At 40.2% G+C, this 220,629-nt stretch overlaps 16 protein-coding genes, 1 long non-coding RNA gene and 2 pseudogenes across 34 annotated transcripts; 4 read left to right on the top strand and 15 right to left on the bottom strand.

Moving 5' to 3' along the window:
* Nucleotides 1–1,690: 1,690 nt before the first annotated feature.
* LOC120107143 lies at nucleotides 1,691–11,863 on the bottom strand (annotated as a pseudogene).
* Nucleotides 11,864–15,691: 3,828 nt separating this feature from the next.
* On the bottom strand, nucleotides 15,692–25,261 carry LOC103712074 (succinate--CoA ligase [ADP-forming] subunit alpha, mitochondrial-like). Its single transcript, XM_008798464.4, is given in 8 exon segments — nucleotides 15,692–16,119; nucleotides 16,121–16,134; nucleotides 17,683–17,764; nucleotides 20,856–20,917; nucleotides 21,628–21,751; nucleotides 21,834–22,004; nucleotides 23,349–23,558; nucleotides 24,821–25,261. Coding segments are annotated over 8 exon segments (1,215 nt in total). The 5' UTR covers nucleotides 25,247–25,261; the 3' UTR covers nucleotides 15,692–15,993.
* Nucleotides 25,262–37,176: 11,915 nt separating this feature from the next.
* LOC103712075 (serine/threonine-protein phosphatase PP2A-2 catalytic subunit) lies at nucleotides 37,177–47,387 on the top strand. Of its 4 annotated transcripts, none has more exons than XM_008798467.4 (12): nucleotides 37,177–37,511; nucleotides 41,332–41,388; nucleotides 42,637–42,720; nucleotides 42,903–42,974; nucleotides 43,058–43,129; nucleotides 43,306–43,346; nucleotides 44,545–44,611; nucleotides 45,679–45,870; nucleotides 45,945–46,034; nucleotides 46,233–46,340; nucleotides 46,810–46,917; nucleotides 46,995–47,387. In XM_008798467.4, exons 1-11 carry the CDS (start codon nucleotides 37,419–37,421, stop codon nucleotides 46,873–46,875), a joined length of 942 nt encoding a protein of 313 aa, XP_008796689.1. In that variant the 5' UTR covers nucleotides 37,177–37,418; the 3' UTR covers nucleotides 46,876–46,917; nucleotides 46,995–47,387. The 4 variants fall into 4 exon arrangements, with proteins under 4 accessions (XP_008796689.1, XP_008796687.1, XP_008796690.1 ...); XM_008798468.4 differs by adding an exon at nucleotides 40,779–40,885 and having other exon boundaries at nucleotides 37,198–37,511; nucleotides 40,979–41,388; nucleotides 46,810–47,387; XM_008798465.4 differs by having other exon boundaries at nucleotides 46,810–47,387.
* A 1,921-nt stretch (nucleotides 47,388–49,308) lies between these two features.
* Nucleotides 49,309–55,993, bottom strand: LOC103712076 (lipid phosphate phosphatase delta-like). 3 transcript variants are annotated; one of them, XM_008798470.4, is made up of 8 exons: nucleotides 55,693–55,993; nucleotides 55,485–55,580; nucleotides 55,316–55,390; nucleotides 55,055–55,185; nucleotides 51,326–51,426; nucleotides 50,983–51,111; nucleotides 50,740–50,855; nucleotides 49,309–49,917 (listed from the first exon to the last, which is right to left on the bottom strand). In XM_008798470.4, exons 1-8 carry the CDS (start codon nucleotides 55,858–55,860, stop codon nucleotides 49,507–49,509), a joined length of 1,227 nt encoding a protein of 408 aa, XP_008796692.1. In that variant the 5' UTR covers nucleotides 55,861–55,993; the 3' UTR covers nucleotides 49,309–49,506. The 3 variants fall into 3 exon arrangements, with proteins under 3 accessions (XP_008796692.1, XP_026662380.1, XP_026662379.1); XM_026806579.2 differs by having other exon boundaries at nucleotides 55,485–55,607; nucleotides 55,693–55,797; XM_026806578.2 differs by lacking the exons at nucleotides 55,316–55,390; nucleotides 55,485–55,580.
* Nucleotides 55,994–57,101: 1,108 nt separating this feature from the next.
* On the bottom strand, nucleotides 57,102–70,472 carry LOC103712077 (phosphatidate cytidylyltransferase 1-like). Of its 3 annotated transcripts, XM_039120315.1 has the most exons (13): nucleotides 70,312–70,472; nucleotides 70,028–70,098; nucleotides 68,345–68,441; nucleotides 67,655–67,908; nucleotides 67,345–67,496; nucleotides 65,892–66,033; nucleotides 64,762–64,918; nucleotides 60,842–60,889; nucleotides 60,672–60,758; nucleotides 60,104–60,232; nucleotides 59,964–60,020; nucleotides 57,490–57,573; nucleotides 57,102–57,416 (listed from the first exon to the last, which is right to left on the bottom strand). In XM_039120315.1, the coding sequence occupies exons 3-13, from the start codon at nucleotides 68,420–68,422 to the stop codon at nucleotides 57,327–57,329; spliced, it is 1,278 nt and encodes a 425-aa protein (XP_038976243.1). In that variant the 5' UTR covers nucleotides 68,423–68,441; nucleotides 70,028–70,098; nucleotides 70,312–70,472; the 3' UTR covers nucleotides 57,102–57,326. The 3 variants fall into 3 exon arrangements, with proteins under 3 accessions (XP_038976243.1, XP_038976244.1, XP_038976245.1); XM_039120316.1 differs by lacking the exon at nucleotides 70,312–70,472 and having other exon boundaries at nucleotides 70,028–70,295; XM_039120317.1 differs by lacking the exons at nucleotides 70,028–70,098; nucleotides 70,312–70,472 and having other exon boundaries at nucleotides 67,345–67,501.
* A 4,270-nt stretch (nucleotides 70,473–74,742) lies between these two features.
* On the bottom strand, nucleotides 74,743–81,789 carry LOC120107138 (constitutive photomorphogenesis protein 10-like). Of its 2 annotated transcripts, none has more exons than XM_039120311.1 (4): nucleotides 81,502–81,789; nucleotides 79,492–79,565; nucleotides 77,891–78,038; nucleotides 74,743–75,545 (listed from the first exon to the last, which is right to left on the bottom strand). In XM_039120311.1, the coding sequence occupies exons 1-4, from the start codon at nucleotides 81,701–81,703 to the stop codon at nucleotides 74,977–74,979; spliced, it is 993 nt and encodes a 330-aa protein (XP_038976239.1). In that variant the 5' UTR covers nucleotides 81,704–81,789; the 3' UTR covers nucleotides 74,743–74,976. The 2 variants fall into 2 exon arrangements, with proteins under 2 accessions (XP_038976239.1, XP_038976240.1); XM_039120312.1 differs by lacking the exon at nucleotides 74,743–75,545 and adding an exon at nucleotides 77,277–77,772 and having other exon boundaries at nucleotides 81,502–81,787.
* A 4,604-nt stretch (nucleotides 81,790–86,393) lies between these two features.
* On the bottom strand, nucleotides 86,394–105,647 carry LOC120107137 (splicing factor 3B subunit 3-like). Of its 9 annotated transcripts, XM_039120305.1 has the most exons (15): nucleotides 105,294–105,605; nucleotides 104,065–104,199; nucleotides 103,829–103,908; nucleotides 103,596–103,679; nucleotides 102,098–102,185; nucleotides 101,801–101,964; nucleotides 99,627–101,637; nucleotides 96,077–96,387; nucleotides 95,225–95,543; nucleotides 94,842–94,997; nucleotides 94,515–94,656; nucleotides 92,380–92,456; nucleotides 88,312–88,451; nucleotides 87,248–87,356; nucleotides 86,394–87,104 (listed from the first exon to the last, which is right to left on the bottom strand). In XM_039120305.1, the coding sequence occupies exons 1-15, from the start codon at nucleotides 105,474–105,476 to the stop codon at nucleotides 86,910–86,912; spliced, it is 4,194 nt and encodes a 1,397-aa protein (XP_038976233.1). In that variant the 5' UTR covers nucleotides 105,477–105,605; the 3' UTR covers nucleotides 86,394–86,909. The 9 variants fall into 9 exon arrangements, 6 of the variants coding, with proteins under 6 accessions (XP_038976233.1, XP_038976235.1, XP_038976236.1 ...); XR_005509071.1 differs by lacking the exons at nucleotides 86,394–87,104; nucleotides 87,248–87,356; nucleotides 88,312–88,451 and adding an exon at nucleotides 92,916–93,020 and having other exon boundaries at nucleotides 92,381–92,456; XM_039120307.1 differs by lacking the exons at nucleotides 103,829–103,908; nucleotides 104,065–104,199; nucleotides 105,294–105,605 and having other exon boundaries at nucleotides 101,801–101,993.
* A 1,548-nt stretch (nucleotides 105,648–107,195) lies between these two features.
* On the bottom strand, nucleotides 107,196–114,339 carry LOC103717661 (probable homogentisate phytyltransferase 2, chloroplastic). Its single transcript, XM_039120313.1, has 11 exons — nucleotides 113,985–114,339; nucleotides 113,552–113,673; nucleotides 113,274–113,420; nucleotides 112,814–113,039; nucleotides 111,795–111,868; nucleotides 111,507–111,599; nucleotides 110,222–110,339; nucleotides 109,843–109,905; nucleotides 108,955–108,987; nucleotides 107,660–107,738; nucleotides 107,196–107,571 (listed from the first exon to the last, which is right to left on the bottom strand). The coding sequence occupies exons 1-10, from the start codon at nucleotides 114,228–114,230 to the stop codon at nucleotides 107,664–107,666; spliced, it is 1,197 nt and encodes a 398-aa protein (XP_038976241.1). The 5' UTR covers nucleotides 114,231–114,339; the 3' UTR covers nucleotides 107,196–107,571; nucleotides 107,660–107,663.
* Nucleotides 114,340–115,621: 1,282 nt separating this feature from the next.
* On the bottom strand, nucleotides 115,622–118,825 carry LOC120107139 (40S ribosomal protein S28). The gene is made up of 2 exons (XM_039120314.1): nucleotides 118,718–118,825; nucleotides 115,622–116,026 (listed from the first exon to the last, which is right to left on the bottom strand). The coding sequence occupies exon 2, from the start codon at nucleotides 116,023–116,025 to the stop codon at nucleotides 115,828–115,830; it is 198 nt and encodes a 65-aa protein (XP_038976242.1). The 5' UTR covers nucleotide 116,026; nucleotides 118,718–118,825; the 3' UTR covers nucleotides 115,622–115,827.
* A 1,838-nt stretch (nucleotides 118,826–120,663) lies between these two features.
* On the bottom strand, nucleotides 120,664–122,719 carry LOC103717662. The gene is made up of 2 exons (XM_008806138.4): nucleotides 122,497–122,719; nucleotides 120,664–122,369 (listed from the first exon to the last, which is right to left on the bottom strand). Exons 1-2 carry the CDS (start codon nucleotides 122,672–122,674, stop codon nucleotides 120,823–120,825), a joined length of 1,725 nt encoding a protein of 574 aa, XP_008804360.2. The 5' UTR covers nucleotides 122,675–122,719; the 3' UTR covers nucleotides 120,664–120,822.
* Nucleotides 122,720–127,005: 4,286 nt separating this feature from the next.
* LOC103717643 (importin-5-like) lies at nucleotides 127,006–141,695 on the top strand. Its single transcript, XM_008806104.4, has 20 exons — nucleotides 127,006–128,462; nucleotides 128,619–128,822; nucleotides 129,886–129,990; nucleotides 130,098–130,163; nucleotides 130,251–130,415; nucleotides 131,346–131,420; nucleotides 131,502–131,656; nucleotides 134,035–134,170; nucleotides 134,279–134,348; nucleotides 134,434–134,561; nucleotides 134,673–134,729; nucleotides 136,413–136,598; nucleotides 136,738–136,830; nucleotides 137,868–137,953; nucleotides 138,047–138,113; nucleotides 138,266–138,332; nucleotides 138,438–138,574; nucleotides 140,223–140,314; nucleotides 140,435–140,501; nucleotides 141,191–141,695. The coding sequence occupies exons 1-20, from the start codon at nucleotides 127,209–127,211 to the stop codon at nucleotides 141,353–141,355; spliced, it is 3,375 nt and encodes a 1,124-aa protein (XP_008804326.2). The 5' UTR covers nucleotides 127,006–127,208; the 3' UTR covers nucleotides 141,356–141,695.
* A 4,052-nt stretch (nucleotides 141,696–145,747) lies between these two features.
* Nucleotides 145,748–146,778, top strand: LOC103717663 (ethylene-responsive transcription factor ERN1-like). Its single transcript, XM_008806139.2, has one exon. It carries the CDS (start codon nucleotides 145,785–145,787, stop codon nucleotides 146,592–146,594), a length of 810 nt encoding a protein of 269 aa, XP_008804361.2. The 5' UTR covers nucleotides 145,748–145,784; the 3' UTR covers nucleotides 146,595–146,778.
* Nucleotides 146,779–149,337: 2,559 nt separating this feature from the next.
* Nucleotides 149,338–152,757, bottom strand: LOC120107145 (tubulin alpha-1 chain-like). The gene is made up of 5 exons (XM_039120321.1): nucleotides 152,491–152,757; nucleotides 151,602–151,816; nucleotides 151,303–151,502; nucleotides 149,946–150,454; nucleotides 149,338–149,844 (listed from the first exon to the last, which is right to left on the bottom strand). Exons 1-5 carry the CDS (start codon nucleotides 152,601–152,603, stop codon nucleotides 149,529–149,531), a joined length of 1,353 nt encoding a protein of 450 aa, XP_038976249.1. The 5' UTR covers nucleotides 152,604–152,757; the 3' UTR covers nucleotides 149,338–149,528.
* Nucleotides 152,758–154,255: 1,498 nt separating this feature from the next.
* LOC120107141 lies at nucleotides 154,256–159,453 on the bottom strand. Of its 2 annotated transcripts, XR_005509074.1 has the most exons (2): nucleotides 157,804–159,453; nucleotides 154,256–154,815 (listed from the first exon to the last, which is right to left on the bottom strand). XR_005509074.1 is itself a non-coding variant. In XM_039120319.1 (1 exon), exon 1 carries the CDS (start codon nucleotides 158,595–158,597, stop codon nucleotides 158,004–158,006), a length of 594 nt encoding a protein of 197 aa, XP_038976247.1. In that variant the 5' UTR covers nucleotides 158,598–159,453; the 3' UTR covers nucleotides 157,702–158,003. The 2 variants fall into 2 exon arrangements, 1 of the variants encoding a protein (XP_038976247.1); XM_039120319.1 differs by lacking the exon at nucleotides 154,256–154,815 and having other exon boundaries at nucleotides 157,702–159,453.
* Nucleotides 159,454–161,272: 1,819 nt separating this feature from the next.
* Nucleotides 161,273–169,617, top strand: LOC120107136 (5'-adenylylsulfate reductase-like 5). Its single transcript, XM_039120304.1, has 4 exons — nucleotides 161,273–161,681; nucleotides 167,927–168,108; nucleotides 168,202–168,326; nucleotides 168,957–169,617. The coding sequence occupies exons 1-4, from the start codon at nucleotides 161,502–161,504 to the stop codon at nucleotides 169,382–169,384; spliced, it is 915 nt and encodes a 304-aa protein (XP_038976232.1). The 5' UTR covers nucleotides 161,273–161,501; the 3' UTR covers nucleotides 169,385–169,617.
* A 628-nt stretch (nucleotides 169,618–170,245) lies between these two features.
* Nucleotides 170,246–173,632, bottom strand: LOC120104001. The gene is made up of 8 exons (XM_039120320.1): nucleotides 173,621–173,632; nucleotides 173,475–173,528; nucleotides 172,404–172,490; nucleotides 172,054–172,290; nucleotides 171,772–171,927; nucleotides 171,591–171,647; nucleotides 171,183–171,329; nucleotides 170,246–170,990 (listed from the first exon to the last, which is right to left on the bottom strand). Exons 1-8 carry the CDS (start codon nucleotides 173,630–173,632, stop codon nucleotides 170,613–170,615), a joined length of 1,128 nt encoding a protein of 375 aa, XP_038976248.1. The 3' UTR covers nucleotides 170,246–170,612.
* Nucleotides 173,633–210,977: 37,345 nt separating this feature from the next.
* LOC120107142 lies at nucleotides 210,978–211,663 on the bottom strand. The gene is made up of 2 exons (XR_005509075.1): nucleotides 211,600–211,663; nucleotides 210,978–211,491 (listed from the first exon to the last, which is right to left on the bottom strand). It is a non-coding gene; the product is annotated as an uncharacterized LOC120107142 (long non-coding RNA).
* Nucleotides 211,664–212,267: 604 nt separating this feature from the next.
* Nucleotides 212,268–213,817, bottom strand: LOC120107144 (annotated as a pseudogene).
* Nucleotides 213,818–214,912: 1,095 nt separating this feature from the next.
* On the bottom strand, nucleotides 214,913–216,801 carry LOC120107140 (the record flags this gene model as incomplete). Its single annotated transcript, XM_039120318.1, has 6 exons — nucleotides 214,913–215,278; nucleotides 215,430–215,573; nucleotides 215,837–215,890; nucleotides 216,015–216,176; nucleotides 216,302–216,550; nucleotides 216,664–216,801. Coding segments are annotated over 6 exons (1,113 nt in total), but the record flags the coding sequence as incomplete, so codon positions are not given.
* Between the last annotated feature and the right edge of the window lie 3,828 nt (nucleotides 216,802–220,629).

Genomic DNA, 220,629 nt, shown 5'->3' with positions numbered 1-220,629 from the left:
TGAGAAAAATAAACGAAGCAGACATTTTTTTTTTACTTCAAAACTTCCTCATAATAGATTACCAAAAAAACATGCAATTGAGACAGTATAGAGCTCATTATTTTGTAGTAGGTGCCTAAATCTGTCAATTGAAAATGGCACACCAAAAGCAACATTTTTTTAAGAACTCTTTATGAATAGGTAAGCTTCAGACTGGTAGAGGCTCGAATGAGCCTAAAGACTAGTTTAATCACAAAAGCAAACACAGAAAAACAAAGCAAACAATAAGGATTTCCTGGAGAAGAGCAAATAGCCAAAACTAAACTATAAAGAGCAAGACAAAACCCTTAATGCATTTCTTTACAAATGATAAATGATACAAGAATAAAAAAAATGGACACAACCATCATATATTAGAACAAAATGTAAAAAAAAAAGATAAAAAAAAAAAGAATGGCTGAGGCATGTATCACTTGAAAAGAAGATATTTAATCAGGCTTATGCAGAAAAGCTGTTAGCCTTAGTTCAGCCTTTAGTTTTAATCCTCCAATGAAGAGTGTCTTCCACCATCAAACCTTTAAAGTATTGGCTGATCATGAAGATTACCATAAATTCCTTGATGATTCTAACATCATCGACAACTTATATACAATTTACCAAAGCCACTTGTCCAGTTTCAACTGCTAAGCAACGGTAACACAATCAATTTTAATAATATTTGGCCAAATGACAAGAAATAAATTTAATATGCAGCTAAAACCATCCACTCTGATTTGCAATTAATCCCTTGGCATAGCAGACCAATGAACACTTGTTCCAATGACTTGAGCTACAGTCTCGCAAAGGAGCCAGGTATCCTAACAGACTTCAGTTTGAAGCTCAGTTATAGATGCAACCAGCCATACACAAGAAGCAGACTGATATATATAAAGACATTAAATCTTTCTAGTCACTTGATTCGAAGTCCTCAAATTGGCTACTTCAATATGTCAGAAACCAGAAGGCACTCACCTCTAAAAAAGAAACCTAAAGGCACAAATCCAACCTTGTGAAGCAGACTGATATATATAAAGACATTAAATCTTTCTAGTCCCTTGATTCGAAGTCCTCAAATTGGCTACTTCAATATGTCAGAAACCAGAAGGCACTCACCTCTAAAAAAGAAACCAGAAGGCACAAATCCAACCTTGTTAGCAGACAGCTTGTAATAACAATTTCTTAACCCTGTCATATTTTATTCTTACAACATCTCTCATAAATGAGAAAATTAAGTCTGCATCTCTTCAGCCTAAAATAAGTTATATCTATCTATTAATAAACAAAATGCAGATTTACGGAAACCAAGAAATCCTGCGCGTTTTGTTGCCAGCTTCATGATAAGTGAAGTCCACAACCATTTTCAATGAATAGCATTACCAAGTTACTAGAGAAAATGAATAGCAACACCTTCCTGCTTAGGAAGTTACTTCTTGCATATACAGGATCTTTAGGATAAAACATAATTGAAAATAATAACTCCTTGCAATGACAAAGAACGAGAAACTCCAATGATATTCATTAAATTATTCCATATTATTTAATCCATAAAAAAGCCATATATTTTCCTCAGAAATATGTAATAATTCCTCGATATTTTCATCTTCAATTTCAATTCCAAAGAAAATCACATCTCTTATACTGATTATTTCATAAAGACATACTGAAAAGTCTCTTCTTTCCTATTGTATATGCCAAGCCATCTCATGAGGGCATTCTAGGAAATAAAGTAAGAGCTCTGTTATTTTTTGTTTAAAGGGTTTGCTCATGCAAGGGAATTTTATTTTTTTGATAGAAAGGTAATTTGATTTTGAAAGTTGGAAACAAAAAAATAAGGGGCAATACTGCAGACTATTCCAGAGTCTTCGCAGCATTTTCCTCCTCGCTTTCTCTATAAATCTTCTTCCTCCTTTTCTTCTGTCTGAAATCACCCTGTAGTGTTACTTGCTAAGACACATTTATGTTGATTTGCTATGTTTATTTCATAATGCTCATCCATTTCAGATTTATATTATCTCGTGCTGTCCAACGTCAGTTTACACCCTTACTGACCATGGTTTATTGATTTCTGCACAAAAATAATTGCTTCTTGTGCCCAGAAATTACTTGACAGCAACCCTAGCGTTTATTTAAACCCATACGCACCACAGAAAGCACTCAGAACCCTAGAACTACAGATTTTCATACTTAAAATTCGAAATGTCACTTGCAGACATCAGAACATCACTCAGATTTAGTACAAAATTTATTTGATCCTCTTCATGGAACTCCAGAACCCTCATTGAGCAGTCCTAACTCCAAACCCTAGGGCTACATCAGATTTGCAACCTCCAGAAAACAACAGACAAATGGCTTGTATAACAACAGTCAAACCCAGCGAGTCATCTAACAAACAGTTTCGTTGTAGTGGGTTTCTCATCTATTTAACAAAGATATTCATTAATTATGAAAATAAAAAGGAGAAAAGTAATGTTCTATGCGAAGTTGAACATAACATTTTATAAACCATCCAGAGTGAAAATAGAACAGGCATCATGAGCGCCAAAGACCACTTCCATAATGACAGATGTAGAACAAATAAGTTAGGTGGAAAAAAAAAATGAAAGTTGGACAATTTTCAAATATCATCAAAGATATACGTGATAAATTGCCCATTTGCCTACCTGCTGTGTTCTATCCCCATGAATGGTGGTTGCAGGAAATCCATTCATACACAACCAGTGTTCCAGTGAATCAGCTCCCTTCTTTGTCTCTACAAAGACCAAAGTCAAAGCTTGCTGCAGGGATCAAAGTAATGGTATCAGTAACCATGGTAATTACCTGATCAAAATGATATTACCATATAATTAAGCAAGCAAGAAAATGTTACAAAAATCCAGTAACTTAAAGTAAATGGAGCCACCCCTAGGGGTGAAGAAGAAAACCACTAGAAAGATGAGTTTTTAAGCGGGTATGACCTTTCCATGAGCACCATTAGCTCTTTGGGCATGAAGAAGGTCCATAAGGTGGCTTCTTTTGTCCGATTCAAGAACATATTCAACTCTCTGAACAATCAAATCAGTACTAGAACCAACCCTTCCAACAGCAAGAAAGATGTAGGTGGAAAGGAAATCAGAAGCCAATCTCTGCATACAAAAGTTATAAATTTGTTAGTGCCCATACATGTCAGAAAATTTCCCATTAAATACTTCGAACAACATGCAAAGAAAATGAGAAGACAGATTGCCAAGACAACATACGGTAACCAGATTACAGGTAACATAGAAAACCAAACACTCTAAAACATACAACATATAAAAAGCATATCTATTTGCCTAAATTTTTTTTTTCTCCAAACTTTAGAAACTGCACAACGAGCACCACAAGCTATCAGATAATGCAAGCTTCCCTACACCTGCTCTGGATTTTATCATCGCCTCTTCATTCCACCATTCCTCGTGTTGGCACAGGTTCAAAGTACAGGTGTTGGGTCTGCATCCTTGTTATCATCAAATCTTAGAATACAAGGACCAGCTAAGGCTCCAAAAAATCAGTGTAGGTGTGAAGAAATGCCGTACATGACCTAAGTCTGTCGGCCTTGCATTATTTCATTCAACTTTTAATCATTATAGCCTATTTAATACACACTTGTGCCTTTTCTTATACACATTTATTCACACTCGCTTCTGTTTTTTGAACACACTTACGTCTTGTTTTTAACCCAAGCCATGAACCATATATTAAATGAACATCAAAACAAGCAACCTGGTTAAGTTACTTTTCTTTAAAAATAACAACCGTCCATCAAATAATTCTTGATAAAAGTACAAGTTAAGAACCAGAAGTCAGTTTGCTGATTGAAAAATCAAATAATGCTTGATGAGATCACAACCGTTCATCAATTCTCTTCCCCTGATAGACCATATGCATCGCACATGCCAACAGCCTAATCTGAACCCACCATAACCTCAATCCCATTCTCCTTATCTAATGTTGCACCTATTACGGCCTCCATCGCCTCCACCCTCCCCCAAGCATCCGTTGTCCACTCTTGGTGTCCTCCACCTGAGTCCATGAGACAGCCTCAACCCATGTAGGTGCCCCACACCCCACTTTCCTTCGGTACTCTTTATGTGACCCCCCCCCCTCTCTCAGTGGATTGCACGGCACTTTCCATGGTTGGGATTCATCAAAGCCAAGTCCAATCATAATGCTTCTGCCAGACACCAATCCCATACCCCAACCCATATCTTGTTGTGTCAACAACACAGTACATTGGGATAAGATGCACAGTTCAGGTATTTTGTCTATAGTCTATACCCTCTCATCCCTACTTTCATCAAGCATCATAATATCATAAGGTCACCCCAATCATATTATATCATAAGCAGTTTTCTCATGTTAAACCAAATCTTAAATATTTCTGATAAAATGACCATCTGAAATATTAGCTTAAATAATTGTCAGTCAATATAATATCAACACTTTCCAGTTGTCATGTTTCTTATTCACCTTTTTGACATGTCCCTCCAACTTCTTGTTTAGATTTCTAGATTAATTCTTGTCTCAAGAAGACTGAATATATTACTCTACTACATACCAGTGATCATAAGGTGTTAGCAACAAAAAAAAATAATAGAAAACCAAATAAAAAAAGAGTGCATCAATCATTAGGATTGGATGGTGGCAATTTCTAATGCCCTTTCCAGATCAAGTATCTACAGTGCCACAACCATAGAAAATTAGCAATCATGCATAAATTAACATATGTCACTTCCCATATAGTTCACAATAGGAAGCACAAGTTCATATGCACGAATAATAGATGCACAGCTCTGTTATAAAAGATTTATGATGACTCCAACAAAGATTTCTTAACCTGTCATGCTTACCATCTGAAATTAAGAAACCACAATCAAGACAAATATATACCTAAGGCAATTTATGTTAAGTTATATCCAAAATAAAAATGGACCACCCAGCATAAAAACATTAACACACAAAATAGCAGACAACTGGCAGATTCCAAAACATACATAAAAATAAGAATGTTCCATACATGATGGAACCAACCTGTATCTCTTTAGGAAATGTGGCGCTGAACAGCATCGTCTGCCTTATGCCTCGTGGGGGCATGTCCATTTGTTCAACAATTCTTCGAATCTGTGGCTCAAAACCCCATGTCAAGCATTCTATCGGCTTCATCTAAGGCCAAATATCTAATCATCTGTAATGAAACTCTAGCCCTCTCCAACAAATCTACCAAACGGCCAGGAGTTGCCACAAGAATGTCAACACCCCTCTCCAGATCCCGCAACTGCCAAGATACACGCACTGTAATCAGTAAGAAGGCATAATAGTATGCACACAAAAAACAGTACACTCACAACAATATATGAAGATTCCAAAGACCAGTTTTCTTTATCTAGTCAGGCCTAATTGAATGTATCAATAAAGAAAAACCAATAGAGGATTGGCTATGCAAATTCTCAAGCAGAAAGGTTATTCATCTAATACCATCATAAACCCTTGACCAATGTTGGAGCAGACACCAAAGATAAGAGGAGTTAACCACACTTCAAACAATAAACCAAGATTTCAACAGGCCTTTTTATCAAGCATGCTAGTTGATCAAATATATTAAAAAAAAAAAAAGGAACAAGTATTGTAGATACAGGTCTTATGAAATAAATATCATAATGCATCTAATAATATCATGAACATCATTAACCAGAACAAAAAGGGAATATAGAGATCTTTCACAAAGATTTTGTTAGCAATAAACTGCGTCAAAAGCCCAATAAGAAAAGCAAGCACAAGTGCAGAACTTGGTCTAGAAGATTAAATCAAATAAAAGTGAGAAAAAGCTTGATGGAAGCCACCACATTTTTCAAGACATGCTTTGCTTGTTCCAGTTACAAGACAAAAAGTTACTAAACGTTCAAATCCTACTTTAACTATTTTTAACAATTAACTGCTGCTTATTCACTAAAACCGTTAATTTTAGTCTGTCCTCAGTAGGCGGCGCAAATGAGCCGAGCAGCTTGCAAGCTACTTGAGCCCAACTGGGGTCCAAGCTTGACTCAACCCGACTATTACCGAGCTCGAGAAGCTCAAACAATTTTTCGAGTGGAGCTTGAATAGCAAAATACTTGACTCAAAAGCTCACAAGCCTAGTCGAGCATATATATTTTTTAATATTATTATATCTTATTTATAATATATTATTAATTTAATATTTAAAAATATAATATTTATATTCCTTTTAATCTGACCCAACTCTTGACTTTTAATTATATTTTTCATTATGAGGAAGGCTTGAACTCGAGCTCAAAAATGGCTCAATTGATTTTCGAGTCGAGTCGAGTCAACCCTCGAGTATTGCTTTGTTTTGATTGAGTCAAGTTCGAGCTTCGATATTAGGGTTGATCAATCTCGAGTCAAGTTTCAAGCCCAAATATTATAAATCGAGTCAAGCTTGTGGCTCTAGCTACTCGACTCGGCTCAGCTCGATTGCACCCCTAGTCATCAGCATGGTAAATGTATGTGAAGAAATAATAAACTATAAAAAGATAAGCAAGTTGGAACTACCTTCAGGCTTTTAGCACAAGCGACCTTAACCCATATGACATCTATACGCAATTCTACAAATCTCCCTCTGCTTATCAGCAAACCTAATAGCTTCAACAGCAGCAAGTGATTACCACAACTCATATAACCATTTGTTTTAAAAATGTTATACTCATGTATTTTCCATGTGCACCTTGCTAGGATCATAAATTTATATTTCGATAAATTTATAACCATTTATTTTCCAAGATGGGATTTGCCCCTTCTAACCAGAGTCTAGCTTTCTGGAATATCTGCACCTCTTTCAAATGGAAGTCGTGCTCTCAGTTCCAAGCCCCTACTAGTCCTCTAAAAATTCAGATTGCTGAAACTCTATAGATAATCTATCATATGTATGTTAGCCAAACAAGTTTGCAAGCCTTGGGTGGCTGTGTCTTTTTAAGGGCAAAGTTATAGGGGAAAGAAACATCCACATCTCCAAGACTCCCAACCTCCACTCAACATAGTCCAGCACAAAGACATGTCACCCACCTATTCCAACCTAAAGGTACCCCAGGCTTAGTATGGTATGATTAAAACTTAAAAATTTGCCCAAATTATATGCATCTCTTCAAAACTCACCCCATTTACCTTTAAAAAAAAAATCTTCATTCCAATGATGGGAAGGAGATAGAAAAGTAAGAGGAATAAAAGCAGAACAGGCAAACTATTGATGTTCTTTTGCCCTCCTCTTTGAAGCCTTCAAAAAACTGCTGAACTACTAGCAGTTCCCTCCAAATACCAGCTCTATCAAAGTGTAACATGCATTCACATTCTTTGCAATCTTTAAACCCATTTTACAACTAACACATATAACAAAAATAAAACATACAGCAAAAACGCTTGTTAAATGGTCATCATTTATAGAATACATGATTTGGCTCAAAATTGTCAAATTTTCATGGATCTGTTGCAACAACTAGATATGTCTCAACTGTCACTTGGAATATCATCAAAGGCAGATGTTTCATTAGTTATAATGTAATTATCTATATGCGACATCTCATGCACGTGACTAACTTCAAGAAAATAAGCATCCAATGGATGGTCGCTGATTTCATTAGTTGATGAAGTGTTTTCAAATTAGGCTTTCACCATTGAACTTATATGGTTATGTGAACTGATAAATAGATTTTCATTTTCATAGAGTTAATTATCTTGTTTTCTCGCTCTCTAACACAGATAAAGCCAAGGATAAATACGTATAATAATATGCATAAGATGGGACTATACTCATTGAAGCTGACCAGCAGCCATCTACTTTATAACATTCACATATATAATAAATATATTTGGCAAAAATCAATTTGTATTCACTCCCAAATTGCTAACATAAAACTCAAACTCAAGATATGCACATAATTACTTATACCCAAAAGCATACTGGTGTGCAACCCAATCATAACTGAGCTGGAAGAAATCAAAGCATACGAACAATACTTGAACCAACATCCAAGAGACTTAGTGTTTAAGGACCATGTAACAAAAGCATTAGCACTGAAGTCAGCCTCATAGTAATATATACAATACATCTAGTAGCGGTAAGGGGTATAAAAAATTATGACCATACTCATAAAAGTTATTTAAAAAAGAATGTGAAGCCAGCTCCACCGTGTCTTTTCAGAACTCTAGCAATAACAAGAACTGCCTACATAAAAATGCAAACCTAAGGACCATCAATCCCTCCTACTCTCCATCAAATTAATTTGTTCTCCATATGTTACTTTAAGAAATAGGAATCTCAATCTACATCTCATGTGGCTGACATCAATTGGTACTCAATACTCGCATATAGTCCATCATTTATTGCAAATGTTGAATCCAAGCATCTCTCAACTACGCTTCATAGGGATTTAAAATGATCCCACTTCGAATCATTTGGGTCATGATCCGAATATTTAAATCATCTCGATATTCAACTTTCCTTGAATCTTTCACATCTCATCATTTGTCAACATCATGTCTACTATATATCTATGTCAACTGAAAACACCTCAGACTCCAGTGCAGTTCTCACCACAAAATTCTCACATCCTACAGATTGTTTGCCTCTTCAACTCTCTTTACACATATTTCTCCTTATAAATCTCTTTTATCACTCCTCTCTCTACAAAAAGCCCTGTCATATCTACGCGTTCTACAAAAAGGCCTGACATAAGATCTAGCCCATTTTTGCCATAGTACAAGATGCTAGCTGAGTGTTAGACTATCAACCACACTATGCACAAATATTTGTAGAACTTCTCATGCATGTAAGATGAATGTAAAGGTAACTTCTACATTCATGCATGCATATTGCTGCCAAAAGTGACCATTTTGGCTATTTACTAGGGCAATTAAGCAAGGCTAACTACCTGAGTGGCGACTGCATGCATGTAAGGTGAAACATAAAAGTAACTTCTACATTCATGCATGCATGTTGTTGTCAAAAAACGACCATTTAGGCTGCTTACTAGGGCATCTAAGACAACCACCTGGGCAATGACTGATGTGCTTTATGAAAGGTGGAGCAACAACCTCAAATCTTTTAGAACCTAGCTAACACATGGTTGCATTAGTCACCAGTCTAAAGACCAGATGGCTGCTCATATCACTAAATGATATGAGCTATACAAATAACAAGCATATGTTATACTAACCTACAATTTAAGATGCTTATTAGCTATTCACATTACTTGCACTAAGTTTGTGTGTCAATATATATAAACTAATTTAACAACAAATGCCAGCTATAACTTGTATATCAACCACTTGATGCACAACAATCACATTATACAATCACATGGACATGCCCTTGCTCACTAACTTGCCTAACAGAAGAGGGTAAACTGTCCCACCTATCACAGACCCTCGGAGGTCTATATTGGCCACCTATCTACAACAGCTAACCTTCTCCTTCTTCCTCCACTTTTTTCCTCTCTTCCACTCTCTCTTCTCTTCCCCCCTGCCCATTTCCTCCTATTTGTTTCTCGTGTCTTTTCCTTTATCTTCTTCCTATTCTTCTTTCTCTTCCACTTTTTCCTTCAAATTTTACTAAGCAATTCTTTTCTTCCGCGGTTTATCATATTCTTTCTCCTCCCCTTATTTCTCTTCTTTCTGTTTTTCATAAGTAAATTCTTTATTCCAAATTTAATCAATTTCTATTTTATTCTCCCCTTCTTCGATCCCTTCAAGCATCTTTATCCTAACCAAGATATAATTATCTTTTCAAGTTTTGATGTATTAGCTTCTATCTTTCTTCCTTTTTGTTTCTCTTCACTTTGCATTTTCAATTTTTCATCGTCTCCTTTTCTTCGATCCTTTCTTCTCCTTCATCTTTTCTTCTCATTTTCTTGCCCGCTTTGCTCAAAAAGGAAAGCAAAGACCACCTAGGTTGCTGCGCAGTCCATTGTAGAAGCCTAGGAACCCACACTGGGTTCCATGGCCCTATTGACAATCTTCTGCATAGATTGAAGTATGCATGTTTATATATGATAAGAAAATTCCATAAAGATGAGGGGCAAAAAGTAAAATCCACTTTCTCAGATTGACAATGTTTTATTGATTCTTAACTACTAATAACTATGACATAGGAATGCAAGTGGTTCATATCAAAGTATGGAACTTTGCAATTTTAAGCCAAATACGGAAGCCTGCCCCCTAAGACAGCATAAATGAGACACCAATAATCATGATCCAGGTCATAATAACACAACTTCATAATATGTAGCAATTACATATTTCAATATCGTGGATAATCACGACATTAAGTGTCTAAGCAACCTAGGGAGTAATATCCCTCCAAAGCAAAAGATAATAGTAAGTAGAAGTTTAGTAGATCAGGAAGCCTTTTTGTTCCCATAACAGTTCAAGTTGAAACCAAACCACCCATTCATGAAGAGGAAAGAAAATCTTCAGTGCAACCGTGCAGGACACGGACGATACTTTGAAGCTAAACAAAAATCAAACTATGTCTATCACCATATATGCATATGCTGGTGTATGCATATATGCATGCATCCATTGACCACAGCCTGCTCAATGGTTACCCCATGGAGATGGATTTATTACAGTGCCAATAGGCAAGAAGCAGAAACTCCTACTACCAACCATCTGACATCAGTCAAACTCCATATAGAACCAGCCACAATGTCCCGGACAATAAGCTGGTAAATGGAAATGTACTTACAGGTTCACAACAAACAACAAAGTAAAAAAACTAAAAATCAAAACCCAAATGTGAAAATAATAACCTGCTGATTGATTGGCGCTCCTCCATAAGCAACAACAACCCTAACTCCAGTCTGGTAGGCAAACTTTCTAGCCTCCTCATGTATCTAGAACACAAAGCACAAAATATAAACACCAAAACAAATGGAAAAAGGAAAAATGAAATCATCAAGACCAGCAAATAGAAACGGGTATTCCCACGTTGGAACACTAAAATACAAAAACATACTTGGACTGAAAGCTCCCTGGTGGGGTGATAAAATCAGTGGCGAGTGGGTAAACCGTCCTCATACCACGTGGCCTCTGAGCAGGTTGCCCCTCATGATCCACTATTATGGGGAACAGAAAGCTGCGGTCTTTCCTGAGCCCTGTCTGGGCACAGGCCATCAGGTCCCGGCCTGCAAGGGAGATCGGGATGCATGGCGCTGGACTGGTGTCGGCTTCACTACTTGCACCTCCTTATGTTCTCATTCAGCTCTTGCCCTAAATCAATCCTCAGCAAATGTGCCCACAGGTGGTGGTACATTGTCACCACTCGTTTCAACAGGGATGTCCTCGTATGCATCAAAATTGATGCCCCGTATTCTCCGGGCCATCAAATGCCATCCTCAGTTGTTTCCTCATCATTTGCAAAAGGATTCACCTCACCGACTCCCTTCGATCCCATCCGCCAACTCTGGAGTTCCAACCACCCCCTCCACGGCCTCCACCAATCCAGGGCGCGGCCCGCGTCACGGACAGGACTTCCACCCAGCGGCTCCCGCCAGAAGGACCACCATACCCGGACGGGCCGCACGGCAGCCGCGGGGGCCTCGGCGGGAGCGGGGGCCGGGGGCTCAGAAGACGACGGGCGGTTGCGGAGATGAGGAGGGACGTAGGTACTGCGAGTGGAACGAGGAGCAGCAGCGGTGGCGTTGACAGCAGAAGAAGCACCAGTGGCGGCCGCCGAGCTCTCGGCTTCCGCGACCGAATCAGCCCATGAGGTTCGCATAATTCAGAAAATCAATCTAAACCCTAACGACAGCCTCAATCCAGCAGAATTACAGCAGATCTAGAGAAATCCGAGCAACGGGATCATCCACCCTAGACCAAACACAAAATAAAAAATAAACAATTTTCCCTCCGATGAGGGTTTCAAAATCCCCAGAAAACACAAAAAAAACGCAACAAATCCACAAAAGCCAAAGACGAAAAGCCTTGATCTAAACCAAAGCACGGTTTTAGAAAGAGAAAGAGACGAAAAAATAAAAAAGAAAACCAAGATTAGAGAAAGACCTGGAGAGGGGCAGGAGAAACCCTAGGATCGATTCCTTGGAAGGGAAGCGAGAGATTGGGAGCCACGGAAAGAAACCCCAGAAGCTTTTCAAAGAGAGAGGAGAAGACCGAATCCGGCGAGGACAAGACTAGGGGAAAAATATCTCGTGCTGGACGTCGCCTTTTTCTACTCCAACGCTAATTCCTCTTTTGTTTTCCGCCTTTATTATTATCGGAACCCTAATTATTGTAGAATAAGAGAGAGAGAGAGGGAGAGATGCGGGGAGAAAAAGAGAAGGAAAGAGGGGAAATCGGAAGACCTGAGGCTGACGTCATCGACCAAACGAGCGGTCGGCCTGGACAGCGATCTGGCTACTACAGCCGTTGGATCTGGCCAGGTACATCTCGGCTGTCCGATCGGTGTTCCTTCAATTAAGCCGAGAAGAGCACGTGACACTATGAAACATCACGTGCTCCGCAATGAATTGTGCTTTTTGCGTACAGCTCCCTAGCAAAATTAGATATCCTGGTAAGGGCCTGCCTTTGCATGATTTAAATTAAAGGCCGTTAAGATAAAATCGGAATACGCGACGCTCGTCAAAAGAAGCAGCAGAATGGAAGGCTGCAATCATCCTATTTGAATACTTTTATTATACAACCATTTGAGGAAGGAAGGTCTAAGGTGATAATATCCCATAATATTTCTCTTAAAATTTTTGTTGTTTAAATGCACTCTGATCTTGAGAACAATACTTTTTATTAAAAAAATTGACTAAAACTACTATTCTCATCAGACCACTCTTATATCTGCAAAAGTAATCCTTATAGAAGTGGGATACTTGAGCATGGAGCTCTGCTTTGTAATGCAGCTAGCCATCATTCCATTGTAACGGCAATATAAATGAAAATCATTTTTTTGCCATACATGTTTCAGGTTATTGGATGCAAAAAAAATCTTCATGCAGATCCAAACCATATTTTTCTCATTAAAAATACAAGAGATATTCAAATTACCAGACTGCTTATTATTTTCCATCGTGATATTACAATAATGAAAGATGTAGCAATTATTTTTTAAAAGTTTCCAGAAAAAATCAATTGGAGGATTGATTAGAAAATAATAGATGCCTTTGAGATAATTAGCAGAGACGGGCATAATTAAAGCCATGGAACCAAACTTCTGGCTCCGAGCTTCTGATAATGGGGATATTCGAATTTTGAAAGGTGGGAGCCGTTGGAGAAGCAAAGTCAGAGACGCCTTAGAAATTTGGATGAGGCCTTCCAGGCGTGGGAGAAAAGTTCGGAATCAAGTACATGCGGACGCACTCTAGTTGGCCTTTGGGATTGCCGGGTTACCAAGTTATTCTTTATGGTTAAATAAACAATTGTTGGTAGGAAAAAAAAGACTCGTTTGGTTGGCTTTGGTTATGGACAGGAGCGAACAGCTCGAGGGGCATACAACTACTAAAAAGATGACAGCTTACAAGACTTTGCAAGTCAGTTTAAATGACTAAATCCGTATCTTATTGGTAAAATACAAAGGGGCAAGCCTCAGTAGTCGAACGTAGTAGTCCACATGGTACATTGGAACAGTGATATTATCTGCTTAGCAACCAAAAATTTTAGATTCGAATCTTGGTCATGAACTTTATCGACTTGCCATTGGATAGATGATGATCATGCAAACCACCATACCATCCTGTAACATGAAATATGTTGCAATTTAGGCGCTAAAACACATGGTTTTAGCTATAGATACAAGTTGGACAGAAGCTTAACTCAATGAGAATGAGTTTTAGCTATGTAGGTGCCCGTTATAAACCTAGATTTTAAGTCATGCCTAAAAACCGAGATAAGAGGTCGGGCCGAAATCATAATTTAGTAGTTTTAAGAATTGGGATCATTTATCGAAGTAGAAAAAGAGACTAGGTCACATGTCGCCGGTTCAATCATCGAGTCAATCCGAGTTGAACCATAATATCATGATGATATAATAAAATATTAATTATTAATATTTATATAAAAATAGTTAATAATATATAGATAGAAACTATAATTATTAATTATTAAGTAAAGTAATTTTTGTACGAAACTAGGACAATTCAGTTGCTAGCGTGCTACTACTGTCTACCACCAATCTTTGGTCAGCTCATTAGAAAGGCAGAGAGAGAAATGGAGAAGGGAAGAGAGGCCAAGAGCTTTTGCACCTTTAATTTTACTACCTCTCTATTAGGATTCACTTACTACCAAGTTCTAATCTTCTACAAAAGGAGGGAAGGGGATGGGTTCTTATCGCCTCCCCCCGTTGGTCATTCACTAAGTTTTGGGGACAAAGGGGACAATGAGAGAGAAAGAGAGAGAGAGAGAGAGGGGGAGAAGAAATGCTAAAAGAGATGATAAGAACAAAGAAAAGTCTTCAACATGGTGAGATCTATAATCATGTTGGTGCTGGAGATGCAAGAAAGAAGGTCAAGGATGAGAGAGAAGCAAGAGTGAAAAGGATGATCAAGTTGAAACAATCAAATCCCTAATAGGTTAATTCAATTATTTTTTTTATTCCTCAAGAACTCTCAAATCTAGCTATAGCATATGGATTAGTTGCTGGACCAGTTGATGGTCTAATTGATTCAACGGACCGGTTCAGTTTGGTTTTAAAAGTATGGTAATTTACAATCGTAATAGCGCTTGATGATGTTTTTTTTAGAAATAAAATAGTTGTAATATCGATCACTAGAACTATTATGGTAAGAAATTAAGATTAAAAATTATTAAATAGGCTGTGCTTGACATTGTTAAACAGAAATTCTATTTTTATATTTTTTTTCAGATTTCTAAAAGTAGAAAATATGGTTGATTCTTTTTCCTTTTCCTTTTTTTTTACAACAAGGGACGAGCCAAAAAATATGTTGTTGTCAAAAAGTATGATTTTTTTTTTCTTTCACGTTCACGCTGAATGAGATGTAAACCTTTGAATTGACATGCAATCCAATAGACGTTATTTTATTCGGATGGATGACAAAAATGTCAAATATTCGTCATGATACCTGCTGCATGACGGTGGTGATGACCATCATCTAAGTTTTCATTATGTCAGGATTGAAAGATAAACGGTTGCACAAAAATGCAGTGTCGTGCACTACGCAACACCTTGATGCCGGCAAAAGTGATGCTCTTTCGGCAAGATCGGTGACGGAGCAACCCTATGAGCACGCGATTTATTTATTTATTTATTTATTGCGGGAATAAGCACACAATTATAATCGTATTTTGTTAGAAAAGAAACTCGCACAAATTCGCGATGTTAAGGGTCATTCACAACGGCACCTACCTAACGTAGTTGACTCAGCATCAAAGTGGCTTCGGCCTTCAGGACTAAACAAATTGTGTACAGCGTTACAACTATTCTTCGATAAGAGCCTTTATTCTCTGGCGAACAGGACGATCAATATGTGCTTTTCAGCTTCTTCTGCAACTCCAATGCAGGGAATCTCTCCAGGAAGGCAAACTCTTGTACCTTTTCTTGTTGGATCGCGGAGAAACAATTTGATCTTATCCTAGAAATATGTATAAGCTGTGGATGGTAGATAGCATAGTTTATATAAATTGGAAGATCCTTAAGCGAATGGAGGTCCAATAGAACATTAGCTGATTGGATTGCAAATCAATAAGCATGTAAAGTATACACTGAAGAGGTTTCTGTTCAATTATTGGGAACTTGTCAAAAAAAGACTCTGCTTGGATGGAAAAGAGAACTAATTCCCGCAAACACAGGAAAATAAATCGAGAAGATGTAAATATGAGCTGCTAATGCGCACTCAAAGCAGTAGTAGTAAATTGAAGAGATCACTTCCTGACATTTCCAGGAGTACAATAATGGGAAAAAATCACTTCATGGCGTTTCCAGGAGAATTATAATGGTAGTGCCTCCTATTCTACAAGTCCACGTTGTTTGAAAACATCAAGCATGGCAGCACCAATCTTGGCCGGGGATTCGACCACTGTTACGTCTGCTTCTCTGAGGGTCTTGATTTTGTCCTGTGCAGTACCCTTTCCCGCCTGACACAATTGCTGCAAGAAACCAAAATTACACATTCAGCTTATAAAGCCGATCAAAGCTACCATGAGTTGAGTATCCATTAGCGATCAAAACCATACGATCCATGATCCAGATAGGACAATCCTTCTGGAGTAGAAATAGTAATGAGATTTTGGTCCAATTATATCAAGCTTCAAGAGAGTTAAATTCAGGGATTCAAAACAAGTAATGTTGCAAAACAGAATTATGCAGTAGATAGCTTGGATTAGAGCAGATAATAATGACATGAATGTCTTAGGTCACTGTGCCAAATTTTGTCGTTAATCATCTGAAAAGAGCAACAACGTCATCTGCCTGACGATAGATTATAATAACGAAGATCAATGATTGTTTCTCAGCTAAAGGGAGGTGTATAATAAGAAAAGAGTCCATGACCGGAGCCTGACTACAGAAAAGCAATTTCTGCTGAGCACTCAACCAGCTAAGGCATCCATTGGCACGGTGTTGCTGGATGATAAAAAAAAAAAAAGAGCATCTGCCTTCCCACCTGCCTACGGGGACACTTAAACCAACATGACTTACAATGCTTGAGCCATTCCTACAATCTATTAGCACCTCCAAGGGCAATTTTTTCATCTTTAAAGTGTAGTTTACAAAGAATTGTTTTTAAAGACTACATCCGACAACTCTAAAATTTCAACAGGCTAACCATACATCCACATATGCCTTCAGAAAATGTAATATCATATTCATCTAGGCGGTTGGCATGAAAATGTAAGAAGAGCAGGCTCTTCGCATGCTTAAGAGTTGCTCCTATCAGATGCATCTTTTACGTACAGAGGGCTCATATAAAAGTTTGTAGTAGATGGAACGAAAACTAGTTATATGGCAGAGTTAATAGCATTAATATATTTGAACTGCTTTTTTCCCTGACCAATGCTTTCCAATGGTAGCTTTTGCCCTTTGCTACCTTAAATCCTCAGCTTTGATGATGCTAAAACACAACCTTCAAAACCCAAGAAATCTTAAAAACTAGTGACATCGCTCTGAAAACCTTCCTGTTCAACCCCTCTAATCCATGTTTCCTATAAGTTCTTCATTTTTATTTTTCAGTATCTTTATAATTTCTAAAACTTAGCTGAACAAATTGCAGTTACACTAACAAAATTATTCCAAACCCGATCCCTCCTCTGCTCTGTATCCATGATTTGAGGACTCTGAACCTATAAGTTCTTCATTTTTATTTTTCAGTATCTTTATAAGTTCTAAAATTTAGCTGAACAAATTGCAGTTACACTAACAAAATTATTCCAAACCCGATCCCCTCCTCTGCCCTGTATCCATGATTTGAGGACTCTGAACATATGTATCCCAACCAAGTTTTACTAGTGCCCCCCAACCCAGATAAAAAAAAGGGAGCTCCTCAAAAGGAAAAAAAATAATCTTTGCAGCCTGTTCAAAATGCACATGATAGTTTTTTGGGTTTTCCTTTTTTTTTTGCAAGATAAGGCCCTCTCTATAACTTCAAATACGTACTGCAAAGGGGAGATGTGAAAAACTTTAGATGATATGGTACAGACCTCCAGCATGACCCATGCGACGACCTGGTGGTGCTGTAAGTCCAGCAATAAATGCAACAATAGGCTTCTCAGTTCCACTTTCCTGTTCAATTTAGAAAGAAATGAATGTGAAGCATGGAACATTCTGAAGCAGAGAAAATATGAAGCATTAGCAAAATAAACAAAGAAATAAGTTGAAATACGATAAACTTACTAATAATTTCTGGTGCAATTGTTACGTTCAGTTAAGTTAAACTATAGTAACAGCAAACCATAAATTCCATCTCCATAAAGAAAATAACCTATTGGCTAACACAGTTTGCCGATGTAATCTGCCCAATTTCTCAAATTTAAATCATTTATAAGCATTTTAAACAAGAATTCAGAGTCTCCATGGTTCAGAATGCTTAACAATCAGTAGATCACCTGTTGCTCTGATTCTTTTAATCTGGCGCATCCTGAATCTACTAATTTTTAAGAATATGGTGCTTGGTTTTATCAACATTTATCTATGACCAAATATCTAAAACTTTATAACCATATATGTTTAGATCACCTCATTTAACATATGAATCCCTGCAACATTAATGTAATTTTATGAATATAAAGCACTAAAAGCTGAAAGGACATCTTTCCTTCTACAACAATCTGATAGCTTTTCTCCCCTGATTCCCAAAATGTCAGTATGTGACCCCCAAGCCCACCCCACCCCTCCCCTGGCCTAACAAAAAAAAAAAGGAAAACAGATCCAGCTGTTCTTTCCATCTGTTTGTACAACAGATCCGAAATAAAACCTTAGGGCATCTTGGGTCATAGATACAGCAAGGATGTAGTTTGTTTGTCCTCCAATTATAACTGCATTTCAAATTCTCCAATCCAGCTCAAGTTGATTTTTATGCAATTGTGCAAAGCTTTTTCAGCAATTCCAATTATGCATTCACCTTATTCTCGTATCATCAAGTCCTCAACTAATGTACTATCATTAGCTTTCTGAATACAGTTAGTTAGACAAGCAGTTATAATTTCTAAAGAATAAAGGCTTAAGATGGTCGATCTTCATAGAGGCTTACTACAATTACAAAGAAATTCAATAGTAGTAGCCTCACAAATCTCCATTGATATGAGCATCCCCATTTTGTGCGGCTCTTCCTCCACATTATCCACAAAATTGCCCACATATTATAAGATGATATCTCCAGGTTGAGAAGACATAAAGGACAATCAGTTCTACACGCTTGTTCGCACTTTCTCTTAATAATACTTACCACCTTCTACCTGACTTCTGGAATAATTTATTAGCTCTAACATTGCTTTTTCACGCAATCTGTTATAATACTTTTATTCTTATGATCAAAACCAAATAAGTATTCAACATATTCGACAAAATCCAATTTGATACTCTACCGCCATAATTTTCAACAATGGCATGTGAATAAGTAATGCCTATCCAACTAGTCATTTCAAACCTTTCATTTCGTGACCAAAGAGAACTTTAGTCCCAAAACATTAAATGAGTAGGGATAATGTGCTGAAGATGGGGGATAAATAAATCTATGCAATATAGATATACTTGCAATCATAAGGTCTGGTTTAAGACTTGATTTCTACAAGAAAGAATTACAACAGAAAATGACAGCAAACAGAGTAATGTTTGTAGACATTTAATTCACTTCTAGAACTCCTGAGATCGATGAAAATACTTTTTATATTAAGCTGCTTGCAAAGCTTGATATTATGGTTATGGTTACAGTTACATGAAAAAGCACAAAAAATGTTCTCTTCCAAGGTATGCCAATTAGTAAAGAATAAAATCCGTTTATATCAAAGAAAAAACCATTTACATACCACCCATATAAGGCATCAAACTAGAGACCTCTCATGTGATTAACAGACACTTAACCGGCTAATAGCCACTTAGCCAACATGACAACATTTAATTTTGTTATATTATCATGGTTTATTATACTTATTTAAAACTTGTTCATGTTACAAAATATAGTCATTTGAAATTTGTTGTTATATTTCATAGTTGAATAATTAACTCTTTTCATAAAAAAAATGATCCTTTTTTTCACTTGATATAAAATGAAAAATGAATAACTTCATTTTATTTCTTATGACATTTTCAAAACCTTTTATTTAAAATATTTAAAAGCAATAATAACTTCAACATATTCCTATTTTTGAATATATTTTTTCTTATGAGTTCTTTAAAATAGATAATTCATAATTCTTTTTAATTATGTTGCAATTAAACAGTAATGGTGGTATTTAATATATAAAATTTTCAATACTTTTTATATTACATATTTTATTTAAATAGTTTGTAATTTTTAGTATATTTTTAATATAAATCTGGTTAGATCAGTGTCCAAATCATAGGCCGAATCAATCTCTGTGTAGGTTCAATAACTAAGCCTTAAACCATTAACCGGTTATTGTGTATTGCAGCAATTTTAATCATGGATTTTGTTCCCATCCTTTATGATCATGTCATTTATGTTAGTTTTCATTATTGAATTCCACTCAAAGTCCAATTTATATTTGATCAGTATCTAACTCACATCTGTATTCAGATAAAAAAAATATGGATATAACTAATACTTGACTTGAATCCATATCATCTTCAAAAATATATGGATATGCTTGTCATCCAATTCGTATCAGTATTTATTTAGAACAAATATGGATACTAACTTTGGTATCTATTTAATATTTGTATCCGTATTGATATTCACTGAAAAAATATGGATATACCTATATCCGATGCATTTTCAGCCCTATATCCTTATACTTTAAATATGCTGCAAACAAACTAATTCTCAATGCTTATGAGACTGGACTAAGTAATAAAAAAAAAATCAATGTTAACCAAAAGGCAAATTTCCAACAATTAGTCATAACAAAAGAACGCAAATGCGAACACAAATGTGCAAAGTTGCAAATAAAGCAGCAACATAATTATCTTCTATCCCATGTTTTTAAACAAGGGAGAAAAATTTTCCAATGGCTGATAACTTCATCTACCTCTCTTTATTGATGACCTCTGGATATAATATAGTTGTGCAACATGAAATACTAAAAGATAACATAATATTGTTCAGGAACATAATGAACCGAAAAAACAATATGAATATCTCCATTCTACATTGTTCTTATAAAGTTTAATCTACAGCATTTCCAGCATTATATACCTGTATTAAAACTGCAGCATCCTCTTCTGCAGTTCCTCCAATCTCCCCTATAAGAACGATACCTGAAATACAAATGATGCAAGCAGCATCATAAAGCGGGATAAGCAGTCATATGTTAACATGGCAATTATTCAAATTTCATCCAGATGTTGGAAATACATAGTCAAAAACACGTTGTAAAAAAGGCTTAGCAAATACAGGAGAAAATTCATTGAGAATATAATGATATAACAATCTTTTAGAAAATAATGGCAGCACAACCATCAAGCAACGTTAAACCCACTAGAACACAAAGAAATGAAAATGAACATTTTCTTCTTTGTGTACATGTCCATAGTTAAGAACAAGGTCATTACAGGTGCAAGAACAAAGAAATCCATAGCATTAAATATCAATTATAGGTGGGCATTAAACATGTATGAAGAGAAGACAGTAACAATCATCCATTATCATTCTTTATGAGTTAGTATGTTCTCGTGGTTACAGCTTAATCAATCAAAGTAGCAGCAGCCTATGGTCACATTCGGGCTTCAAAACATCATGAAGTGAGAGGACCATAAAACTTTCATATCCACCTTCATATCACAAAAAGGGCGGCCCAGTGTGCAAGGTTCCCACTGGTGCAGGGTAAATATGATGGAATAGAATAGGAAGAAGTGTGAATATGATGGATATTGGATAGCATACTGAACAACAATCTGGTGCTCAGATGGTTTCAATAAAACTAGATAAATATATATGGGACATGACTTCAGACTTGTTAATAGCTTACCTTCAGTTTGAGGATCTTCAAGGAACCTGGTTACACAATCAACAAAATTTGTCCCATTGAACGGGTCACCCCCAATACCTACACAAGTTGACTGTCCTAGACCGACAGCAGTTGTCTGAAAAACCTGCCATTAAAACACAAAGAGTAATTCGCTCTTATATTTCTTTCCTAGATCTTTAACTTAATGAGATAAGTTAAGTTCATACTGCTTCATAGGTTAGGGTACCGGATCGAGATACAATCCCTATACGCCCTGGCTTGTGAATATATCCAGGCATTATTCCAATTTTACATTCTCCAGGCTTGATAATGCCAGGACAGTTTGGTCCAATAAGTCGAGTTTTTGATTGCTGGTTAAGAGCAGCCTTCACCCGAACCTGATATCCAAAAAAGTCAGTACAGAGGCTATTTATGAGAAACAGAAACTAACCATATAAAAGTTTCCCCCATCTTAAAGTGCAGAGACTGCCATGCTCACAATATTGAGTTTTGCATCCTGCTGCGATTATAATTGGATTCATTTAAGCAACTATTAAATGATTACGAGATCTGAATTGTCATCCATACCTTAAATCAGCTACAGATATAATATCGGAGATTGTAACTAAAAGAAAAGAAAAAATAGCAAAAGTTTTATAATTTTAATGATATCTATAAAATTCATGTGCAGAAGTGCACTAATAAAAAATATGTGCATATACTAATGAAGTAAAACTAAATCATCTGTAACATATGGTATATATTTTCATGCATTTGTATTAGACTAACACAATGAAGTGTTTATTTGTCAATAATATATTTCTGGACTGCATGGCTCAAGAAAAAATCAAAATAACTGTACACAAGACAATAATTGTTTCCACTCAAACTACAGCCATAGTTTGACAATATTGTCATCCAATCCCAATTATGGAGAGAAGTCAAAATGCTAAAACCATAACTGTTGGAGAAGACCATAAATAATTAGCAGAGGCATTATGAATTTTAAGTTCCAAAAAGAAGGCAACTAAAATATTTTAACACTGTTAATGATACTCATGAACTAAAGAATTGAATCAAAATCACAGAAGAAAAAGTGGCAAGCAGACAGTATAAAAAATCTAACAAACAATCAGAAAGATAAAATCTTCATCCAGAACATTCATACAGAATATTATGAGTTTATGACACAGATGATTTATGAAAATGCAATAGGAAATTATGCACTATGCCATTGAATGAGGATAAGATCTAGCTCAAAGCACCAAAGAACCACAAAATAAAGAACATGTTGTAATCAGCGCTGATTTTGGGGTGACGAATGAAGGGAAGAAAGAAAACAGAATTATTTATTCCGCATGAACCATTTCCAGTCCACTTAAAGGGATGCCATCAGGTGCTCATTTTATAACTCAAATGGGTTGCATCAAACAAATTTCATGATATTGCAAATTAATATCCCCATGTATACTCCACGTATATGCAGACCTCTTGTTAATTTATATACTTGATGCACCATGCCTGTTTTCACTTCTTCTCCCTTAAAGAAATATTTCTCATTGTCCTCTTTGGAGGAAACAAAAAGAGAAGAGGATGAACTATAGTAAATTACAAAAAGGAGCAAGACATTTCTTCTAATTCTTTTAGCAGAAAAAAAATCTAACAATAGAATCCATATAAATATAAAAATAATAAAAAATACAGCACATAGAATAAAAAAAGTGAGAAGAATGCTTCATTACCATGTCATGTTGTGGAATTCCTTCGGTAATGCACACAACAAGATCTAATTCAGCTTCAAGTGCCTCCAGTATTGCAGCAGCAGCAAAAGCAGGAGGAACATATATAACTGATGCATTAGCTTTTGTCTCGGCCTTTGCTTCTGCTACTGTGTTAAACACTGGAAGACCCAAGTGTTCAGTTCCACCTTTCTTAGGTGTCACTCCACCAACCTGTCATAAGAAGACAGAAAGATATCTTGAACTGAACTACACCACCATATCAAAAATCAAACAACAACTTGATAAACTATTTTCTAAAATGCAAATGTTTTGGAATTTCACAATAAATATGTGGAGCAAATCATTATCGGTATTTAGCTACTAGATCAGTGGTAAAAACGAAGAGCAAGGATATTAGGACGGAGTACACATAGATCAGATTCTGCAATCATCTTCAACTTCACCTCTTTTCAGCCATCAGTATCCTTTGGTAAGTGCGCACAGACTTAGCAATCATTGATAAGACGACTTGAAAATTTGTGCTACAGGTGCGAACTGGTAAAAGAAGTGGTGCAGTGACTGGATTTTTACTGAGGAATTCTTAAAGGAGGACTCCTTATCTCATGAGATTATAAGACAGGATCTTGGAATGGAAGACCTCAACCTCCAGCGAAATGTAAACATTTAAAGAGAATTCAATTCCCTGAGGGCAAATATGGCCAAGGATGGAGACTAGGACAATAGTAATAGACCTATCTCCTAATTCATATCACCTTTCTCCCTATAATTATCAATTTTTCTTTTCTTGATTATGATGTCTAAAGATAAACCATGAACAAGAACAGTTTGATTGAATTGGGAACTTCATCGCATGAAGAAAGAGGAACTGAAAAATATGATTGTGGGGAGGAAGATTGATGCTAAGCTGACTTATTTTATTGCAGCATGAAACCAGATCCAGTTGAATAGGACGGTGAAGGATTCATGGAGCCAACTCCGAACCATTGGGAGAGGGCTTGAGCGCTATGATAATGGTAACAATTCATTCCATCGGTGGCCAGCTCAAAAGATAAACTAGGCAATGAATTGCATAACAGTATATCCTTGCTTTCGCTGACAGCCTAAATTCCTATAAAGAAAACAGTAAAGGACTCTGCAGAACACATTTTATCCAACGCAAAATAAATCAATGAAAAGATTCAACCGCGAGCAGCTGCAGTGTTGGAACGATCCCTGCATTTATCTATAGCGAAGATTACCAAAATAATATGACATGCCACCTCCATGAATAAATCAAAACCAACCCATCTTGGAGATAAAATTGGATAATAAATCATAAGAAGCAAATCACTGGAAATTAGAAAATAACCCACGATCAGATCCATGAAAAGGCAAAACCCATACGAGAAAGCAGACTCGTAGACACAAATCGCCAGAACATATCAACGATCCACGAAATCGTCGAGGAAATAGAGGGAGGGGAAGGAACGAACCATCTTGGTGCCATACTCGATGGCTTGCTCGGTGTGGAAGGTGCCGTTCTTGCCTGTGATCCCCTGGCATATGACGCGGGTGTTCTTGTCCACGAAGACGGCGGGCGGCGGGGACGGCGCCGCCGCGAAGTGGCGGCGTAATTGGGAGGAGAGAGGAGAGGAGGCGGAAAACCTGGGCTGGGAAACGAGCTTGGAGGCGAGGGATCCGACCAGCTTCGAGGCCTGGCGAGACATGGCTGGGTTCTGTTTTGGCCCAAAAACGCCGCAAGCCGCCTCCTCCGGGGATTCTTTCCTCTCTTTCCTCTCTTCCCGAGTATTTATAGCACGAAGACTAGTCGCCAGGAACGAACGAACACAGCTGCCGACGTGTATACCAATATCAATATTGGATAGGGGGTTTATGTAAACTTGTAAGGTTCCATGCATGCTTTAAGAGTTTTATAAAAATACCCATCTGCAATTTTCATATTACAAAGAGACCGACACCGACGGCATGGGACGCTTGAATTGAGTTTTGGCCGGTGTCCGAAACGATTGCATGTTTATTTAACCAAAAGCCCCTGTAGTAATAAATATTAAATAAAAGGACAGCGAGTTGCAGCTCGCGCATGCAAACTTGAGAGTGCGACCAAAATAGTTAGCCTGCCAGTGCATATAAACATAACCATTTATTATGAATATTGTTAAAAATATTTTTTCTATTTTTCTGATAATTGATTCTGGTCAAACTGGCCATTTTGTAGAGCAAGGGATCTTTCTCGTGGTCGCAACTTATTGAATCAAAAATTGAGAAGAATCATAGAGATTTGCAATTTGGATCTTAAAAAACTCACATTACCAAGCGCCTACTTGATCATCACCAAAAAATATAAACAATAAAAAAATAAGTAAAATATATGTGAGCATGAGATATTGATTTATTGCACCTCAAAATACTTCCATCTCCTCCCCTTTCTAGGCCTTCCTCACCCTCTTCTCCAAACGATATTAGAGAAAGAGCGACAAAGTTCCAAATTCTTTATTATTGATCTTGATATTGGACTTTCTTATCCAAAATTCATCATATCTTACAAAAAGATTGATCGAAGCATACACTTGTACCTCGAGTATCAAGGAGTAGTCATTCTGGGGCTACAAGGGCATAATCCATGGTACTGCAGGATGAGGGAGATCGTGGTTATATCACTTCATGTAGGACCAATGTATATTGGAGTGTTGGAGGTCGAAAAGGCATAATTTGCAACCCTACCTTGTAGTGGTCATGCATTGTCCAAAAAATTTTATAGCTCCCGGAATTATGAACACCACATAAGAAAAGCAACATGAGAGGGACGGTTCCCATCTTGGTCTAAAACAACGTAAATGTTGGATATTTTTTAACCTTCTTTCTATATACTATAGTAGATAGAGAAAATCTAGTCTTATTTCATATTTCCATTGTTATTCTCTTTTAAAGAAATGTACCACGTGACATAAGAATGGTAGACAAATCAAAAGATTTATTAAACCATTCCTATCATATTGATGAAGGTGAAAGTTGGAGGGATGATTAAAATAGTGGCCACACTTATGCTTGTATGTACAAATTTTGTCTTTATAGCTAAGCATGAATTTATCGGAGAAAGTAGGTTGGGTTTTCTCCCAGAAAAGGGTCATAAAAGTTGTTCTTTCAAAATTTTTAAAAAATATACAGACTTTCCATGGAGGAAAATCTTGTTTGCAGAGAATCTATCAATTTGCATGCATTATTTTAATTAATCCAAATGATCATATCAGTGATTGGGTATTTCACAGCATTGGAAAAGGTCCATGTCCCTTGTGACAAATCCAATATATGATAATAAGAAGCTATAGGAATGGAGATTTATGAGAAAACAAAAGTGTCATGACTAGTATAATAACAATCAAATAAGAAACAAATTTGTTACTTGAAATTTACTTTAACTCAAATATTGTTCTTTTTTTTTTGCCCTATGTTTGTTGTATTTTATAAATAAAAAATTATCTTTGTTCCTAATATGGTGATTTTAAAATTAACTATTTTATTTTTTTGAATGAACACATTTTTTGGATTTTCTTTAAAGATCTTTGAGAAACACATTTCTTGATTTAGACTCAAAAGGCACATATTTTGAATTGGAAATTAAGTTCATTAGAGACAAAATTTTATTAAACATATACAATAAGTTAAAAGGATGCATCCATCGAGCGAAGGGCCAAATCCTAAAGTGAGAAAATAAAAATGGATTACCATATTTGCGAGATTTGAGAAGTGCGAGCGAATTAAGATTATATAGATTTTAGGCTTATCTTCCAATTTAACGTGCAAAGAGCGGCCTCACGCATTATTTTTCCTAAATTTATTTTGAAGTCTTTCGGCATTTTATTTTTAATCTGGGCTAGTGGTGCACAAATTGTGCTCTAATATGGGCTATAAACGTTCGATGCTAACGTATGTTTCCATACGCTTCGTGATTATAGGTCATAATCTTTAAAATCTTCCATAAATTTTATCGAAGATGCTCCCGAGAGCAAATAGGCATCAACACATGCCTAGTTCCAGCAGCTGCGCACAAAAATAACATTGTAATTGTTGGGAAAAAAAACCCCAAGTCATACCGCCACGGAGGCGCTCGGCCAAAGAGCGCTGACCGGAAAGGCGCTCGGCCAAAGAGCGTCGACCAGAAAGATGTTCGGCCAAAGAGTGCCGACCGGAAAGGCGCTCGGCCAAAGGGTGCCGACCAGAGAGCACCAACCAGAGCGGTGCTCGGCTAAAAAGAGCCGACCAGAGGACGCCGACCAGAAAAGCGCTCGATTAGAGGGCGCTGACCAGAGAGGAAAGAGCGCGAAATAAAGGCGCTCGGCTAGAAGGCGCTCGACCAAAGGGCGCCGACCAGAAGCATTAGAAGCGACCCCGCCACAGGGCGCCCCATTGGGCGACCAGCTCGGCTCGGCACCCCTGCCGAGCCGATTGCCTTGACCAGATGTTCAACCCCTGCCTAACCCCCTGAGGGACTTGACAACTCCACTACAACCTGCCGCTATCTCCAAGACGTCAAGGCATAAGATCTCCGCAGGTATTTGGCACGACCTGCCATTAATGCATGAGACCCCCTCAAGTCTCCGATGCAGAGAGTCATTTAATGAACACGGCTCAAGACGATCTCCGGATCACTGAACCATCAAAGCGTATGGCTCTCCCTGACCGCCGGTTCACTCGGTAATAAATGCACTTACCATCCATGGACCCCGGGCCTACCACGGCCGGCGGTTCAACCACTCCAACAGGTCCGATCGACCGTGACAACTCCCTGGTTCCGATCTGATTCGGCCTCATATTCCACTACGCCATTAATGGGCCAAATCGTGCCCAATTATTACAAAAGAGGACAAACTCCCTGTCACCTCCCGGGCAACATAAAATCCCCCTATAAAAGGGAGCCTAGGAGGAAAAAAGGGGAGGACCGGAACACAAGAAAACAGCACAGACACAATTGAGCACAATATCCTCTTCATCTTCTTCACTCTCTGGCTTGCTCTCTCCACATATTTGCCCTCTCTGACTTAAGCATCGGAGGGCCGGCGCCGGGGAGCCCGGCCACCGGCTTTTTTGCAGGACGGGACAGGACAGGACGCACTCTCCTCTCCGCTCTCTCACACCCCTCAGGAGGGCACAGGAGGACACAGTCGGCTGGCGCACCGCCGTCCGCCCTCCCTGCGGCGGAGCTCCTCCTTCCCTGGCTTCGCGGCGGCCCCCGAGTCCAATTTCCAGCAACAGTTGGCGCTAGAGGAAGGGCCCGAGTTCGCTGCCATGAAGCTAAGAAGCAAAGGGGCTTCCAACGCCTCTCGACGTCCTCCACCCAACCCTGAGCATTCCGTCCGAAACTCACCACCTCCGGCTGAGTCAGTTCATCAAGTTCGGCCGGAGCAGTTTGATGCCCTGGTGCAACAGGTGCAGGCCCTGGCTACCGCTGTCCAAAGCCTGCAGCCCAGGGGCATCCCAACGGCACCGCCTCCCCCGGCTCCAGTTCAACCGGAGCCCCCTACAAGCGGATTTCCCCTTCGAGGTCAGGACTCCCAAGTCCGGGCCTCCCTCTGGAGAGAGCACCCAGCCAGGGGCCACGGAGGCTGGCCACAGCCTTCAGAAGCTGAGCCCCTCGCCCGGATCACCGAGCAGAAGATGCGGGATTTCGTCTGGAAGTCCATAATCTGCAGATTCGGGCTTCCCCGCATCCTCATTTCTAACAACGGTCGCCAGTTTGACAACATTCAGAGAATTCTGCTCCGAGCTTGGCATTGACCACCGCTTCACCTCGGTCGCGCACCCTCAGACGAACGGAGAAACCGAGGTAACAAACCGTACTATTTTGCAGGGTCTCAAAGCCAGGCTCGACAAATCCAAAGGACAATGGGTCGAAGACCTATACAATATCCTGTGGGCTTACCGGACCACGTTCCGCATCCCCACCGGCGAGACTCCCTTCAACCTGACATACGGGACGGAGGCTGTCATCCCACTGGAGATTGGGATTCCTTCTCCAAGAGTCGAGCATCACGACGCCAGCTCCAACTCTTTGCAGCTCAGAAGTAACCTTGACTTAGTCGAGGAAACAAGGGAGGCCGCCCGAGTTCGTATGGCGAGGTATCAGCAAAGGACAGCTCAGTACTACAACGCCAGGGTCAAAGTCAAATCTTTCAGACCAGGGGACCTTGTCCTCAGAAAAGCTGAAGCCTCCCGACCAACTGAGCAAGGGAAGCTGGCCCCGAACTGGGAAGGACCATACCGAGTCACGCGCATCCGCCGACCCGGAACTTATAAATGGGAGTCTCTAGATGGGACTCCCATTCCGCGGAGCTGGAGTTCTGAAAATCTCCGCGTGTACCATCAATAAAACCCCAAGGGGTCCCCCATTGTTCAACTATGAATTTCATTCTGTGAATTTTATTTTATGATGGTCTGCGTACTTATTTTGAGCTCACCAACACTCCTGATTATCTTATGGTGTCAGGTTTATTTCTCCTCCCCTGACCACGGTTGGGATGCCCCGATGCCTCGGGATGATGGAGTACCTGCGTGGGCTCCCTGAAGATGTTCGTGAGTTCGTGGTGCGTTCTCCATCGACCAACGAGCTCGGCTCGTTCTCCTACCCTGACCACGGTCAGGATGCCCTGCCACAATGGGATGCCCCGATCCGTCGGGATGGCCCGAGACGTCGGGGTGCGGTCTTAAGTGACCAGACGAGCTCGGCTCGTTCTCCATCGACTTCCACCGACGAGCTCGGCTCGTGCTCCATTGACTATGAGTTGCGGTCCTCTCTGACCAGACGAGCTCGGCTCGTTCTCCTACCCTGACCACGGTCAGGATGCCCCGAGACGTCGGGATGCCCCGAACTTCGGGATGCCCTGAGACGTCAGGATGCCCCAATATATTGGGATGCCCTGCCACAACGGGATGCCCCGATCCGTCGGGATGGCCCGAGACGTCGGGGTGCGGTCTTAAGTGACCAGACGAGCTCGGCTCGTTCTCCATCGACTTCCACCGACGAGCTCGGCTCGTTCTCCATCGACTTCCACCGACGAGCTCGGCTCGTTCTCCATCGACTTCCACCGACGAGCTCGGCTCGTGCTCCATCAGCCAACGAGCTCGGCTCGTTCTCCTACCCTGGCCACGGTCAGGATGCCCCGAGACGTCGGGATGCCCCGGCTATAGGGAAGCTCGAGACGTCGAGATATGAGTTGCGGTCCTCTCTGACCAGACGAGCTCGGCTCGTTCTCCATCAACTTCCACCGACGAGCTCGGCTCGTGCTCCATCAGCCAACGAGCTCGGCTCATTCTCCTACCCTGGCCACGGTCAGGATGCCCCGAGACGTCGGGATGCCCCGGCTATAGGGAAGCTCGAGACGTCGAGATATGAGTTGCGGTCCTCTCTGACCAGACGAGCTCGGCTCGTTCTCCATCGACTTCCACCGACGAGCTCGGCTCGTGCTCCATCAGCCAACGAGCTCGGCTCGTTTTCCTACCCTGGCCACGGTCAGGATGCCCCGAGACGTCGGGATGCCCCGGCTATAGGGAAGCTCGAGACGTCGAGATATGAGTTGCGGTCCTCTCTGACCAGACGAGCTCGGCTCGTTCTCCATCGACTTCCACCGACGAGCTCGGCTCGTGCTCCATCAGCCAACGAGCTCGGCTCGTTCTCCTACCCTGGCCACGGTCAGGATGCCCCGAGACGTCGGGATGCCCCGGCTATAGGGAAGCTCGAGACGTCGAGATATGAGTTGCGGTCCTCTCTGACCAGACGAGCTCGGCTCGTTCTCCATCGACTTCCACCGACGAGCTCGGCTCGTGCTCCATCGGCCAACGAGCTCGGCTCGTTCTCCTATCCCGACCTCGGCCGGGATGCCTCGAGACGTCGAGATGCCCCGATGCGTTGGGATGCGGTCTTCACTGACCAAGACGAGCTCGGCTCGTTCTCCACCGGCTTCAACCAACGAGCTCAGCTCGTTCTCCATCACCGGATTTCTCTGCCGACGTCCTTAAAGAGCGGACCCCGAGCAGAGGAAGCGTCTTCAGTTGCCTCGACGCAAGGACGCACACGGTACAAGGTACCCATTTACTTAATGTTTCTACATTAATGTCTCTATATTGTCTATTCTATTCTTGGATTTCTCTGCCGACGTCTCCAAAAAACGGAGTCCGAGGAGAGAAGCGTCTTCAGTCGCCTCGGCGCCAGGACGCACACGGTACAAGGTACCCATTTACTTAATGTTTCTACATTAATGTCTCTATATTGTCTATTCTATTCTTGGATTTCTCTGCCGACGTCCCCAAAAAACGGAGTCCGAGCAGAGAAGCGTCTTCAGTCGCCTCGGCGCCAGGACGCACACGGTACAAGGTACTCATTTACTTAATGTTTCTACATTAATGTCTCTATATTGTCTATTCTATTCTTGGATTTCTCCGCCGACGTCCCCAAAGAACGGAGTCCGAGCGGAGAAGCGTCTTCAGTCGCCTCGGCGCAAGGACGCACACGGTACAAGGTACCCATTTATTTAATGTTTTTACATTATCTATCCCGCTTTTGGATTTCTCTCTGCCGACGTCCTCAAAGAACAGACACCGAGCAGAGGAGCATTTTCAATCGCCTCGGTGAAGGGATGCTCACGACACCAGCACAATCATACTAAGCCCGGTGAATCCCCGTCACGAGCTGACGAGTATTCAACCCATTCATTGGAAAAGAATCCGACCCGCCCCGGCAATGTGGGGCTCGGACCCAAAGTTTACTAACTTTGCTAAAAAGTTAAGTCCCAGTGACCGCTTTAGGGCTTGGTCGAAATCTGGGCTAGGCTCGGAAAGACTCTCCGAGCCCAAATCCCTTGAGCACAAGTGTCGCTATACCACTGGTCGAAGGACCGAGCAATGGAGCTCGGCTAACCAAACCTAAAACCAAACCCTGTGGCGGGTAAAGCTGAGGCCCTAGAGCCCATGTCCTCGGAACCTAAAATGGATCCGAGCAGAGAAACTTGGACTACAACAGACGAGTTTCCAAAAAAGTATATTCATTTCAAAAAGCCCATAGGCTGAGTACAAAAATTCGGGTTCGGCCCTTACAAGTATGGGGGGCCATCCCGACTTTACAAAATAACAAAAATTACATCAAGGCTCGAGTTCGACCACTTCGGCTTCGGCAGTATCGGGAGCGGTAGGCTCAGCAGTCGGGGCCTCAGTAGCCTCGGCAGCAATGGGAGTAGCCTCAGGGGCGGCTTCGGGGGCGGCTTCGGTCGCCTCGGCCGGGCCTCCCTGGTCGGCCCCCGGAGTTTCTGCCTCCGCCTCCGGCCTCTCGACCCCTGCTCCCGGTTGGAGCAGGTTTACATCGAAATCCGGGAGAAGCCGCCGCAGTTGGTTGCGGAAGTCCCGGAAGCCCTGAATTAGCCCGTTCACGCCCTCCTCTGCTAGGAGGTCGTGAAACTCCTCCGACTCGCGGAAGAGCCTCACCGCGTTCTGGGCTTGCTCCCGAGTCTCGAGCTCCCGAGCCTCGTGGTATGCGGGCTTCCGCTCGAGGGTTTTTATTTTCCGCTCGAGCTCTAAGTGTCGGAGGCGGGCGTTCCCCACCTCCTGCTCGCGGGAGGCCACCAGCTCGGCTGCAGCCAAACGAGCCTCGACGGCGCGCACTTCGGACCTTGTTAGTGTGTGTGCGCCCTTCTCTTCATCGAGCTCGGCGGTCAGAGCTCGAATTCCTTCCTCGGATGCTCTAATTCTCTCTTGGAGCACCTGACGTTCGGCCTCGGAGGCCTGGTACCTCGCCTCGGCGGCCAGGTACCTCGACTGGGCCTCCTCGTAACCGCGCTGGCACCTCCGGGCCCGCTCCCGGTAGTCTTGGACTATGTGCATCAGCATTTCCGTCTCGTGCAAGTGCTGTAAAAGAGACGAAAAGAAAAACATAAGGCGCTGCGAGTAAAAATTTTTTACAAATTACACAGATGAAAAATTCTACTTACCCGGACGGCGTTGCAGGGTGGCGTCCATGAAGGCATTGTAGCTCATGGACTGTATCGTGGCCCGGTCGGCCGGGAGCAGCGCGACCTGAAATACTTCGCGCGCCACTCGAGGGTTTTCGAGGGCTGAATCGCCCTCGAATACCGACCAGGTGAGCGCAAGAGGCACTCGCTCCCCCGAGCCTGATGGGCCCGGAAGGCCAGCATCGGCTGGCCTCGACGGAGCCGACCCCGAGGCTCCCTGACTGCTCCCCGGCTCGGAGCTAGGGGGCTGGGGTCGGACAAGCGGCCGATCTGACTGCCGCACGACTAAGGCGGGGCGCGCAAGCGCGGGACCCGCAGGACTCCTTCCCTGGTCGGCAACTGGAGCGTCCTGCCGACCAGGAACTTGTGCCAGGGGCACCGGGCATGGGAGCACTGCTGAAGCTCCCCGGGAGCCCGAGCCCCTGGAATCCGTGCCCTCCCTCTGACCAGCACCGGGGTGCGCGGGGCGAGAAGGCCCCGCCTCGGAGTGCGCGGGGCGAGAAGGACCCGCCTCGGCCACTGCTGATGCCGGGGTCGCTAAGGTCGCCGAGACCTTCTGCTTCTTCCTCGGCTCGGTGGGCTCGCCCGAGAGCTCGGCTGCCCTCTTCTGGAAACGGGCGTAGAGGACTTCGCTTTTAGTCACCATCTTTGCGATATCTGCAAAGGCGAACAGGATTAGAACATTAGAACAGTAAGAAAATAAATACACCTTGTAATTACTCTTACCGTGGGGACGCGCCAAGCTCAAGCCCACGTTCACCAAAGCGTCCTCACATATGAGGCCGTTCAGTAAGATGCCGTCCCCGAGGCTGCGGATGGCGTCGAGGATCCCCTGCTCACGTGGAGAAAGTCTGGGGGGTTTGTTGATGGACTTGAGCTGAGCCGGTCCCCACCTGGGGTCAAACCCCCAGGACTGTGCAGAACCAAGGAAGAATTTCTCCTTCCAGCCATGAATGGATGAGGGGGCACCATGAAAAAGTGGCCGACCCGTCCGAAGGGCGATATACAGCCACTCACCGTCTCCCGGATTCGACTTAAAAATAAAAAGCCGCCGGAAAACGTTGACAGAGGTCGGAATCCCGTGCAGTAAGCATAGTGACAGGAAACCGATCACTGTCCTCCAGGCATTCGGAGCGAGTTGCGCCGGGACCAGCCGGCATACCATCAGCAACTCATTCACGAAGCCGTGAAGAGAAAATCGGAGATCGGCCCAGAGTGACTCTAGGTACACTCCAATCCGGCCTACCGGAGGATCGGTTACCCGATCCCCACGCCTGGCGGGTTCCAAGCGGAACCCGTGAAGAGGGAAAAACCACTCTTCGGTCATTTCGACCTCCAGGACGCTCATGGTAGACTCGACCTCACTGGGGAGAGAACCCATTCTAAGGGAAGAAAGGGATTAAGAAAGAAAAAAGAACGACCTGGGGAAGACGCCGGAGAATAGAACTTCGGACCGTGAAAGGCTGAAGGAAGAAAAGCTGGAAGAAGGCGATAAGAATGGGACAGAAGGTCAGGGGAGAGTTTATATAAACCTCCCAACGGCCCTGATCGGCGAAAAGAAAAGCCGCATCCCGTTGAGATGACCACACGTGTCGGTCCAAAAGACAGAACGACGCATTTAATTAGGGCTAGCGCTTCGGACGCCGAAGCGCCCCATCGGATCGTGTGGCCCCATCATGAGCCCACGACGCGAGGACGCTTCGCAAAAAGTGTCCCAATAATGAGACTTTTCGGGAAGGGAGAGACGCCGCCTATTAAAGGCACCTCGAAGCGCTCGATAATTCAAAATACGCAATAAATTAGGATTTTTGGAATCCGTAATGACCCAACTAAAGCTACTTCCCGCGCTCCAGCTGGTAGCCAACTGGAACTCGGAAGTCGGGGGGTAGTGTTGGGGGAAAAAACCCCAAGTCATACCGCCACAGAGGCGCTCGGCCAAAGAGCGCCGACCGGAAAGGCGCTCGGCCAAAGAGCGCCGACCAGGAAGATGCTCGGCCAAAGAGCGCCGACCAGGAAGATGCTCGGCCAAAGAGTGCCGACCGGAAAGGCGCTCGGCCAAAGGGTGCCGACCAGAGAGCACCAACCAGAGCGGTGCTCGGCTAGAAAGAGCCGACCAGAGGACGCCGACCAGAAAAGCGCTCGATTAGAGGGCGCTGACCAGAGAGGAAAGAGCGCGAAATAAAGGCGTTCGGCTAGAAGGCGCTCGACCAAAGGGCGCCGACCAGAAGCATTAGAAGCGACCCCGCCACAGGGCGCCCCATTGGGCGACCAGCTCGGCTCGGCACCCCTGCCGAGCCGATTGCCTTGACCAGATGTTCAACCCCTGCCTAACCCCCTGAGGGACTTGACAACTCCACTACAACCTGCCGCTATCTCCAAGACGTCAAGGCATAAGATCTCCGCAGGTATTTGGCACGACCTGCCATTAATGCATGAGACCCCCTCAAGTCTCCGATGCAGAGAGTCATTTAATGAACACGGCTCAAGACGATCTCCGGATCACTGAACCATCAAAGCGTATGGCTCTCCCTGACCGCCGGTTCACTCGGTAATAAATGCACTTACCATCCATGGACCCCGGGCCTACCACGGCCGGCGGTTCAACCACTCCAACAGGTCCGATCGACCGTGACAACTCCCTGGTTCCGGTCTGATTCGGCCTCATATTCCACCACGTCATTAATGGGCCAAATCGTGCCCAATTATTACAAAAGAGGACAAACTCCCTGTCACCTCCCGGGCAACATAAAATCCCCCTATAAAAGGGAGCCTGGGAGGAAAGAAGGGGAGGACCGGAACACAAGAAAACAGCACAGACACAATTGAGCACAATATCCTCTTCATCTTCTTCACTCTCTGGCTTGCTTTCTCCACATATTTGCCCCCTCTGACTTAAGCATCGGAGGGCCGGCGCCGGGGAGCCCGGCCACTGGCTTTTTTGCAGGACGGGACAGGACAGGACGCACTCTCCTCTCCGCTCTCTCACACCCCTCAGGAGGGCACAGGAGGACACAGCCGGCCGGCGCACCGCCGTCCGCCCTCCCTGCGGCGGAGCTCCTCCTTCCCTGGCTTCGCGGCGGCCCCCGAGTCCAATTTCCGGCAACAGTAATATATTTACTCAAGGTGCATGTGATATGTTCTTTAAAAAGATGCTCCTTGTTGTATAGCCCCAAATCTCCTAAAAATCAAACTTAAAAAGGAGGTTAACACGACCCCCGTCAGAAAATTATGAGCAATGGTGGTAATCCAAGCAAACCAAAGCTCTTCATTTGCCATGGAAAAGATTCACACTCGAGACCATGTTATCGCCGAGCTTATACATTCAACGAATGAACTGAAAAATAAAACAGAGTTCAACAGCAGTATTTGTAAAGATCAGAGGCTTTTGGTAATGCGGCCGACCAAAATGTGATGCTGCACATGCGTTTGTTGGTTGATACTTCACTGATCCGATCTAGCTTCATTCGACGTCCACTCCTTCCCCATGCCACATCCGCCCACTTTGTACCGGAAGCAACCCAAATGTCTAGAATCCAAGGGAATCCATACGCACTTTCCAACTTCCAAAAATCAACGTAGATATAAAAAAACACCGATGTACCAAATACGGACGTGTGTCGTTCCCTCTCAAACGGCTTTTTGCTAATGAGCGAGGCGGGTCCCAGTGTCCCCCAGAAATTTACCAGAGTCCTCCCAACTGACCAGTTGACACGTCATCTGGTACATGGTATATGCTGTTCGACAAGAGAGCCGATCCCGGGTCCGGCTTTCTAATTTTCTTTTTGATTAATATTTTCTGTTCTCGCGCACGAGTGACACAAATATAGTGGCCACGTTAAGGGGAGGTCGGGGGTTTCTTTTTTTTTTTTTTTTTTTAGTTCCTCTGTGGCTCCAGAACTGAGCGATCCTCTCCTCTTCTCTGCCTCGCTCCCCCCTTCGCCATTTCTCGCCTTCGAAGCCCACAGAGAGAGAGAGAGAGAGAGAGAGAAGGTGGGGGGGATTGAGATCTGGAGGCGGCGGAATCTAGGGTTAGGGTTTCGTTCTGGCGGCGTCGGCGTCGCGCGAGCTGGAGGCGAAGATGAGCGCGAATCCGGCAACGGCGAGCTCGCATGGCAACCTCGACGAGCAGATTGCGCAGCTCATGCAGTGCAAGCCCCTATCAGAACAAGAGGTTCTCCCTTTGTCCGTTTCTCCATTCCTAATCTCGAAAGGATTTCACTGAGGTGCTTGCTTTCCTTTTTGTCTCATTGATTCTTTTCGTTGGTGCTCGAATCGGGGCGGGGTTTCGACGGATCTGGGCTGGTGCGAGTGTTTTCCGGCTGAAAACGAGGTTTGTTTTGAGCGATCTGGGAACAGATCACGTTTCGAGTTTTTTTTTTTTTAATTTTTTTTAAAGGGAGACTGGACCTTCAGAGGAGATTGGGGCCTTTTTTGCTTGGAATTTATGGGTGGATGTGCTGGATCTGTTAAACCATTTTGCCTTTTATTGCAAGAGTTGGATGGTAGAGTGAGATTGGATCTGACGTGGAGGAAAAAAGTGTTTTCCACTCAGCGGGATCTTCTTTAGTCGGAGGATTTAAGATAAATCCGAGATTTTCTTGCCGTGAGGTGTTATCGTTTTTTGTTAGCATAAATGTTTCCCATCCTTTTGCATACTTTATGTTTGTATTAACATAAATGGCTCGCATCCTTTTTGATAGTTTATGAGGTTCTTGCGGCACATCTGGAGTTAAATCAGTGATCCTCAAAACGAAGGAGGATTCTTATGTTTTTAACCACTTACAGTAGTTCTTTGTTTGAAACTAATTATTGCTTAAAAAGTACATCGAGAGATGACAAACAGGCTCTTCTCTTGGTGAAGATAGAGTTTCTGCTCTATTTTGTTTAGTTTTATTTTTTTTTATTTTCTTGTTTTAATGCTCCTGGAAACAACATAAAGTTGAATATATATGTATGCATGAATGCATGTGGGCATGCTTGTACACGTGTGCTCATGCATATGTGTACAATTGCGACATGAGTCCGTTAGATTAACCTGGTTTTACAATTAGGTAGTGCACTAGCTTGAAAGATGCTTGGTGCAGTAGGATGAACCATATGCTATTTTTATGCTAAATTAGCACATAAGCATCATATGAATTTATATTTATTTGAAGCACATACTTGCTCCATTTTCTGTTTCATTATATTGATTGATGCCATTATCCATGTCTAGTCCAATGGTGTTTGTTGATAGTTTATCATAATAAACGCATTCTATTGTGCTCTAATGCATTAATTATAACTGCTTGGTGGTGAACTAAGTAATTTTGTTGAATACGTATAGGTGCTTTGTACTACCTACTTATCTGCATAAATAGAAGGTCGCTTCAATTATTTAAGTATTGCCTCTATAAGTAATACATATATTTGTTTTCCACAATTTACTGCCTGTTGCATAAAATATTAAAGAATATGGATTTATTTTAAAAAGATAGAACTGAAGATAATATGTGCCGTATTAGTGACAATGTGGTACATTGGTATTTCCATATTTAAAGAGTTGGCATATGTAGACTACACGTTTATAGTGGAAAACATGATTACCTACTAAGTAATTTTGTTGAATACGTATTGGTGCTTTGTACTACCTACTTATATGCATAAATAGAAGGTCGCTTCAAATATTTAATTTTTGCCTGTATAAGTAATACATATATTTGTTTTCCACAATTTACTGCCTGTTGCATAAAATATTAAAGAATATGGATTTATTTTAAAAAGATAGAACTGAAGATAATATGTGCCGTATTAGTGACAATGTGGTACATTGGTATTTCCATATTTAAAGAGTTGACATATGTGGACTATACATTTATAGTGGAAAACATGATTAGCTCACCGCATTCTTTCCATCCCTTGATTCCATTTTAATTAAGTTGCAGATACAACAAAATAGCGCATTGTCCCATCTAAGGGGGCCTTATGTGGGCACTAAGTAGGCTGTGAAAATTAATATGAATACCTGATCTATTGCTTTTACCTTGTATAATCTTAACTCTCAAGCATCATGGTCCGAGAGGGTAAATGTAACGAGAAGTGGGGGAGTTTGTAAATGGCTGATGTTAAATTTCAATCAGCATTTTTTTTAGTACATTAAGTAATTTAGTTATGGACAATTTTAGGAGCTCTAGACCTCCCTCCAAATGCCAACAAGACCTTATGTTCAGCATTCATATGTTATATCTATCTGAAAGGGTCCCTGAATATATCAGATTACCTTAGATAGCTCCCATAGCCATTTTTTTTCACCTACATGATGGTCCTTCCTTACTTGGACTTGAGGATTTTGAGCTCCATAATCATATTTTGGTGAGTCTTAATGTTCAGGATGCTTAAAACTTACACCCATACAGGATCCCAGCCCTTAGTCAACTGACTTTATGCCACTTAATCAATAACCCCTCAACCTTCTCCATCCTCTTAAGGTCTCCATTGTTATTACCATGGTTATTAACATCTGTAGGGCTTTAGAAACTTAGAAACCCTTTGAAACATGAAACCGGAGTCCAACTTTTTGAGTACCTTTAATTAAGATCTTGACCAACACCCATTCACTCAAAAAATTTAAGCTCTAAAATTTGTCCTTCACACCAACACGCATTATACCACAAAAAGGTGGTCTCCATCTGGCTTTTTTAGTGGCCTAAATAACTACCTGAAGCAGAGACTGATTAGACTACCAACACCATTAAAACCCTCCCTGTATGACTTACCCATTCAAATCTTTTCTATGCAAGGGGCCACACTTTTCATGCAAGTCCACCATACCTTGTCAAATTTCAACACAAGCAAACCAGTTATTAGTTGGATAATTTTTCCTCCACTATAGCACAATTCTTAACAATCTATAACGAGCCATACGTGGGGGAATCCTTCTTGTTATTCTTTTCCTGTACATCCTTGTTCCTAAGCCCACTTGATTACCCTTTTGCCTTAAGCTCTGGGATGCATGTCCTGGTAGCCTTTGTTTCCACTCATTTACCAGTTATATGACATCTCACCACTGTGAACACAAAAGACCAAACCCTCTCCAAAATATATCTTATGTCGACAAATTTCACTTGTTATTATTCCTTGTGCCATTTTTTTTCATTCTATGGGTAACAAGTGCATAGTTATTTGCACTATGCAATCTATCCCAAGCCCCAAAACATGCTTTTTGGTGTATGATATTACTCTTACAACCCTCATAGCTGCACTTGTTGTTGTTACCTCATCATGAAATGATCTCTTGCTTTTTCATCACCACTCTTCATCACAATGACTCTAGAATCCTAATTTCATCTGTACACCTGTCCCAATGTATGACTATATCCTCCCTATCATTTTGTGTTTATTGACACCAACACTTGTTTGGATGCTTGACCATTGCGCTCATGTGATATCTGTGATACAGGTGGAATTGGCTTGGTGAAGATGGCAGAGGAAGAGAACCTAATTCCATCAATTCAGCAATCTTGTGATTTGTTGACATCTTATCACCTATCAAATAATGGTGATCTTGTAAGAAATAATGGGAGTTTAGAATCAATTAACTGCCTCCCTAAACTCTCTCTGATCAACTGCCTATTAATGCCTCCCTTTTCTTCCACTCAGGCCTTCTCACTTGTGTGGGAGATAGCCTCCAAAATAATGGGGGTGGGCAACTAAACGGAACCTGAAAGAATATGAAATACACCCTTTGGTTCTTCTATGTAGTAAGAAAGTCTGTTGTTTCTACTACATCTCTCTTTTTCAGATTCCCTCCCAAAATTTTAAGTATATGTGAATTAGTGAAAAAAATATCAGGTGACTTTTCATCATTGCTTTTTACTTAATTATGCATTATATATCTGCTATATACCCAATTCGTTAACAGCAGTTGCTATTTTTAAATCAGAAGTCAACTTTGTCACTTAAAATGTAGGCTTAGCTTAGCTTTCAAATTTTCTAAAATCTCTATCATGCAGGTTAGGGTGTTATGTGAGAAGGCAAAAGAAATTTTGATGGAAGAGAGCAATGTTCAGGTAAGGCCTACTTATTTTTTATTATTGTTTGATCAGTATCTTCTTTTGAGGCTTTCTTATTTGTTCATGTCTCAAAGCAAGGATCGAGGCCAGATGCACTTTTGTGTAGATCATGTTTACTGTCAATACTCTTCACCTTTTTAATTATTTTTTGCTTTTAATATAGGGTATATAAACTAGGTGAGACAGTATGGAAGAGAATCATATTGTTGGATTTGAAGAGGAAGTTTGGATAAGGTTGAAAATACAAAATTTCCCTTTCTATCCACTTGTTGCACTTTCATGATGGGGGCAAATGTTTTGTCAGCTTATACACTTAATTTGTGATGTAATATCTGATGAAAGTGATGGTTCAGAAAATTTCTGTTAAAAAGTTTATGTTGATCGACTAACTCTTAAATTTGTTTCGATTGATATGGCAACTTTGACTTTCTTGATCAATCTTCTTTAGATTAAGCTGTATTTTTGGCTACAACATGGTTTTTATGCAGATGTACCTTAGATTTTACACCATAATGTTGAGGCTTTTCTTGCCCATTCTGTTGTGAGCCCACTCTGTAAGTCATGTATGTCTGTTTTAATATTGAAACAGAGGAATAACATTACTCGCCTCTGTTTGTTGGGATGGAGTATGCTTCCATTGTTATGCAATCTCTTTGTTTTGTTTTTTTGCAATCTTTTGATTCAATCGCTTACCTCGAGTGCTATAAGCAAAAGCATCTGATTTGGTGTCAATGCATCCATGACGAGGCATTGCCATTGGAAGTTCTGGAAATGGCTGTTATATCTGCAATTATTGTGTATTTTTAAATGACGTTGAGACCTTGAATTGTACTAGACCTGTATTTCTTAAAGTCAATGAAATTAGAGGCTCATATTTGATGATTATGAGTTGATTATGATTGGGATGAGCTTTTGTGGAATGTTACTAGTCAAATAATAACCTTTTGAAAATATTTTGATCTTGTGTACCAAAAAAAAATATTTTGATCTTAATTATGATTCAATCTTCTGATTATATGCTGGAAGTGCCGTTTTTGTCTTTTCTTAATGTTTGTTGAATTTTTAAGGTAAACAGTGTTGTACGCATAGATTCTTGGACTTCGAATTCATATGATCAGTTTTTCTTCTTAAGTCGTGCAGTTGTTGATTCACACTTAATTGTTGGAATTTCCAATCTCACTGCAAACGTAAAGAAAATTATTTCTGTTTTTTTGGAACTAAACTATCATACTTTGGGTATTGCAGCCTGTGAAAAGCCCTGTTACAATATGTGGTGACATTCATGGGCAATTTCATGATCTTGCAGAACTATTTCGAATTGGAGGGAAGGTAATCTCTCTCTCTCTCTCTCTCTCTACCATGTTTCAACTGCATTAACTTTAACCATTTTTTTTCTTCTAAATTAAGCACTCTTTGACATGTTATAATTGCTTGAAAATCCAGAAGTCGAAATTCTCCTTATATTATCAATGTTGCTGACGATACCCCTTTTTTTTTCCAATTACTTATAGTGTCCAGATACAAATTACTTATTTATGGGAGATTATGTAGACCGTGGGTACTATTCTGTTGAAACTGTTACGGTAAATTGCATGCCATTTTAGATTGTTATTTTGTTTTTTCACTTCATAGAATTTGGTAGACCACTGATTGTTTTGATTGACAGCTATTGGTGGCCCTGAAGGTGCGCTATCCGCAACGAATTACCATCCTTAGAGGAAACCATGAGAGTCGTCAGGTATGTAGTTTGAGTTTTTTTATTGATGTCACTTTAACCAAAACTGAATTAATGAGCTAAAATTTAAATGTAATTCATAGCTCTTCATTTAGGTGTTAAGTAATCTATAATGAATATTGCCTTTTGATTTTTAAATTTTGCAGAGTTTTGAACTGAAATAATTTTTTGAATTGCAGATTACTCAAGTTTATGGATTTTATGATGAATGCTTACGAAAGTGAGTTCCTTCTTTGCATTTTGTTTAATTTATTTTTCAGCTATCTGTCTAATACATCATCCATTGCTTGCTGGTCTTGAGATTGATAAAGAATATGTTCTTTAGCCATTTGCATTAACTCTTCCTTTTCTGATCCACTGCTTAAAGTATGTGCGTAAGAAAGGTGAACATGATATTGTTAAGATTCAGTGTGACACAAAACTGCAGCTTGCTTTCTATCGCAAGTATACCTATCTCAGACTTAAGGCTAAATTACATCAACTTGAAAAGTGATGTGTACCCAATCTAGATTTTTTTTAAAAAAATTAATTTTAGAATTTATTTTGCAATATGCATGTATAGCGTGTGCACTTCTACTGTTTCTGTAGGTTGTTTATTTAAATATTTCTTACCTGTTAATGCCTGCTGCTTGAATGCAATTCTAGAGCACTCCTTATTTGACTGCATAGCCTATGCATAAAGGGTGCTCTATTTTATTTGTACACGATCACTTTTCCAGGCCCTATTCCAGATAATGCGCCTGCCCATAAAGTTTGACTTGAGTGGTTTTCTGTGGAATTGATTTGTATAAGTTGGTGTGAGTACCTCGTGACTCGTGTATGCAAATATGCACATATATTCTTCCCTATGATTTAAGTATCCTTTTCTATTAACCTTTTTTAAACCTTGACCAACTTTAATTGCTGTATGCTAGGACATTATTTAAACAAATAAGCATAGCTTGTAACAAATCTACATTATTCAGCAGGATGGCATGGTCTGTTTTTTTTTAACACAATAACAGCACATTTTAAGTGTTCTACATATATTGCCGGTATTACATGAAGATCATATGCTGGTAGCACTGCTTTAAGTTTACATAGATACCTCATTGTGTACCACAGGCAATATAACTGTTATATGCAATTAGTGTTCTAGAACACAATCGGTTGCCTGCATTTGGTATATAGATGGGCTTTGGGCTTAAATCCTACCTATATTCTCTCTCTCTTTCTCTCTCTCTTTCGCATGCACGTGGGTGAGTACATGTGCTCTTTAAAGCTTCTAAAGAGCATGCTTTGCATTTTTGCACTTTCTTTCAAAAATCTAAATTAAGCTTATATAAATTTTTTCTAATGAGAACATTCTTTGCAATCTAAACTTGCATTTCAGTAGTTCCAAGTCAAGTTTACTGATTTTTGTTTTCATTAACTGGCAGATATGGTAATGCAAATGTATGGAAGATCTTCACAGACCTTTTCGATTATTTCCCACTGACAGCATTGGTCCGTACTCAGCACTTCCTGAAATTTCTTTTGCATTATATGTATTTTTTCTTCCCTTTTCACTTTCTATTTCTTTCAGTTAGGCCCACTAATAGTTTTTTAATGCTGTTCTGGTATGGTTTGGACGATCCAATTTGCTTGTAGAATATGTAATTTTACCCCTACCATTTGTATGGAATTTTATCAGCTGTTCTACATCAGTTGGGCCTAATGCTAATAGCAGGATATGCCCAAATTACATCTCATCTGCAATTTTAATAGGTGATTGGAACATTTTTCTCTTGCCATAAGTCCACTTATGAGTTTTCTGATTGTATTGGGCTGTCCTAAGGAGATTCTGTCTACATTAATGGACAGCAACTCTTTTTATATCATATTTAATGTATTTCATATCAGTGATGCCTAAATGTTATAATGGAAGACTTATTTCTAAAAGCTTTCCCGTTACTTCACTAAACTAAGATTATTATTATTTGCTTTTAGAAATGTTTTCAGAAAGTTGTCTTTTCTTGAAATTAGATCATCTCAACATATTGAACTATTCCAGAAAATTATATGAAGATGGTATTTGACTGTGCAAAATATGTCTGCTTGTTGAAATTAAACCAGATTTGGTGTAGTTGAAGGATGGTTGTATTGAAAGACCACGACGAGTTTTTTTTTAGAACATTCAAAGTTCTTTTTTTTTTTTTTGTAAAAACTTCGGTAACATGCTGGTAGAAGATTCATTTATGCTTCATCTTTTATAGTTTCTAAAATATCCAATTATTGACAGATGGAGTTGTTTTCTATGATATTATACTAATCTCAAGCTGTCGCATAGTTCTGTTTTCCTGATGTAATGACTACTCTATGGGAGGTTCTATGCCCTTTGCACTATAGATAATTAGTTTATGTGCAATTTGATGTTATTCTATGAGTACTATGATATTTGACTTTTTTCAACTTGACTGGTGAGTGTTTGGTCCTTGTCATGCTTGTGATTTGGTTCCTTCTTGCTTCCAATGCATTAATAGTATATATAATTTGCACTATTCCAAACTTTTTGGCTGCTGTGCATTCTGCAGGTTGAATCAGAAATATTTTGCCTTCATGGTGGGTTATCTCCATCTATTGAGACCCTTGATAACATACGCAACTTCGACCGTGTTCAAGAAGTTCCTCATGAGGGAGCTATGTGTGATCTTCTATGGTCTGACCCGGACGATAGATGTGGGTGGGGTATTTCTCCCCGTGGTGCTGGATACACCTTTGGCCAAGTATGGTAACTGCTTCTTTTTTCTGTGTTCTTATTGTGGTCATTTTCTTTACCATGCCAATTTGGTAATTTCAGGATATATCTGAACAATTTAACCATACCAACAACCTCAAGCTGATAGCTAGAGCTCATCAATTGGTCATGGAGGGATATAACTGGGGACATGTAATTATCCACTCCTCATTATTTATATTTTTCTGCCTTCTGCATTTATCATTATTTATATTTTTTTTCTTCTGCGCTAGTGATTTAGAAGTTCATATTTTTCTATCTTCTGCACTAATCATTGTTCTTATTTTTGTTTCTTCTACACTAATGTTTTAGAAGTTCATCTTGTTTTGATTATTTTGGTTTAAAAAACAGGAACAAAAAGTGGTAACCATATTCAGTGCCCCTAATTATTGCTACCGCTGTGGGAATATGGCTTCCATCTTGGAAGTTGATGACTGCAAGGGGCATACATTTATCCAGGTAGATCTCTCTCCCTCTCTCTGTCTCGTGCGCACATGCACCCTCTATCCATTCAGACTAATGGGTCTATGCTTAGCTTTCTGTGTCTCGTCTGCTCAGTCATATGCATCTAAATTCTGCCATCCTGAATTCTTCAATGATCTTGATATCTCGTTCTTGTTTTGCTTTCTGGTAACGAGCAAAACTCATTGGATTTTCAGACATTTTCTGTTGTAGATGGTGAAAATGTTGATGAGAGTTCTTTGCTAAACATAATGAATTAAGTCTATGGATTGCCATTGTTTCTTATAAGAACTAGAAATATTATTGCTGTTTGTAGCCCAAGGCCAATGCTTTTTTTCAAGTTCCTGTTTGTGTTAGGGCTTGCACCAGGTGCCCTGTGGACTGGACTTGTGTTATGGGTCTATAGCTATTGCCTGCATTATTTGTGATGGAATTCTTGTTAATTTGGCTCGTCTCATGCTTGCAGTTTGAGCCAGCCCCCAGAAGAGGAGAACCCGATGTAACTCGTAGAACACCTGATTACTTCCTATGAAGCAATTATTGAAGGAGGCGATTTTCAGATTTCTGGAAACAGGTCTATGCTTGCTAAATGAGGTTGTGAAGCAGATATTTCCTTGAGATTCTATGATCAGATTGACATTTTTATTTCAGGCTGCTGTGCTTGGTGGTTTGTGGGGAAAAGGAATGCATAATTGGTGGGAGGGTTCTATTTGTTTCTTTAGTTACAGACCAGTAATTGGTTTCCATTGTGGTCAGAGGCAGCAGGGCTCATATTGCAGAGTCTGCAGCAGCATGTATCATTTTTAAGAGAACTACGCCCCCTTTTGTTGTGTGTGTTTTCTTTTTCTTTTTTCTTCTTTCATGTCCTTTTTTTGATCTTGTAGAGGGGAAGAATTTTGAATTTAGGGGGTGCCTTGCTCAAGTATTAGATTTAACTGCTTTATCTGCAATGATTCTCTTTTTCTGCTTGCATCCGGTCAGAGGCGAACATTCTACTTTCAAAAGGTATAAGAAATTTCTGTGAGCATGCCTTCCATGGTTTAATTCATATGGTTTGAGGGTTCATGTTGAGTATTGAATTGTCTTGCGCTTGGAATGTAGATGGTTGCATAGCCAGTGAGTTCTATTTAAAAATACTGCATCTGCATGGTTGAAAAGAACCGCCAGTCTCCAAGGTGTGGTTGGCATGTTTGGTTCTGAAAATTTGCCTTATTTTTTGTAGTGGCATTACTGTCAATATGATGATTAAAAAAAAATCAGATGTAATTTATAGGTCTTGCATTTCCCTCAAAAGTTGCACGTCTTGCATGATACATCGTAATATTGCTCAAGATATGATGAAGCTATAAACTTCAAAACTACTTGAGGCTTTTGGTATGCTTGTAGAAATTTTGAGTCTCTAAATTTTCCGTTGTCGTCTTTCTGCGTGATATTTTTTTCAATTAATTTTGTCGCGAGGGGATGGGGTTTGTATTTTCCGGTCTCCATTCAATTGAGTTTGGTGAAAAATTTAAAGCAGTTCAGAGTTTGTATTTCCTTTTTTGTTTTTTAAACTCTACCAGTTGATCCAATTGTCGCCCAGGGCACAGACCAAGCTGTGTCATTACTTGTTTGTAGGCAAGAAAGTGAAGAGATTGCAATGAGACTTGAGGGATAGCGTGATTTTTTTTTGTTGCGACTTATTTGCGTATGGCATATCACTGAAAGAGGAAAGTTTAGAATTACGGTCGAAGATCAGGCTCATCATTTTCGGGTATTATATTATCATTTTATTTTTTAAACACTGCACATTAGTTTTCTTTTCTTTTTTCTTTTTTTTGGAGTTTGGAGGACAGATTCTTCTGGTGCTAACAGCCCTTCTGTGTTGAGGAACACTATTGCAATAGGAACCGCCCATTCTGGATGCAGGAAATATTTAGGATGGCATGTACCGAGGATGGTACAATGGAGTTTAAATGATATGTTGTCACGTCATCAATGATAAAAAATACGTGCGTTCAACGACGACTACTTCATGCGACAACCGGTAAGTTTGAGTTTTCAGTAATTGAAATCTGGCAAAGTAGACCTTTGAGCCCTTTGCTCGCTCTGTTCAACTTTGTCGACCTGAACTTGCTCTTTATGACCTTATTAACAAGGTAATTTATGTGCCCGTTGTTCTCTTTCGTTTCTTTAAACATGCCGTTGTACTAAAGTGATGAAGCTAGCCAAGCTACGGGCTGGTTGCTAAGGAACATGATCAGCCCTCGGTTGCACTAAAGCAATAATAACCGGTTTGCATGGTCTTCCACTGGATGTTGCAGTTATCCAGCTATTCCCATAGAATTGTGGTGGTCCGTGAACGCCTCGTCGGGGTCTCCATGGCTTTGATGCATGAGATATCACCCGGGAAGGTAGAAATCGAGCAGCGACAGGTAAGATAATTAGGAAAAAGAATCTCCAGTAGGAACGAGGTTATACACTTCTATTTGGATGCTCTGAAGCAGTAGTTATCTTGGTGCAACGTCCAAATTACCATTCTAATTCCTATGCGCAACTCTTGTCTATATGCATGATATTCCATAGACAGCATACTTTTGGCATCTAAACACCCTGCTAAAGTATTAAACTATCCTGTATCTCAGTTAAATTTAGATATATTCTTTACATACCATACAGAAAATACAGAACTGATGAGTACCTTCTTCCCCTCCCTTCCCATTTTGGCTTATTATATAGTAATCACACCAGAGTCCTGCGAAAAATCATACTAATATCCCACTTACAGGCTGTATAAGGTGCACTGAAAAGGTACCCTCCCACCTACAATGGAACTCTCCTTGTTGCAGCAGGTTTGCCAGCCAGCCCATGGGACCTTTGTTTCTTTCAGAGATTATTTTTTCTACATTTCAGGAAAGCCTACGTGGCAGCTCGTTTCATTTCAGTAAAATGGTCACAAGAAAGAATGACAGTAAGGCTCGGCTGGTTGAAGCTAAAACCATTTTCCCATACAGGACATCAGAATGCATCTACAATTTTAAGGCATAGATAACTTGTATTTGAAAGACAATATTTTACAAAATCGATATCAACAAATGATTTTATCTCCAACCTCATAAGAGCGATGGGAGAAACTGTGAAACAAAACAGGCTACAACTCTCATTTGTAGAGTACGCATACCTGCTACAAATTTAGATGAGAGAAGAGTGATGGAGCCAAGTCAGTCACCGACCATCCAAGGCCAGCATACTGGAGAAACCTTATTCCAGTGTCGACATCATATGCCTTCCGAGGGAAGAAAGCAATAACTTTCTGAAGATAACCCAATTGCTTACCATCAGACTTGCTCTTACTGCTATCAGATCCCCTCAATGCTGGGACATAGCATGAGGACACTATCGGGATGCCCAAGGTGTTGCACATCACAGGGAGCAACCACTTGGCTATGGCCTTGCTGCAGAACTTCACCATGAGTATCGTAGATATGCCAACCAACATCCTTCCCAAGAAGACAAGAAGGGGTATCTGTGGGCTAAATATGCGTGGAACACCCTCATGGTGAAAATGAAAGTAAGTTTGCCGGATTCCACTGACCTAAATGACAAAGGGGAAAAAATTTAAAAAAAAATAAGATCAAGTGTTCTCAATTTGATTAGTCAGCAAATAGCAGATAACGTCCCTGCTGCTAGAAGAGATAATGAAATTGTCACCTCTAGAATTAAAAATACAATAGAGAAAATTAGTGCCAGAGCAAATAGAGGTGCTTTCAATCTTTTGTCTACATTTACTACCATTGTTTATGTCAGTCTGGGGTGATGCATATAAAATGGGACAAGTGCTGGCAGACTGGATGCCTGAAAGGATGTTGGCAGTCTACATATCATTGTTTATGTCAGTCTGGGTGACATGTATAAAATATGATAATTCTTGGCGGGCTGGAGGCTTGAAAGGGGATAGGCTTGAGTTAACATTTGCCCCAAGTATTTTGGTGGTTTCATATATAATATCATCTGCTTCCCAATATTTGTTTCAAACCCTGAAAAAAAGAACTAAGCAGAGGTTTCGTTATTATCAACTAATCTAGCTATACCCTAATATAATTGTGGAGAGTTCAAAACTGCAAAAAGCTGCACTCAAGGAAATGTGAGGAGTAGATAGTGGTACCCATACTTTCATCAAACAGTAGTTGCTTCTTTTTCGCCAAAATAAGTGGTTCGCTAAAATGCTCAGCACAAGTAGCAGGGATCTGATGGTCCCAAATGGTTCACTTTGATTAATGAAAGCATAGTTCCCTCACATGAACTGGTTTGTACTTATTTTTACAGCTACTCGACATATGATGAAAAACATCCTACCATAGAAACCTAAGGGTTTACATAAAAAATAGATTTAAATGTAATCAAAATTGATGCTTACTATTCCGAAGGCAGCACCAACAAATGCTGTGTGGTATTCGAAGCTTGGAGTTGGGAATTCTGGAGTAGGATATGCAAAACACAGCAGTAAAGAAAGGCTAGCCAAGAAGGATGTAACTGCAAAATAAATCAGATTAAAAAGAAAAAAAAATCATCAACTGTGCACAGAACTGAAAGAAGATGTTCTTCTAATAACAAAAAAGGCATTTGATGACAAACAATACAAAACTTTTAGTTTGCATACCATTCTGCCCAGATATAATAAAATCATCAACATATCCATGGATTGTCAACCAAAAGGCAAGGATAACAAGCCCAAAGCTGATCCCAGAAACAACATCAATCAAGCTATGCATACCCAAATATATCCTCCCTACAAAAGAAGTGAAACCAAGTTTATACATCCAGAAGTAAAACCTAGAGAATGGAAACCACAAACATTAAAAGTATTTCCTCCTCCCTCCCCTTTATAAAAAAGAATTCTTTCTACATTTAAACCTGTCTCCTTAAATGTATCCTGTCATCAACATAAATATCAAACACTGAAAAGCATCTGCTAACAGATCTAAAAAGAGGTGGAAACTCACCTATGCCAATTATCATGACGAGTGTGAAAACTAGAGCAAACCCAACAGCAACTGTGACACCATTTTGAACACCATGGGTAAGAGCATAGTGCAGCAAATATCTGCTAGAACCATAAAACCAGGATAACAAATGTTAGACAAGTTGCTTTCCACCCTCAACTTATCCACCAGTGCATATATGTATATTATACTATTGCTTTAAAAGGCAAATGGTTAAACAAATCAGTAAGTAAAAGAAGAGAGAACTAACACGAGGGTATTAAAAATTGAATTACTAGCTCTTCATCAATTTATATTTTTTGTCAAGTGGTAATTGCATATTTTTTTTTTTTGGGGGTGGGGGGGGTGGGTTGGGGGACGGTCACTTTCAATTATTTTTGATCAAGGTTTTAAATCCCATGGGATAGGGTTGTCCCGGTCTATCCACGGAATAGGATGCCCTGTTGTTCTGCCCCATCTTGGTCGAGCAACTTGGTAGGTACCCTCTGTCTCTTTGCCTTACTTCTTTCATTTCTTTCTTTCTTTCCCCTTTTTTTTCCTTCTTTCCCTTCTTCCTTCTTTCCTTCCTTTCTTTTTTTTTCCTCCTTCCTTGCTTCCTGTCTTTCCTTTTTTCTTTTTCTTTCTTTCCTTCCTTTCTTTCTTTCCCTTTTCTTTTTCTTACTTTCCTTTCTTCCTCCTTTCCTTCCTTTCCTTTTCTACTTCTTTCTGTCCCTTCTCCCTTCTTTTCTTCCTTTCTTTTTCTTGTCCTCTCCTTCCTTTCTTTCTTTCCTTTTCCTTCTTCTTTCTTTCCTTTCTTCCTTAGTTCCTTTATTTTCATTCTCCATTCTTTCCTTCCTTTCTTTTTTTCTCTTCTTTCCCTCTTTTCTTTTTTTCTTTTTCTTCTTTTTTCCTTCCTTTTCCTTAGGTGGATGGGTTTCAGAGTCTCACCCCTTCCCATTCCCATTTTCTCATAGGAATGGGACGGGATGGCTGGGACACTCCCTTGTCCCGTCGGAACTTAAAACCATGCTCTTGATTGCAAGAGCTATCATTATTTGGAAGGAAGCATTATGAATTTTGACTGTTTTGAGAAAGCATAAACAATTGTCAATGGTAACATCCAGGAGGTGGTTGCCATCAATTTGATAAAGAATGTTGGAGGGAGGATAGACAAGTAGCATTAGGCCAATGAAATGAGGGGGCACTCCACTTAGGCACCCCAGTCTACAGTCCCCTGAGAGTTACCCTTCTCTAAACTCTTCCATGGGGTCAAAGACAATGGGAGCATTTTCATTTTCGTCTGCATCCATTCAAGTTTTCATATGGTTTCTTTTATTTACGTAGTGCCATTGTCCTAGTTTTTCTATAGATCCTTTCATACCCTATAACCTTGTTGGAATGGCTTAACATGGCCTGTTTCGCTTGGCTAGCAGCCAAGCTAAGCTTGAGTCCAGATCTTGAGCTTGAAATCCAACTTGCTCATGTTCATCTCGATTAAGCTTAATATAAATGTATAAATATAAATAAAATATAAATTTAAATAAATATAAATTATATCTATATATTAATCTATCATTAACTTATTTAGTATATATTTAATATATCTTTAGTTGTATTGCATGACAAGAAAATCTATGTATAATATTGTATATTCAAGTATAAGTGGTAAGTTAAATCTCAACTATCAAATAGAATCCAGTGGTTGAGTCATTATTTGGCCATCAGGAGAAAGATATGCATGTCATTGATCCTAAGCCCCTCTCACCACACTAGCCCTAACCCCTCTTCAACCCAATACTAAGAGTCCTCCTCAACAAGCGGGGAGCTACGTTGAAGGCAAGGGGCATAGCCCTGCTTGAGTCTAGAAATTTCCCAGTATGCTGTTCTTTTCCTATTGCATAGACATCTCCATCCACTTGGCCTTGTCCCCACCATTTACCATTGACTTTAATTGCCCCTCCGTCCTCTCCATAACCTGATTTCCTTCCATCACCACCTACTCAAAACGTATCTATATCATCTATAAGACTTTTCTAAAACTTTTTCCTTTTTTAAATTTTTTCCTAATCTAATTCCCATAATTTAGAAGATAAAAACCACAGGATTGTTAATACTTGTCACGAACCAAGAGTAAATAATGATTATCTTTTATCAACAAAATACCAAAAATTTCTCCTATTCTCATGGACCCATACCCCCACTAACTCTCTTGGACCTAAAAGATGATCTCCTAATTATCATAAATATAAAATTTTCTCCTTGGTGGATGAATTGATGCATTACTTCCCCACTCTCTGTCTCTTACATTTTTACCCCATTACTCTCTTTTAAATTTCACAATTCATTGATAGCCTTTTCTTTTTTTGATATATCTATAGCCATTTTGCCTATTTAATATAAAGGATGAACAATGGGGTTTTTTTTTGCATCATTTTATCAATTTAACTAATTACCATTAACAATTAAAAAAATCATATACTTAATATATATTGATATGTTTTATTCGTTGAACTCTTAATACCTTTTCCCTGAAAAATAGTAATTTATTGGAACATGTAAGCAATTAATGTTAAGTTTTCTCCGGGTGAAAAAAACTGCATACTAAGGAAAAAAATAATTTGTTGATTTTCATGATTAACCTCATATATCAAATATGTTTAACATTGTATCGTTTGCTAAGTTTGTACCAAGAAATAAAATAAAATTTATTATATATTATTTAAAAATGAAATAACAATTAATATATTTATTCACCATTTTATACTTATTAAACATTTCTTGCTAATGTTTCCCCCATATAAAATCCTACCTCTCCCACTGCTCCTCAACATTCCTCCCCCTTCCCCACCTTCCAGTGGCCAATCTCAAATGTCTAAAAGGTTTGGCTTGCTCCAGCTCTTCCATCTTCTGCCTCTGACTTGATCTAACTCATTCCTTTGCTGCCTCTGCCAACTCAACCCTGAGTTATGTTTAGCAAAAAGGGAAACCTCAAGCCTAAATGATTTGAGCCTAGTGTAGCCAGCTAGTGATGAGACCGAGCTCTTAGACAAGGCACAATAATTGCAGACTGCATTAAAATGGCTCTTCACTTATAATACATTATAATGATGCCGATTAGGCATCTAGAAAAGGTCATTCTAAGTTGCACCGCTAGAAGGTAACTTAGTCATGTAAGTAAAAAAAAATTGCATTGCATTGTCATCAGTGGAATTGGTATATACTTCCATATTTTTAGCTGGCAAAGAAATTTCATTTAAGGAGATATTTTGGCTGAGTTTCTTGCTGATCATTCTTGTTGTATCCCATAGACCCCAAACAAAATTAATTGTTGATTCCAAATGATGCCTCTTGCTTCTAATTTCCGAGATTTTATATTTTGCGTTGGCTAAGGCCAAAGCTTAAATGGTTCAATCTGCTCTAAGAGTGCAGAACTGGAGAGGATAGAAGAAGAGTTAGACATCATTCTCTGGGAACTGGACTTCTAGGTAGTCAATTGCACTTGGCCAAGGCCCACTTAGGGAGATCGATCTCTTGAAGGTAGCATCCTTGTGATGCACTATATTAGTTCGGTCCATCGATCAAAGTCTACAGCGTCCCAAAAATAACATCTTTCAGCCTTGATGGAAAATATTTCAACGGCCTTAGGTCTTTGTCTTTATTTATCAGATAAAAATCTCTGCATCATAAGATGCAAAAGAAGGGAACAGCAAGCACCGACAGGTAAGATCACTAACAGAAGCAAAACGATACCCGGAGAGGCAAACAGTGTTGAGAGCATGCGAAGAAGGTAACCCATATTCCATGGCATTCTCCTTCTCATCCTTAGTAGCAGTCACTCTTCTCACAGGAGGACTGCTAGGTCTTGGAGCCGATACCACATCCTACATTCCGACAATCAAAAGATCAATAAGTCAACAAAAAGAAGACAGTAGAGGCAAAAACACATACATTAAATTACTTTCCTTAGGATAGCAGATCGAGACCGATCTCAGATAGGCATCTCTAACCTACCTTTATAGAATTCCCAATGAAATCGCAGAAAGCCAACAACAGGATCATCTGCCTGGCCAATTTGCTATGCCCACTCTACAAAATTGTCGAAAGCAAAGAAACCAATGAATCGTTTTTACCTAAAACAACCCAAACTAATGGAGAGAAAAACAGAGAATCCAGGACATACCCAAAAGAGAAGAGGAATAAATCCGGTGTAAAAGGGCACCGACACGACGCAGGACATCACCGAGAACATATTATCCAAGAAGCGATGCTGAATCCTCTGTTCCAGAATTCAACAAAAGAACCCCTAAAACACAATAAAAACCCCAACTCTCGCACGGAGACACGATCAAAATCGGCGAAAAAGGGGTCGATTGATTGCTGGAGCTCACCTGCAGCCGAAGGATCCAAGGGGTATCGACGATGACGCGGCGGGTGACCCAGGGCTGCATGAGGGCTCTCACCCTCCGCGTCAGATCGAACGCCGACGACGCCAGCACCCATCCCACGATCGAGGAGAGGGTAAGGGCTTGCCAGAACGGCATGCCCGCCGCTTCCATCTCTCTCTCTCTCTCTCTCTCTCTCTCTCTCTGTGTGTGTGTGTGTGTGTGTCTGTGCGTCTGAAAATGTAAGCTGTATCCCAATTTTTGGGGCTCCCCCGGGGCTTGGATGCCGCCCCCGCCTTGACTCTTCTCTAACAAGCTTTCCTGGAGCTGGTGGGATATAAGTGGCCGAGTTTACGCGTAGCTTCTACTTGAATTCGTATCTACTAGTCTACCACCGGACAAAAAGATCGAATAATAATACTCTAAGAATTTCTGGAAATCCGGAACCCAAAGACCAGTTCTTTTTCCTTGTTCTTCTCTGCATTTTTTCACCCCCATGTTTCTAGTTTTTATTGCGTGATCGATGGGGACGTTATTGTTGGTCTCCTTCATGGCTCGGAATCCAACGGGAGCCCAACGTTTTCGAACGGCCGTGTGGAGTGGGGTGGTGGAAGGAGTCGCCGGGTCGAATGGGGAGTTTCGTCTCTTTGGCGTCCGCGGGCCTCCTTTTGGGACCGGGCACGAGACTGGAGCCATTAAAGTTGCTTTCAATCGTTTTCATGATTCATATTTTTTGGCTGGATATTTGTCAATGGACACAAAAAAATATATGTATCGTAAGTCTTGCATCTGGAACCAGGGAATTTCTTGGTTAGTTTCTTTCCCATAATGGCCGGCTGAATCTTGTGGATGGTGGTCTGACTTGGCACCTAGTTTGAACGGACTCTGTCTCTGTTGTTTCAAAGTTTAAATCATTAGCACCTAACTTAGCTCACGGCTTAGCTCACACATTTACATGCCGATTTAGTTACTTGTCGTCCAATGTGCCTCTAGGTGCAAATTTTAATCTCAAATTTTGCAAGCGTGTAAACTTAGGGTGCACACTAGATACAAAAAGGACAGGACAGGCAGCGTGTGTGCCCGCTGAGGTGGCGGATGGGCAGGCCCACACCTTGTCCTGCCTGTGGATCTTCCAGTCGCCTACTTTTTTTTTTCTTTTTTTTTATAGGTACGGTCGAAGGAACATAACGGACCTCGGCCACTCCGGCCGCCATCTATATGCGCCATTTGACAGCACTCCCAGGATCGAGTTTTCCCAGCCCAAGAGAAATTATAGCAGATGCAATCCGCCCGTTAAAAAAAGATACCAATTTGTCTGACCTCATGCTCTTTAATTACCTTTCCTCGTGAAGATGCAAGTTTGAACAGCCATCTATGATCTTGTCCTGATCATTCTCCACAGCACTAATATCTCATGCATGTTTCAAATGGAATGTTCGTTTTCTCTTGATAAGTAGCCACTGGATGTCTTACCAAATATAAGTCTCCAAAAGACTATACAAGGCTTCTACTAAAACTAGAGATTCATGTCGACATGATTTGAAGGGCTATACAAAGCATTTAAAACTATGTGATGGATAGAAAATTTGGAGCGCACAGTTTTGCAAGCACTGCAGCTAATGGAAGTGCATCAGATGGTTTTAGGCTAGCATCGCCTGCCTGTCTTGAAAGATCTTCCCAAGTTGCTCGTACAGAATTTGCTGCTCCTCAAAGGAAAGGTTCCTTAGTATCTGCATCACATCCCCAGTCAGTCTCTGATTAACAGGAGCATAATATGAAAGACAATATTAGATGAAGATGTACCTGGTCCAGAATCATTTCAATAGAAAAGCTCTGAGGCATGACAAAAGATTGATGGTATATGTACGCAAAAACTGCCATAACCATCTACAACAAAATGCAAAAGCAGAAAATTGTTTACAAATAGGTATACATGGCATGCATGCATGCGTGCATTGAGGTTGTGTTTTGAGGCATAAATAATGGATGAAAGATAGACAAAAACACCATGCTATTCTTTCATTTCTTGGGAAGGAAACACACAACCAGAGAATTATCTGACAAAAAAGTATAAAAATTAATTAATTTCTTAGAATATATTTTTAATATACCATTTAACTATGTCCAAGATCAACAATAGTGGCCTTGTAAAAATACCTGTTTTCCAAAATATTTTGGAAATGTAAGTATTATGTAATCAATAAGGGGCATTGCTTGGTGCAATAATAAAAGGATTGGGGTGACAAGTGTAATGGCATGGGTTCAGATTTTGGAGCAGCCTCTTGGTGCAAAAAAATTATCAAAGGTTATGTCAATCCCCAGTCTGCCCACCAAGAAGCCTGAATTGCTGGGACGGTAACTAGGTAATGGCAAAAATCATAATGCTATTAGTGCATTTCTTTTTAAGTTTCTGGTGTGCAACCATCTAGATCAAAAGTAATAGGATGAATTAAAGCAAGAATATTGAGTATTGTTTTTCTATATTTCTATTACTTCGTTAATAATAGATTCATTTTGATCAAACTTGGTTCTTCGTGTACAATCTATTGTAGCAACCATCTAAACTTGACTCTAAGATTGCCGTATGATCTTAACGAGATCAAACATTTGCTAATATAATTTTGTAAAACACCATATTCTTTGCAAGATTGAAAAAAGGTAGATAGAGAAAGAGTCTTTACATGGCGACTCTTTTCCTTTCCAATTCCACATTTGTCATATGGCTCAAAGATTCGTCAACTCCCATGATTGGCAGCAAATGTTCATGGGTCAGAGTATAAAAGCTTTGTGGTGACTACTTGTATTGGCGGACAAGTATAATCAAATTTGTATACAAGGTGACATAAACTCCACTAGAGAACTAAGGAAAAGAAATAGCGTGTGTGCTACAATATGAAAACAGCTATTTTAAACATCAAATAGATGATGTAGGACAGTCTCTGAACGGGACCTATATTAGGGTTTAAGAAAAAAATTAACTAACAAATTTCTGAAAAATTAATTATGATCTAAATGTTAGTTAAAATTAAAGTATGAGGGTCGAAATTTCAATTCAAAATTGATAGTAGATGACAATGATGAATCTAAAAATATATGAATCTGATGATCAATTAGGAAATGGGAGGGTTTCAGAGTGCTTAGAAATACATTAAGTGCCTTATTGTCCATTCAGGTCCAGGTCTGGATTTTTTTGGTTACAGGTCCAAGTCTGGGTTTTATGTGGTGTGCGACTGCATAAGATTATACTCACAGGATATGAGCTGTAAGATTAAATCTTGCAGGAAAGCTGACTGCAAATAAATAGAACTAAGTTCAAGAATTGATGCGATGATGCTTGGAAGGAAAACAAGGGAAGAAGAACCAGATGTAGAGGAAAAAAAGGGAAATGGAAAGTTAACACAAGAATAAACGAAAGAGGAAAGATGCCACTGGACTCCTGAGATCTAGAATCACACCTAGGATTTGAAGGTCTCACATCTCCAATACACAGAATCCAAAAGCCCTATTTCTTACAAAAAGAAGCCCTTACAGTTTACTTAATTCCAAAATTAACCCTATGTGTGGTGCATGGTTACTGTAGAATGAATAGTACCATGACAAAAATTATGCCCATCAAGCTGTTAAATAAGGTCTGGGATTTTTGTTGATCTCCACCCTCAATTCAAATAACCGACTAGAAACTAAAAATAACTAGTTATGAAAGAACAAAATTACAGCAAGTGAACTAAGATTACATCTAAGAGAAATCCCTGCAGCCATTTGGTGCATCATGACAATGAACTCGCATGTCCATCGATGGACTTGCTGAATTTGGAAACATATATATGTAATTAGCAAAATGCAATGGAAGATTCACCCCGACCACACACATTGTACAGAAAGCATAAATAAAGATCATCACTGGATACCAAGGAAGAGTTGGATGAAGGTAAGAGGAATGATTTAAAGGGATTTACTTCTAAACACTTCAATAGCTATCAATCAAAAGGTAGAATCCCATTAGCTGACCAAAAAGAAGGGAATAGTGTTTGAATGAAATTGTTGGCGTACTTAGTCGCAAACTCGTGATACAGTTATAACGATAATACAAGAATCCAGTTCTTTGCTTTATCCAAAAGCTGTGAATAAGCTATACCACAACTGCCAAAATGGTTGATTAGAAGCAAGCATTAATATCAGATACTAAATATTTTTTCATTGTTATTCATACTTTCATGATCTAGAATATACTAGAACATTTAATACTTGAGTAATATCTCAAATTCCCATTAACTTACTTGGCAATCCATTCTATCAGTAATTCCACCATGTCCAGGGATGCTATCACCGAAATCCTAAAATTATTGAAAAGAAAAAAAGATGTCATCATTTTTCCAATTCTCTAAAATATTCAGTCCTACAGTTAAAAAATGAGCACCTTAAATTTAAATGCCCTTTTGAAACCACTTGCAAAAAAACCTCCAAATGGTGCTATTATTGATGCAAATAGACCAAGAGCGAGAGCATGCCACTGCACAGGCAGAATTGGTACTTCTTTCCAGGGAAACTGCACGAAGAACAGGGGCATATTAGATATAAATTGAAAAGGAGAATCAAATTAACTAATACTATAAGAAAAAGAATCATCTATAAACTAAAGAGAGCAGATCAAATAGGTTTAAAGCATAAAAAACCGCTTACAAATATCATAATGACATGTCAACCAATGACATGGGACTTTTCTAGAATTTCTGAAATACACTCCATATTTAAGACCAAGAGGAGAAAAAGAACCATCCATTTAGCAAGAACAGAATGGACGCAGCACTAAAAATTAGTTCCATCATGACTTTCTTTTGCATTTAAAAAAAAGGTTAAGAATATTCATGACAAAAAAAGATGAGAAAATTGCCCTTTCATCAAACAAAAAAAAATCTATTTTAAGCAAATTTGAAATGAAGATAAATTTATACAATGAAATCAATTTTAAGTTTTAGAGTTCTCACCCATTCAGGCACCCATACCCGCAAAGGATAATATTCTGGTTTAAACATTGGCCCAGGATCACAGTGAAGCCATACCGTAGACAAGTCCTATAAGCATTCCAACTCTGAGATTCAGATAACCAACAACATCGGATACTGAAATCATTAATGATTACATAGGAAAAGGTTACCTTTCTTGGGCATGTTAGCCACCGGAAGCGACCCATTAGATTTGCTAGCTGCACAAAGCATATAGAACAGATTTGTGATTTAGAATATATCAGAGTACATAAAAATGGGGTGGTTTAGTATGGATGTATCTATATAAAGCTGATCTGTTCAAAAACATATCATAATAAGCGGAAAACACACACATAATAAGAAGAAAAACACACATAAGCTTAGAAAGGCATCATAAACTATTAACGTGCACCTACATGTTTACACATTTGCACCATTATTCAAGGAAAAAAAAAGCTAAACAAATGGCAAGAACTGCCCAAGTGCAGGACCCAGAAAAAAGGGAGAGGCTAAAATACCAATCAATGCGAAAACATATGCTACTGAAGGGCTGATACAAATTTATGCACCTTAATGTGGAGTTGTTGTTTATTGAGTTTCCTGGATTCACATTATACGGGGTTTATATTGAAATGCTGTAAAAGTTTTTTAAGCATTTTCTTAAGTTTTAGATTTTCTTTATTGAAAAAATTATTTTCCTTGCAGATTACCTTCAACTATTTATGACCATAATGACTGATTCCAGGTGCTAATTTGCTAAAATAATTTGTTTTTTTTCCTCAAAGAGGATGGTTTTGAATTTCAGCATTTGTCTATAATGTGTTATGAACAGACAAGGATATTTCATTCAGTTTGTATTTAGTTTTAGCAATATTTGAATGGTTATGGATAAATGATAAAAGAAGTTTGAACAGTTCAGGGTAGCATATTTTGAAGTTTGTATGATCATCATTAGGTCTAATGATAAAAGTATATAAGATGTCCAAGATATGCTGTATAGTGAACCAAGCTGCAGCGAGAGAATAGGGAAAGGAAATGTCCACTCTATTTGACAGATTAAATGCAAATCAAACCTAAGTTCAAGTACCAACTTGCAACTGCCGAAATTCTTTGTTTCTGCAACTGTTAATAAAACTGTCCAAGCATTTGCTCCAATAATAGGAAAAAGGAAAATGTACAGAAAATAAACAGTATAACAGAGGTTTGTACGTCAAGCACAAACATAAACATTAATGAATGAATTTTAGATAGTGATATTCATCAGCGCTAGTACCAGAACAGCCTGTCCGCACATAGCAAAGAGGCAATTGGACTTCTCACTTGGAGTGGAAGAACCAAATGACTAACGACATAATTAACAGACAAAGTTACAAACCTTTCTGCTGAGACGTATATCATAGAGCTCATACAGGTTTACTTTTTTCTCTTCATGCTTGTTTTTTATGTCAATCTTTATCACTTCCCCTTTATTTTTATTGATTAGAATGTTTCAGTAAGGCCATAACAAGCCAGCTCTATCTTCATATATAGTAATGGTTTCAACGAAAGGGCACAAGCCATACAATCATTGGGGACCTTACAATCCAGGGGGAGTAAGAGAGCCTCATGAAAAAAATGATCTGATCTTCCAATTTAGAGAAAGCTCCAGTGACACTTGTAAGAACCATTACCCTTTACTCAATCAGACACATCACATGGTTATCAGTTTTCTTTGTTTTTTTCCGTTTTTGGATTTAATCATGGACCAGGAAAGTTTGTAGAGCATGCAACAACCAGCATTAGATTATCAATGATGCATGCTATACCATGAAAGTAATAAAAGGATTGATTCATACTTCATGACTTTTCCCTGGGAGATGTTCTCTACAAGAGACAGTGCTCAGTAACACTTTGGACTTGTGTAAGAATGATAACATAGATGCATTGCTTAACTGGATAAATAGCTCCAGTGGATTCTGGACTTTGTCAAAATTGAAAGCACTCTTTCAAGCTTAATATAAATTAACGACTAAAATTACCAAAGAACTCTGTACGAATGACAATACAACCTTCATCAAATTCGGATACTTCTGGTCATTACTATAAGAATAGAAAAAAAGGAGTTTGACAAATTTGAAGGCGACTTCTTTCAAAATCAACATAAATTAATCAACAAAATTGCCAACTTCTCTATATGGATTGCAAGATATAACCTTTATTACATTGGGATGTTGCAGGACATTAGAATAAGAATACAGGGGGGGAAAAATCATACATTAGAGTGCAGGTTATTTACATAAAATAAAATCACAGGTCACAATTATCAATGAAAATCAAGTAAAGCATGCTTAAAGATCAAACATAAGGTCACACGTCTGCCTGGTGAAACTGTCTTTGCCGCAACATAAATGTACAGAAAAGAAGTCTGATAACTAAAAACATTCTAAAGACAATTACCATTTTGCTTCACAAGACAACAAAATCTTCTACAACATTCATGATCAGTAATTCGAAAGAGTTGTCGGCCGAAAAAAACAACAGTATCTATTTCCAAGAAAATCACAAGAAGCAATAATAGAACAGGAATAGAATCTGCTGACTTCATGTGTGCCTTGCACGTGCACATGTGTGTGTGCATGAGAGAGAGAGAGAGAGAGAGAGAGAGAGAGATTCGATGTGCTTGGCTAGCTAATAAAATGTAAGCACAAACTTTTACTTTAACACGAAACAGTCCTTGGGCAAGAAAATACTGGCCTCTTCTACAGATGCAGGCACACATCACCAACTTGTGCAACAGAAATAACTTTCCATAACTTGTGGACAGCAGTAAGGCAAAGAGCAATTTTCTTGGGTCAAAAAATTCATAAAATGGAAACAAGAAAAGAAAGCCAAGAAGAGAGGGTGAGTAGTATGTCAGTCGTCTTCATCTTGCAAAGTTTCAAATGACAGATTCTATGGATATTTCAGTTTTAAATAAAATTATATCCATTATGCTTCACATGATTCTTGCAGAACAATGTTGATCATATAATTTTTATTGCAGGAAATCACATGCACCCAAACCACAGATGCATGTCTCTCAAAATCCTCTGCCCTTCCTGGTTCTTTTGACCATAGTTGAACCCAGAAAATGTGTCTACAAATCATACTTTATGTGCAATTAATGGGGATCACTCTCATCGATTCAAAACCCAAAGAATTAGAAGAAAAGGTGTACAGGAACAGTGCAGTATGTCAGCACAAGCGCACATTTGGAGTGGAGACGTGCATCATTATTGACTATTGAGTGGGCTGAAATTTAAAGAAAAAACAACATTAAAATTCATGTGGATATCTTTTAAGTAGTACCCAGCTCCCCACCCCAACCCCCCCAAAAAAGCATGCAGTTTTAACAAGGAGAAGAAAATGAAGGAGCAGCTCCCTTGAAACAGCAAGACATGAGAAATTCAAATTCAGTAGCAACAGCGCAAGTGTTCATACTTGAATGAAGAGAGTAGAGATAGGAAAAAATATTCTGGCATATATATCAAATGGAGGCAAAAATTCAAACCACCAATCTTGTAAAATTGATTAACATATATATAAGGGCATGCTGATGGTTATTCAGCTAATTCCAGCTTTTGCAAACAAGAGAACAATTAGATGACTATATGAACTTAGCTTACTGTACATCCAGCTCTCCTGTTTGCAGCACAGCTCAATAGCAGGCTGGTTTGGACTTTCAAATTTCAAGTAATTTCCAAGCCAAGGATCGCATGTGGTAGTAGTTGTGTCTTGGCATAATATTTTTTTATAAATTTTACAACAAATATTGAATAAGTTTATGGTCAGGTTTCGGAGGACTAGTGCTTGCTTTCTGATAGTTGGAGAGCTCTCCTTGTAACAACAATGAAAAGAAAGGAAAAAGGTACACACTATCGGGAAATGCTTAGTTGACACAAAAGGTAGAGAGTTATAATTCTCAACAACAGTGTACTAGCCAAAGCTGGCGTAGATGTACAAATAAAGAGATCATACCAGTGTGTGTGTGTGTGTCTATATATGAGTATAGATATACTATTTAGGAGAACAGACATGATTTATAATTTAGGAAAAAGTTCAGGATGCTCACCACAAAAGCAGAGAACATAGTTGTGACTAATGCACCGATGAAACCCTCCCAAGTTTTCTTTGGAGAGAGTTTGATCAAAGGTGTTCTCCCAAAAAAGAATCCAAAGAAATATGCAGCAATATCATTGATAACGATAAGTGAAGCTGGTAAAAGAAACCTGCATATAAATCCATCCTTAATACAAGGTAGTTTAATTTAACTGGATTAATATCAGAAAAATCAAAATAATAAAAAGCCTGCCATAGGACATAGCGTCTAAAAGGAAAATAAAAAGTAAACCATCCTCAAACAGACAAAATTTCACCTCGTGGTCTTTTTTCAGAGTAGCAACAAAAAAAAATATTATTCCAAATAAAAAGGAGAAAGCATTGCAAATATTTCTTCACAACCTTCTTTCAAAGCGGTATTGAGAATAAGGTCTGCAAAACTGGTACTGGGAACCGTACTAATATATTAACAGCCATATGATAAAATCGGCATGGTATGGTACGCATCCTATACCGAGACAGACTCTCAACACTTTTTTCGCTCCCAGCCATGGTATCACTCAAAACCGAGTGGTATGGGTCGGTATTGGGCGGTTCGGCCAAAATGAATCTTAGTAACTTACTGGTATCTTATTGGTTGTATGTTACGGTAGATATGACAGATGTTGATTAAGATGAAGAGTCAAAGGAGTTACCCAAAAGAAAAGAAAGAAAAAAGAGAAAAAAAACAACCAACGCTGGTGACATGCCTCCGGAGTCTCAAATTATTAAACGCCTTAACCTCAACATAATCTACCATGAGGACCCTTCAATAGAATATAATACTTTTCAAATATATACATATGCAAGTACATCAAATACCTTCTTGTTGGAAAACCTGTTATCATAGCACATAACATGAGGAGAAGAAAAAGTTATACACTTCATTGATGATCAAAAATATAAATATCTGGCATAATTAGGCTTGCTTTTGAACAATCAAATAATTCATAAAATTAGCACACTATTGTAGAAAGAAAAGAGTCAGGTCTTTCAAAAATAATTTGCACATTGACGAAGTACTACATATCTGAAACAAATGATGTTGACAATAATAAACTTCTAGCTCATTGACATCATAATAAGGGATAAATAACTATTTACCAGAATATTCCTTCAAAAATATTTGCGACAGTGAAGGAGGACTGTACAAAGACTATTAGAAGGATCATGTGAGTCCACGCATACTGGCTAAACTGATACTTGTACATCTTCTTCTTTAGTGTAAGAATAAACCAGACAAAACCTAAGCCACCAACAGACAAAGATTAATAACTACAGGAATGCATTAAAGTATGAATGTACATATAGGAAAATAAAATACAAAGAGGTATTAATCTTAGGGCAACATTTTGAATTCAGATAGGCCCTTCTAAATTTCGTTCAACAAGGTCTGGACACCAATAAGATATGGAATCAGTTTAAACAAACAAAAAAAAAAAGATGAACGAACCACGCTATTCTGTGCATAGTCTGAAACATCCACAATTACAATAGGAAGCTCTTCGAGAATGCTTGGTCCAAGAATACATGAAAACTATAATTACCACTTTGTACCATTAAAACTTAGGCAGGCTATTTGACCCCTCAACCCTTACTAGCAAGAATATTCTGTTTAGGGTGGTGCAACTGCTTTTGAATCTCCTCGGAAACCCACACATGCCACATAAGTGTTCTCTCATTAATTTTTTTTTCAGGAGACCTGCTTTCCCATACCGACACAGACCTGCTTCCAGTAACTAAGCCTCAACCACCCCGCTCCCCCCCCCCCCCCCCCAACACACACACAAAAGAAAAGAAAAGAAAACCCAATCGCCAAGAAAAAAGGGGAAAAACAGAAAAAAGAATCTAAGTTAGTCCATTCCCTTTGTACATCACAAAAATGGATGAACTTTGCAACATTTGTCAACTATATCTTCATTATTTACACTTTTCAATAAAAATAAAAGATCTTTAGTGCTAGTGATTGATGCAATCAGAAAAGCAGGTGAGTAACTTTATCTTCTTTGTAACTTTGCATTTTATTTAAATCATAAAGAGTGGATTATTTTCACCAGATTGTTTTTATATAGCATTGACACTCTTAATTATTATGGCATTATGTCATGATATTTGCATGTTGACTTTGTCGTTGAAGTTTGCCTCTACAATCAGAAGTTGCTCTAGTTTGTAACTTCATTAGAATAAAGAATTTTTGTCACTTTCCAGAACTTGTTTTCCTTGTAAAGTTATTCTGTTATGATGTTAAATCATTTATATTTTATCACATATTGATCAGTTACATCATTTTGCAATATGTTCATTCATTCCCTTCCACATTGTTAATTAAAATGTGACATCATAACAGCATAATATTCTAAAGCAATTGAACTAGCCATGAGACAAGAAAAGGCTGAACCAGCAATGTTCTGGTATCATACAAAATGATGGGAGGGAAGAACAGAGAAATCTTTCAATATTACAAGGGGGCACAAACAAAGATCATGGTTACTAAATTTTTGAATGTGATCACAATATATGCTCATATATGATAAAAGAACATAACAAAAATGATAACCTGCAATATACAGGAAATAGCAGATAACCATCTGGTATTTGATAAGCCCGCTCACAAGCTGATATAGCAATTTATCTGAAGTTACAGTGTTGACAAGCTGTCTGCTGAGAAAGCGTCCATAAGTAAACAACATTGCGGTGAAGAAAAAATGCCTGCACTGTGGAGAATGGATAAATTAAATGAGACTTGATTCAAACCGTAAGCACTCATTCAATATTTTTCTTTTTTCTTTTTTTTTGGGGGGTGGGGGGGGGGTGGGGGGGGGCTACTGAACATGCTGGAAATGTTATCAAATAGAACAAAAATATACCAATTTAAAAGCCTGAATCCTGGAAGCTGTCTGTCTTCATTAGCTTTCCTAAGTAGATTAAACAGCTCCCTTGCCATAAAGATTTGGATGACAACAATCATGGCCCAAATATATAGATGACCCATGTAGATTATAAATGCAAAACCCCCTATCATCCACAATGCTGAATGTGTACGAATAAGCATTGATTTGTATTTGTTGCGGTCATTGACAAGCAAATTTGCCCCATTTGCTTTATTTGCATCTTGAGAAACCTGGAACAACAGAACAATTTATTTTTATATATTCCATCAGGAACTGCAGCAGTCCAACAATCCACCTAGTTAACATAATCAATTTTACTACATTTGCCAATATAAATCATCAACCAATGCACCTAACAGCATATGAAGCTAAACTTATCATTCTAACAATGATTGACAACACAGATACCCGAAGTCTATATAGCAAGTAAATGGTAAAAAGACAATGGCCAATCATTCTAGGAAAGAGAAAATGATTTTTAATCTGTCAACAAGCTATTCGATGGTGTAAATAAACACACAGTTTTATAAATGAATCCTAAGCTGTAGCTGTTTTACTTCTGTCGAATCCTCAAAATACTCATTTATCAGAATCAAAAGAAAATCCAGGTTTCTAAACAAATGACGACAGAATAAGAAAAATAACCAAGAAAAGCCAGTAACTAACCTCAGCTGAGCGTTTCCGATGCCGAACCCGCCCCAGATGATTTGATGGAGTGTCACTGGAGAAGCTATCCTTTTGCATAGTTGTTTTATTTTGTTATCTAGCAAAATGACCAAGATTGACAGAACATTGTTCTTAATTAAACAAGTTAAAAACCATATCATCCACCTACAAAAGACTTTGAATAAATATACCTCTGATAGTCTGTCAAACATTAAAGTTCGCAATTTTTTAATTCAAAAGACCTAACAGCAACACAGCTAAAGAAACCAAGATTTATGAGCATCTACTAAATGCAATTTTTTCAATTTCCGTGATATATTTTGTTTAAAGCAGGAAGCATAGTTTGCCAGCAACTTTAATTAGTTAAAATTTAAATCAAATTTACATGCACATTTGTTCAATGAATTGTATGTCATGAAGTACGAATCCCTCACCATCTTAAAAAAAATAATTCTCGTCAATGCACATGATTTAAATGATACTCAGAACAACTGTACAGATATCCTAATTCCTTCTTTCTTTACCCTATTTTCATTAGCAGCTGCATTTATTAAGCATTTTCACAGGTTAAGCACGACATGAGTCAAGACAACGACATAGAAGGTCTGTTATCTCCAATCAAGGCAATCTCAACCCCTTCTACTTGCATGCTTCTAGCGCGTCACTGTTGACCTCAGAAAAACTACTGATAGCAATATCTTCAAAACCATTATAACATTTTAAAAACCAATCATAATTTTAAGCAAGCACCCAATGCATGGTGGACCAATACTAATTTTTGCCAATATTTGCACTTTCTCATGTTTTATCTTTCCTTTCCTTTTTCTTTGAGTCGAGTTTAGATACCTGTCATTGGTTTACAACCAAATTCCACGCTCTTGTGCAACAGACGGTTGAGTGTGCCTTTGTCCAGCACCTATCGGTATACAATCGACTCAGGATCGATTATAGAGACTATTCCATCCATGCTCGAAGTTCGCTCTCCATTTTACCACACATACACATATGCAACTATTCTAATAAACAACCCCATCCACCCAACAAATGCTGCCATTTTTTCAGGCGAAAAACCCATGCACAAAATATAGCAGTGTCTTAATGACTTTTGGGACATCGTTAAATTACCACAGTGCTTAACAGTACCCCAAATCAACTGCTACCCTTTTCAAGTTTTCACTTTCCAAGCTTTACTCCACACTAGGTCCACAATCTACACATCCACTTTGAACCCTTGATAGCTTCAATTTTTTACATTCTTTCATTGCATGAGCAATCCTTGGCTAGGTAAACTTTACAGCACTTTGCCCCCCCTCAAGCAGAATAGAAAAACTCGCTTACTGTAACACTTGCTGCTTTCAGACTTCAATTCCTCTGAAATTTATGGTTGCCCCTTTCATTTCAATTGTTCATCTACCACTCTCATTTACTATAACCTGACAGCATTTTTTTCTCAAAAAGATTTAAGCAATATAATTACAAATTAATCTAGCATTCTTTCCAGCCTCAAAACTTTGCATCTACCCGACCCGACCGTGTGCCGTTCCTCAAGAACGCACTACGGGCGTACATTAGAAATCAAGAATCTTGTCAAAAGACAGTCTTTCCAAACCCAACAAACATTCTAGGTTTCTTCCAATTAGATGCAACAATCGCAAGAAAAAGAGAAAAGAGCTCAAATTGTACCTCTTTTCCAACGGCTCACCGGATCAGAGAGATCTCTCTCGTTCCCCTCTCCTGGATCAACAAGAAGAACCCTACACAGATAACAAAGAGATTTCGTTACCATTCGAAGGAGGCGATCCCTTTCATTACATTTCGGAAGTCCAAGAAAAGCGAACGACAGTTCCGAAGTCCAAGAATTCTCTACGATCCCCAGGAAAAAAAGGATTCGCAAATAGGAAGATTCTCTATGATCGCCAAGAAAAAAGGATTCACAAACAGTAGATAGTGGCAATAATTCTTGCTACCTTTCGGCTTAGAAAGCTGGGAGAGAGGAGGGAGGAAAGCGCACGGCAAAGCTTAAGAGTCTCCGGTCCGAAGGTACGTCAAAGAAACGGCTTCCGAGGGAGGGGATTTTGGGTGGGGATTGGGAGTAGACATAAAGATGGGGAAGGGAGAACCGGACAAGCCCTTTCCTGGCGCTGCGAGAATAAGTACTTATTCCTCCTGGGTCCGGGTAGAGAGATCTTTCATCCATCTGCACCGATCTTAAAGCTACCATTGAGCAGTTCAACGGTGGACCCGCGAGAAAGATAGAATCCTTGTACTTTATTCTTTTCTTTTAGGAGTAATCTATTTACCCAATTAGTACCAATTTTATGCAGCTAGATTTGACTATAAGTAAATCTTCACTCCTATTTAGTAGATTTGGATGGGTGATGAAATTTCCTATCGGTAATTAGAGTGATTGGATATGATTTACTATCTCTAAATTATTTAAATATTAAAAATTATAAAATTTAAAGCCTCCTTACTTTTGCATCAAATAGTTGAAAACCTCTATCATAAAAATAATATATATTTTTTTGATCACTTGATGTATAAAATAAAAATTTTCAATTCTTATATTTTTTTAATGTGTAAGTAGTTTAGAGATAGTAGATCACATCCAACAGCTCAGTTCATATAAGATCTCTATCATTCTATTTAAACTTGGCTAGATCTAAGTGGAGGTCCACCTCAAATATATCCCTAGCCTGCTCATACACACACACACACACACATTTTTTTTTTTTAAAAAAAAATATGCTCATTTCCCCCCTATGTCATAGATTAATACAGATTTGGCAGAAGTAAAACTTTGGATTCTCAAAATGCTTCTTTTTCTTATTTTTTTTTATGGGGACAAAGTTGAAGATATTTGCCTTAGTAAATATTCCTCCTGCTTCAGATATCTTCATCCCCAGTGGCAATTTCATCAGCTGCAAAGCTATCAATATTGATAGGACAACATATCCAGCAAGGATGGTTGCCAAATATATGATGACAGCAGTGCATGTCATTGGCATGCCTACAGCAATTGCATCTCCCTCTGTAAGCATTGCAAAAGTGCATAAGCAAATATCCTGTGAAGCATGATCAAAGCTATCATTGTCATAGAAGGAAGATATCTATGATTAAGACAATAATTTTCACCATTTTTTAACAACTTAATATGACCAATCACCAATGTTGTTGTTTCTAGTAGCTAGGATTAGATCTTACGAAGAAAAGGAAATCAATGATGACAATATACAAACATAATTTGATTGTGGAGCTCCTTCAGTTCTCCTGCACACAATAGCCATACTGTCATCTGTTTCCCTTGGAAAATGCATTGGTAACAGACAACATTCACCTAGATTTATGAAGGGAGACAACAGATATCATGTCTGACCATTGGTAACTGGTTGTAATTTGACAATGAGAACTACAATGAAGAGTAATGGCAAGTCACCTTTCCATGGCGAGCCGAGGTCTTCTGAAAGAGGCTAGAGCTTGAAATGGGATCACAATATGATGATCCTAAAAGCTTACAGCCATGCATTATTTTCCATCTTTATACACTAACAATGTATACAGGCGACTGCAAAAAAATATTTGCTTTAATGGTCTAGAAAAAGATTTATATGTGCATGTTCATATTCGAATCTAACACTTGCATGCCAAATCTGGGAATTGTCTAATTTGAAGCCTCACCAATTTGTGAAAAGAAGGAAGTGAGATCAGTATTTAAAGGCATGATAGAAAAATCTAAGAGCTCTTTTCCCATAACTAGTCAGAGGATCCACTTTTAGTTTGAGTTGAGAGCTAGCTATCTACCTTCAATTTCTTGTCGCTTCGAAGTTCATATCCCTCTTTAACTCCATAGCTGCTAATCTTGGGTTATTAGTTCAAATGTTGCATCCTTTGATCAATTTTTATGGTACTTTTGTGCTATTATTTATTAAATCTCTCTTGGATGGTTGTTCTACCTTACTAGTTGTTGAGGGGCCTCTTGCTCTAATTAGCTCTCTTGTTCCTTTAAAAGCTTCACAAAAGTGTTGGTCCCCTGGGGTTGTTGCCCATATTGTATTCGAACATAATGATATGTTTTGTAATTAGGCACCTTGCACGCTCATTGCAATACAATCTCTGAGGTAATGATATTTTTTGTAATTAGGCACCTTGCACGCTCATTGCAATACAATCTCTGGGGTAATCTAGACACTTGCATTCTTTGGAAGCAATTCTTCTGACTGCATCCTGATGCCACTTCAATGGCCTTGGCTCAGTCTAAATTAAGGTACGATGTATCGAAACAGGTAGATGTACCGGTCGCTTATCGGACCAGGATGGTACTGTTTTGGACCGGTATCGAACTGACGAATAGAGAAGCGCTGCGGAAGGGGGTAAAAAAAAGAGTCCGTGAGCATGCGCGCCCGCGTTAGATGCCACTGAGTGGTTTAAATGCCACTTTGTGGCATTAAAGGCCCTGCGGGAACCCCCCGTGTTGCCCCGTGCGGAGAATCGCGCGCGAGCGGAATCATGCGCGGAAACCGCGCGCCCTTGTAGGCATGCTGCTCAGCGCGGAGAACCACGCACAGGCGCGCTGTCCTGGTGCGAACCGGGCGATTTGATTCAGTTCTCCGGTATTGGGCTTGTACCGGTGCCAACCGGTCTGGTTTGCACGGGTACAGTGGATTTATCGCTCAGTTCCAGCCTCTTCGGGGTCGAAACCGTTTTTCACAGTCAAACCAGACGAGTCAGAGATCAGACCGATCCGGTACGGGCTGAACGAGCCGGTATAGGCCGGTTCAGCATATCATGGTCTAAACAAATAAATTTGGCTTAGGATTGGAATTGGCTTTGGCTTATGACGGAAATTAGCATTGATTCACTTGGAGTTCAAACCAATCAAACATCCAAAATGACAAGTATTCTAGTAAAAGCCAATTCTCGCTGCCCACTTCCAGGTAACCAAACAGGACAACTAATAATATAACTCAAGTGGGTTGAGTCAGATCAAGAGAATGAAACCTCCACCAAATTTGTTTAATAAACTACCTACTTTGATGCAACCCAATCCAAGATAAACCTTAACGAACCTAACCTAAACTTTCCTCAAGTATATAATCTCCATATTTCCAATCCAAATGAAGTTTGGATCAAGTTAGGTTAAGCCGAGCTCAGTTTGGTCGACATCTTGCGAGCTTAGGGTACAGGATGGGTGAGCTGGAAGATGTATGGATCAAATTTGGTTTAGTTTTAGGTGGGGTCGGATTGAAGGAACTTTTAACCAAACCCAATTTGACTTTTGATCAGATTGATGGGTAACAATCGGACCCAGTCTGAACCCATAGTACAGATCTGTGAGGTTGGTTTGGATTAACTTGGCCCTGGTTGCACCCACAAGAATCAAACAGCCCTAGACTGAACCACAAATCCATAGATAAGGGAGAGCATTTGTGACCTAGGTGGCTAGGTTGGTGTTCTTAGGGGAGTTGGGTAGGCCCTTGGTGGCGGCATCCTACTGGGAGAGAGTGAGGATATAAGAGAGGTTTATACATATCTCTAATCTTCGTATTCCACTATATTTTCGCTGCGCAACTTTGATTTAAACTCACCAAAATTCTCTAGGTTCACTAAGTGATTTCCGACCAAGTTGAAATTGAGAAGATCCAAAAGTTCAAATTTTTTAGGTAGAACTAGAGCAAAATTTTCTCTATCCTTTCTTTGCCTCGAGCACATCCAATCAAAATTAACCCTCGAGCCAATTTTCATATTTGAAGCCATTGCATTTATAGAACCCTAGCCAATTGTCACAATTCTTAGTGATTTTAAACCTAAATTTTGATACTGATCATAAACGTAAGCTCTAATACCATTTCTATCATACCTCAGCATATGGTTGGTCAGCCGATCAATTGGATCAAGCCAGTGTAGATGGACTAGATCTCACAATATACATACATACATACATACATACATACATGTGTGTATATGTATGCGTGTATATAAACCCTTCATACTTGTTGAAGAAATTTGGAGTGATCATGGACAATGATAAGAAGATACACGCTGCTATTTGCATATCAAGTGAGCATAAGAGCACATAAATGTCATCTTGCTTGAAATGATGCACAATTTGCCGCTAATGTTGCATTGGATTTGGAATATCAAATGTTATATTCTCTCTCTCAAAAAACTTGTAAGAAGTATCTAAAAACCCTAGATTAAAGAAACCAAAAGCAATTGTATGGTAACTCATAATCTCTATCCCAAAAGTCACTCAAGTGGTGACACACTTCTTGGTACCATTTCAAAATGAACAATGAAATAACAACACACCAGCTGAGCGATATTTCTTACTTATCAAAGCAATTTCACAGATTTGTAATTTACTACTGTGTAAAAATGCAATACCAATTTTCCTCAAGAATCACAGAAGACATGGTACCAATCTTTCCTTTTCCATGAGATCTGTACCACTTGATCAGGAGCCTGACTTGAAGCCTAAATACATGGCAAGAGTGAAATGAAAGCAATAGGAATAGTTCTTAAAAGAGCTGCCCTCAACTCTTTTGTGATATCGTGCATTCATCATCCATACAAACGTGATTCATGGCTATAGCCAGCAATAAACTGCAAAAAAAGACACCATCTGAGATCCACTACATCAATAGCTGAACCACATTTTTCTTCTTGGAGCTGCGCTTCACCTTGATCAAATGGTTCAACACCTTCGCATACCGGGTCACCAATCCAGCCATTTTGGCTCCTTCCATGCCCTCGCCTTGCTTTCTTACTATGGGGAGGCTCTTCTCTCCTCCTCCTCCTGCTGCCGCTGCCATGAGCTTCATACCATCCACATTATCTCGAACGGTTCCACTCTCAGCCTCAGTTCCATTCTCAGCCTTCTCTGCATTGCTTTCTTTCATCAGCTCCTTCAACGAAACACGATGGAAGCCATCGTTGTTCTTCTTCTGCAGCTCCTTGTCTTCATCCTGAGAGCTCTTGGTGGTGGTTGTGGAAGTGGGCTTCCTAGTTCTTCTGGACATGCTTGGGTCGTATCGGCGTTGCTTGATTGGTTCGCATTGGCTCGCCATTGTCCTCGATGCAAGAAGACCACCTGAGCATCTGCTTGTGTGCTCTTTCAGGAGGGCAGGAGCTATAGAATGCTTTATGTGTAACTTAAAGCTTAGGTGAGGTGGGGCAAGTTGCTTCACAAAAGGTCGGGTGTCTGTTTCAAATGGTCAAGTTAAATGAAAGATCAACATCTCTTTAGAGCTGTTGGCTGAATTAAGAGTGAGACTGAAGTATCCTAGATACAGATGGGACATACTTTGGTGCATGAGAAATATTATAAACTTAACCATTTCATCCACTTAAAGAGTATTATCAAGTCATTTATTCTATTCACCTACAGCTTTATATAGTCATTCGTCACAAGATTGGAATTTCTGAATAATTTGGCAAGAAGGAATTTGAAATTTGGGTACATGCAGAAAGTAGTCAAAGTTGGGGGACACCCCCCCCCCCCCCCCCCCCCCTCCACAAAAAAAAAAAAAGAAAGAACAGAAGATTAGGTGGGGGAATAGAAAATGGATCCATAAAGCATGTAAGACATTAATGACAACAATTAAAAAATCATCGACCAATAATCTTATCAGTCTACTATACTTCAAAAAAAAAAAAAAAGCCACGACATATGTAAATTTTTGAACAATCTGTGAATAATTTGTTTGCAGAAATAGTTACAGCAATCGTTAAGCTATGAAACATTCAATCACCTGAAGAAATATAGTGACCGTTGTTGTGTGCAATTTTTCCTCAAAAGAATCTAACAACCCAATCCTTCTATATATGTAGATCAACTTTAAAAGGTTTCTTTTCATCTGATGGCAGTTACAGTACTCAATTTTCGACAAACTTTATTTCAGAAATTCTTGATTCTAATGTGTTGTGATGCTAATAATGGTACTAAGGATATAGGATCCACCCTCTCTGTTTCTTATTTAGAGGCACAGAAGATTATATACTGACCGATATGACCATATTTGAACTATGGCCCCCAAAGAGGGTGAACCAAGGGCTAGAAACATGAACATTAGAATCAAATTAAAGGCCAAAAACTGAAAAACAATCCTTGTCACTCTCCCAAATTTGATGTTCACCTGTCCATTCTTTTTCACAAAAACTAAGATCTACTCGACTCCTCCCCCACCTTCCAGATTGTTGCATCTGATTTAACAATGACTTTGGAGTTCTTTTCTTGCTTTTCCACTCAAATAGAAATGGAGACTTAAAATGCAATCTTGAATCTGATAGTTTATTCCTGATGTTTCAAGAAACATCATATATTTGAGGGTCTAAGATCCAATGCAACACCACCAGCCAATGTCCATCTTGTACGAATAGGAATATGACCTTCAATTGATCGTAAAGGTAATGTGAAAATACAAAAACTCTTCATTGTCTATAAATGAAACCATTATCAATTCCAAGAACAAGAGAACTAAGCACAATTGTTTAATTGCTGCAGTTTGAAAAGAAATTTAAATGCTTTAGGATGCTAGCTGATTTATTATGCATCTGGTCTATCATCTTTTTTTCCTTGTGGAAAAGATTATCTTCAAATAACGAAGTTTAGAAACTGTTTCAATTTGTAGACAATCAACACTCAAGACATCAAAAATTTAACATCATGACAGTCATAGTTCTCAGAGACGAGTAATGGAGGAAAATTTAAGGAAATTGGCTAGTCCAAATAGCTGAAGTACCTTGGTGCCTTTGAACCAATCATATGCTTGAATTCATTCTTGACCATGGTGTGTCCAGTTACTAATATCATAATCAATAAATTTTTCGATTTCTGACACTGGTCCTAGGTTCCTGATGAGGGTCTTCTATCATCCTCTACTCAAACAATATATTTCACAAAGAATATAGAAACCAATCTTAAGCACAACTGTAAAAGTTTAAAGTCCTCAAACATGATGTTGAGCTCAAATAATGCAAGCACACATTCGGAAGTTTGTGTGCCACTTATAGAATGTTTAGCTCATCAAGAAAACAAGTTCACAACAAAAGCAAGGCCATTCTGATACATTTTAATAGCACATAGTGTTTTCTGATTCTCTCTTGCAATAGTCATGCTACAAGTCAGAGTCCTTACCTGGAAAAACATAAAGGAACAAACTATTTACAGCTAAAAACAAATTCGGTTGCTTATCAAAGATGTATGATGTAATGATCATCAGAAGGGCTGTATCCAGCTTCTCAAACTATTGCAGGAAATTTTCTTTCTATGATCATAAATTTCGCCAAATTCTCTGCATTAGCTTTCTGGTTATCAGGAAGCTGATAACTTTATCTGGCAAAACGCATAGTCCACTCAGCAGCTATTTCATCATGTTTAGCTCTATCTGACAAATACAAACAAGCAATGCTTGATACTAACGGGTTATCTGCAAAGATGGAACACAATGTTTTAAAAGAGAATATCCAAATCCAAGATTCTTCATATGACTAAAGGATACACTCAAAATCAAAGATCAGAGACTAAAAGAAAACAATAGCACATACATGGATCAGGATTGGTGATGATTGATTTAATGGCCAGCAGCACCTTTGAAATTGTCAGAGCAGGACTCCAACCATCTTTCAAGATGTCCAGATTTAGATTTCCAGCAGAGTTGACATTACAGTGGTATATCCGAGTTTTAAATGTAACCTGAAAAAGCAAAATGATCAAATTGGGATCACAATCAAAAGATGAAAGAAAGTTAATGAATGGCATGTAGAATGTGATAGTAAGTCTCCAATGCAATTACAGATAAAATGAAAACTATTAGAAATAGCCCACTATTAGAAATGACAGGTTTCACTCTATTTACTCCCTTGAGTAACATGGCACTAAAGCAGAAGATCTTTATTCTATCCTTTGCCACTAAATCAAGATGCTAACAACATGCAATCTATATACTGCTCCGGCATTCAATCTCTCACTTTCTTATTTCTCTGCACAGGGAGAAGATTCCTACCAGCTCGGGTCTATTCAATTTTATCTTATTCCTGCTAGCCAAGGATAAGCAAGAAAAGTAAACACCAATCTCTAAATGGCAAAGTCATGAGTAAAAAATGCAGCCAAGAATAAGCTATACCCTGAATTATGGTAGATCTTTGTTTCTAGTGAAATATCAACCTTGTTGAACTTCTTTCTCGGAGAAAGAAACGTGAAGATAAAGAGAGCTGAAGAAAACTTTGATCCTCTGACACCTGGCCAACTCCTCTGACTGAATAATTCACCAGAATGATCATGCATTTAAAATCATGGAACCAACCACTAATAACGGTGAACTGATTAGAATTTTTGACTCCAAAGTAAAAGCTAAAATCTATTTCATCTTGCTGACAGGCATTTCAACTGAGAGGTCCATCCTACTGCTTTTTCAACCTATTACTTCTCCTAGGCTTTGATAGAATGAGGTGGAGAAGTCAACAGCCAGAAACTTCTCAGATTTTACTGCTGCAAATCATTGCAGAAGCACCGAAACATTTCCATTTCATCTTCTTTTAATCGACGATATCTGAAGGACTTTTCTATGTGCTTTAAGAACTTCCAATATTAGAAAAAGATTTGGAGCAGAAACTGCAGTACAGAGTTTTCTTAAATATGGTAAAGGATATCAACCAAACTAAGAATAAAATAAGGCTGCACTCAACCTGAAGGTTGAAAAACTCAATATTGGGATTCAAGAAGCACTTTCTAAAACTAATATGACTTTCTTTGACTGAGAAACCTAACAAAACTTCATCAGACATCCTTTAAAGTGGTAGATTAACCCAACAAACACCCAAAAATTTGAAACAACTATACACCTATAAAACTTTCAATCCTAAAAATTGCTGATCTACAAGAATTCATTAATATTATGTTGATGCATCATATACGATCAGCAAATCACTAGGTAGGGGAAACAAAAGAGAGATAAATGCTATGTTGTTAAATCCAAGTAGATCTATGTTTTGAAATGAGAATTGAAGAAATTCAGATGATACAATATGACAACATCATATTAAAGTACTGTTATATAACCAAAAAATTTTAAGATATCATTATATGACATATGACTTTCATGGAAGTGAAAACACGTTGTTTAGTTTCCAGTTCAATTTTCTCATACCTTGGGGGGATTGAATGGATAATCAGGTGGAAACATGATGTCAAGAAAAAATATTCCACCTTCATATGGAGAACCTACATACAAGAACAATACCAGCTAAATAACCCATAGTTGAATCCTTCTAATATTTCATTTTCTTATATAATATTTTTATATAAATCACAAGCGAAAGCAAACATAGAGTAGAGATTAGATGATATTAATGCATTTCATGGTATACATAAAAAAAAAAAAAGTTAAAAAAACCAAACTATGTAAAACTGACAACAACTCATCCATTGTGCAAAGCTTAGGAATACCATATTAACTGATTTTGTTGCCAAGGTTAATGAAGCAGTCAGCAGGGCGGGTCGACATCGAGCATCCTCGAATCAACATCAACATCACTGGTGGCCATAAGTGCATTCCTCTACTTGCTCCCCACTTCCCAATGTCATCCTCTTGCTCGGTATTGTCAACAGCTATGGTGCTTAGGAAGCCGGTGGAAGAAGACATCCCCTCACTTATGGCTCACCATTGCCCTCTTTCTCATCTTGATCATTCTTTGTAATGGAAGAATTTGTCCAAAAAGCTGGCATTTTTAGGTGTTCTAAACCCACTCTCTAATATCATAACATCCATATCTTTGCAAACAAATAGATCCCTTGTAGCATTCTTCAGCCTTTATCTTCTTCTTCCATTCCCCTTTTCTTCCTCCTTTTCTTCCCCTTTTCCTTTCCTCTTTTGCTTTTCCTTTCTTTCCACTGCTTCTGCCGTCATCATGTTTGGGTCTTCATACTCTTACTTTGTCTTTTCCGTTATATTTAGTCCAGTGCTGATCATGGGCCGGGCTTGGGCACAAAGAAGATCAAATTTTAAATAGGCCCGGCCAGAAGCCCGACTAAAAATAAATAGAACTTAGGCCTGAGGTCTGGCCGGTGATCAGCTATAATTTAGTCTTTATTTTCCTTCTTTTATTTGATTCTACACTCCTTTTCTTACTTTATATGTTTCCTCCTTTACCCAACCTTCCCTTCCTGCACAGGAACACATATTTCACAGTTTGCATACTCCTTTTTGTTTTAATTGCCCTGATTTGTGTTTTCCTCAATTCTCTATTTATAAATTAATGTCACGAAATCATAAGTTCATATTGATTCATCTCAGCTTCTATCATGTTAGAATGGTTTATTTAGTTATTTATATATTCCCCACCCCACTACCTTTTTTGGTGAAGTTAGATGGCATATGTCACCGACCAGGAAAGCGTCCCCACCAACTAGAGAACATCTAGACGCCTCGACGATCTTGCAAGCTAGAAACTGTAAAGTTTAGTTTCCTGGTAGAAATACATCCGTGAATAGACATGAAGCAAGCAAAACATTAATTGAATTGTGATGCAGGAAACATTTTAGGTAGAATGAATCACCTTGTTCTTCACGTTTTCAACTATCCTTGCCAAAAGGTGAAAGTGTGAAGTAAAATGTGGTAAATTCCTGGTAATAAAAAAAAATCAAGAAAACCTTATTTCCTTAAATAGAGTCAGCTATAGGGGTTCTGCTTCAGCATTTTTTTTCATATCGAAACCCACGTATAGATAAAAGAAGTATAGGGCATTTTAAGGCATCATTTACTGCAAATGGCAACACCCATCTTAGGTTTTATAGCCAATAAATCATGCTTTAACTAGTACACGAATAATTCCCCAGATCAAAACAGATAAATAGTCTGAAGTAATACCCATAACCCATTAATTAAGCAAAAAACTAAGGAATAAAAATATTTTCCTATGGAAATGAACATACTAAGTGAAAATACATTCAAGCCATAACTAATATAAGCCATCAAAAACCCTAGTCCCATGCTTCTATGGGGAGGGGAGTTAGCTTAAAAGACTGTATTTTGTGACTAAAATTGCAGCTTTAACTTCAAAATTCGTGTGCACTAATTCATCGAAATATTCGAGGGTGCGGGGGTCCTCAATTGAAGAAGAGGCGGAGGTGAGAAAGGGGTTAGAGTACAATAGAATACCTTGAGGTCCGATCATGGTGGAGACCCAGTGGTAGAGATTGTCGCCCTTGGGCCCGGCGGAGCAATCGGCGGGGGGATCGGCGTTGAGCTCCAGCATCTCCTTCTGGATCCTCTTCCCCGACGATGTCACCGACGTCATCGACGGCCACGGCCCGCCGCCTCCTCCGACGCCGGAGCTCGGGAGGCTAGTGGAAGAAGACATCCGTCGCTCCCCACTGCCCCACCGGAACCACCTCCCTGATACCTTCGCAGATAAAAAAAGATGGAGCGAGTCATAACGGTGGAGGAAAAATGGTTTATAATTCTAAAGATTAGGGGTTTACGTGTAATAATGTAGCTATTAAGTTTTAACTAGTGCCGGCAAGTCACCTGCCGAGACTAGTACAAATTTGGACAGCAGCCTGGGACTTATCTGTAATTATAGTAATGTTTTGAAGTGAAGTGTAAGAAATGCAAGAGTGAGTTTGAACTGGCTCAGGCTGTGGCAGGAGGAGACGAGCAAAAGACATTTCTAATTATGATACATTATAGATGAATAAACAAGGATACAAACTTTGAGTTTAAGGTAGTCCTTGGCACGCGGCTTAAGGAATCCAATTCAATTATTGAGTTCGAATTGGATTTGGCATGTTGCTCGAGGGGATTAGTTAAATTTTTGACAGAAGTGATTTCACAAATGATCACTTGTTTTGGCGACATCGAATAATACCTCAAATCAACATAGTATTAGGAATGAGTTCCTGTATTGTATGCGCCCTGCTTTCTTGCAGATGACCTCCTCCCATCTGCTTTCCCGATATTAGGAGCAAACAATGGAAATGAAGATTTTATAAATAAAAATGAAAGTTTGTTTATCAGGTTTCACAAATAATGGGAGCAAATCCTTCACCAAATAGAGAATATGACCATTTAAATTCTTCTCTTATTGCACTGCGAGAGAGCACATTTATCAGCTATATGCACTTGGACTTTCTCTATTGCATTCTTCATATTTCTTTCAACTTTGAAGCTATAGAGTGCAACTACAAGAAAAAGAGGGTCAAGCTGTCTTTCTTTTAAAGAATGATTGAACTTGGTATAGTGTACTTTGGCAGCAGTTGAAAAAAGGTGGAATTGCACCTGGAACTGTAGGTCCATAGCTCTCTGATTTGTTGGTTCACTTGGTTTGTGCTTGTTATTCATAGTTCGTTCTTTCTAAATGATCTGGTTTCTCTTGCAGTAGGATGAACACCTCCGGATTTTACTTATAGAACTTAAGATGAAAAATTATATATATTTATCGAAAGTTCTATCAAAGTATTCAAGCTAAATAATACACAAACATCTGAGCGTAGAGTTAGGGCACATAAATTAAGTGAACAAATCTTCATGCAGAAATCTAATCCTCATCCTTTCATGTTCGACCTAACCCCATTGTGAAGCGTGTCTCGATCGTCCCAATTTGCAAGTCAATTGTGATTAGAGAATCAATTTGCAAGTCTCTTATTGCACTGCGAGAGAGCACATTTATCATGTTTTTATGTTATTGGCACTAATGCATGTGAGGTCTCAAATCTTGCTTATAAAAGTGAAATATAATTATATTCATGTTAGCTGGAAAACTACATATACTTTAATGAAACTATTTTGAGTTCTGAAAATGCATGAAATTGCTCTCCAGCTTCTTTTTTAGGATCAGACTAAATGATACATTCATCTCAGTGAATCTGTTCTTAGTTACCTTCCCTGATACATTTCTCTCCAGTAGGAGATTTGTCTAGGTGATGCAGAATTGATACAAGCATTATTTGAGCAAGCAACATATGTCTAGGTCTTTCATCAAAAAATTGAATGTATGGTGTCCCTTAGCACATCTCTCGCTGATATATTTTGTCATTCTTTGTAACGTAACTCATTTCAGAAGATCTCAAACTGTTCAAGCACCCTTTTTTTCAAAAATAATATTGCATGTGTCTTAGAAGTTTTTTACAAAATCATACGAATAACTGAATCCTTAAACTGTATTCGGCATACGCACTGCACTAGATTGTCATCGAATCGACTAGTGAAATGCTTTTTATTGAATTTTTTGTTTGTGATATTTTTTTCTTAATTCAGATTGATGAATATGCTAGCATTTTTTAATGCATGTGCCTCTTGTTTCTCTCCCTCTCTACTAAAATCATTAATGGAGAGTCAATTGGGTGAGCCATGCAGCTATATGCACTTGGACTTTCTCTATTGCATTCTTCAGATTTCTGTCAACTTTGAAACTATGGAGTGCAACTACAAGAAAAAGAGGGTCAAGCTATCTTTCTTTTAAAGAATGATTGAACTTGGTATAGTGTACTTTGGCAGCAGTTGAAAAAACGGTGGAATTGCACCTGGAACTGTAGGTCCATAGCACTCTGATTTATTGGTTCACTTGGTTTGTGCTTGTTATTTATAGTTCGTTCTTTCTAAATGATCTGTTTTCTCTTGCAGTAAGATGAATACCTCCGGATATTACTTATAGAACTTAAGATGAAAAATTATATATATTTATCGAAAGTTCTATCAAAGTATTCAAGCTAAATAATACATAAACATCTGAGCATAGAGTTAGGGCACATAAATTAAGTGAACAAATCTTCATGCAGAAATCTAATCCTCGTCCTTTCATGTTCGACCAAACCCCATTGGGAAGCGTGTCTCGATCATCCCAATTTGCAAGTCACTTGTGATTAGAGAATCAATTTGCAAGTCTCTTATTGCACTGCGAGAGAGCACATTTATCATGTTTTTATGTTATTGGCACTAATGCATGTGAGATCGCAAATCTTGCTTATAAAAGTGGAATATAATTATATTCATGTTAGCTGAAAAACTACATGTACTTTAATGAAACTATTCTGAGTTCTGAAAATGCATGAAATTGCTCTCCAGCTTCTTTTTCAGGATCAGACTAAATGATACATTCATCTCAATGAATCTGTTTTTAGTTACCTTCCCTGATACATTTCTCTCTAGTAGGAGATTTGTCTAGGTGATGCAGAATTGATACAAGCATTATTTGAGCAAGCAACATATGTCTAGGTCTTCCATCAAAAAATTGAATGTATGGTGCCCCTTAGCACATCTCTTGCTGATATATTTTGTCATTCTTTGTAACGTAACTCATTTCAGAAGATCTCAAACTGTTCAAACACCTTTTTTTCCAAAAATAATATTGCATGTGTCTTAGAAGCTTTTTACAAGATCATACAAATAACTGAATCCTTAAACAGTATTCAGCATACGCACTGCACTAGATTGTCATCGAATCAACCAGTGAAATGCTTTTTATTGAATTTTTTGTTTGTGATATTTTTCCCTTAATTCAGATTGATGAATATGCTAGCATTTTTTAATGCATGTGCCTCTTGTTTCTCTCCCTCTCTACTAAAAGCATTAATGGAGAGTCAATTGGGTGAGCCATGCAGCTCTATGCACTTGGACTTTCTCTATTGCATTCTTCATATTTCTGTCAACTTTGAAGCTATGGAGTGCAACTATAAGAAAAAGAGGGTCAAGCTGTCTTTCTTTTAAAGAATAATTGAACTTAGTATAGTGTACTTCGGCAGCAGTTGAGAAAAAGGTGGAATTGCACCTTGAACTGTAAGTCTATAGCTCTCTGATTTGTTGGTTCACTTGGTTTGTGCTTGTTATTCATAGTTCGTTCTTTCTAAATGATCTGGTTTCTCTTGCAGTAGGATGAACACCTCCGGATTTTACTTATAGAACTTAAAATGAAAAATTATATATATTTATCGAAAGTTCTATCAAAGTATTCAAGCTAAATAATACACAAACATCTGAGCATAAAGTTAGGACACATAAATTAAATGAACAAATCTTCATGCAGAAATCTAATCCTCGTCCTTTCATGTTCGACCAAACTCCATTGTGAAGCGTGTCTCGGTCGTCCCAATTTGCAAGTTACTTGTAATTAGAGAATCATGTAAACTATATTCTTGAATTTGTTTTATAGTTGACAGTTGATGCCTTTTCCTATTTTATTTAATTTCTCCCAGTAAACTTTAAACTACAAAAATTTACTGCTGTCTCATAATTTTCTTGAGAATGCACCACCATGGTTTTTTTTTCTGGAGACCACAATGACTTTTTTGCATTGCCTTATATATTCTTGCTAAATAGTTAACAATATTTACACTGTCGTCTTCTTCTATATTTGCAGTTCATGTTTAAGTGGTATCTAGAGTATGAGAAGACTCATGTTTAAGGAAAGCTTTGGAGTATAGAGAATAGTGGTGATGGAAAATACTTGTTTCTCGAGCTGAAATAACAGTTGCTACTTCATGAATCAAAAAATGAGTTTGCAGCTAATCATCATTTTGTGAAGCCCATCCCATGAGCTTAAACTGGAATTTCTCATAAGATTCTGTAGGACCGTCCTCCCATACTTGGCCATGTCTAACAAATAGCAGTTTTTCTTGTTGTATATGGCCAATATAACCAATCATCCGAGACACGAATTTGAAGTGGAAATTTTATAATCCAGTGCTGTCTTCAGGTATAATTTCCACACAAACTTGTACCTCCTACAGCACCTAAAGCAAATAGCAACAAGGAGTCAACATCTTGAGTCTTCTCCGTGTATTTTTTTAATGCTTATGGCACTCATCTTTTCGTCAGTGGGGTTACTGCTTGATCTTGTTTACAGTCTAACACCAGCATCAATCCTGCGTACTCATTAGATTAAGAATTAGAGTCAGACTTTCTCTTGCTTATATGACCAAATGATATTGATAGGCTTCACCTAGCCATTAAAATGACCCCTCTTATTTCATATGGTAAAATATGATATTTCAACCTGGATTTATCTTGATGCAACTGTTGCCGAAGACAGCTTCCAAAATGCTTTAAGAGCAATGTCAGGAGGATCAGAGTCCAAACCGATCCCAGGAACAGTTCAAACTCTAAATGACAATTTGAGTGACAGAAAGTAGAAAGAAAGTTTAAGTGCTTGGACAGTGAATACAGGTGCAAATGCTTGGAGAGTTGGATATAACAACAGCATTTAATGTATACATAGAGATAAAAGGATAACAAATCATACGTAGTGATGCAGGTCCTCTGCAATGCCCTAGCTTCTAAAAGGTCCCCCAACAGTAGAGGCACCTGCCCAAGGATGCTCTACTGCCCTTCTAGTTTTGCAAGGCTTCCTCCTGGATCCAAGGCTTCTAGAAATAATCTGGCTCACTTTTGTATACGAATGTCGCATGAAAGTCCACTGCAGATGAAGATACTTCCATGCGCCAGCTGCACTGGAGGCCCTTATTTCTAGGATACGCAGTTGAGCTGCATGAGCCCATTTTAAGTGGGACTCTGATGTGTGCTCATATAGTCGTCCAGTCCAATGCAGGGGAAAGGACTCAAAACGGGACAGCTTAGTTAAGGGCACAATGAACTCGCTCCAGCAGCCGAACAACCCGATTGACAGAGATAAACAAATGCTGCGTCTCTGAAGTTGAAGCTCTCGTACTCTGCAAGCCAGATGATGCAAGCACAGCTTCTTGCTGCATGCTAGTTAGCTCCAAGAACTGGGCAAGCATGTCTCCATCAAGCATGGTTGGCACTCCCACCTGCATTGCAGCATTAAATATTGATGAAATATAAATCAAATACATGATGGGATTGTAGATGCTAAGCCACAGGAAATAATAAAGCAACCATATCAGAAAGAAACAGGAAGCATTCGGAGTCTAGTACAGTCTTGTAATCATACCGGTAACCCACGCCCACGGAATTCCTTGTGGTCATTTCCTAGGATTGGAGCAGTCAATGGATGAACTGCAAGTCTAGCTTGAACAGCTTCTAACAATTCGTGCTCCTCACTGCATGATCACATCATACTATCAGGGATTGACATAAGCAGATCAGAAACGAAAACCCAAGTCCTCAATGAGGAATTGTCTTTTATGTAAGTTATCATCAAAAAGCTATCTAGGATAAGAAAACAGAAAATAGCAGCCACTTCCAACAAAACTACAGCACAATGACAACCCCCTAAAACAAGGAGATTTTTTGATGAACTTAAAAGCAACAAGATGTGCAATACTTATTTCATACGGTTATCATGCCTTATTATACCTCATTCTCCAACCGTTCTATTATGCTATGATGGTGGACATGCATACTTTTTACAGGCATAAATGCCCTTCATTATGTGGATCGAGTCCCTATTGAACTCAAATAGACAAGAGTCCTTTACCTTCTTTAACATGATCACATCCCCCTCATCTTTGCTACGGCTGACAACCTTCTTCCTTCCTTCTGGCCAACTAACAAGACCTAGCTTTTCTCGAGCTTCTCAATAGCACTAACAATCTCTTAGGCTTATAAGCAACCCTTTCCCACTATGCTATAACATTAAATAAATGCATGATTTTTTCCAATATATTTCCCACTCTAAACATGTCAAGGAAATGAAAACTAATGTCTAATTCTATGGCAAATGTGCATCAAATTTTAAACAGTCTGTCATTTATTTGAGAACGTGGTGTACACATTGAAGGAAACCCTTTGCTCTTGCCATGCTATATACAAAATAACAAAAGTAAAACCAACTGAGCAACTAATGAGGGTACAAGGAACAAATGCCCATATTATCCATCATGTTTAACACTTAAATAAACTCTGATGCCTATGACAAAACTAAGATCTTAACTGAAATAGTGCAAAGCATATACTGGTTGGACACGTTATGTTATTTTCAAAGCATGCATTTAAAAATATTTTTTCCTGGTATGATAATGGAGATACACGAAAACTAGGAATAATTAATTTTACCTCGTAATAGGAATGAGGATCCATACACTTCCAAGCAATGAACTTGCCACAACACTGTTGTAGGCTGATTCTAAGACTACCTCCGCACCGTCACAACCATTCAATACATCATCCACTGGAAGTTTGTACGAAAATGAAGCCTATAACCAATTAAGAAATTAAGTATTAAGAACATAATTTTGAAAATAAAGAGGATAAAGATACAAACACCCAACTCCTCACCAAAGTACAAATGAAATTATGCCTATTCCCCCTTTCAGCATTTCTTTATTGCAAATCACTGACAGTTAATACACAAGCTATTACAAAGACCCCACAGAGCTACAAGGACAATAAATGAAGCCTTGCAGAAACATGCCAGCTTTGTTTCATACAAATGCCAAACGAGTTGGGGGGGATAATTTTTTTAATTTCACATCGATTTTGTTTCATTTTCAAGTGTGGCCAGGTATATCACTGGAGAAAGCTATCACCATCCAAGAACATCAAGTAGAAAGATAAGCAAGTGCAGACCAGGTAGCTTCTGCTATTTCTCACAGTACCGAGGTTAGATATGTATCAAATTGAATTCATATTTCTACTCAGGCATATCCATTAACACAAAATTATATCCTCTCTTATTGCCAGTGATGGTTAATCATGCTCAGAACCATGTAGCTGTTTTTTCCCATTTCCTTGTCACCCAGCAATAGTTATCTCACTTTGTTTTTGCTTGGTGGAAAGATAGAGCAATTGTTCTGCAGAAACGTTAACAATTCAGAGAAGAACTTCATATAACATTTTATTCGGGAACTTCGGTCCAGTTTTAGGTAATATGCCACATTTAGAAACCAAGAGAACTTGCAAAAGTCAGTGAAAGAAATATTTCTGTACACGAAAACCATAATGATCAACTCAAATATTAATTCTTAAGACCAAACTGAGAAATTTTTATATAACAAATTATGAAGAAGGTTAGCAATTGACTTAAGCCACTTCTAATGGCTCAATTATAGGCTAAATCAAGCTTAAATCAAATGAAAAACAAATTCCCGTTGATCCCTGTTATTGCAAAAAACTTACGAAGAAGATTGGCCATTGACGTAGCCACTCCCAACAGCTCAATTATGGCTCAAACAAGCTTAAAACAAATAAACAACAAACTGTGGTTGATCCTTGTTATTGGGTCAAAATTAATTTTACCGAGTCTAAGCAAGCCCTAGCTCAATCAGGTTCATCTCTCGGAGTGTGCGTGCATGCGGCACACCTACACACACATAGTCAGCCATTGAAACCAATTATTAGGCCCTGATTTGAATCTAGCACAATTTAAGGGTATCAAGCTGTTTGAGATAGGCCTGTGCTCAGCTCAGCTCGCAATTAGATGATTAAGATCAATCAAATAGGAAGCAGCCCAAGCTTGTCCGGCACATTTCAACCAGCTAAACTATAAGCCCCTGTGGATCTCTAAATGCAATTTCTTTTGGAAGAGTGGATAGAAAGAGGAGATGTTTGCTCTATCTCCCCTGGGGTCCCTTGTTAGGGGTGGGGGGTGGTATTCTTTATAAGCAAAGCTTGATCAAGCACAGCTTGATACATCCCTAATTATGAACCTCAGTTAATTACATCCCTAACAATGGCCGAATATTCCACTTCTACGGGTCCCCAAGTAGAAGACATTGAACCTCAACTATTCTTATTTGGATTCTGTTGTCATTTTATGAATGCCACATCATGCTATATCAGATGGATGAAGCTAGTAAGGTCTCCTAGAAGAAACAGGTTGAAATGAATGCGACTCAGCCAACCACTTCAAACACTCAATATGAACGTAATTGAGATGGTTCAGAGACACTGCAATATCTGTTCTAAACAAAATAGTTTGGTCTTGACCAAACCTACAAAACTCACATGAATTCAGCACACACAGACAAGTATGTGTATACACATACACATTTATATAAACAATATACACACACACACACATATATATACACAGAAAGGCATATATACACATATATACAGATACACACAAACAGATGGATGGACAGACTCATGGCTGCGATATTATTAATACCTGGATTTCTCCAAAAAAGATAGTATATAATTACTAATTTCTTGTGATTTGTGAAATAGTGAATCTGGTCTTAGATGGAAAAATTGATTTTAGTTCTTATTTCTGATAAGAGCATGGGCAGTTCTTATATTGTTTAAAAGTTATTCTGAGATATGGTAAGTTAAAAAAATCTTTTAATAAGTTTGGTTCATTTTTCCTTATTTATCTTTTGGACTCCTTGGAATCCCCTCTCTCATGACTCTTCCTTGGAAAAGGCAACATCATAGGGAGAAAAAAATGATACAGGAATTAAATGAAAAAAATGAATGAGAAAAACAGCATCTCGATTCCCTAACTCAATAAAAACTCGCATTCTCGACTATGTTGGGTTCACAGTCACTTATTTTTATTTTATTTATTTTTTGATATTTTCTGAAACTCCAATTCCAAAGTCTCAATCAATCAATTAAAAAACTCTGGGTGGAGTTAAAAATAGAAATATATCATGAATCCAAAAAAAGAGAGAAAAATATATCTTACACAAACCATTCAAGTTAAAACCAGAACTTAAAAAATAAACCAGATCCCAAAAAAATGGAATTACGTTCATTTTATAGTGTTTCCCCTTTTCGTTCTTCTATTTTCCAATCAGAGTGAATTATTAGTTGTCTGCGTTTTTCTTTTTTCTTTTTTAACTTTCCTCTTGCAATACTGGCCGGTATTTTGGTTGTTTATGCCTTGTATATATCTTGGTCCTTTCCTTCTATATCCATCATTATTGGAGTCTGAATTCTTTTTATTTTGTTGTTTATGATATTTATTTTCCTTTCCCATTCATCTGATTAGGAGTTTTTTTTTATTTTCTTTTTATTTCCACTCATGCCACTTAGGAGCCTGATGTGTTTTTTGCCCTGTGAACCCAGAAGCTTTCCGTTTTCCATCTCATGTGATAACATGTAACAGAAAAATTGCAATGGACGGTCACAGCTATTGGGGGAGAGTTTCCATTATATATGTATCTACATATACACATACATATGTGCATATATATGTGTATACATGGACACACACACACATGATCTTTTTAATTATACACCTAACAGGCAAATCATTTCTTCTAAACGGAAATATAGCTTAAAAATCTATAAAAATCACGAAAGAAGTTACTTGCCCAACCTGTATGAATTTTCAAACCGACACAATTAGTAGTAAAAATCCCCAGACTAAAATTATCAGAAAATGTGCAGATTCTACTAGGCTACTGTTACTTCCAACTTATGCAAGACTTCAAAAAAATCCAGGCTATTCCATTCCAGTCAAAATGAGAAAAATTCTACTGAAACTCAACCACGCCTGAAGATATCTAAGATATTTCCATCAATTCCAGATAATATATGGAACTAATAGTTACTAGTCAAAATTATACTAAATTTTTCTTCATGGCAAAAAAGGATAATGCTCAATATAATAATGTATCACTAATCCATATGCTGTAAGCTGTGAAGAAACATAGGAGATGCATGTCATCTAACAACATAAAAGTAACATACTAGAGTGGGCAAGATTTTTTTAATGAAACAAAATGGTCATCAAATATACCATTCAAGGTGGATTTCCATCTAGTTTGCATTATATGTACCACAGCAGCTCAAGCATGGCTTCCAAACAGCACGACCATTGTATATGCAAACAGCACAAAATCTCTAAAAATGTTTCCTAAATCTTTGACAATATAAATGTAACTATATAACTTTCCTGGCCTTCTGATCTCTGATATTTCTCGAAAACAAAAGTAGCATTAAATCCAAGCTCTAAATCAATTCATCAAAATCACCCTGAATTCTAGCTCTTTTTAATTCTACTTGGTCGAAGATTTAAGTTGATTGAAAAAACTAAGAGATATACATACATAAATACATACATATATATGTGTGTGTGCTTGTTTATATATCCATCATTTTCATTTTATACACAGCCAATTCATTTATCAAAATTCAAGAGAACCAATAATAAGATGCAAGGGATTGGATTACCTTCTGGATGCTCATAACAGTCTCTCCCATGTAAAATGAACAATTTAGCGCTAGGTTTTTTTCTGGGCTTCCATTCACTGCAATATAAAACCAAAATAAGCATCAGCATGACGTTGTCCCCAAGTATGATATGCCCAACATGTAAACAATAAACTTCGCGAGTAGCTGAGGATTAACAAAACCAGAATGGAAAGTTACACTTACGCATTATTATGCAAAAAGGGCATTACAAAGTAATTAGATGGCAATGGAATGCAAAGGAACAAAAAAAACAATTGTAGCTTCTATCAATATTTTACAGACTCATCCTTACTCGCATAATTCAGCATTTGGCTTAGATTGCTTAGAACACCTTTAATTATAATATGCTACACTGCAAACTCTTGAATTCGGGCCATGAGAGGCCCACTCCAAATAGTCTCAGAGAATTTCCCATAGAAACAAGAAAATCAAAGCAGCAGTCTGCAAAAGCAATTTTTCCATAAGGATAATTAAGGTGAAGTAAAAGTTTTGGTGACTCATGCAAAGATAGTTACCTGGGAGGGTCAGATGTACGCAGCCCCACCAAAGATCCAAGCATTGCATGAGTCACCTGGGAGAATTTTTACATTTATCTCTTGCTTGGTATCATAAGGATTCACCTGAGATCAAGTTATCTTCTAAGGTTGAGAAAGCAGTTCTGGTTTATTGATTGTACTGATATATGCTCATATATATAACTTGCAAACACATAATGTTCATTTAATGCTGCTTACAGAATCAGAGGATACAGTGGTTTGTGTGTTAGAAGAGTGGACTCTGGCATGTGTTATGCGCATGATAGAGAGGATGTTTTGATGGAAGGAGAGGATGCGTACATCTGACCCTCCCTAGACCCCATATGTAGTGGGAGCCTCGTGCACTAGGATGCCCATTTTTCAGAGACTTTCTGCTTGTGAGAACTTTACAAAGCGAAAGGTCATGTTTAATTGTGGATTATATTTAGCCCTGGATACAGGTAAAGTAAGGGACAAAAAGGGGGTCAAATGGAGGAATAATGAGGAATAAGTCTATTTTACAATTTTCACAGAATAAACCTATTCTATTTCAAGGGATAAACGAGTAACAACACGAAAAGTTACCCTGCACCAACTTTTCTTATTCCAGCACCAAGTAATGGTGTTTAGCAGGACAGGACCTAATAAAATGGAAGAAGAAGTCACGCTCACGCCCAACCATTCCAGTTTATTTTGCAACCAAATGTTGCCAAAGAGAATGCTGGTCCTGGGTTACGTTAGGCCTCCTGAATTCAGAGATCCATGAGATCTGACTTTAATTTTCCCCTATTTTCCAAAACCAAAATATATTTCTCAAACCACTTTCTAATTGGTTTTATAAATTAATCATCTTCGTCTGCAAATCTAATTGATCTAGTACAAGGAATTTGAACTTCAGGTGAAAATTCTAGCAATTTTTCATAAAGTTGTGGAGTTATATTTTGTCTTGGTTCTTTAGAAACATGCTTTGCAGTTTTCGCACACCCCTGCATTTGTCAACTTTTAGAATTCAGATTGTCATGTGTTAGATTGCTTTTCACATTGAAAATGATGAAGCACACATTACAACATTTTTACATTTCCATGTTTCTTTTAGAATTTTTAAATAGTCTTAACAAAAACAACAAACTTTATATAACTCCGATCTCAAGCAATATAAAATGCTTTAACATGTTTTTATTTTCTTTACTTTTGTTTATCTTTATATCCAATAATCAACTAATATTATCTTTTAGATTTTTTTATTTATTTTTCAGCATCGCACAGAGAGAAGAGAGAGAAAATACCATTTATATGCATCCGAAGGAAACAATAACACCAATGCAGAGAATGAAAAGAACAAGAGAATATATGACATCATTATGAGTAGTTTTCAACAGAAGCATTTTTATCTGCTCGAGTCAACAAGTAGAAGCATTTTGGGGAGGAAAAAAAAAGCAAGCAAACTTTTCATTTTATTGCACATGTATTTTCAAGGATAACAAAGACAATTTTATTGCACATGTATTTTCAAGGATAACAAAGACAATTTTATAGCACAAACTGACAAGACCAGTTTAAAAAATTGCATGAGACACAAAGATGTAAAGCATCATATACCTTCTAAGTTATTTGTGCATGACAGAACAGATATATTCCCTCTACGATCTGATACTACAGCAGTGTCACAATCCATAAGAGCACAATCAGCAACCAACCTCTGAACAGGATCAGAATATAATAGCTCCAGTTTCTTAAGATCCTAAAAAAAAGAACCGACATGGCAAAGCTTGTTTAACCCAAGGAGCCAGAACCTAGACTAAAAATGGACCCAAAAAAAAAAAATCCAAACCTTGAAAACATTTTAATTATGAAAGGGAAAAGTAAATTATGTTGTAGGACACAAAAAAACATGTCTTAATGAAGATTTCAGAAGATACAGCATACCTCATGATAAGAATAGAAAAGGATACCATCACGACAGTCACCAACTGCTATTCTAGTAAAATGAGTCTTCAAACAAGTTATAGTAAAGCGTGTCCTTGCCAAAGAAAACCTTCTCAACCGCTGAGGATTGTCATTCACAAAACCATAAACAAAGAGCTGTTGAAGGAAAGGTTATCCATTAGCTAAACTCATATAAGTTGAGAGAGAGTGTGTGCGTTTGTCATATTCACTGCCCTTAACAACAAAACTACATGGTTCCTCACATGAGCTGCAAAATTAATATCAGTCCAGTTACAGGTGAGAACTTATCCCGACAGCTATTACCTTAGTATTCAAATTAAAACTTTCTCTAATCATCTATCATCTTGAAAATGATATCTTACAATATTACCCGCAGATGCCACGACATATCGGTCAAGATATGGACAAACAGAGAGTACAGCACCAGATAATGTATTTTGAAAAATTAACCGCAACTGCACTGCTCCCATTTCTTCAAGTTGAATTCCTTCACAGCAAGTATCATTCGGACTGCTGCAAAGACTGCTGCTTGATAACTGTTCAGTTGCATAACCAACAATCTCATGGAATGGTGAACCAACTCGGGATGAAGAATTCAAAGTTGAACAGTAGATCAACGAGCTGCCTTCTGAAGAACTTTGTGCACTATCCAAGCTCAGCACAATCAAGCGTCCCTTGGCACTGTTGCAATCACAGTAAGGTTAATCAACTGATTAAATGTTATAAAACTGCATTCGCTCGATAATAATATTTCATGAAGGTAAAAAAGTCTTAATGGTAACGGAGGAGGATTAGCACTAGCAACAAATATTACCAAATATATCATACAAATTATGAACTCTTCTGATGAAACTTATAACACAGCTGTGCAAATGATCTAAATTTACATAAAAAGGTGTCAAAAAAAATGCTGGGAAAGAAATAAGAAATGATGACAGGTGAACAGCAGATGCCGTCTAATATTTTCTCATGTCAACTACAGTTGCCTGTGCAATACACTCCCAAGCAAGCAGCAGCAGCAGTTGGCATGAGAAAAAAAGCATAAACTGGACCTTGCACACCAGCATACAACCTGTCGAGATGACCACATTGCCCCTGTTTTTAAAGGGTACCAAGTGCATAAGTGTATAGTGGCTCTACATGCTGATGAACATGCATTTTTTGCAGCTGGAAGAGGAAAGGACAAATGAGAAGAAACAGTCCTGGAAACCAACCTTTCAGCTTCACCACTAGGCATAATAGTCCTGCCAGCAGACTGACTGGTCCCAACAACCAACACTTGCTCATTTCCTACCCTCACTATTTGCATGCATTTTGCTGTTTCCCCAGGTTCACACTTAAATTTTGAAAGCAGTGTCCCACTGAGAGGATCTACACGGCATATGTCTGACGAGCATGTAGCATCAGTTAGTCCAGTCCTCATCACCAACAATGTTTTACTTTCACTATGATATAAAACTTTCCGTGGTGTGCCTCCAATGGGGAACTTCTGCACATTTAGTCTCTTGCTATGAACCATTTCAACCTGCAAAACAAAGAAATCAACAATAGAAACATAATATTGCTTCTATGAGAATATAGGTCGAAAACACAAAGGTACAGTAATAACTAAGAAGTGATCGGCAATAAGACCAGTCTGTGTCTTCAATAATGAATGACAAGCAGCTTGTGCTTTAATACTAGAATAGTTACTTCAGAAGATGATATTATTCTTCTGCCACAGATCTGGTTAATATATATACATAATATCTGACAACACAATGATATGTCTGCAACTTTCATTTGGAAAAGTTCTATTTATTGTATGGATTTATTTTAGGATCTGTGATTAAATTTCCTTTTGGGGATTTTTTCAAGATTTAGTAATAATATTTTTCATGATATGTGTGTCTTGCTTGAGTAGTACACAGTTGTGCGTAATTTCCTAAACTTGAGCAATACATTTATATAAGACTAGGACTTCACACAAAAGCACAAGTCCAACACTACCCTATAATCCCCCCTATCATCTCTAGCCACTATTCACTATACCCAGCCCCTGAGGGGAAACCTTTTTCAAAACATGGGATGAAAGGAGGTGCATCCTAATGAGGTTTGGAGGATAAGAGCTCACTTTTCCACATTTGTGATCTTGCAAAGCCTCTATTAAATGCTCTACTACCCTGAAATTGTCAGAGAAAACATGTATTTTTCTATCTCATGAATTAACATTAATTGCATTCTTGTGTTTACATTGATCCATTGCACATGCATGTTCACCGCAGGCAAGCCATGCCAGATATGCAGGGGGGGGAAACCTACTTTTGTTTCTTTGCTCACAAGGAAACAAACCCTTGATTTTCAGCACAGTCTACACTTGATTCCTGACACTTCTAACTATTCTTATTTTAAGCATGATTAACGACAAAAAAAAAAAAGTTATTCTAAAATCAACCTTGATGCAGTGACAGAACATTTGTGAATTGCTCACTTGGAGGACCATGTCAGAGATGCCAGGAGGAAATCCAAATTCTTTTCTTCCAAGCATAAGGAGCCAAGTTCTCAATCCCATACCTACACCTGCTTCTAATGCTTCTTACTGCTGAAATATTCTTCTAAAACCAAACTTAGCGCAATAAAGACTATGGTACATAACCCACCTGTGGGACACCACGTACTATTGGTAGTAAAAACAAAATCACCTAAATTGCAAAAAAAGGCAATTGTTACAAATTTGGCATGTATTTTTTAAGTTACTTCCAGTAAATATACTTACAAGAAGCTCCTCCTTCAATGCACTTTTTAAAAAAAAAAAAAATACAATTGATTCCCTATTCTTGCAGAAACTGCTCCAATGTATGGTTGGGTTCAGGCTACCAGATGTTACTAAAATCTTAGATTTTCACATAGAATTAAGCCAACATAACAAGGACATACAAAAGGACTAGAAGAGAAATGAAAAATGGAAGTCTCACAATCACAACGTAAATTGGTAACCATTTGTATTTAAGTAACTTAAAGGATGTTTAATGAATTAAAGATAATTTCCAGTTATTTGGTCAAGACATATTTGGTTTTCAACCCATGCTAGGTGAGAATGTACCATTTCCTGTGGTTAGCTATTCCATACACTTCCATATTTATCTAACGATATCTAAGATAGCATTTTCCCATAATAAAGTTGCTCAAATACAATACAAAAAATCCCAAGAGGCTATGGAGATGCATTTGGATGAATACATGGTTATTATATGAATCATTCAACAAAAACATGACAGCGTATGAATAGGTTCTAAACTAGTTGCATTACAAAGCATTCAACAAAAACAGCGTGCTGAGGAATGTGGGTTGTACCATGTACTGTGTTCCCATGATATGAATGCTCTTATATACTCAAAACCTTGATCAAAAATATGTTACCTACATCCTCATAGATTCTTTAAAATGGTGAAACCAGATTGCTCCAAAATCCAACATATTAAACAGGGGGGAAAAATAAGGAAACAAAGGAAATGAAATCTAGTTATACCTATTAGCTAACTACAAACTGTCTAAGAAGCATCACATGTACTTGGAAAAACCTTTGCATTGTTACCAAACTTAGATGAGCTTGATTTTCTAAGTTAGAGGCCTAAAGGCAGTTCACTTGTCTACTCTATTACAATTGAAATTCTTGTGGTTGGACACATCCTCGGCTCAGCTCCACTTTCTTTTATTGTTACTGTGTTTGTCTTTCGAATAGTGTCTTTGCTCCCTGTCTCCCACTTCACTAGTTCCTTCAACATACCCACCATGGGTGGTCAATACATGCCCCAATCTAGAGTACATGATATGAAGTATATCCTGCAGCAAACTAAGTTAGCCCAAGCATCAAGAATCAAGATTATTGACTATAATAGGTCATTTCATAGATTACGAGAAATTTAGAACCTCTTTAGCTACCCAAGACGGTCTTACTTCAAGTTCATATTATATCGATACATGCATTTGGTTTGAATAATTGCATTTATAAAATATGCTACCTTTTTTTTTACTTTTCGTATATGATCTTGACAGATGTCTTACAGATTTGTGCAATCGTTTTTGAAGTATTATATATAAACAGCATTGATACATCATTAACTTTGATTACTAATGAAACTCAAAGTATGCATACATTCACACCATGTCCAAATCTATACAGCCATGTTGTTACATCGTATTTGTAGAGTTCACAGAATCCAACATCCTAATCAAGTGGCAAGCCCTGACACTGCTATTGGCAGCCATGCAGCATGGCAAACAATATGCATTAGATGGAACTAATAAAAATATGACATCAAATAGTATTCCAGTACCAAACCTTTAATTGTTGAAAAAAAAAACAAAATTACAATTTCTGAATCTTCCAAATTTCATTTACATATATGATACCACCAAATGATGTATATTTACCATGCATTAGACAGAACTAATAAATTTACAACATCAAATACTACTAGTTGTTTGCATGTTCCGTTGTGCTCGTAGCAACCAAGAAGATAATTTGGCACTCGGCAGGGAAAACTGTACCAACCAATCAATACCTAAGTGTCACGCTTATGGAGTTAATGAAGAGGGATCTAGATAGAGTTCAGAAGGCCTACAAATGAGCAGAAATAATCTCAAATGTATATTTTGGCAGTTCGTAGATATACATTATATGTAATGATAGGGTAAGGACAAGCATATAGCTCAAAAGGAAATGAAAAAGGCCTATTCTTAGCAATTTAAAACAAAATTAAAATTAGTACATAGGGTTCTCACCAAATGTAAGCTGTTCTCTGCAACAAATAAAATTCCCTTGGGGCAGTCGACAGAACACACCGGGGTCACATGAGTTGCAGGCTGAAACGAAATAGATGTATATGCAAGGCTGTGTCGTGCGGAATGCAATAACCAAGGCCTATCACTGAGAATAATAATGTCTGCATCAAGTGAATCATGCAGAGATACCAAAAATACAGGAGTAATCCCAATGCGACGGATGGCAATCAATTGTAAAGGAACTGGCACAGGGTTTTCAGCATTCTCCATCATCTTACCAAGTGAATATGTAGACATGGTTTTCAGTAAGGAACTTTCAACTTCCCTAAAGCAAGAACTACCAAATTGGCCCTGTCTGTTTGATTCTAACTGGGAAAATGTAGAGATTGCAGGCCACTCAAACCGAAGTAGCATTCCATTTCTCAGACCTGAAAGAACATAGGGCCGATCAATTGATACAAGTCTAACATCTTCAGGGATGCAACCACTAATAGGGCTTCCCAGTATATTATTTATTGAGATGCTTCCAATAGCAAGGACTCTGAAGGCTCCTTCAGGGGAAAATGAAAGAATTTCCACTGACGGTTTATGTGTACCAATGACAAAAAGCTTCCTGATTTCAACTTTACTTGAGAGACTGGCCTCATGATCCTTGTGAGACAATCTAACTTGTGAAGCTAAAAGCTCATGGTTGACATGTCCTCTTGGTATAGATATGCAAGATACTTCATGCTGCAGTCTCACATGCTGAATCTCAAATATTTCATAATGATAAGCTGAAAGTGATCTGACCCCAAGGATATATAGAAAACAAGGATTAGAAGTAGCTAAAATTATCAGATTGCATCCAACTGCACCCATGCTGATGGTCACATTATCAGGATACCAATAGGTGCAAATTGGTGCAGAAAGAGGGATACCTTCAGAATGAGCAAATGTAGTGGGCAAACAAAGTCTTACACCAGTCCTGTGAATTTGCACAAGCAACCCATCAGCCACCATACCGCAGGCCAAAGTGCAAACATCAGACTGAAAACCAATAGCATCACTGACATCAATAAAGCTTAAACCAACTGACAGTACTCTAGTTTCTTCAACAAAAGACAACACAAGAAAAGAATGGTAAGAATCACTTTCTTTCATCCTCAGTGTCCATGTACCAGTTACTCCTTGATAAATCGGGGCAGTCCTTAAAAGCTTTTCTACACTAATACCACTTCGAATAATTCTTAATGATCCCTCAGGACTCATTCCACAACAGGCAAACATTTGATCCTGTTTTTCATCATGGTAATCAGCAACAGATAAATCCAGAATTGGTGCTATGTTTTGAATGGGACTTCTGTAAAGCAACCTACCATGCTCCAACTTGAGGACCATCCCATCTCCCATCTCTACAAGCCCTGCAATTAATCCACCATTGACCCATAGCAGCGCCTTGCAAGGCAAACCCTTGTAGAGACAGTCAGATAAATTAACTCTGACTCCCTCGGTGTCGACATTAATTTCAATTATATACAGTTCCCCTGTGTCCAAACAAAAGATCAACTTTGAACTCATTGACTCACCAGGTTCCCAACTCCATGAACACACATGCTTGCGATATAAATTTCCTTTACCACTTCCACTATCAATGCTCATAGGGTCATCATCCTTGACCATACAATCAGCAGAATCTCTCAATTCTAGCAAAGCACAAGCAGCTACATTAAACATACCTTCATCATCAACATCAAGTCCTCTACATGATTCCTCGATAGAATTTCGCTCTTCAATAACACTAGGTAAATTTAAGTTAATCCTGTGAATACATAAGATATTTTCTGGGTCTCTAAGATCCATTAAAAGCACATCACCGGTCCTAAACAGAAATGCAAAGCCAGAAAGATGAGGCACCGCAGATATACTAAGTGCAAGAGGTCCAGGTTCTGGAAATCGAGAAAGAAAATGAATAGTATGTGTCCGAGAGTTACATCCAAACAACATCAAGTCATTCATGGCAGAGACTTTCCTGCAGTGAAAATTTCAAAACCTTCTGCAGTCAGATATGTTCAACTCTTAATGTAGACATTGTATCAATAACATTGAAACAGTAGACAAACTCCTACAAAGGCAATCTCACACAATGTCAGTGGAAAAATGGCACCCAGAAACACAATGCAACCAAACCACACCTGTGCATTATTATTGCCAATACAGGATCATATCCTTCCATGCTTAGATGACTGGTGCCATTTGAAATGAAGCTCATGCTCCAAATTGTACCACGGATGCTAGTCATTGATGTATCCCTTGTAGTGCTCATCTCTCCTTCATTTTCTGGTGGATAGAAGATTTTCTGAAATTATGACATGAGATCTTCAAAATCTGAAATGAGTACTATAACATATTAGATGGACCAGACTTAAGAAATTGTTCAGTCTACACATAATACACCATTTAGGTTGATCAACTGATTCACAATTACTGACCTCACCAACAACATTGCTTTCAGCAGATTTAGACACAGAAAACAGGGCAAATCGGTCTTCATATGCACTAACAGCAACAAAAGAACCTCTGAAAAACAAAAATGAAAGCTAAGTGATTTCCAGTATCGACTTGAGGCGCTGAAAAAGGGATGCCATTAACCTAAACCTAAGAAATGAAGAGAAAAACATTTTCTTTTTTAACATGAGTAGACATCCTATTTCCAAAGATAAGTACCTACCACAACTACCAAGATTGAAATACTTCACCATGCTCGTTCAGCATTAAAACAACAAATATGAAGACACTGTGAAATGAAAACATTGCTATTGGAAATTAGAGTCCAACATTTTCAGAATACTTAAACAAAAAATGTATGAAGTTTTTAAAACCGAATTAAATACCATTAAGTTTATTTCATCAAAAAGAAGGAAAAAAAAAAACATGTCTACGAATACATTGCTACAGGACCTGAGCTTGAATAATGTCATTTCCAAAATACCCTTTGCATATACAGCTAGATACTCTGCTAACACAGTTACTGGTTGCTAGTTATATAGCAGAGGAGCCAAAAAGCTTATAGAGACTCATTAGAGAGTATCCTTGTACCTTAGTCATTGCTAGCCAAATTCGTAACTGTACCATTCAACAGTGACAATTTATAAAATATTTTATTATTTATCTGACATCCTTGATTGATTCAAGCTCAGCAAGCAATTTATGTCTAGCTTCCCACCTCCATTCCTACCCCCAAAACACAAATTCAAGTTTCACCTTTTATTATTTCAGTTGTCCCTCATCATTTTATCCTATGTTAGGGCAAGTTTTTATTCTAGCTGATGACACTGTTCTTAATATGTTATGATATTTTTCCCTGCTCATACCGCTTTAAAAGTTACATCATACACATGGTGTCCTACTTGCACCGTTCAAGTGCACTTACTTGCTCATACATGGAACCGACCCCGATGAAATCATTCATTCATCTCAGCAATTATGACTCATGCTTCTAAATATTGGAGCCAGAGATTGTATCCCATACCTATGTAAACTTATGGAGACTTAATACGTATGATCGGCCCACACATGTTCAACCCAGAGAGGTAAATTCAGTTACCATTTATCCCTCTCCATGTCAGAAACCTTTGCTACTCCTTGCAGAACCCAACAACATATTGTTGATCTGGAAGTTCATACAATAGCAATGAATCATGGGATTATTGCTGTCACCTTGAGGAGGTTTAAAATATAGTTTATGCTATGTTATAATGGATAAATAATGTTAATACATCATAATTAGACTGGGAATAATTAAACACATGTTAATAGTCAGTTAATGCAGAGTGAAATCCAATACAAGTCATTTGACCACCTCGTTATGAAGGAGTTCAACTAGAATGTGCCAAGTCTTCCCCGTACGAAATGCCTACTGCCGAGTATTTTAGAAAACTGATTTCCAAAGAGAAAATAAAACAGAAGAAAGGTCGGGAAGAAACTTACTCAGGATGAACCACTAACATTCTTCCCAATTGATGTCTCGAGTTTCCTGGTTTGGATAATTCAATGTGCGTCATCGCAAAGAACCTATACCAAATTAGCGTACACCAATAATTAATTATAGTTCACCTTATGAAAGAAATTTAGTGGAAGTGCACACACCTCAAGATAATAAAGATATATCTCGTAGCAAAATGGATTAACAATCACATTTGAAGAATATAGGGCAAGCTAACCTGTGCATCTCCGAACAAAAGGTAAGAAAAGAAAGCTTTCCAGAATCTGAAAGAACAACTAAAAGGTCTTTCCCTTGTTCCTGTAAGACATAAGCAGCATTTTATCAAGACAATGGATAGAATTCTTTATACACAAATAAAATATTGTGTATGATAATGTATTTATATGTTAATGCCTCAAAACAAAGCCGCTAGTTCATAAAATAAATGCTATGGAGCATAAATTACAACGAAACCTGAGGCATAGCGTCACGAAATTTCTCATTCCACCGCAGTACAGCAAGATCTTTTATCATGCCAAATACACTTTGCTCACAGATTGATTGCACAATTCCATCTTCGCCGACTACTACCAATTCAAGTGATGTCTCCTGAAAACATTTGTACATTACAAAGAATGGTCACTATAAGCATCAATAATGCTTTCTCTTACAATCAAAACTTACAGAGGAAAGAGGGCATTGAATGGGCTATGTTTCTTTTAGCAACACACAATTTCATAATAAACATTCATTTGCTTAAGTTGGTCATCGAAGTGCCTGGTGAGTTGTGACAATTTCAGTCTTTAAAACTTCTGTAATATAGTTCTGTGAGTGAACTATGGCAAAAAAAGACATTTGCATGCGTGCAATTATAATATCACATGGCACTCAGCAATCAAAGTCCAATAACTAACACCAATAGCCAGTTTTACACTGGACCAGATATTGTTGGCTGAAATAAATAGCACCGCCCGGGGGGGTTACATATCCTATTGGAAAAATGAACGGTTTACATATCCCCATCGTACAAGCCATAGTACTAATACCTAAAGCAGTGAACCAGATACCTACTACAGGCCAAGCAGCCAAGAAGAAATGTAAGGAACGAGGGGGGATGGTCGCGCCTTTGATTTTGTTTAAGGGCTGCTCGCCCTACTTAAGTACCAAAGGCTTTCGGGGCTTACACCCCAGTAGCGCCCTTAGAATCTAATAATTAACCTACATAAAACCAGCATCACACCCTATGTTTCTATATCTTGTGAGCAAAAAGGGGCAGCAACAAGACAGTTCCTGGTTTAGGCAGCAAGGAGTAAATTATACTGTGCTTGGATTTTCATCTCAAGTCAAATTTCGAAGATTTTATGCCTTTAAGAGTCTGAATACCCTCACCTTCTTCAGCAACTTGGTTCAACGTTATAAGAAACGAACAAATTACAATGGCACAACAACATAAGAAGGGCAAACAGAATTAATTAAGGCGGCATATACAATTATTCATGAAATAATACCAAAGTAAAACGAATCAAAGTGAATAGAGAGCAGATAAAGATAACTGCTAGCGGGGCTTTGTGAATCAAGGATTCATGAAGAAACAACCGCTAGTACACATTAAGAACATGACCGAAGGAGAAACTGGTATGAAGAGGACCATGGTTGAGTTCGAGAAAATCAAAGATCTAGATCAAAAAGGGGTAAGGAGGCACCTTTCCGAAGACGACGTCGAAGGAGGAGGGGGAGCGGAGGTGGCCTTGAACGGCCTGGAGGACGGCGCTTCCCCTGAGGACGCACTTGGCCAGGTAGTGGACGCCGACGCCGCCGCCGCCGACCGGGGCCTGCGGCCACGACTGGCTTCCGGCTGGCAACTCCTCTTCCTCCATCCTCGCCATCGCCTCTCTCGATAGATCGATTGATCTCCGGAGGAGGGGAGGGTTTCGATGGAATGAGAGTTAGGGTTCGGTTGGTAAGAAGCTGGAAACAAACTTCGGGCGAAAGAAATACCGGCTTGGACTGGTAGGAGGCCCCCGTTGCTGTCCACTTAGATCACGCTGTCCATCGAAATCATCATCCGTCCATTCGGACGGGCCCCGTGATGCTGGATTACTTCGGGTCCCACCGTACAGGCGTAGTCACAGTCACGGTGAGGGGTAGTTCTAAATACACCCCCCTATTGCTCAGGACACCCCCAAAAATTAAAAAAAAAATTAAATACTCTCTACACCCCCCCATTTGCTAAGGACACCCCTAAAAAATTAAAAATTCCTAAATTACCCCCACCCTCCCCACCCCCCACCTCCCCACCCCTCATCCTCCTCCCCCTCCCCCTCTTCCCGCCCACCTCTGCCTCCCCCTCATCCCTCTCCCCTCCTCCGCCTATTCACCCTCCTCCTCCTCCTCCCTCCTCCCTCCTCCTACTCCTCCACCCCTCTACCTCCGCCCCCCATCCCCATCCCCTCTTACTCTGCATCCCCCTCCGCCTTCTCCCCCTTCTTTGCCTCCTCCTCCACCCCCTATTCCTCCCTGCTCCCATTCCTCCTCCTCCTCCTACCCCTCCTCCCCCTTCTCCTCCACCTCCCCCTCCTCCTCCTCCTCCTCCACCTCCCCCTCCTCCAACTACCTCTCCTACCCCTCCCCCCTCCGCCGCCTCCTCCCCACCCTCCTACCCCTCCTCCCCTCCCCTCCGCCGAACAGAAGGATTCTGTTCGGTTGAGGGTTGCCGAACAGAAGCCTTCTGTTCGGCACTGGATCGCCGAACAGAAGCCTTCTGTTCGGCACCGTTCAGCCGAACAGAAGCATTTTGTTCGGCGATCCAGTGCCGAACGGAGCACGAAACGGAGGAGGAGGAAGGGGGGGGGGTGTACTGAGAAAATTTCAAGGGCAATATGGTAATTACACTAAAGGTTAGTTTGGGTATTTTTTTTTAATTTTTGGGGGGTGTCCTGAGCAATAGGGGGGGTGTATTTAGAACTGTCGCGCGGATTCCCTCTTCGCGGCTTCAAGTTCTCACCTATTTGCGTCCGATTAAAAATCATCCACCGTCCATTTACAGCAGTTCATGTACATACCGTCCGCTAAGAAATGGGAAGAGTTGATCGGTTCATGCCCATAAGAATTTCTCGTGCTACATGGCAAGGGGATTGATGCAACCGATCAAAGCATGTTCAATGTCTATTAGACAAGAGAGGAAATCAAATAACCCCATATTTCTGAAACTGCCTTGGCCTCAGTGAGTTGTATCTCACCCAGTAATTTTCAATTATATTTAAGCTTCTTTCTAAATGATGGAAATTAACTGCTTATTGGGTTACCTTTTTGTTGGAATGATAAAAATGAGTAAGAACAATTATCTACTTCTAAATTTAGAGTTTCGTCCCTTTTCCCAGTATCATCTTTCCAATGATTGCTTTAACTTTTAGTTTCACATTTTTTACATTTTTAGTGTTGATTTTTTCTTAATGCACTGTAATCTTTTCCATACAGACTGATCATTTTTCACACACACACACACACACACACACACACGCACGCACGCACGCACACACGCACATATACAAAGCCTGATCAATTTGACAGAACTATTCAATTGTCCATGGCAGCAATCATTTTAACATAGCAAAGTGATTAACATCAATATATGCTAAGAGAAATTAACAGATAATGAACTGTGGGTTCTTAACTAGGAAAATTGTAACATTCTTTAGGCACCACCAACACATTCCAAGCAATGGTTAAGCCGGTCCTGCGCATGCAATATATGGCAGTTTTTGAAATTATTAGGCTCTTCACTAATATAGCCACAAGTAGCAGGTATAAAACAAGTAAAAATGAGTTGTGATTAGGTTGAAGTATGTCTTGACAAGATCCTCTGCTCTTGCCCGGTCCATTCCTAGCAGCGAACCATGCTCATTAAAGATTGTTTTACGCCAACGATCTTGGGTCATCAGTTTTTGACTGCGCTTCTACTATGTGTGGATGAATCTCAAGCTGCCAAGGGAAACAAAACTCATAATCGCTCATTGTATCCAGATGTGGCAGAAAATGTAATTCCTACAATAAACTAAATAACTTTTACTTGGCTATATAAGCGGAAATATAATGTACTCAGCGTAGAAGAGGTTCCAAATAAACCGATAGAATTGCGAAATTGCTTCCTGCAAAACAGAAAAAAGAATTATATCGTATGGCGAGATGATGGTATATATGTTAGGTTTTTGATTGTACTATCTGGAATTTAATTGTGTATGGTAACTATGTAGTATGCACTTACAATCAAGAGCATCACCCAGCTAACTTTGTCCAGTAATTAGACAAGCAGTAAACCCAAGAAAAGGCAAAAACCATGCATGTACACCCGTATGTCTTTTGTTGGGAAGGCTTCCTTAGTATATTTTACGCATTGTTGGACTGACATATTTGTTCGATCGAATATAGGAAATATGTGATCAGAATTTGGATTCTCATATCCTTCAAATTTTCAAAAGAAAAAAGTCAGATACATATTGATCCTATACTCATGCTTTTCAGATCTTTCACTTCAACCTACAGTACGTAAATAATATTGATAAAAGATTTCATGGCCCAAATCAGATTTTATAACACGGATTACAGTCAAGAAAATTTAAAAAAAAAAAAGAAGAAGTCTTCTAGAGTATAAAGGCCCGCTTAAGGAGTGTTTGTAAATTACAGGACTTCATTTTTTTTGTTGGTTATGCTTGGACAAAAAAATCACATGCCTTCTGAATAGCACAGCTCAAATGGAAGAGTTTAATGCTGCAGTATCACTATCCCATTAAAATAACTAATTTTGTATAGTCTTATATCTTCTACAGGAAAAACACTGGGAGAAACAAGACATCAAATGACAAGGATTCAATCTGGGAATCTCCATCAAGTGGTGAAAACCATATGAAGTTGGAGATTACCTGTCATTTCTCTGTCCATCAAAAGATCACTTTCTAGGGTCTGAAGGGGAAATTAAAAAAAAAAAAACTCTTTTCTTAGCGACTACTGTTGCTTCTCCACTGATGCAAGATGGGAATCAGTTGCCAATAACTACTGACCTTTATGTTCTTTCTTTCTGCTAGCAATTTATTTAGCTAATGAAAGAGAGGGAGAGAGAGAGAGAGAGAGAGAGAGAGAGAGATCTTAGCATGCTTTACCATGCTTCTCTTCTACTGAATTTATAGGTAAAATCGAGATATTTGCACTTCTTGTGATGCATTAAAATGTTAATCCCTAATGCAGTCCCACATAAATAACATCACAGTCACACATAAATAATACCATTATTCCAATTCTTCATAAAACACAGCATATATAGGTAACTGAGAAAATGCACCTATCATGGAAAAAAAAAAAAAACTGTACCTTTGTATACTTCGCTTGTTCCAGAACCCATGCCTGAAACCATATGCACCAAGAAAAATAAAGTTAGTCCATTAAAAGATTGCCAACTGTTATTTAATAAAAGAAGGATACCCTTGAGCATATACAAATGCCATGTGAGTTATCAGGATGTATGCTGATTTTTCATAAGTAGGGGTTGCTGTGGTTTCAACATGAATAATTTACAGTGTGCATCATGGGAGCATTGGCCATGACAAGAACCAAGTAATTCTGTTATTACTTAATGTGGTTGTAAGTAGCAAAAACAGTGTTGCAATCATTACATCCACGGATGATCTCCAGCATAAGCTTCAGAACTTTTTTTTCAAAGGGTTTTTTGTTGTTTCGATTGTTGGATCCACTTTGTGCAGATATTTGTTTTTGCAGATTGATAAGGTTGCAAAAGCATTAATTCTGAAGGATTTGTACTTTCTATACATATTATTATGTTTCTCATTTGGCATTAATATAGTTCATCATTTCTTGCTAGTATGCTGGTTACCAACAAAAAAATAGCATGAAAATTTTAATTAGCAGCAATCCTTTTTAATTTTAAGAATCTCTTTTGCCATTCCTAAATTAATTTTTGATCAAATAATTTCAAATATTAATATATAAGCCTTTTTGTCTTGGATGAGAAAAAAGAAGAAATTTGTTCTTTACTCATGGAAAAGCAATAAGAAAAATTAGCACTGTTGATTATTGCCCTCGCCACTTCACTACATCAACTCTCATACAATGTATGCACTAAATAGAAAAAGTCGCAGGAAGCAAATCATGCAGATCCTGGGGCATAGTGAGGCACTACTCAGGGAAATATATATGTAATGTATGTATGCACTAAAGTTAATAAAACATTCAAGAAAAGACCTGGAGAATCAACCCTAATGCAAAGATAGCGTGCGCCGGCACCATGATGCTGCGCCTGAAAATCTGCAATGCAAAAGGACAGCTTTCAAGCCATGATTTTGAAAAGGGATGGTTGTATAATTCAGTTTGCATATCTCCAGAATAAAATATCACAAAGTGTTCAGCTTCAAGCACTGGACCTGATCCAATAAAAAAATTGACAACCGAGGAAATCACTTCTTATGTTAACTTTGTCATCTATTACTCTTACATGGACAAAAACTCCCAGATTCTAGACCACTTGAAGAAAAACCATCCCGATATTAGGTACTAGAACAATTAAATAGATCAAGGAGAAATCAGAACCCACAATAAAGGGTTCAAAAATAAATATGTTCACCTGAGGCATATAAATTGCTACAAGAATAGCACCCAGATAATTTGCCAGCAAAAGCCCAGAACCAAGAAATGCAATATTTCTGACTCCAAGCCTTGTTGCCAAGGTTGATATTTGAAATCTACAAGAAGAATGAAAAGCATGAAGCCAGAAAAAAAAAACACTTAAAGTATATACAACCACAGCAAACATAAAATTGCATGGTACAAATATTCAATATACAACAGACAGTATCTTGAATTCTTGATTGTTTATAATCAAAAGAAAGAAATACGGAAATATTGCTGAAGCACCGTCTACCTGGTATGCCACATGTGGCATTTTAAGTTGCAGGAAGCCTAAATTATTGGGAGTGCAATGGTATTTTGTTCTAGAAAATAACTTGTCCACATGGGTGAATGTTAGATGTGGTTGGCTTCCAACCAATTTAGGTTGATGAGTTGAGATGGTATTTTCTAAGCATGCAACAGATCTTTGTCTCGCCCAGCATAATCAAAGACAAAGCTTTCAATTGCATTTAAGCTCAATCAATAAACCAAAATCACCTAGCTTAATAAATATAATGGATTCATGGCACCACATTCTGCACTATAAAAGATGAAATGACAATCCAAAAGGCAAAAACAGGATTTTACTCTATATCACGAAAGAATTAATCAGGAAGATTCAAGGTGCGGACACTAAAGATATTATAAAAAAATAAGATGGGGAGAAAGAAGCATGAAAACATGAACAATCAAGCAGGCAACAGCATCTGTTATCAAGGAAAAAACTTGAAATTTAAGGTTAAGGACCAAGAAGTAAGAACTTACTGGGACATGCAGGCAACATTTACAATAATGGTATGCAAGCCTAAAGAGCATGTGCCCACACTAGGTGCACATGAATATACAAGCATAATGCATATCAAATGATGAAAAAGTAGATAAATAAAAGAATTCAACAACGACAACATAACAAACATATCTAATGCATGTATATCTGTAATAGGCTATTATGCTAATATCTGTCACTGCCACATAAGTCAAGCAGGACAAAGACCAAATACTGACTTTTATATAAATTTTCTGTTCTTAATGAAAATTTGGCAAGGATCTATCAAGTGACCCGTTAATAGGCACTGCAAGAGAACTATTCTAAAACAGGAAAATGGTTGCTTTATCAATTTGATAACAAGACTGGACTTTGAGAAATTTATGAGGGCAGAAATGCAACACAGCTGCAAAATGACATGAACAAGCAGGCATCTCATGCAATCCACGACTACAGGGCATTCCAAGTGACTCACTTGCGGTCCCCCTCGACATCTGGAAGATCTTTGGTTATAGCAATAACCAAAGCAAATACCGTGACAAAGGTTGTGATGAAAGCAACAGGTGAGCTGCAGATAGAAAGACATTACATGGAGTTAGACATCACCATGATCTCTAGATGCATCTGCAGTGAGATGCACAAGCAACTTTTACTTGTTTGTTTGATAATATATGGGTATTAATTTGAGTATGTTATACATTTAAATTTGAACTTATAATATAGGTTACCTAGCAATATTTCGAAACAACGAACAGATTTTTACCTCCATTTGAATGTAAGACCCAATGCAGCTCTAGTAGCATAATATACACCAAAATTCAGAAGAAAACCACGTACCTATGAAAACATGATTAGCAAAAATACGGAAAAAAATGATCAGGATAAGCATTGTTCAGGTGATACTAATAAATCAAGTCAAATCCTAAAAAACAAATTATTAGAATATAACAGGCAAATACATCCATAAGGAAGTGGAATGGCATTTCTTTTGTACTTCGTCCAAGAATTCTCTCATATAATTTCAATTTTACCAATTCATGAATCAAAATAAAGGGCTAAATAATTTTTCATGCATATTACATTGCAAATTTCTCAAATGGTTCTGCTGTTTTTATCACTTGTCGCATTTATGAGGTTAAAAATGGATAAAAACCACTTGATGTAAGACAAAAGCTACGCAAGTTTGAAAAAAAAGTGATATGCTAAAAGGTTTTATTAAAATCAAGTAACTAAGAAAGAAAGATTTTAAAAATTCCAGTAATTCAAATTAGAACAGGTTCAGATAAACATTAGAAAAGCAAAAAAGAGACAAAAAGATAGAATAGACAATGATGGAAATCCAACAATATGCATCTACAAAAAGTAAGTAGCAAAAACCCAGCATAACACCATTTCTAATATTGCTTTTAGGGGGAAAAGTCATCAAGTAGCTTGCAGATTCACAAGGCATTGTGGTTTTAGAACCAATGATGCAAAACTGTCAATCCACACTCCACCATATCAGGAGCTATAGATACCAACTGTACAGATTGCATGGTACACATGCACAGTTGTATACATCCTTGTGTCGGATGTATCTGTTGTAAAAAACTGTTTCACTATTTGCTCACTAACTGATTATTTCATCCATTTGCATTCACCCCAACACTTGTTCATCCAGTATCATTCTTTGATCATGTTAAAAAAATTGACTGCAGCTTTGTTGCACTCAGAACTTTAGAATGAATAAGAGTAAGCATACATTCAGGAGGAAACAAGAGAAAAATGAATTGCAAAGCATACCGTGGCAATAATAAGAAATGCCACAACAGGATATCTCTTTAATCTAAATGGAGGAACAGAATATATAGTGCCAAGGAAAAGTCCCAGAGAGTATAGAGAAGAAATGAATGACCCAAAGTTCCATCCGACGATCAGGAGGCCAGCAGCTGCAAAAAATAACACCAAAAACCACGCTGACTCAACTGAGAGGTCCCCTGCAGCTATAGGCAAATATGGCTTGTTCACCCTGTAACAGCAAGAACATGATAAGCATGCATATATGGATAAATATAGATGGTTGCATCAATTGAGGGCTTTCAGGAAGCGCATAGGAGAAACAGAAGGTATTTGCTAAAGCAGCATAAGGTCAAAACAGAAGATCTCATGCGAGTTCTTTGACTTACGAAGAGTACGACACATATATGGAGTTGAACAGCACTTATGCACATAAGGTAAAATGCACGAATATAGTTCAACATACTTGTCTATTCCAATATCATAAATCTGATTGATTCCAACAATATAACCATTGCCGCAGATAAGTGCTATAAGTCCGTAGAATGCTTTGAATGTCAACCGCCAATTTATCAGCTCCGGGCTCTCTACCAGAGCTCTTGCAACCAAAGCTCTGTCATCAAGCAAAGATGTACAGGAGAGAAGGGTACAACAATCAGAACTAGAAAGAGCTGCAAGCAAGAATGATGTTAAAGAAATCAATGATTAAACGATATTAGCTCAGCCAAGATTTTAATTACTTACATGGAACCCAAAGCAGTCCCACGGATGGTATGAGGCCTTAAAAACCTCCAACATGAATCTCTCAATTCTGAAATTTTTTCTGACAATGGATTAGACCCAGCAGCACTAGCTTGAGAACACGCCTGACCACGATACCAAGTTAATTTGAGCTTTCTTCTTCCATTATAGGAATTCTTTTAACAAAAAGTTTATATAACTAATTTCATTACTTTCTTCCCTTTTTTTTATGTGTCACTAACAATAATTGGTAGTTGTATCCTGATTCTTCTCGGGGAAAAACATAAAAAGACTAACAATAATTGCAAGTTGGAACATCTATTCAGCATGCGGCAAAGTAATAATCCGTTCATCGATCATCCAACCAAGTAAGAGCATGACCCGAGAATCGAGTACATGCTAGAAATTTGAATGTTCGAGGGCGAATGCGGGGTACCTTGATAGAGAAGCGCGTCTGGCGTCCGCCAGCATGGGCTTTGCTGCGAGAAACGGCGCGCGAAACGGAGAAAGGATTCGAGAGAGCGCGGAGAGAAGCGATTGCGCTGGCGGGGAGAAGAGGAGGCCGAGGGCGGTGGAAGCTGGCCAAGTGGCGCGCGGTAGTGAAGCGAGGACAGGAAACTGGACGAGAGCCGGGATGAGAGGAGGGAGAGGTGGGTGAGAAGGAGGAGGAGGAGAGAGCCATGGGGGAGAGCTTGGAGTACTCTCGTCTCGCCTTATAATTGCGTTGCTCTGCCTCTCATCCGCACAGCGGGAGCTGCCGCTCTTTTAGCGGACCTGATCTTAGTTGGGCGTTGGAGGAAATGCTCTCTGTCCAAACGTTGATCCAATAACATGGCTTCATCATCAATCCGTTACAATATTATTTAATTTTTTTAATTGCGTAAAATAAAAGAAATAACAGGATCAACGCACTTTTTCTCGGTTCCTAAAGCAGGATAAACTGCCATAAATGCCTATAAAAAAAAAAAAAGTAACGAAAAGCGATCCATATGAAAATCCTCATGCAGAGTTCAGGAATATTCGAGTTCTAGATTTAGTTCACTCACTCAGGACCAGAGAGTAGAACCATCTTGTCATCGAATTAGATCAATTTTCAGTCAATGCACAAGATTTACTGTAAATCGACGCCTCGGAAAATTAGTATGGTACAAAGAACAAATTAAGTGAATTAACTCCTGATTTCAGTCATAAATAGAGTCCACCTGAGCTCAGAAGGAAGCATTCCAAGTTCAAATTAGCAATGGGATTAATTCGTTGTCATACAAACCCGATGCGTGCATCGAATTGATAGACGCTTTCTTCGTTTTACAAATTTGAGATGCCACCACCAAAAAGTATTAGAGCTTAACCTGAGAGACGCCACCCGTATGTCCAGTTTGAGAATTCAAAGCTGGAAAGGTATCAACATTTGCTCTTACTCAAAATTTACAGGCACTGTAGGAAGGCATTCAAGCCAGAGGAGAAACTGCATTCAGACATGTAAAGCCCTAAGAGTGTGAGGATGAAGGAAGAACTCACAGATGATGCTATTAGGAACCAAGCCCCCAAGGGAGGACTTTTCTACAGAGTCAGCGAAGGGGTTTTTATTGACTCAGTTTCCTGCCGAGTCTCATGCATTTCTGTACCAGGTCCAAACACTAGAACAAGCATATCAAATTTCAATTCCATATTGTTGCTTCGCATTCTACTCTGATTTCTACTTACATTATATCTTATTCCTGTAAACCATGTATGCCGTGAGATTCTCCATGATGGAACTGCAGCTGGTAGCATCAGGGATCAAAATCAACCGTGTCATAAGCATTTCTCAGGCACTTCAACAATATTACTCTAAACACAACCTGAAGATGGCCAGGGATGATACCGGCCTAAAGTGCAGTTGTTCAATGCCAAAATATAACAGCAAGATCCCAATTACAGAGCATCAAATAATTTTGACTAGAGAGGGCAGCGACACATCTTGGCCTAAGAAACATTTGCGAAGTCGTTGATCTGTCTCCCAACAAATTCATAAATTGAAGCCTGTGATTTGTCGCACAAATAGGAAACATAACATTTTTGTAGCACAGGGTCTAGTTTCAGAAACCTTCATAAGAGCAAAAACTAAGATAAATTCAAAACAAGAAACAAACGAACCATGTTGCACTTTGGCTTTGTAGCGACAGGCAAAATCCAAAAACCAGTGCTAGTACTAAATGGAAAACATAATAAAAGGCAACAAGATGCCCCATTTTAGAAACATCCCATAAATGTAGGCATGATCAGACCATGCAGTACCATCAGCGCAGCCTCCTAGCTTCCCTTTCGGACTCGAGAAGGGTAAGGACATCACCTTCCCTAACTGGGCCCTTCACGTTCCTCATGATAAGTCTATTTTGATCGTCCAAAAACTTAACCCTGACCTGGGTCACCTGACCTCTTGATCCGGTCCGGCCCATCACTTTAACCACAACAGCAAGCTTAACTTGAGTATCCATGCTGCATACACACAGGTAACATGTAACACAATCAAATATAATTATAGCAGATAAAAATTTTCAAATGTGATATATTAAAAAAAAATGAGAAATGGAATCCAATGATGAGAATAAATTAAAGAAAGAGGGGAGCTGAGCTGATCTGAACACGAAGTTTAGTGAAATAATTTACAGTGACAGAAATATGTTCACGAAAGCTAGAAAGAAATAGAATAACAAGTAATACAAATGGGTCATTACGAAAACATAGCAGGCGGCAATGCACTATCAGATCTGGTGATATTGGCATGAGCACTAATATTCAGTGGCCTTCTGCAGCAGACAAATATCATGCATGTTCGTGCGCATTTATAGGCAAATACATGGCTGGACTTCGCTTACTGACTACAGAAGCATGGCATATGATTTATCCAGCATGTCTAAATTGTCTTAACTACAATTTTCTATACTTAATGTGATTCTAAATGCAAATTCTACTTGCACCCGTAGTCAATCTAAATGGTTTAAATATCTTGAAAAGCAAGCATTGCAATATCAAAATTATTAGACCATTGTTATAATGCGCATTACAATTTTCTTACATACTTGATCATTTTGGAGAATGCTTTAGACCATTTTGCACCCAATACCATCTAGTAATTCTAAAATAAAGACTGTAAATATTAACAGTATCTAAGATAGAAACAACGAAGCAACAACAGATGGGGCTGCAAAAAAAGAAATATTGAATCTCTATCCTATTCTCCTGAAAAACTATACAATGTTCTAAAACATGTTAATTGTCAAAAGCCATGTTTCAATTCTTACAAAGAAATATTAGTAAATGTTGCATTCAGAATTATTCACACCTACCCTCACTTCTCTCCAGAGACTGTCCAATTATTAAGAGATATAAAGCAAACTTCTGAATGCCGGAAAATTCTAAAATTGTAGCTCTTAGTTTAGACAACTTGTCCCTGCTTAAAGTCTGGTCACATTTTGTTGGGCAGAAAATGCTTGGGACCACAAACAGTAGACACTACAAAAGCGTTTGCAACACTAGAAAACCTTTGACTAGACAAGGTCGGCAATCATTAAACAGTTCTAGATATAAATATCAAATAACATAAATACATCACGGTGAAACCAATGCACACAACTCAAAAAAAATATAAAACAAAAGACACCAAGAAGGGGGAGAAAGACAAAAGCAAATCTGAGTGGCACATGTACTTTTGGTTAACAAAACATCAGGACATTAGGACTTGATGGCTACAATCAAAGAATGCAGATGTAGTAAATGTGGATCCAAGAAGCAGTACATACAATGTTACTCAGAGTTCAGAGAATTGCAGGAGGATGGTTTAAATTGATCTGACCAATCTAAAAGAAAATTGAAAGCCAATGAAAAAATCATGGAAAAGCATACTAAGTCGGAAATTATATATGACGGTAACCAAAAGCTCTCCACATAAAAATTGCATGACAACAGATTGTTTCCTATTACATTAAATTTTAATTGTCAGGCACTACTATTATCAAATTTCATCCATAAAAAGAACGCATGCCGCATCATGAATATATAGACATGCATGAAACCAAAATTAACTTTGCTACAGAAAATAACCTGATCATTTTTTTAACATATAAATACCTATAGATATGGTGAAATAGTAATTCTTGAAGCTAAAATTCATTTCATAGCAAGCAGTTCCCTGCATTAGCCCCTTTATAGGTGAGATTTTCAGCCTGAAAAAAAGCTACTACCTACAATGTTTGCAACAACTCTTTACAGAAGTAAATTTATCCTTGGATCAACCAAGACACTCAAGATAGAAAAGGGAGGTAGAAAGTTTAAATTGTATTGCATAAGGTGAACCATGTTGATCATTCATGTAGTCAAGCAATGACTTGATCCACCAAGTTTTTGTTTTAGAAAAACACTGATTGGCTGAATAGCATATTACATACCCACTAGCAAGCAATTAGTTAAAAAGGAAAAGTAGGCCAGAATCTAAAGTAGTTGGAAAATCCTAAGTCAAATAGGATGAACCTATTAACTTTTGATGACGTTTTTTTGGAAAAAAACTTTCTTTCTAGCTGAGAAGAAAATCAGAAATTTCTGATAAAGCAGAGACCCGGAGAAAGGCCAAATCTGCAATAATAAATCCTTCAAGCATCGATCTGTCTATACTCGAAATACTAGCAGGGAATCTACAATCATCGACACAAAGATACAAATTGGGCTATCACACAGGTCGATCCAAATTAAGCAAAGAGCAGAACTTTAATATATAATCGGTATCTACCATGGAGCCAATTGATTTCTAGCCTTGAAACAATCCCTAACTCGTAAGCAAGTAATTAACCAATCATTATATAAGCAATCCGATCAAACCCCCCCCCCCCCCCCACCAAGAAAAAAAACACACACCGACCAAAACAAAACAAAACAAAACATATTTGGGGAAAATTCATAAATCGTACTGTAAGATAATCTATAGATCCATACAAACAACAGAGCATTAAACACTATACCTCCAGATCGACTGAGCAGTTAAAAAAAAAAAGCAACTAAAGTATCAAATTAATCTCAAATAAACTAGAAATCAATATGAGAAAAAACGAGAGATATTCCGAATCACAGCGACCAAAAGATTGTGTTTTGAGAACAAAAAAGAGGGTTTATTAGGGTTCAGAACGATCTACCAACCTCTCTGGTAGCGAGGAAGCGCCGAGGCGGTATGGGGCTCGAGAGTTGGAAGGCGGCCACGAATAGGTGGAAAACCCTAGTTCCGGAGGCACATGTATACTGGATGTTCGAAGCATTAACCTTCGATTTCCGAGAATTCACGAGTCTGCCCCCGCACACGCGGCACCGGCACGTGCCAGTCCGATGTGAGATAAGGCACATGAACCCGATAAATTGAGCGGTATCCAAAATAATTTGAAGTCTGAATTGTTGGAGATGTACAGATAAAATATTTTAGGACATAGGTTTTGAAACATTGGCTTACTTGATGGGCTGGAATGTAAGCTCGAGATGGAAAATTGGCGACCCTATAGTCCTTTTATCGGTGGTCTAATACTTCTCTTGTGGTCTGACATAATTTAGGACCTTCTTTGCTCTAATTTTTCTCTTTTGCTTGATGATATCGACCTTATATGATTTGGCAAGTATAATAGGGGGTTGAGGAACCCATTATGGCTGCTTCTATAATAGTCATGATGTTGTTATTTAAAATTTTGGTGGGTGCATGAACTATGGATACAATTCTATTTATTTGGTTGATCGAGCCATTAGGATTGGCTCGTTTTAAAAAGATACTAACAAAATAGCTTCAAAATAAATAGTTTTTATTTTGCATGAAGAAATTTGATAGTTGTAGAGTTGATCAAGTCATCATCAAACAAATCGTCTCCACTAATTGCAGCTTTTGATTTTTTTTGTTTTTAAAAGATATTGAAACAACTATGATGAAGATTTTCTCTGTCCTCCTGCCAAAGCAGTATCAAGATAGAGTACATCTAAAATGGAATCATATACTGGGTAAAGTTGTGCTTCTTCCATTTGCGAAATGGTACTCCCAAAAAAATTTTAACCTATTTGTTGATGAATTCTTTAGCTCGAGGATAATTTAGAAATTTTCTTTGTAGCTTTGTCCTCTCGAGACGTCTATGGCTTTTATGTTCCAAATGATCTCCATGCAAACACAAAGATTTCTTCCTGCAAATGATGTAAGCAATGCGAGAATTCATCAATACGGGTTTAAATTCATTTCTTCCAATTCTTGCAAGCATCCGAGAGATAGATATCAATGGTTAGACATTTTCTAGGATAAATGCCAAAGGCCTCTCTATTCATTGAGGTTATGTGCCAAATTAAAACACTACTTTTTGTCCATTTGATTGCCTTTCGGGTGAGAATATGCTCACCATCCCACTCTTGGAACCAAAAATTGGTAACATGAGATAGGTAGAATTGGGTAGAGGTTCAATTAATTATTACGGACTCTTGCTTCTGCCACCTACTTAGGATGGTTAAAGTTGTGCTCTGTTTCCATAGAAGCTCTGTACATAGGAGTTTCCCTATGGAGCCAACTTAAGCCACAACCAACTGTAAAGCTTGAGCCACCCATACAAACGAGCCTAAAATAACATCTTCTGCAGTGCAAATAGAAATCACTTTATAGTTTGTTTCTTCCTTCCCTCGGCTATGCATCTTAATCTATCCTCTCCTTTCTATTTCCATCCATTCTGCTTCATAACAGCTATGACCTCTTCCTAATTATATCGGCAGTGTCTCTCCTCTTTCATAACCATTCCACTCTTTTGTCATATAATTTACATCATTCATACAATTGTGCCTATTTCTGTGTGCTGTTCGCTATCTTTTGTTTGACATTTTTTTCTCTAATACCCTACGAGGCTTTGTTAATTTTCACTCATATTGATGCTTATTTTTTAAGAAAGCATATGCACAAATCAGTACTCTCAGAACCAACTTTCTTATCGAGTACGTAGGTTTAAATGTGGAAGTCTAGTCAAATAATTGAAGTGTCAGACACGCCAGCAGCATCAATTTTAGCTTCTTTTTGTTTTTTTGTTTTTGGAGTAAATGAGGGAGTAAGGTTCTTCCCCAAGTATTATTATCGAAGCTTAATTAATTTGTTTTTGTTTCATTAGAAACCCATAAATATCTACATATTCCATGCATGATACATCCTTACAGTCCCCAACCCAATAAAGATAAACAATGACGATCGAGATAATTATAACAGCAATGATATATATCAAAGTACGCAGTAGAAATCCTAATTAACGTTCATCCGTGTACCAATTGCTCTTCATCTTTGGTCCTGTAGGCCCTTCCTCCCCTAGCACTTCATCAGGGAGTCTCTCGACCATCTTCCTCAGTGCAGCCTTGAGCTTCCCAGGTAGCAGCTTCGCCACCTTGTTGATCTCCTTCGCAACGTCGTAGGTGATCTTCGGACCCCACTCCCGCTCGTAGTTTAGCCATGGCGGCTCCGTGACCGCGGACCCCATGTATTCCGCCGCCACCACCTCAAACCTCTCCCCAGTGTCCATCCTATTCTTCCCTTTCGCAGTGTCATTCCTTATACCAATCCCAGACGTAGAATTCCCTTCTAGGACTAGTCCTGCCTTTGAATAATTAGCATGGCCATGCAGCGAAGAATAGACCACAGGCTTGTTCCCTCCTTCGAACTCTAGCTGTGAGGCCTCCACCCAAGTTCCAGCGCTGTGCTCCGAGAAGTAGACCCTCCATAGTTCCCCACTAAAATTGCTCACCCTCAAGGTAACATGCTCCCAATCACTCACATGCTCGCCTATCCTCCCTAATGAGAGGTTGATTGGCCCCACCTTAGCCTTTGCAGGCCCATTGAAGGGATAAAAGATCCATATAGCTATGTCTGTGAACGTCGCACCGAGCATCGGCTTGACATGGAGATAGACCTTCGAGCTCGGGATATCGCCTTTCTTAACTTCATCTTTCTGTCTGCTTTCGTCCGCGGGAAGGTCCATCCAGTAGGCGCCATCGTTCGAGCCTCCCTGGGGGAGGTTCGAGCCATTCGATGCGATTGGAGCGGGATTTGGGTTCCCTTTCTCGTAGAGCAGCGCGCCGTTGTCGAAGAACCAGCTTACCGAGGAGGGGAGAAACTCCTCATCCGGGTGCAAGTAGATCACTGGGGAGTAGGCTTGCATTATGGCTTGAATCTGGCCGAGGTTGGGCATGGAGTAGTCGAAGTTGGAGTCTTTGTTCTTCAGACAAGCTACGGTGGAAGAGCCGGGAGAACCATTGGCTTGGGCCTTGAACGTTCCCACCCACACGCCAAGGGCTTGGATGCCCCTTTCGGCTGGCCTCAGGCCACTGACACCGAATCCATCCTTGTCCCATATCAATTCCTCGTCCTCGCATGCGTCGGTGAGGTCGGCACGGACGCACCGGACTTCGTCTAGGGATGGCTTCTCCGACGAGTTTGTGACAAGGAGGCCAACGGCTTTATAGCCTTCGGGTGGTGCTGGTAGCCAGAAGTAGCCATTGCCATCTTGCTTAATGTTGGAAGACTCGCTGCTCCACAGGAGCGTGTAGTCCACGGGCTTCGCGAGGGTTCCTTCACAGCTCGTGTCCCTTCCGACGAGGACCCAGCCGAAGAGAGGCCGGTTGTTGGGTTGGGCGTAGCAGCCTAGAACAGAGAAGCCGGTGGGGATCGGCGAGGGCACGAAGACGGTAGCACCACTGTCATCTTGGCCTCCTTCGTGAGTAGCCCACACCTTTGCGAACGTAGAGACTTGGCAGACCTCTAGGCCTCCAAGATCTATGATCCCCTTGCCAAATCCGCCACCTGAAGCAATCCAAATTCCAATCGTATTACGAAAGAAGGAAACAACGATGATCGAAGATAGCTTGCAAACCAAATGCATGCAGTGCAGCTATATATAAGCTTATCATGGCTAGGTTTAATTTTTTACCTGATGGCCAAGATGGTGGTGGAGAGGGCAGCTTGAAGGAAGAAGACTCAACGGGCAGAAACCTCGTTTCCAAGGAGGTGGTGGGGAGCGCAACGCAGTTTCCCATGGTCGGAGAAGTTGAGACTTCTGAAGGGGCATTAGTCATGGAAGGAAAGGATATAGGTGGGAACGGAAGCATATGCTTTCTTAAAGTTGTAGTTGATCTAATTATCGATTAGTTGCTCTTTCCATGGAAATTCGATATAAAGCTAATTAAGCTTGTGCTTGGACTGATTCATTCTATTTCTACGAGTATAAGTAACAGAGAAGGTGGCTGTAACGTGCACGGAAGATTGCTTCCAAGTCCTAAGTTGGTTGGGAGCTGGCCGAAGCTATTGCTCACTTGGAGCTTTTGGTTTTCTGGCCTTCCTAGCTACTTGTTAGGGAGTGCTTTTAAGCTTCGAGAGCTCTTCCTGAGCTTCTGTGTTTGGATTATAGATTTGAGTGATAACCAATATGTATGGCATAGCATAATCCTAAGGAACATCTTTGTTGAGATGGCGACAGCAGAAAGTATCGTCTATTTGACTATACTTGTACAGAAGTTTAGGAATCTAGAAGTGTGGCTGGATGCGAAGCACTTGTTCCTTTAATGGTGCTTATTTACCGGATCTCCTTTAATGAGTTAGTGCTGGGGTCCTACTAAAAGGTCACCTTTGGGTGATGGGAGATTAATTAGCTGATAATAATGAGCTTAAACATCTGCTAAAATTGTTTTATTCCAAGGGAAAGTACGATTTTTGCGTTACTTTTCCTCTTTAGTGTTCTCAAATTTGAGCTTAGTTGGATCCACTGTAAGTCGTTTTCTAATTGCACGAACCATGTTGGGAATCTTGAGCTGGCCCTGATCACTTTACATTGACCTAGTTAACTTTGCAATGGTATTGTCCTTCATCAAAAAAAAAAAAAAAAACACTTCGCAATGGTGTTGTCCCATGCTGCTTTGTCTATTAATTCGTCATGCTGTTTTCCGGTGCCACCAGGCTAGGAAGATCTCGAGTAGAGCAGGATTTTCCTTGGAGCTATGGTGTCATGTGGCATCCTTTCTGAAGGCACTGGGACGTCTGGTGGGAGCCCCGCAGTTTAGACCGGAGGCGGTGAGGACGACCTATATTGCCTACCAAATATGGCTTGCGGGGAACTTATGGACGTTCGGGGAGTCGAGCCCCTCTCCGAGGGTGGTGATGGAGAGGGCGAGGCTGCTAACAGTGGAGATCTGTCAGGCGGACCTTTCAGATAGGCTTTTGATAACTCGGAATATTTAGGGCTCTACGTAGAATGCCTCGTACAGTGTTTTTCACCTGGGAGCCTCCACCTCCGAGTTTTCTCAAGGTCAACTACGATGGTTGCGTTCTGCAGGACGGTGCGAGGGGGGGTGCGGGCTTTGTGATTAGAGGCCCGGACTCCAAGGTGGTTGCTGCTGGGGGCTGCCAGCTGTTTGGCACTTCGGTGCCTGGGGCAAAGTTGAGAGCGGCATGGTCTGCTTTGTGCTATGTGCGGCATGCTCTGCAGGTGAGGATGGTGATCTTAGAGGGCGACTCTGCGACGATCATTGGGTGGTTCAGCGGTCTTCAGGGAGGATTGGCGATTATCATCCGTTGTTGAAAGATATCCGGGCCATGGTCCGATATGGGATGGCCATTTAGGCGAAGCATACTTTCCGTGAGGCCAATGGGACGAACGGTTGGGTGGCTTTTTTTGTTGCCAATCATTCTGGGGGACAACTATGGATGGGTAAGATGGAGTTGCCTAGTGCTCTCCGAGATGTACTGTTTTTTGATTTTTTTAGTTGCAGTTGTACTCGTATAGTATGATTCTTTCGGGGGAGCAAAGGCTTTATGAACGACTTCGGTTCTTTATCTTCCCTCCAAGTGTTTTATTTGAAAAGATCCATGCCAAAACAACTAATGAAGATGACAACTTATCTATATCCTGAATTGATTAGACAACATGCAAACAAATATGTCATGAAGTACAAGAAATGAACAGCTCCAAGGCACGCCATAGTGGACAGTTTGAGTGGAGCAAGTCGACCATTGACTTGACGCAAATGTCTTCTTGTTACATTGATACCCTCGAGACACCATAAAACCTCATGGAGCCGTCTGAAATGCACTCATATATATAGCTGGGTCTGTTTTTTTGACCTCAGCGCAAATCTTGTGCACCTAGTCATGGACCTTCTTAATTTCTCTCTCTCTCTCTCTCTCTCTCTCACACACACACACACACACGCACGCACGCACGCACATACACAGAATGAACATGGAACTTCTAGGAGAGTGACTGGCAGCCAAAGCCCCGTTAATTGATGACCATGAACAAACTCTTCTTCTTGGTACTCAACAATTGGACATACAACCTCACCCAATCTCTGAGGAGTTACTATTGAGTAAAGTGACCATGAACAAATTAAATCCACCAACTCCCTGCAAAGACTTCTGAATGACTAGATAAGTGAGAAAATCTTCAAAAATTTCACCTCCTTAAACCTCCTCTAGATCATATTTGGTATCTTATGACCAAGATCTTTCTCTCTCTCCGGAAAGAATTCCTCCTTTTTAGTTGGCATACAATTTCTTTCTCCCCATTCAAACTTTCAATCTCACAATCTAATCCAAAACATCTCCTTGTCATATCCAAACAATTTGGTAATAATTTAAAAAACGTACTCACCAAGGGCCGAAAACTCATCCTTCAGCTCCAACAATGGTATATATATATATATATATATAGTATAACAACTCGGGACCTTATCCAAAAAAAAACTAACCGGAAGATATTATTTGGATTTCTTGATTTTGTATAAGTACTAAGATCTACCCAGCGAATAACTGACGTGGGACTAAATACACGCCCATACGGAGACTCGTATACTCCTCCCATTTAAGTCGTGACATTCTGGTCAGGCTAAAAATTCAAATCTCATCACAAGTACTACGATTGGCCTGTGGTCAACCCCAATAAATTCGTGCTGCTGTGTTTTTAATCCATATAGGTTATGGATTAGGTCCGTTCTGATACCATTTGTAATAACTCAGGATCTCACCTAAAAAAAAACTAGTCGGAATGTATTATTTGTATTTCTTAATTCTGTATAAATGCCTAAGATCTACCTTGCGAATAACTAATGTGGGACTAAACACATGCCGCATGAGTCCTCATATGTAGGGCGCAACACAATATGAATTGGATATCGGTATGTCTAATAAAGCTACTACCTTCCAAATAATCTATTTGGAAGGAGTTTAGATTTGATTTTTAGCATCATACATGAGAGTTAGGTTAGGTGAGACAAAGCATTTAGTTCCATTTAAACTCCATAACTGTGGCTATCCAATTTTTTTCTTATCGTGTTTAATCAATTATGGAAGGCAATGAAGATTTCTTGTACTGGCTGCCAATTGTCAATCCAAAACGTAAGTACGACTAGATTTATCAAATTCATGGCTCCCCTTCCAAGAAAAGAAAAATCTTAGATAAACAAAGGTATGGAAAGAAGAAATCGACAATAAATTTTATCGGTCTAGTGTTTTAATCTCTCTAAAAATGTCCTTGTTTTTTTTGTTTTTATTTAATGGATTCTTTGTTGCATTGTGGCTCAAATATATATTACTTTCCTTCAAGTCTATATTGATATAATTTCGTATTTTTCCAATCAAATTTTTGGTTAATTGCATAACATAACAAAGTTCCACAAAAAGACCAAGCATATTCTGGATACCAGCTGTCAGCATATAATTCCAAAAATTTACATAAATTTTATTCAAAAATGCTAAAGATCATCCATTTATAATTTTGCTATATTATCAATTACATGCTGAAGAGGTTGATTGGCTAAATAATACCCAAAACTTATATTGGATAGAAATTATATTCTACACAGCGTGCACCATATGCCGCCAATTACAGTTATTTATTTCTGTGGACCGTATTCATTAAGCACTCTTCTCAATATACTGCTACAGAAACAAACAGTAATGATTGACGGCATGTATAGCCATATGATGCACACTGTGTAGGTTATAATTTCTCTATATTGACATCAGCTGCCTCTTGCACCATAGGCTTAGTGAATCGGATAAATAATATTTGAAAAGATTGATCGATTTCTAGTAGTACTGAATTTGGTGACCAAAGCAATTTGATACAAATAAAGACTCAGGAAGATTGAAAGTCAGTAGTTGGTTTATCACCGGCAATGAGGACAAATTTTCTCGCAATGACCTTAGCTACCTAAAGAGGCCGTCCTCAATTCGTTTTTGGAAAGAAACAACTCCCCTTTCCTATAAAGTTTTTGGCGAAACAAATCCTGAAAGCTTTGAAAGGCATGATCCTGATAAATAAAACCCAAAAAAGCCCAAACACATGGTCAACAGCTAATTTCCAGCGAGCCCAAACCCCGCGGACATCCCAGACCCAATCCAAAGCTGAAAAAGCCACCCGCCCCTTTTCCTTCCACTTCCCCTCCAAACTCCCATAATTTGCTCTCGAACCCTAACGATAAAAAGCCAAGAAACTACCCACTCCTCGACCGAGCGAGCGGGGCGAGCGAGAAAGCGAGCGGCCCGACGACGACCTCGACTCCTCTCCTCTCCTCTCCTATCCGCCGTCCCCGTCCCCGTCCCCGTCCCCGTCCCCAAAACCCTAGCACCCGACCGCGTCCTCCGGCGATGGACCACCAGCAGCAGCAGCAGCTGGCGGCGATCCTCGGCGCCGACCCAGCGCCCTTCGAGGCTCTCATCGCCCGGCTGATGTCCTCCGCCAATGACCAGCGATCGCAGGCGGAGTCCCTCTTCCACCTCTGCCGCGACCTCCACCCCGACGCCCTCGCCGCCAAACTCGCTACCCTCCTCCACTCCTCCCCCCACCTCGAGATCCGCGCCATGTCCGCCATCCTTCTCCGGAAACTCCTCACCCGCGACTCCTCCCCCTCCCCCGCCGCCGGCGACTCCTCCTCGCCGTCCTACCTCTGGCCTCGCCTATCCCCGGCCTCCCAGGCCTCGCTTAAGTCCCTCCTTCTCGCTTCCGTCCAGCGAGAGGACGTCAAGTCCATCGCCAAGAAGCTCTGCGACACCGTCTCCGAGCTCGCCGCCGGCCTCCTCCCCGATGACGCCTGGCCCGAGCTCCTCCCCTTCATGTTCCAGTCCGTCACCTCCGACAACCCCCGCCTCCAGGAATCGGCCCTCCTCATCTTCTCCCAGCTCGCCCAGTACATTGGCGACACCCTCCTCCCCCACCTCCCCACCCTCCACTCCGTCCTCCTCTCCTCCCTCTCCCACCCCACCTCCGCCGATGTCCGGATCGCCGCCCTCGGCGCCGCCATCAATCTCGTCCAGTGCCTCCCCTCGGCTGCCGACCGCGACCGCTTCGGCGACCTCCTCCCCGCCATGATGCGCACCCTCACCGAGTCCCTCAACTCCGGTAAGGAGGCCACCGCCCAGGAGGCCCTCGAGCTCCTCATCGAGCTCGCCGGCTCCGAGCCGCGCTTCCTCCGCCGCCAGCTCCCGGACGTCGTCGGCGCCATGCTCCAGATCGCCGAGGCCGATCGCCTTGAGGAGGGCACTCGCCACCTTGCTGTCGAGTTTGTGATCACGCTTGCAGAGGCGCGGGAGCGCGCCCCAGGGATGATGCGCCGGCTCCCCCAGTTTATCGGGCGGCTGTTTGCCGTGCTGATGAAGATGCTGCTCGACATCGAGGACGAGCCCGCCTGGCACAGCGCGGAGGCTGAGGATGAGGATGCTGGGGAGACCAGCAACTACAGCGTCGCCCAGGAGTGCCTCGACCGTCTCTCCATCGCCCTCGGAGGGAATACCATTTTGCCGGTCGCGTCTGAACTGCTCCCAGCGTACCTGGCCGCCCCCGAGTGGCAGAAGCACCATGCTGCCCTTATCACTCTTGCCCAGATTGCTGAAGGTTGCTCGAAGGTATCGTAACCTTCAAAGAAGATATTTGATCTAAGTAAAAATAAACTTCTTTTATACGAGTAACTGGTGGCATAAAATGGAATGGTGCTCCAAGCTCTGAAAGCAGCATCTTTGTTTATTTCATTCCTTCGGGTATTTCTTTTCCTCTTTATGCAGGTGATGATTAAGAACCTGGAGCAAGTGGTGAACATGGTCCTCAATTCATTCCAAGATCTCCATCCCCGTGTGCGCTGGGCGGCCATAAATGCTATTGGGCAGTTGTCTACGGATTTGGGGCCAGATTTGCAAGTCCAATATCACCAGAGGGTGTTGCCTGCATTGGCATCGGCGATGGATGACTTCCAGAATCCCCGTGTTCAGGCAAGTAATTTAGCAAGCCTGATGAGCATAAAATATCTCTTCAGTATAGATTACAGGAAACTATCTTTATTGAATCAAATATTGCCTTAGTTAAATACTTCTAGTAGCTTGAGCTCAACAATATCATCAACAATTGTAATGTGACCACCTTTAGTCCCATTGGTCTACCAAGCTTACCTCTTGAATATGATAAAATTCATGTTAATTATCCGTTGCATGCTAGCTTGAAAAGTGACTTATGAAGACATCATTTTTTTAGTTGTATTTTTCCATTTGGTTGAGAAATATTGGCGAATTGTATTTTGAATGTAACTTGGAAACTCGATCTTCCTTTCTTTGTTTCAAGTCTTCTCCCCAATGCTTTAAGAAGATAAGAGTGTGAAATCTTGAAACTTGTTTTCCATGCTGGTTTTTGGTATATTTTGTTGGAAATAAGCTATAGAATCTTTGCAAGCGATGGAAAGCCTAAGAAAAAAATGTAATAGAATTTTTATTTCTGGCTATAAATCATTTGTCCACTTGGTGGTTCTTTTCAGGAAGAGCTCAAGTTCAGAAGCAGGTCAGTCGCTGATTATTTATTAGCCTTGCTTGTTCCTCCTTGTCTTTCCGTTCCCCTTTACTTGACCCTGCACAAACCATGTCTCTTGTGTATAATTTTCGCTGTTCCTCTGGCTTTTCTCAAAAATTTGGCTCCATGTTGCCCTTGTTGGATGTATTCATCATTGACGATAGTAATTGAGCTACAATGGTTTGTTACAAGCAATGATGAGGTAGCGTATTCCATGAAGCCAAGTATTGGATGATAGTGTATCGTATGGGCTGGTTTTGTTCTGGTTCCAGACACAACTACACTCTGTATCCGTATGTAGTTGATTCACAGGGAACTCCCCACCCCTTGCACGGATCTTATAAGAATTGCTCTGCTATCCATGCAGTCTAATTCTGCTACTTAATTTTTTTGTCTTTATGTGCTTCTGTCTTTATTTATTGAATTTCAAATTCCAGGGATAATCTTTTTGTGCGAACCAGTTCTTAATAAACATGTGTTTGATTGATGCCACAGGCGCATGCTGCTTCAGCAGTCTTGAATTTCAGTGAGAATTGCACACCAGATATTTTGTCACCTTACTTGGATGGAATTGTTAGCAAGTTGCTTGTACTCTTGCAGGTTATTTTCATATTTGCTTTACTTTGTTCAACTTTACATATGCATTTTGTTTTTGTTCTTCTGGAGTTGTTAGAAAAGGTTTGTAAAATGCAAAATGTTTTATTCAGAATGGGAAGCAGATGGTGCAAGAGGGAGCTTTGACGGCTTTAGCATCAGTTGCTGATTCGTCACAGGTATTTGCTGAAGGCACATTTTTATTAGATTGCCTATTCTATATATATTTTCTAAATGGTTTATTCTGACATGACATATTCCTGCAGGAACAATTCCAAAAATATTATGATGTTGTTATGCCTTATCTCAAAGCTATTTTAATGAATGCAACTGACAAGTCCAAACGGATGCTTCGTGCCAAGTCTATGGAGTGCATAAGTTTGGTTGGAATGGCTGTGGGCAAGGAGAAATTTAGGGATGATGCTAGACAGGTAGAAGACTTTTTTTTTCTCTCTAAAAATTATTGCCTTCATGGATCATCCAATTCTAAAGGTGTCTGCAATTCATGGTATTGGTGACCACTTTTATGGACTGTAGCTCATTTGTTATCATTATATTTATACCTTAAATTATTTATATAATATTTTTCTCCTATAGATCGTCTGAAGTTGAACCCAGTCTCCAAGAAAAGTTATTCCCAACTTTTCTGTGGAGACAGCATGTTAGTGCTTAAGAATTTTGTGAATTGTGATATTTTGACTTTGAGAGGTATCTTATGTTTTAGAATGTAGCATTACCTGCAAGATGAACTTTAACAACTTTTCAACAAATTAAGGTGCTATAGCTTCTTGTTTGAAAATGTTGAGAAGATTAAAGCAAGACTGTCTTATTCTGCAATGGTGTAAAACTGCAGCATTGTCTTGGCAGTGCAGTTGTTTACTAGCTCTTCTTATGGTTATTTTTCCAAAACATGTGAAAAATTTTAGTTCCTTGTTTTGTTTGATGCCTTGTTACTGCTATGAAGTTAATGATTTAGTAGTAATGCTAGAAAAGATTACATGTACAAAGTAAAGCTAACGTGTGGGCGCCTACACAACAGTTTAAATAAGGTCAATCTAGACTCGATAACCGAGTATCTGGCACCGATGATTTGAGCCATTGGATATGACCTACTATCTCTAAACTGTTTACAGTTAAAAAGTCATGTGATTTGGAAATCTTTAATCTATATCATTGTTATAATTCTTTTGTAGTTTTAGTTATGGATTTGTTGGTTATCCTTACCTCTTATCTTCATCCTTTTTCTGTTTTTAGAGTCTTATCCACATGTCTTCAACTGTTGAATCTGCAAGTTCAGCTGATGATCTTATGGTATGTTAAGCATGATTATCGCACTCATTAAACTGATTATTTCATGCTAGGTAATGGAAGTGCTGATGACATTGCAAGGATCTCAAATGGAGACAGATGACCCAATAACAAGTTATATGCTACAGGTATGTTTAAGACCCCATAGCTTGAAATAGTACATGGAAAGCTCATATGTCCCATTGTTTATTCCTTGTTTTGTGTCATAGGCCTGGGCCAGACTATGCAAGTGCTTAGGACAGGATTTTCTTCCGTACATGAGTGTTGTAATGCCTCCATTGCTTCAGTCTGCTCAGTTGAAGCCTGACGTAACCATTACCTCTGTGGATTCTGATGAGGATATAGAAGAATCAGATGATGAAAGGTTTGTTTTAAGTGATGAAACTCCAGTTTAAATATTTATTTTGGAATTTTTGGCAGCTACTGCAGTAGATTTGCAAATTGGTCCATCTTTCTTTTATGAAAACTTTATTTCTGACCCTTCTTTTTGGAACTGGGCCCACTCAGACTGGTTACTGGTATAAAGCGTGTGGGGTTAGGACACCTATAAACACAATCAGTTTGTGGTACAACCACCCTGAAGTTAATACTTGAACTTTGCAATTTCCATGTAATGAAAAAACATACCTCACCTTCATTATCGACTTCTGTTTTGCAAAACCAAGGAAGCATTTCTCGTAGTGCAACACCAGAGGTCTCGCATGCTTTTCCATGATGTAGCAGAGATCTCTGTGTTTGGAGAACACCACAATGCAGCAGCTGAATATTCTTGGAAAAGATCTTTCTAGTATAACATAGCAGCATACTCAACTGACTGTAAATGAAAACTAAAGGATGAAACTTTCTAACATTGTATGTGTTGAATGCTAAGCAGTTATCATGCATGATGAAGCTGCAATTGAGGTAAAGCCTGTAGATACATTCCTTGCTTCTTTGGCTGTGACATAGTTGCTAAAGTTCCTCTTTGGAGAGACTCCAAGCTCAGACAGTAGGAACATATATATATATTAATTTTGCAATTCTGGCAAGCCCTTTGAGGTTATGTCACCTCTAATTAGTTCAGAACTTGAGCCAACCACTTCAGTGTTGGCTCTTTAATTAGATTCTGTCTGGATGAAGCCCTTGATCTATAAGTTCAAATGCAGCAAGTTTCAACTCTAAAATTGTTTTCAAACTTTGGGTATTGAATTTGGTATTGTCCCACATCACCAACCAATTGATAAAATATAGCAGCTAAAACCACATGTTTTAAAGTCCCTATATAACTAACACATTTCACTTGGTGATCTAGTGCTTATAATACTGATGAATGATGATGATGATGTAATAATGTCGATCTAATTTCTCACTTCAAGACACAAACTCTTTAAAATATTTTTTTTAATAGGTGCAGTTTTGCAGTTGTTATTGGTTTTAACTAATGTTTTTTTCCTTGCATTACAGAAATATTTGGTTTTTCTTTCTTTATATGTAATAGACAAATAACTTAGAATGACTCGTCATTTTGGTTAAATACATCAGGCATACATGTATAAGTGTTATAGTGGGTATATTAACTAATCATATACATATAATTGTATAGCTATTTGACATTGCATTTGGAATTTGAGTATTAGTGATTTTTGAATCCCAACTGCATGCCGTCACTTGTCATGTGATGATGTGACACATGTTTCCATTTTAACCTATCATGCTTGGAAGGCAAGTGCTGACTTTTTTCCACATCAACTATGTCTATCACATCTTATTGCCTAGTTCACCTGTTAACACTGATCAAATATAAAACTTACACAAACTGTATGACCTGCACTTTGTCACTTTACTATGAGGATTCTTCTGGGCTTTCTTTTTTGGCTTTCTTGACACCACCCTGTTTCTGATAGGGTTGTATCAACATTTTGAAATTGGTCAAATGTGGGCATGACACAACTAGCCTCTTCCTCAACCAAAAATGTGCTAGCATGACTCCGAAACTTCACGCAGAAGAGTCATATAGCTGATACGAAAACTGACTCGTTGCTCCTCAATTTACATTGTACAGGTTGCCCAATTGAGAAGCAACATGAGAATTATGCATCAGTCTGTAACTTCTGTGTTTGAGTTTATGGTGTAACCAAAGAATTTCTTACCATATGCTTTATCTGGTTCTGGCAAACCTGTCCTTAGCAATCTGGTTTTCAATGAAACCATGATGATAATTTTGTATGAACTTGTTTTGCAAGAACTAGAACAGAAAATCCTTGTGGTTGTGTAGTAAATGGTGACCCTCAAAGTAATTTTTTGTATTGTGCAAATTTCAAAAGACATTGTGCATGCAGGTTGCATAGTGTGGTGCTGTGCAACCGAAAAAAAACTAGAAAAGAAAATAAGATCACGATTAAAAATGACCTGATGAACATCTTAAATGTAATAAATCCATTCTCATCTATGCTATCTGTCTTAATAAGATATGCTGTTCATTGTATGCCATCCTTGTCTTGTAAGAACCTCCATACAGTATTGCAATGTGTACTTTTCCAAAACTCCCTTGACAACTTCCATTTTTTATAGCTTTAGTGTTATGAACCTCATGCTTTTCCTTAATTTACATTTGTTCTGCTATGATTCCCCTCTCTTCTACTAAGCTAGTTTCCTGTCATGCCCAACATGATCTGTGTGATATCCTAGGATATGGAATCTGCATGGTGTTATTTGATATTAAGATATGCGCAACACATTCACTTGACTCGTATATTAATGCAGCATCGAAACCATCACTCTTGGGGATAAAAGGATTGGTATTCGGACTAGTGTGCTGGAGGAGAAAGCCACAGCTTGTAACATGCTCTGTTGTTATGCTGATGAACTCAAGGAGGGTTTCTACCCATGGATCGATCAGGTTGGTTATGATCAGTGTTTATACATTTCCTTTATTAGGCCTTTATCTAATTGAATAAATGCGTCTATTTAAAAAGAAATGATCCTGTAACCTACAAATTAATCGCAGGTTGCTCCTACTTTAGTGCCGCTTCTCAAATTTTATTTCCATGAAGAAGTCAGGAAGGCTGCTGTTTCTGGTATTACTGTACATTTGTTGTTTGCAATCTTATTTTGGCATAAGTTTTTCTTCTAAAGATCCAATGTGATTTTATTTACCTCCAGCCATGCCAGAACTACTTCGCGCAGCAAAGTTAGCTGTGGAGAAAGGGCTGACTCAGGGTCGTAATGAATCATATGTTAAGCAGTTGTCTGACTATATAATTCCATCTCTCATTGAAGCTTTGCATAAGGTTATCCTACAACTCTCTATTTAACAACACCTCTGTATTTGATGATGTCCGAGAATTTTATTTTATTTCTGTACTTATATTTGTCTTTTGGAATGATATCTTTGATTATAGGAGCCTGAAACAGAAATTTGTGCATGCATGTTGGATTCATTGAATGAGTGTTTACAGGTTTGTCTTCTACCTTAGCCTATTTCTTTCCATCAATTTTTTTTAAGAGCTTCCTCGCTATTTTGTTTTCTTAATACTGTAGTACAATTATTTGTATTGTCAACTTTGTCAGTATCCCCTAACTGCTTCAGTCAAGTCTATTATATTAAACAGATGTCTTATTTTTTTTGAGCAAGAAAGTTTTCTGTTCTAGGGAGAATTTAGTGCAAGTTGACTTGTTCTAAACTGCATGCTCTTGGGGCTGAAGAGTTATGTTACTTGCATCTATTGCTAACATAGAAGTTCTTGTGTGATAAGAAGTTTGCTAATTACGAACATTGTCTACTGAGGAAAGTTGGTAAATCAATGTAAAACGTGGTTTATCTGAAGAAGGCCACTAGCTTTAAGCTATTTTTATGATCTGTGTTGATGTGTCATAGAGGCTTAGCTAGTTTTGGTCTTGTTACAATCTGTGTAGTTAAAGATAATCATACTTCTACAGGTCATTTTGGCTTGAAGATGTGGAAAAACTTACATATAATCTAAGCTAATCCTTCCTTATCAATCCCTAGAGATGCTAGAACTTCTAATAAATGGAAAAAAGAAATTGGGCTGTTGTACCAGATCTTCCCTATCTGAAATTTGCTCTCCTTTAACTTATTATGCAGTGGGACGGTTTGTAGGAGATCGCAATGGGTTGAGCTACATATTAGAATTTAATACTTGTTTAGTGTGATCTGACCCATTGCTCATGGATGGGCATTGCCGCATTATTGCATGAGCATGGATGGGCTATACTTATGCAGTTATACCCACATTAAAGTGTTTGTTGCCTTTGCTCAATGCATGATGTCATGGCCTTGGTAATACAAAGTGATTGGACTATTAATGCATTCTGTCATGGCTTTGGTTAAGTCATTATTCTCAAAAACAGATCCTTGGTAAAGCAAAAGAATTTTTTTTTTGGGTACATTTTTTTTTGTACAAGCAAAAGAATTTCAGTGGTAAGATTTTTTGCCTTCTCTTTTTGGCTAAGAAAATATTTTGTACCTAACACAATATGTATGCCTTGCATTACCTTTGGATCAGTGAGTTATGGAGGCCTGTTTTTTAACTGGGAATTAAATGTTTTGGAATGGCTTAATTTGGATCTGGTACAGTATATGTAACTATTAATATTTGAAGTTTTGATGGCCATCTGACTTTGACCATTATTTTGCTATCAAGTAACCAATTTTGTTGCTGTTCCAAAGGCAATAAGAATGTACAAAGGACTGGATAAGGCTTCTAGGAACCTTAATTTGAAGCTTCTCGCATGCATTGGAGATTCTTAAAACAAACTTCAGCGAAGAGGTTATCACATTGGCTATGGTGATCTTAGTTTTTGTTCTAAGACGACACCTTTTTAAGATTGCAGATATGTCGGCATCTTAAGCTTTTTTATTGCAAAATATTTGAATTCCATGCTGTTGTTAAACTCCAAATGCCACTACTTCGTTGAACCTTTTATTTTAACAATCATTACTTGATCTTCGTGTTATGCTTTCTCTTAGATTATGTTCTCTTTCTGTCTGTTTCTCTCTCTCTCTCTCTCACATGCACACACAAATTTTGGAGCTTGTCAAATATGATAATGTCTTGATATTACTATAAAAAATTCAATTGCAACATGCAGTTTTATCCCCCCTTTTTTTGTTTTTTCAGCTCTCTGGACCACTTCTTGATGAAGGCCAGGTGAGAAGTATAGTGGATGAGATCAAGCATGTGGTTACAACAAGCACGACTAGGAAAAGAGAAAGGGCAGAAAGGACAAGGGCAGAGGACTTTGATGCTGAGGAAGGAGAATTGCTTAAAGAGGAAAATGAACAAGAGGAAGAAGTCTTTGACCAGGTCTGCCATAACCCAGTCATACTTCTGTGTATGCTTAGCAAATTACTCCTTGTGAGCTTTGCCCTTGACATGATCATTTATATATTGTGAAACTTGATCGTTGTCCTGTGTTTTTCTTCCTTTGTGATTTTTTCTTCAGGTTGGTGATTGCTTGGGCACTTTGATCAAAACATTCAAGGCTTCTTTCCTGCCATTCTTTGATGAACTTGCTATGTATATAACACCAATGTTGGTAAGTCCTGAAAAGCATGCCACTCGTGTTTATATTAAAATTTTATATGTTGGGAAGATGGAAATGTTTTACTTGATCAGCCTCCTCTTTAAGGTCTAGGAATTACTTATTGTGGTGGACCTTTCTGTTATCATTTATGCTGTTAATTTGGATGCCAATAATAAATTGCAACCACTTTTGTGAAAAACATACGATTTGCTTTTCCTTGGCTATATCTTCATTCATGTTTATGCCAGCTGTGGTTATACTTATATTGCTCATAGAAGTTTTTTGACTGTTATGGGATCACTAGAATGCTTTATGATCAGTGATATGTAGACCATCACCATATACCCACATGCTAAGTCACCTGGAAACAATGTTCGCTGTACCGATCGGTACCGGTCGGTACCGAGCGTACCGTACCCGTACCGATGGGTACCGGTATCGGTACACCAATGTCGGTACGCCTGGCGTACCAGATACCGTACCGTACCGACACTCGGTATGCCTATACTAGTGCGGCACCGGTACGGGGTTCGGTACCGGTACGGCGAACCTTGCCTGGAAACATCAAAAAAGCTAGCTCCATACGTTGACAACTTTTCATTGCATATTTAACCAGCCTCTTTTCATCAGATTTATATAATTTGAGTGTATGCAGAAATTGGGACATCTCCAGTTCCTTTACATAGCGTGTCCTATATGTAATCTTGGATTTTCTTAATTCGATGTTATTATCCATTTGCGCTGAACCTGGTAGTCAAAAGCAGTACTTGCCGTTGGCTTGGTTATCTTTATGCTTGTGGCCATCCTAAGATATTTAGGTAGAAGATTCAATTTCCTGTACTTGTTATTTTATACCTTTTCTATTTTGCTTTGGTACCTCTGAAATTCAATGTTGTTTGCAATGTTCTTAACCCTGTTTGTATGAAATAACCTTTAGTTATCAGATAAAAGAATGCTTCTGTTTCTGAATTCCTCAACCAATGGTTAGAACAGTAAATCAGTTAATTTCTTCAGCAGGATTTTTTTTCATGGTCTGTATATATATGCAGGGAAAGGATAAAACAGCTGAGGAGAGAAGAATTGCCATTTGCATTTTTGATGATGTTGCAGAACAATGTCGAGAAGCCGCTCTGAGGTAAGTTTGTTTCTTGAACTCAACTGTTTGGAAAGTTAGGCTTTTAATCTAGTATTTTTTGTCTAATGTTTTCTTTTTTTTTTCATTGAGCAGATATTATGATACTTATCTTCCTTTCCTATTAGAAGCATGCAATGATGGGAATGCGGATGTTAGACAGGTTTGTAATCCCTTCGCTAACCCTATTCCTCTGCACTACCTCAGAGCCCACACGTGCATACATACATACAACTTTACTTTGATAAATCACCCATATATATCCATCAGCGTTTCCAAGTTAGTAGGTTAATTTCAAGAAGTAATTGTCTTCAGGCTGCTGTTTATGGAGTTGGTGTTTGTGCTGAATTTGGTGGTTCTGTGTTCCGACCGCTTGTTGGAGGTATCCCAATAGAATTAAATTTGTGAATATTTTGCATGTCTGTTTGCTTCCCTTCGGTGCGGTATTATTAATATTGTTTGTATGATTTTCTTTTCCCTTCAACAGAAGCTCTCTCAAGGCTAAATAATGTTATTAGACATTCTAATGCACTGGATTCAGACAATGTGATGGCATATGACAATGCTGTTTCAGCTCTCGGAAAAATTTGTCAGTTCCACAGGGATGGTATTGATGCAGCTCAGGTATTTCTAGTTTTCAATTATTCTCTCTTCCCTATCCTCTCTCTCTCTCTCTCAACATAATTGAAAAGCTTGTTCTCACAAAGGATGTAGCCATTAATCAGAACAAATGACACTGAGTGATATAAATAAACTATCCTGCATATTCGAATAAGGTTTGTATTTGTCGTTCCAATAATGCAGTGACAAATTGTGATGGCTAATGACTAAATGAGATCTGACTCATTAACATCTTCTCTTGAAAATTTGCTGTTCGAGGCATCTATTTATGTTGAGGAAGGATCAAAATGCTTGTTTTATCTTAATGTTTTCTACTAAATTAATTTTCTTTTAGATTTTTAAAAATGGATATTTTTTGCAATGCTTTGATGTTTTATTAATGTCATTGTTATTATTTTTTGAGTGTATTTAAGATTTCTAAGGTTGTTGGTTTGTACTGCGACTAAATCTTCCATGCTTGATCTTAAATTGTGATGGCTAATGACTAAATGAGATCTGACTCATTAACATCTTCTCTTGAAAATTTGCTGTTCGAGGCATCTTGCTATTTGCTATTTATGTTGAGGAAGGATCAAAATGCTTGTTTTATCTTAATGTTTTCTACTAAATTAATTTTCTTTTAGATTTTTAAAAATGGATATTTTCCGCAATGCTTTGATGTTTTATTAATGTCATTGTTATTATTTTTTTGAGTGTATTTAAGATTTCTAAGGTTGTTGGTTTGTACTGCGACTAAATCTTCCATGCTTGATCTTAAATTTTATCAAGATGTGATGGTGTTGGCACTGTTTGCTTGATACGTTGGAAATTGTTTGAATAACACCAAATAGATGTGATCATTTTGTTGAATCTTGCTATTAGTCAATTGACTAGGAGGCGATCTAGGACTAGATGTAAAGTTCAGTAGCTCGCCTGTAAAATAAATTGACTAAGATCATATGTAAAATTCAGTATCTAGCCTTGGAAAAAAAATCTAATTAGGCCTGTCTGAAGGATTGCATTGTTGTATAGACTTCATTTCTATCAGTGACCATATTTGCGGCATAGGTGACCATATTGTCATGACCTCTAGCTGAACTGTGTTTCCCATTAGGAAAGGAGCTTGAATGGTGTTGAAGAGCCTAGGAGGATGAGCCTAGGATGCATGGATGGGAAAAATCTGAGAATATTGGTTAAAGAAGAATCATAGAATCAACACCAAATAATTAGGAAAAGGCTTGATGTTAACGGCTGTGCCTGTAAGTTCTGTTTTTAAATGTTTTTGAGGATGCATGCTTCGCGATGCTTCAAGTTTCTTGATAGCAAGTTTTGCTGAAATGCGAAGTTGATCAGGCCATTACTCTGTTTCAACCTTGTAAATAATAACACGTGCAAGCTGCTGTGCTTGTGTGTACACATTTTGCGGCCAAGATTGAGCATTTTAAAGGGCACAACTGACTAGTGTGAGTGTTTGCAGAGTAAGGTTCTCGGCCTTGGAAATCAATATATTTTTCAGTCATTATTCTGATTTCATTATTTCCTTTCATGACAACCCTTTATCCATGGGATGACTCACCTTTTTTTGTTTGACAATTTGTCTGTTGGAATGCAAAATAGGCAATACCACTATTGGTATCTTTTTTTTGTCATGACAGCCTTTCATGCTTGCCAGGTTGTTCCTGCTTGGTTAAACTGCTTGCCAATAAAAGGTGATTTGATCGAGGCCAAAGTTGTACATGAGCAGCTTTGTTCAATGGTTGAAAGGTAAGTGCATGTCTTTGCTTTGTTTATCTGACTTGTACAGGTTTTTATATGATAAATATTCTGTCATTTATTTTCTTGTGGTGAAAGTCTAATGATTGACAGGTCATGTCTTGTTCACAGGTCAGATAGGGAGCTTTTGGGTCCTAACAATCAATATCTTCCTAAAATCATTTCTGTATTTGCTGAGGTAATCTCCTTCCTCTGCTCTGCTATAAAGCCTTGGGTTTTGCTGCCACACTTATTAATTCATGAACTAATGATTATATATGTGATCCACCCATTGTTTGCTAACTTTGCTGATGGTCCTCAATTTTGTTTAAAATTCTGTCTTTTTTTTAAAGTGCTAGTTATACTGCGCATTCAGATGCACGTTTCTGCTAAAGGTTTTAGATTTGGATAATTTAACTAAAAGCTGAATTCAGAAAAGATCTGAAAATAATTATCTGATAATTAACTTTTTTAAAATTTTCTATGCATTCTATCTCACCTTTGCTTCTTGGTTTAGAGATATCTCACTGTACTCCCTTGAAAGTTCTGAGGGTCCGAATGTACTGAGATATCCTTTTTAGATGTTTTTGGAGTCCCTTATGCTATAGAAATCTAGTATGTTTTAAGCCTTTTAAAAGAGAAATTTATTTAGGGTTAGAATTGGAAAAATTTGGAAATTAAATTGCTTTTATATAGTTTTAACTTTCAAGGATTTGAATATGCAATAAAAGATGGAACACTAATTAGTTTTTGTTCTACATCAGCAAATGGTCAAGGTACTAACTGATTTGTTGAAGAATAAAGCTGGTTAATATCCCAATTCTCCCATCCCCCCCTGCCTCCCTCCCTGCATGTCCACACCCTGAAATTGGCTGTTCTGCCGTGTAGGTCTTATGTGCAGGAAGGGATCTGGCCACGGAACAAACTGCTGGCAGGATGATTAATCTTTTGAGGCAGCTCCAACAAACACTGCCACCATCTGTCCTTGCTTCAACCTGGTCTTCCTTGCAGCCTCAGCAGCAGCTTGCATTGCAGTCGGTCTTGTCATCATAGTTTTTCCTTTGAGTCGGTTGTCTGGTTATAGTACATCTTTTATCATTGGAATCCATTCTTTGTATGTCCTTAAATTTGTCGAGTCATGTCATCCATTAGCGTATTGTTTGCTTGCGGTTGATATATTATTGTTCGGCGAGAGATTTTGTGATTTTGGTGTAGAGTGTGTATATTATAGACCGTAAAATGCATGTTTATATTATTGGCTAGAGTGGTAAAAGTGAGTGGCTATAGAATGCTCCTGGTGGAAAATAGTTCTGCAACAATTTTGGTGCTTGATCTTTTATTTCTCTATTGAAGTGTGAAAATCATCCTTCTGTATGTAATTGTAAGTTCTTCAGACTCTCCTGTATTTATGGGATTTGTATGTTAAGCAAAATTTTGGAAGCGTACCTTCTTTGGCAAGGAGGAATTGGTTGGTCATACAGAACGTTGCTTTATGGGGTCTTGCTGGTTAAAAAATTGGTTGCATTTTTTGGAATACTCGCGTTCGGGTGTGCATAGCCAGATGATATCAGGTTATCTATGGATGCTAAAACATCTGAAAGGATGAATGATTCTCATAACAGATACGTTCGAAATTGGGCTTATGTTGGACGTGGAGAGCTCAAGTTATGCCTTTTGTCATGCCTAGTTCGCTCTTTCCACGTATGGTGTTCCACAAGCCCGTTGTCTATCGCAAGGTGAAAGGCAGATGTTTGCCTGTGCCCTTTAATTTTACATTTGTTTACAGAGTCTTGTACTTAATAAAGCTTCTATCATTGCAGAGATTAGAAGTAGATTCATAAGATCAATGGCTTTGAGCTGCAACAGGTAAATAGTTTCGGACTAGGGAGGATAACATCTTTGCAATTAGAAAATGGAAGGTGCCAACTTATTCTGATTGTGGGGTTCCATGGTGGATGTACCAGAGATCTGAATTTGATTACCTACTTCATCGGATTTTGGTTTGTAAAAATAAGTGGAGGGGAGGGGATTTTGGTTTGTAAGTGTTTACATGTTAGTGAGGGCGATTCCTCTTGCTTTGTATGGTTCTACAAACTGAGAGTCATCAGAAAAAGGTTTTCCAAAGTTTGGAAGTTGCATCTTTACATGCTCAATTTGCTAAACCTGGAAGCCTTGCAAGTCGGCAGGCCGCTCCCGTAACGTTTTATATTTGTTTCTATGCTCTCAGAATATTTGAAAATTTCACTCTGGGAATCTAGTCATATGTTGGAGTTGAGCAATCAGTGGTCAGCAAGGAAGGATTTAAGGCCATACTGGAGGTTGGTTGCCTTGACAGTAACGAGCATGCTAGATGAACTTGGTAGCCCTGAATAGTCCACATTCTATGGATTGTTTATGGTGCAGCAGACCTGAACAAGTTTAGTATCTTTCTACTTTGAATGCTCGAACCAGCATAGCGTTTCGCATCTATGATAATTCTTCGTTTCGATTATCTTCTCGGTGGAGCTATTCTAGTTATTCGCCAGGTATAATTCTTGTTAATAATATATTAGTTTCATGAACTCTTATCACATTTAAAATTTGAGAACATCTTCAGCTAATAGCTTCCTACGGTTCTAACGCCAATCCCCATATAATAAAAAAATAGTGAATGTTCAGATTTTCCTCTGTCACGATGTGAACATATCCATCATCTGACTTTATGTATCAGTTCCGTTTGCTTGGAGCTTTTACTGCGTGTTGGTAGTATGGCTCGGTTCAATCAAGCATGGCAGATTGATACTATTTTCAGAAAATTAACCAATAAAGCAGATTCATTTTTAAGATTACTATTTCAGTCCACTTCTTTCTTCAATTTGGGGATAAAAAAAATAATAGATGCTGAGAGGGCTAGGATTCATCTATAGACTCCATCCCGGGAGTGGCGTTATTGAAGGCAACCCATTTATGGGCGCCCACATTGACAAAATTGAAAACAAACATGGTAATGAGAAATGGTCTTCTAGCCTACAATCCAAGAGGAATCTATTTCTTCGACTCACATGAGTCTACGAATGGAATTAGAAATACCGAGGCACAATGAAAGCAACGCATGGGGCCTTATTCTTCTATTTAGTCCATGCCTCGAAGAAGACCAAGCAGGAACCACCTCACCCTAAAATATATTATCATTAGATTAAACTATTCTTAATTATGGCGATTATAGTTTAAACAAAGCTAAGAGAGAATTAACAAATGCCACTCACGATGGTGGGAGAGGGTGGCATGTTCTAACAAACGAGGCGTGCACGATAGATTCGTAACAACTGCTGCAAGTTGCACTAGATGCTCAACGGCGACGTCCCACTGCCAATTTGAATAATAATGAGTTTGTCAGAGTTTGTCCTGAATAATTAAATTATTCAGCTATAATTTAAATATTATCATAGATATTTTTATTACTATTATTATTACTATTTTAAATTAAAATATCTTGAGTTTTTTCCCATGTTGTTCTTTTAATTTTCTTCTAATTTTATTATTTTATTTTTTTATGAGAGTGGAGTTATCTTGATGCTCATTTCGAAATATTCTGGAAAGATTTTAGATCCGACAATTTCGTAACACTTCTTCTCTTTATTTTTTTTAAAAAAAAATAATAACAAAAGGTTCATTGATCGTCTCATAAAATTATTTCCATTGACTATCTTCTCAAAAAAATACTCTCAAGATTTGATCATAGGATCTTCTTGTACAGAAGGGTGATGTAAGCAACTATTTAGAATTTTTTATTAAAAAAAATAAAATACTATTTTTAGTTAAAAATAAATAAAGAAACATTATTTTATATGAAAAAAGTCAGACAAATAATTTAATCAAAAGTTACCATTTTATTTAAAGTTATTTATTTTAATTTTAAAAATTTCCTCTTTTTTTTGACCCAACAAACCTAACCCTAGGCGCATGGCTATTGGTGCGAGTCATTCATAACAGCGACGGCCGTTATTACGGCATCCAGCCGCGTACCGCGCGGCAAAAGACGTTGTCCCTTTCTTCTTCGGTTCTTTAGGAATGTAGACCCTACCGTCCTTAGGTGCATCCATGTCGTCGGGTACCGTCGAGCGCTCCCATGTCGCCAGGTGGCAATTAATCGTGCTCCCATGACTTGGTTCCTGTTCCGGGTTGACCAGGCAATTAAAGCACTAGTGGAGTGGGAGAGACCAGCATCTTTGCTTAGATATCTCTTTTTTTCATTTGATTAATATATGGTAAATGGTTCTGGGTTTTGAAGCTGTCCATGGAGTGTGGGCTTTGATTTGAGATCCAAGTGTCGTAGTTGAAGGGTTCTTTGCCCGCTCACCGCCTAGATTCTGATCTAGTATTCAATTTGAGATTTGGAAAGTTCAAAACATCAACTCAGTATCAGCTATAATGCGAGTTACGATGGAGGTTGTACATTAGCTTGTAGCTACCATGGTTTGAGTTTGAATAGCTCAAAATGATCAAATAGCTGAAATATAACTTCATTCGACTACAATTAATCAACAGATGCTGTACCATGTAGGTTATAATATCTACAACTACGGGAATTGATTTAGCTTTTATATTTGGTTCTCGTCTCAAATGCTCATCGTTAGCGTTTTTTTTTATTTTTTTAAGAAATTAGCTACAACATAGAGCTCTAATGTAGATACATCGATAAGTATCCGACACAATCAAATCACGAATACGACGAATCCATATCATTCTGCCATATAAAGTGCCAACCAATTAACTGCACTATTGTCCTCTCTATAGGTACACTTGATCAAGCAACAGGTGCACCGAGCCATAAGTCCACAACCTTGATTCAAGGAACAAAAGAAAGTATACTTAAAAAAAAAGAAGAAGATTACTTAGGAAATTTAGAAAGAGAACAGGAAATTAGAAAGTATCAAGTGGGACTAGAATGCATGCTGTTTCGTGAGAAGGACTACTTAAACCATCATACAAGCTATTCTTGAATGGACCACCAAAACATGATCTTCATTGCATGCAATGCTCCTAGTTAGGTCTTTGAGTTTTTTTATATACTGGGCAACGGCTCACCAAAAAATTGACGTGCATTCGATGTCATGCTTTTAACTAGACCTTAGAATTTCTATATTTACATATATTTTTTTGTTTTGGGTTTTGTTTGCTTGCTTGGGTCAAATAACGCTCAGTCTCTTGCATGTATGACCAAGACCAAGCTAGGCTGCGAACATGTCCACCACAACATTCCTAAAAGGCATTGAAACAAACTCCTCCAAGTGACAAAATGCATCATTGTCTCCTTGGGAACTCAGTCATCCTAAAGCTCCATAAATTCCAAATTGCTACCAGACAGAGAGGTCAGAACAAGCCCTCTACTGTCTTCCCGTTGGATATACTCCCCTCCTTCCCTCCCCTTCCCTTAAATTAAATCCTCCCCCCTCCCCTCTCTCCCTACAGCCAAACTCTTGTGCTAACAACCACTTCAATCATGGAGCCCCTATTCCAGCAACAAAGGCAGCATCAAGTCCCAGTCTCCAAGCCCACCAAGTTCAAGGGCAGGAGCGAGAGCAGCAGCAGCAGCACAAAATTCATCGGCGTCAGGCAAAGGCCCTCAGGGAGATGGGTGGCAGAGATCAAGGACACCACACAGAAGATTAGGATGTGGCTGGGGACCTTCGAGACCGCCGAGGAGGCGGCCCGAGCGTACGATGAGGCCGCCTGCCTCCTCCGAGGGTCCAACACCCGCACCAACTTCACCACCCACGTCCCCTCCGACTCCCCGCTGGCCACGAGGATTCGCAACCTCCTCGACCACAAGAAGCTCGGAAAAGCTGGATCTCATCCTCGACCCACCAAGCATTCTCCAAGCTATTCTACTGCTGTACCTACTGCTAGTCTCAGTACCAGCACTAGTTCATGCACCATCACTGCCGAAAGCAGCGGCAGCACCGGTGCTTCCGCTCTTGGCCATGATAAGAAACAAGTAAAACAAATAGCTGATGAAGTCTATAGGCCATACTTCAGCAACGGTGCAGAAGAGCTTGAATTGGGCTCTTCACCATCGGATAATTCATGGGCGTTCGAATCTGGATTCGACCACCTCCCTCCGTTCGATGGATTTGAGTTGCCCAATGGAAGCTCGGAGCTGTCAGAGTTTGATAGGATGAAGGTGGAGAGGCAGATATCGGCATCACTCTATGCAATGAATGGAGTTCAGGAGTACTTGGAGACAGTGCATGATCCCTCTGATTCTTTATGGGACCTTCCCCCTATATGTCACTTGAGTTGCAGGACTTGATGGTCTGGTCATCTACCTTCTCTTCTTCTTCTTCTTCTTCTTCTTCTTCTCTCTCTTTTTTTCTTTTCTTTTTTTTTCCCCCCCTATGAAAACACTTTTTGTGTTTTACGTATATGGAGATATCTTGATGGGTAGGGGGTGTAATGCACAAAACAAAGTTTTTAGAATTGAGTACCCGAATTCATTTTGATGTGGAACTTCAGTTGTGCTGGGAACTTCCTTTCCTTTCATCTCATACATTTAGTAAGAAATTAGGTGTAAATGCTTGTCAGCATATTAGTTCCTTTTATTTCTTTATTCATCGGCGATGATCGGGGTTGACGTCAGGTTGAGAGCTGATCAAATGTCATTTTAGAGCTCAGATCATATATTTGATTTATTAGCTGACATATAGATGGAATATGGATTGCTGGTAATTGGTCTTTCGGATGACTGACATCAGATTAATTCAGTCTAGTGGTGTCTATTAAATTGGCTGTAACTTTTGCTCAGCCAGACCAATATTTTGTTAATAAGATCCAGTATGGTTTGCAAGCCGAATGAATTAGCTTTTGTTAATGAGAACTTCTATATGATGCAGTAGTTAAGGCATGATGCAGAATGAGACATAGATGATCTGTCCTAAGAAGTGGTAGTTGGTAAGAACGCCAAACCATGCACTGAGTCCTACTCACACCAACAGGACCTTCAGTGCTACATCATTCTGATTGCTAAATAAAGAGGATGTTATTGTGGAGGTAGTAGCGAAACAATTATCAGCCAAGGATTCTCTCAAAGTATTGTCAATCCAAGAACATGTTCATGTCCATTGTCTTAGATAAAGGATTAATGATGGAGGATTGCATGCTTCAAAATACTTCAACATGCTAATGTGGAGAGCGAATAAGATACAAATTTTGAGGTTTTTCTTTTTCCTGCGCTCTTAGAAACCTAGTTTCAGAAGCAAATGTTTATGAACACCAAATAATGGAACTGTCCTCACCTTCAGGCAGAAATCAGCATCCTACGGGTTTATAACTCAATTTTAGGAAAAAAATCTTCCTTGAAGGAAGAAGAGATGCCCCTTTTAACTTTGTAAGATCCCGGGCAAAATGGGGAAAAAAAAAACATTGCATTACGTAGATGATAGACATCCTTTGACAGCTCTCACCATAATTTTAGAGCTAATCTGAATGCAACCATTCTCTAAATTCCATAAATAAGAACTCCAACCCTACTCAAACTCCTGTTAAAATATATTTGGTATAAATAATAAGAAAATATTCTCTACATAAACTAAATTAATCTGATAAGTGTCCTCCTCTCCTAGAAGGCTGGTCCTCCTTTTCGAACTCTTTATATGAGTGCGATATGAGAAGATCATGAAATACTGCCCTCTGTAATTAAAGCCGCTGCTCTTGGATTGGTACCAAGGCACAAAAACCATGTTTCGACCTTGTGGCATCCAATACGTTGTGCGTTGAACTCCCTTGCTCTCGAACTCAACTGCTACAAGATATTTTGAGTCTTGAATCTAGAAGCCCGTGAGCTACAAAAGATGCCTCCATGGTCTCTCTTGAGCTCATTTTTATAGCAAGTGGTCCTTTATGACTGTGGTCCTCAAACTGCTATTAACTTCTTAGAAATTTTGGCTTTTGTGAGCTAAGTGACTTGCTTGATAGGATCTATTATTTTCATCCTTTTGCTATCTTACCTTTCTCGTCACACTGGGAGAGCTTTCAATGATTTTTACACTACTAGGGGTCACATTGGGAGAGCTTTCAATGATTTTTACACTGGGGTGGCAATCAGGTCGAATCGGATCAAATATAAAATAAGTAAAAAAAACTATGAACACAAACCAAACCTGCTCATTAAATTCTAATGTGAACATGATCTTGCAAATAGGATTATAACCTAGTGCTTGCACCCCTCTTCCCTTCATAGAAGGTTTGATGTTTGAACATCAGAAAGTGCTTCACCAGGTGATTGATATGGCTAATTGTTCCGTGGTTTTGTCTAACGATTCTGATGCTCCCAGCATGACATGGCTGGTTAGGATTGCCTCCAATACCACTTGATTAATAATCCAGAGAATTGCTACTCACCTGTATATGAGTATTTCAGAAGAAAGGCGGAATAAATCTCCCATCATTAAGTAATATTATGATCGCAATCACTCGTCTCAGCAGAGTAGATTTCTAAAGAATTTAGTTGTCCAATAATTAAATTTTCACATTTCAGAACTCCACAATGGAAGATGGAGAATAGTCGGTTTAGTTTGGAAAACTGCTCCGAATTTGACCTGTCAGTCATCCCTTTCACTGGTCTTAGCTTAGCTTCAAGATTCTTTTTGCTGCCATTTTTTTCTCTCCAAGATGACCAACTTCTGACAATAAAACATAAATCATGAATAATGTTTCAAGAGCCGGATACAATTGCTATCGAGCCATATCCAATTGGATTTCCATCTATCTTACTTCAACAAGAAACTTACTGATTAAACACGGACTCCTTGAACTAAGAATTGGAGCTATTGCACAAAAATCCCAATGAGTCGGAGCATAATTTTTTCACTCATAATTTTTTTGCCCTCTTCTTGCTCTCTCTTGTTTGTTGCCAATTACATTGCATTAGCCAAATTTCAAGCTACAATTTAACTTCCCTTACAGCAGTCATTTATCCAATTCAGACCTGGTAATCCCCAAGTCAGCAATCACCAAGTCCTGGATCAGAATGATGGGAAAAATAAAAACACAGCATATCTCATAACACTGCTGAATCTGAAATAACTGAATAATATAAAAGGCCACAGATAACTTCAAAAATAAAGAGAGCACAATACAAAGCAAGAAACCATATTAATCGTGTAAAACAAGAGTATAATGCACAAACAGTGAAGGACACAGATAAAAGCCACAAAAACACCACTCCCTAATTAACGATTCCAGCAAATCAATAATCTTCTCCGTCGTCCAAATCATCATCTGCACCCTCTGCCCCAACTTCCTCGTAGTCCTTCTCAAGGGCAGCCAAATCCTCTCGGGCTTCAGAAAACTCCCCTTCTTCCATCCCTTCTCCAACATACCAGTGAACAAATGCACGCTTGGCATACATGAGATCAAATTTGTGGTCAATTCGCGAAAACACCTCTGCCACCGCGGTGTTGTTGCTGATCATGCAAACAGCCCGCTGCACCTTGGCCAAATCGCCGCCCGGGACCACCGTGGGCGGCTGATAGTTGATTCCACACTTGAAACCAGTCGGGCACCTTGACAGTAAAACAATGTAGTCAGTTCCATAGTCCATGTAGTTGAATCTCGCAAAAACAGATCGACAAGAGGAAAGGGGAATGCAATTGTGGAAACTCACCAGTCGACAAATTGGATGGTTCTCTTGGTTTTAATTGTTGCTACAGCAGCATTGACGTCCTTGGGTACGACATCTCCACGGTACATCAAACAACAGGCCATGTACTTTCCATGCCTTGGGTCACACTTTGCCATCATGCTTGAAGGTTCAAACACCGCATTTGTGATTTCAGGCACTGAAAGCTGCTCATGGTATGCTTTCTCAGCAGAGATAACAGGGGCATATGAGGAGAGCATGAAATGGATCCGGGGATAGGGTACGAGATTGGTCTGGAACTCAGTTATATCAACGTTAATGGCTCCATCAAACCTCAGAGAAGTTGTCAAGGAGGATATGATCTGCGATATCAAACGGTTCAAGTTGGTGTAAGTTGGCCTTTCAATATCCAGGGACCTGCGGCAGATATCATAAATCGCTTCATTGTCCAAAAGAACTGCAACATCTGTGTGTTCGAGCAAGGAATGAGTAGAAAGAACACTGTTATATGGCTCGACGACTGCTGTAGAAACCTGCAATCAAAAATGACTACATTAAGAAGTCCGCTCTGCAAAACCAAAGACGATGATAGCAATAACCACCAACCTAGTGGTAAGTAGCTACCGCCACAATGGCCCTACTCACCATACCCACACGTCCTTGTGCCCATAGATGGCCCCGAGTGCAGGTTATGTGCATGCCCACAGGCATACGTTTTATCCTAAAATAATAAATATAACAATTTTATAGTTGGAGGTCTTCCATTGGCAACTATCAAAGCTGATCCAAAGACAACTCAAAATTTGGAGGGTCTCAGTTTGGCAGCATGTTTTCCCATATGACACTAAAGCTCTGACAGCTAGACTCTGAAAAAGCTATAGATAAAATACTTTTTATTAGTTGTTACACCTACTGAGCTACAATATGTCACAACTGAAAAATCTTACCTTCCCAGAGATTTTACTAATGAAAAAAAAAACTTTGCCGGTATGTTTCAGGTTTGATAATACATTAAGCATTAAATTTTCAATAGTCTATTTCTAAACACCAAAAATGCATTTGTCAAATAATGGTAGACATTTTGGAAATCTGTTCTCTAATTTGCTCGTGCACTTTAATGGCTCATGATATACCTCTAAGTCACTAACTAACATGTCGTTAATGAGCTCTCCTCAAGCAAGTCTTCCACCGCCACAGACTCTCACAAGATTATGGAGTTATAAAGCCTCAAAGGATGCATAACAAAAGACTATTGACAAAAAGGTACATCAGGATGAACAGCACAAGCTCCTCGATGGTATCATAAAGAAGAAGCTTACATAACAGGTCAAACATTTGATGAGACACCAACACTTAGAGAATTCAAACAACATATTATTACCTGTGGGGAAGGATAGATGGTGAAGCCAAGCTTCGACTTCTTCCCATAATCTACAGACAAACGTTCCAACAACAAGGAACCCAAGCCAGACCCAGTGCCACCACCAACAGCGCTGAAAACTAGAAAACCTTGCAAGCCAGTGCAGTTGTCTGCCAATTTCCTGACACGATCGAGGCAGAGATCTACAATTTCCTTCCCCACTGCAGCCCATAAACACAAACCAATAAAAGCCAGAATCAAGAGCAGACAAGACTTTCTTCTAATAGCATCTAAAAGATTACCAAGCTTATTTATTCTACCTGTGTAGTGTCCTCGAGCAAAGTTATTAGCAGCATCCTCCTTCCCAGAAATGAGCTGCTCTGGATGGAAGAGTTGGCGATAAGCCCCAGCTCTAATTTCATCGATCACGGTGGGCTCCAGATCCACAAATATGGCCCTAGGCACATGCTTGCCGGCACCAGTCTCGCTGAAGAAGGTATTGAAGGCATCATGTGCAATGCCTACCGAAGTATCACTGCAGGGAACATCAAAGCTCAGAGTATCAGCCAAACCACCCAGTTCATAGAAAGAACACACCAGAGGATTCCAAGACACTCGATAGCATCTTCAAATCATTCACTATTAGCAAAACTTAAAACACTTCCACTCTACCCATGACCATCAAAATCTTTTTTTTTTTTTAATCAACGATGGCCAAATTGTTGTACCTCTGCGCTGTTATTTATTATGTCAATAAAAAAGCCTCCTTTGGGCAATAGATGATAATGATCTTTCAATATCACATCCTGAACCAAATTCCTCGCAGAGGAAACCAATAATAACCGCCAACATCTCATTCAACTCAGAAACTGAAGAGATTGGCAATATTCCTAAAATAGACGAATTTAACAACATATTTCTCAGCTAGCTTCGAGTAATTAGAGACCGACCGTTCTCCAATTGCAAAATAAAAAAAAGAAGAGGCTGAAATTGATGGTAAAAGATGCGGGAAATGTAACCCGCCCCCAACCCCGCGGACGCAAGGAAGAGTTTTGGGCCTCGTAACAATCCAAAATTAGCCTTCTCAACTCCTCATTAGATCCATTGGAGTAGACCGTGATCGAAGCAAATTAAACACAATCAAAGCACAGAACCATAAAGAAGAGAAGTTTAAAGGAGATATAGACGAAATTTCAACACAAAATAAACCTGGGCATCATGCCATCTGGCTGGATGCCATGCTCGAGACAGTAGAGCTCCCAGCAAGAATTCCCCACCTGAATCCCCGCCTGCCCTATATGGATGCTTATAATCTCCCTCATCTCTACCCTCCTCCTCCTCCCGAGATCTCACAAACCCTAACCCTAGATTTCCCTCTCCCTCTCCCTCTCCCACTCCACCCGCGAGATAGATAAAAAAAAGAGAAGAAGTTAAAAAAACGCGCCCGCGAGACTTTGTTTCGCTCGGAGAGGATTTTTAAAGAAGGAAACGACGAGAAAGATGAAAAGAACCGGGGCCCACTTATTATTAACCGGATTTCATTATTGCTTTGAAGTCCGCAACTGGCCCCACCGCGTTCGGTCGGCTCACCGCCGTACAGAAAAGACCACACCACAGTCCTTATTCCCAGGATCTTTTCAAGTCACATCATGGCAATTTTATCTTAGTATGGGGGCAGTTTGGGGAAATGAATGCCATGCTGGCGGTGAGCTGTTACCCCCTGTTTTCTTCGGAGAATTACGAGAATACCACCACCGTGGTGATATTTTCCGATTGTACCTTTCCGTGAATCCACAATCGGATCACCCACCGCACAGATCTGAAAGCGATCGGAACTCCGTCATCCCTCCCGTGCACACATCTCAAATCGACGAGTGGGTGATCCAATGGTGGATGGTGAATCCTTTCAGAACCGCAGGATCGATGGACCATGGTACGGTATCGCACGACAGGTGTAAGTTGGGGAGCATGAGCTGGATGGCAGGCCATTGGTCTATCACGATGGATCGATCTGGGCCGTTTGTTTGGAGGGATCATCAGGACTGCGACCCACCTACCGCCTTTTGACTGGGGGACAGGCGGAGCGTGAAATCAAGAGCGTAGCGACAAGATGAGCTCCGACTCACCCACCCAATCATCACGGTGGAAGGTGGCCCGCCAGTGACTAATTAGAGTTTAATCATGCCCACAAGTTGGAATTTTACTTCACAACATGAGTCCAGATTAGGTTTTGATGCCGTGTGCCCGCAACAAAACATTTATTACTAGAAGTACATTAGATGAACCCTTTGGTGGCATGGATGTCATTAAGTGGTTAGGCATACAATAATTATACTCCCCATTCTTTAGGGCATGGTGAAATTACCTTTTTTAAGCTTTCAAAAACCCCTCCAAATATCTATTTTTATATAAATATTCTTCTAAATACCCTCATAAAATATTTATTTTGTTATTCTTTTCTTTTATTTTTGTTTTTACGGATGTACTGACGCCATCTACTACCATTAAAAAATTAACAATTTCAAATTAAAATAATTAAAATATTCTTAATGAGTAGCTGTGCAAAAAAAATATTTATAAAACAATCGAAACGAAAAAATAATTTCAAATTTTATTTTATTTTTAATTAAAATAAATATAGTTTTTATTAAGGATGTTAGAAGAATAGTTATATTAGAATCGTTTTCTTAAAAAACAGTGATTTATGAGAGTATTCACATAAATTTAATTTTTTATAAAAACATTTATGCAAAAAAAATCTAAAAAAAAAATAGTGCCGATGTACCAAGTAAAGCTAGGCATAGAAGTCCCACAAAACGTAGCACCACCTCTGCATGCTCTAAGATTGCACGACGGGAGTATCAAAAGTTGATACTCCTGCAAGTCAAGTTAGTTGCTGCAGTCGAGCATACACCATTCTTAGAATTGGTTCATAGCAGGAGAATAAAACAGGCCACAGATCAAGCTTGCTCCTAAACCAAAAAGTCTAGTTCGGGATTAGGCAGCCATTAAATAACATGCTTTCTAGTGAGAGGCAGCCGTGTTCATCATTAAATATAGTATTACAATTAGCATCGACATCAGCTCATTCTAGAGAATCAGTATCAGTATCATTCAGCAAATAAAGATAGCACGTCAACCAAGCACCTGATGCTGAAACACTAATTAGGTTTCCATATTAGGACCAGGCCTTACGAGTTCTACGATCAGTTGACATGAGTTTTAGGTTGCTGCCAGGCTTCCATTCATTAGATTGTTTCCTTCTTTTCCCCTCTCATTACATTTTGTTTCTCAAACAAATTAAACTAAAAAAAAAAATACAGGTTCGAACAGTTTATATAGAGGCAAGTTCATAAAGAAGCTAACAGACCTGCTAATTCTCCAGCAAAGAGGCTAGACATTTTGCTTGAGAGCATTTAATGATGGGTAGAAGGTCTTTTAACTAGGCAATGACTGAAATGATACAAGAACACCAGATATATCAATGGAGCTCCTTAAGAGGAGGCACATGGAACTGCCTCCAAGCCACTTAACCTGAGAGGGAAAAAGCACATAAAAGTCACGTCCATCGAGGGGCAGGTTGAGTGAAGTACAAATTTACTGTTCAACAACAAGAGGGGAGCAAAGACAACTAGCAAAACCAAATGAAGAAACAGTACTGTTTCAAGTGAGAAAATGTAAACAGCTCTTCGCATGAAGATAATAGCAAACAAACGAATAGCTAACTTGTAAAAAGGAAGCCACTGCATGGAGTAAGTGGACTCTATTTAATTATAAATAACAAGTTCTGAGGTGATCTTAGAGTCTTTTCAAGTTTCAACAGGTTAATGATTCTAGCATGCTGATTATGCAAGTCTTCTGATTATTATTATTATTGTTATTATTATTATTGATGTAACAAGCAAAAGAAAGCTAAAATCACAATTTTAAACAACTTTTATACAATGTGAAGAAAAATGCCTACGCTAGCACCTGATTGTCAGAGATTTTCATGGGTAGATTGCACTGCAATTACTTCAGCATTTTAGTTACATTTGACCCAACAGAATGGAAAATTGGCATGGTCGCACATCATCGCTACTTTCTATTATACAGTTAGTGAATAGTGATATATGGTCCAAGTGAAAATACTACTTCCTACTTAAGCTACTGCTGCTGCAGATGTTGCTGCTAATGTTCCTAATATTGCTGCTCCTACTACTGCCACCGCTGCTGCAATTGCCATTGCTATTGCTGTTTCTGCTGTTGCTGCTCCTACTCTTCAAGCTATTGCAAATGCTACTGCTGATGCTCCTGCTAGTCCTATTGCTATTCATGATATAGCGTCAAAGTTTTCATCTCAACCAATATCACAGCTTAAGATAGCTTGTATTGGTATCAGGCAGTCTCCAATGCAATATAACCCATATTTCGCCCCATATTATATCGGTTAATATAGACCAACGTATTTCAATATCAGCCGAAATGATATTTAAATATTGGCAAAGATTTCCTAATACGCATTTCTAGAATTTTAAATCAATATTCTAATTATTAATTATTCAATCACTTTGTTAAAATAGAAGCTATTCAGGGCTTACTCTCTTAACCTAGATCTCAAAAATATTGGTTCCTGCAATACCAGCTGAGATCTCAAAAATCTCGTCACTTTTCTGTTCTTTCCAAATTTCCTATCCTGGCAAAAATAAACTAGGATCTTGGTCCATTTTGATATAGGACAACCTCTACAATGGCTGAGATCTCAGTAATTATAAACCTTGTATTGGATTCAATGCTGTTATAAAGTGCTCCTACGGCTCCTTCCTGTTGCTCCTACTGCTACTATTGATGCTCCTATTGCTAATGCTGCCTGCCAGTCCTGCTCCAGCAGCTGCTACTATTCCTAGGACCAGAGATGCGATCGAAATGCAGATTAATTCACTTCAGGAATAGGAAAGGTCGCCAGGTAGGTCACGATTTGACTTTTCATGCGAGATGCCTACGGTTAAAAACAACCGACATGTCAAGATCCAAATTCGAATTGGGTCCTGATCTCGATCAAATGCAACTGACTATTCTTTTTCGGTTTGAGGCGATCGGTAATTATTTTGATGATGGGAGTGGGTCGGCCATGGAAAGCATTCTGGTAGAACTTGTTCATACATTTCACTGATAAACCCCAATTAAGATAGGCAGAACTTCTGAAAAACATCTAACAAACTGCAACCATCGAAGATTATAGATATACTGCATTTTTGATGAGGCTCTTTCATACTCCTTGCGCGTGTCATAATTAGCATCTTACCAACTAGTACAACTTCCTATTAAGCGTTTTCTCTTAGTTACGTTCAAAGTTTCTCAGAATTTATGGGACGCCAAACTTACTATAGTCGTCGTGCAACATCTGAAATAGAGTGGAAAATGTATACCTTTAATTGAAATTGGAAGAGGCATTTAGAGTCTTCTAGTATTGGTAGCCAACCAAAAACTCACCTAGACCCACAGTAGGTGCAAGAACGTAAAACATGGGGAATGTTCTCATCTTCATGAGAATAAAGCTTACAGAATTCCATCCTTTCCTCCTTCTAAAGCATTCTAATAGATGAGAAGGTCTACCAGGATCAGAACCATATTGAAGGCTTGATTAAAACAAGCCAACAATTTTTAACCCACTTCTAGCTGACTCTGAAGGCATGCTTCACGATTTGCAATGATGGGAAAGGAACACTCCAAACAAAGAATATCTTAGCTTTGTATGCTGAAAAACTTCTATTGCAGATTGCATTGTTTTTAAGAGTGATAGCAAAGTGAGTGCTCCTCAAATTCCTTAAATAATAAATACCTTTTTCAAGAGCAGTAGACCAACCCAAAGTCTCAATCTCTCAACTGGGACATCCACCTTAAAAATGACAAGACTAGAGAGAATATTCTCAAGCTTAAGATTAATCCTTCTTATGCCATATTATCCCTTTACTGACCTCGAATCCCACTTCACTTCTGATGCTGTCACTTTATAAGATATGCCTCCAGAAGGGTTATCTAGTCGGAACCAGATGCGTTCTAGACCTATATATTTTACAATATCTAACTCTGAAAAACTTCTTCCATATGGGCTATACACTCCTTGATCACGCCACCATATACATTACCTAACGATCACTGTGACTAAATAACTGAAGGCCTCATTAACATATGAAGCTACTGTGGGTAACCATAACAGTGAATCATCACTACAATTTAAGTCATAACATATGAAGCTTTTGGAAAGCCTCACCTCACCACAAGGCGAGATGTGCATTGATTTAAGTCATTTTAAATGATGGATTCCTTCCTCTTGAACACAAGCAAATTCTCAACATTCAATAAGCACAACTTCTAAAAGAATAAATCCTGACCTTCTTTTTCTCGAGCTCCGATTTAATGCTTAAATCACAACAAATGTACGCAATCACAGTCATAAACATTAAATTGAGCTAAAAGTTTCGACAAAGCAATTATTAGTAATTCTACAAATTCCAATATAAAGACAAATTTCTGTCTTACCTCTCTTGGAAAAAATTTCTGTTGAACAAACCAGCCCAGATAGTGTTGATCAACCCAAGACCCGCCATCAGTATCCCTCCAACCTCAGTTCATCAACAGCATCCAACTGCCTCAATTCCTCTTCTCCCGCCTCCGGCAGCCCCACCTCGTCGCTCGAATTCAACCTCACCACCTCGCTCGCATCCGACCTCAGCTGCTCGTTAGCATCTGGCCTTTCCCCCGGCTTCACTGGTATCGGCCCTCGCCTCCTTGCCGGAGTCCGGCCTCGCCTCGTCGCCACCGGAGTCCGGCCTGGTGAACTTCCCGTCGACTCGGGGCCTCAGGTCCAAATACACCTTCCGGGTCTCGTAGCTGACCGTCTTCTCGAACTTGCGGCTCTTCCGCTTCTCCTTGCGCCTCATCACGCTCGCCACCGGCCCACCGGTCGCCGCAAAGCCGGCCGACCGCCGCCTCCGCTTTCCCCCGCCGTAGCTGGAGCCGGCCGCCCCGTTGGCGCCGTCATCAGGATCACCGGCGGAGGGGGCCTCCTCATCGGACCACAGCTGCACGACGTGGTGAGGGTTGGCGTACGGGCAGGGATAGGCGTTGGAATTGGGGTTAGGGTTGGGGTTTGGGGGGACGGCAACGATCCAGTTGTGGCCGTGGACGAGGGCGGCGCAGCCGGTGCAGAGGAAGGACCACTCGACGCGGCAGAAGGGGATGCCGGGGACAGATCGGCAGGACTCGCACTCCCTCGGGGCAATCCGGCCGCCGAGCTCCGGCCGGATTCCGCCGCCGCCGCCGCTGGCCGCCATCCACCGGGGTCTCTTCTTCTCCGCTAGGCTCAGGTGGGCGTTTAGGGGACGCGAAAGGGTAAACTGGATACCCCCACACGCCTACGTGGAGCGCTATCAGACCACAGAAGGGGCGAGGGAGGAATGGGAGTTCGCTTTTATGAGTCCAATGCTTTTGGCGTCCGTAAAGCAGAGGAAGACGGCCATTCTCTTAAGTTTGTTTCTTTTCGTTAAGTTTTCTTCTTCCTCTTCTTTTCTTTTTTTTCTTTCTTTCTTCTTCTTCTTCTTCTTCTTCTTCTTCTTCTAACAATAATTTATATAACTCTAGCATAAGTGCATCCCGCCAAATTAAAAAAATATAAAAAATATAATAAAGACAGGAGCCCTAATGTGGGCGTCCATAAAAATAAGAATCTTGATCTCTGAGATACGATAGCGTATGTACAAATGGTTCGACTTGAATGACATAAACTAATGGGCTTCCATAATGACTAATTGCTTCCGGCCAAACCAACCACTTAATGTTTATTATTTCAAGGTTACCGTTATCTTGATCGTGCATATATTTATCGCTGCTTCGTGCTAAATGTTTACTCAAATCTACCAGCAGGAAGTCACAGAATCAGATCTCACATTTTGTGCTTGTCTCATAGACCACAAGTATTTATTAACTCTATGTTAGTGTTTATTACTCAACACTAAATGTTTATTCCTTACTAACTTTTTCTTACCCTTCTGTATTGCTATTTGTTGTGAAGCATCCTTGACCTGACCATTATATTACCGAACTTTTGTTGCTTATTTGTATAAATTTAGTGCTTATTGTTTTAAACTTAATAGTTATCATTTCAAGGTTACTATTTACCCTGATCATGTAGGTATTTGTTGCTCTGTATTAAGTATTTACTCAAATTTGCAAAGAAGGATGTAGAAGATGAGGTCACTTTTTATGATCATCTCGTAGACTACAAGTATTTCTTAGCTCCATGTTAGAGTATTTGTTTCCGAACACTAGTTATTTAATCCTTGTTGAATTTCCTTTTATCCTTCTTCATTGCTATTTACGCTGAAGTAGGCCCAACCCAACCACCATGTTATGGGACTTTTGCTGCTTATTTGTACAGCTTTACGTTTACTATTCTAGACTTACTGTTTAAAATCATTTCAAGTTTATTGTTTTATCCTTGCCATGTAGATCTTGACCACTACATGCTTTGAGTCCTCTCATATCTGCAAAATAGAAAATCAGAGATGAAACCTCACTTGTTTACTTATCTAGTAAATTGTAAGTCTTTACTTAATCTATGTTAGCATTGATTTCTCGGTACTGACTATTTATTCCTTGCTAGGTGAGGACTATATATATATATATATATATATATATATATATATATATATATATATGCGCGCGCGTGTAGGTCTTGAAGGATACATTAAAGCTATCGATATTCTCCACATCCCGTTAGACATGAGAGAAATATGGAGACGATAAATAAGAGAGCAGAATTATCTCGAAGATTTTTTTTTTGCTAGTTTAGGACTTTATTCAAGGTTAGATCCAAAGTCAGAAGAAATCAAGAAGAAGAGAGTCCAGAGAAAAATACTGAGAGGAAAATAACTTAAGAAACGGATGAGAGAAATAGCATTTGTAGGGGCAAATGATAATCGGCACAAAAAAAAAAAATAAACATTTTAAACATTTCAATTTTCTCCAAAAATAATAATAATAATTTTTTTTATTTTTTACCTGAGAATTTTTATTTTTTACCTGAGAAGACCATAAATAAAAAAAAGTTTTAAAGGAAGGAGCTTACATTTGAAATCATGTTTTTTTTTGGTATTCTTCAAAATTTATAAAATTTCCAGCCATTGTGATTGTTGATGTGCCTACCAATGTCACACCAGTAGGGGTCTTGGCTAGGATAAGAGTGGGGGTAGGGGCAAAACAAGAAATGAGAGGATAGAGAGAGGAGCTGAGAAGCAAGAGGAAGTCATGCATTAATGGGGGATAGAAGAGAGGGGAGTGGAGCGGAGGAAATAGCGTTGCCGGCAATATTGGAGGTGGAGCGCAGATTAAAGGTGGCGAATGGAAAAAGGAGAGAAGGAGAAAAGGAGGCAAGGATTTTTAAAGAGAAATGGAGAGCATGATTTTTGAAGAGAAATGGAGAGAGAAGAGACTAGCAGAAGAGAGAGAGAGAGCAAAGAGAGCAAGCAGGAAAGATCCTGCATGGGGCACCTATATGAAAATTTGTGCGGATGTGTGTTTAATACCACATCGGTTATTTACTTGGTAGATATTGGGTATTTATTTAGAATCAAGAAACCTAAATAATAACTTCCGGCTAGACATTTTGGATGAGATACTGGGTTGTTACAAATGGTATCAGAGCGGATCCAACCTATAATTTATGTGGACTAGGGAACGAGGACATCAGAGCTTGAATGAAGAAAGTATGTGAGGATCTGTATAGGTCCCATCTATTTTATCTATCTTATTTTTTGATTTATTGGGTGATACTCACATCTGTTGTGTGCTAGACGTCCCATATTCAGCAGGCCAAGTTTCCATGTAGTGCTAACATATACCATTATGTTCCCATGAAGGATTTGTGTGCAACATTTGGAAATCAAGGAACATCCAAGGGTTGCAATTTTTGCCGGCTACGGTCACATAGAAAGAGAGGGGAGGGCCATGCTCACATGCTCGAGCTACAAAAAGGCAGGAGAGGGCTCGGTGAGAGATCCAGATTGGCGAAGTAGAGAGAGAACGAAACCAGCGGTGCAAGAAGAGAAGACCACCGGAAAATAAAACCGGAACAAAACGAAGAGCCGCAATTAGAGAAAGAGAGAGAGAGAAAAAGAAAGCGCCTTCCTCTCTCTCGCCTCCACCCCCATCCCTCGCCTCCTCCCTTCCTCCCTTGCTCCATGGCCGTCTCGCCTTTCCCACTCCTCGTCTTCCTCTGCATCGCCTTCGTCTCCTCCCCCCGATCCTCCGCTGCGGCGTCGGCGACGGCGGCGCCTCTCTGCCCTCGATCGGACATTCCCGTCCTCGACGTCGTCAGATCGCAATGCCCTCTCTGGATCGAACCGTCTTCTTCTCTGGAGGTAGGGTTTTGCTTTCCTCCTTGTAGGTGCTTCTACGTATGCCTAAAATCCCCGCCTCTTGTGTATCGATTTCGATTCTCTTTCCGTGGGATTTTGTTTCTCCGAAAAATCGCGGCTTGGTCATGCTAGTTCGATTTCATCGTGGGTAGTTGTTGAAGGGTGGGAGCTTTTTGGAGATTCTTTGGGTTGTTCATATGGTTTTGATTTTGGGGCTTCTAGGAATTTGGCGTCACGAGGTTTCTTGGATTGAGGTCTTGGTTTCCGCATGAGTGGATTCTATTTCTATAGGTTCTAATTTTATTGGAGTGAATGGGCATGTGCGTATGCGGTTCTTGGTGTCTTAATACTTTTTTTTTGGTAAATATCTTAATACTTTTCATGTTATAGTTTTAGATATTTGGAAAAATTTGGAGTTGGCCGGCAGGGAACATGGAAATCTTCTTGTTACGCCTGAAAACATAATATGACATGCATTGCTTTAAAGTATAGCTGTTAGAGAAGCATCAAGATCATTCGTGGACTCACCAACCCCTTCTTAATTTTTGTCTCTATAAAAGAGTTTATTTTCATTCTATTTGAGATAGTTTTATTGGGAAGTACGTCTCCTAATAACTCTTGTTTCCCGGATTATGACTGATTTTCCTAATTGTGTTTTTGCATCCATATTCTTTGATACGTGTAATTCCCATGCATGCACAGAAAAAAAAAAAAAAACTGAATATTTTGCATGAGTCTCATGCTCGCTGTTTAGTTAGCAAAATTTGAGCCTTTTGGATGCCATTATTAGCTATACAAGGATAAGGTGCTAAAAATTTAATTCTAAACTGGAAAATAACTGGCGACATGTTATAGTAGAGTTGAGAAGTGGAGGCTGAGGAAGGATGACAAAAAGACATGAAAAACCAAAGTGGCAACCTAGATTTCATGTCTTTCAGTTATTGAGGTACAAGCAACCAGAGACCGAAACATACTAACTTTAGTAGTTTCCTTATATAAAAAAGTTGCAGCACCCAGGAACCCCCAAATGGTCAAGATGCGTATGCTGCTGCTATCATGATCTGAAATTTCTTACAGCTTTTTCATGATCTTCTTTTCTAGTTGATCTTTATTTGCTGTTGTGATCAAGCCGGTTATGCACCACGTGCATCATTAGCTTGCCACAACCTCGACCAAATCCAGATTCATCATTATTAACAGCGATAACTTGCTTTCAGATATACATGGACCTCATCCTATTGAGTTTTTTGGGAAAATATCTCATTAAATAAAAAGCCTTAGGGGGATTGGAGACTTGGAGTACAGGGCATAAGCCTCAGACAATGTGATTCTAGGGCATTAACTGTCACAGGATACTCCGTACCAGCAGCTATCTCTGCAGAGGGGCATGGAGCTGGACTCCTCTGGCTAAGAATCAAAATAGTCTGACTTCGAACTCTAGAGTTTGGAGAAGAAGAGAGGAATTTCATAGGTTAATATCTTTAAATAGTACACATTTGCCATTTCTTTCAATGCTTAATTTAGTTAGTAGGGGTGTTTCTTATTTTCCAAAGGGATACTGAACACAAACATATAAAGCAATTGGTGTGTCAGAAATCAATGTGATGTTCACATTTCGCTTTGCAGAAGTTAAGTCTTAAGTCGGTGAACCCGGCCAAAAGAAAGCCATGAGGCTTTAAGGTCCGAGCTATTAAGATTGAAGACGTGCTTCTAAAACAAGATGAAACGCTTGTAAAAATATCGAGATTGTTCCACTGATTCTTTTGTTTATATTGTTTCTTTGTATTATACATGCATTTCTTTGTCACATGACCATATAATAGACTTCCCATGAATGAAAAGAGAAACAAACTACTTTTGTCACATTGCTCATTTTATTATGCTTTAAATCATATATGTAGTTAATAAACATACAAATGGTTTTCATGAATTTCCTTATTTAGACAAGGTTAATATGCTAAAACCAAGGTTTGCCAAATCGGTGCGTATCGCCCTGTCTTGGTACTAAACCGAAACTTAGTATGGAGGGCATACCAAGTCTCGTTACTCTGAACTGATCCCTATGCCATGCATATTGATACTATACTAGCATGATATTTGTACGGGGTTCGGTACCTAGATGGCAACCTTAGCTAAAATGTTCAATCCTCATTTAGAAACCACCGGCAGCATGCTCTTGTACAGTTGAGAAGAGATGATGGTGAAATAGAGATTTGGACAAAAATAGTACATTTTATTTCATCTTCCTCAAATATCATATTACCATTTTAATTTTCCATTTTAGTATTTATGAAGTTGGAGATTCAACTCTAGCTAAGTTATGACCTCCCCCAACAATGAGGTTCTTTTCTACTCTCAGAAATTTAAATCGGAGCTTTAATACCTCTGTCCTTATATATCAAAGTTCGGCATCCAAGCACCCCAAAGATGATCAGAACACTATGCTGCTGCCAGATTGACTTAAGGATGCTTTGGAGCCACCAAAGCTTATTTTAAGCATTATCATTGGTGTATTTGGATGCATTGTTTAATGTCATAATGACATGTTCGAGATGGATCATGCCTGAGCTTATAATAATTTGTTCTTGCTAATCTTAATAGGTGTTGCTATTGGGCTGACCATTTGCATTTCATATGAGTTGTTCAGGCATCAGCTGAGTCAAATTTCAAGTTAATGCATTATTAATAGTATGGATATTCTCTCTTTGTATGTAAATGGTTTCATTTTTTTAAAAAGATTTTTGAAAGATATCCTCCCAGCATTTTTGCACTACACCATTCATATCAAGTATTCTGGTGTTATATGTATTTTACTTTTTTGATGCAATTTGCTTTCAATAAGGAAAATATGAATTATTTGGCAGTACATGTTTCATTCATTAGTTATATCCAATGCTGTTAAGATCAGGATTGACTCATAAATCATGGAGGGGGGCTAGGTCGGATTGGATTGGGCCGTGATTTGGACTGTAGATCATAAAATTTTTCTGATTTCTTTGAGAAAGTCTTAAATATAAAAGAAAACAAAATTTGAAATATGACTTAACTATAAAGTGGATGAATGAAGAATCAAAGGCATATATACAACAAGTCCAGTTCACTAATTTAGGTCTATATATTTAGTATTGATAATGAAACAAACATTCTGTTTGGTTTTTAAGGTATTTATATAATACACCATCATGATTTAATTATCCTTTTATGTAGAGTGCTATAGAATAAACAAGGATAGGCCTTTAACATATGGCTGTATTTTTTAACTGTAAACTCCAATAACAGACTTTTATTTCACTATCTTGGATTTATTAGTGTTAAGTAATTTAAGAATCACGTAGTCAAAGAAAATCTAGAAAATGGACCTCCACATGATGTAAATGTAATAACATAATCATACTGGATCCTGTGATCCAGAAGAATGTATAGTTCTTCACTTGGATCTAAATCTTGTGATCCTAAACTAATCCTGATCCAAGGATAGGATCCGGTTCATTTAGGGCCATTTTGATTTGTATCATAATATCGGAATCATGAATTATAAGATTTTAACAACAATGGTTATATTTTACAAACAGAAATTTTATCACCACCAGAATGTAAGATTGTTGTCATAGTTTCTCAAATTGAAGGAATGATGCTTCATAGACTATGGTTTATAATTTCATTATCGGATCATTGGAAACACAAATATACAATATTCATTATTGTGTCACTGATACCAATAAATTCTTAATGTTGACCATTTCTTGCCTATTCTAGCTGATGTCCTGCACTGTTGCTATTGTTTGTTGATATTTTCAGCCTTAATTGGTCCGAGTGTAGATTGAATGGTTTGCCAGAACAGTTGTACTTTGGCGTTCTTTACCGTCTTGGGACTCTAATGTTATGTGATGCCTTGACCTGAACTTAGAGATTTTTTGCAATTTTCTACTCTTAATTTGGAAGATGCTTCCTTTTCATCTTCTGCTATATGTCAGATTTCTTCTTGTAATTTTGTTTGTTTCTTTTATTTTCTTTCTATAAGTAATCTTCTGTTTCTTTTGTATAACAAATCTTATAATTTGAGATCTGGGTCAACCCACCACCAACAACATATAATCGATCAGGTCAACTCCAAACCTGTTATTCATAAAAACCCATCTGAACAGCTTGGGACAGAGATCGGATGGCCAGCAGGCAGCAGGTGAACTAGTTCCATATTTAAAGGCATACTCTCCATCTCGTAGCCCCCCAATCCTCAAGTGTGCGTCACAGATGTGAAAACAAATGGTTTCAATCATGTTATGTCATTGATCATGTTGTGAAGTGCCCTTTTATGGTCAAAGATGCTAAGCTAGCAACTTGGCGCATTCGCTCTCACTTGGTTTATTTGCTCATTTGGCCTCTAGCTCCCCCAACTATGTACTAGAGCAGATTAACTATTTGTGTACCAATATTATAACAAACTTATGCATATTACATGCACATATATAAAAGGTTTATTTTTATAAGCTAGATAAAATGTATTAAGTATAGGTTGTTAAGACTTAAATAATCTCTTATTGATTTTAAAAATTAAAATTGAATTTGAGAACATTCCCAATGCTTGACCCAAGCCCCAGCAGTCTTAGGAGCTATTATAAGAATGGAGCTCGATAATTTGATTTATCTATCTTTAAAGGAAAGGGCTTTGTGTTTCCCTACCTCTCTAACTCCAAGAGGCCAACATGCTCAACCTTTTTCTCTTCCTAAGCTATTTGTCTTTCTTTCCCAGTTTTACCCTTTTCAATGGTACAGCCTAATAAAACGAGAGCATATTTATTGCCAATCTATTTTATTCATAATTTGACGAGAGAGTTGGACTAAATATGTCTCCAATTAAATCATAGTAGAAGTCCATCATTTGATGCATCAGTCATTCATAATTCGCTCTAAACTAAGAAACTTCGTGCACTGATATCACAACCATCAGAAAGGAATCATGTGTGACATTGTTCAAATAAATAAAAGGAAATGGAATCTTCAGTGTTTTAAAAATGCGGTGCATAAGGCTGCATATGCGGCTGTAGATGCGGTTGCGGTCCCTTGACCATAGCGCACTGCGTATATGCGGTTACTACATGCAATCATTCTGCATAAAGGCCGAAGGGAGTCCACCTAATACTATGCTGCCGTACTTGTGGCTCATTTAGCATTTTATGGCTGCATATGTGGCCCACTTAGCATTATGGGGCCAACTATGTAGCCCACTCTAATATGGTCTTGTTCGGATGGAGTATGTTCAGACTAATGATTAGGTTGGATTTAGGTTTCCATTATGTTATAATTATTGTTATTGGTATTAACTAATAGGCAGTAATTGTTAGTTGTTATTGCTATTAATATTGATATTGTTTGCCCCAAAAAAATATTGCTATTATTATTATTATTTTTATTGCCCTTAATATATTTTATTTATTTTATATAATTAAAAAAAATACTATCCATATATGCACTTGTATATGTAGCCTGTATAATGCATATGCACTTTATGGTCCCATAACGCATCTGCTTTTTAAACTGGAGGTATAGAATGCAATTAATTAGTGGCAGTGCAGTCCAGAAAGTTTAGGTTATCCATTGGGGGAATGTTTTGACTTTCCAACTATTCAGGAAATAAATGAAGAACATTTTAAAGATACTTTCATGTCCACATTAGTTTGTCTATGGTTTCTCGTTGTTTTTGCTCTGTCTTGTTCCGTTGTTTCCGCTGAGATCCCCTCCAGTAGTCCTGAGAGAGTATACTTTTCTTTTGACATGGTTTGTTTGACTTGGTTAAAAATGAGATGGTTGTTTTTGAAGTGGTTTCTGTAAGTTAACTTTGAATGCTTGTTTTTCGGGGCAAGATCAACCATAAGCAGACTCATCTCTAAGCCTTGTTGTCATATTGTTAGATATTTCAAATATACAAAATATCTTTGTTTTGGTTATTCCTTATGTGCAATAATCACTTCAAGTTGCCTTGTTCTTGAGATTATCAGAGGACTGTCAAGTTTATACCAAACATCACAATGCCAACTGAAATGTAGTTGGCCTATAATCAACTTTTTTCCTTTTATTTCCTGTTTCCCTTTCAGATAATAGGGAGTTGGTTTTGCAAGGCACCTTTCCATGGTATCTTTATCAACAGCAAGCTGCAGTTTCCATATTAATGATAATGAATTTATGTGCAAGGTTACTTTGCAACTCTTTTGTTGGTTATGGAGAGATCTGAAGTTACTCTTTTTTTGAAGGTGAATGGTGAGACACTTGAGCAAGAGTTGAGTCACAGCCAGAGAAGTGTGTATTACTCTGTTTTCTTCTACGCCTCATGGTGCCCATTCTCCAGCAACACTCGACCCATTTTTGATGCCCTCAGCTCCATGTTTCCTCAAATAAAACACTTAGCAGTTGAACAATCTTCTTCCATTCCAAGGTACGTGTAAAGTTATTGTACCTGTAATGTTTGTTGCATTAAAATATACATGATCGGTTTTCTGAGCACGACATTTTCTCACATGCCATGCAGTGTATTCTCAAGATATGGGATTCACAGTTTTCCAGCTATACTATTAGCCAATAGGACAGTGATGGTTCGATACCGTGGCTCAAAAGACCTCAACTCTCTTGTGAGTTTCTACAAGAAAACTACAGGTGGATCCCTTGTGCTTTTCTAAATTTCTTCCAATTGATTTGTCTTAATCCACATAATTCACGTCTGTTGTTTATGACTCTATAATCTGTATTCAAAAGTTACTTAAACTTGAAGGCAAACCAGAAGCAGATCTTTGAGTATGCCAACTGGCTCAGTTGGTAAAGTCACCGGTGTAGTCTGTCTTCAAGAGTTTTCAAAACTTGAAGGCAAACGAGAAGCTATATCTTTGAGTCCGCCAACTGGCTTGGTTGGTAAAGTCACTGGGTGTCGACACCCAGTGACCTGGGTTCTAGAGCTGCCCTTACATGATTTGTGGCAGGTTCTTGCAACCTTGCACTCAAGGCAGGGTTTTTATCTCTCGTTTTGCTTAGGGTACAAGAGTGATTTGATTGGCCTGAAACAAACAGTGTCCTGGTTTAACTTAAGTTGTATTGGTGGTCATAGATAACCTGTTTCTGTTCTTCTTATACTCATAAACAGTCCGAGATTCAGAATTTTCTGGATCTTTATAACTTCTATGTGATGCACGCATCAGCTGATGGAAGAAAGGTCATCAGACTGTTTCTGAAACCCTTCCAGGTACATCTCATTCTTATCTGCACTTATACTCTTCTGCTTTCCGGATGCAGGTTTTGATCCTGTTTCATTTTTTGCTGTTGAACCGCCCAGCAGTTCAAGAAATGCAAGATCCCTCTGGCCAGTGGAGGGATCTGCAAAGGAACTGATAGCCCACGAACCTTACATCGCAATTAGTTTTCTTTTTATCTGTCTAAAGGCAATCCTGCGGTTCTTCCCTGTGATCTTCATCCACCTCAGAGCTTTCTGGGTTTCACTCGCCTGGCATCTGAACTTGGAAATCCTGGGCGAATGGAGCCAGCTTTTGGAGCGAGCACAACATGTATTTGATATCAAGAAACTGTGGAGCAGGCTTAGGCTCTGCAATAAGTCAAAGAACTTTCAGAAGGGGGCGAACAATGCTCGGGCCTGGGCTTCATCCGTTGCTTCTGTCTCACTGGGCGACTCGTCTGCCTCAAGAGTGACCCCTCCAGGCTCATGATTTTATCCTCATTTAATCAAAGCAATGGGTGGTTGGAGTAGTCTTCATGTTCTCAAGGAGCAAATTAATCTCATCAGTTTCCTCGTGTTATGTATCACTGTTTGTACCTGTTCCTCTTCGGTTTTGGGATTAGGGACATGGGGAAGCATCATAGCATGTAAATCTTTGGGAACGTCATCTTTTTGTATATTAAATATATTGTGGAAAGAAAAAGCATTTAAATTTATGAGCTATCATATGCTATATCATTCTTGTGTGGCTGAAAGTAACTTTCATTGATGTTTGACGTACATACTTATATTAATTATATAAGTTTTTTGATAGCCAGTTTATGATTTCATGATATGTGCATCGATTTCTTGTGGTTTTCAAATTCATATTACTATTGTATTGGTATGGATGTATAGAGATTTTTACTGGGCTATAAATTTCACTTCCTTTTTTTTTCTCTTTTCAGAGCCGCAGGACACATAGACTTGGAAGGGTTGGGGGCAGAGTTCGAGTGTTAGAGTCATTAGTCAGTTAGATAGTTTACTTTGATATTGTTGAACATTAAAAGTTTTTGTAATTAAATCAAATTGATTATCTAAACATGTTAGATTTGTCTATTTAAATTAATTAAATTATTTGTGAAGTTATCAGATTTTTGTTCATCATAGGCCTTGCATAATCTTTAGGGTACTACTCTAGAGCTCATATGGGGACAAGGCATGACAATTCTTTGTTATGGGGACAATTCAATTTAAGTTGCTAGAGATGCATAAATTAAACCAATGTTTAGTGGATAGGCTTATTGCATGAATACAAGAGAGAGATCTTTTTTTCCTTACGATGCCAAAAGGAAAAGCTACTTAAATCAAATCAAGTCAAGCCAAACTGGCACAAATGGAAGCCAACGAGCCGCTACATGGGACAGCAGAAAGGATGAGGTTTTGGTTGATCTGGGGAGTAGGCATACAATTAGTATTCTTCCTTGACCGAAATCCGGCATTAACAACTTGTCTTTGTAACGGAGCCCGAGTTATTAATGTGGTAATTAAGTAGTACATATCAAGAGATAGAAATTTAGTGACCGCATTTTACTCTCTTCCGCACGACGCACGGTGCATTTTATCATTTAATAAGCAAAATACACATACTTTCGCAATCATGCAACTCGTGCCCACATTTGGGTCTAATTCTTCCAATGGTGGCGTCTGTCTCACACCGCACGTCCAGTTCGGGGTTTCTACGGACAATTGGGACTTTTCCCAGGACCCCCATAGAAGAAGTGAGTTCCCAAATCTTCGGAATTGGGGGCTCGGACCACATCATAGCAGTTGGGTGATTCAGCGATTAAGGTAATCTCTGGAGGTTGTTTTATATTTAAGGACTCGTCAAGTATGTGAATGTTCCCGCACAAACTCGCCTTGCGCAAACCTTCTTTTCCAAAATGGCCACTGCCCATCACTGTAGAGGTGTGCTCACTACTTATATTTAAGTTTATAATCTCTGCTCCCCATGCTGCCCCGGCGGCATGCGGCAAATGCTTGACTAAGGAAGCAGGCCAGTAGCCGATGTCCAACTTGTTCCCAAATTGTAACCACCAATTCCCTGTTTTTTGATCCTGACAAATGCAGACCATATAAATATTTATTATTATGTATAGGTGAAAAGTAAAAATGTAATTGAATAAACCTACTGTAATTTTTCTACACTGTGATTTTGCCAGTGTGCACAAGAAATAACGAAGAACGAGTGGTATCCTTTGTTCCTTCCTGGTGTTTTCGTATAAAAATCATGCGAGCATTGTTTTTACCTTATAGACAACAACAAGAATACCATATTGCTGACCATCATAGTTAGAAACGGGCTTGAGGGAGGAGCCCAACGCTACCTTGTTGCTGACTTGAACAAACGCAGAGCAGAGCAGGTTGTAGCAGCCTGTTTGACGATACCGATCATTCTGAAATTTTATAGAACAGTATTAGAAGCCACCTAATTTTTATCAAAAAGAAGGATGTCCATGGCACGTCATTAATTAGCTTCATATAATTGAAGAAAACACAGCAAAAAAGCTCAAGAAAAAGACAGTCCAATTATTACTATTTTGTTTTAAAAAAAACTCATGGAAGGCAAGGTAGGAGAGAACAAGAACACGAGGAAAGAAGAAATTAATAGAAAGAACTCATAGAGGACAAGAAAAAATGAGGGAATATTTACTTACAGTCCAGTAAGTAAATAGTCTCGTTCTATTATCTCCATACAGATTTGGATATACCTGATATTTTTTCATACCAAAGAGCAGCCAGCTAAAGTTAATGCAGGAAGAGAAGAGAGGACTTTCATAATTCCACATAATTAAAACTGCATTCAGTTTAGTTAAAATTAAAACAATAGCATCCATGCCAGCCAGCTTCGACGGTATTGAGAAATTCCCAAGGCCCCCCAAACAACCAGAGCTGAGTATTGCTGAACTCGAGGGGATCATGGACGTATGGGTTCCACACACTCATGAATACCGACGTCCCATAGTGCTGTCCATTCGCAACAGCAAACGAATGCTGCTCAAAATGACCCACTAACAAACGTAAATGAGAAAGGCCAAGGAGCAGAGGAAGGAAATGGAAAAGTAACTAAGAGCTACTTCCAAAGCTGCTCATTTTTCATATATTTTCAGGAGTACATACCTCATGTATATAGCCATCATGCGATACAGAAACATCATTAGGTATTGCACCGTGGCTTTTCTTCCCATATCTTTCGATGGAGCTGGCCCTCAGCAAATCATCCTTTCTCGTCCTTCTAATAGGGATGGTGTCATTGGGGCACCTCCCATTTTGATGCCAAAGCTGAGTTATGGAGCTAGTTTCCTTTTCCACCTTGTTCGCGTCATATAGGCTAAATGGGTTGAAACTTGGTCTCATCTGAAAATTTTGCATAAAGTGGAGACAAAGTAAAGAGACCATCAGGTGTAAACATTAAGTGAAAGGGGTAGAATTTGCGGAGAAGAGAGAGTGAGGGGGGAAAGAGAGCACACCTGGATAGTGTGGTTTTTGAGTAAAGGATGATCAAAGGCAGGCTGATGAGAGATATGGACGCAGTCTATGATATCTCCATCTGGGCTCTTTTTTAAAGAATAAAACAAATTAACACTAAAACAAATTAAACCAGAAATTAAGACTCATTGTAGTGCAAATTGCTACACGTACATAAGTATAATAGAAGAGGAAGTTTATTAGATATTAATTAGGATTGTACCGAACGAATAAAGTACCAAAAGAACTTTTATTTTTTTATGTTTTTTTGGTACAATAGCGCCTTACACAACACGCGTATGAGTGCAGCCAATTTTTGATAAAATAGTGAGATAGAATAAAATAAAAACATAATTTTCTAAATTTTCGATAAGGGTCCTTTACTTGCAAATTTCAGTTGAAGAGAACTAATATGCAAAAGAAATAGGAGAACTAATTTGAGAATAAGAAATATCTAGGAAGAAAAGTAAAAACTATGAAAGAGGACTCGAGATCATACCAATAATAGAGAGCATAGCTCAAGAATTTTTAATTCCCAAAGAATTACAAGGAACAATTTTTCCTCTATAAATCGGATGACACTACTACGAGTAAACGAAAGATATCAACTTTTTTTTTAAAGGCGCACAACAAAATTCCTGATTAAAAAATAAATCAAAAGTTCTAATTTTGGGTTAAGAAATCATGCAAGCATTTTACAGAAATAGGTTTTGCTACACTGCTTTATAAAATGTTGTAATATTTTTATAAATTTTACCATTCATTGTACAGTAGATGATCCAAAATTTTCCTCGACGGGGAAGTTGCTATGAGTGGGCCCAGGGGGGGGGGGGGGGAGAGAGAGAGAGAGAGAGAGGAAGCCATCCACATTCAACAAAAGATAATCGAAAATTAATTACTGATTAAGATAAATTTTTTCCACTAACAAGGAATGACTACGATGAGTCCCTATATTTTACAAAAAATTATAAAAAAAATACTGTAGCAATTCCTGAAAGCGGTTTTACTAATTATGTATAATATGGGAAGAAAACCACGTAAACCCATAAAAGATGAGGCAAAAGAGATCAAACCTTGATGCTCTTGATAGCAGGCTTATTTAATCGCTTGAGGTGTCGTTGCAACTCCTAATGCTGTCTTGTGGTGCGCACCTTAGCCTGGAACACAATAACAATGTCATTACTAAAAATAGCACCACCAAGCCATGGCTCATCCTAACATGTGTTGCCATGGTCCCTTTCTTCCAACTGCTTAATGAAGGTGGAAAATAAATATGCCATCCAATACTATAAAAGAAAGTTTCATTTCCCTACATCATTATATATCAAATAATATCTTACTTTATTTACATGCCCTGGATTCTCCTTTCACGAATTAATTGGAATGGTGTATCTTACCCTCAAATAAATAGTACATCAATTATCTCCCTTTTCTCCAACCAAACAGTTAAAATTTAAATATCTTTCCATTAGCAACAGAATCAAGATTGAAGAGACAATCATATGAAATATAGTCGGGCACTGCTTGCCAATGATATCAAATAATCTAGTATAATTTGTTTTTCTTAACAATTTATGATTAACTGGACTAAAATATCTTGGACCAATAAAATTTTATAAATACTATATTTGTGATTTTTAATAGTATTTGCCGCGCATATCATCTTTCCCTTGACATGATTATGGTCAGTTAATGCTTGGGGTTGATTTAGAATTTATAGTCATTTGTACTATTTTTAATAATGTTTAATCCTTGTTTGGGCCCATTTACTTTTGGATGCTGTACTACACTTTGTTCTTTTCAACATCGTATATGAAGTTGATAATATATGATTACGTAATTACGTAAAACAAATATGCACATGACATGTAATAGAAAAAGCCATTACCACTTCCACCAAATAGTTTTTTGCTAATAATGTGAAGGCCCACATTTGAGTTGGGCCAGCCTTTGAGCAAGGGCGGCCCAACACATGCAAAGGGGAGGGAGTCTCCCGATTGAAATTCCTCCCTCCCCTGTTTCGGAAGTTTTTCCTCTCCTCCCGAATCCACCGGAGGGAGTTATAGGGTGATAAAACCCTACCAAAATCTCCTCCCTCTCTTCCTAGGGCATCAACCGAGAGCCCTTCCACACACACAAAAAAAAAAAAGAAAAAAAAAGAAAAAAAAAGAAAAGGGAGATTGGAGTTCTTCCTTGCCGCGGGAGGAATCGACGCGGTTGCCGTCGATCCGGTCGGGAGGACCTCGCCGGAGGCAAGGTGAGCACCTTCTTCTCCTCCTTCTTCGTTTTTGGCCCTTGCTTCTTTGGGAATGAGGCCGGAAAGCCTCCGGAATGATGGAGAAGCCGAGCTGGTTCGGCCTTCTCCTCTTCCGTTCCGGCCGGCCCGCCGTCGCCGGGCGTGGCACCACCGGCACGCCACAGACCGACGACCATGGAGCGTCGCCGGCCGTGGGCCACCTACGGCCGAGCCCCCTTCTCCCCTTTCCATCAAGAAGGAAGGAAGAAAGAGAGAGAGAGAGAGAGCCAACTCTCTCTTCTTAATATTTTGTTGACGGGAGGAAGAAAGAAAGAGAGAGAGAGAGAACAATTGTTTGTTTTTCTCCCTCTCTAATTGCTCTCTTTTATTGCTTTGTTTTCAGGGAAATCATGGACTGATGGTTAATCCTGAGGTGTTAGATACTGGTGGACCCTTAAGAGGATCCATAGGGAGTTTTGGATTTTTATATGTCTTGGATAATTTTTAATGATAACTTGGTTCTGTAGGGGAACAATATGTTGGACGAGAGGACGTTGAGCAGGGTTCTGCGCATCTCGGTTCATAGATCGCCGTGAGGGCGGGTGATTAGTTGTCTGAGTTTTCAATAAAGGGTAAGAATCCTTGTACGCCAATCCTACATGATATAAATATTTTGCACTATATATATGTTTGATATGCTATGATCCAGACAAAGCAAAATGGTTTTTATATTTAAATTGTATTTTGATCATCTTTGCTTGTGATTGGTATAATGATGGATGCATGCATGCGCATAACCTACACCTGCAAAAATTCGACTGATGGATGTGGTGCTCTAAACTAACTATGTGATATTGGTTGCCCCGTCACGGGCTGGAAACGTGACCGTGGTTAGTTTAAAGCCGGAAATAAATATAAAGAAATTGATGTGTGGATGTAAACTGGATTGTATGAAAAGGGACTTTGGGTTTATCTTGTTATTATGGCAGGCCCCGTCACAGGCTGAAAAATGTGGTACTTTGGTAGGCCCCCTCACAGGCTAGAAATGTGGAACTATAATGTGCAGGCTGTGGAGTGATTGATTAAAACCCTATTTGATTTTGATGAGCTCAAAGCATTTGAGTATATCTCTTGTTTACTAATGAATTCAATTAAGTGTTTCAGTGAAAATCTTGTCTAAGTGTCTCTAGACTTAGTTCATAATTGTTGGGGGGAATAAAGTTTCCCCCTAAATGATATAAATGCCCCTAAGAAGCCGTACAACCTCCGACCCCGGACAGCCGAAGTCAGCGTCCGACCTCGGAACGCTCGGCCACAAGACGACCGACCCCGAAACCTCCGACCTAAGAGAAACCCCGATGTCCGAGGACCGTACTCTAACACCCCTCCGGCATTTATTGCGCATGGCCGCTGTAATCTTCCGGCACACTCAACAATAAATGCGGATCTCCGGCTTACTCCACCATTAATGCGGATCTCCGGCTTACTCCATAATAAATGCGGATCTCCGACTTACTCCACAATAAATGCGCATGGCTCCTGACATCTACGGATCCCCAGCTCTCCACGGCAAATCGACCCAGCAGGATCTAGTCGACTATGATAAGTCTCTGATCTCGGCCATACCGCCGACATCAGTGCAATGATTCGCCTGACCGAGCGCCGACCTGAACAACATGCCAAGCCGTACTACGGCCTCGCCCTGTTACATCACAGGTAAACCGACCCCCGCATATAAAAGGGAGCCTTGGCCTCTCAAGAGGGGATAGGAACATTCATACACCCAAAAATCACTGTTTATCTCCTTCTCCCCACTATTTGCCCCCTTCCTGACTTGAGCGTCGGAGGGCCGGCGCCGGAGAACCCGGCCACCGGTTCGTGTGCAGGCACCCGGACGGAGGACGCCGCCAGCCAACGGATCGCCGCCCCGCTGCGAGGACCTGCTGTTCCTTCTCTCCGACCGCCCCGGACGGAGGACGCCGCCCGCCGACAGACCGCCGCCCCGCCGTGAGGACTAACAGTCGCTCCCTCTCCTCGACCGAAGATTGCCCCCGGGTCCAATTTCCAGCAACAGTTGGCGCTAGAGAAAGGGCCCGAGTAGCAGTCATGAAGTTGAGAAGTAAGGGAGCCTCTAACGTCTCCCGGCGTCCCCCGCAAAGTCCTGGACACTCCGTCCAGAATTCTCCAACTCCGGCTGACCCAGCTCCTCAGGTCCAGCCGGAACAGTTCAATGCCCTGGTACAGCAAGTCCAGGCCCTGGCCGCCACCGTTCAGGGCCTGCGGCGCGTGGAGGCTTTACCGGCACTTCCCCCGCAGGCCCAGGCCCCGCCGGAGTGTCTCCCCAACGGCCCGATTCTCCCCAGCCAAAATTTGCATGGCTCCTCCAGAGCCAACAATGGAGAACGAGCTTCTCCCCGGAGAGAGTTACCGGGAGAAGGTTTCGACCGGAGACCCCAACTTTTTGAGGCGGAGTCAGCCCCGGATCACCGTGAGCTGGCGCAAACCACAGCGACAATCCCACGGGTGGGGGAGCTCGACCGAAAAGTTGAGCATCTGGAGCGCCAGATTGCGGCACTCCACAGCAAGAAGGCAAGACAGGAAGGGGACTTTGAGTTCACTACCAAGTCCCCCTTCTCCCGCCAGATCGAGGACGAGCCAGTTCCCGCGAGGTTCAAAATGCCTCAGGTGGAGCCCTACAGCGGAATCACCGACCCCCTCGACCACTTGGAGAGTTATCGGGCCCTCATGGCCCTATAAGGGTCCTCGGAGGCCATACTATGCAAGGCCTTCCCAGCAACCCTCCGAGGGACCGCTCGGCTTTGGTTCTCTGGTCTGAAGCCGAACACGGTGTCCTCTTTTGAGCAGCTCGGCAGGCAGTTCGCCACCAACTTTGCTGCCAGCCGGCGCCAGCGACGGACATCAGACTTCCTCCTGGACATCAAGCAGAAGGAGGGGGAGTCCCTCAAAGAGTACCTGGACCGCTTTACCGCCGCCACATGGGAGGTTCGCGAGCTAGACCAGTCGATAGCCATGTCGGCTCTGAAGACTGGGGTCCGTTCCTACCGATTCCTCTTCTCCATCGAGAAGAGCTTCCCGGCCGACTTCACCGAAATGCTGGCCCGAGCCCGGAAGTACGCCAAGGCCGAGGAGGCAGTCGCCTCCAGGCGGGGGGCAATCGAGCCCACCTCGAAGAAGCGGAAGAAGCGCCGCGAGGAGCGCGGTCGACAAAGGAGCCGGTCTCCCCGCCGAGAGAAGAATCTCCCCAGACTGAGGAGCCCGCCCTGTCAGCAGGGGCGACCTCAGCAGAGGACACCTCCTCGTCCGAGGTCTCCACCACGGCCCCGGACGTACCAGGCGAGGTACGAGAACTATACACCCGTCAATGCTCCTCGGGCCGAGATCCTGATGGAAATTGAGGGTCGGGACTTCTTCCGACCCCCGCCTCCTATGCGAGACACGGGATTTTCCCGAAATTCCAGGAAGTACTGCCGCTTCCACCGAGATCGCGGGCACGACACGGAGGACTGCTTCCAACTCCGGGACGAGATAGAAGCGCTCATCAGACGGGGAGTACTCAACCGGTTCGTGAGGAACCGACATGAGGAAAGGAGGCCGGCGGAGAATGTCGCACCAACCGAAAATCCTGGCGGCAACAGGCCTATCGCCGGCACCATCAACATGATTGGGCGGACCTCGGCAGGAACAGCCGCCCAGGGAGCACCCCCGAAGCGCCCACGCACTGATGAAGTCATCTCGTTCTCGGACGAGGACTTAGAAGGGGTCGAGACCCCTCACGATGACGCTGTGGTCATCTCAATGATTGTAAATAGGTTTGATGTAAAGCGTGTCCTAGTTGACAATGGAAGCTCAGCCAACATTTTGTACTACCATGCCTACCAAAAAATGGGGTTGACAGAAGGACACCTCCGGAGAATCAATGCCCCGCTGGTCGGGTTTACCGGAGATGCGGTCCCGGTTGAAGGTGAGGCTAGCTTCCTTGTCACAGTTGGCCTCGCCCCCCGGGAGAGCACTGTGAGGATGGACTTCCTGGTGGTCCGTCTGCCCTCGGTCTACAACGCCATCCTTGGGTGCCCAGGGTTAAACGCCCTTTGAGCCGTGGTTTCAACTCGCCATTTGCTCATGCGGTTCCCCACCGGCCAAGGAGTGGGCGAGGTCCGCGGAGACCAACTGGTCGCCAAGCAATGCTACATGGCGGCCCACACAGTAAAGCAACCAGCCGAGGCACCAGACCGCCCGATGGGCCCTTCACTGCCCATAGAAACCCTCGATACGAGGGACACCCTCTGGAAGAAGCAAGTAGAGCCCGGTGAGCTCCTTATTCAAATCCCACTACAAGAAAATTTTCCCGAGCTAACCGTGCAGGTTGGCTCCGGCCTCGGCGCCCATGAGAGGAATCGCCTCGTCAGCTTCCTGCGGGACAACGCTGACGTCTTCGCCTGGTCGCCCGCGGACGTGCCAGGAATTGACCCCGAGGTCATGGTCCACCGACTCCAGGTGAGGCCAACCAGCAGGCCTGTAAAGCAGAAGAAAAGAGGCTCCGCCCCTGAGCGACAACGAGCTGCGGCCGAGGAGGTGGACAAACTCCTCGGAGCCGGCTTCATCCGGGAGGTCTCCTACCCGGATTGGCTCGCCAACGTAGTCCTCGTAAAGAAGGCCAACGGAAAATGGCGTATGTGCGTGGACTACACCGACCTGAACAAGGCCTGCCCAAAAGACAGCTTTCCTCTCCCGAGCATCGACCAGCTCGTCAACTCCACTTCAGGACACCAACTGCTAACTTTTATGGACGCCTTTTCAGGATACAACCAAATCCGAATGGCGCCAGAAGACGAGGAGAAGACGGCCTTCATCACCGACAAGGGCACCTACTGCTACAAGGTGATGCCCTTTGGCCTGAAAAACGCTGGGGCCACCTATCAGAGACTGGTCAGCCAAATCTTTAAAGACCAGATCGGCCGGAACATGGAAGTCTATGTGGACGACATGCTGGTAAAGAGCCAAGCGGCGGAACACCACATAGCCGATCTCAACGAGACATTCGCCAAGCTCAGAAAATACCAAATGAAACTCAATCCGGCGAAGTGCGCGTTCGGGGTCACCTCGGGCAAGTTCCTGGGTTTCATAGTGACCCAACGCGGAATTGAAGCCAACCCGGAGAAAATCCGGGCACTGCAAGAGATGTCGCCTCCAAAGACAGTTAAGAAGGTGCAGCGGCTCGCGGGGCGGGTAGCCGCCCTGGGAAGGTTTGTTTCTCGATCAGCCGAGCGTTGCCTCCCCTTCTTCAAGAGCCTTAAACGGCCGAAAGACTTCCGGTGGACAGAAGAATGCCAGCAAGCCTTTGAAGAGCTTCGGAGCCTTCTGGCCTCTCCCCCGCTGCTCACCAAGCCCCAGAAGGGTGAAATTCTTTACTTATATCTGGCCGTCTCCCCAGCTGCAGTAAGCTCGGTCCTCGTCCGGGAAGAAGACAAGCTCCAAAAGCCGGTCTATTACACCAGCCGGGTTCTCAGGGATGCTGAGACCCGATATTCTAAACTTGAGAAGACCATCTTCGCTCTCATCATCTCGGCTCGGAGACTCAGGCCTTACTTCCAAGCCCACACGATAGCTATATTAACCGACCAGCCTATGAAGCAGATATTGCAGAGGTCGGATCGTGCGGGGAGGATCGCCAAATGGGCGGTCGAGCTCGGGGAATTCGATCTAGAATATCGGCCCAGGCCGGCTATCAAAGCTCAGATACTCGCCGACTTCATCGTGGAGTGCACCCTTCCGGACGACCCCGAGCCGCCATCTGAGTCCGTGGAGGAGACCCCGAAGCAGCCATGGGTCCTGCACTCGGATGGGTCTTCGACCCCGGGGGGCAGCGGGGCCAGACTTATCCTCACCAGTCCAGATGGAGTGGTGGCCGAGCAAGCTCTGCGCCTCGAGTTCCCGGCCTCGAACAATGAGGCCGAGTATGAGGCTCTCATCGCCGGGCTCAAGCTGGCGAAAGAACTAAAAGTGGGAGACCTGACGGCCTTCAGCGACTCCCAGCTGGTGGTGAACCAGGTCCAAGGAGATTTTGAAGCTAAAGAGCCATCCATGCAAAAGTATCTCCAAAAGGTGCGGGAACTCACATCTGCCCTGAATTCTTTCAATATTCAGTATATTCCCAGAGCGGAAAACCTCAGGGCAGACCAGCTATCCAAACTGGCCACCTCCCGCATGAGCGAGCTTCCCAAGGGAACAGCGCTCGAGTATCTTCGGGTCCCCAGCACGGAGGAACCCGAGCCCACTATGTGCATCGACTCCGAGCCAAGCTGGATCGACGGGCTCGTCTGCTATCTTCAGGACGGAACTCTACCTCATGACGAGACGGAGGCTCGCCGAATCAAGCGCCAGGCTCCCCGGTATGTCTTGTACGAGAATAAACTCTATCGACAATCATTTACTTCTCCCCTTCTCAGATGCCTCCGCCCCTCCGAGGCGGACTACGCCCTCCGAGAGGTCCATGAAGGGATCTGCGGAAATCACCTGGGGGGTCGAGCCTTGGCCCATAAGATCCTGCGGCAGGGATACTACTGGCCCACACTCCAGAAGGACGCAACAGATTTCGTCCGCAAGTGCGATCGGTGCCAACGAAACGCCAATATCCAGCGCCGACCTTCAGCTCTGCTGACCTCCATCATCGCCCCCTGGCCGTTTGCCCAATGGGGGATCGACATCCTGGGGCCCTTTCCCCTGGCCACCGGACAGAGAAAGTTCCTGGTCGTCTCCATCGACTACTTCACCAAATGGGTCGAGGCCGAACCTGTTGCCCGGATCACCGAGCAAAAGATGCGGGACTTCGTGTGGAAGTCTATAATCTGCCGATTCGGACTACCCCGTATCCTTATATCTGACAATGGTCGACAATTTGACAATGTTCATTTCAGGGAGTTTTGCTCTGAGCTCGGCATTGATCATCGCTTCACCTCGGTTGCCCATCCCCAGACAAACGGAGAAACTGAGGTAACTAACCGAACTATTTTGCAGGGACTCAAAGCTAGGCTTGATCGGTCCAAAGGACAGTGGGTCGAGGACTTGTACAATGTCCTTTGGGCGTACCGGACCACGTTCCGACTGCCCACGGGAGAGACCCCCTTCAACCTAGCATACGGCACTGAGGCCGTCATCCCATTGGAGATCGGCTTGCCTTCTCCGAGGGTGGAGCATTACGACCCCGATACCAATTCCTCCCAGCTCAGGAGCAATTTGGACCTCGTCGAAGAGACAAGAGAGGTCGCCCGGGTGCGCATGGCGAGATATCAACAGCGAACGGCCCAATACTACAACTCCAGAGTTAAGCCCAAGCTCTTCAAAGTAGGGGACCTCGTCCTCAGGAAAGCCGAGGCTTCTCAACCAACCGAGCAAGGAAAGCTCGCCCCAAACTGGGAAGGACCGTATCAAATCGTCCGGGTACAACGGCCAGGGGCGTACAAATTGAAGTTCCTGGAAGGGACTCTGATCCCACGAAGCTGGAACTCCGAGAATTTACGAATGTACTACCAGTGAAACCCCAAGGGGTTCAAGATAATCAGGATAATGGACTCAGCTCCTTTTTCTGCAAATATTTCTCTCATTTTGATGACTGTAATCCTCTTTTAATATTGGATCGTCTGTGATCCTCAGATCTCTCGGCCAAAATCGGGATGCCTCGAGGCTCGATCGTAGAGTCCCAAACTCCCTCGACCTCGGGAAGAATCGCAGGACGGTGAAACGTCGACTGGTGCAAGATTCCTCGACTAAGGTCGAGATGCCCCGAGTGTCGACAGTGCGTGCCCAGACCCCTCGACACTTCGGAAAGACGGGGTAGTACCTTCGCAGTCCCCCGTGGCGCTCAACACCAACAACGGGGTAGTACCTTCGCGGCCCTCCGTAGCGCCTCCTCGACTAAGGTCGGGATGCCCCGAGGGTCGACCGTAGAGAACCAGACTCCCTCGACCTCGGGAAGGCGCCGTGAGGGGTGGAAATGGTGGCTCCACCCGGGGCGCCACAAAGTGGACCCCCGGGAGCGGTCGACGATCTCCGATCCCCGAAGCGAGCGATCCCTCGACTAAGGTCGGGATGCCCCGAGGGTCGACCGTAGAGAACCAGACTCCCTCGACCTCGGGAAGCGTCGCCGGTCGGTAGAGCGTGCCCAGACCAGCCGACCTGACGAACGATCCCTCGACTAAGGTCGGGATGCCCCGAGGGTCGACCGTAGAGAACCAGACTCCCTCGACCTCGGGAAGGCGCCGTGAGGGGTGGAAAGGGTGGCTCCACCCGGGGCGCCACAAAGTGGACCCCCGGGAGCGGTCGACGATCCCCGATCCCCGATGCGAGCGATCCCTCGACTAAGGTCGGGATGCCCCGAGGGTCGACCGTAGAGAACCAGACTCCCTCGACCTCGGGAAGCGTCGCCGGTCGGTAGAGCGTGCCCAGACCAGCCGACCTGACGAACGATCCCTCGACTAAGGTCGGGATGCCCCGAGGGTCGACCGTAGAGAACCAGACTCCCTCGACCTTGGGAAGGCGCCGTGAGGGGTGGAAAGGGTGGCTCCACCCGGGGCGCCACAAAGTGGACCCCCGGGAGCGGTCGACGATCCCCGATCCCCGAAGCGAGCGATCCCTCGACTAAGGTCGGGATGCCCCGAGGGTCGACCGTAGAGAACCAGACTCCCTCGACCTCGGGAAGCGTCGCCGGTCGGTAGAGCGTGCCCAGACCAGCCGACCTGACGAACGATCCCTCGACTAAGGTCGGGATGCCCCGAGGGTCGACCGTAGAGAACCAGACTCCCTCGACCTCGGAAGGTATCACAGGTCAGCAAAGCGTCCACGAACCCGCCGACCTGACGTGAGATCCCTCGACCAAGGTTGAGGCGCTCCGAGGTCCGACCATAGGGTCTTAAGCCCCCTCGATCTCAAAAAGGGCTACAAATCAACAGAGCCTCCCAGATCCTCTCAACTCCGGCAGGAGTCGCCGGGTCCATGGGAAGCCCGAGCCCCTTTTACAAGTCAAAAATGACTCCGGAGGTCGACGAGGAAGGGAAGCGACCTACTCCACCATGCAAAGCATGACCCCGAGAATGCAAGAGGTACACCCAACTAGACGCCCTCCTTGTCAAATTTTATCTACATATTGCCGAGCGGGATCTCGTCCAATGTTGGAGTCTTATTTTGCCCCAAAGCCGGGCTTCTTCGCTGGGTCGGCTTAAGACCGACCTCCCAACCTCATTATGCCTGCTCTGTTCGTCAAGTCTCCGCAATCCGTACTAAGGCTTCATAAAGTAGGGCCCAACTCGGCTCTTCTAAGTAAACTCCGACGTCCAGCTGAGAAAGTGGTCCCGGCCACGAATGTACCAGCCAAGCACAGGTACCAAGGCAATCTTTGGGAATCCCAGCCTTGTTCACCGAAATCTCGGCAGGGTCCGAGAACGATAACTATGAAAACCTTCGGCAATAACTTGTTTATTAGCCCGCGCTCCCTATGAGAGGTTCGGAGTTGAGTTCGGAAACCCGACTAAACTCCCCGAATAGCGGCACGAATAGACCTATTCCGGTCCCACTTGAAGGGCTAAGGCCCGATCTCGGTGCCTTAAGATTTTCCTAAAGGCCAAACGTGGCAACTCCCACGACTCTAAGATCCGAGTTATAGGACTTAGAGAAATTTTCTAGAAACCTAAGCTCGGAGCTCCCTTTGGTCGAGACGACTGGAATCCGAGAAGGCTAAGATATAGCTAGGGAAAAGGGCAGCTTCGTTAAGCAGCCCAAAGATTAAAATATGAAGTTAGAGGTCGTCGAGGCGGTTAGCTAAGGTTCTAGCCTCATCCACGACAACAGAGGGAAAGATGAACACAGAATGACAAAAACATTTCTTCATTAACAAAGGGCCGGAAGGCCAATTACAAAATTGGAAGTCGGCCACTCAAGGGCCGACCCCGGATACAATGAAAAAGAAAAGAAAAATATGCTAAGTCCTAAGCGGCGGGAGCCACATCCGGGGGGTCATCCGGCACATTGATGACCTCATGATCTTCCTCCGGAACAGGCTCGGGGCCGGGAGCAGGAGCTTCGGGCGCCGCCTCCGGGACAGCGTCGATCTCGGCCGCCGGAGCCGCCTCCATGACACCGTCCGCCTCGGCTACCCCCGTCGAAGGCTCGGCGGGGTCCTGCTCGTATATTCCCGCCTCGGACGTCAGGATGGCAGGAAGGGCTTGCACGTCGGACCCCCAACCCCGGTCCTCCCTCGGACGGACCGTCGAGAAGTCGTACTGAGGGCAGTACCGGCGCACCTGCTCCCGAAAGTTCTCGAAGCCTCGAAGGAAACCGTCGACCGTCTCCTCCTCCAACATGTCGCGGAACTCTTGCGACTCTTTGAAGAGTTCCACAGCATGCTCGGCTCGTTCGAGGGCCCTCCTCTCCCGGGCCTCAAGTTGCCCGAGTCGGAGGCGGAAGACCCCCTCCTCATACTCGAGGGCCGCGACCCTGGCCTGGACCTCCCCTAAGCGCGCCTCCGTGCCGCGCATGGTTGCCCTGGTCAGGGCATGAGCCGCCTTCTCCTCCTCGAGCGCCCCCACCATGGCAAGGCGCTCAGCCTCGGTGGCTGTCCACCGAGCCTCGGCCGCGGCCAACGCCGCCTCCAGCTCGGCGACTCTTTTCTTGGCCGGCTCCAGTTGCTGGCCGAGCTGTTGAACTTCTTCCCGATACCCATGGGCGATGAACGCCATGGTGTCGAGCTCGAGAATATGCTGAAAAGAAAGAAACGAGGGTATTGTGAGTTGAAAAGCACATATGTACGCTAAAAACTCGGGAAAATTAAGAAGGAAGCTTACCCGGGCGGTGTTGCAGTAAGCACTGCCGACGACCTCCTCCAGCGAAATACCCCGGAACACGGCCCGGTCCGCTGGAATCACCGCACGCTGCAACATGGAGCGTGCGACCTCGGCATCTTGAAAGGCCGAGCGCCCCTCGGGAATAGAAGAGTCCGGCTCGACCGACTCTTCTCGGAAAGCCCGGAAAGAGCTCGGCACGATCGAACCCGAGGTCCCGGAGCCGCTCGCCTCGGTGCCTCGGGTAAGCCCGGGTCCTGGCTGCTGCGGCCGGACCACGGATGGCTCCCCCCGCTGGGCAAGGGGGGTAGGGCAAGGAGGGGCCGACGGGCCCGCATCACCAACAACCCGCTCCCGCCTCGGGTCGGCTGCAGGGGCCCCCGCCTCGGGGCCACTCGTCCCGGCCGACGAAGAAGCGCCGTCCGTCCTCGCCCTCTTCCGAGGCTGGGGCACAGCACCCCCGGCCTCGGCCTCTCGCCTCCTCAGGCGAGAGAAAAGTGATGTGTTGCTGGTCGGCATGCGTGGAATATCTGAAATCAAGAATTTTGTTAAGAGTCAGACCAGTGACCGTAAAGACGGAGAACAAGAAATAAATAAATAGAATAATGCAACCGTCCTTACCCTCGGGGCGCGCCGAGCTCAGACCCACGCTCGCCAGGGCGTCCTCCCGCAGGAGCTCGGTCAGGTCGTTGCCCCTCCCGAGGGCTCGCAAAGAGTCCAGGGTCCTCAGCTCCCTCCCCGTGGGCTCGGAGAGTTTGTTGAGGGCCTTCAGCCGAGGGTGTCCCCACCTTGGCTCGAACCCCCAAGGCGCCGCAGACGCCAGAAAGAAAAACTTCCTCTTCCACTCGTGAATCGAGGAAGGGGCTTCCCGGAAGAGTGACATACCGCCCCGAAAGGCGAAATATAACCACCCTACGTCCGCCGGGTTTTTCTTTAACAGAAAACACCGGCGAAAAAGGCCTACCGAAATCGGGATCCCGTGCCCGAGGCACAGGGATAAAAACCCGATTATGGTCCTCCATGAGTTCGGAGCCAACTGCGCCGGGACGAGCTGGTACTCGGCCAGCAAGTTGCTCACGAACTCATGGGCGGGAAAACGCAGGCCCGTCCAAAGTGTCTCGCGGTAAACCGCGATCCGACCTGGGGGCGGCTGCGTCACCCTGTCTTCCGGCCCTGCGGTTTCAAGGCGAAACCCGGGCTGGAAGAAGAAACGGGAGCGGATTAACTCCAGCTCCTCTTCCGACAGACTCGACCCAACCTCTTCGGGATCGGAACCCATTCTCACGGAAGAGTGGAGCAAAAGTTAAGAGTAGAAAATGGAAGTTGACGAGGAGGAGAAAAGAGAAAACCCTAGTGAAAACAGGAAGAAAACCTACTGGACATTGCCGAAAATCGCTCCGGGCACCACCAGCAAGATTCAGCTGAGGGAGGAAGCAGGGGGGAAAGACGACGAAAATAAGAGGCAGCCAAACAAGACCTTTAGGGCAGACTCGTGGGGTTTATATAGACCCCCCTGACGGCCCAGATCGACGGGGTCGGTTCCCATCCCCCCGACCGGGTTGCGCCACGTGTCGACCTCGGAAGCCGAGGCACCGTATTCACTCCGGTTTAATAAATCGGATACGAAATCGAAGCGTTGTCCCATCGGATCTCGGGGCCTCATCATGGGTCCACAGAATCAAATCGTCTTGAGGAACGAGCGGACGTAACCCCCGCTCCCCTCGTTTAATAAGATCTGGGACACGTGGAGCCCCGATGAGGCCTCCACTTCTTCGGAATTATGATCCAGTAACATGAAATCGAAAGCGTCCGACCTCGGGTCGCGCCGCGTGTCCGTTTCAAACCCCGTAACGGCACACTCATTAATGAGCCAGAAACGTCGATTACGGAATCGAGACACCGCCTCGACGAGCTCGAGGTCCCCCATCATTAATCCGCCGTAAAATGATCCTGGCGATTCAAGAAGCATGATGATACGAGCTCCATCATTAGCTCACCGAATAAAGCAGCCTCGAGACGCCAAAGGGCGCATATCTCACCATGAAAGCTCCGGAAAGCACAAGGGGGCGGGCGAGACCTTCCCCCCAACCTTAGTGACAGACTTTACTTCCCACGTCCGAGCCCCACAAGCCGCTCGAACTCGAAAGTCGGGGGGTAGTGTTGGGGGGAATAAAGTTTCCCCCCAAATGACATAAATGCCCCTAAGAAGCCGTACAACCTCCGACCCCGGACAGCCGAAGTCAGCGTCCGACCTCGGAACGCTCGGCCACAAGACGACCGACCCCGAAACCTCCGACCTAAGAGAAACCCCGATGTCCGAGGACCGTACTCTAACACCCCTCCGGCATTTATTGCGCATGGCCGCTGTAATCTTCCGGCACACTCAACAATAAATGCGGATCTCCGGCTTACTCCACCATTAATGCGGATCTCCGGCTTACTTCATAATAAATGCGGATCTCCGACTTACTCTACAATAAATGCGCATGGCTCCTGACATCTACGGATCCCCAGCTCTCTACGGCAAATCGACCCAGCAGGGTCTAGTCGACTATGATAAGTCTCTGATCTCGGCCATACCGCCGACATCAGTGCAATGATTCGCCTGACCGAGCGCCGACCTGAACAACATGCCAAGCCGTACTACGGCCTCGCCCTGTTACATCACAGGTAAACCGACCCCCGCATATAAAAGGGAGCCTTGGCCTCTCAAGAGGGGATTGGAATATTCATACACCCAAAAATCACTGTTTATCTCCTTCTCCCCACTATTTGCCCCCTCCCTGACTTGAGCGTCGGAGGGCCGGCGCTGGAGAACCCGGCCACCGGTTCGTGTGCAGGCACCCGGACGGAGGACGCCGCCAGCCAACGGATCGCCGCCCCGCTGCGAGGACCTGCTGTTCCTTCTCTCCGACCGCCCCGGACGGAGGACGCCACCCGCCGACAGACCGCCGCCCCGCCGTGAGGACTAACAGTCGCTCCCTCTCCTCGACCGAAGATTGCCCCCGGGTCCAATTTCCAGCAACAATAATATTTTGGATAAGTTAAGAAGTCAGCCTGAACCAAAGTCTAAGACTCGAGTCGACTCCAGAGTATCACGAGTCGACTCCAAGCGTATCAAGTTCACTGGCACGGGCTCGAGTCGACTCCGGATAAGTACGAGTCGACTCCGACGTAGAACAGACAGACGAACAGAAAGCATCAACTCAAAACCTGTCAGCGAGTCGACTCCTGAAGTGCGCGAGTCGACTCCGATGTTCACCGAGTCGACTCCAGGGTAGCAAGAGTCGACTCCAAGGAGCCACAGGCAGAAAAGTCAGAGAGCAGTTTTCGGATCTGAGATTCGAGTCGACTCCAGTGGAACGCGAGTCGACTCCGATGGTTGGCAAGTCGACTTCAAAGAAAGTGAGAGTCGACTCTCAGAGGAACACAAGAAAAAAGTCAGAGAACGTTTTTCGAACTCTGAGATTCGAGTCGACTCCCGCAATACGCGAGTCGACTCCGAGACTCCGCGACCACAAAGAAGACAGAAGACTAATTTACTGTCTCTGAGATTCGAGTCGACTCCCAGACAGCTAGAGTCGACTCCAAGGCAGCTCTACATCAAAAAGACAGAAGACAGTGTTTCGGAAACTGAGAGCCGAGTCGACTCCGGGGAAGTTCGAGTCGACTCCAAGACTGGACGAGGCAAAAGACAGAAGATAGGGAGTTCGGGCTCTGAGCGCCGAGTCGACTCCCAGGATTGTCGAGTCGACTCGAGTGGACCAAATTCAAAAATAGATCCACGGACTCCATGGGATGAGCCGACTCCGAGAAAGCCAAGTCAGCTCCAGAAGTTGGCGAGTCGACTCGAGGTCAAGACGAGTCGACTCCCAGTCTAAGAGGCTACTTTAATTCAAATCCGAAACAGTTGCCGAGTCAACTCCAGAAAAGCATGAGTCGACTCCCGCTACAGCCGAGTCGACTCCTGATCGCGCGAGTCGACTCCAACCCACCAACGGACACATTGTCAGGGTGTACAGAGTGTGCAGAACGGGCAGAAAAAGCTCTCTAACGGCTAGTTTCCGTGGGGGTTGGTTTAAATAGCCACAGAGGACTGTAGCAAAGAAGAGAACAACCATTCCACTCCAAGTAATCAAGCTTTCAATCTCTGCAACTTGTTCTTCAACGAAAAAGAGGGAAGAGCAGCATTAACTGCATCCACCTACTTCTTCCCAACATTGAAAGAGCCTCCTCCTGCATTCAAGTCGGCTACACATTCAAGAGGAGACCCGAAGTTCAAGAAGCCCTTCCTCTTCTCCAACTTAAAAGCGTTTGAGGGCTCTTAACTTCGTTATTGTTCATATTGCCATTTATCTGCTTTTGAGAAGCTGTATTTTTCTGTTTGTTCTTTTCATCTACACATTGTCTTTGCTTGGTTCAATCGGAGAATTGAATCAAGGGTATAGAGGTTGGTTGGTGAGCCGAGTGTAAAACCAACGTGTAAGGGTTCGATTGTGATCCCGGGAAAACAATTGGGGTTGGTTCTAGTCAGTGAGCCTGGAAAAACCGACCGAGTTCGTTGTGAGCTCGTAAAACAACAAGTTTGGTTGTGAGCTTGGAAAACAACCGGCTGTAATCCAAGGGGTTATAGTGAATTCCCAAGTGAGACTTGGGGAGTGGACGTAGGAGCAAGGGTTAGCTCCGAACCACTATAAAACTTGGTGTTTGTGATTGATTGTCTCTCTTTCTCTTACTCTCATATCACTCACAGCACATAGCAATTAATCGAACAACTTGCAATAGCTTTAATTAGTCATCCACATCGTTTCAAATTGTAAGATTATTTTAAAACCCAATTCACCCCCCCTCTTGGGTTGTCTATCTGGGCAACAAGTGGTATCAGAGCCTAAACTCTTCCACCCAAGAGTAAAAGATCGAAATGACAACCCCATTTGGATCTTTCCACATTGAGGGTCAGTCCACCCAAAGACCCCCATTCTTTAATGGATCCGACTACTCATATTGGAAGGCTAGGATGAGAATATTCATCCAAGCCCAAGACTATGAGATGTGGACCATTGTAGTAAATGGGCCATACATCCCATCCATATTTGTAGAGGGTGTCACGGTACCCAAACTAGAAAAGGATTGGGATGAACATGACATGAGAAAGGCACAACTAAACTCTAAAGCTATGAATGTGCTTTATTGTGCCTTAGATAGAAATGAATTCAATAGGGTCTCAACTTGCAATTCTGCAAAAGAGATTTGGGACAGACTTGAAGTGACCCATGAGGGCACGAATCAAGTCAAAGAATCCAAAATAAATATTTTGGTTCATAAGTATGAACTATTTAAAATGAATTCTAATGAAACAATCACAAGCATGTTCACTAGGTTTACTGACATTGTCAATGGCCTAAAAAGCCTTGGCAAGAACTATACTAATAGTGAGTTTGTCAGGAAAATCCTTCGTTGTCTACCAAGGTCATGGGAAGCTAAAGTGACGGCAATCCAAGAAGCCAAGGACTTGAACAAGTTACCACTTGAGGAGCTTCTTGGATCCCTAATGACGCACGAGCTAACCATGAAGCAACACAACGAGGAAGAGTCCTCCCATAAGAAAAAGGTAATAGCTCTTAAATCTACTTCATCTAACAAGGACTTGTCTTGCAGTAGCAGCAGTGAAGAAGAAGAACATGAGGAAGATGATGGTGAGGCTCTTCTTGTGCGCAAATTCAGAAAATTCATCAACCACAAGAAGTCCTATCATCAAAGGAGAGGCCCCTCAAATTCCTACCGCAAGGACAAAGGTAAGGAAAGGGAAAATGAGGGGATTGGCTGCTATGAGTGTAAAAAACCGGGACACATCAGAGCTGAGTGTCCCTTACTAAAGAAGGGCAACAAGTACAAGAAGAAGAAAGCCCTCGTCACCACCTTATCGGACTCCGACGCATCATCTTCATCATCGGATGAAGAACAAGAAGAAAAGGCCAATTTGTGCTTCATGGCCAATGAAAATGAGGTAACATCTGAATCACATCTCGATTTTTCTTTTGATGAACTTTATGATGCATTTAATGAATTAATGATAGAATATAAGGCCATAAATCTTAAGAATAAAGAACTAAAAATAGCTAAACAATCATACATACTTAAATGCGATAAACTAGTTAAGGATAAGGACTGTATCACCATAGAAAATCTAGAACTTAAGACAAGCAACCAACTCTTAATTAAGAAAACTAACACCTTAAGTAAAGATAACGAAGAACTAACTAAGGAATTTTCAGAACTTAAAAACCATAAACAAATCTTAAACAAGGATCTCACAAAAGAACTAAATGATCTAAAAGCAGAAAATCAAACACTAACTAAAGAACTTAACAAATACAAACCTTTGGTTGAAAAATTTACATATAGTTCTGAAAAGTTAAATATGATACTAAATAGTCAACGAGCAGTATTTAATAAAGCGGGTTTAGGATATAAACCAAGAAATAAACAAAAACTTCTTAGCAACTTCTTTGTTAAAGCTGGGGAAAGTAAAACTAAGAAAATAACCTGCTTTTGTTGTGGAACTATAGGTCATAAAGCAAATGTGTGTAATTTTAGAAAAGGTAAAACAAAAAGAAAAATTAAAAGGGTATGGGTTCCAAAAGGAACCAACTTGACTAACCATGAAGGACCCAAGAAAACTTGGGTACCTAAGATGATATGATTTGCTTGTGTAGGAGTGTCTTGCAGCCAAGGTCAACAAAAACTGCTGGTATTTGGACAGTGGCTGCTCAAGACACATGACGGATGACAAGGATCAATTTTTCACCCTTGAAGCTAAGAAGGGAGGTGCTGTGACTTTTGGAGACAACAACCAAGGTCACATCATTGGTATTGGTAAAGTTCAAATTATCCCTTCTACTTTTATTGATAATGTTAGATATGTTGATGGTCTTAAGCATAACTTATTAAGCATTAGTCAATTATGTGATAAAGGGTATGATGTTATGTTTAAACCATCACTATGCATTATAACAAACCCTAATGACAATAGTTTAGTTTTTTAAAGGAATTAGACGTGGGAATGTGTATGTTGTAGACCTTGAAGATCTTGCCAAACATAACCAATGTCTAGTTGTTAATGAAACTAAGGATAATGATGCTAGCTGGTTATGGCTCCGTAAGTTAGGTCATGCAAGCATGGACACAATAACTAAACTAGTTAAAAGAGATTCCGTGATAGGTTTGCCAAAATTAAAATTTGAGAAGAACAAAATATGTGAAGCATGTCAATTTGGCAAACAATCTAGGAACTCATTTAAATCCATAAAATGTGTCTCTACATCTAGACCTCTAGAATTATTACACATGGACCTATTCGGACCAACTAGAACCACTAGCCTAGGTGGAAATAAATATGGTCTAGTTATTGTAGATGACTATTCTAGATACACTTGGGTTATGTTCTTAGCACATAAAGATCAAGCTTTTTCAGTATTTAAAAAGTTTCATAAGGAAGTAACCAATGCTAGAGATACTTCAGTAATAGCCATTAGAAGTGACCATGGTACCGAATTTGAAAATCAGTCATTTGATGAGTTTTGTAGTAAAAAGGGGATAACCCATAATTTTTCTGCACCTAGGACACCACAACAAAATGGAGTTGTGGAGAGGAAAAATAGAACTCTAGAGGAAATGGCTAGAACTATGTTATGTGAAAGTAACCTCCCTAAGTACTTTTGGGGAGAAGCCATTAATACTTCTTGTCATATATTAAATAGAGTTCTATTGAGACCCATCATAAAGAAAACACCTTATGAACTTTGGAAAAACAGAAAACCAAAAGTTAATTACTTTCATGTTTTTGGATGTAGGTGTTTTGTTCATAATAATGGGAAAGATAATCTAGGTAAATTTGACTCTAAATCTGATGAGGGAATATTCTTAGGTTACTCTACAACTAGTAAAGCCTATAGAGTCTTTAATAAAAGAACCTTAGTTATAGAAGAATCTATACATGTTGTATTTGATGATTCTAGTGACATCTCCTCTAGTAAGAAAGTTAACTTTGATGATGATGCTGAAATTCTTGAAGAAAAGATAGATGAGATGACATTACAAGATGATAATCAAAAATTGATTGAAGGAGCATCATCAAGCCAAGAGGCTATTGTGAATCATGGGCTAACTAAAGCTTAGAGGTATGCTCACAGGCATCCTAAGGAACTAATTCTAGATGATCCATCTCAACCGGTTAGGACTAGAGCATCTCTTAGGAATTTAAATAACCATCTAGTTTTCGTCTCACACTTTGAGCCCAAACATATAGAAGAAGCCGAAAATGATGTAAATTGGATAAATGCAATGCAAGAAGAATTAAACCAATTTACTAGAAACAAGGTATGGAATCTAGTAGAGAGACCTTCTGAATATCCGATTATAGGTACTAAATGGATTTATAAAAATAAACTTGATGAAAATAGAATTGTTATAAGGAATAAGGCTAGACTAGTAGCAAAGGGTTATAATCAAGAAGAAGGTATAGATTTTGATGAAACCTTTGCTCCTGTAGCTAGACTTGAGGCTATTAGATTATTATTAGCATATGCATGCTCTAAGGATTTCAAACTATTTCAAATGGATGTAAAAAGTGAATTTTTAAATGGGTATATAAATGAGGAGGTATATGTAGAACAACCTCCTGGTTTTGAAAATCATCAATACCCTAATCATGTATATAAACTGAACAAAGCACTTTATGGTTTAAAACAAGCACCTAGAGCATGGTATGAGAGGCTTAGCAAATTTCTACTAGAACATGAGTTCTCTAGGGGTAATGTAGATACAACACTATTTCTGAAAAAAAAAACCAAGATATGCTACTAGTACAGATTTATGTTGATGATATCATTTTCGGTGCTACTAACAATCGCCTCTGCGAAGAATTTGCTGATTTGATGCAGAGTGAATTTGAGATGAGCATGATGGGAGAGCTGAACTACTTCCTCGGGCTTCAAATCAAACAGTCTGAAGGAGGCATCTTCATCAATCAAGCCAAATATATCAAGGAGATGCTCAAGAAGTTTGATATGGAGGGAAACAAGTCAATCAGCACCCCCATGAGCTCATCATGCAAATTAGACCAAGATGAATCAGGTAAATCTGTAGATCAGAAACTATATAGAGGTATGATAGGATCTTTATTGTATCTTACTGCAAGTAGACCTGATATTATGTTTAGTGTCTGCATGTGTGCTAGATATCAGGCTAATCCTAAGGAATCACATCTAGTTGCAGTTAAGAGAATTTTTAAATACTTAATAGGAACTAAGAATATAGGGTTATGGTACTCTAAAGAATCTAGCCTAAACTTAATAGGATACACAGATTCAGACTTCGCTGGATGTAAGCTTGATAGAAAAAGTACCAGCGGGTCTTGTCAATTTCTAGGAGAAAACCTAATCTCATGGTTTAGCAAGAAACAAAACTCGGTTGCATTATCTACTGCTGAAGCTGAATATGTTGCAGCCGGGAGTTGTTGTGCTCAAATCTTGTGGATCAAACAACAATTAGAAGATTATGGCATTAAACAAGATAAAATACCTATTAACTGTGATAATACAAGTGCCATTAATCTAACTAAAAATCCAATTCAGCATTCAAGAACTAAACACATTGAGATAAGACATCACTTCATAAGAGATCATGTACTGAATGGTGATGTGACACTACAATTTGTTTGTACTGATGATCAATTAGCAGACATTTTTACAAAACCCCTAAGTGAAGAGAGGTTTAGTGTGCTTAGGAGGGGATTAGGAGTGATTGATCCATCCTAGTGGTAGTTTCCACTAGATTCGTTGATTTTGATGATTAGATTGTGGTTAAAATAGAGTTTCTTTTCAATGATCATCAAATCAGATCATAATTTAGTGATTTTCCCTCATTCAGCACGAACATAACATGATTTTTAGGTGCGTGCCAAAGTTAGAGACGATTCGAGTAAGTTTCAGAGTCGGCTCCTAAGGGGGAGTCGACTCGCGCATTTGCGGGAGTCGACTCGCAAAGATGGCAGCAGAGGGGGAGTCGACTCTCATATAGTCGGGAGTCGACTCGAGGTCTACAGGCGCATAAGGAGAGTCGACTCGTGCATATTCTGGAGTCGACTCGAGGTCGAGTCGACTCGCGACTCAGTGGAGTCGACTCGCAGTCGGGATCCGACTTTTTAACCCTAACTTTGTCGTTTCGAAAACACTTCTTTCTCAGCCGCCACTGTTCACAAGCCCTAGAGCCGACTCCTAGGTCGTCCCCGGTCGTCCCAAAGGCCTTTTTCCGTCGATTTTTCACCGTCCCTTAGGGTTTTCCTCCCTTCCTAGGTCGTCCCCAGTCGTTCCCAAGCCTTCTCCGTCGACCTTTCACCATCCTTTAGGTTTTCATCCCGTTCTAGGTCATTATGCCGCGTAAAACCGTAGTCCGGAAGAGGTCCCGACCCGAGGCCGGTCTCGAGAGGCGCTCCAAGGCTCGGCACGATCCCGCGAGGCCACAACCTCCGGCTCGTTCCCCGCCAAGGGCGGTTCCCGCGAGGCCATTAGCCGGGAAGGCCGTCACCACCGGAAGATATGTCGACTTCGACTATCTCTCCCGGGAAGGGTTCACTATAAGTGATAGACTTAGGGCCCAGGGCTTAGAGTACTTCCTCACCTTAGATCTCCCCACATATCCAGGGCTCATTAGAGAGTTTTACGGTACCGTCCATCGGGGAGATGGGGGTATCGAGGGCACGGTAGCCGGTGTCCCTCTGTTCATTACGGAGGATCTTATTGCCCACATCCTCCACCTTCCACTAGTAGGGGTGGCTCCCACACATCCCGAGGACAGGGTTGAGGCCCTTACGGCCGTTCTAGGGCATCCACCCCAGTCACCCTTAGACGAGGTATCCGCTAGCTCACTTCCGATTGAGATGCGGATCCTCCTAAGTATATTGTCTAGGTCCATCTTCCCTAAGACCGGGAGATTTGACTTTGTATCTGAGAGAGACCTAGCTCTCATGTTCTACATGCTTCATGACACCCCAATCAACTTCCCCAAACTCATATATCGATACATGTGTGAGCCACTAGACAGACCTAGGCTCACTTTGCCCTACGGTATGGTCTTCACCTTGTTATTTAGGGAGTACGAGATTCCTATCCCTGAGGGGGAACCCTTTCGCGCATTGCGATGGACTGATCGCACGCGTGCAGGGACCCTACACAGGATGGGGTTTCGGAAGAGAGAGGGGACATGGGTTAGGAAGTCTTCCATCACCACACAGACCACCAGACCTTCCCCCAGTCCTGAGCCAGACTCTGACCTTCCCGACTTACCAGACTTTCCATCCACTTCTGCTCCTACCACCTCCGCCGGACCCTCCTCCTCGGCTCCACCATCCATGGAGGTCCGCATCGCTCCTGAGCAGCTCTGGGAGCTGCGGCAGGAGATAGTCCGAGATCTGAGGGATGAGTTGCTTCGGGAGCTCCGAGGTTCGGTGCCTGCTCCCTCTCCCGCTCCATCTTCAGCATTGGTCCCTTCCCTGACGGCCGTGACTGACATGACGGCTCATGTGCGGGAAGAGATCTACAACATGAGGACTTTGCTCCAGGCCCAGTTTCATAGCATGAGTGAGGTCACGAGCACCACTCGACAGATGAGGGAGGACATCGGTCGTGACATGCACACCACTACCGAGGGGGCCGAGCGCTTGTCGAATGTGCTCATCGACAAGCTGGACGCACTTCAGACGTCGGTGACTGAGCTCTCTACTACACATAGCAGAGCCACTTCGTCCATTATCACTCAGCTCGGGCATGTTACAGATGCAGTCACCCTCCTCATGGAGCAGAGCAGATTGAGAGGAGGAGCTACATCCTCGAGAGGAGGAGCCACGTCCTCAAGAGGAGGAGATACATCCTCGAGAGGAGGAGCCACGTCCTCGAGAGGAGATACATCTTCGAGAGGAGGAGCTACATCCTCGAGGAGACCATAGCTACTTTTTGTGTTTTGTTTTGACTGTATTGTTTTGCCTTATTTTTTGTACTCTCAAATGTATTTACATGCAAATCAATACAATGAGTAGCCATATTTTCTTCAATTCTGTGCCATTTGATGATTGATTGGTTGTGCCATTGATTGTGTGTGCTTACCTTCTTTTTGATACGATGACAAAAAGGGGGAGAAATATGTATAAAATATGTAAAAGGAATCAATGAAAATCAAAAAAACTGTTAAAACACACAAAATTTGTTCTAAGTGGATTTGGTACCTCGAGGCTCATTATCTCTCTTTTGGGGCTCCTAATGGAGTAATCTCCAGAATCTATTCAAGGGATATTCAGAGATTAGCTGAATCCTACTCAAGAACAAATTGACAGATTTTCCCTCTAAAAACAAAAAATTCAGTTCAAAAACTTCAAAGCATTAAAAGGAAATTCAGAGAATCAAAACATAGTAGAATGCATATGTTGAGGGGGAGAATCTGAATATTAATCAAGCTAAATCATTAAAGATATATAAGCCAAACAATTGATTGTATAATATGAAGGCTTATATAATTCCAAATAAAAGGGGGAGCTTTAACTCCGAAATTTATTGTTTCACTCCTTTCAAGCTTGGATAAATTGAATTACCAGACATTTGAATTCAATTATGGATTTTATTTCATTGTTTATTGAGCAATTCACTTTACATATACTCAATGTTTTGTCATCATCAAAAAGGGGGGGATTGTGGAGTGATTGATTAAAATCCTATTTGATTTTGATGAGCTCAGAGCATTTGAGTATATCTCTTGTTTACTAATGAATTCAATTAAGTATTTCAGTGAAAATCTTGTCTAAGTGTCTCTAGACTTAGTTCATAATATTTTGGATAAGTTAAGAAGTCAGCCTGAACCAAAGTCTGAGACTCGAGTCGACTCCAGAGTATCACGAGTCGACTCCAAGCGTATCAAGTTCATTGGCACGGGCTCGAGTCGACTCCGGATAAGTACGAGTCGACTCCGACTTAGAACAGACAGACGAACAGAAAGCATCAACTCAAAACCTGTCAGCGAGTCGACTCCTGAAGTGCGCGAGTCGACTCCGATGCTCACCGAGTCGACTCCAGGGTAGCAAGAGTCGACTCCAAGGAGCCACAGGCAGAAAAGTCAGAGAGCAGTTTTCGGGTCTGAGATTCGAGTCGACTCCAGTGGAACGCGAGTCGACTCCGATGGTTGGCAAGTCGACTTCAAAGAAAGTGAGAGTCGACTCTCAGAGGAACACAAGGAAAAAGTCAGAGAACGTTTTTCGAACTCTGAGATTCGAGTCGACTCCCGCAATACGCGAGTCGACTCCGAGACTCCGCGACCACAAAGAAGACAGAAGACCAATTTACTGTCTCTGAGATTCGAGTTGACTCCCAGACAGCTAGAGTCGACTCCAAGGCAGCTCTACATCAAAAAGACAGAAGACAGTGTTTCGGAAACTGAGAGCCGAGTCGACTCCGGGGAAGTTCGAGTCGACTCCAAGACTGGACGAGGCAAAAGACAGAAGATAGGGAGTTCGGGCTCTGAGCGCCGAGTCGACTCCCAGGATTGTCGAGTCGACTCGAGTGGACCAAATTCAAAAATAGATCCACGGACTCCATGGGATGAGCCGACTCCGAGAAAGCCAAGTCAGCTCCAGAAGTTGGCGAGTCGACTCCAGGTCAAGACGAGTCGACTCCCAGTCTAAGAGGCTACTTTAATTCAAATCCGAAACAGTTGCCGAGTCGACTCCAGAAAAGCATGAGTCGACTCCCGCTACAGCCGAGTCGACTCCTGATCGCGCGAGTCGACTCCAACCCACCAACGGACACATTGTCAGGGTGTACAGAGTGTGCAGAACGGGCAGAAAAAGCTCTCTGACGGCTAGTTTCCGTGGGGGTTGGTTTAAATAGCCACAGAGGACTGTAGCAAAGAAGAGAACAACCATTCCACTCCAAGTAATCAAGCTTTCAATCTCTGCAACTTGTTCTTCAACGAAAAAGAGGGAAGAGCAGCATTAACTGCATCCACCTACTTCTTCCCAACATTGAAAGAGCCTCCTCCTGCATTCAAGTCGACTACACATTTAAGAGGAGACCCGAAGTTCAAGAAGCCCTTTCTCTTCTCCAACTTAAAAGCGTTTGAGGGCTCTTAACTTCGTTATTGTTCATATTGCCATTTATCTGCTTTTGAGAAGCTGTATTTTTCTGTTTGTTCTTTTCATCTACACATTGTCTTTGCTTGGTTCAATCGGGGGATTGAATCAAGGGTATAGAGGTTGGTTGGTGAGCCGAGTGTAAAACCAACGTGTAAGGGTTCGATTGTGATCTCGGAAAAACAATCGGGGTTGGTTCTAGTCGGTGAGCCTGGGAAAACCGACCGAGTTCGTTGTGAGCTCGTAAAACAACAAGTTTGGTTGTGAGCTTGGAAAACAACCGGCTGTAATCCAAGGGGTTATAGTGAATTCCCAAGTGAGACTTGGGGAGTGGACGTAGGAGCAAGGGTTAGCTCCGAACCACTATAAAACTTGGTGTTTGTGATTGATTGTCTCTCTTTCTCTTACTCTCATATCACTCACAGCACATAGCAATTAATCGAACAACTTACAATAGCTTTAATTAGTCATCCACATCGTTTCAAATTGTAAGATTATTTTAAAACCCAATTCACCCCCCCTCTTGGGTTGTCTATCTGGGCAACACAGGCTCCGCCACAGGCTGAAAATGTGATACTTTGGCAGGCCCCCTCACAGGCTAGAAATGTGGAACTATAATGTGCAGGCCCCGCCACAGGCTCAAAATGTGATACTTTGGTAGGCCCCATCACAGGCTAGAAATGTGAAACTATATTGTGCAGGCCCTGCCACAGGCTGAAAATGTGATAATTTGGTTGCCCCACCACAGGCTGAGAAATGTGACCGAGATTTGACCCAAAGTCGGAAAGATAATTAATCTGGATCAAGTTGAAGAAAAGGCATTGAAACTATAATACAGGTTTATAAGCTATTATATGCTATATCGTTCTTGTGTGGCTGGACTTTTATTGATGTTTTATGTACATACTTATATTGATTATTTAAGCTTTGATAGCCGGTTTATGACTTCATGATATGTGCATCGACTTGTCGTGATTTTCAGATTTATATTATTATTGTGTTGGTGTGGATGTATAGGGATTCTTACTGGGCTGTAAAGCTCATCCCCTTTTCTTCTTTCTTTTTATCAGAGTTGCAGGATGCTTAAATTTGGATGGGATGGGCGCAGAGTGCAAGTATCAGAGTCATTAGCTAGTTAGTTTGTTTATCCTTCTTTGATGTCGATGAACACTTGAAGATCTTGTAATTGAACCAAATTGATTATCTGGACATGTTGGATTTGTCTATTTGAATTACTAAATTAATTGTGGATTTATTAGAATTTTTGTTTATCATAGGCCTTGCATGATCTTTAGGGCACTGCTCTAGGGCTCATGCGGTTGGTCGCGTACCGGACCCAGGTGCTGGGTTCGGGGCGTGACAGAGTGGTATCAGAGCTTAAGGTTTAGGTATCCTAGGGTTTAGATTCATGTGAGTGTGAGTGGGAAATTATGATCGAAAAACTATCAGAGCCTTGGTTTATAATCACCTGAGATTGTAACAGGAATGATAATGTAATCTAAGGTTTAAGACCACTAAGGACTGTGGCCTTAGTGGCATTAGAGTTTGACATTTAAGATCATTGGGAATAGTGACAAAATTGGAATTTGAGCATATGTTTAAGATCACTCGGGATTGTGATAGGAATGAAATCAGAGTTTAAGGTTTAAGACCACTGGGGACTGTAGCATAAGTGGCATCAATGTTTGAGGTTTAAGATCATTGGGATTAGTGACAAAATTAGAACCAAAGCATAAGATTAAGATCACTTGGGTTTGCGACAAAAATGTATTATAGCTTAAGATTATGATCACTTGGGATATGACAAAAGTAGTAGAATTAAATTCAATGCTTATGATGTAAGTATTGGGTTTGATATTCTACAAGTATACAAGGACCGGATAAATTGTCTTTGATCATGATAAAAGAGGATTAGACCTAAGGCAAGTATAGGAAGGTTAGCCTTGGCATATTGGTTATGTCATGTTTAGATGTTGTGTAAGTGACCTGAAAGTTCAAACATGATATGGATTGTAGATGTGATAGTACTTTTGGTTTTGCTAATTATTAGAGTGGGGTTTGTACGTAGATCTTTCATAGTATTGGAGTGAGCTAAGAAGATTTCATAATATTGAAAGGAATGTTCTTCGAAGTTGAATATGTATGTGGATTATATCTGGTATTGGCATGTTGAATATTGTAAATAGATCTATTTCCTATTGATATATTTGATTTTATTTGGAGGCTATTGAGTTGGCATATTGATGAGGGAATTCTAATTATTTGAACTCATATATTTGGATTGGGCTACTGAATTTTTCTTATAATTGTTGGAGACTATTGGATGTGTTAACTTGAACTAAAGTCTAGATTTATGATCTAACCAGGAATCTTTGCCATTGAGTAGAGATTTAGATTTTGAGATGCTTATGTGAGTTATTATATGTAGCATTGATCATACAAATTAAGAATCTTGGTGAAGAAAGATTTGAAGGTTGATAGAGTTAATTTTTAATCATAGTGATATTGGCTCAGTGACTTTTAACCCATTGAATTTGAAGTAAATTCTTTTGGAAGGAAGGTCAATCTAAATTATGTAATTGAATTGCTAAGGAATCCAGAGTTAATTAAATCTGGATATTTTGGATTCTAAGTTGTGGAGATCATGTAGTGACCTTAAACTTGATTAATGGCTTGAGGGTTAGTTATGGATTGTATACTCTACATAAATTTCAATTAAAGTTTTGAAATTTGGATTTTCTATTCCTAGTGCAAAGTGATATTTCAGTCATAAATCATTTAGAGACCTTAGAGTATTTAATGGATTAAATCAGAGTGCACAGCGGAAGTGTGGTGGTTTGAGTTATTTTGAAATTGGTTAAGGACATTAATATTTGATCTAAAAGGTATTATGATGGAACACTTGAGTTAGTTTCTAGTAGAGGAGAATGGTGTTGATTCTATGGATAATCTAGAGGTAGCTATGTAACTTTCACCAATGGGTTCTTCTTTTGTTGACAACTTTTGGAAGAAACTTGGGCATCTTAAATCTAGTGTTAACGGTTGATGATTCCTTGGTTGGGCTTAGACCTGGAATGTTTTAACATGAATCTCCTATTTGTTGGGATGATGTGGGCGAGAGAAAACTATTATGCCCAAAGATAGTGCAACAGACCATAGATAAGGTGCAAGTGATCAGAAAACAACTTCGTACAACATAAAGTCGTTAAAAGAGTTATGTTGATAATAGAAGGAGAGAACTGAAATTTTAAATTAGGGAATCATATTTTCTTGAGAGTGTCACCCACTAAAGGAGTGATGAGATTAGAGGTTCATGGTAAATTGGGCTCTAAGTATGTTGGTCTGTTTGAGATTTTGGACAAGGTTGGAGATGTGGCATATCGACTAGCTTTACCACCGGCTTTATCCAGTGTGCACAATGTTTTTCATGTGTCAATGTTGATGAAATACATCCCAAATCCGAGTAATGTGATAGCATATGAGCCATTACATCTTTATGAGGATTTGACCTATGAGGAGTTCCCCCCATGAATTGTGGACAAAAAAGATCAGGTACTACGACATCAAACCATTCCTTTTATGAAGGTGCGATAAAACAATCATACGGAAAGAGAGGCTACTTGAGAGCTCGAAAAAGAGATGAAGGTCAAGCGTCCACAACTATTTGAAACCTCAGGTATACTAATTTCGAGGACGAATTTTTTTTTTTTAGGGGGGGAGAATGTGAAGGCCCACATTTGAGTTGGGCCAGCCTTTGAGCAAGGGCGGCCCAACACATGCAAAGGGGAGGGAGTCTCCCGATTGAAATTCCTCCCTCCCCTGTTTCGGAAGTTTTTCCTCTCCTCTCGAATCCACCGGAGGGAGTTATAGGGTGATAAAACCCTACCAAAATCTCCTCCCTCTCTTCCTAGGGCATCAACCGAGAGCCCTTCCACACACACAAAAAAAAAAAAAGAAAAAAAAAGAAAAGGGAGATTGGAGTTCTTCCTTGCCGCGGGAGGAATCGACGCGGTTGCCGTCGATCCGGTCGGGAGGACCTCGCCGGAGGCAAGGTGAGCACCTTCTTCTCCTCCTTCTTCGTTTTTGGCCCTTGCTTCTTTGGGAATGAGGCCGGAAAGCCTCCGGAATGATGGAGAAGCCGAGCCGGTTCGGCCTTCTCCTCTTCCATTCCGGCTGGCCCGCCGTCGCCGGGCGTGGCACCACCGGCACGCCACAGACCGACGACCATGGAGCGTCGCCGGCCGTGGGCCACCTACGGCCGAGCCCCCTTCTCCCCTTTCCGTCAAGAAGGAAGGAAGAAAGAGAGAGAGAGAGAGAGAGAGCCAACTCTCTCTTCTTAATATTTTGTTGACGGGAGGAAGAAAGAAAGAGAGAGAGAGAGAGAACAATTGTTTGTTTTTCTCCCTCTCTAATTGCTCTCTTTTATTGCTTTGTTTTCAGGGAAATCATGGACTGATGGTTAATCCTGGGGTGTTAGATACTGGTGGACCCTTAAGAGGATCCATAGGGAGTTTTGGATTTTTATATGTCTTGGATAATTTTTAATGATAACTTGGTTCTGTAGGGGAACAATATGTTGGACGAGAGGACGTTGAGCAGGGTTCTGTGCATCCCGGTTCATAGATCGCCGTGAGGGCGGGTGATTAGTTGTCTGAGTTTTCAATAAAGGATAAGAATCCTTGTACGCCAATCCTACATGATATAAATATTTTGCACTATATATATGTTTGATATGCTATGATCCAGACAAAGCAAAATGGTTTTTATATTTAAATTGTATTTTGATCGTCTTTGCTTGTGATTGGTATAATGATGGATGCATGCATGCGCATAACCTACACCTGCAAAAATTCGACTGATGGATGTGGTGCTCTAAACTAACTATGTGATATTGGTTGCCCCGTCACGGGCTGGAAACGTGACCGTGGTTAGTTTAAAGCCGGAAATAAATATAAAGGAATTGATGTGTGGATGTAAACTGGATTGTATGAAAAGGGACTTTGGGTTTATCTTGTTATTATGGCAGGCCCCGTCACAGGCTGAAAAATGTGGTACTTTGGTAGGCCCCCTCACAGGCTAGAAATATGGAACTATAATGTGCAGGCCCCGCCACAGGCTGAAAATGTGATACTTTGGCAGGCCCCCTTACAGGCTAGAAATGTGGAACTATAATGTGCAGGCCCCGCCACAGGCTCAAAATGTGATACTTTGGTAGGCCCCATCACAGGCTAGAAATGTGGAACTATATTGTGCAGGCCCTGCCACAGGCTGAAAATGTGATAATTTGGTTGCTCCACCACAGGCTGAGAAATGTGACCGAGATTTGACCCAAAGTCGGAAAGATAATTAATCTGGATCAAGTTGAAGAAAAGGCATTGAAACTATAATACAGGTTTATAAGCTATCATATGCTATATCATTCTTGTGTGGCTGGACTTTTATTGATGTTTTATGTACATACTTATATTGATTATTTGAGCTTTGATAGCCGGTTTATGACTTCATAATATGTGCATCGACTTGTCGTGATTTTCAGATTTATATTATTATTGTGTTGGTGTGGATGTATAGGGATTCTTACTGGGCTGTAAAGCTCATCCCCTTTTCTTCTTTCTTTTTATCAGAGTTGCAGGATGCTTAGATTTGGATGGGATGGGCGCAGAGTGCAAGTATCAGAGTCATTAGCTAGTTAGTTTGTTTATCCTTCTTTGATGTCGATGAACACTTGAAGATCTTGTAATTGAACCAAATTGATTATCTGGACATGTTGGATTTGTCTATTTGAATTACTAAATTAATTGTGGATTTATTGGAATTTTTGTTTATCATAGGCCTTGCATGATCTTTAGGGCACTGCTCTAGGGCTTATGCGGCCGGTCGCGTACCGGACCCAGGTGCTGGGTTCGGGGCGTGACAAATAATGTCTTACTAGATGGGCAATGAATATATCAAATAATGAACACCATTCTTATTATCTGACCACATTATAGCAATATTACATAAAACAGTTATTTTTGAAAATTCATTTATCTGATAATGGGACTCTCTCAAGAGTATCATAATAATGGTTATGATATTGTAATAGGGATCCTTCTAAATCTTGTAAAGCCAAAAAGATAGCATAAAGAAAAAAAGCCTAGCTAATTGTCATGTATCACTAAAAGCAAATAACAGATCAAATTTTTCCTTAAGAGTCCGAGTGGCTATTTGGAGTTCATATCTTTTCCTAAGATTTTGAATAGCTGTGCAGAATTCTAGTTGATTATGTATCGCTTCTTCCTTAGAGAAAGACGATCAAACACTTTCCAATCATGCTCCTTGCTGATCAGATCATCCATATAGGATAAAAAAGGAAATTTCAGATATTTGCTAACTTTCTTTTTCAACAAGGTTTCGATTCCAGTATGATTTCGTTTATTTTTTTCGTATTTTTGTGGTGTATTCTTATATACTATCTTAAGATGGAGTTGGCGATTAGTTTCTGAAAAAATACCAATAAAAATATTTTTTTACCAGTATATGTAAGTGCAGATTCCCAACAATAAACTATTTAACCTGGTGTTTCGAACCCAAAATTTTTACCATTATATGTAAGTAACAATAAACTATTTAACCTGGTGTTTGGAAACCTTGATTCCTTAATTTGGACAAGAAACCATTGACCACCAAGCTATGACATGAATTCTTTTCTAAAATTAGGAGTTTATTTTACTCATGCATATATTTCAAGCCACAATGGTCATTGTACTTTGTGATATTTCATATTTTAATCACTATTTCTTGTAAAAATTCTTTTCTCTTTGATAAAACTGAAAAAATGAATAAATTTTATTTTTGTTACCTATGATATTTTCAAAGCTTTATTTTTAAAAATATCTAACAATTAGCTTCTCTATTTTCCTATATTCATACATAATTTTTCCTACAAGCTCTCTAAGAATAAAAATTCATGATTATTTTCATTTATACTATATTCAGAGGTAATGATGATGTTTGATGCAAAGAACATCAACATCCTTATATCATATTTTATCTTAAATAATTTTTATTGTTAATATTTTAATACATGTTCGGTCCAACTAGTGATGATATACTAGCTTATTGTAAATAACTTTGTCACAAGTATTCCAACCAGGAGAGATTTGATAACTAGCGCAATGTGTATGAAAGCATATTTGATAGCATTGGAGCAACTAGATCAAAGAAGCTTTGTAAAAAAATTAATAATTTCAGGTTTATCGGCAATATTCCAAAATTCTATATATTATAAGATTATTTACTAGCATATTAGTTAAATGCTATTGTTCGCACCACATCCAAACCAATTTTTGTGATTCGAAAGCCAATCAACAACAAATCTCAGAAAGCCATCCAATACTGATCGAGTGATAGCAAGTCTTCAAAAGGAACATTTAGGCATGCCAAATAAGAGATTTTGGAAGGATGTTAATCTTCAAGTACAAGGTGTAGACTAAGAATTGATCAGTAGGATAAATTAGTACTTGACTAGCAGGTTAAAATTGTGCCTATCCACCAAGTTGCACGTCAACCACTTGCCAAGTATCAGAGCAGACCGAAACATCAAGATTTTAGGCTGAAATACTAAGGATGCAGGGCGATACATCAAGAAGGGTGTGGGCCAAAATACAAAAGTTTCAGGCTGAAACACCAAAGCTGCAAATAGAGATAACAATAATTTAGGTTGAAACATCAAGGGTTTAGGTCGAAACACCAGTAGGACAGGTGAATACACCAAGTGGGGTGTAAGATGAAACACCAAGGGTTCTAGCTAAAACATCAAGGGTGTAGGCCGAAATGCCAAATGTTTAGGTTGAAATACTAAAGGTATCAGCCGATACAACAAGGGTGCAGGTCAAGTGACTGAATTGTGAATCGAGAGGGGTGAGAACTATCAACCTATGAAGATTATCTTTAATGGAGCAAAGTCTAAGAATGGTGGTTAACCAGTAGTTACCACTATCCATGGTGTGGGATCGAAGAGTAGTCACACTACCCAGAACATGAGAAAAGTATTGGCGCTATCTATCATGCATAGTAATAGTAGCCCATATGGTACACAATAGTAAAGACACGTCAAAATTGAGTTGTGGCATCCATCTTACTAGTACCTAGGACATGAGTAGAGTGGTACCACTACCTACTATACATGGTGATAGTGGCCCATGTAGCATAGAATAGTAAGGACAAGCATCAAGATTAAATAGTGGCACGTACTGCAATAGTAGATGTCAGCAATTTATAAATATCAGATTATAATGCTGAAGGCAAGACTCTTAGCCAATCAATGAAGGGAGGTTATTGAGAAGGGAGGGGCCTGGTAACGGAGGAGGAAATCGAAGGGATGCGAGTGCAGGAGACACATAGGAGGGGAGAAAGGTGGTTGGGTGGTGGTGGTGGTGGTAGTGTTAGGTCAGGGAGGAAAGGACATTAGAGGGGCGCCATGCCAGCCAAGGGAGATATTTGGGGGTGGGGGCGGGGGGCGCATTGTCATGTTGTAACAACTCAGGATCTCATCCAAAATGATTAGCCGGAAGGTATTATTTGGGTTCCTTGATCATGTACAATTACCCAAGATTTACCTAGTGAATAACCGATGTGGAACTAAACACACGCCAGTACGGATCCTCACATACTCCCCCGTTCAAGCCCTGACGTCTTCGTCAAACTAAGGGCCCAAATCCATTCAAATCTATTCACAAACACCACGATCGGCCTGTGGTCAGCCCTAATGGAATGCGTTGCAGTGTCTCCTAGTCCACATAGGTTATGGGCTGGTCTACTCTACTATTTATGGTAACAAATTTATCCAGCGAATAGCTAATGTGGGACTAAATATACACTCGCACAGGTCCTCGCACATGCCTTAAACCTAACACCCGAATTCGACACGCGATGCAACTGCACTCTCTTTAGGGCAGAGTCTTAGAGAAAATGCTAGGCCTGAAAATTTAACATAACCTCAATATCTGTAATCAACAATGATTTCAATTCATACTGAATAAAAAAGTTGGCCCAATTACAAAATTTGATTATCCAACTAGTATCAATGATGCTCTATCTAATCATTTTCTTCTTCTGTGATCTCAACTATAGCCATGCACTATGCAACCTGCCACTCTAAAAAAAAAGAGAAGAAGAGAGTTGTGAGCTTTACAACCTAGTAAAAATTTCAATCCGCTACACCATAATAATAAGAAAATAATCAATTAACAATACCGGATAAATAAAAATCATATCAATACTCGAAAAGCTTATAAATAACGTACACATAAGTTCTTATTATCATCTTTTCAAAGAAGCATATACAGACACACACACACACACACATATATATATATCTTATATATAACCAATTGTTCAACAATAATTTTTTATGTCATGTTATCTATTTTTCATTAACTTGATTTTCAGGTTTCTTAATTATTTTTTTTTAATTTTTAGGCCCTGTTTATTATCAATCCGACGACTTGCCGGCCAAATTCAGGATGAAAACAATGGCCTAACAGCCAAAAGGAGGAGATAGAAGAGAGGAGTCAGCAACAAGGACTTACCTCCGGCGAGCTCTCTCGGCCGGATCAATGGTGACATTTCCGAGCAATCCCCCATGGTAATATACTCAAAAATCCTCTCAAAATTAGCAGCAGACTTGATAATCCATGGGGTGTCTTGAAGGAGGGATGAGGTCCCTTAAATAGACATGCAACTAGGGTTTCCTAGCCTTCGACAAAGTCCAAGAGGTGCCGAAGTCAGTCTCCTCTTCTGACTCAAATAGGGGAACATCGTTCCCTTCTTCTTCCTTTTTTTTTTCTCTCTTTCCGCCTATTTCTATAATGGGTCGGGCCAAAGGGCTGGGTCTTACCTATACAGGTGATTGAAGGGCTGTGAGGGTAGGATCAGTGAGATGCGGTGAGGGAGAGGGCATACATCCCTTTCCGAGGCGTTGCTAATGAACGACCATCTATCCTGAAGAAATGGCGCACCATGTTTCTGGCACAATGGTAGAGCTCACAATGCCTCTCGTTCTGCCCTCTCCTGTTTCACCTGCAACAAATAAAAGTGACCATTAGTAGCATAAACTTAAGCTGGAAAAAAATAGTAGGCTCAGTCGTTTAACAAGTCATTCATCAGATACTCCATTTATATCAGTCAAATGCACCACATGCCAATTGCTAGAATTAAGTACCATAATCCAAAGGAAATTTGGCGATGTCCAGACTGTTACAATCAAATTTTGACGACAATTTCAGATACAACGCCATGTTGATCAAAGGTTGGGTCTTCATGATGTCACAAAAAAAATAACAGTGATTCCAGTTGTTGAAGATGAAAAGACTAGTGTGAAGAAAGAGAGAATGGACTAGAGATGGGGGTGAAAGAGGTAGAAACCATTTGGTAATTCGTAGTTGGAAGAGAGAGGCTTTTCTTTGCCATGAATCCAGCATATGCAAGCAAATGAAGGACTACCTAATGGAGGCATGTGACTCCATCTGTTGGTGATGTAATGAGATTTAGTATAGAAATGGATATTATATAGCCTCTTTTTTTTCGATTGCATTTCTTATTTCTTTCTCAAGAAGAATGAGAGAAGGAAGCACACATCACCAAATAGGGAATGCATTAAACTCATTTCTTTTTATTAGACTCAATGGAAAGGTCTGATAGGCATACCTCAACCTGTGCACTGAATTTTAATAGTAGCGAAACCAAAGCACTTTGCTTACATGAAACACAGACTAATGCCAGTGAATATATATATATATATATATATATATATATATATATATATACATATATATATATATACACACATATAATAAGTATAGAATATAGCTCACTACAAGAAAATTGGGCATTAGCGATGCTTTTTTTGGCCTTTAACGACGCTTTTAAGCGTCGGTAAAAACCATCCCGACGCTTTCCTAAGCGTCGGTAAAGCGTCGCCTATGCTACAGTGGGGAAAATATTTTCCGACGCTTCCAAAAGCGTCGGAAATTAGCGACGCTTTAAAGCGTCGTTAAATGTGATTTTAACGACGCTTTAAAGCGTCGTTATAATATTATTTTTTTTAAAAAAATTTCGTGATTTTAACGACGCTTTAAAGCGTCGTTAGAATATAATTTTTTTAAAAAAATTTTTGTGATTTTAACGACGCTTTAAAGCGTCGTTATAATATTATTTTTTTTAAAAAAATTTCGTGATTTTAACGACGCTTTAAAGCGTCGTTAGAATATTATTTTTTTTAAAAAAAATTTAAAAAATTTTTAAACTTTGTTTTCAAAATCAAAAGTATTGAGCATCTAGATGTTCATAAGTATATCTTCCTCACTACAGAGATGAAAGGTGACATAAGAAAAGCCATCAAAATTGTTAAACTGTATACAAAGAATTGTTCACAGAGTTTGGTACCTCAATTCAGGATTAGGTAACTCTAATGATTCACAAATTGCTGCACTAGCCCAACCTTTCTAATTTATTTAAGAGCTTCCCTGCAGTACCATGAAGCTTGACACAGAGTGGCTGGACCAATAGTTCAGATCCAACAATGGGAAAAGCAAAGATATAAAAGAGCTGGAGCATCTAAAAATTGTTTCTGTGATTAAAATCAAATCTCACACACCATTTAGTTAAATGGTGTACATTTCGCATTCCCATAGCTGTTTTTTGAAGTATGGGGAGATGAGGATGTTAGAGTGGGCATGCAATGAGACTAGGAAGAATGAAGTTGTCAATAAGGTAATACTGACCACTACCACCCAATACTTTCATTGTTGGTTGTCAATACCACCCCCTATCAATTGCCATATTACCTTCTAAAACAAATGCAACCAATAACACAACTTCAGTCTTACCTCAAGTAATACTCCTTTTTTTTGATGAGTCTGCTAATAATAATTGATAGTACAAGAGCTAGGGACTACCTTTCCTATAACAATTGCAGGATTGAAGAGAGTATGGCTCACAGGGGAGAACACCTCGATTCCAGATAGAGAGGCAAAATCCTACAAGGCTTAGTTAATGCGGCATCTTATGCAATATTTTCCGAAAAGGCGATACCAAATATAATAAGAATATAATCTATTTGTTGTTATATTAATATAATCAAATATAAAGAACATTAAGCACACCAAGTTTTCAAATTGACTGGCCATATGTTCATCTAGAAGGTTCAGCAAATTAAATGGATACCTCAATGCTAGCAAATTAAATCTTCCTACACCATTTCGCTTCGCCTGGAATCGCTATTTATCGTTTGATTCATTGGTTGTCGATCCATCCAGCACGGGAAGAAATACAGTGGAATCGCTATTTTCACAATGGTGGAAGTTTTGCCTGAACCAAATCCAGTGGTGGTCATCCTCCAAGCCGAAGGATTTCCATAACAAGATTCTCTCTCTCTTTCTTGTGGGCTATTAAATTATTTTCATATTGATTATTGATTGTGTGGCTTGATTGTTAGTGCTCGATGATTTTGATAATTTACTTGAATATACAAAAAGAAAAAAATATTTTTTTTTGTTGTCCACCAATTGTTTGCGATTTTTTTTTTCATAATTGCTTTTGCCCAACAAGATGGAGAAACATAAAGCTACGCCCTTCTACGTAAAATTAGGATTTCTACCAGGACCCCATAGTAGATGTAACCATTGTTCTTATGGTGCACATTATAGCAGTTGGATCGCGTAGCGAAAGTGCGAATCCCTCGAGGAGCTTGAAGATGGTTGGACTTATCAACTATTTGAATGTTTTTGAAGTAGCTCGCCTTGCCAAAACCTTCTTCTGGGAAATGGCCATTGCTCATCTTCATGGAGGTGTGCCGACCATTTGAATTTAAGTTCACAACCTCCCCTCCCCAGTGTATCTCTGAGGCCAGTACCCCATTGGAGATTGATTTCCATACTGCAGCCAACAATTCCCCGTTTTTGGATCCTGCTCAAAAATAAAAACCATATGAACATTCATTAGTATTGATAGATGAGAAGTGAAAAAGCAATTAAATATGACTATTGTGCTTTTGCTATATTGAGAGCTTGTGAGTTAGGACAAGAAATAAACACCTTGTGAATCTTTTGCTTCTACCTTCCAGAGAGACAAAGTGATTTCATATTGGCATCCACCATAGCTAGAAATCGGGTAGATGGTGGCACCTAATGCTATCTCTTTGTTGATTTGAACGAACCCAGAGCATTGTAGGTTGTAGCAGCCTACTGATTTATAACCGTCAGCCTAAAATTTCATGGCAAAATATTAGAAGCCTTCTAATTTTTCATAATTTTTGCCTAATGTCATTTATCGAAATCAGGAATGTCTGTGGCGCCTCATCTCTATCATACAATTGACCAGAAAGAACCTAAAAAACTCAAAATAATGAACAATCTAATTCCCTCATATTTGATAAGATAAATTTATTAAAAAACTCTTGGAAGATAAGGTAGGAGAACATAAGGAAAGAGGAAACTAATAGAAACAACACATAAAAAACATGGGAAAAAGAACGAATGTTAACTTATGGTCCAGAAAGTAAATAATCTTGTTTTATTATCTCCATACAAAATTGGATATACCTGAATTTTTTTCCACACCAAAGAGTAACCAGATGAAGTTAATTAATGCATGAAGAGAGAACTTTCAAAATTTCATATATTTAAAACTACTTTCTATTTATTCAAAATTGAAACAATAATATACATGCCATCCAGCTTTGATGGTATTGAAAAGTCTTGTAGGACCCCCAACAATACAAAGTTGAGATAGACTGAACTCATTTTTCTGTTCCAGCTTCAGGTTCCACACATTTATGGTTGCCTTTGCCCCATAGTACTTACCTCCCCTTACGTAAACAACCGCATGCTACTTAAGAAAACCCACCAACAAACACAAATGAGAAAGGTTAGAGATACTTCACTCCAAGGTCACTCTTTTTCATAAATTTTAAAAATTATATACCTCATGTCCATTGTTATTCCAGTTGGATTCTATAGAAGTTGGATTTGGGATTGTCCTACGCCTGTTCTTTCCAAATCTTTCGATAAAGCTGGCCCTTAGCACATCGCCCTTCTTAGTCCTCCTAATAGGGATGGTGTCCTCTAGGCACCTCCCATTTTGATGCCAAAGTTGAGGTATGGAGCTAGTTTCCATCTTTGATGCCACCCTCTTCTCATCATATAGGCCTAATGGGTGGAAACTTGGTCTCATTTGAAGATTTTGCATAAAGTGGAGATAAAGTAAAGAGACCGCCAGGTGTAAACATTAAGTGAAGGTGAAGGATTTGAAAAGAAGAGTGTGTGGGGGGGGAAGAGACCACACCTGGATGGTGTGGGTTTTGAGGGAAGGATGATCGAAGGCTGGCTGATGAGAGATATGGACATAGTCTATAAAATTCCCATCCGGGATCTTTTTAAAGAAACAAATATTGGAGCAAATGAAACCACAAATTAAGAAGCATTGCAGCGAAAAATGCCAAAAAAATAAGTATGATGGAAGAGGAAAATTACAGTAGAAACTTGATAGGATTAAACTGAACAAACAAAAAAGGTGAAAACAAAAAAATTTCAAAATACATTTCTGATTAAAAATAATTTAGAAAATCTTCTTAAAACTCTTTTAGAATGAACAAAAAATATTTTCTTACCAAAAAATCCAAAAAAAAATGGAAAGAATAGTGGGATAGTAGAGGTTGATGCTTTTGACAGGCTTATCCAATCGGATCAGGTGTTGCTGCACCTCGAACTGCTCGATTGTAGCCCACGCTCTGGCCATGATGCACGATAAGCAAATCATCACCAGCAATAGCGCGACCAGGCCGTGGCTCACACTATTGTGCACCTCCATGGCCCCTTTTTTCAAACCCTTTTCAATGAAAATAAAAACATATGCTATCCAATATATATATATATATATATATATATATATATATAAAACAAACTTCTTCTTCCTCGTTGCCAATTATATATCAAAGAATATCTTACATAAATTAAATCCCACAGATTCTGCTTAATTTTGTGCATTAATTGAAAGAGCTTATCTGATTATCAAATTAATTGTCCATCAATTGTTTCCTCCATGCTGAAGGATTTCCATAACAAGATTCTTTCTCTCTTTCTTGTGGGCTATTAAATTACTTGAATATACAAAAAGAAAAATATTTATTTTTGTTGTCCATTGATTGTTCACGATTATTTTTATATAATTTTCTTTGCCCCACAAGATGGAGATACAAAAACCTACAACCTTCTACGTACAATTAGGATTTATACTAGGACCCCCGTAGTAGAAGTAACCATTGTTCTTATGGTGCACATTATAGCAGTTGGCTCCTGAAGCGAAAGTGCGAACCCCTCGAGGAGCTTGAAGTTGGTCGGACTTATCAACTATTCGTATGTTTTTGAAGAAGCTCGCCTTGCCAAAACCTTCTTCTGGGAAATGGCCACTGCCCATCTCCGTGGAGGTGTGCTGACCTTTTGAATATAAGTTCACAACCTCCCCTCCCCATTGTATCTCTGAGGCACTATCAGACAGATGAGGGAATAAGGAAGAAGGCCAGTACCCCACTGGAGATTGATTCCCATACTGCAGCCACCAATTCCCCGTTTTTGGATCCTACTCAAAAAATGAAAACCATCTGAACATTCATCACTATTTATAGGTGAAAAGTGAAACTGTGATTAAACATGACTATTGAAGTTTTGCTATGTTGAGAGTTTGTGAGTTAGGAGAAGAAATAAACATTTTATGAATCTTTTGTTTTTACCTTCCAGAGAGACAAAGTGATTTCATATTGGCGTCCACCATAGCTAGAAATGGGGTAAATGGTGGTTCCCAATGCTACCTCCTTGTTGACTTGAACGAACCCAGAGCATTGTAGGTTGTAGCAGCCTGATTTATAACCGTCACCCTACAATTTCATGGAAAATATTAGAAGCCTTCCAATTTTTCATAATTGTTGCCTTATGTTGTCTGTCGAAATCAGGAATGTCTGTGGCACCTCATCTCTATCAAATAATTGATCGGAAAGAACCAAAAAACTCAAAATAATGAACAATATAAGATAAATTATCAAAAAACTCTTGGAAGATAAGGTAGGACAACATAAGGAAAGAGGAAACTAATAGAAACAACACATAAAAAATATGGGAAAATGAAGGAATGTTAACTTACCGTCCAGAAAGTAAATAGTCTTGTTTTATAATCTCCATTCAACATTGGATATACCTGATTTTTTTTCCAAACCAAAGAGTAACCAGATGAAGTTAATTAATGCATGAAGAGAGAACTTTCAAAATTTCATATAATTAAAACTACTTTCTATTTATCCGAAATTGAAGCAATAATATACATGCCAGCCAGCTTCGATGGTATTGAGAACTTCTGCAGGACCTCCAAGAATCCAAAGTTGAGACAGACTGAACTCATCTTTGTTTTCCAGCTTCGGGTTCCACACATTTATGGTTGCCTTTGCTCCATGGTACTTATCTCCTGTTACATAAGCAATCGCATGCTACGCAAGAAAATCCACCAACAAACACAAATGAGAAAGGCGAAAGAGTAGGGGAAGGAAATGGAAGGGTTAGAGATACTTCGCTCCATGGTTACTCCTTTTCATAAATTTTCAAAACTATGTACCTCATGTCCAATGCTATTCCAGTTGGGTTCTATAGAAGTTGGATTTGGGATTGTCCTATGCCTCTTCTTTCCATATCTTTCGATAAAGCTGGACCTCAGCACATCACCCTTCTTAGTTCTCCTAATAGGGATGGTGTCCTTGGGGCACCTCCCATTTTGATGCCAAAGTTGAGGTATGGAGCTAGTTTCCATCTTTGATGCCTCCCTATTCTCATCGTATCGGCCTAATGGGTGGAAACTTGGTCTCATCTGAAGATTTTGCACGAAGTGGAGACAAAGCAAAGAGACCGCCAAGTGTAAACATAAAGTGAAAGGTGAAGGACTTGAAAAGAAGAGAGAGTGTGGGGGGAAAAAGAGCACACCTGGATAGTATGGTTTTTGAGCGAAGGATGATCGAAGGCTGGCTGATGAGAGATATGGACACAGTCTATGATATCCCCATCCGGGCTCTTTTTAAAGAAACAAACATTAGAACAAATAAAACCACAAATCAAGAAGCATTACAGTGAAAAATGCCAAAAAATAAGTATGATAGGAGAGAAAAATTACAGTAGAAAAAAAATAAGTATGTTAGAAGAGAAAAATTACAGTAGAAACTTGATGGGATTGTACTGAACGAACAAAAAAAAAGAGAGGAGAAAATGAAAAATATTTCAAAATAGATTTTTGATTAAAAAGAATTTAGAAAATCTTCCTAAAACTCTCTCAGAATGAGCAAAAAATATTCTTACCTAAAAATCCAAACAAAAAATAATTGAAAGAATAGTGGGATGGTAGACCTGGATGCTTTTGACAGGCGTATTCAATCGGATCAGCTGTTGCTGCACCTCGAACTGCTCCATTGCAGCCCACGCTCTCCCCATGATGCACGATAAGCAAATCATCACCAGCAATACTGAGACCAGGCCATGGCTTACACTAATGTGCACCTTCATGGCCCCTTTCTTTCAAACCCTTTTGAATAAAAATAAAAACATATACCATCCAATATATATATATATATATATATATATATATATATATATAACTGCTTCTTCCTCGTTGCAGTTTATATGCCCAAATATATCTTATTTTAATTAAATGCCACAAATTTTCCTTTCATGAATTAATTGAAATATCTTATCTGATTCTTGAATTAATAGTCCATCAATTGTTTCCTCCTTCGCCCCTTATATAATTAAAATTTAGATCTCTTTCTATTTGAAACACAATCAAAATTGAAGAGAGAGTCTTATGAATTTTAGCCCAACACTACTTGCCAATGATGAGAAATAATCTCTTATAATCATTTTTCTTGCCAAAAAAAATGATTAACTTGATCAAAATGTCCTTGACCAATAAAATTTTGTAAATATTATAGTTATGATTTTTAATAGTATTTGTCATGCTATCATGTTTCACATGAAACAATTATGGATTGCCAATACTTAGGTGGCTTGGGAGTACATTCACTGCTGACGAGGCGAGAGGTCATGGTGGCGAGACATGCCGCTAGGTACATTATGGAGCTGGACAGCTTATAGAGTGCCCTCATGAAGAGCAAGTATGGCTCACATTCGATGGTAGCCGACTTCAGGGTTGGACGCCATAGCTCCTTCACCTGGAAGGAGACTTGTGCCTATGCACTGATGGTGTTACCCGCAATCAGATGGACGATTGGTGACGGACAATCCTTTGATGTGATGGAGGATGCCTGGGTGACCGAGCAGCCATTAGGGTGGATGCCGACGATGGTGGACTCGGCGAGATTGTCAGGGTGCAGGGGTAGTGAACTGATTACTCCTGGTACGAGCAATTGGAATGAGGCGCTGATCTAGGAAGTCTTTAGGGAGTAGCTAGCTGAGAGGGTCCTGGAGCTTTCGATCCAGACTGAGGAGGGGGTGGACAGGCTGGTATGGACTCCGATAGGGAGGACGAGGGTGCATGTTAGGGATATGCGGGTAGTGATGGGGGGAGACTATCCAACAAATAGAGGACAGGTGGATCTGGAGGCTGCGCATCCACCTTCGAGTGGCTTTATTCATCTGGAAGGTGACTAGGGGCTACCTTCCAACCTGTAGTATACTAGCTAGGAGGGGCATCAGGACGATCCCAATATGTGAGGATTGCCTTGATGAGGAGACCATTAGTCATGCTCTTCTTTGCTGCCCTCGAGTGACACTGGTGTGGAGGAGCGCGACACTATATGTACCGCGAGGTTGGGGATCGGCGGAGAATTTACTACATCATCCATAGGCATCCATGCAGAGACCGGTGATGGTGGAGTAGAGCATCACCTGTGCTTACTTGGCTTATCATATTTGGTTAGATAGGAATGCCCATATCTTTGAGGAGAGGAGGTTACCCCCGCGAGCTGTGGTGACAGAGCTATCCGTCATGCATTTGTGATCATCGATACTACTAGGGCGACTTCACTTGGGGGGACTAGGGACACCTGGGGTTTCCATATCGCTGTCATAGCACCCAAAGTCATTCTTGTCACTTGGGAACCCCCACCCCCTAGTCACCTCAAAGTAAACTTCGACGGTAGTGTGCTAGCAGGAAGAGATAGATGCGGGACGGGGTTCGTGATCTGAGATCACAGTTGCCGCCTGATTGCTATAGGAGGACGGTACATCTGTGGCACAACAGTCATAGGAGCGAAACTCAGGGCGACATGGGAGGGCATCATCTATACGAGGATTGTTCTAGAGGTTGGTGAGATCACCCTGGAAGAAGACTCTGTTATGGTGATCGATTGGATTCGGAATGCTGTGTGATAGGTTGACAGTCATCCTCTCCTTAGAGACCTATTTTACTACCTATGCATACTCTAATATCTAGAAGATAGCTTTTGCCTGTCTCAAGCTTTCTAGCCATGTTCTTACTCGGTGGAGTTCGTACATAAGGAATAATGATATTTCTAATTCGACATGGAGCAAATTCAAGAACCTAATCAAGAAGCAGCTCTACCCAATTGGTTATGAGAGGATCGGTGGATCAAAGTAACTATGGTAGAAGTTTGATCAATTTGTCTAAGACTACAGCACTGAGTTCTATAAACAAGCTATATGATTAAGAATTTTCATTGATGATCGTACATATTTCATAAAGTACGTTGGAGGTCTCCATGAAAGTATCCAAAAAAAACTGAAACTCTTCAAAATTGAAACATCGACGAAGCCACCATGAAAGCCATAGGGATTGAGGAGAAGAATCAACCTAAAGACGACAAGAAGGGTAACAAGTTCCAAAAAAAAAAACACTACAACAAAAATTATTGTTGACCGCAAATCGCTTGTGGCATTTCTTACTATATGCCATTAAAAATCTTTCTTTGTTGCACTATAGTATAAATGTCGCTGTTTTCCAATAAGTATTTGTTTTATTAGTGGTACTTTATTGTAAATACCATTATAATTTTGTATCTACAGTATATGATTTGAAGTGATGGAAACTAGAACTACTATTATGGTATTTAACTAATATGCCAAAAAATAATACCATAATTTGTGGGATTTTAGAAGATTGCCCTAAACCTTAAATTGCTAATTTTTATAGGGAGCCTCGGTTTGGTAACATGGAGGCCATCAAATATGTTATTGTACATATTATGGTAGTTATTCGAATCTCTCATGATTAAAAACTTTTGCAGTAAAAATATTTATAATAAATCAGCATATCTTCTTGGTAATACTATATAAAGGTTACTGGTCCGATCGAGCTTGCATTGACATATTAAAAATAAAAACTTATTTAAGGCAAATATATATATATATATATATATTAACATTTTTTCATCAAAATCATTATTACTTTTATTATAGCATTAATAAAAATGATCAAAAATTAACTATTCTAAAAGAGTTTGGAAAAAATTATATATGAATATAGTGACACATAAAAGTTAAGTTTTAAATATTTTCAACAATAAAACTTCGAAAATACATAAAGAATAAAATATTCATTTTTTTATTTTCTAAAAAAGATAAGGATTTTTAAAAATAATGATTAAAATGTGAAATATTAAAATGTACATCAAATAATTATTTAATGATATGAATATATGTTAATAAGTTAAATGAATTGTTCTTATGTACTAAGAATACAAGTTGTAGCTTGGTGGATAAGAGCTTGCCATTTAACTAAGAAATCATTGGTTTGATTTCTTTCTTCGTTTGAATTCTGGTTTATACATTTATTTTTGAGAGTTTTTTTACTAGCATATATAAAATGCTAGGATCACAACTTTAAGGGCACTTACATATACCAATAAAATACAAATTTTTTATTGATATTGTTTTGAAAATGCCAACAATTAATTGTTGATACCATCTTAAGATGGTACA

Source organism: Phoenix dactylifera, unplaced genomic scaffold, assembly GCF_009389715.1.
Source record: "Phoenix dactylifera cultivar Barhee BC4 unplaced genomic scaffold, palm_55x_up_171113_PBpolish2nd_filt_p 000774F, whole genome shotgun sequence".
NCBI classification, from domain to species: domain Eukaryota; kingdom Viridiplantae; phylum Streptophyta; class Magnoliopsida; order Arecales; family Arecaceae; genus Phoenix; species Phoenix dactylifera.
Note: the sequence above shows the minus strand (reverse complement) of the source record. Positions and strands in the feature narration are given on the sequence as shown.

Bases quoted from the DNA above. Each gene is read 5' to 3' on its own strand.
- LOC120107137 (XM_039120305.1), bottom strand. From the start codon at position 105,476: ATGGCGAGGATGGAGGAAGAGGAGTTGCCAGCCGGAAGCCAGTCGTGG. The intron at 96,388-99,626 runs GTGAGAACCCTA...TTTGTTTTGCAG, and splicing joins CAGAGAACAGCTTACATTTG to GTTGAAATGGTTCATAGCAA. The intron at 87,357-88,311 runs GTAAAATTAATT...GTGATCATGCAG, and splicing joins ATCCTCATTCCTATTACGAG to TGAGGAGCACGAATTGTTAG.
- LOC103717662 (XM_008806138.4), bottom strand. From the start codon at position 122,674: ATGCTTCCGTTCCCACCTATATCCTTTCCTTCCATGACTAATGCCCCT. The intron at 122,370-122,496 runs GTAAAAAATTAA...GGATTGCTTCAG, and splicing joins ACCACCATCTTGGCCATCAG to GTGGCGGATTTGGCAAGGGG.
- LOC103717643 (XM_008806104.4), top strand. From the start codon at position 127,209: ATGGACCACCAGCAGCAGCAGCAGCTGGCGGCGATCCTCGGCGCCGAC. The intron at 134,171-134,278 runs GTTGGTTATGAT...AATTAATCGCAG, and splicing joins TCTACCCATGGATCGATCAG to GTTGCTCCTACTTTAGTGCC. The intron at 138,575-140,222 runs GTATTTCTAGTT...CATGCTTGCCAG, and splicing joins ATGGTATTGATGCAGCTCAG to GTTGTTCCTGCTTGGTTAAA.
- LOC120107145 (XM_039120321.1), bottom strand. From the start codon at position 152,603: ATGAGGGAGATTATAAGCATCCATATAGGGCAGGCGGGGATTCAGGTG. The intron at 151,817-152,490 runs GTTTATTTTGTG...TGTTCCCTGCAG, and splicing joins CCAGATGGCATGATGCCCAG to TGATACTTCGGTAGGCATTG. The intron at 150,455-151,302 runs GTAATAATATGT...TTTTGATTGCAG, and splicing joins CCATCTATCCTTCCCCACAG to GTTTCTACAGCAGTCGTCGA.
- LOC120107138 (XM_039120311.1), bottom strand. From the start codon at position 81,703: ATGTCTTCTTCCACTAGCCTCCCGAGCTCCGGCGTCGGAGGAGGCGGC. The intron at 78,039-79,491 runs GTATGAGAAAAT...TTGCTTTTTCAG, and splicing joins ATCCATTCAATCCCCCCAAG to GTTACATTTAAAACTCGGAT. The intron at 75,546-77,890 runs GTATGTGCTATT...CATTTGAAACAG, and splicing joins CATCACCAATCCTGATCCAT to ACACCCGACCTTTTGTGAAG.
- LOC103717661 (XM_039120313.1), bottom strand. From the start codon at position 114,230: ATGGCTCTCTCCTCCTCCTCCTTCTCACCCACCTCTCCCTCCTCTCAT. The intron at 111,869-112,813 runs GTATGCTTTGCA...ATGTTTTCATAG, and splicing joins CATTTCTTATTATTGCCACG to GTACGTGGTTTTCTTCTGAA. The intron at 109,906-110,221 runs GTGAACATATTT...TTTGCATTGCAG, and splicing joins TAGCAATTTATATGCCTCAG to ATTTTCAGGCGCAGCATCAT.
- LOC120104001 (XM_039120320.1), bottom strand. The intron at 172,491-173,474 runs GTTTGATCTCTT...TCTTTAAAAAAG, and splicing joins CTGCTATCAAGAGCATCAAG to AGCCCAGATGGAGATATCAT. The intron at 171,330-171,590 runs GTAAGTAAATAT...ATAAAATTTCAG, and splicing joins GACTATTTACTTACTGGACT to AATGATCGGTATCGTCAAAC.
- LOC103712076 (XM_008798470.4), bottom strand. From the start codon at position 55,860: ATGGAAGCGGCGGGCATGCCGTTCTGGCAAGCCCTTACCCTCTCCTCG. The intron at 55,186-55,315 runs GTAGGTTAGAGA...GTCGGAATGTAG, and splicing joins TCATTGGGAATTCTATAAAG to GATGTGGTATCGGCTCCAAG. The intron at 51,427-55,054 runs GTATCGTTTTGC...TGGTTCTAGCAG, and splicing joins AACACTGTTTGCCTCTCCGG to ATATTTGCTGCACTATGCTC.
- LOC103717663 (XM_008806139.2), top strand. From the start codon at position 145,785: ATGGAGCCCCTATTCCAGCAACAAAGGCAGCATCAAGTCCCAGTCTCC.
- LOC103712075 (XM_008798467.4), top strand. From the start codon at position 37,419: ATGAGCGCGAATCCGGCAACGGCGAGCTCGCATGGCAACCTCGACGAG. The intron at 43,347-44,544 runs GTGAGTTCCTTC...ATTAACTGGCAG, and splicing joins TATGATGAATGCTTACGAAA to ATATGGTAATGCAAATGTAT. The intron at 46,035-46,232 runs GTAATTATCCAC...TTTAAAAAACAG, and splicing joins AGGGATATAACTGGGGACAT to GAACAAAAAGTGGTAACCAT.
- LOC120107136 (XM_039120304.1), top strand. From the start codon at position 161,502: ATGGCCGTCTCGCCTTTCCCACTCCTCGTCTTCCTCTGCATCGCCTTC. The intron at 168,109-168,201 runs GTACGTGTAAAG...CATGCCATGCAG, and splicing joins CAATCTTCTTCCATTCCAAG to TGTATTCTCAAGATATGGGA. The intron at 168,327-168,956 runs GTGGATCCCTTG...TTCCGGATGCAG, and splicing joins TTTCTACAAGAAAACTACAG to GTTTTGATCCTGTTTCATTT.
- LOC103712077 (XM_039120315.1), bottom strand. From the start codon at position 68,422: ATGCAAAAGGATAGCTTCTCCAGTGACACTCCATCAAATCATCTGGGG. The intron at 67,909-68,344 runs GTTAGTTACTGG...CTGTTGTTCCAG, and splicing joins ATCGGAAACGCTCAGCTGAG to GTTTCTCAAGATGCAAATAA. The intron at 60,890-64,761 runs GTGAGCATCCTG...TGCTTTGTGCAG, and splicing joins CTATGTTCTCTGCTTTTGTG to CTAGCAAATCTAATGGGTCG.
- LOC120107141 (XM_039120319.1), bottom strand. From the start codon at position 158,597: ATGGCGGCCAGCGGCGGCGGCGGCGGAATCCGGCCGGAGCTCGGCGGC.
- LOC120107139 (XM_039120314.1), bottom strand. From the start codon at position 116,025: ATGGATACTCAAGTTAAGCTTGCTGTTGTGGTTAAAGTGATGGGCCGG.